A 288,358-nucleotide genomic window follows, 5' to 3' on the forward strand; every position below is an offset into this window, starting at 1 on the left:
GTGCCCCGAGATTCCTGCACAGGCTGGGACTCTAACCGGGTCACCTCTGTATCCCGAGGTGACCTAGAGTGGGGCAGCCAGGAGGGCTGAGTATCAGGGATGAAATGACCAATCTCTGTGCCCACTCTCCCCGCCACACCCCAGGGTCGATGGCCTCTATCTCCTCCCTGTGCAGCTAGCTTTTCCCTGAGCCATTTCTTCTTGTCAAGGTCCCTGTCGCAGGTTGTGTTCCCCGAAGATGACGTTGAGAGCAAGGATTGGAGCGCACGTGGTTGATGTGAGACGTGCAGAGAACAGATACAGCTGCCATAGGGTCCCGCAATTCCACTCCTGGGCATAGATCTGGAGAAAACTCTAATTCAAAAATATACATACACCCCTGGGATTTCCCTGGTGGTCTAGCGGTTAAGACTCTGTGCTTCCAGTGCAGGGAGCATGGGTTCCATCTCTGGCCAGGGAACTAAGATCCCACATGCTGTGTAACAAAAAAATAAAGAAAGAGAGAGAGAAAGAAAGAAAGAAAAAGAAAGAAAGAAAGAAAAAGAAAGAAAAAAGAAAGAAAAAAAGAAAGAAAAAGAAAGAAAAGATACATGTACCCCAGTGTTCATTGCATCACTATTTATAATAGGCAAGATGTGGAAGCTGCCTAAATGTCCACTGATGGGTGAGTGGATAAAGAAGATGTGGTACATATATACAATGGAATATATTCAGCCATAAAAAGAATGAAATAATGCTATTTGCAGCAACGTCGTGGATGGACCTAGAGATTATCATACTAAGTGAAGTAAGTCAGAAGAGAAAGACACATATATGATCTCTCTTATATGTGAAATCTAAAATACGACACAAATGAACTTGTCTACGAAACAAAAACAGACTCACAGACATAGAGAACAGACTTGTGGTTGCCAAGGGGGAGAAAGAGTGAGGGAGGGTTGGATTGGGAGTTTGGGGTTAGCAGACGCAAACTATTAAATATAGGATGGATAAGCTACAAGGTCCTACTGTCTAGCACAGGGAACTATATTCAATATCCTGTGATAAGCCATAATGGAAAAGAAAAAGTTTTATTTATAGGTTCCATCCCTAACTGAGCTGGCCCATCCCCTCCCATGGTTCTAAGTGCAGCCCGAGGCTGCAGACTTCCCACCCTGGTCTTCAGCTCCAGAGCAAGCCACCTGCAAACCAGCCGCATCTTCCCAGGGGCTGGCAACTCTCCTTTGCTACTGATTCCAAGACACATCCAGATAGCACAAATGTGACCATGAAAACAAACTCAGCCATGTTCAAATCAGGGAAATAACATTCTTATCTCTGTTTAGTAGTTGCTTAATTTTAGAATAGCTTAGAGTTACAAAAAAGTTGCAAAGATCTGTACAGAGTGCTGTGGACCCCCGACCCAGTACCCCTATTTCCAACACGTTAGTACTTTAGTACGTTAGTACGACATGCTTATCCAACTAAGGAACCGAGATGGATACGTTATTATTAACTGAAGTCCACACTTTATTAGAATTTCCCTAGCTTTCCCCTAACACCCTTTTTCTGTCCCAGTCTCCTCTGGGCTGTGACATTTCTCAGACGTCCCTGGGTTTTGATACCTTGAAAGTTTTGAGGAGGACTGGTCAGGTATTTTGTCCCTCAATTTGTTTGTCTGTTGGTTTTCTGATGTTTTTCTTATGGTTGGGCTGGAGTTATGGGGTTTGGGGCGGAAGATCCAGACAGAGATAAAAATGTCATTCTCCTCAGGTCACATCATCAAGGATACACACCATCAAGGATACACACATCAAGGATACACACCATCAACGGGACTTGTGACAAACAATTTTACCCTTGATCACCTGGCCAGTAGCGTCTTTTTTTTTTTTTTTTTTTTTTTTGCTGCGTTGGGTCTTCATTGCTGCACACGGGCTTTCTCTAGTTGCGGCGAGCAGGGGCTCCTCTTTGTTGCGGGCACGTGCTTCTCATTACAGTGGCTTCTTTTGTTTCGGAGCACGGACTCTAGATGTGCGGGCTTCTGTAGTTGTGGCATGGGGGCTCAGTAGTTGTGGCTCCCAGGATCTAGAGCGCAGGCTCAATAGTTGTGGCCCACGGGCTTAGTTGATCTGCGGCACATGGGATCTTCCCGGACCAGGGCTCGAACCCGGGTCCCCTGCATTGGCAGGTGGATCCTTTTTTTGTTTTCTTTGTTCCGTTTGGAACCAAAACTTTAATCCCAAGGAGTCTCACAAAACATATTACAGATGACAGCATGAAAAAAAAATTGCACAGTAACTCAAAGCTCAGCTCTACAATATACTCTTAATCTGGCAGGACATTGGTGTCTTGATAATCTCAACTTCCAAAAAACTTTACAAAGAGCTATGTGTTCATGTACAGCAATCACAGAGGGGACTTATGACCTAACTCAAAGGTTAACTAACTTCCTTGAAACTTCTTAGATGCTAAACTCACTGGACAACCTCTTGTCCAGTGTGAAGACTAGTGGAATTCTTAAACCTCTAATCTAGGGTAAGGGTGCGGCTTTCATTTCTACCTGCTGGCTTGTGTTCACAGTACCTTTTAAAGACTGCTTGCTTGACTACAGCTGCATACCATATCCCAGCTACAGAAAGTCTTTTCAATGTTTGCCAGTGTTGTTTCCATAATAATAAACATCACACTTTAGGTGGGCAGGAGTTACTTTTATTATCAGTCTAGGCAAGACCAAAAATTCAAAGCAAATTCAATTCTGCTTAAGAGAACATTGTAAAGAAACAATTCTTCATATTACATGCCTCATATGACCCATTTCAAACCACAGAGAATGACACCTTTATGTGTCACTGTCCCAAGAGACAAACAAACGGGAACAGCTAAAACATTTAAAAGGTGCATCAAGCTTCAGAAGTCTCAAACGAAACTTGAATTTTCTGTACATACTCCTGTCAAATGAAGGTATTTCCTGTGCACCACTCCTCTTGCAAAGTGGTCTGCTATTTCCTTTCATTTGACCTGGATCGGCTAGGAGACCTAGAGAAAGATCGGGACGGCTTGCGATTTCTCTCCTGGGACAGTGATCTCTCTCTTCTCCTATATCTACTAAAGGGACCTGCTCCGGCTGCGGGAGAAGCTTCTCCGTCTTGGAGATCTGTGGTGAGGGGGAGGACTCCTCCTCCGATAATCATCTCGAGGGCGACGACCCCCAGAAGGAGGCGGCCACGATTTCGACTTCTCCCTTCCCCATTCGACAGGTCCACTCTTACTCGGCAGCCACAGAGTGTTCTCCCGTCTACTTCTCAGACAGCATCCGCTGCATCTCGGGGATCTTCATTTTCAACAAGAGTGAAGCCGGGAGGGTTTTTAGCAACCCACACACTTCGGAGTGGTCCATAATATCCTAAAGCTCCTTCGAATTCAGTCTTGTTACCACTGTTTCCAACACTCCTTACATAAACGTTCCAGTCCAACGGACAGGAATCCCGATGCAAGACCCTCCTGGCTCCTGGCTTTCATGGGCCACAGGGTGATCCCGGGCCTCTAGAATCTGGCAGCTGAATCGGCACGCACAAGCTGGCCCGTGGGGATGCTTTTCCCCCTATGTGTCCAGCCCGGGGCCATGCTGTCTAGGCCCGACCTCCAGGGTGACAGGGTGAACCCCAGGTCCCTGGAGCAAACACTCAGAGCCCTGGTGACCAGACTCAGGGGGCTGGGGCGGCAGCTGGACATGTGTGGCCACCCTGGTGGTGTTTGGCCCCATCTGCAGTTCCAGTTCCAGCTGAGAAAGAGCCTTGCTGTGTTATTTTCTCCTGGTTGTGTAAGGATCCCCGGTGTCATTTGACAGAAATGTAGATGGTGTGTTCTTTCTCTCTTTTCTCCCTGCTTCCACTCGTCCCTCTCCCCCTCCCTCTCTCCCTCTCCCTCTGTTCCCCTCTCTCTCTCTCTTCCCTCTCTCTCTTTCCTCTGCGTCTCTCTCTTTCCCTCTCTGCCTCCCCCCTCCCTCTCCCACCTCCCCGTCCCTCTCCCCGTCCCTCTCCAACTCCCTCTCCATCTCCGTCTCCCCCTTGCTCTCCCCATCCCTCTCCCTCTCCCCTCCCTCTCCCTCTACCTCCTCGCTCTCCCCCGTCTCTCTCCCTCCTCCCCCTCCCTCTTCCTGCCTCCGCCGACCCTCTTCCCTCTCCCTCTCTTCCTTCCTCTCTCCCTGTCCTTGTTTCCCTGTTGAGCACGCTCTCCCTCTACCTCTTTCCCTCTCCCTGTCCCTCCACCTCCTTCTCTCTCTAAAGAGGGAAGGAGGTGTAGGGACAGGGAGAGAGAGCAGGAGAGGGAGGGGGGAGAGGGAGAGAGGGATAGAGGGAGGGACCGAAAGACGTCTCTCTGTCCCTCCGTCTATTCATCTCCCCCTCATCCCTCACTCCCTCCCTCACTCTATCCCTCTCTCCCTCCGTCCCTCTACCCCTCTCTCCTTTCCCCCCCCTCCCTCTCCCCCTCCATCTCTTGCTCTTCCTCTCTCTTTTTCCCTCTCCCTCTCCCTCCACCTCCTTTCCGAGAGGCAAGGAGGTGGAGGGAGAGGGAGAGGGAAAGAGGGAGAGGGAGAGCGGAACAGGGAAACAGGGACAGGGAGAGAGGGAGGGAGAGGGAGATAAAGAAGACAGAGGGAGAGCGAGGGAGGAAGAGACCTCTTTCCCGCTTCCTCTCAGCCCCTCCCTCTCCTCTCCATATGTCTCTCCCTCTCTTCCTCTACCTCTCTCTCACTCTCCCTCCATCTCTCCCTCTCCATCTCTCCCTCTCCCTTGTCCCTGCCTCTCGATCTCCCCATCTCTGGGAGGGAGTGAGGGAGATGGAGTGATGGAGGGAGCGGGAGAGTTGGAAGGAGAGGGAGAGGGAGGAGAAGAAGGGAGGGAGAGGGAGAGAGGGAGGGAGAAAGGGAGGGAGAGAGGGATAGAGGGAGGGAGGTACAGAGGGATAGAGGGAGGGAGGGAGAGAGGGATAGAGGGAGGGAGGGACAGACGTCTTTCGCTCCCTCCCTCTATCCCTCTCTCCCTCTACCCACTCCTTCTCCTGCTGTCTCTCCCTGTCCGTACACCTCCTTCCCTCTCCAGAGAGGGAAGGAGGTGGAGGGACAGGGAGAGGGAAAGAGGTAGAGGGAAAGCGTGCGGAACAGGGAAACAGGGACAGGGAGAGAGGAAGGGAGAGAGGGAGAGGGAAGAGGGACGGGGGATGCGGGAAGGGCAAGGGGGAGGCAGGAGAGAGACGGGGGAGAGGGTGACGGTAGAGGGAGGCAGAGGGGAGAGGGAGAGGGATGGGGAGAGGGAGGGGTGACGGAGTTGGAGAGGGAGTTGGGAGAGGGACGGGGAGAGGGACGGGGAGGGGGGAGGGGGGGTGGGAGAGAGAGAAAGAGAGAGACGCAGAGGAAAGAGGGAGAAGGAAGGGGGGGACAGAGGGAGAGGGAGAGAGGGAGGGGGAGCGGGACAAGAGGAAGCAGGGAGAAAAGAGAGAAAGAACACACCATCTACATTTCTGTCAAATGACACCGGCGATCCTTACACAACCAGGAGAAAATAACACAGCAAGGCTCTTTCTCAGCTGGAACTGGAACTGCAGATGGGGCCAAACACCACCAGGGTGGCCACACATGTCCAGCTGCCGCCCCAGCCCCCTGAGTCTGGTCACCAGGGCTCTGAGTGTTTGCTCCAAGGACCTGGGGTTCACCCTGTCACCCTGGAGGTCGGGCCTAGACAGCATGGCCCCGGGCTGGACACATAGGGGGAAAAGCATCCCCACGGGACAGCTTGTCCGAGCCAATTCAGCTGTCAGATTCTAGAGGCCCGGGATCACCCTGTGGCCCATGAAAGCCAGGTGCCAGGAGGGTCTTGCATCGGGATTCCTGTCCGTTGGACTGGAACGTTTATGTAAGCAGCCTTGGCAACAGTGGTAAGAAGACTGAATTCGAACAAGCTTTAGGATATTATGGACCACTCCGAAGTGTGTGGGTTGCTAAAAACGCTCCCGGCTTCACTCTTGTTGAAAATGAAGATCCCCGAGATGCAGCGGATGCTGTCTGAGAAGTAGACGGGAGAACACTCTGTGGCTGCCGAGTAAGAGTAGACCTGTCGAAAGGGGAAGGGAGAAGTCGAAATCGTGGCCGCCTCCTTCTTGGGGTCGTCGCCCTCGAGATGATTATCGGAGGAGGAGTCCTCCCCCTCACCACAGATCTCCAAGACGGAGAAGCTTCTCCCGCAGCCGGAGCAGGTCCCTTTAGTAGATATAGGAGAAGAGAGAGATCACTGTCCCAGGAGAGAAATCGCAAGCCGTCCCGATCTTTCTCTAGGTCTCCTAGCCGATCCAGGTCAAATGAAAGGAAATAGCAGACCACTTTGCAAGAGGAGTGGTGCACAGGAAATACCTTCATTTGACAGGAGTATGTACAGAAAATTCAAGTTTCGTTTGAGACTTCTGAAGCTTGATGCACCTTTTAAATGTTTTAGCTGTTCCCGTTTGTTTGTCTCTTGGGACAGTGACACATAAAGGTGTCATTCTCTGTGGTTTGAAATGGGTCATATGAGGCATGTAATATGAAGAATTGTTTCTTTACAATGTTCTCTTAAGCAGAATTGAATTTGCTTTGAATTTTTGGTCTTGCCTAGACTGATAATAAAACTCTAACTCCTGCCCACCTAAAGTGTGATGTTTATTATTATGGAAACAACACTGGCAAACATTAAAAAGACTTTCTGTAGCTGGGATATGGTATGCAGCTGTAGTCAAGCAAGCAGTCTTTAAAAGGTACTGTGAACACAAGCCAGCAGGTAGAAATGAAAGCCGCACCCTTACCCTAGATGAGAGGTTTAAGAATTCCACTAGTCTTCACACTGGACAAGAGGTTGTCCAGTGAGTTTAGCATCTAAGAAGTTTCAAGGAAGTTAGTTAACCTTTGAGTTAGGTCATAAGTCCCCTCTGTGATTGCAGTACATGAATACATAGCTATTTGTAAAGTTTTTTGGAAGTTGAGATTATCAAGATACCAATGTCCTGCCAGATAAAGAGTATATTGTAGAGCTGAACTTTGAGTTACTGTGTAATTTTTTTTTCATGCTGTCATTTGTAATATGTTTTGTGAGACTCCTTGGGATTAAAGTTTTGGTTCCAAACGGAACAAAGAAAACAAAAAAAAGATCCACCTGTCAATGCAGGGGACCCGGGTTCGAGCCCTGGTCCGGGAAGATCCCATGTGCCGCAGATCAACTAAGCCCGTGGGCCACAACTATTGAGCCTGCGCTCTAGATCCTGGGAGCCACAACTACTGAGCCCCCATGCCACAACTACAGAAGCCCGCACATCTAGAGTCCGTGCTCCGAAACAAAAGAAGCCACTGTAATGAGAAGCACGTGCCCGCAACAAAGAGGAGCCCCTGCTCGCCGCAACTAGAGAAAGCCCGTGTGCAGCAATGAAGACCCAACGCAGCAAAAAAAAAAAAAAAAAAAAAAAAGACGCTACTGGCCAGGTGATCAAGGGTAAAATTGTTTGTCACAAGTCCCGTTGACGGTGTGTATTCTTGATGTGTGTATCCTTGAAGGTGTGTATCCTTGATGATATGGCCTGAGGAGAATGACATTTTTATCTCTGTCTGCATCTTCCGCCCCAAACCCCATAACTCCAGCCCAACCATAAGAAAAACATCAGAAAACCAACAGACAAACAAATTGAGGGACAAAATTCCTCACCAGTCCTCCTCAAAACTTTCAAGGTATCAAAACCCAGGGACGTCTGAGAAATGCCACAGCCCAGAGGAGACTGGGACAGAAAAAGGATGTTAGGGGAAAGCTAGGGAAATTCTAATAAAGTGTGGACTTTAGTTAATAATAACGTATCCATCTCGGTTCCTTAGTTGGATAAGCATGTCGTACTAACGTACTAAAGTACTAACGTGTTGGAAATAGGGGTACTGGGTCGGGGGTCCACAGCACTCTGTACAGATCTTTGCAACTTTTTTGTAACTCTAAGCTATTCTAAAATTAAGCAACTACTAAACAGAGATAAGAATGTTATTTCCCTGATTTGAACATGGCTGAGTTTGTTTTCATGGTCACATTTGTGCTATCTGGATGTGTCTTGGAATCAGTAGCAAAGGAGAGTTGCCAGCCCCTGGGAAGATGCGGCTGGTTTGCAGGTGGCTTGCTCTGGAGCTGAAGACCAGGGTGGGAAGTCTGCAGCCTCGGGCTGCACTTAGAACCATGGGAGGGGATGGGCCAGCTCAGTTAGGGATGGAACCTATAAATAAAACTTTTTCTTTTCCATTATGGCTTATCACAGGATATTGAATATAGTTCCCTGTGCTAGACAGTAGGACCTTGTAGCTTATCCATCCTATATTTAATAGTTTGCGTCTGCTAACCCCAAACTCCCAATCCAACCCTCCCTCACTCTTTCTCCCCCTTGGCAACCACAAGTCTGTTCTCTATGTCTGTGAGTCTGTTTTTGTTTCGTAGACAAGTTCATTTGTGTCGTATTTTAGATTTCACATATAAGAGAGATCATATATGTGTCTTTCTCTTCTGACTTACTTCACTTAGTATGATAATCTCTAGGTCCATCCACGACGTTGCTGCAAATAGCATTATTTCATTCTTTTTATGGCTGAATATATTCCATTGTATATATGTACCACATCTTCTTTATCCACTCACCCATCAGTGGACATTTAGGCAGCTTCCACATCTTGCCTATTATAAATAGTGATGCAATGAACACTGGGGTACATGTATCTTTTCTTTCTTTTTCTTTCTTTTTTTCTTTCTTTTTTCTTTCTTTTTCTTTCTTTCTTTCTTTTTCTTTCTTTCTTTCTCTCTCTCTTTCTTTATTTTTTTGTTACACAGCATGTGGGATCTTAGTTCCCTGGCCAGAGATGGAACCCATGCTCCCTGCACTGGAAGCACAGAGTCTTAACCGCTAGACCACCAGGGAAATCCCAGGGGTGTATGTATATTTTTGAATTAGAGTTTTCTCCAGATCTATGCCCAGGAGTGGAATTGCGGGACCCTATGGCAGCTGTATCTGTTCTCTGCACGTCTCACATCAACCACGTGCGCTCCAATCCTTGCTCTCAACGTCATCTTCGGGGAACACAACCTGCGACAGGGACCTTGACAAGAAGAAATGGCTCAGGGAAAAGCTAGCTGCACAGGGAGGAGATAGAGGCCATCGACCCTGGGGTGTGGCGGGGAGAGTGGGCACAGAGATTGGTCATTTCATCCCTGATACTCAGCCCTCCTGGCTGCCCCACTCTAGGTCACCTCGGGATACAGAGGTGACCCGGTTAGAGTCCCAGCCTGTGCAGGAATCTCGGGGCACCAGCGGGTCTGAATAATATTAGTGCAGGGTCTCCCCCATGGCACTGGGGTTATTTGGGGCGGGTCATTCTCTGCTGGGGGCCCCTCTTGGGCACTGTGTGGGGTTCAGCAGCATCCCTGTCCCCACCCATTTGATTCCAGGGTCCCCTCCCCCCCAGTTGTGACAACCACAGATTTTCCCCAGACATCACTGAAGAACTGGGGGAGGCGGAAGCAGGATGGCCCTGGGTGAGGACAGCTGTGTTGAAGCAAGCAGCCTGGCTTAGGGCAAGGTCTGCCCCAATCCCGTCAGAGCCTGCATTTAGAACTGCCCCTTCCCTCTCCCACCTCCCATGCCCTGCAGTGGTCTCCGAGACATCATCCCCACGTAAGAAATCACACCTTCTCAGTTTACTGTCCCCAGCACCTAGAAGAGTGTCTGCTATGTAGTAGATGCTTCATAAATACTTGCTGAATAAAGGAGTTGAATAAAGGGATGAGTGGATGAATGAATGAAGGTTACCATGGAAGGAGGGGGGAGATTCCCTTTCTGGCTCTCGGGGATTGGGATATCAAGTGAAAGATCCATCCTAAATAGGCTGACCAGCCTTCTGGGTTCCCCAGAAATGAGGGTTTCCCCATAGTTCCAGCGCTCAAACCTGAGCGGTCCTGGGCAAAGTGGGGGCGGGTGTTGGTCACCCTGTGTAAACACAGTAACAATTCCAACTGCAATAGCAATGGCCAAGGACCTCTACGGTCTTACTGACCAGGCACAGTTCTTCACCTGGCGGGGAAGGGTGGGCCAGGATTGGAATTCCGGTGATCCAGGGTGGGCGGGTGAGGGCACACCCCGGGCTTGCGTAGGGGAGTCCAGGAAGGTTCTGGAGGAAGTGACAGTGACACAGGAGGGAGGGAGGAGTCTAAGGAAGAACGTCCCACACGACAACGTGTGCCAATGGCCCTGGGCCCAAGGTCACACCTGACCAGGGCTTGCTTGTTTTCTTTTTTTCTAATTTACTTTTCCCCACATGGATATGCAATTGTCCTAATGCCATTTATTGAAAACTCCTTAATTTCCTCACTTTCTGTCATATCAAGTTCTCATCTATCTGTCTCTGGACCTTTATTCTCTACCATAGAGCTATACGTCCCATCCTTGCACCACTAGGGCTGTTTCATCACTATAACTTTATTTTTTACTCATTTATTTCTTTGGCCGTGCTGGGCGGCATGTGGGATCTTATTTCCCTGACCAGGCTTTGAACCCGCACCCCTTGCAGTGGAAGCTCGGAGTCTTAATCGCTGGACCTCCAGGGAAGTCCCCAGGGCTTGCTTTGACATCCATCGAATGGTGGCGGGTGGGCACGGGGAGCAGCTGTCTGTGAGCCACCCTGTGTAGAAATGCAGGGTGGAGGGCAGGACAGCTGGAGCGGGAGGGGAAAAGGCGGAGGAGGGAGGGAGGGAGGGATGGCGGGCGGGCGAGAGACAGACAGAGAGTTTCCGGAGACAATAGCTCTGGCCGTGTCCTAGGGCATGAAAGCTGAAAATAGCTCCTAGTGCCGGGAGCCCTGGAGCCGGAGCCTGGGAGCCATTGTGACTGGCACTCCTCCCTGGTGTGTGTGTGTGTGCGGGGGCGGGGGGCTCTGGACTTCTCAGGCTGGGAATGGGGTGCACGGAGCAAGGACGGAGCAGGGACGGAGCAGGGACCCTTCTCTCTGGGACCTCGCAGGCCATCCTTAGCTCACAAAGCTGAGCCACTCCCGGCCCTACGAGGGGGGGGCTTATCCTCCCTGTCCCCTGGATCACACCCCCTCACACACGACTTCCCCTTGTGTGCTCCCAGCAACCAAGAGAATCTGTTTTTAAAAGATTTGGGGGAGGGAGGTAAACATACAAACAAGAGCAGAATGGATACTTTTTCCGAATGGGAATGGCTCTGTGTAACCCCATCCCCAGGGTAACCAGAGTCCTGACCTCTAACACCCTTGACGAGTCAGCCTTGGTCTGGGCTTGCAGACCCACGGAAGCTTCCTCATCCCCTCCTTCAGACCCCGTCTCTCCCTCGGCGTCTTTGTGAGAGGCACCCGGGGAAGTGGGACTGCTAGGCTGTACTGCTGCTAGAACTGCACCTGGGCTCCACCAGGCTCCAGCCCCCCGCCCTGTGCACCTCTCTGTCCCTGAGGCACCTCAACTGGTAGGAGCGGCATCACCTTCCCTCCCGGGACTTGTGACACTTAAGGGAGACACAGAAAGGACAAGCGTTTGGCTCCCTGGCTGGCAAAGAGCAGGTGCGCAATTGTCATAAGTGGCCGTATCAGTGAGGGTTCTCCAGACAAACAGAATCCATAGGGTGTGTGTGTATATACACACACACGTACATATGTACACGCATACAAAAATATACAGCTGTGTATATATGCAGTACGCATACAGACATATACACATATAGTATATACAATACGCAAATACATATATACACACATATATATAAAATGCATAGTTTGTATATATACAGTATGTATACACACATATACACGTAATATATACAATAGACACATACAGATACACTATACATACACACATATGAAATGCATCGTTTGTGTATATACAGTATGTACACATACGTATAACATATGCAATGTACACACCTAGGTACGTCTATATCATACATATATACACACATAGAAAGATATTTAGGTGTGTATATATACAGTATACATACATACACATATAATATATGCAATACATACACGTACATACATATAGACACGCATATACACCTACATAGAAAAGCATGTAGAATAAAAATATATATGTACTGCATATATAAATTCCTTGTATTCGTTCCTCCTTTACGCAAAGTGGACCAATTTCAGTGTTAATCTCTTCTGAAAAATCCCTTCCTGGCCACATCTGGAATAATGTTTGTGGTTGCCGGGGCCCCACGCAGTGCGCACATGAGATTAACCATCCCCGTGGCGATGATGACACTTTATTTTCTCCCTTGACCATTGTCACTACTATTCCAATTAAAATGGCAGTGCTATGAGGGCAGGGCATTTCCTTTTTGGCCAGTACTGAGCGTCCGCGGTCTGGTGCCTAGCATAGGCTAAATACACGGCAATTTTGTGAACAGAAGCCGGGATTCCAGCTGTCATATTTAATAGGAATTATAGTCTTATTATTGGGGGGGAGGGGTTGTGTCACGGTACGTCGAGGTCGGGAGTCGAACTCGCCACCACTGGCCCTGAGAGGTTTTGCCGGGTCCCCACTTCGGGCCGGTGGGTGTGGCCAGGGGCAGCCGATGACGTGCGTATGTGCGTGCGTACGTGCGTGCGTGCGTGCGTGGGAGCGTGCGTGCGTGAGAGCGTGCGAGTCCACGGGGCGGACCGCGCGCGCCGGGAGTGTTTCAGCCCGGCCCCCGGCTCATTGTGGCCGCCTCACGCCGGCCCGAGTTCGCAGCAGCGCTGGAGGCCCCGGGCCTGTGACCACAAAGAGGGAGCCGGGGGCCGGACGGGAGCGCTATGGCGGCAGCTGAGGCCCAGGCCAGGCCCCCCTCAGCCTCCCGCCTGCCCGTCTGCCCCGCCCCCGCCGGCGGCGCCGCGCCCCTCCCCCAACCGCCAGACTAGCGCGGTGCGGGGCCCGCGCGAGAAGACATGGGGGAGAAGCTGGAGCTGAGGCTGGAGTCGCTCTTGGGGACCGAGCCCGCCGTCTACCCGTGGCCGCTGCCGGTCTACGTAAGTGCCACCCCTCCCCTCCTCCCGGACCCCCGCTCCTGTTCCCCCACGGCGCGCGCTGAGCCCACCGAGAAACGGAGCGACTCGAGTCGCCAGACCCTCTTTGGAGCCCCCCTTCCCGCCCCGCCGTGGTTCTCCGCGGCAATTTCCAGCCCCCGCGCGCAGGGTGGGCAGAGGGGAGCCTGCGCCGGCCGGGGGCGCCGACTCGGCCGCGGGGACCCCGCGCTTCCGAGGGGCGCCTGAGCCGGTCTGCGGTTGGCTCTGCAGGGTTGGGGACCCCGGTCCCCCCGGGCCTGGACTGCCGGCGGGCTTGCCCTTCTGTACTTTAGGATCTGACACGTAGGGTTTCTTTTTCCTGGTAGCTTATTCTTAGCTCTGTCAACGTACTTAGTTTTTAAAATTTTTTTTTATTTTTCAGGGCACCCTTTCCTCCCTCTCTCCAGTTTTTTTGTGTTTCTCTTTTGTTTTGTTTTAGTGAGGCATTTTGTCCCTCTGATCTTGAGTGGGTGGGCTGGCAGGACACTTGGAGAGGAGGCGTTCTGTCCCCTGATCTTGAGTGGCCTTTGGAAAATGACGGGCCAGACGGAAATTAAATTTAATTGATATATAATATTGTATCCGTCCAAGGTGTACAATGTGATGATTAATATATATAGTGTGTGTGTGAAATGATTACCACAATAAGTTTAGTTAACCTTAATTCACATAATTACAAATGTTATCTTTGTGATGAGAACTTTCAAGATCTACTCTCTTAGCAACTTTCAAACATAAAATACGGTATTGTTAACTGTAGTGACCGAGCTGTACATTACATCACCATTACTCACTTGTCTTACAACTAGAAGTTTTTACCTTTTGATCATCTTCCCTCATTTTCGTCACCTCCAGCCCCCAGCTCTGGCAATCGTCATTCCATTCTTTCTATCATGAGTTCAGTATTTTAGATTTCACATATGAGATCATAAAGTATTTATCTTTCTCTGTCTGACATTTCATTTAGCATAATGCCCCCCAAACCCACCCATGTGGTCACAAATAGCCAGATTTCCTTCTTTATCATGGCTGACTAATAGTAGGTTGTATGCACCCCCATTTTCTTCATCCATTCATCCACAAGAAAACACTGAGGTTGTTTCCATGTCTTGGCTACTGTATTGGGTTGGCCAGAAAGTTCATACAGTTAATGAATACACTGTTCAGTCAAACTTGGTGAAAATGAGTCTTTTATTTTTACTTAAAATAAATCTTTGACAAAGCCAGCTAGGCACCCCTTTGAGTAACGACTTATATCACATTGAAATATTTTAAACATATGAACAGTAATAGCTGAAATGACAAATGTTACTAATATGGACACAATTTATCAAGGAGAATATGTTAGAATATGTTAAAATGCAGATGGACAGTGAAAGAACAACTATAACTTTTAACTAAATATTGTCTTGATATTTAGACCATTGGTTAAAATCATGATAACAGGTTTCATCCGTTTCAAGAAAGCAGAATATTTGCAGATCACTTAACATTTACTAGGTATGTTCTCAGCCTGGAAGGATATATTTCACTTACATGTGTCATTTAATTTAAGCACATCCCTCTGTAATAGATAGTGGTATCCCTATTTGCAGATAGGAGACAGGCTCAGAAAGATTAAGAATGTTACCTAATTCTAGTAAGTAGCCAAACCTAAACTGATCTAATTCCAGGGCAAAGCTCTTTCTGGCACATCAGTGTGGGTCTTTATCTCTTTGAGAATTGTTGAACATTAAAAGCCTTCTTCCAGGTAAATGCATAAAGAAACAACATGAGCAATGATATAACAATACAAGTCTCACTAAATAATTGGTGTGTTTGGCCTTGCTTTTGCTGATAGATCTTTTGCAAAATTGCTTTTCTCTGAGATATTTAAAGTGGACTTTAACTATTTTCTTGGAAGACTTTCCTAAATTATACCTATCAGAAAGCTGCTTTGCTTTAAGGCCGAAGAAAAATGAAAGCTTACTTAACTACACTTAGGTGCCAGGGTCATACTATGAGCTCTACACCTGCCAGGATTCACGCTAAGATAGATAGGGTGGCTCAGCAAACTGTCCATAGTCCTGTGATTTCTTTCTGATATTCTGAAGTAGAAATAATTTAATAACTGTTCACAAAAGAGAGAAACACTGTTTCTTGGTCCTCAATATCATACTGCTGTAGGCTAATTCTTTCTCTCTTCTGTTGCCCCTTAGTATAGAGAGTGTGTTTTGGGGACCCTCCTTCACGATCTTCTCCATTCCAAGAGCATCTTACATAAATCCAGGACTTCTCAAGCAGCCAGTTTTGCCAGATGGTCTTAGGGTTGGTTGTACCCATATATGTATAATCTGAACTTCTCAAGTAAGGTCCTTAGAGAGCATAATGGCTAAGAGAATTGGTGCTGATACCAGACCTGAGTCCAAATACTGCCTATGCCCCTAACTAGCTGTGTAACCTTGGAGAAGTGACTTCAGCCCCTTAAAGGGATTAGATTTCTCACCTGGAAAATGGTATAATAAATGCATCTACCTCATATGGTTAGTGTGTAAATTAATGTAATTTGAGATGGTGCGTGTTAAGCATTAGCACAGTGCCTGTCTCTTGTTAGTAATACCTGCTTATCTTATTAATTATTCTCTTTATATTCCCAGTTCCAGCTGGGTGCCTAACATATAATAGTTGTTCAGCAAATAGTTACTGGATTGAACCAGCTCTGAAATTGAAGCATTGGGTCAACAGCAAAGTAGTCACCCCACCATCATTTCTCCCAGAGAAAGGGAGAATAGATGGAAGCCAGCCATCATACTTTCTTTTCTTATTCTAAACTTCCCATCCAGCCCCAGCAATAAAATAATCTTCCTGGACCCTAACAATTTCAAGGATTCTTCAAATCACACTATTTGAAAATAGCTGGGTTGCCCTAATCTAATATGTCCCAGGACCCCAAGGTCACCAAGCTTCTATTAATGAAGTCTAGTTAAGATAAATGATAACAGTTAGTCAACCAACTGCTTATGAGCTCATTGGGCTTTTTAAAATTTACTATCTGCGCTTCATAGAGACACAGGTATTTTGCTTTTGTAGGACATTCAACAGTCAAAGTAGTCTTTTAAAAAGCACAAATCAGACGCTATTATTGCACTGCTTCTAACCTCTAAAGGCTATCTATTGTAAAGAGATGAAATTTTCAACTACTTAGCCAGGCTCACAGGGACCATGTGCTCTGGTCACTTACTACATCTTTCCCTGACCTTCATGGGGCTCGAGGCACAGTTGTCCTTTTCAGTCCCTCAGATGCAACAAGCTCTACTTCTTGCTCTCCCAGCTTTAGATTGGCTAATCCATCTACCCAGACCAATTTCCCTCTTATCGTTAAGGTCTCGGTTCAAACGCCACCACTACTATCTTGACCAAAGAGACCTGCCTCCTCAGTGCCTCTCCATCCCTTTGTCCAGTCGTATTTCTGTCACTGTACAACATTTATTTACATGTTTACTCTGTCTTCCTCCACCACTGGACATTTGCTTAAGAGCAGGGACTTTGTAATTTTTTGCTTCCAAGGCTTGCAGCAGACACTGGCACGTAGGTGTTTAGGAAATGTGTGTCTAATAAAGAATAAATATGTGAATGAAAAAAAAACTGTGAAACACTAACACAAGATTATTCTTCTTTCAAAAGAATAATGAAAAATAATTTCATTCAATAAGAGTCATTCTTAGTTACTGATCCATGACTTAGTAGATCCCATTCAATTTAAAATGTCCCCTTTTTTTCTGATACTTTCACAAGTCATTAATTAAGTGTTGCTCACTTTTAAGGCCAATCTGTGAGACATTATTTAACTTGTCTGCTCTAAAGTTCCAGCATTAACTCAGGCGGGGCTTCACCAAGTACTGATCATGTGACCTTGGCCTCTCATTGCCTCCGTTTTCTCATTTGTAACATGGGTATAATAATCGGCTTATTTCATACGCCTATGAGGAGGAAAACTTCATGTGTGTGTGTGTGTGTGTGTGTGTGTCTATATATATGTATTTAAACAGTGTCTTAGAATAGTGTCTGGCAGATGATAAGCATTATAGAAGTATTGACTGCTGCTACTAGTACTGTTATTATGAGAACTAACTGTTGAGAATAATCCTTCATATAGTGGTTTATTCCACTGAAGATAAAGGAAACTCATAGAATATTAGAAATCAGATTAAACACGGAAAGCCAGTAAAATATACCAGGACAGAAGATGATGAGAGTGTGAAAGGATAGAGGAAAAAAAATGGTTTTTGTTTTTCTTTTTCTTTTTTAAAGAAGGAAAGAGCCTAGAAATAGGAGAAAAACTATTCATTGGCTATACTGACATGGAGATCGCTGGTGACCTTCATAAGTAAAATTTCAGGACAGTGGGCAGAGAGATTACGGTGAGGGAAGTCAGATGGATGTAAATTATAGAGTAGATGGGACGTGAGGAAATGGAAACAATATATGATGATAACAATTTTGAAAAGTTCAGACATGAATTGGCTAAAGAAGATATGCAGGGATTAGAGGAGGAGGGAGGCTTTCGTGTTACACGTATATTTTTTAACATTTTAAGTTGGAGTTACTAGTCTAGAATGAGGTTGAATTTTGGCAAGAATCATTCATAAGGAGTAGATGGGTTGTAGAAAATGCAGTGCTGTGAAGTACTTGAGAAGATGAGAGAAAATGAAATGCTATCTGTAGTGCACGTGGCCTTTGAACTTGAACTCCTGTAGTGCAAGGGAATACAAAGATCAATGCAAATGCTAATGAATTAACGGATTTGGCAGTGGACTATTTACTGACTTCTGTGTTCCTAATGAGTTAGGAAGCGCCTCACCAGCTCAGAGTGAAGGAAGTAGAGAGGATGGAGGAAAATTTGAGGAGGGTAGGGAAAGCTTCTAAGAAAATAGTCCTTAAGGAGAATTAGAAAGAACTTACTGTAAGTCAGAGCAATATTTCCAGTCTTGAAAATCCATTTGAAGTTGGTGTTTATTAATTTATTGGAATACCAATTTTCCCTGCCACATGATGTTTCTCCAGCTACCTGGATATAAGTTACACAGAGGCAGAAAAGAATGAGAGATAACAATCGAGGGAAAATACAATTAGTATTTTTTTTTTACCTTTTTCCACTTCCCCGCTCCAACTCTGGGGAGCCTTCATGGACATGGCTGCCCTCGCAGCCTCCAGCAGCACCCTGTTATCAAAGAATTCAAAGAAATGGAACATAGGTTTCCAACTTAATAATTCAGCAAAATCAAAAATTGTATATAATGTTTTCTGTTGGCAAAGATTTTTGCAATATAATTTGGTTCCATCTTTTGACAAGTAATTTGGCAATGTCTAGCAAGATAAAAATGTTAATAGCTTTTTACACATTAATTCTAATTCTGGAAGCTTATGCCGATAAATAATTTATAGTCCAGAAAATTATTATATAAAGATGCTCATTGTCATGTCATTTGTAATAACAAAACATTGGAAACACCTTTAATTGTTAAGAATAGGAAAACAGTTTAGGAAATTATATCCACTTAGTAGAAAGTGACACAGTTACTATATTATAATTACAAGATGATGGAGCAAAATAAAATAATGCTTAATAAAGAAAGAATGAAGAAAGCTGACCTAAAATTGTGTCTTCCTTATGACAGTAATTATGTAAACATATCAATATTTATTAAAGCTTAAAACCAAGATAAAGTTTTAAAAGCTCTGTACCAGTAATGGGGATTTTATGTTCGTTTCAAAATATTTTTTGACACAACTCTTAGAATTTTGTTTTGTCTACTCCTTTTCTTAAGAATTTCTGATTATTACCTCACTTTTCATTTCATAGTTTCAAATAAAGCCAGCAATTTTATCATCAGAGAAGATTAGACTTATTGGACAGTTCATAATTCCAAGTTATTTGGTATAAAAAGACCATATATACTTGTAGGTGCTTTCAAAATAAAATTTCGAGAAGTTTTTTTTTTTTGCTTAGTCTTTCCTAGTATGGAGATGAAGCAAACTACCTAAAATTGCTAGCCATTCTTTTTTCATTTTTCTCATTTTATTGATTTATCTTGCCCTTCACAGAAATGATAAGAAATGAGTCTGCAGTTGCCTCTGCCAATTTCTTAAATCCTCTATTATCCACATTATGAAATCATACTAGTATGAATGCTTCCAGTATTTTCAGAACTCTTTAGTTAGTATACTTTAGCATTCTGTATGAAGTATCTTATGTAAGTGTAAAATTTAGACTCAACTTCTGGAAGCTTTTGATTTCTTAGTTCAAAAGTGAGAGATCCTTAGTTCAGCCATATGATTAACAATTACTTGTATAGTAAGAAGCTCCTAAATTAGTGTTTTATGGGTACCTGGCAGTTTTCTTGCCATTTCTCAGAAGTTCTCTATTAAACACATTCTCTCTCTTTCTCTCTCTCTATCTCTCTGTCTCTCTCTGTCTCTCTCTCTCTCTGTCTCTCTCTCTCTCTCTCTGTCTCTCTCTCTCTCTCTCACACACACACACACACACACACACATTGTGATTAAAAGCACAGATTTTGGCATTATGAAATCTAAGGTTCAATTTCCAGTTGTGTAGTTTCTGGGCCACTTCACTTTAGGCAAGTAACCTAATGTCTCTGAACCTTGTTATTTTCATCTGTAAAATAGAAATTACAATTATATCAGACAATCCTCAAAACATCCGTAATGATTTTAGAGTTTCAGAGTCAGGTAAAAGCAGGCACTCAGTAAATGGCTAGTGCTTTTATTACTTTATTATTTAGGTCTTGGTTTTCCTTGAGTGTGTGAGTCCCCATAATGAAATGTAATTTCCAGTAGATTGAGTAACACCTGTTTTCACCAAAAATTTTAACTGAGTTCATTACTTTCTGTGCAACCCAGATTAGTTTTCTGCCTCCTTTTCTGTGCCGTATGTAGGTGTTCAGTAGATTTATTTAATAAATGTATGAATGCATGAACGCGTAGATGAATTTTTAAATGCTTCTTTTTGAGAAGGTAGAACAAATGTGACACAGTAGAACAGATAAGAAAATAATCCATGGAAAAAATGGCAAAGTCATGTATGTGCCCAGGGCCAGCCTAAGAGGAATTACTTTTTTTTTTTTTTTTTTTAGGAAAAATGTGTTGAATAGCTTATTTTAATTATTTTTAAAAGTTAAGTACAGGGACTTCCCTGGCGGTCCAGTGGTTAAGACTTCGCCTTCCAATGCAGGGGGGTGTGGGTTCAATCCCTAGTCGGGGAGCTATGGTCCCACATGCCTCGCAGCCAAAAAACCAGAACATAAAACAGAAGCAGTATTGTAACAAATTCAATGAAGACTTTAACAAATGGTCCACATCCAAAAAAAAAGTTAAGTACAAAACTTTGCTGATGATTTACATATTTAGGACCAATAAAATAATGTGAGATTAGCTGTACTAAAACAGAATGTTGAGCTACATTCACATTAAGTGACATTATATAGTCTGAGTTTATGGAAAACTTCTGAGATGGTGAGTGACCTTTGAGCAGAAAAAGACAGAAGGAGAAATGGCCTTTTCTACATTCTATTGTGCCTCTAAGTAAAATGCTTGGTAATCTAGCTACAAAGCTCTATGTCATTGGCCTTAGGCACGTACTGTGATGTACCTTGTGAAGATCAGATTTTGCCATGGAGAGGATTTGTAAAAGTATCACACATTCCAGTACCGTTGGCAACCACAGCTACCAAAAACTCCAATTTAAATTGATGAGCCTAATATCAGATGATAGTATCATTTCCTTGTGGGTGTTCTGGGAAAAGGTGGGTAGGAAATGTATAAAAGTGAATACTTTATTGACTGAAATAACACTTCATCATTTTGAAAACATAAAATACATTAAAGTTGTTATAGCATCATACATGAATATTTCACTGTATTTTAGACCTTGCCTACAAGCAATGTTTTCTGCCCTTTGAAAGAGAACCATGCTTGTGGTATGCATTAATCATAGAAAAGATTAAACACTGAAAAGAAATTCAGCCTTTAAAGACAATTTGCTTTGATTGATTCAGTGGGTTCTCCTAAAAAGTTAATACCCAGAATTATTGCTTGTTAAATTGGAGTTACAAATTCTTTCAGAGTTACTTAGTATTTTCTTTAATATCAGTATCAAGGAAGGCAAAGCAAATTTACATATTTATTAGGAAATACAGGCACATAATCATAAAACAAGAAAACACAACGTTTTTATAGACTTTATTTTTTAGAAGTGTTTTAATTTTACAGAAAAATTGAGAAGATAGTATAAAGTGTTTCCATATACACTATACCCATTTCCCTCTGTGACGATCAACTTATATTAGTATGTTACATTGTTACAATCAGTGAACAAATATTGATACATTATTGTTTACTATAGTCCATACATTAGTCCAGTTCCTTAGTTTTTACCTAATGTCCTTTTTCTATTCCAGGATTTCATCCAAAACATCACATTACATTTAGTTGCCATGTTTCCTTAGGCTCCTCTTGGGTTTGATAGCTTCTCAGATTTTCCTTGCATGACCTTGGCAATTTTGAGTAGTTAGGCTTGTGTAGGATGCCCGCTACTAGAATTTGTTTGATGCATGTTTCATTGATAATATTGGGATTATGTGTTTGGGGGAGGAAGACCACAAGAGTAGAAGGGTTATTTTGTCAGATCACATCAAGTGTACAAAGTATCAATATGCATTATGAATGCTGAGGTCGACCTTGATCACCAGGCTGAGGTAGTGTTTTTCAGGTTTCTCCATTGTAAAATTACTGTTTTCCCTTCTCCATATTGTACTTTTTGGAAGGAAGTCAATATGCTCAGCCCACAACTAAGGAATAGAGAGTTATGCTTAAGATGGAGTACTACATAAACTATTTGGAATTCTTTTGCACTGGAGATTTATCTATTCTCCCGCATTTATTTATGTATCCAATTATTTATTTATATCAGAAGAACTCACGGATTTTTATTTTATACTTTGGGTCATAATCTAATTCTACGTTAGTTACTTTGTTCCTCAAATTGCTCTAGTCCTGACCCTTGTGAACTCTTTTCAGTTCAGTGGCTCGTGTGCCACTCTGAGGTATCCCCATGCTATATATTTTTTTGGAACTTCCTTACTTTCTGACACTATAAGATGGCCTTGTATATAAATCTTGTATATTTACTGCCCCAGTCCTAGAATCAGCTATTTCTTCAAGGATAACTAGGTCTTTTTAGTGGAGAACAGCATTAGACAGCAGGATCTGGGTGTGGGGTGTGCTAATTGCTGCCCGGATGTCATTGCTTCTAGATCTTCTCAGCTGACAGAGCAAAGAGATAACATGTGTGTACATTCCCCACGTATATGGACATATCTATAAGTATCTCTCTACATAACCATGTGTGTTAAGGTAATATGAAGCAATATTAAGCTAAGCATGAATGTATATTGATGTTTCCAACTTTAATCTGTTACCACATAGATCATCTTAGCCTCATCTCTTGCTTATCTTTAAATTTCAACTGCGGCAAAACACTTGACTTTTAGAAGTATGAAAATCAAATTGTAGCTACTTTGGGAAGCCACATCATCTAGCAGAAGAATTCTTAAAGGGCAAGGTGTATATCATCAAATTTTAATTTACAGTCAGCAGTACTTTGTAACATCCATAGGCCTCCAGACCTCTGCTTCCAAGAAGATGAAGTAGCCCATTTCTCCCAGGTTCTTCCACTTAAAACTAAAACCCTGAACATAACAACAGACAAACATAGGAAGACACTGAAAGGTGGAAATGAGAAGGCAGACTTAACTAGGGACTTTGGGACTTGAGGAATAACATGGTGATGAGTCCCCTGTGTTTCCTGTTGCTTCCCATACATCCTGGAGAGGGTATTACAGGAACCCCCAATCAATAACCACCAACAGAACAACAGACAAAAAAGCTTCAAAAAAGAAAACACAAAACCCCCGTTCCCCCTAGCCAAGGTATGAGGAAAGGGGTTGTCAAAGACAGAAAACCATTTGGGCAATAATATACACACTACTCGAGCCAAGTGCCAGTGGAATATTGCACCCATCCCCTATGTCCTGTGGTTTCAGTTGGGCCAAGCTAGGATTTGATCTTCCACACCACCCCACTCCTGCCCTCCAGAAGAGGCAGCGCTCTGATTCGCCACCAGGGCTGTTTCAGTGTGGTGCAGTGGGGAGCTGAGCCTCCACCCCTTTGCATTAGCAAAGAGACTTTCAAAGGTGGTGCCTGACAGGCTAGTTAACACTGGGCTGCCCTCACACAGTCGTGGGGTCCAATGGTGGGACCTAGCCTCCGTCTCTCCCTGACATCGATAAGAATAGGATGTTACAGGTTGGAGGGAGTAGGCACCCCACTAACCCCCAACACATGGTGTCAGTGAGACCCAATGGGGTGCTGAATCCCCATAACCGTCCTGAGGCAGTAAGACAGAATGAGATGGCACAAGCAGGGCTAGTTGGCAGTTCTCTTCCTCTTACCCTGGTGTCAGTGGGGCCAGCAGGTAGCTGACCCTCTACCCACACCCGGCATCAACAAGAAGGAATGAAGTGGGAGGAAGGACAGCAAACACAGCAAACACTTCACCTCTCCCCTCCCCTGGTGTCAAGAAATCTACTGGGGAGATGAACTTCCACTCCTACTAAAAGGCAACAGAATGATATTAATGTTCCCACTTTTGGGGGGAAGGTGTCAGAAGGGCCAGTAGGATAGCTGAACTTCTACTTGATCTGTCTGCAGTGAGAGAATGTAAGTGCCCACTTTTGCTGGGGTTTTGACAGTAGGGCCCAGTGGAAATCTGTACGTAACCCCCCAGTCCTCATACTCCACCTCCAATAGGATGACTTCCTTCTAAAAAGTAATAATAAAATTAAATGGGATACAGAGTCATATAATAACTCACAATGTTTAGAATCCAATTGAAAAATACTCATGGCACCAAGAAGCAGGAAATCACAGAATAAATGAGAAAAGACAATAGACCTACACCAGCACTGAGATAAAACATCTATTGAAATTATCAGACAGGGGTTTTAAATAAGCTGTCACATAAATGCTTCAATTAGCAATTATGTGTTCCTTGACGGAAATGGGAAAAATAGAAAATGTGAACAAAGAACTAGAAGTTATAAGAATAAAAACAAATGAGAACAGTAGAACTGAAAAATACAACAATCAAAAAACTTTGCTCAAGAGTAGAGTGGAGATTACAAAGCACAGAATCATGAACTTAGAAGAGATCAATACAATGTACCACATGTACAGAGAAAAATAGGCTGAGGGGTAGAGATGGGAGAAAGAACAGGATCTCAAGAACCTGTAAACAGTAACAAAAGCACTAACATTCATATCATCAAGGTTCCAGAATGAAAACAGAGAGCACGTAGGACTGACAAAGTATTCAGAGAAATAATGACTGAAACGTTCCCAATTTTTTAGAAGACATAAGCACACATCCAAGGATCTGAGCAAATCCAAAGAGGAAAAACACAAAGGTATCCTTGTCAAGACGCGTCATAATTAAACTTCTGAAAAGTAGAGACAAAACAAATCTCGAAAGTGGACAGGCAGAAACGATGCATCACTTATTGAGAAACCAATTCCAATGACAGCATATTTCTTGTCTAAAATTATGGAGTCAGAAGCATTGACATAACATTTTTCAAGTAGTAAAAGAAAAGAACTCTCAGCCACAAATTCACACTTTTTATATCCACTTTCTTGTTTGACTTATATTAATGGACTACCAACTCATCTTTCTATATCCGGGCCTGCCATCAGACTTCTCCAAAAATCTAGTCACAGTATTTCCAGAGTGATCTTTCTGAAAAAGAAACAAATTTTTCTTATAAAAGTACCTGATTGTGTTATGAAACTTTTCTCTCTTCTAAGTTACCAGGTAAAATCCTTCAATGGATTCCCATCTTTCTTGGAGGAAAATCTCACATCCAAACTCTCTTTGTCCTTTTGGGCTGCTGTAAGATTATACTGCAGGTTGGGTGGCTCATAAACACCAGGAATTTTTTTTCTCACGGCTCCGGAGGCTGCGAGTTCAAGAATAGGGTGCCAGTATGGTCAGATGAGGGCCCTCTTCTGAATCACAGACTTCTCATTGTATCCTCACATGGCAGAAGAGCTTAGGGAGCTCTGTGGGGTCTCTTTTATAAGAGCACTAATACCATAATCATTTCCCAAAGGCCCCACCTACTAATACTATCAGCTACGGAAATTAAGATTTCAACGTATGAATTTGGAGGGGAACACAAAGACTAGACCATAGCACTTACTATACATACATGGACTATGCATGATCTGGCGTCTACCCCCCTCTCCATTGTCTTCTTTTTCTACACGCCAGTGAGCATTTCTCTTTTTTTTTTTTTCTTTTTTTTGGCGGTACGCGGGCCTCTCACTGTTGTGGCCTCTCCCGTTGCAGAGCACAGGCTCCGGACGCGCAGGCTCAGTGTCCATGGCTCACGGGGCCTAGCCGCTCCGCGGCATGTGGGATCTTCCTGGACCGGGACACGAACCCGTGTCCCCTGCATCGGCAGGTGGCCTCTCAACCACTGCGCCACGAGGGAAGCCCTAGTGAGCATTTCTTATACTGATTATGAATGGAACTCCTTTCTGGACTGATCCTTAACCATTCATTTTCTGGCAACTGTGAATTTATCTTCTCTTTTCCTCAAAACTTCACCCTTCCTTCATGTTACATATCCATTTCAATTGCCTTCTACAGGAAGCCCTACTGATATCGCCCATATACTACTGTCCACAGCATGAATTAAGGTCTTACTGTGTCTTCCTATAGCACTCTGTAATATCTTTTACGGTAACTATGGATTTTCTTACTTGAGTGTCACAATACATTGAATTCTAGGTGGCACTATAATGATTTTAGTAACAGTAACACTGGTGCCTAGTTTATCCCATGACATACTTTAGGTGTTCAATAAATGTGTGTTGAATGAGTGAATGAATGAATGGTCAATTTGAAATCTTAATCATGTTACTTTTCAAAAATCTGTTAAAAGATACCACAGTTTTCCAGAAGATTAGGGAGTTAGGACCTGAAACTTGATTTAACAGAGGAAATTTTTACTCATACATCATGCTTAAATACCTCAAAGTAAAACCATAAACCCAGGAATTTAAGGTTATCCATTTGGACTTTCAAGCCAATAATTAATATCTCCTGCCCCGACTGTATTAGATGGTTTCGATGCTCCACTCATATCTCCCCAGCACTCATCATTCCAGTATATGCTGATAGAATCATGCTGCCGCCTGCAATTATCCACCTTAGGGCAGGCCAGAAGTGTACAGGAGTTAATGTATCTGGGTGTAGCTTTCAACCAAGGACAGAGGGGACTGGAAGATAAGTACTTCAAGTTTCTCACCGATTCTTGGGATAACTCTGAGACATGTTCTGTAGAGTTTCACAGAACTCGCCTGAAGTACTGGCAGCAGTTCCCTGCAGGAGTAATTTATTCGGTAATACACCTCTGTTGGCTTCCTTCCATGCCTCCATTCTCAATTCCCACTCCACTTCTGAGTTTTCTGGAAGCACCTCCCAGATGAGCAGTTTGCACTCAAATTATCGCCTCAAGTTCTGCTTCTAGGGGAACTCAGTTGATAGCCTCCTAACAACCCAGTGCTCCTTACAGAGCCGTCACTGGTACAAGTACCAAGGCACGGCACATTACGTATCACTCCTCCTAAATCCTAATATTTTTAAACAGATAGGAAAGAGCATGACCTTGAAGAGAAAAAGAGTTCATATGAGGATGGCCAATGGATAAAGGGAAGGAGGGACAGTGCCATTTGTTTTCCATTAATGATAGTGTGAAATGTATGGGCAGATGGTCTAACAGGTGTGACTATAATTTGAGGAGCCTGCTCCCTTGGTTACAGAAGACTGCTATTGTTATTATTTTGGAACCACAACCTCATGACTTTATAGTTTCACTTGATGTAACCTTCTCCTTTACCTTTAAATCTTCGTACATCACTGAATTGCAGCCAATAGATTTATTTTCTCCCTATGGCTCCATCACAGAAAAAGACACACACGTGCACACACACACACGCGCACGCACACACACACACACACACAGAGTTTTGTGTATGCCAGTGCTAGAAAAGACAAGCTCATGGTGCATGTATGCAATGGATATTGTACATTACAGGTCTCTGTGAAATAGTCTTCTGCAGGTTCCTATGTTTATTTTATGAATAATTAACTTTAGTAAAGTTAATTTCCTGAAGATCTTGTTGAAGACTGAAAAAAGGAAGTAAATTGTAAAGAAAAAGACTTCGAAACTTGCCCTTTTCGCCCTCTCTTTGTGTCTTAATGAACAAAGGATAACTGGGCCTTTTTTGAAGCCTTTGCTTGAGTTGAAGACACAAAATGCAACCTGTACTCTTATCATAATATGTTCAGTTTATGAGTACCCAAACTTATAAACCGTGAATTTCCCTAAAGTTATTATACCATCTAGAAGATGTTTGCTTGGACGTTTACTTAAAACCAAACAATTGAGGTCTATGTGTCCAAATAATTTCCTTCTCTCTTGCTGTCTCCATTTCAGTTTCCTGAGTTTCTGGGAAGGCCTGGTTTCCCCAAAGGAAGGATTTCTGGTAGAAGTCTGAAGGTCTGACCCAAGAAGAAAAAATCCAGTACAGCCAATGAATTGAGGACAAGAAGTTTTCCGATCAGGTAGGAACATTTAATCTCATACATTACGATCGCCTTAAGTAAGGTGTGCTGATAGCTGGATATGATTTAACTGCTTGGAAAAAGATGCATATATATTATATGACCTACCCCACAAGGAAGCTGTTCTCAATTCTCTTAGAGGTTGTGGTGTTTATCAGAGAGCGCCTTGGGGGAAAATGAATACAATAACAGTATGATGCTTTTTTTTATTATTAGCTCATTGTTGCCAAGTACACTTGGTGACCTTGGTGCCTGTGGTTTAATCCAGGGGGTTAGACAGGTGGAACAGCACATTAACCCTCTTTAGTATTTTCTCCCAAGACAAATCATTTTTATAGGTTGTCTCCATGGTCTTCTAGTTGCTTATCAAAATTAAGCATCAAGCCTTCTAAGTGTGCAATAGCCCCAGTCAGTGTGAGGAAATCAGCTTGGTTCTTATTGGGGCACAGCTTCTTGGCCTTGGCACAAAGTGACTTCACATAGGGAGTTAGAAGGAGGAGAACGGGACATGAGAAAGGGGAGTTCTGTGTTCTCATTTACCTATGCATGTTGAAACTCCACTAACAGCTTTATTTTCATTAGCAATTTGTGATAAAAACTTAGGGTAAAGGGAATAATGAAGCTGTCCCATTATATGGCAGGACAAAAGATAGTAGTGACATCAAAATCAGGGCCTGTCCATCTCGTTTGCAGCTATATACTGAGTGTTTAGCATAGCATTTGACCCCTCATCAGTATTCAATAAGAAGATGCGTGTTGAATGATTTAGGGATGAATTGATGAATGAAAAAAGTTAATATGGTAGAAAATGTGTTTTATCCTTGTATTTTCGTGTGTTGACTTCTGTATTTCAAGACCCAGCACTGTAACTGACACATAGAATATAAGCAATAAAATGTGTTGAAAGAATGAATGAGTCCCCACTATTCTAAGAATAATTTTAAGACCAACACAGACCCCATATCTGCCAGAGGTATCCAGAGGTGAAAGCCTGGATCTCAGCTAGTGGTAGAGCTGACAGGATTTATCTAGTTTTAATAATTTACAGCTCATCCCATTACATTTAGGCATAGTACCTACATGAGCCATACAATTAAATGTTGACTGAAAAACAATGCACAACCTAGAAGTTGAGAATTATGTTTTATGTGGAAGACATACTGAGGACTGAAATCAGGAGACAGCCTCTCAGATAGCTCTGAGGGACTGTTCTGAAGAGCTAAGGGAGGGCACAGGGTATTTAGAGGTTCTTGCAAAAAAAAAAAAAAGACAGGTAGTTGGAACATCAAAAGATTACTGTTAATTAAAGAAACTAGACATCTTAAGTTAATAAATGTAGCACTTTTCTATATATGGTGAGATGCAAGAATCTGGTCTCCTGGAAATCATTCCCTTGATTTGCACTTTAATTATCTAGGGCCAGTATCCTGTTTTCTCCATCCTGAATCCCCTCAGGGTGCGGCTTTGGGTGTGGCTTCAGTGGCTGATGGCTTGATGGCTATAACATCCTGTGTTACTGATAAGGCTGGCTACATTTTCTCCACATAAATGACTTGAATATGGATAGTAAATCTGTGGATTTGCAAAACGTAATTCTTGGAGCATTTTTATAAGGACAAAGTTAAGGGCGATTTCAGAATCACTAGTGGCTAAAATTGCTATTTATACTTTTCCACTGGTAGGTAGTAATCTGCTGTTGCTGTCTTCAGTATTCCCAAGGGATAACAAAAGCCATTTAATTCAAGAAAGAAAGGTAAAATTTAGCACAATGCAGCTTCCACAAAACCAAACACACACCCAACTCTCTCAGATATGAAGTAGTAATCTAAAATAGAATCCTGGAACTAATTGCAAAACAAGAGCAAATGTACTCATATTGGATAATTTTATTCTTTTATTAATGTTTGATACATATATGTATTTATTATTAAAATTCAAAGTTGCTGTATGGAGAAATAGTTTTGTACCAATAGTGTCTTTGTATGTGTTTATCAATAATGTATGAGATTGCCTCCTATGCTCCTTTTCTTTTATTGGGGGGGGGGAGGGGTGTGTCACGCTACGTCAAGGTCGGGAGTCAAACCCGCCACGACTGTCCGTGAGGGGTTTTCCCGGGTCCCCACTTCAGGCCGGTGAGGGTGGCCAGGGGCAGCCGAAGACGTGCGTACGTGCGTGCGTGCGTGCGTGCGAGCCTGCGAGTCCACGGGGCGGGCCGCGCGCGCCGGGAGTGTTTCAGCCCGGCCCCCGGCTCATTGTGGTCGCCTCACGCCGGCCCGAGTTCGCAGCAGCGCTGGAGGCCCCGGGCCTGTGACCACAAAGAGGGAGCCGGGGGTCGGACGGGAGCGCTGCGGCGGCAGCTGAGGCCCAGACCAGGCCCCCCTCAGCCTCCCGCCTGCCCGTCTGCCCCGCCCCCGCCGGCGGCGCCGCGCCCCTCCCCCAACCGCCAGACTAGCGCGGTGCGGGGCCCGCGCGCGAAGACATGGGGGAGAAGCTGGAGCTGAGGCTGGAGTCGCTCTTGGGGACCGAGCCCGCCGTCTACCCGTGGCCGCTGCCGGTCTACGTAAGTGCCGTCCGTCCCCTCCTCCCGGACCCCCGCTCCTGTTCCCCCACGGCGCGCGCTGAGCCCACCGAGAAACGGAGCGACTCGAGTCGCCAGACCCTCTTTGGAGCCCCCCTTCCCGCCCCGCCGTGGTTCTCCGCGGCAGTTTCCAGCCCCCGCGCGCAGGGTGGGCAGAGGGGAGCCGGCGCCGGCCGGGGGTCACAGACTCGGCCGCGGGGATCCCGCGCTTCCGAGGGGCGCCCGAGCCGGTCTGCGGTTGGCTCTGCAGGGCTGGGGACCCCGGTCCCCCCGGTCCTGGAATGTCGGCGGGCTTGCCCTTCTGTGCTTTAGGATCTGACATGTAGGGTTTCTTTTTCCTGGTAGTTTATTCTTAGCGCTGTCAACGTGCTTAGTTTTTTTAATTTTTTTTTATTTTTCAGGGCACCCTTTCCTCCCTCTCTCCAGTTTTTTTGTGTTTCTGTTTTGTTTTGTTTTAGTGAGGCATTTTGTCCCTCTGATCTTGAGTGGGTGGGCTGGCAGGACACTTGGAGAGGAGGCGTTCTGTCCCCTGATCTTGAGTGGCCTTTGGAAAATGACAGGCCAGACGGAAATTTACACAGGCGTCCGGTGATTCCAGAAATGCAGGGTGTCCGGCTAGGTGGGCGCCCGGCCTGTCGTCCCCCGTGGCGGCGTGGTGCGCGTGTTCCTTGTCTCAGGGTTTACGCTTGGGCCCCGCAGCCCAGCTTCCAAAGGGAAAGCGCAGCGGGCGCCTTGGGCCGGCACCTTTGGGGCGCCCTTTCGTGCGCTCGGCTTGCGGGGGACCGGCCTCCAGGCGACCCGGCGGGGAAGCCCGCGCGACCCGGCCCTCGCGCGGGCTCCGTGTGTGTCAGTTTGTGGAAAGTGTGTCGCGCGCGGCCGGGGTCGGGGTCGGGACGCTGGGACCACCTGGGAGCCGATGTAGAGGGATATGATTTCCATTTTCAAGGCGCATTCATCCTGTGCAGGGAGACAGCCTAACATAAAATTTGCCTAACAAAAACTATATTAACAGATGGAAAGACTATCTCCCAGTTGAACAGCGGATGCCTGGGACTCGTTTCATTGCTTTCAAAGTTCCTTTAAAAAACGTGAGCAAAAGTTAATACCGTATTCTTCCAGAAATCTGAATTCACCATATAGAGCCCTGGCTCTCAACCCCGTCGTACTCCATTTTCCCTTTTTATAGCAAATACTTTTTAATACCTCTTTTACTATCCAGAAATGGGATTCATAGACAAATACAACCAACTTTTGTACTTAATTAAAAAACAAAAAAAAAACAATGCAATGCCCTAACTATAAATAAAGAATAAAGTAATTTATAAGAAAGTAATATGTATCTCAGTATGTAAATGTTTGGGGATGACTATACTAGAAATAAAGAAATAGTCGGTTACTTGTACCATGAATGCAATAAACTGTGGACTTTGATTGATAACGATGTGTCAGTGTTGGTTCATGAATTCTAACAAATGAAGCACACTGGTATGGCATGTTGATAATGGGGAAGGCTGTGTGGGATGAAGGAGAGAGGGTGTAAGTGGGAACTGTGTACATTTTGCTCAGTTTTGCTGTGAATCTCAAACTGCTCTAAAACTAGTCTACCAATGAAGAAAAAAAGTGTGTGTTGCTGACACTTGAATAACCAAAGAGATCAATGGAACAGGGTACATGTATAAGCCAAATACATGAAAGAATATTTAGCAGTGAAAGCCATCCTTCCTATATGTAGATGTTCAAGAAGTATTTATTTCTGTGTCTATTTTCAGGCACTCCGCTTGGAGCTGGCAATACAGTGGTAGGCAAAATTGATGTGGTCCCTGCCTTCTGGGAGTTTAGAGTCAGGTTAGGAGACCAACATGAAATAAACAAACATAGAAATAACTATATAGAAGTGAGCTTATTTTCTTCCGTCTAATCTCTCTGGAAGAAAGGATTGTAATATCGCTTGTAAGCTGCAGAGGAGGAAACTTGACTTTGAATCTCATATGTTAGCATCCCAGGGTTTGAATAAATGGATAACATAGTAAAGGATTTTAAACATATGTTCTTCCTTATTTTATTCTTTCTGACAGAGTTTTGAAAAGAATCTTGCTCCAGAAGAACGTTTCTCCCCCTTGGATCTCTTAACAAAATCCAAGGACAGAATGAAGAACTTGGGCTGATTATTGACTTAGCAAATACTCGCCGCTCTTACAAGCCAGAGGTAAATGGAAGGCGTAATTGAAAATGACCTTCTTTCTGATACTGTAATAATTCATAGTAGTTCAGTAGTTATCATCTTATGCTAAGGTGAGTCCTGGCCTTCTCTCGTGGGTTCAAAAAGGGAAGCTAGTGGTTTCCTTAAATACACATTTGTAATTGCTGTTTCAAAATGAGATGAAAGATATGAATTGAACTATAGTATTTGGCAGTAGGCTCTAGATATGCTTAAGAAATTCTATAAGCTTCCATGTTCTACATTTTGAAAATGAAGTAAACTTTTAGTAGTTACAGTAGTATCCTAAAAAGAAAGAAAGGTATGTCCATTATGTCTTTAGCACTTATGTTAAGCAGTTGCCTGAGCATGTTTAAGCATCAGTGTAAAAGACAATTGTTCTCTAAGTTTTATGCTTCCTTTTCCTGATGCCTTCTGATATAGTACAGAAACCCATCTATTCTCTTGGCCCATGTAGGACATTCCAGTGCAAAAGAATTATCCTCCTTCTGACCTGTTCCATGGCCTTGGGAGACAGTAACACCTAATGTCTTTTAATATTTGTAGAGCAGTTTGCCATTTAGAAAGTTCTTTCATATCCATTGACTTAGTTAATCTTCACAGCAATCCTTTGCTCTTGAAGTGGAAGTAGTACTGATATCTCCTACTGAGTGCTTACCCTGCACTAAGCTCAGAGGATAGACAACTACAATTACTAATTTTACAGACGATGAAACTGACTCTCGGAAAAGGAAGAATTGAAATTTCAGCTCTGTTATTGCTTTTTTTTTATTGTGGTAAAATATAGAGAAATCATATTTCTTTTAACCGTTTATAAATATGCAGTTCAGTGGCATTAAGTACAGTCACAGTGCTGTGTAACCATCACCGCTGTCTAGAACCAAAACTTTTTCATCATCCTCAACAAAAACTCTGTAACCATCAAACAGTAACAACCCCATTTTCCCTCCCACCAACCCTTGGTAACCTCTATTCTATTTTCTGTCTCTGTGAATTGGCCTATTCTAGGTACCTCGTGTAAGTGGAATCTGCAGTATTTGTCCTTCTGTGTCTGGCTTATTGCACTAAACGTCGTGTTTTCAAGGTTCATCCATGTTATAGCACGTAACGAAATGCCATTTCTTTTTTGGCTTAGAAAATCCCATTGTGTGTACATAGACCACAGTTTGTTATTCAACGGTTGATTGACACTTGGTTGTTTTCCACCTTGTAGGTATTGTGAATCATGCTGCTGTGATCATTGGTGTACAGATATTTGTTCAAATCCCTGCTTTCAGTTCTGTTAGATGTGCAGCGTAGGTAGTAGCAGAGTTGTTGGATCATAGCCTACTGCCAAATACTAAGCTCTACGCTTAACCTGTGAGAAAGTGCCAAACTGTTTTCTACAGTGTCGTCTTGTTTTTAAACAATTATCACAAATTTTAAGCATATACAAAAGTATAAAACTACTGTGAGTGTTCCTTGTATACCCAGGAACTCATCCAGCTTTCTTATTTACCAACTGATGGCTGTCATGTTTTATCTATACCCCCACCTGTTTCACCCCATTCCGTATTATCTTGAAGCAGCTCCGAGACAACATGTAAATTACACCTGTACGTTTTTGGTACGTGCATTTAAAATATAGGACTTTTATTCCTTAATATCATTTTTTAATATTAAATACCCAGGGAGTGCTCAAATTTGCAGTTGTCTCCTAAACGTCATAAAAAATTGTCTATAAGAATTTTGAATTAGATCCAAATAAGGTCCACACTTTGCCGTGGATTGTTAGGTCTCTGAAGTCTTGTTTAATCTATAGGTTCTCCCTCCATGTCTCTCTCACTTTTTTTTTCCTCCTTGAATTTTGTTTTTAAAGAAACCAGGTAATTTGTCCCATCTAGATGCCGATGATTACATTCCATGTGTTGGTAACATATTCTTCAGTCCTTTTATTTCCTGTAAATCGGTAGTCGATCTGAATGAAGCTTGCATGTTTTGTTTTGGCAAGACAGTTTCATGGGTGATGATGTGTTCTTCCATGGAGACGTATATAGTTGTGTCTTTCTGTGGTATTAGCAGTCACTGATGATTCATACCTACATCCATTAATTCAGTTGAGGCTTCAAAGAATGGTGAATTCTGTTGTTCTTTTTTTCACTTATTAGCTGGGTATATTTGTACGAGGAGAAGATTCCCCTCATCAGCTGTTTGGTTGCTCAGTTGTAGAGGCATGATTCTCTTCTTTTATTTAACAGTTTTCAAAATAATGAGTTGATTCACAAATATCCTCCAGTGTTGACCAGTTTTGTAAAATTTCATTTATTCCTATCACCGTGGACTCCGTTACAGTTATTATTCTAACTGAGGCCCTATCTTTGGCCAGTTGGAGCTTCTCGGTGACTCCTGAGTCCTTTGGACATGACATCAGTTGTTTCTAGACTTTTTCAGTGGTCAGAGCTAGGAAATATGTACGTTTGTTTTTAATATTTTTAAAATATGTCATAGGTTCCTACTGCTACTTTCCATTTAAACTCAGAACTAGAGAATTTTCACTTATCCTTTTCTGTCTTCTATTGATAGTCTACTTTCTCCCACCTCAAGAATACCAGTTCTCAACAATGCCTGAAATTGCCTCTGTTTCCTAATTCGAATCCAAGTTCTTCTGACTCTATTCTACTACTCTCCTTAAATCACAGCCGCTTTATGGCCCTTGAAATGTAAGATAGAACATAAATGTAGGCAGAACTGTTTATATCATTTTGAGTTACATGTGCATTCATTCACATAGATTTGCTTTTCCTTTTGCATGCCTGGTAACTGTCCGTTCTGCAGTTTGAATGAAAATCAAGTGATAATTACTGGTTAAAGCAGCTTTGGAAAAAATGGCTCTCATCAGAATGACTGACATACAAAGTTTAATGTACTCTCCTGGTTTATATTCTGCCTTCTCTAATTAATTTTTTATTCTTTCCCTACAAAGGAAATAATACATATTTTCATGGTTTTGCCTTATAGGACTTACCAGAAACTCTTCCTTATTTAAAAATGTGTACAATTGGGCATCAGGTGTCAGATGACGACACTAGTTTTAAATTCCAGTGTGCTGTTAATGGGTTTCTGAAAGAACATAAAGATAACGGTGAGTTGCTTTTGTGTTTGTTTTTGTTTTTCCTTTACCTGAACTTTGGTATGCATTTTGAGTGGGGTTGGGGATTTTTAACATTTTTAATAGTTCTGACATTAGTGTCAAGTTGTGTTTGGTAACATTAAGGTGGAAATGTCAGATGGTGCTACTAGAGTACGGTGTTTTTCCTGTTTATGGTCACAAACAATTTAGTTGAGTTTGGAAAGTGATCTTTGTGAGAAATATGAACTGAGCTAGCTTACTTATCTCTTTTTTAAAAATTTGAATGGAAAATACATAAAAACATAAAAATGTTCTTTTGTCCTGTTTATTGGTTGAGAGGTGGAAGAAAAGGTTTAGACTCTCAGGTTCTTAGCGTACATAAAAGAGAAAACAAAAAGCAAAGGTTCAGAGTGAGACAGATCCCTAGAAGCAAAACAAAACAGAGTGGACCAGGTAGAGTGGCTTCCTCATCATATATGTGTTTAAGATATTTTTGCTGCTTTTACCCTTCGGGTGCAAGTGAGGAAGAACACTACCACCTCTTACTCTTATCTTCAGACAGGAAGAACTTAAAAGGCTGGTGTTTTCTTGTTTCCGCTTTAAGATCTACTCTGTTGATAGTAGGTGTTAATAGCGTGTGAATTTTAAGGATCCACTTGCCTTTTTCTAGCATCTAACTATCAGAAGGAACATGGTGTTCGCCATGTTTTAAGACTGAGGAATCTTTTGTCTTTGGAACACCACTGACGCCCATGTGAAAGTGTTCATTTTGTCCTCTTTCTAAATTTAGCCTGAGGAGTGTGCACTTTATTAAATCAATGTAACAGACAGTAAATATTCCGTGTATATATAAAATGATGCACGTATATACATAAAACAGGGAGTAGGGGAGAGGGAATAGAGATGGAGGTGGGAAGATAGGGGATAGGAGGCGAGAGAGAGAGGGAGAGACTGGAATTTCAAGATAAATGTTCATTCTATAACCTGGTTGCTTAATGCAGGTACTAGCTCTTAAATATCTTCAGCCCTATTCACAGATCTTCCGTGTACTTTAGCTTTAAAACTTGAGAGGCTTGGCCTGTCCTGTGATAACCAGGGTGTCTAGAAAGGAGGCAAATTATCTGATGTGTTTAAACTGTAGTCACAGAAATGTTACCTCTTAAGACGTTAGGGCGCAGCTGCCGGCCTACTCACTTCCTCCAGGCTCCTTTGTGTGTGTTCTGTCTGTTCCGCGTGGGCTAGAAGATCCTTACAAGTGCATGAGAACACGTTTGTAAACCTTGATTGTTCACATGTTATACCAAGTGTAGTCCATTGCATATGCTGACTCCTCTGTGGGTCTTCTGCATGCAGTGGGCTAACTTCACCATGCTGTCTGCCATTGCAGTCTCAGGACCTTAGTTATGATCCATTGGTGACTTCCTCTGCTGTAAGGCCCTCCCACAGATGCCAGGCTCACTGATAACGAGGAGGAGACTATACTACGCACTCCCTAGAATGGGTAGAGACTCAGAAAATGAATTGTTTCAGTAAACACCGAGAGCCTTATAGGTTTGTTGTTAGGGCACGGGGATACAGAGGTGAGTAGAAGTCTTTGTTCAGTAGCAACTTCCAGTTGTCTAGGAAGAGAAACATGTAGTGAGTCTAAGTGGGTTAATTATGATAAAAGAATCAAGTGCAGCAGGAATATAGAGGAGAAATTGAGGAAGGCCTGACTGAGGAGACAGCGTTTGAGCTGGGCTTGGGGGAAGAGGATTTTGCCGGAATGAGGAAAGGACAGCCCAGGTATTGGGGACAGGTACAAAAGGCCCAGGGCTTGAACTTGTGCTCTGGAGGGGCAGCCTCTGGTGTGACTAGAGGGTAGTGTGAAAGGGCAAAGAAGTCATACATTCATTTTCAGCAAATATTTGTATAACACCTTCTAAGTTGAAGGCACTGTTCTAGGAAGTAGGAAGAGAACAAAGCTCTTGCCCTTACGTACTTTCCATTCTAGTGGGGGAGAGAGATGAATAAATAAGTCAATATGTGGAGTGTCAAGCGGTGGTAAATGCTTTGGAGAATAACAAAAGAAGATGAAGAGGTGAGGGAATGTGGTAGGTGATCAGGGAAGTCCCCTCTATTAAGATGTCGATTGAGCAGAGCCTTGCAGTGAGAAACAAGCCATTGGATATCTGGGAGAGTGGAGATGGGGTGGGAGGGTGTGTTCTGGGAGAGTGGAGATGGGGTGGGAGGGTGTGTTCTGAAGCAGAAGGAATAGTAGGTGCAAAGTCCCTGAGGCACGCCTGTGCTTGGCATGTTTGAGGAATAGTAAGGAAGCCAGTGTGGCTGGACAGGGGAAAGTGAGTGAGGGCAGGGCAGTAGAGAATGAGATCAGGGGAGGCTGGCAGGGCAAAGGAGGGAGGTGGATGATGTAGGTCCTTGTAAGTCATAGTTTGAACTTATAATTCAGTTGGAGAGACAGACTGATATTTGTTTATAAAGAGTTCTCAATGCTGTGCTAACAACCTGGGCTGTATTCTGTGCTAAGTGAAGATGTTCAAGCGACAGAGCAATCCAGCCAAGTTTATATTTTAGAAAGATAACAGCGTCACTATCCAAGACACATTGTAGACTAGGTATGTAGTACGTGTATAGTGTGCTGCTCTTCTATAAACTACAGGATACCTGTTACGTACAAATACTTACATACAAGATACAAGTGTGAATGTAAGCACTTGGGAAATATCTGAAAGAACCACACAAGAAACTGGGAGAGTCGGACAACTTTCCATGTCCCGTATGATTGGAATGCTGAAGGGTACACACACGAACTAATGGACGTGTGCTACCAGCCTCCGGCTAAGGAGGGAAATTGCAGGCATCAGAATCCTCTTTACCGATCAAGCGCGTTAATCCGCCTGCGTGATGACAGTCATCTCGACACGCCACGCGGTGGCGCATGCGCGGTAGAAGGAGGTCCGCGAGCTGCGTGGGCTTGTGCCTAGGCGCCTGTGGTTCGTGGCCTTGTGCTGGCACCGGGGATGCCGGGTTGGCGACTTTGGCACTCCTGGCGGGGGTGACATGAGCCAGTTCGTCGGCCACGAGGAAGGGCGGAAAGCACATCCCGGAAAGGTAATGCGCCTTGGCCCCTGGGCGTTGCCGGTGGAGCTCGGAGCCCCTGGGCCTGGGCTTCCGTCTCTTGTGCTGTCGCCTGTCACAGTGGCCCCCGGCGCTGTGCTAGGGGGTGCTGGTCGTCTCGCGGCTCAGTTCATAGTAGCTGAAAGGGACAGTGTGTGATGTTCTGATTTCTCCCCATCGTTTTAAAAGGGAGGCTCTGGCCATTGCTCCTTGGGTAAAATGCAGCGGGACTGCTTTTTAAGATGGGACTGTCAGTGTTGGGGACCCTCCTTAATTACCAGGATGGAATCCCCTTCAGTTCCTCAAGCTGTGTTGTTTAGGCACAGAAAATGTGAGTAATAGGCACTGGAACTAAGTTTGAGTGAAAAAACGCACCGGTACCGCCGAGTTTTCCATCGAGACAGTTGATCCGTGTTGTCTCTTGGAATTATAAAGGGCGTACTGTTGCTTCCTAACCAGTGTCCTTTGAGAGCTCTACCTCTGTACGTTCAAATGATGAATTTTGAGGCTTTGCTCATACGTGGAGTAAACCCTTAAATTCCCTAAGACCTTCCTTTCCTCCGTCTCATACCCCATTAAGCCCGCTTCAGTTTATCTCCTGAATTTCTTCTGAATCTGTCAACTCGTCCTCAACATCCTAATACTGAACTTGCCTGTCTGTTGCAGTGAGGTCCTAACTAGTGTCCATATATCTTGTTTCCTTCCAATCCATTCTTCACACAAGAAACCTTAGAAGCAAGTTGGGACATTGCTCATAAACATGGCTCAAAAACATTGTTTTGAGAATAGAAAACAAACTGTTGGCCTTTAACACTCTGCGTGGTCTAGAATCCTGTCTGCTTCTCTGCTACGTGGACTCCAGCTTGGTGCCTCTCCAACTTTAATATGGGTATGCCTCTCCTGTGGATCTTGTTAAATGCAGGCTGTAATTCAGTAGTTCTGGGTGGGGCCTGGATTCTGTGTTTCTAACGAGCTCCTAGGTGACGGTGACCCTGAGAGCAAGGGTCCAGCTCCTGCCTTTCTCCCTTCTTTCTGGAAGAGCAGGACGTCTGCCCCCCCGGGAGGAGAAAACATCTGCAACGTGACTACTAGCAACCAGCTTCCCTCACAGGCAAGGGACCTTTACCACTGCTCCCTACCATTTTGTCTGAGGCGCAGCAAGCCAAAACACTGACATGCTGAGGTTTGCAGCAAAGAGGAGGTTTATTCACAAGGCAGCCAAGCGAGGAAGTGACGTGACAATAGCTCTCAAATCCGCCTCCCCAAAGGCAAGGGGCTTGGGGTATCTATGGGATAAAGAATAAAGAAGCAGGGCAGTATGAGGCACGGGGAGCATGAGGAAAGGTGATTGGGAAAAGGTGTGCCCATCATTGTTCTGAGCTGGCGTAACTAGGCTGCGGGGCTCAGCACATTCTCAGGCTGTAGTTTTCGGCCCTCTGATGGCAGGAGGTCAAAAGGCACTGGGCCAGGTGGAAGATCGGTGGTCCTCTCCAGTCTTAACCAGCTCAGCCTAACTAGACACAGCTGATTCCAAGTTCCTGGACAATACCCGGGGCAAACATCTTATTGCTTATGCTACGTGCTATTTGGAGGACGTGCAAGTGTTCAAGCTACCTTGAGGAGTGAAGACAGGATTTGACTAATCCTTACACATGGTTTCACCTCCAGATGAGCAGAAGAGGCCTGTAGGCTGAATCTGGCTCCTGGCACCTGGAATTGGAGGCAGATGGTTTAAAAACAGGCTCTCCCGCCCTCTGTGTTATCTTAGGTAGATAGACTATTGAACCTTCCTGTGCCTGTTTCTCCACCAGCAGCATGGGGACACTCAGAGTCCCTCTCTTGGGGGCTGTTATGGGGGTTCAGTGAGCTATAGATGCATGCACAGGCACACGGGAGACACCCAGTGTGTGTTAGCTTCATGCTTACTTTTTATTAGGAGACCAGTATTGTTAGAAGATTTCTGGTTTGGACAACAGATTAGATAGGTGGTCATTACTATAGTTTATGCAACAGCAATTCACATTACCATTTGCAAAAAAGCAGTTGGTTGTCCAACGGGGATTATAAACATCCATTTACCATGAGCTACTGAACAGATACTTTACAGAGTAACTACTTCAAGTACTATTTAAGATCAATTCTCTATGTTGTCTTAAGCAGTTGTTAACCCCCAATTTCGTGAATAGTACCAAGTAAGTCACTTGAACATCAGCTAGAGCAATCTGTTATCACTTAGCAAGCCTAAAGCTATAGTTCAACAATTTTATTTACTGTTCTATGACAAAAATGACTCTCAACAGCTATGCCCTGGATAAGTAATCAGCTAAAGCTAGTTTGACTGACCAAATCTGATTTACTGAGTTAATAAGCCAGTTGATTTAGAAAGGTCTAATGCACATTTCTCATCCATTCAGCATTCAACTGTTTCCCATGCCTAAAATGTCTTTTTTCCCATTCGTACATATCCAGATTCCTACTTCTGTGCCGTAGGGCTTGGCTGAACTACAACTGCCTTTAGTGACACTTTTCTCACCTGCACAATTGGAGATAATTTTAGTCTCCTCAAGACTCCCACGGGGTTACCTCTGTTGTGACACTTGACGATTTGGTGGCATATTTTACTTTATTTTATTTTAAATAGCCTTCCATTACTCCGTGCACATCAAACGGTAAATGCTTTCTCCTAGTAAACGTGTATAACGATTTTCTGAACTCTTCTGCTCTGGGCAAGATTCATAAATACACCAGGCAAACATAGTGAAAGAGGAGACAGTACTTGTGTTATATTCAGTTGGGTCTTGATACCTAAGTGTGACTCTTAACCAAGGATTATGCAGTAATTAAGGACACAGGTTAAAGTTGTTTAGAGTGTGTCCTAAAGTCTCCCTGGCAGAATTTAAATCTCTACTCTGGAAATTGTAGACCTGAGACAAATTACTTCCCTAAACTTCATTTCCTACATCTGAGAAAGATAATAGTATCTACCTTGTAGTAGACTGAATAGTACCATTGCCCCCAAATGTCCACCTTCTAATCCCCAGAACCTATGAATGTCACCTTAAATGGCAGAAGGGACTTTGCCAATGGGATGAAAGTAAGGGTTTTGAGATGGGGAGATTCTTCTGGACTACCTGGATGGACCCAGATGTAACCACTGGTGTTCTCGTAAGAGAGAGGCAGAGGGAGTGTTTACTCCAAAGAGAATGTGATGATGAAGTTGGGGTTGGATTGATGTGGCCAGAAGTCAAGGAATGCTGTCAAGGAAACAGATTCTCCCTTAGAGCCTCTAGAAGGTGGATGGACGGCCTTGTCAACTCCTGGTTCCAGCCCAGGGAAACTGGTTTTGGACCTCTGTCTTCCAGAACCATAAGAGAATGAGTGTGTTTTGTTTTACGCAAGCTCATTGGTAGTCATTTGTTACAGCAGCCATAGGGAACTAATGCGTACCTCATAGGAACTATTTCTCCAATTAAAATGTGTGACTGGAAACACACTTGGTGGCATGTCTGACACACGGTAGGTATGCTACTGTGGGTAGTTCTTGGAAAGTAAAGCCTTGGTTTTTGAGGAATCATCAAAACCAGTACAATGGTTGCCATGTTTCTCCTTGTTCATCCTGGTGACAAACCTGTAGAGAGAGCTCCATCCTTTCCCACAGGACGCCCACCCCTAGTACTTACAGGGAAGAGGTTATGTCTCACTTCAGGCACCTTCCTCTTTCCCTTTCTACTTTTTGTTTCATTAATCTTCATCCAGCTGGCCTTTCTAAGTTAAAAAAACAAAACAAAACAAAACCATTTCTCAATGGATTCAGATACTACCCCAAGTTAATATTCCAGCCATGTTCTTGTTCTTCTGGGTCTCACCACCAGAAATTTCTGAGCTGAAATCCTCTCTAGTTTCTAGGATCAGTCACTTTCTAATTTCTCCCTTCTCAAGTTCAGAGTCTTGTCAGTTTAGTCCCTTCCCAAACCACAACATCTATTAAGGTGACACAGCAAAGTGATGAAAGTCTAGACGGTCTGGTTTTCATCCTGGGTTTCTGCCCGCTACTTACTGTGTGGCATTAGGCAAGCTATTCAACCCCCCTGGGCCTCAGTTTCCCCCCAAAAAGGTGAATATTATGAACATTACCTACCTATAGGGTTGCCATTATGAGGATTAAGTGAGTTAATATTTGCTAAGCACTTAGAATATTACTTGTTATAGTCTAAGCACTACAGTTGTGCTTGTTAATAATAATAAATGCAATTCCAAGCGTATAACTTACTCAACTTTCTGTCATAACTTTGAAGTGTTGGTCTATCTGTTGGCCAGCGTTGCAGGGAAATGAGTCGAGGCATGGGCTGAGGCATTGCTACCAGTGCGTGGTGTGTTCCCAGAACTAGGAACAGCCGTGTGAAATAGGTAGTGGTTCTACTTGGAGACGGGGCAGACTGGAAAATGACAGCCCTGGAGGTGTGTCCATAGGTTTGGTGTCAGAGCTGCTGCCTGCTGAAGCACTGATGCCGGCCTAAGCCGTAAATGGGGGGGGCGCTGGGGAAAACAGGGGCAGAATGGAAAGGGAAAATAGGGGAAGAACGGAAAAAGATAGCCTAGGGAGGAGGTGTGGTGTCCATAGCTTCGGGGTCAGAGGTGCTGCCTGCTGCAGCACCGATGACACCCGAAGCCGTAGATGGGGGGCTGGGGAAAAGAGGGGCAAAATGGAAAGGGAAAACAGGGGAAGAACGGAAAACGAAAGCCCGGGAAGGTGGTGTGGTGTCCATAGCTTCGGGGTCAGAGGTGCTGCCGGGAGCAGCACCAATGACACCCGAAGCCGTAGATGGGGGGCTGGGGAAAAGAGGGGCAGAATGGAAAGGGACAACAGGGGCAGAACGGAAAACGAAAGCCCGGGAAGGTGGTGTGGTGTCCATAGCTTCGGGGTCAGAGGTGCTGCCGGGAGCAGCACCAATGACACCCGAAGCCGTAGATGGGGTGCTGGGGAAAAGAGGGGCAGAATGGAAAGGGACAACAGGGGCAGAACGGAAAACGAAAGCCCGGGAAGGTGGTGTGGTGTCCATAGCTTCGGGGTCAGAGGTGCTGCCGGGAGCAGCACCAATGACACCCGAAGCCGTAAATGGGGTGCTGGGGAAAAGAGGGGCAGAATGGAAAGGGAAAACAGGGGCAGAACGGAAAACGAAAGCCCGGGAAGGTGGTGTGGTGTCCATAGCTTCGGGGTCAGAGGTGCTGCCGGGAGCAGCACCAATGACACCCGAAGCCGTAAATGGGGTGCTGGGGAAAAGAGGGGCAGAATGGAAAGGGACAACAGGGGCAGAACGGAAAACGAAAGCCCGGGAAGGTGGTGTGGTGTCCATAGCTTCGGGGTCAGAGGTGCTGCCTGCTGCAGCACCGATGACACCCGAAGCCGTAGATGGGGTGCTGGGGAAAAGAGGGGCAGAATGGAAAGGGACAACAGGGGCAGAACGGAAAACGAAAGCCCGGGAAGGTGGTGTGGTGTCCATAGCTTCGGGGTCAGAGGTGCTGCCTGCTGCAGCACCGATGACACCCGAAGCCGTAGATGGGGTGCTGGGGAAAAGAGGGGCAGAATGGAAAGGGAAAACAGGGGCAGAACGGAAAACGATAGCCTGGGAAGGAGGTGTGGTGTCCATCGCTTTGGGGTGAGATGGGCTGCCTGGCTGATCTGAGAAAAGCGAGTGAAAGTGGGAGAGCTTCTCCCTAGCTGCTAACTCTTCTCAAGGTCTAGCACGCACTGAACACTGGCCTGCCGGCTCAGCCTGGGTGTTGCCATTGCATTGTACGTGTCACAGAGCAAGGGCGGGCGGGTCAGGGGGTGGGCTGGGGGCCCCACACAAGCCCAGCCCCTGGAGAAACCCGGCCCGAGGGCAAAGAGCCCGAGCCCTTCTGGACTTTCTAGCGGCTGGGACTTGTCGCTGTGGGTGGCAGGTGTTTGGCACCGGATGGGCCACCATGCGGAGACTGTTGGGGACTGTGGAAGCCTTGTCCTCCAGAGCTCACGCTGCCTGGGCACCGGCTCTGCAGACCCCTCAGCCCTGGGTATGTATCGGCCAGCCCTTCCCCGCAACGGGGCCCAGAGGCCAGAGCCTGCCCAGAGCTGAGTGCAGGAGGCACCCAGAGCTTGCCAGGCTGTGGCCCGCCTCCTCCGTGGACCTCCCCAGCTTGTCCGCGAGCCCTGGAGACAGGAGCAGGAGCGCCTTCTCCAGGGCTGCTGAGCTGCCAGCATCACCGTGAGCCAGGCGGTGAAGGTTTCTGAGCAGGGGATGCAGAGCCCTGACCCGACTGGATGCTGCACCCCACGATGTCCCTTCCTGGCAGGTAGGTTCTTTCTTCACTTGTTTTTCGAAATTTGGTAAAAGAACATTTCAACCTTCGACTGTTCTTCAGGGTATACAGATGGTAGTGGCTTAGCCGGGATTCGAAGCAAGCCTGTGTGATTCCAGAGCTCGTGCTCTGGACTCTGGCGCCTCCTTATCATATATGCTTCATGTGTTACTTTTTCTTTTGTTTCTTGAAGTCCTTATGATACTTAGCCCTAAGTGCCATACCTGTAATGAACACATCCACTGCCCTGTAGGAGGTGTTCCTTTGTTCAACGCGTGAATTGGTCATCCACCACACTGGGTTCTAATCTCAGAAGATAGGTCAGGGACCACCAGTTGTCAGCATAGCACCATCCCACATTTCTAATTGAGGCTTGGAGCCTAGATTTTTCCCTTTGGTCTAGTTTGAAGGATCCAGGTATGTAAAGCTTATATTCTAGATAAATCATGGGCTATCCTGAAAGGAATTCATCAATGAATTATTCTGTATGGATTAGAAGCCAGTTTCTCTGGCCTTCCTGGAGTATATCCAGTAAGGCATCTCATTCATGTCTAGAAAGCAAATATATCATTTATTGCAACTTCAGCGTGGAGCGATGTATTGGTTTAAAATAAAGTACGAGCAACACAATTTGGTCATTGTGAGTATGCCGGCTGGGTCCACTCTTTACTACACATATGTAACTCTAGAGCTTCTTATGCCCCATAGAGGAGACATACTCTTGTGTGTCTAGGACAAGGGAAACATGTGTTGTTATTCAGGAGCTGGAAGCTACAGCATGACAGGAAAGAATTGAAAAATCCTGGTCTTGGTCTACACGTCACTTTACCTTGTCCGAATCTTGTTTCTTTGGCTTGCTTCATTGGAGTGTTTTCTCTCTCCTGGGACTGACATTGTGTGTTCTGTATCAGGCATGTGACATGTAGAAGTTTCAGAACCCAGAATCATATAGATCAGTAAAAATCTATATATTTTTGTTTAAAATCTATTTAAAATCACACTGGGCATAATTCATATATTCCAAAAGTAGTTTGACCCTCTGCTCATGAGATTCTTTTTATGGTATGTCGAAGCAAATTTGGACTTGCATCCCCAATAAACTTTGAGGTTGGAGGACACAAAAGCTTTTGCTCAGACCTAAATTCTGTCTGAAAAAAAAGGGTAACTATTATAAGCCCTTTCTAACCTCTCCAGGAGCAGAAATGATTTACAGCTATGGCATTGAACCATAATTTCTTGATCTCGTTTGAGAAGAGTTCAGTAAGAAACAGGGTCTTGAGTTTTGTTCGTTGGTTCCCTGTTTTCTTGTCTTGCGTACCAACAATCCACTGTAATACGTGAGTGAGTATGGCAGCAGGCTGAGTGTTCCCTGGAGCTCATTAAATGAACGTGTTTTCCTGAAATGACTTTTGTCTCCTTGTTTTCAGCCCCTCTTCTTTCCTCTGTCCTTTACTATAACCAGGGCTCAGCAAAAGCTGACTGGCTTTGTGCAGACCCTACTTAGGGTAGTCTTTTCTTCATTATTTTATTCATGGCCCCTCCATTTCATTGTTTGCCTTCTCGAAATGTGTTGAAATCTTTCTGTGGTTGATGACTTCCACAATGTCTTGGCTCTTATTGGTTGATTAATTTGGGTATTTCTACAGTTTTATTTAAACCTGGTTTCAGGAGGACCAGAAAGTAAATATATTTCCTAGTCTGCCATCTTGAGCTGAAAATCCCTGTGGATTTTAGCATCCAATGTTCCCATGGGTAAAAAACCCAACCTTGGCCATTAATAGATGTACACTCAAGATTTCAGCTTTTCTTGAGCAATCACTAAGGATTTAATATGCGGTCACTTCTAATGGGAAAATAGTAACTATCTCATGGCGTTGATTTGAGGATTAACTTAGATAATGGACAAGAAAATGCTTGGTAAGGTTTTAAAAGCTATAAAAAATGTTTTTTGTTATTATTTGATTTGTTGCTATTTCAACTTTAGCTGACAGTTGTTTGTGACCTTGCTTATGTGAGAAAATGCCTTCTGGTTTATTGTTTTGAAAGCCAGATTATATTTTTCAATAGCTCAATGGAAATGGCATCATTTGTGAAGTTGAAGGGTGAAGGCATAAATGTTTCTTGACATTTGAATCAACTATTGGTCTTCTGGGGCTTGTCCTTATTCTCCTGCAGTCTCTAATCAACATGGCATCCAGAGAGATCCTGTTAAAACGTAAGTCAGATCATGTCACTCCAGGCTCTTCAGTGGCTTCTTCACAGGAAAAGCAAAGTCCTCAAAGTGCCTCCACAGCCCTAGAAATCTGGGCCTCTGTTTCCTCTCTGACGGTTTCCTTCTCCTCTCCACTTTGCTCCCTCTGTTTTCCACACACTGACATCCTTTCTGCTCCTTGGATACTCCAAGCCCACTCTTGCCTCATTGCCTTTCCATCTGACTGTTCCCTCTGCTTGTACTATTCACTTCCCAGATATGCACCTTGCTCCCTCTCACAACCTTAGGTTCCCTCTTAAATTTTATCTTCCCCAGAAAGCCCTCAGTGATCACTTAGTTTCAGATCGCAGCCTCCTCCTACCAGCTAACAATCTCCATCCCCCTTCCCTGCTTGCTGTTTTTCTCCAGCACTTACCTGATATACTAGTTATTCTACCCATTTATTCAATTTTTATTTACGTATTTACACTTACGATTTTATATTTGCTTCTTTACTTTTGTCTCTCCCCTCAGCTCGAGAGAGGCTATATTCATCTGTGTTAATCACTGCTGTGTTTCCTGAACATGCCTAGAAAACATACTGAAGAAGGGTGCCTGAAATTTGGTAAGGGAGCCATCAGTTTTCTTGGCTGAATGAAGAAATATGCTCATAAATTAATGAACAAATCTCTGGGGTTTCTGAATTAAGGACTAATGGGAAGAGGAAGGCAAATGGTTGGGACAGGGTACTGCAAGAAGTAGTATTTGGAGTACTCTGATAGCTCTCCTAATAGATAACATTTTGTTCATTTAAATAGTTTTAACGAGAGAGCTGGGAACTAGGGACACACAGCATCGAGGTTTTATAATGCATTCTGTAGAGTTCTTTTCGAGTGTGTTCAAATATCATTGAAAATATATGCATGCATATAAACCTCTGTTACTTTATTTAGTGCTTTACAAGAGCCCCTCAAGGAAGGGGTAGTAGCAACTATCAGTATCCTTCCTTTATGATGAGCTTAATTTATTCAAAATTACATCCTAATTTATTTGTAACTGTGAAACTAGACTTAGTTATTTAGTAGACCCTCCCTAGAAACCTATGACGTTAATAAAACCAGCAAAAATGTGTTCAGGTTCCAGTGATACACACACTACAGACTCAATTATGTGTCATCCATTTTAATGAAGGGAAGAAGTGATTTAGCAAACACAGAGCAAACAAACAGAATATGAAGGTTTGTCCTCCATTAATATTAGTAATGGATAAAGTGGGCTCCAACGCCTTCAACGTAGCTTGAGACCCATCATCTCTGTGTCATGGGAAGGGGGATGCTCGGCCAGGATGTCTTTCTGTGTCACTGAGAAAATTTTCCGTAATGTATAACGATACTTACTGAAACGGATATGGGGCATTTGGGTAATTAGGAATCCGTTAGCATATTTTTCCGGAAGCCTTGACTACGAAACGAAGATAGTAGATTTGGACACTTGCAGCTATGCAGAAGTTGTTTGGGTATTCATCTTTATGCCGAATGAAGTAAGCTTATTTCATCTCTGCAGCTTCCCATATACCATTTTCCCACCTCTGTTTTGTGTTTGGAAAGACTTTTAGAAATTAAAACTCAAGTTAAAAAGTGAGTGACGGGCTTCCCTGGTGGCTCAGTGGTTGAGAGTCCGCCTGCCGATGCAGGGGACACGGGTTCGTGCTCCGGTCCGCGAAGATCCCACATGCCGCGGAGCGGCTAGGCCCGTGAGCCGTGGCCGCTGAGCCTGCGCTCCGCAACGGGAGAGGCCACAGCAGTGAGAGGCCCATGTACCGCAAAAAAAAAAAAAGAAAAAGAAAAGAGAGTGAGTGACAACTTAAATGATATATGGAATATTTTGCTGACTTAGAAGAGCATGCAGAATTAAATATGACCCAGTTGAAATGTTAATTTTATTTTAATGTGTATATTGGGGTGGAGTCTTAAAGGTGCCAGAAAACAAGCATTCACCCATCCTGTTTGGAAGTGCAGCACACAGGCACCTTCAGTTACCAGTTCTGTTCATTCCACAGAATCATCTTGGGAAAACATACTGTTTTTTAGGTACCTGGTGTATATCTTAACCAGTTTGAAGAATTTCCCAAATACCTGTTAATATGTAGTTCTCCGATTCCAATCTTGCCACGTCCTGTACCAGTGACACAGCACATAGGAGTTTTATTTCTCTTTCTTTCTCTGGGTTCTTGAGAACCCAACGAAAGAACAATGGAATGGCATCAAAGAGATCAGGGTTCTTGACTCAGATTTACCATAAAATAATAGTGTCCTCTTGGGAAAATTATAGTTGTTCTAGGCCCCTTTCCTTTTCTTTACTTTGACAGAGCTGCAGTAGATGACCCCAAGTAACACTGCGCTCTTTGCAGTAGTAGCTTAGACGTTATTGGTTTTCTGAAACAAATGAAGACAGTGACACAGGAAACTGTGCAACATCTCTGTAACTATGTTTTCTTAGAGTTGCCTCCATTTTTCAGATGATAAGATGGCTGAGCACAGAAGTAGGTGTTTTGACCAGAGGTTCCAGAGTAGAGGGAACTGAACCACAAGTTTCCTTCATTCCTGAAGCTCACTTAGCCAAAACATAGGCTTCTGAATATTAAGCTGTAAAGCATATTATCAGTGTGCTTTAAAAGAAGCGGTTCTTCTAGGATTTCTAATTAATAGCAGGCGGTTTTGAAATTCTTAGAAGATCATCGAATTTTGTGAGATTTACAGCTCTATTTTCCTGTCAAGCAAGTTGTATCAGTGCCAGACAATCATCTGAGCTTCTGGATGCTTCTCTGAACCTCTTGAACTTTTCTTCTTGCTATCTGAAATTCATGCCAGATAAGCCTTTTTGTAGAGAGCGTGTACAGACTTGTCTATTTTCATATACGAAAGCGATGCAGTGAGCCAGGTCGGGGGTTAAGCCCTCATTCTCAGAGTGGTATTGAGCTCCTGGTGAAATGTAATCCTCATTTCCTCAGAATAGAAAAGCAGTTATCTCACGTTTTTAATGCCATTAACTCTTTATACATTTATGTATAATACATATATTTATTGTACCTACGAGGTGTGCTCTCTTTGGGAAGTACAAAGCTATTTGAGACGTAAGTTGTTCATTTTTTTGTTTTCCCACAAATACTGTGACCCTTTGAGCAGGAAGGTCTGTGTTTTACTAACATCTAGAACAAGCAGCTAACACGGTGTCTAAGATGTAGTCAATAAATATGAAATAGGTAAATGAACACATTTTTAAGGAAGGGCCAGGGCATGAACAAATAGAAAATTTTCATTTTCAGTCACAAAGCCACAACAGACATAAAAATGATACAGACAACAAGTGCTACGGTCATTCAAAGAAGGCATAGAATAGATACAACAAGGATCTCCCCTATGGCACAGGGAACTGTACTCAATATTTTGTAATAACTTATAAGGGAAAAGAATCTGAAAACGGAATCACTGCGCCGTACACCTGAAACGGACACGACATTGTAAATCAACTATATTTCAATTAAAAAACAAACAAACAGACAACAGCAACAACAAAAAACCAAAGAGGTCATAGAAGTTCTCATGAGATTCCAGAAGAGAAGAGAAGCCAAATGAGGACGGGAGAGGCGGCTTTTGAATCCGTTCAGAGGAGAAGTCACAGAGGAACTAGTCATTGATCTGAATTTGAGATTAAGATTAAGATGAATTAATCTGAATTAATTAAGATTGCAACACAGGGATATTACAGATGAAGGTAATCACATAAACTTACTATACTGAAACTTGCAGAGGTTATGAGTGTTGCTCAAGATCCCAAAGCAAGTGCATTGTGGAATCAGAATTTTAAGTGAGGCCTGATGAACTAAAAACAAACCAGCACAGAAACAAGCCCTTCCTGTGACACCACGTTGCCTTTGAAGTCGTTTTTTTTGGTGGGTTGGCAGAAACTGGTTCCAGTGTTTCTTGCAGGAATGACTGGCCATAGGACTGGGCGTCGTAGCTTCCTGCCAGGCGACCGAAGGTCGCAGGCAGGTGGGTCACTGGGACACACGCGGAGGGGCTCCTGGCCGGCCCCCTGGCCGCTCAGTGCCCCTGCCCCAGAGCGGGGGTGGGGGCCTCAAAGCAGCCTTGTCTGAGTCCCCTGCCACTAGAGAGAGTATTGGCCCAACACTTGTAGAAAACGGGGACCTTGCTGGCAGTTCAGTGGAGGGACACAAATAAATCTTTGCCGACTTTCTGCTGAAGCTCACGAGGGTTCACTCCTAAGCCTCTTACAAGGTCAGCTGCCGAGGCTGCGAGAGATGAGTCAGGGCTCTCCCTCCACCACGGGGAGATCGCTGGTTAAAGCGCTCACGAGGGAGTGAACCGCGTGTCCGCACCGACACGCATGGGCAGACCTCGTCGATGCCTTCTGTCCGGGGTACGAAGCCCTCTCCTGCCTCTTCCAGGCGCTCTAGAAAGCATGTGCAGAGCCTCCCACTCCACCCTCGGACTCCGTGGGCCACAGCTGGAGGGACCAGCCAAGGAGCCGTGGCAGGAGGAGGCCAGAGGGCAGCGGGCCTCGGCCGGAGCCCGTCAGTCGGTCCCCATTCACACACCACCAGACGATCCTCTTGACCTGGGCAGTAGCCGCCAACCGACCGCTAAGGTGAGCCCGGCGCGCGCTTGGCTACCTGGCATGGCTGGGAACCCCAGGATCTCCTGGCAGAGGCGGGCATTCTCCTGGGCCGGGTCCGCGGGCGTCTGCGTGTGCAGGGCCTGAACCACCTTGGCCAGGACGATCTGGCACAGGTTGAAGAGGCCTGGGGCGTGGGAGGAAGGAGACGGGGGGCTGGCACCGTGTCCAGGCCGCGCTTGCCAGCCGGGCAGACCGGAAGCCCCCTTCCCTTCCCTCGGTCCGGCCGCATCTGGGTTGGCCTCCCGGGACTTGATGAGCTTGTCCAGCAGCTCCTGAGGGACGGTGCTGCCCGTGCCCCACCAAGACTGGCAGCAGCGCCAGGGCCTCACAGGGCACGGCGCCCCCGGCCCCAGAGCCTTCCCTCTGGTTCTCATCACCGGCTGTCACCAGACTTGCATGCAACGTGCTTTTCTTTTCTCTTGTCTTCTTTACGTCCCTCAGCCACGCAATGCGGTGAAGCCCTGACGCTCGCTGCCGCGTCGGTACACCCTGAGAACACGATGCTCAGCGAGCAAAGTCATACACAGAAGGACACACAGGGCGTGACCCCACTGAGGAGAAACGTCCAGAGCAGGTAGATCCACAGAGTCAGCGAGTGGGTTCCTGGTTGTCAGGGGCTGGCGAGGGGACGGAGTGATAGCTAAGGGCGTGAGGGACATTTTCGGGATGATGGAAATGGTCCAAAGCAGTAGTGACGTCTGTACGGCTCAGTAAACTGTCCCCACACGCCCCGGTGCAGCCTGTGAGAGCATCGCTCTCAGGATGAAGGGCTGACCACAGGAAGACTGAACGAGCAGTGGGTCCTGGGCCCAGACTCTCAGCTGGCGCCCCCCCACGTGGGGAAGTCACTGGGACTTGCTGAGCCTCCACGGAGACTGGCAGCAGCCCCCGAGCTCACAGGGCACTGCGCCCCCGGCCCCAGAGCCTTCCCTCTGGTTCTCATCACCGGCTGTCAGCAGACTTGCAGGCAACGTTCCTTTCTTTTCTTTTGTCTTTTTTAAAGGCAACTCTTGAGTACATGTATTTAACATGCAGGGAACCAGCCCTGACTCCTTGATCTGGGTCTTCCAGCCTCTAGAGCCTCGAGGACATCCATTTCCGTTATTTACGCGCCCAGTGCCTGGGGTTTGATGATGGAAGCTGACACCGAGGGCGTCACCACGTGTGGGGTGATGTCAGTGAAAGAATCCCGTGGCGAGGGCCTGCCTGAGGACCACGCATGCCCGGGCCCTCCCCGCCCCCGCCTGCAGCCCTGCGCCTGGGAGCGGAGCTGGTGCATCGCATGCCCGACGTCGTGGAAGTTGGTCTCCCGCTCATCATGCCGCAGCAGGGAGGGCAGGTTGGGCGTAGGCTTGGCGAAGTTGGCCACCATGGCCGCGATGGCGACCTGGCAGCTCCCATCGTGCTGTAGGCAGGCCGAAGCAGGCCGCGTGCCCGGACTTCCCCACCCTGCGGAGGGACGTGGATGGGGCCCCGCTTCCACAGAGGAGCCCCGGCCCACGGCCGACAGGTTCCCCCACCACGCACGCACCGAGGATAGAGGTCAGGTAGAACTTGCCGATGGATGACCTTGCCCGAGGCCGCGTCCCAGACCGTTTAGAGCCTCACGTCTTCGTGACACGTGCTCGTGCCCTCCTCCAGGTCGAAGGTCAGCCCCAGCAGCTCCTGGGAGATGCCCAGCAGCCCGCGTGTGACCGCCTGCACGGGGAAAGACTCCTTGAGCAGGTACTGGTCCACGTGGTAGCGCGTCTCCTCCCCCTGGTTCACGTAGTAGCGCAGGTCCCAGGCGTTGATGGGGCCGTCAAAGTGCAGGCCCCGCCTCTGGCACTCGGCCTTCTTTAGCTCCAGGATCACGGCCGCTCCTGCTCCCCGAGGGGCTTCAGCTTCTGGGCCAGCTCACCTGCGGGCGGAGGGGAGAGGCTCGGCTACGTCCCTGGGGCGGCCCCCCAGCCACCCCCGACCCTGCGCCCCTCGAGGCAGAATGAAGGGTCTGGGATGGTGACCCCCAAGGGCTGACACAGTGGGGTCTCAGGCAGCACCACGTCCGGTCAAGGTCCGCCTGACCCCGTCCCCACTGGGACTCAGGGGGAGGCGGTGTTACCTAGGACAGTGGCCACCACCTGGCTGGTCTTGTCCGTGTTCATCTCCAGCACAGAGTCGGCATGGTGCGGAACCCCAGCAGGCGGGACTTCAGGGCCTGCAGCCTCACCAGCTCCCTGAGGATCACGCAGTTCTCCTGGAAGCCAGAGACGGAAGGCGCTGGGGACCGAGGGCCACGCCCTCCCCACGGGCCCCGGGCCAGGTCTCTGCAGGCGGGCAGGGCTCCCAGGCCACTGGCGGGCACAGCCAATCCCCCTCCCTCCTCCTCCTGGCCCGGATTTCTAGACACTTTGGTGCTGTCCTAACACGTGGCCTTTATTAACACAGGTCCTTTTGGAAGCAGAAACGGCATGAACGTGATGGGCTCTAAGGCCAAGGGCAGGAAGAAATGCGGCCAGGCTCTCCAGGAGCCACCAAGGGGCCTCCCCGGGCTCAACAAGACAAACACGGCTGCCGTGCAGACAGTAGCTCAACCCCACGGCGCCCGAACACCCAGCCCCTGGACGGTGAGACACCTGTTGCTGCAGGTGGCCCGTGGCTCACTGATGAGGCCCGGCCCCAGGCGTACGCCACCTTCTCGGGGGCCACCTCTCCGGTCTGCAGTGGGGTTCTCCTGGGAGCCCCCCGTCACCACAGCACCAGCGTGGCCTGTCTGTAGCCCAAGAAGGTGGGGACGCAAGACTGTCCCCCGTGCCCCCCGCATCCCCCGCGAGGCCGAGCGAGCACCAGTGGTGTCTGCGGGGAAGGTGAAGGGCTCACGCACAGCCCCCATCTACAGAAGCACAGACTGCAGCCACATGCGCTATGGAACAAACACAAGTGTCCATGCAGGACCCGATGTCTGAATGTCAAGGCCATGCCCGGGCCACAGTGAGAAGGTGCATCCCCCATGCAAGCCACAGAGAGGGGATGGGGGTGTCCATCTGCGATTCTGAGCTCATCGGGCATCACCCCAGAGGGAGAGGGAGAGGGAGAGGGAGAGGGAGAGAGGTAGACAGAAGTACAGAGGGAGAGAAAGAGAGAGGGAGGGAGAGACGTCTCTCCCTTCCCTGGGGGTTCTCTAGTGCAGCCAAGGCTGAAAACCACGGCATTTTGGGAGATGGGTCCTCGTGGAAGAGTTAAATAGTCGCTCATGGCATTATCGACACATACTAAAAAAGGCCCCAAATCTTGGGGAGTCAGGGAGGGGAGTGTCGGCTGCCTCGTAAACGAGGAGAGATTGGGCATCAGAGGAGGTGCCTGTGCAGCCTGCGCCCAGGGCCCCGCAGACTTCATCTCCCAGCGGTGGTCCTGGGCTGGAAGTCAGCGGGGAGGTCAGGCTGTCCAAGCATCAACGTTGACTTCAGGGCTGATCTAAAAGGCGCCTGGTGTTTGTTGAAGCAGAAAAAGGAGAAAGCAGTAGGGAGTGGATGGGAGTGGGAGGGGGAGGGAGCCCCCCTCCTCAGCACTTCTACCGCTCTCCCTCTCTCTCTCTCTCTCTCTCTCTCCCTTTCTCCCTCTCTCCCTCTACCTCGCTGCCTCTCACTCTCCCTCTGCCTCCATCTCTCCCTCTGCCTCTCTCCCTCCCTCTCTCCCTGTCCCTCTCTCTCGCTCCCTCTTTCCCTCCCCCTCTCCCTCTCCCCTTCTCCTTCTCTCCCTTCCTCTCTCCCTGTCCCTGTTCCCCTGTTCCGCACGCTCTGGCTCTACCTCTTTCCCTCTTCCTCTCCCTCCACCTCCTTCCCTCTCTGGAGAGGGAAGGAGGTGGAGGGAGAGGGAGAGAGAGATGGAGAGGGAGGGGGGAGAGGGAGAGAGAGGGGGGAGAGGGAGAGAGAGGGTGGAGAGGGAGAGAGTGATGGAGGGAGCGATAGATGTCTCTCCCTCCCTCCCTCTCTCCCTCCCTCTCTTCCTCTCCCTCCCTCCTTCTCCTCCCTCTCCCTCTGGCTCCAACTCTCCTCCCTCCATCTCTCCCTCTCCCTCACTCCCTCCCAGAGAGGCAGAGATAAGGCAGAGGGAGAGAGGAAGAGGGAGAGGGAGAGGGAGGGAGAGGGAGAGAGGGAGAGGGAGAGAGGGAGAGGGAGAGAGGGAGAGGGAGAGAGGGAGAGGGAACTACGTCTCTTCCTCCCTCCCTCTCCCTCTCTCCTCCTTCTCTCCCTCTCTCCCTCTCCCTCTCTCTCTCCCTGTCCCTGTTTCCCTGTTCCAGTCTCCCTCTGCCTCTCTCCCTCTCCCTTGTCTCTGCCTCTCCCTCCATCTCTCCCTCTCTGAGAGGGAGTGAGGGCGAGGGAGAGATGGAGGGAGAGGGAGTGAGGGCGAGGGAGAGAGGGAGGGAGAGGGAGGAAGAGGAAGAGTGGAAGGGAAAGGGCGAGGGAAGGAGAGGGGGAGACGGAGGAGAGAGGGAGAGGGAGGGAAGAAGAGACCATTTTCCCTCTCCCGCTCTCCCTCTCTATCTCTCTCTGCCTCTGTCCCTCTCTCTCTTCTTCTCTCCCTCTCCCTCCATCTCTCCCTCTCCCTCTCTGTCTCTCCCTCCATCTCTCCCTTTCTGGGAAAGAGTGAGGGAGATGGAGACATGGAGGGAGAGGGAGGAGAAGGAGAGAGGGAGGGAGAGAGGTGTAGAGGGAGAGAGGGAGAGACGTCTTCGCTCCCTCCCTCTATCCCTCTCTCCCTTTCCCCCCTCTCTCTCCCTCTCCCCCTCCCTCTCCTGCTCTCCCTCTCCCTCTTTCCCTCTCCCTCTCCCTCCACCTCCTTCCCTCTCTGGAGAGGGAAGGAGGTGGAGGGAGAGGGAGAGCGGAACAGGGAAACAGGGACAGGGAGAGAGGGAGGGAGGAAGAGACCTCTTTCCATCTCCCTCTCACCCCCCCTCTCCCTCTCCTCTCCATATCTCTCTCCCTCCCTCTCCCTCTCCCTCCATCTCTCCCTCTCCCTCTCTCCCTCTCCCTTGTCTCTGCCTCTCTATCTCTCCCTCTCTGGGAGGGAGTGAGGGAGATGGAGAGATGGAGGGAGTGGGAGAGTTGGAGGGGGAGAGAGGGAGGGAGGGAGAGAGGGATAGAGGGAGGGAGCGAGAGAGGGATAGAGGGAGGGAGGGAGAGGGATAGAGGGAGGGAGGGAGAGAGGGATGGAGGGAGGGAGTGAGAGGGAGGGAGGGAGGGGGGGAGGGAGAGACGGTCTTTCGCTCCCTCCCTCTCTCCCTCTCTCCCTCTCCCCCCTCTCTCTCCCTCTCCCCCCTCCCTCTCCTGCTTTCTCTCCCTGTCCCTCCACCTCCTTCCCTCTCCGGAGAGGGAAGGAGGTGGAGGGACAGGGAGAGGGAAAGAGGTAGAGGGAGAGCGTGCGGAACAGGGAAACAGGGACAGGGAGAGAGGAAAGAAGAGAGGGAGAGGGAAGAGGGACGGGGGAGGCAGGAAGAGGGAGGGTGAGGAGGGAGAGAGACGGGGGAGAGCGAGGAGGTAGAGGGAGAGGGAGGGGAGAGGGAGAGGGATGGGGAGAGCAAGGGGGAGACGGAGGTGGAGAGGGAGTTGGGAGAGGGACAGGGAGAGGGACGGGGAGGGGGGAGAGGGAGGGGGGAGGGAGAGAGGGAAAGAGAGAGACGCAGAGGAAAGAGGGAGAGGGAAGAGAGAGAGGGACAGAGGGAGAGGGAGAGAGGGAGGAGGAGAGGGACGAGAGGAAGCAGGGAGAAAAGAGAGAAAGAACACACCATCTACATTTCTGTCAGATGACACCGGGGATCCTTACACAACCAGGAGAAAATAACACAGCGAGGCTCTTTCTCAGCTGGAACTGGAACTGCAGATGGGGCCAAACACCACCAGGGTGGCCACACATGTCCAGCTGCCGCCCCAGCCCCCTGAGTCTGGTCACCAGGGCTCTGAGTGTTTGCTCCAGGGACCTGGGGTTCACCCTGTCACCCTGGAGGTCGGGCCTAGACAGCATGGCCCCGGGCTGGACACATAGGGAGAAAAGCATCCCCACAGGCCAGCTTGTGCGAGCCGATTCAGCTGCCAGATTTTAGAGGCCCGGGATCACCGTGTGGCCCATGAAAGCCAGGAGCCAGGAGGGTCTTGCATCGGGATTCCTGTCCGTTGGACTGGAACGTTTACGTAAGGAGTCTTGGAAACAGTGGTAACAAGACTGAATTCGAACGAGCTTTAGGATATTATGGACCACTCCGAAGTGTGTGGGTTGCTAAAAACCCTCCCGGCTTCACTCTTGTTGAAAATGAAGATCCCCGAGATGCAGCGGATGCTGTCTGAGAAGTAGACGGGAGAACACTCTGTGGCTGCCGAGTAAGAGTGGACCTGTCGAATGGGGAAGGGAGAAGTCGAAATCGTGGCCGCCTCCTTCTTGGGGTCGTCGCCCTCGAGATGATTATCGGAGGAGGAGTCCTCCCCCTCACCACAGATCTCCAAGACGGAGAAGCTTCTCCCGCAGCCGGAGCAGGTCCCTTTAGTAGATATAGGAGAAGAGAGAGATCACTGTCCCAGGAGAGAAATCGCAAGCCGTCCCGATCTTTCTCTAGGTCTCCTAGCCGATCCAGGTCAAATGAAAGGAAATAGCAGACCACTTTGCAAGAGGAGTGGTGCACAGGAAATACCTTCATTTGACAGGAGTATGTACAGAAAATTCAAGTTTCGTTTGAGACTTCCGAAGCTTGATGCACTTTTTAAATGTTTTAGCTGTTCCCGTTTGTCTGTCTCTTGGGACAGTGACACATAAAGGTGTCATTCTCTGTGGTTTGAAATGGGTCATATGAGGCATGTAATATGAAGAATTGTTTCTTTACAATGTTCTCTTAAGCAGAATTGAATTTGCTTTGAATTTTTGGTCTTGCCTAGACTGATAATAAAACTCTAACTCCTGCCCACCTAAAGTGTGATGTTTATCATTATGGAAACAACACTGGCAAACATTGAAAAGACTTTCTGTAGCTGGGATACGGTATGCAGCTGTAGTCAAGCAAGCAGTCTTTAAAAGGTGCTGTGAACACAAGCCAGCAGGGAGAAATGAAAGCCGCACCCTTACCCTAGATGAGAGGTTTAAGAATTCCACTAGTCTTCACACTGGACAAGAGGTTGTCCAGTGAGTTTAGCATCTAAGAAGTTTCAAGGAAGTTAGTTAACCTTTGAGTTAGGTCATAAGCCCCCTCTGTGATTGCTGTACATGAATACATAGCTCTTTGTAAAGTTTTTTGGAAGTTGAGATTATCAAGACACCAGTGTCCTGCCAGATTAAGAGTATATTGTAGAGCTGAACTTTGAGTTACTGTGCAATTTTTTTTTCATGCTGTCATTTGTAATATGTTTTGTGAGACTCCTTGGGATTAAAGTTTTGGTTCCAAACGGAACAAAGAAAACAAAAAAAGGATCCACCTGCCAATGCAGGGGACCCGGGTTCGAGCCCTGGTCCGGGAAGATCCCATGTGCCGCAGATCAACTAAGCCCGTGGGCCACAACTATTGAGCCTGCGCTCTAGATCCTGGGAGCCACAACTACTGAGCCCCCATGCCACAACTACAGAAGCCCGCACATCTAGAGTCCGTGCTCCGAAACAAAAGAAGCCACTGTAATGAGAAGCACATGCCCGCAACAAAGAGGAGCCCCTGCTCGCCGCAACTAGAGAAAGCCCGTGTGCAGCAATGAAGACCCAACGCAGCAAAAAAAAAAAAAAAAAAAAAAAAAGACGCTACTGGCCAGGTGATCAAGGGTAAAATTGTTTGTCACAAGTCCCGTTGATGGTGTGTATCCTTGATGTGTGTATCCTTGATGGTGTGTATCCTTGATGATGTGACCTGAGGAGAATGACATTTTTATCTCTGTCTGGATCTTCCGCCCCAAACCCCATAACTCCAGCCCAACCATAAGAAAAACATCAGAAAACCAACAGACAAACAAATTGAGGGACAAAATACCTGACCAGTCCTCCTCAAAACTTTCAAGGTATCAAAACCCAGGGACGTCTGAGAAATGTCACAGCCCAGAGGAGACTGGGACAGAAAAAGGGTGTTAGGGGAAAGCTAGGGAAATTCTAATAAAGTGTGGACTTCAGTTAATAATAACGTATCCATCTCGGTTCCTTAGTTGGATAAGCATGTCGTACTAACGTACTAAAGTACTAACGTGTTGGAAATAGGGGTACTGGGTCGGGGGTCCACAGCACTCTGTACACTCTGTACAGATCTTTGCAACTTTTTTGTAACTCTAAGCTATTCTAAAATTAAGCAACTACTAAACAGAGATAAGAATGTTATTTCCCTGATTTGAACATGGCTGAGTTTGTTTTCATGGTCACATTTGTGCTATCTGGATGTGTCTTGGAATCAGTAGCAAAGGAGAGTTGCCAGCCCCTGGGAAGATGCGGCTGGTTTGCAGGTGGCTTGCTCTGGAGCTGAAGACCAGGGTGGGAAGTCTGCAGCCTCGGGCTGCACTTAGGACCATGGGAGGGGATGGGCCAGCTCAGTTAGGGATGGAACCTATAAATAAAACTTTTTCTTTTCCATTATGGCTTATCACAGGATATTGAATATAGTTCCCTGTGCTAGACAGTAGGACCTTGTAGCTTATCCATCCTATATTTAATAGTTTGCGTCTGCTAACCCCAAACTCCCAATCCAACCCTCCCTCACTCTTTCTCCCCCTTGGCAACCACAAGTCTGTTCTCTATGTCTGTGAGTCTGTTTTTGTTTCGTAGACAAGTTCATTTGTGTCGTATTTTAGATTTCACATATAAGAGAGATCATATATGTGTCTTTCTCTTCTGACTTACTTCACTTAGTATGATAATCTCTAGGTCCATCCACGACGTTGCTGCAAATAGCATTATTTCATTCTTTTTATGGCTGAATATATTCCATTGTATATATGTACCACATCTTCTTTATCCACTCACCCATCAGTGGACATTTAGGCAGCTTCCACATCTTGCCTATTATAAATAGTGATGCAATGAACACTGGGGTACATGTATCTTTTCTTTCTTTTTCTTTCTTTTTTTCTTTCTTTTTTCTTTCTTTTTCTTTCTTTCTTTCTTTTTCTTTCTTTCTTTCTCTCTCTCTTTCTTTATTTTTTTGTTACACAGCATGTGGGATCTTAGTTCCCTGGCCAGAGATGGAACCCATGCTCCCTGCACTGGAAGCACAGAGTCTTAACCACTAGACCACCAGGGAAATCCCAGGGGTGTATGTATATTTTTGAATTAGAGTTTTCTCCAGATCTATGCCCAGGAGTGGAATTGCGGGACCCTATGGCAGCTGTATCTGTTCTCTGCACGTCTCACATCAACCACGTGCACTCCAATCCTTGCTCTCAACGTCATCTTCGGGGAACACAACCTGCGACAGGGACCTTGACAAGAAGAAATGGCTCAGGGAAAAGCTAGCTGCACAGGGAGGAGATAGAGGCCATCGACCCTGGGGTGTGGCGGGGAGAGTGGGCACAGAGATTGGTCATTTCGTCCCTGATACTCAGCCCTCCTGGCTGCCCCACTCTAGGTCACCTCGGGATACAGAGGTGACCCGGTTAGAGTCCCAGCCTGTGCAGGAATCTCGGGGCACAAGCGGGTCTGAATAATATTAGTGCAGGGTCTCCCCCATGGCACTGGGGTTATTTGGGGCGGGTCATTCTCTGCTGGGGGCCCCTCTTGGGCACTGTGTGGGGTTCAGCAGCATCCCTGTCCCCACCCATTTGATTCCAGGGTCCCCTCCCCCCCAGTTGTGACAACCACAGATTTTCCCCAGACATCACTGAAGACCTGGGGGAGGCGGAAGCAGGATGGCCCTGGGTGAGGACAGCTGTGTTGAAGCAAGCAGCCTGGCTTAGGGCAAGGTCTGCCCCAATCCCGTCAGAGCCTGCATTTAGAACTGCCCCTTCCCTCTCCCACCTCCCATGCCCTGCAGTGGTCTCCGAGACATCATCCCCATGTAAGAAATCACACCTTCTCAGTTTACTGTCCCCAGCACCTAGAAGAGTGTCTGCTGTGTAGTAGATGCTTCATAAATACTTGCTGAATAAAGGAGTTGAATAAAGGGATGAGTGGATGAATGAATGAAGGTTACCATGGAAGGAGGGGGGAGATTCCCTTTCTGGCTCTCGGGGATTGGGATATCGAGTGAAAGATCCATCCTAAATAGGCTGACCAGCCTTCTGGGTTCCCCAGAAATGAGGGTTTCCCCATAGTTCCAGCGCTCAAACCTGAGTGGTCCTGGGCAAAGTGGGGGCGGGTGTTGGTCACCCTGTGTAAACACAGTAACAATTCCAACTGCAATAGCAATGGCCAAGGACCTCTACGGTCTTACTGACCAGGCACAGTTCTTCACCTGGCGGGGAAGGGTGGGCCAGGATTGGAATTCCGGTGATCCAGGGTGGGCGGGTGAGGGCACACCCCGGGCTTGTGTAGGGGAGTCCAGGAAGGTTCTGGAGGAAGTGACAGTGACACAGGAGGGAGGGAGGAGTCTAAGGAAGAACGTCCCACACGACAACGTGTGCCAATGGCCCTGGGCCCAAGGTCACACCTGACCAGGGCTTGCTTGTTTTCTTTTTTTCTAATTTACTTTTCCCCACATGGATATGCAATTGTCCTAATGCCATTTATTGAAAACTCCTTAATTTCCTCACTTTCTGTCATATCAAGTTCTCATCTATCTGTTTCTGGACCTTTATTCTCTACCATAGAGCTATACGTCCCATCCTTGCACCACTAGGGCTGTTTCATCACTATAACTTTATTTTTTACTCATTTATTTCTTTGGCCGTGCTGGGCGGCATGTGGGATCTTATTTCCCTGACCAGGCTTTGAACCCGCACCCCTTGCAGTGGAAGCTCGGAGTCTTAATCGCTGGACCTCCAGGGAAGTCCCCAGGGCTTGCTTTGACATCCATCGAATGGTGGCGGGTGGGCACGGGGAGCAGCTGTCTGTGAGCCACCCTGTGTAGAAATGCAGGGTGGAGGGCAGGACAGCTGGAGCGGGAGGGGAAAAGGCGGAGGAGGGAGGGAGGGAGGGATGGCGGGCGGGCGAGAGACAGACAGAGAGTTTCCGGAGACAATAGCTCTGGCCGTGTCCTAGGGCATGAAAGCTGAAAATAGCTCCTAGTGCCGGGAGCCCTGGAGCCGGAGCCTGGGAGCCATTGTGACTGGCACTCCTCCCTGGTGTGTGTGTGTGTGCGGGGGCGGGGGGCTCTGGACTTCTCAGGCTGGGAATGGGGTGCACGGAGCAAGGACGGAGCAGGGACGGAGCAGGGACCCTTCTCTCTGGGACCTCGCAGGCCATCCTTAGCTCACAAAGCTGAGCCACTCCCGGCCCTACGAGGGGGGGGCTTATCCTCCCTGTCCCCTGGATCACACCCCCTCACACACGACTTCCCCTTGTGTGCTCCCAGCAACCAAGAGAATCTGTTTTTAAAAGATTTGGGGGAGGGGGGTAAACATACAAACAAGAGCAGAATGGATACTTTTTCCGAATGGGAATGGCTCTGTGTAACCCCTTCCCCAGGGTAACCAGAGTCCTGACCTCTAACACCCTTGACGAGTCAGCCTTGGTCTGGGCTTGCAGACCCACGGAAGCTTCCTCATCCCCTCCTTCAGACCCCGTCTCTCCCTCGGCGTCTTTGTGAGAGGCACCCGGGGAAGTGGGACTGCTAGGCTGTACTGCTGCTAGAACTGCACCTGGGCTCCACCAGGCTCCAGCCCCCCGCCCTGTGCACCTCTCTGTCCCTGAGGCACCTCAACTGGTAGGAGCGGCATCACCTTCCCTCCCGGGACTTGTGACACTTAAGGGAGACACAGAAAGGACAAGCGTTTGGCTCCCTGGCTGGCAAAGAGCAGGTGCGCAATTGTCATAAGTGGCCGTATCAGTGAGGGTTCTCCAGACAAACAGAATCCATAGGGTGTGTGTGTATATACACACACACGTACATATGTACACGCATACAAAAATATACAGCTGTGTATATATGCAGTACGCATACAGACATATACACATATAGTATATACAATACGCAAATACATATATACACACATATATATAAAATGCATGGTTTGTATATATACAGTATGTATACACACATATACACGTAATATATACAATAGACACATACAGATACACTATACATACACACATATGAAATGCATCGTTTGTGTATATACAGTATGTACACATACGTATAACATATGCAATGTACACACCTAGGTACGTCTATATCATACATATATACACACATAGAAAGATATTTAGGTGTGTATATATACAGTATACATACATACACATATAATATATGCAATACATACACGTACATACATATAGACACGCATATACACCTACATAGAAAAGCATGTAGAATAAAAATATATATGTACTGCATATATAAATTCCTTGTATTCGTTCCTCCTTTACGCAAAGTGGACCAATTTCAGTGTTAATGTCTTCTGAAAAATACCTTCCTGGCCACATCTGGAATAATGTTTGTGGTTGCCGGGGCCCCACGCAGTGCGCACATGAGATTAACCATCCCCGTGGCGATGATGACACTTTATTTTCTCCCTTGACCATTGTCACTACTATTCCAATTAAAATGGCAGTGCTATGAGGGCAGGGCATTTCCTTTTTGGCCAGTACTGAGCGTCCGCGGTCTGGTGCCTAGCATAGGCTAAATACACGGCAATTTTGTGAACAGAAGCCGGGATTCCAGCTGTCATATTTAATAGGAATTATAGTCTTATTATTGGGGGGGAGGGGTTGTGTCACGGTACGTCGAGGTCGGGAGTCGAACTCGCCACCACTGGCCCTGAGAGGTTTGGCCGGGTCCCCACTTCGGGCCGGTGGGTGTGGCCAGGGGCAGCCGATGACGTGCGTATGTGCGTGCGTGGGAGCGTGCGTGCGTGAGAGCGTGCGAGTCCACGGGGCGGGCCGCGCGCGCCGGGAGTGTTTCAGCCCGGCCCCCGGCTCATTGTGGTCGCCTCACGCCGGCCCGAGTTCGCAGCAGCGCTGGAGGCCCCGGGCCTGTGAGCACAAAGAGGGAGCCGGGGGCCGGACGGGAGCGCTGTGGCGGCAGCTGAGGCCCAGGCCAGGCCCCCCTCAGCCTCCCGCCTGCCCGTCTGCCCCGCCCCCGCCGGCGGCGCCGCGCCCCTCCCCCAACCGCCAGACTAGCGCGGTGCGGGGCCCGCGCGCGAAGACATGGGGGGGAAGCTGGAGCTGAGGCTGGAGTCGCTCTTGGGGACCGAGCCCGCCGTCTACCCGTGGCCGCTGCCGGTCTACGTAAGTGCCACCCGTCCCCTCCTCCCGGACCCCCGCTCCTGTTCCCCCACGGCGCGCGCTGAGCCCACCGAGAAACGGAGCGACTCGAGTCGCCAGACCCTCTTTGGAGCCCCCCTTCCCGCCCCGCCGTGGTTCTCCGCGGCAGTTTCCAGCCCCCGCGCGCAGGGGGGGCAGAGGGGAGCCGGCGCCGGCCGGGGGCGCCGACTCGGCCGCGGGGACCCCGCGCTTCCGAGGGGCGCCTGAGCCGGTCTGCGGTTGGCTCTGCAGGGCTGGGGACCCCGTTCCCCCCGGGCCTGGACTGCCGGCGGGCTTGCCCTTCTGTACTTTAGGATCTGACACGTAGGGTTTCTTTTTCCTGGTAGTTTATTCTTAGCTCTGTCAACGTACTTAGTTTTTAAAATTTGTTTTTATTTTTCAGGGCACCCTTTCCTCCCTCTCTCCAGTTTTTTTGTGTTTCTCTTTTGTTTTGTTTTAGTGAGGCATTTTGTCCCTCTGATCTTGAGTGGGTGGGCTGGCAGGACACTTGGAGAGGAGGCGTTCTGTCCCCTGATCTTGAGTGGCCTTTGGAAAATGACGGGCCAGACGGAAATTAAATTTAATTGATATATAATATTGTATCCGTCCAAGGTGTACAATGTGATGATTATAGTGTGTGTGTGAAATGATTACCACAATAAGTTTAGTTAACCTTAATTCACATAATTACATATGTTATCTTTGTGATGAGAACTTTCAAGATCTACTCTCTTAGCAACTTTCAAACATAAAATACGGTATTGTTAACTGTAGTGACCGAGCTGTACATTACATCACCATTACTCACTTGTCTTATAACTAGAAGTTTTTACCTTTTGATCATCTTCCCTCATTTTCATCACCTCCAGCCCCCAGCTCTGGCAACCGTCATTCCATTCTTTCTATCATGAGTTCAGTATTTTAGATTTCACATATGAGATCATAAAGTATTTATCTTTCTCTGTCTGACATTTCATTTAGCATAATGCCCCCCAAACCCACCCATGTGGTCACAAATAGCCAGATTTCCTTCTTTATCATGGCTGAATAATAGTAGGTTGTATGCACCCCATTTTCTTCATCCATTCATCCACAAGAAAACACTGAGGTTGTTTCCATGTCTTGGCTACTGTATTGGGTTGGCCAGAAAGTTCATACAGTTAATGAATACACTGTTCAATCAAACTTGGTGAAAATGAGTCTTTTATTTTTACTTAAAATAAATCTTTGACAAAGCCAGCTAGGCATCCCTTTGAGTAACGACTTATATCACATTGAAATATTTTAAACATATGAACAGTAATAGCTGAAATGACAAATGTTACTAATATTGACACAATTTATCAAGGAGAATAGGTTAGAATATGTTAAAATGCAGGTGGACAGTGAAAGAACAACTATAACTTTTAACTAAATATTGTCTTGATATTTAGACCATTGGTTAAAATCATGATAACAGGTTTCATCCGTTTCAAGAAAGCAGAATATTTGCAGATCACTTAACACTTACTAGGTATGTTCTCAGTCTGGAAGGATGTATTTCACTTACATGTGTCATTTAATTTAACCACATCCCTCTGTAATAGATAGTGGTATCCCTATTTGCAGATAGGAGACAGGCTCAGAAAGATTAAGAATGTTACCTAATTCTAGTAAGTAGCCAAACCTAAACTGATCTAATTCCAGGGCAAAGCTCTTTCTGGCACATCAGTGTGGGTCTTTATCTCTTTGAGAATTGTTGAACATTAAAAGCCTTCTTCCAGGTAAATGCATAAAGAAACAACATGAGCAATGATATAACAATACAAGTCTCACTAAATAATTGGTGTGTTTGGCCTTGCTTTTGCTGATAGATCTTTTGCAAAATTGCTTTTCTCTGAGATATTTAAAGTGGACTTTAACTATTTTCTTGGAAGACTTTCCTAAATTATACCTATCAGAAAGCTGCTTTGCTTTAAGGCCGAAGAAAAATGAAAGCTTACTTAACTACACTTAGGTGCCAGGGTCATACTATGAGCTCTACACCTGCCAGGATTCACGCTAAGATAGATAGGGTGGCTCAGCAAACTGTCCATAGTCCTGTGATTTCTTTCTGATATTCTGAAGTAGAAATAATTTCATAACTGTTCACAAAAGAGAGAAACACTGTTTCTTGGTCCTCAATATCATACCGCTGTAGGCTAATTCTTTCTCTCTTCTGTTGCCCCTTAGTATAGAGAGTGTGTTTTGGGGACCCTCCTTCACGATCTTCTCCATTCCAAGAGCATCTTACATAAATCCAGGACTTCTCAAGCAGCCAGTTTTGCCAGATGGTCTTAGGGTTGGTTGTACCCATATATGTATAATCTGAACTTCTCAAGTAAGGTCCTTAGAGAGCATAATGGCTAAGAGAATTGGTGCTGATACCAGACCTGAGTCCAAATACTGCCTATGCCCCTAACTAGCTGTGTAACCTTGGAGAAGTGACTTAAGCCCCTTAAAGGGATTAGATTTCTCACCTGGAAAATGGTATAATAAATGCATCTACCTCCTATGGTTAGTGTGTAAATTAATGTAACTTGAGATGGTGCGTGTTAAGCATTAGCACAGTGCCTGTCTCTTGTTAGTAATACCTGCTTTTCTTATTAATTATTCTCTTTATATTCCCAGTTCCAGCTGGGTGCCTAACATATAATAGTTGTTCAGCAAATAGTTACTGGATTGAACCAGCTCTGAAATTGAAGCATTGGGTCAACAGCAAAGTAGTCACCCCACCATCATTTCTCCCAGAGAAAGGGAGAATAGATGGAAGCCAGCCATCATACTTTCTTTTCTTATTCTAAACTTCCCATCGAGCCCCAGCAATAAAATAATCTTCCTGGACCCTAACAATTTCAAGAATTTTTCAAATCACACTATTTGAAAATAGCTGGGTTGCCCTAATCTAATATGTCCCAGGACCCCAAGGTCACCAAGCTTCTATTAATGAAGTCTAGTTAAGATAAATGATAACAGTTAGTAAACCAACTGCTTATGAGCTCATTGGGCTTTTTAAAATTTACTATCTGCGCTTCATAGAGACACAGGTATTTTGCTTTTGTAGGACATTCAACAGTCAAAGTAGTCTTTTAAAAAGCACAAATCAGACGCTGTTATTGCACTGCTTCTAACCTCTAAAGGCTATCTATTGTAAAGAGATGAAATTTTCAACTACTTAGCCAGGCTCACAGAGACCATGTGCTCTGGTCACTTACTACATCTTTCCCTGACCTTCATGGGGCTCGAGGCACAGTTGTCCTTTTCAGTCCCTCAGATGCAACAAGCTCTACTTCTTGCTCTCCCAGCTTTAGATTGGCTAATCCATCTACCCAGACCAATTTCCCTCTTATCGTTAAGGTCTCGGTTCAAACGCCACCACTACTATCTTGACCAAAGAGACCTGCCTCCTCAGTGCCTCTCCATCCCTTTGTCCAGTCGTATTTCTGTCACTGTACAACATTTATTTACATGTTTACTCTGTCTTCCTCCACCACTGGACATTTGCTTAAGAGCAGGGACTTTGTAATTTTTTGCTTCCAAGGCTTGCAGCAGACACTGGCACATAGGTGTGTAGGAAATGTGTGTCTAATAAAGAATAAATATGTGGATGAAAAAAAAAACTGAAACACTAACACAAGATTATTCTTCTTTCAAAAGAATAATGAAAAATAATTTCATTCAATAAGAGTCATTCTTAGTTACTGATACATGACTTAGTAGATCCCATTCAATTTAAAATGTCCCCTTTTTTTCTGATACTTTCACAAGTCATTAATTAAATGTTGCTCACTTTTAAGGCCAATCTGTGAGACATTATTTAACTTGTCTCCTCTAAAGTTCCAGCATTAACTCAGGCGGGGGCTTCACCAAGTACTGATCATGTGACCTTGGCCTCTCATTGCCTCCGTTTTCTCATTTGTAACATGGGTATAATAATCGGCTTATTTCATACGCCTATGAGGAGGAAAACTTCATATGTGTGTGTGTGTGTGTGTGTGTCTATATATATGTATTTAAACAGTGTCTTAGAATAGTGTCTGGCACATGATAAGCATTATAGAAGTATTGACTGCTGCTACTAGTACTGTTATTATGAGAACTAACTGTTGAGAATAATCCTTCATATAGGGGTTTATTCCACTGAAGATAAAGGAAACTCATAGAATGTTAGAAATCAGATTAAACACGGAAAGCCAGTAAAATATACCAGGACAGAAGATGATGAGAGTGAGAAAGGATAGAGGAAAAAAAATGGTTTTTGTTTTTCTTTTTCTTTTTTAAAGAAGGAAAGAGCCTAGAAATAGGACAAAAACTATTCATTGGCTATACTGACATGGAGATCGCTGGTGACCTTCATAAGTAAAATTTCAGGACAGTGGGCAGAGAGATTACGGTGAGGGAAGTCAGATGGATGTAAATTATAGAGTAGATGGGACGTGAGGAAATGGAAACAATATATGATGATAACAATTTTGAAAAGTTCAGACATGAATTGGCTAAAGAAGATATGCAGGGATTAGAGGAGGAGGGAGGCTTTCGTGTTACACGTATAGTTTTTAACATTTTAAGTTGGAGTTACTAGTCTAGAATGAGGTTGAATTTTGGCAAGAATCATTCATAAGGAGTAGATGGGTTGTAGAAAATGCAGTGCTGTGAAGTACTTGAGAAGATGAGAGAAAATGAAATGCTATCTGTAGTGCACGTGGCCTATGAACTTGAACTCCTGTAGTGCAAGGGAATACAAAGATCAATGCAAATGCTAATGAATTAACGGATTTGGCAGTGGACTATTTACTGACTTCTGTGTTCCTAATGAGTTAGGAAGCGCCTCACCAGCTCAGAGTGAAGGAAGTAGAGAGGATGGAGGGAAATTTGAGGAGGGTAGGGAAAGCTTCTAAGAAAATAGTCCTTAAGGAGAATTAGAAAGAACTTACTGTAAGTCAGAGCAATATTTCCAGTCTTGAAAATCCATTTGAAGTTGGTGTTTATTAATTTATTGGAATACCAATTTTCCCTGCCACATGATGTTTCTCCAGCTACCTGGATATAAGTTACACAGAGGCAGAAAAGAATGAGAGATAACAATCGAGGGAAAATACAATTAGTATTTTTTTTTACCTTTTTCCACTTCCCCGCTCCAACTTGGGGGAGCCTTCATGGACATGGCTGCCCTCGCAGCCTGCAGCAGCACGCTGTTATCAAAGAATTCAAAGAAATGGAACATAGGTTTCCAACTTAATAATTCAGCAAAATCAAAAATTGTATATAATGTTTTCTGTTGGCAAAGATTTTTGCAATGTAATTTGGTTCCATCTTTTGACAAGTAATTTGGCAATGTCTAGCAAGATAAAAATGTTAATAGCTTTTTACACATTAATTCTAATTCTGGAAGCTTATGCCGATAAATAATTTATAATCCAGAAAATTATTATATAAAGATGCTCATTGTCATGTCATTTGTAATAACAAAACATTGGAAACACCTTTAATTGTTAAGAATAGGACAACAGTTTAGGAAATTATATCCACTTAGTAGAAAGTGACACAGTTACTATATTATAATTACAAGATGATGGAGCAAAATAAAATAATGCTTAATAAAGAAAGAATGAAGAAAGCTGACCTAAAATTGTGTCTTCCTTATGACAGTAATTATGTAAACATATCAATATTTATTAAAACTTAAAACCAAGATAAAGTTTTAAAAGCTCTGTACCAGTAATGGGGATTTTATGTTCGTTTCAAAATATTTTTTGACACAACTCTTAGAATTTTGTTTTGTCTACTCCTTTTCTTAAGAATTTCTGATTATTACCTCACTTTTCATTTCATAGTTTCAAATAAAGTCAGCAATTTTATCATCAGAGAAGATTAGACTTATTTGACAGTTCATAATTCCAAGTTTTTTGGTATAAAAAGACCATATACAGTTGTAGGTGCTTTCAAAATAAAATTCCGAGAATTTTTTTTTTTGCTTAGTCTTTCCTAGTAGGAGATGAAGCAAACTACCTAAATTGCTAGCCATTCTTTTTTCATTTTTCTCATTTTATTGATTTATCTTGCCCTTCACAGAAATGATAAGAAATGAGTCTGCAGTTGCCTCTGCCAATTTCTTAAATCCTCTATTATCCACATTATGAAATCATACTAGTATGAATGCTTCCAGTATTTTCAGAACTCTTTAGTTAGTATACTTTAGCATTCTGTATGAAGTATCTTATGTAAGTGTAAAATTTAGACTCAACTTCTGGAAGCTTTTGATTTCTTAGTTCAAAAGTGAGAGATCCTTAGTTCAGCCATATGATTAACAATTACTTGTATAGTAAGAAGCTCCTAAATTAGTGTTTTATGGGTACCTGGCAGTTTTCTTGCCATTTCTCAGAAGTTCTCTATTAAACACATTCTCTCTCTTTCTCTCTCTCTATCTCTCTGTCTCTCTCTGTCTCTCTCTCTCTGTCTCTCTCTCTCTTTCTGTCTCTCTCTCTCTCTCACACACACACACACACACACACACACATTGTGATTAAAAGCACAGATTTTGGCATTATGAAATCTAAGGTTCAATTTCCAGTTGTGTAGTTTCTGGGCCACTTCACTTTAGGCAAGTAACCTAATGTCTCTGAACCTTGTTATTTTCATCTGTAAAATAGAAATTACAATTATATCAGACAATCCTCAAAACATCCGTAATGATTTTAGAGTTTCAGAGTCAGGTAAAAGCAGGCACTCAGTAAATGGCTAGTGCTTTTATTACTTTATTATTATTTAGGTCTTGGTTTTCCTTGAGTGTGTGAGTCCCCATAATGAAATGTAATTTCCAGTAGATTGAGTAACACCTGTTTTCACCAAAAATTTTAACTGAGTTCATTACTTTCTGTGCAACCCAGATTAGTTTTCTGCCTCCTTTTCTGTGCCGTATGTAGGTGTTCAGTAGATTTATTTAATAAATGTATGAATGCATGAACGCGTAGATGAATTTTTAAATGCTTCTTTTTGAGAAGGTAGAACAAATGTGACACAGTAGAACAGATAAGAAAATAATCCATGGAAAAAATGGCAAAGTCATGTATGTGCCCAGGGCCAGCCTAAGAGGAATTACTTTTTTTTTTTTTTTTTAGGAAAAATGTGTTGAATAGCTTATTTTAATTATTTTTAAAAGTTAAGTACAGGGACTTCCCTGGCGGTCCAGTGGTTAAGACTTCGCCTTCCAATGCAGGGGGGTGTGGGTTCAATCCCTAGTCGGGGAGCTATGGTCCCACATGCCTCGCAGCCAAAAAACCAGAACATAAAACAGAAGCAGTATTGTAACAAATTCAATGAAGACTTTAACAAATGGTCCACATCCAAAAAAAAAGTTAAGTACAAAACTTTGCTGATGATTTACATATTTAGGACCAATAAAATAATGTGAGATTAGCTGTACTAAAACAGAATGTTGAGCTACATTCACATTAAGTGACATTATATAGTCTGAGTTTATGGAAAACTTCTGAGATGGTGAGTGACCTTTGAGCAGAAAAAGACAGAAGGAGAAATGGCCTTTTCTACATTCTATTGTGCCTCTAAGTAAAATGCTTGGTAATCTAGCTACAAAGCTCTATGTCATTGGCCTTAGGCACGTACTGTGATGTACCTTGTGAAGATCAGATTTTGCCATGGAGAGGATTTGTAAAAGTATCACACATTCCAGTACCGTTGGCAACCACAGCTACCAAAAACTCCAATTTAAATTGATGAGCCTAATATCAGATGATAGTATCATTTCCTTGTGGGTGTTCTGGGAAAAGGTGGGTAGGAAATGTATAAAAGTGAATACTTTATTGACTGAAATAACACTTCATCATTTTGAAAACATAAAATACATTAAAGTTGTTATAGCATCATACATGAATATTTCACTGTATTTTAGACCTTGCCTACAAGCAATGTTTTCTGCCCTTTGAAAGAGAACCATGCTTGTGGTATGCATTAATCATAGAAAAGATTAAACACTGAAAAGAAATTCAGCCTTTAAAGACAATTTGCTTTGATTGATTCAGTGGGTTCTCCTAAAAAGTTAATACCCAGAATTATTGCTTGTTAAATTGGAGTTACAAATTCTTTCAGAGTTACTTAGTATTTTCTTTAATATCAGTATCAAGGAAGGCAAAGCAAATTTACATATTTATTAGGAAATACAGGCACATAATCATAAAACAAGAAAACACAACGTTTTTATAGACTTTATTTTTTAGAAGTGTTTTAATTTTACAGAAAAATTGAGAAGATAGTATAAAGTGTTTCCATATACACTATACCCATTTCCCTCTGTGACGATCAACTTATATTAGTATGTTACATTGTTACAATCAGTGAACAAATATTGATACATTATTGTTTACTATAGTCCATACATTAGTCCAGTTCCTTAGTTTTTACCTAATGTCCTTTTTCTATTCCAGGATTTCATCCAAAACATCACATTACATTTAGTTGCCATGTTTCCTTAGGCTCCTCTTGGGTTTGATAGCTTCTCAGATTTTCCTTGCATGACCTTGGCAATTTTGAGTAGTTAGGCTTGTGTAGGATGCCCGCTACTAGAATTTGTTTGATGCATGTTTCATTGATAATATTGGGATTATGTGTTTGGGGGAGGAAGACCACAAGAGTAGAAGGGTTATTTTGTCAGATCACATCAAGTGTACAAAGTATCAATATGCATTATGAATGCTGAGGTCGACCTTGATCACCAGGCTGAGGTAGTGTTTTTCAGGTTTCTCCATTGTAAAATTACTGTTTTCCCTTCTCCATATTGTACTTTTTGGAAGGAAGTCAATATGCTCAGCCCACAACTAAGGAATAGAGAGTTATGCTTACGATGGAGTACTACATAAACTATTTGGAATTCTTTTGCACTGGAGATTTATCTATTCTCCCGCATTTATTTATGTATCCAATTATTTATTTATATCAGAAGAACTCACGGATTTTTATTTTATACTTTGGGTCATAATCTAATTCTACGTTAGTTACTTTGTTCCTCAAATTGCTCTAGTCCTGACCCTTGTGAACTCTTTTCAGTTCAGTGGCTCGTGTGCCACTCTGAGGTATCCCCATGCTATATATTTTTTTGGAACTTCCTTACTTTCTGACACTATAAGATGGCCTTGTATATAAATCTTGTATATTTACTGCCCCAGTCCTAGAATCAGCTATTTCTTCAAGGATAACTAGGTCTTTTTAGTGGAGAACAGCATTAGACAGCAGGATCTGGGTGTGGGGTGTGCTAATTGCTGCCCGGATGTCATTGCTTCTAGATCTTCTCAGCTGACAGAGCAAAGAGATAACATGTGTGTACATTCCCCACGTATATGGACATATCTATAAGTATCTCTCTACATAACCATGTGTGTTAAGGTAATATGAAGCAATATTAAGCTAAGCATGAATGTATATTGATGTTTCCAACTTTAATCTGTTACCACATAGATCATCTTAGCCTCATCTCTTGCTTATCTTTAAATTTCAACTGCGGCAAAACACTTGACTTTTAGAAGTATGAAAATCAAATTGTAGCTACTTTGGGAAGCCACATCATCTAGCAGAAGAATTCTTAAAGGGCAAGGTGTATATCATCAAATTTTAATTTACAGTCAGCAGTACTTTGTAACATCCATAGGCCTCCAGACCTCTGCTTCCAAGAAGATGAAGTAGCCCATTTCTCCCAGGTTCTTCCACTTAAAACTAAAACCCTGAACATAACAACAGACAAACATAGGAAGACACTGAAAGGTGGAAATGAGAAGGCAGACTTAACTAGGGACTTTGGGACTTGAGGAATAACATGGTGATGAGTCCCCTGTGTTTCCTGTTGCTTCCCATACATCCTGGAGAGGGTATTACAGGAACCCCCAATCAATAACCACCAACAGAACAACAGACAAAAAAGCTTCAAAAAAGAAAACACAAAACCCCCGTTCCCCCTAGCCAAGGTATGAGGAAAGGGGTTGTCAAAGACAGAAAACCATTTGGGCAATAATATACACACTACTCGAGCCAAGTGCCAGTGGAATATTGCACCCATCCCCTATGTCCTGTGGTTTCAGTTGGGCCAAGCTAGGATTTGATCTTCCACACCACCCCACTCCTGCCCTCCAGAAGAGGCAGCGCTCTGATTCGCCACCAGGGCTGTTTCAGTGTGGTGCAGTGGGGAGCTGAGCCTCCACCCCTTTGCATTAGCAAAGAGACTTTCAAAGGTGGTGCCTGACAGGCTAGTTAACACTGGGCTGCCCTCACACAGTCGTGGGGTCCAATGGTGGGACCTAGCCTCCGTCTCTCCCTGACATCGATAAGAATAGGATGTTACAGGTTGGAGGGAGTAGGCACCCCACTAACCCCCAACACATGGTGTCAGTGAGACCCAATGGGGTGCTGAATCCCCATAACCGTCCTGAGGCAGTAAGACAGAATGAGATGGCACAAGCAGGGCTAGTTGGCAGTTCTCTTCCTCTTACCCTGGTGTCAGTGGGGCCAGCAGGTAGCTGACCCTCTACCCACACCCGGCATCAACAAGAAGGAATGAAGTGGGAGGAAGGACAGCAAACACAGCAAACACTTCACCTCTCCCCTCCCCTGGTGTCAAGAAATCTACTGGGGAGATGAACTTCCACTCCTACTAAAAGGCAACAGAATGATATTAATGTTCCCACTTTTGGGGGGAAGGTGTCAGAAGGGCCAGTAGGATAGCTGAACTTCTACTTGATCTGTCTGCAGTGAGAGAATGTAAGTGCCCACTTTTGCTGGGGTTTTGACAGTAGGGCCCAGTGGAAATCTGTACGTAACCCCCCAGTCCTCATACTCCACCTCCAATAGGATGACTTCCTTCTAAAAAGTAATAATAAAATTAAATGGGATACAGAGTCATATAATAACTCACAATGTTTAGAATCCAATTGAAAAATACTCATGGCACCAAGAAGCAGGAAATCACAGAATAAATGAGAAAAGACAATAGACCTACACCAGCACTGAGATAAAACATCTATTGAAATTATCAGACAGGGGTTTTAAATAAGCTGTCACATAAATGCTTCAATTAGCAATTATGTGTTCCTTGACGGAAATGGGAAAAATAGAAAATGTGAACAAAGAACTAGAAGTTATAAGAATAAAAACAAATGAGAACAGTAGAACTGAAAAATACAACAATCAAAAAACTTTGCTCAAGAGTAGAGTGGAGATTACAAAGCACAGAATCATGAACTTAGAAGAGATCAATACAATGTACCACATGTACAGAGAAAAATAGGCTGAGGGGTAGAGATGGGAGAAAGAACAGGATCTCAAGAACCTGTAAACAGTAACAAAAGCACTAACATTCATATCATCAAGGTTCCAGAATGAAAACAGAGAGCACGTAGGACTGACAAAGTATTCAGAGAAATAATGACTGAAACGTTCCCAATTTTTTAGAAGACATAAGCACACATCCAAGGATCTGAGCAAATCCAAAGAGGAAAAACACAAAGGTATCCTTGTCAAGACGCGTCATAATTAAACTTCTGAAAAGTAGAGACAAAACAAATCTCGAAAGTGGACAGGCAGAAACGATGCATCACTTATTGAGAAACCAATTCCAATGACAGCATATTTCTTGTCTAAAATTATGGAGTCAGAAGCATTGACATAACATTTTTCAAGTAGTAAAAGAAAAGAACTCTCAGCCACAAATTCACACTTTTTATATCCACTTTCTTGTTTGACTTATATTAATGGACTACCAACTCATCTTTCTATATCCGGGCCTGCCATCAGACTTCTCCAAAAATCTAGTCACAGTATTTCCAGAGTGATCTTTCTGAAAAAGAAACAAATTTTTCTTATAAAAGTACCTGATTGTGTTATGAAACTTTTCTCTCTTCTAAGTTACCAGGTAAAATCCTTCAATGGATTCCCATCTTTCTTGGAGGAAAATCTCACATCCAAACTCTCTTTGTCCTTTTGGGCTGCTGTAAGATTATACTGCAGGTTGGGTGGCTCATAAACACCAGGAATTTTTTTTCTCACGGCTCCGGAGGCTGCGAGTTCAAGAATAGGTTGCCAGTATGGTCAGATGAGGGCCCTCTTCTGAATCACAGACTTCTCATTGTATCCTCACATGGCAGAAGAGCTTAGGGAGCTCTGTGGGGTCTCTTTTATAAGAGCACTAATACCATAATCATTTCCCAAAGGCCCCACCTACTAATACTATCAGCTACGGAAATTAAGATTTCAACGTATGAATTTGGAGGGGAACACAAAGACTAGACCATAGCACTTACTATACATACATGGACTATGCATGATCTGGCGTCTACCCCCCTCTCCATTGTCTTCTTTTTCTACACGCCAGTGAGCATTTCTCTTTTTTTTTTTTTCTTTTTTTTGGCGGTACGCGGGCCTCTCACTGTTGTGGCCTCTCCCGTTGCAGAGCACAGGCTCCGGACGCGCAGGCTCAGTGTCCATGGCTCACGGGGCCTAGCCGCTCCGCGGCATGTGGGATCTTCCTGGACCGGGACACGAACCCGTGTCCCCTGCATCGGCAGGTGGCCTCTCAACCACTGCGCCACGAGGGAAGCCCTAGTGAGCATTTCTTATACTGATTATGAATGGAACTCCTTTCTGGACTGATCCTTAACCATTCATTTTCTGGCAACTGTGAATTTATCTTCTCTTTTCCTCAAAACTTCACCCTTCCTTCATGTTACATATCCATTTCAATTGCCTTCTACAGGAAGCCCTACTGATATCGCCCATATACTACTGTCCACAGCATGAATTAAGGTCTTACTGTGTCTTCCTATAGCACTCTGTAATATCTTTTACGGTAACTATGGATTTTCTTACTTGAGTGTCACAATACATTGAATTCTAGGTGGCACTATAATGATTTTAGTAACAGTAACACTGGTGCCTAGTTTATCCCATGACATACTTTAGGTGTTCAATAAATGTGTGTTGAATGAGTGAATGAATGAATGGTCAATTTGAAATCTTAATCATGTTACTTTTCAAAAATCTGTTAAAAGATACCACAGTTTTCCAGAAGATTAGGGAGTTAGGACCTTAAACTTGATTTAACAGAGGAAATTTTTACTCATACATCATGCTTAAATACCTCAAAGTAAAACCATAAACCCAGGAATTTAAGGTTATCCATTTGGACTTTCAAGCCAATAATTAATATCTCCTGCCCCGACTGTATTAGATGGTTTCGATGCTCCACTCATATCTCCCCAGCACTCATCATTCCAGTATATGCTGATAGAATCATGCTGCCGCCTGCAATTATCCACCTTAGGGCAGGCCAGAAGTGTACAGGAGTTAATGTATCTGGGTGTAGCTTTCAACCAAGGACAGAGGGGACTGGAAGATAAGTACTTCAAGTTTCTCACCGATTCTTGGGATAACTCTGAGACATGTTCTGTAGAGTTTCACAGAACTCGCCTGAAGTACTGGCAGCAGTTCCCTGCAGGAGTAATTTATTCGGTAATACACCTCTGTTGGCTTCCTTCCATGCCTCCATTCTCAATTCCCACTCCACTTCTGAGTTTTCTGGAAGCACCTCCCAGATGAGCAGTTTGCACTCAAATTATCGCCTCAAGTTCTGCTTCTAGGGGAACTCAGTTGATAGCCTCCTAACAACCCAGTGCTCCTTACAGAGCCGTCACTGGTACAAGTACCAAGGCACGGCACATTACGTATCACTCCTCCTAAATCCTAATATTTTTAAACAGATAGGAAAGAGCATGACCTTGAAGAGAAAAAGAGTTCATATGAGGATGGCCAATGGATAAAGGGAAGGAGGGACAGTGCCATTTGTTTTCCATTAATGATAGTGTGAAATGTATGGGCAGATGGTCTAACAGGTGTGACTATAATTTGAGGAGCCTGCTCCCTTGGTTACAGAAGACTGCTATTGTTATTATTTTGGAACCACAACCTCATGACTTTATAGTTTCACTTGATGTAACCTTCTCCTTTACCTTTAAATCTTCGTACATCACTGAATTGCAGCCAATAGATTTATTTTCTCCCTATGGCTCCATCACAGAAAAAGACACACACGTGCACACACACACACGCGCACGCACACACACACACACACACACAGTTTTGTGTATGCCAGTGCTAGAAAAGACAAGCTCATGGTGCATGTATGCAATGGATATTGTACATTACAGGTCTCTGTGAAATAGTCTTCTGCAGGTTCCTATGTTTATTTTATGAATAATTAACTTTAGTAAAGTTAATTTCCTGAAGATCTTGTTGAAGACTGAAAAAAGGAAGTAAATTGTAAAGAAAAAGACTTCGAAACTTGCCCTTTTCGCCCTCTCTTTGTGTCTTAATGAACAAAGGATAACTGGGCCTTTTTTGAAGCCTTTGCTTGAGTTGAAGACACAAAATGCAACCTGTACTCTTATCATAATATGTTCAGTTTATGAGTACCCAAACTTATAAACCGTGAATTTCCCTAAAGTTATTATACCATCTAGAAGATGTTTGCTTGGACGTTTACTTAAAACCAAACAATTGAGGTCTATGTGTCCAAATAATTTCCTTCTCTCTTGCTGTCTCCATTTCAGTTTCCTGAGTTTCTGGGAAGGCCTGGTTTCCCCAAAGGAAGGATTTCTGGTAGAAGTCTGAAGGTCTGACCCAAGAAGAAAAAATCCAGTACAGCCAATGAATTGAGGACAAGAAGTTTTCCGATCAGGTAGGAACATTTAATCTCATACATTACGATCGCCTTAAGTAAGGTGTGCTGATAGCTGGATATGATTTAACTGCTTGGAAAAAGATGCATATATATTATATGACCTACCCCACAAGGAAGCTGTTCTCAATTCTCTTAGAGGTTGTGGTGTTTATCAGAGAGCGCCTTGGGGGAAAATGAATACAATAACAGTATGATGCTTTTTTTTATTATTAGCTCATTGTTGCCAAGTACACTTGGTGACCTTGGTGCCTGTGGTTTAATCCAGGGGGTTAGACAGGTGGAACAGCACATTAACCCTCTTTAGTATTTTCTCCCAAGACAAATCATTTTTATAGGTTGTCTCCATGGTCTTCTAGTTGCTTATCAAAATTAAGCATCAAGCCTTCTAAGTGTGCAATAGCCCCAGTCAGTGTGAGGAAATCAGCTTGGTTCTTATTGGGTCACAGCTTCTTGGCCTTGGCACAAAGTGACTTCACATAGGGAGTTAGAAGGAGGAGAACGGGACATGAGAAAGGGGAGTTCTGTGTTCTCATTTACCTATGCATGTTGAAACTCCACTAACAGCTTTATTTTCATTAGCAATTTGTGATAAAAACTTAGGGTAAAGGGAATAATGAAGCTGTCCCATTATATGGCAGGACAAAAGATAGTAGTGACATCAAAATCAGGGCCTGTCCATCTCGTTTGCAGCTATATACTGAGTGTTTAGCATAGCATTTGACCCCTCATCAGTATTCAATAAGAAGATGCGTGTTGAATGATTTAGGGATGAATTGATGAATGAAAAAAGTTAATATGGTAGAAAATGTGTTTTATCCTTGTATTTTCGTGTGTTGACTTCTGTATTTCAAGACCCAGCACTGTAACTGACACATAGAATATAAGCAATAAAATGTGTTGAAAGAATGAATGAGTCCCCACTATTCTAAGAATAATTTTAAGACCAACACAGACCCCATATCTGCCAGAGGTATCCAGAGGTGAAAGCCTGGATCTCAGCTAGTGGTAGAGCTGACAGGATTTATCTAGTTTTAATAATTTACAGCTCATCCCATTACATTTAGGCATAGTACCTACATGAGCCATACAATTAAATGTTGACTGAAAAACAATGCACAACCTAGAAGTTGAGAATTATGTTTTATGTGGAAGACATACTGAGGACTGAAATCAGGAGACAGCCTCTCAGATAGCTCTGAGGGACTGTTCTGAAGAGCTAAGGGAGGGCACAGGGTATTTAGAGGTTCTTGCAAAAAAAAAAAAAAAGACAGGTAGTTGGAACATCAAAAGATTACTGTTAATTAAAGAAACTAGACATCTTAAGTTAATAAATGTAGCACTTTTCTATATATGGTGAGATGCAAGAATCTGGTCTCCTGGAAATCATTCCCTTGATTTGCACTTTAATTATCTAGGGCCAGTATCCTGTTTTCTCCATCCTGAATCCCCTCAGGGTGCGGCTTTGGGTGTGGCTTCAGCGGCTGATGGCTTGATGGCTATAACATCCTGTGTTACTGATAAGGCTGGCTACATTCTTTCTCCACATAAATGACTTGAATATGGATAGTAAATCTGTGGATTTGCAAAACGTAATTCTTGGAGCATTTTTATAAGGACAAAGTTAAGGGCGATTTCAGAATCACTAGTGGCTAAAATTGCTATTTATACTTTTCCACTGGTAGGTAGTAATCTGCTGTTGCTGTCTTCAGTATTCCCAAGGGATAACAAAAGCCATTTAATTCAAGAAAGAAAGGTAAAATTTAGCACAATGCAGCTTCCACAAAACCAAACACACACCCAACTCTCTCAGATATGAAGTAGTAATCTAAAATAGAATCCTGGAACTAATTGCAAAACAAGAGCAAATGTACTCATATTGGATAATTTTATTCTTTTATTAATGTTTGATACATATATGTATTTATTATTAAAATTCAAAGTTGCTGTATGGAGAAATAGTTTTGTACCAATAGTGTCTTTGTATGTGTTTATCAATAATGTATGAGATTGCCTCCTATGCTCCTTTTCTTTTATTGGGGGGGGGAGGGGTGTGTCACGCTACGTCAAGGTCGGGAGTCAAACCCGCCACGACTGTCCGTGAGGGGTTTTCCCGGGTCCCCACTTCAGGCCGGTGAGGGTGGCCAGGGGCAGCCGAAGACGTGCGTACGTGCGTGCGTGCGTGCGTGCGAGCCTGCGAGTCCACGGGGCGGGCCGCGCGCGCCGGGAGTGTTTCAGCCCGGCCCCCGGCTCATTGTGGTCGCCTCACGCCGGCCCGAGTTCGCAGCAGCGCTGGAGGCCCCGGGCCTGTGACCACAAAGAGGGAGCCGGGGGTCGGACGGGAGCGCTGCGGCGGCAGCTGAGGCCCAGACCAGGCCCCCCTCAGCCTCCCGCCTGCCCGTCTGCCCCGCCCCCGCCGGCGGCGCCGCGCCCCTCCCCCAACCGCCAGACTAGCGCGGTGCGGGGCCCGCGCGCGAAGACATGGGGGAGAAGCTGGAGCTGAGGCTGGAGTCGCTCTTGGGGACCGAGCCCGCCGTCTACCCGTGGCCGCTGCCGGTCTACGTAAGTGCCGTCCGTCCCCTCCTCCCGGACCCCCGCTCCTGTTCCCCCACGGCGCGCGCTGAGCCCACCGAGAAACGGAGCGACTCGAGTCGCCAGACCCTCTTTGGAGCCCCCCTTCCCGCCCCGCCGTGGTTCTCCGCGGCAGTTTCCAGCCCCCGCGCGCAGGGTGGGCAGAGGGGAGCCGGCGCCGGCCGGGGGTCACAGACTCGGCCGCGGGGATCCCGCGCTTCCGAGGGGCGCCCGAGCCGGTCTGCGGTTGGCTCTGCAGGGCTGGGGACCCCGGTCCCCCCGGTCCTGGAATGTCGGCGGGCTTGCCCTTCTGTGCTTTAGGATCTGACATGTAGGGTTTCTTTTTCCTGGTAGTTTATTCTTAGCGCTGTCAACGTGCTTAGTTTTTTTAATTTTTTTTTATTTTTCAGGGCACCCTTTCCTCCCTCTCTCCAGTTTTTTTGTGTTTCTGTTTTGTTTTGTTTTAGTGAGGCATTTTGTCCCTCTGATCTTGAGTGGGTGGGCTGGCAGGACACTTGGAGAGGAGGCGTTCTGTCCCCTGATCTTGAGTGGCCTTTGGAAAATGACAGGCCAGACGGAAATTTACACAGGCGTCCGGTGATTCCAGAAATGCAGGGTGTCCGGCTAGGTGGGCGCCCGGCCTGTCGTCCCCCGTGGCGGCGTGGTGCGCGTGTTCCTTGTCTCAGGGTTTACGCTTGGGCCCCGCAGCCCAGCTTCCAAAGGGAAAGCGCAGCGGGCGCCTTGGGCCGGCACCTTTGGGGCGCCCTTTCGTGCGCTCGGCTTGCGGGGGACCGGCCTCCAGGCGACCCGGCGGGGAAGCCCGCGCGACCCGGCCCTCGCGCGGGCTCCGTGTGTGTCAGTTTGTGGAAAGTGTGTCGCGCGCGGCCGGGGTCGGGGTCGGGACGCTGGGACCACCTGGGAGCCGATGTAGAGGGATATGATTTCCATTTTCAAGGCGCATTCATCCTGTGCAGGGAGACAGCCTAACATAAAATTTGCCTAACAAAAACTATATTAACAGATGGAAAGACTATCTCCCAGTTGAACAGCGGATGCCTGGGACTCGTTTCATTGCTTTCAAAGTTCCTTTAAAAAACGTGAGCAAAAGTTAATACCGTATTCTTCCAGAAATCTGAATTCACCATATAGAGCCCTGGCTCTCAACCCCGTCGTACTCCATTTTCCCTTTTTATAGCAAATACTTTTTAATACCTCTTTTACTATCCAGAAATGGGATTCATAGACAAATACAACCAACTTTTGTACTTAATTAAAAAACAAAAAAAAAACAATGCAATGCCCTAACTATAAATAAAGAATAAAGTAATTTATAAGAAAGTAATATGTATCTCAGTATGTAAATGTTTGGGGATGACTATACTAGAAATAAAGAAATAGTCGGTTACTTGTACCATGAATGCAATAAACTGTGGACTTTGATTGATAACGATGTGTCAGTGTTGGTTCATGAATTCTAACAAATGAAGCACACTGGTATGGCATGTTGATAATGGGGAAGGCTGTGTGGGATGAAGGAGAGAGGGTGTAAGTGGGAACTGTGTACATTTTGCTCAGTTTTGCTGTGAATCTCAAACTGCTCTAAAACTAGTCTACCAATGAAGAAAAAAAGTGTGTGTTGCTGACACTTGAATAACCAAAGAGATCAATGGAACAGGGTACATGTATAAGCCAAATACATGAAAGAATATTTAGCAGTGAAAGCCATCCTTCCTATATGTAGATGTTCAAGAAGTATTTATTTCTGTGTCTATTTTCAGGCACTCCGCTTGGAGCTGGCAATACAGTGGTAGGCAAAATTGATGTGGTCCCTGCCTTCTGGGAGTTTAGAGTCAGGTTAGGAGACCAACATGAAATAAACAAACATAGAAATAACTATATAGAAGTGAGCTTATTTTCTTCCGTCTAATCTCTCTGGAAGAAAGGATTGTAATATCGCTTGTAAGCTGCAGAGGAGGAAACTTGACTTTGAATCTCATATGTTAGCATCCCAGGGTTTGAATAAATGGATAACATAGTAAAGGATTTTAAACATATGTTCTTCCTTATTTTATTCTTTCTGACAGAGTTTTGAAAAGAATCTTGCTCCAGAAGAACGTTTCTCCCCCTTGGATCTCTTAACAAAATCCAAGGACAGAATGAAGAACTTGGGCTGATTATTGACTTAGCAAATACTCGCCGCTCTTACAAGCCAGAGGTAAATGGAAGGCGTAATTGAAAATGACCTTCTTTCTGATACTGTAATAATTCATAGTAGTTCAGTAGTTATCATCTTATGCTAAGGTGAGTCCTGGCCTTCTCTCGTGGGTTCAAAAAGGGAAGCTAGTGGTTTCCTTAAATACACATTTGTAATTGCTGTTTCAAAATGAGATGAAAGATATGAATTGAACTATAGTATTTGGCAGTAGGCTCTAGATATGCTTAAGAAATTCTATAAGCTTCCATGTTCTACATTTTGAAAATGAAGTAAACTTTTAGTAGTTACAGTAGTATCCTAAAAAGAAAGAAAGGTATGTCCATTATGTCTTTAGCACTTATGTTAAGCAGTTGCCTGAGCATGTTTAAGCATCAGTGTAAAAGACAATTGTTCTCTAAGTTTTATGCTTCCTTTTCCTGATGCCTTCTGATATAGTACAGAAACCCATCTATTCTCTTGGCCCATGTAGGACATTCCAGTGCAAAAGAATTATCCTCCTTCTGACCTGTTCCATGGCCTTGGGAGACAGTAACACCTAATGTCTTTTAATATTTGTAGAGCAGTTTGCCATTTAGAAAGTTCTTTCATATCCATTGACTTAGTTAATCTTCACAGCAATCCTTTGCTCTTGAAGTGGAAGTAGTACTGATATCTCCTACTGAGTGCTTACCCTGCACTAAGCTCAGAGGATAGACAACTACAATTACTAATTTTACAGACGATGAAACTGACTCTCGGAAAAGGAAGAATTGAAATTTCAGCTCTGTTATTGCTTTTTTTTTATTGTGGTAAAATATAGAGAAATCATATTTCTTTTAACCGTTTATAAATATGCAGTTCAGTGGCATTAAGTACAGTCACAGTGCTGTGTAACCATCACCGCTGTCTAGAACCAAAACTTTTTCATCATCCTCAACAAAAACTCTGTAACCATCAAACAGTAACAACCCCATTTTCCCTCCCACCAACCCTTGGTAACCTCTATTCTATTTTCTGTCTCTGTGAATTGGCCTATTCTAGGTACCTCGTGTAAGTGGAATCTGCAGTATTTGTCCTTCTGTGTCTGGCTTATTGCACTAAACGTCGTGTTTTCAAGGTTCATCCATGTTATAGCACGTAACGAAATGCCATTTCTTTTTTGGCTTAGAAAATCCCATTGTGTGTACATAGACCACAGTTTGTTATTCAACGGTTGATTGACACTTGGTTGTTTTCCACCTTGTAGGTATTGTGAATCATGCTGCTGTGATCATTGGTGTACAGATATTTGTTCAAATCCCTGCTTTCAGTTCTGTTAGATGTGCAGCGTAGGTAGTAGCAGAGTTGTTGGATCATAGCCTACTGCCAAATACTAAGCTCTACGCTTAACCTGTGAGAAAGTGCCAAACTGTTTTCTACAGTGTCGTCTTGTTTTTAAACAATTATCACAAATTTTAAGCATATACAAAAGTATAAAACTACTGTGAGTGTTCCTTGTATACCCAGGAACTCATCCAGCTTTCTTATTTACCAACTGATGGCTGTCATGTTTTATCTATACCCCCACCTGTTTCACCCCATTCCGTATTATCTTGAAGCAGCTCCGAGACAACATGTAAATTACACCTGTACGTTTTTGGTACGTGCATTTAAAATATAGGACTTTTATTCCTTAATATCATTTTTTAATATTAAATACCCAGGGAGTGCTCAAATTTGCAGTTGTCTCCTAAACGTCATAAAAAATTGTCTATAAGAATTTTGAATTAGATCCAAATAAGGTCCACACTTTGCCGTGGATTGTTAGGTCTCTGAAGTCTTGTTTAATCTATAGGTTCTCCCTCCATGTCTCTCTCACTTTTTTTTTCCTCCTTGAATTTTGTTTTTAAAGAAACCAGGTAATTTGTCCCATCTAGATGCCGATGATTACATTCCATGTGTTGGTAACATATTCTTCAGTCCTTTTATTTCCTGTAAATCGGTAGTCGATCTGAATGAAGCTTGCATGTTTTGTTTTGGCAAGACAGTTTCATGGGTGATGATGTGTTCTTCCATGGAGACGTATATAGTTGTGTCTTTCTGTGGTATTAGCAGTCACTGATGATTCATACCTACATCCATTAATTCATTTGAGGCTTCAAAGAATGGTGAATTCTGTTGTTCTTTTTTTCACTTATTAGCTGGGTATATTTGTACGAGGAGAAGATTCCCCTCATCAGCTGTTTGGTTGCTCAGTTGTAGAGGCATGATTCTCTTCTTTTATTTAACAGTTTTCAAAATAATGAGTTGATTCACAAATATCCTCCAGTGTTGACCAGTTTTGTAAAATTTCATTTATTCCTATCACCGTGGACTCCGTTACAGTTATTATTCTAACTGAGGCCCTATCTTTGGCCAGTTGGAGCTTCTCGGTGACTCCTGAGTCCTTTGGACATGACATCAGTTGTTTCTAGACTTTTTCAGTGGTCAGAGCTAGGAAATATGTACGTTTGTTTTTAATATTTTTAAAATATGTCATAGGTTCCTACTGCTACTTTCCATTTAAACTCAGAACTAGAGAATTTTCACTTATCCTTTTCTGTCTTCTATTGATAGTCTACTTTCTCCCACCTCAAGAATACCAGTTCTCAACAATGCCTGAAATTGCCTCTGTTTCCTAATTCGAATCCAAGTTCTTCTGACTCTATTCTACTACTCTCCTTAAATCACAGCCGCTTTATGGCCCTTGAAATGTAAGATAGAACATAAATGTAGGCAGAACTGTTTATATCATTTTGAGTTACATGTGCATTCATTCACATAGATTTGCTTTTCCTTTTGCATGCCTGGTAACTGTCCGTTCTGCAGTTTGAATGAAAATCAAGTGATAATTACTGGTTAAAGCAGCTTTGGAAAAAATGGCTCTCATCAGAATGACTGACATACAAAGTTTAATGTACTCTCCTGGTTTATATTCTGCCTTCTCTAATTAATTTTTTATTCTTTCCCTACAAAGGAAATAATACATATTTTCATGGTTTTGCCTTATAGGACTTACCAGAAACTCTTCCTTATTTAAAAATGTGTACAATTGGGCATCAGGTGTCAGATGACGACACTAGTTTTAAATTCCAGTGTGCTGTTAATGGGTTTCTGAAAGAACATAAAGATAACGGTGAGTTGCTTTTGTGTTTGTTTTTGTTTTTCCTTTACCTGAACTTTGGTATGCATTTTGAGTGGGGTTGGGGATTTTTAACATTTTTAATAGTTCTGACATTAGTGTCAAGTTGTGTTTGGTAACATTAAGGTGGAAATGTCAGATGGTGCTACTAGAGTACGGTGTTTTTCCTGTTTATGGTCACAAACAATTTAGTTGAGTTTGGAAAGTGATCTTTGTGAGAAATATGAACTGAGCTAGCTTACTTATCTCTTTTTTAAAAATTTGAATGGAAAATACATAAAAACATAAAAATGTTCTTTTGTCCTGTTTATTGGTTGAGAGGTGGAAGAAAAGGTTTAGACTCTCAGGTTCTTAGCGTACATAAAAGAGAAAACAAAAAGCAAAGGTTCAGAGTGAGACAGATCCCTAGAAGCAAAACAAAACAGAGTGGACCAGGTAGAGTGGCTTCCTCATCATATATGTGTTTAAGATATTTTTGCTGCTTTTACCCTTCGGGTGCAAGTGAGGAAGAACACTACCACCTCTTACTCTTATCTTCAGACAGGAAGAACTTAAAAGGCTGGTGTTTTCTTGTTTCCGCTTTAAGATCTACTCTGTTGATAGTAGGTGTTAATAGCGTGTGAATTTTAAGGATCCACTTGCCTTTTTCTAGCATCTAACTATCAGAAGGAACATGGTGTTCGCCATGTTTTAAGACTGAGGAATCTTTTGTCTTTGGAACACCACTGACGCCCATGTGAAAGTGTTCATTTTGTCCTCTTTCTAAATTTAGCCTGAGGAGTGTGCACTTTATTAAATCAATGTAACAGACAGTAAATATTCCGTGTATATATAAAATGATGCACGTATATACATAAAACAGGGAGTAGGGGAGAGGGAATAGAGATGGAGGTGGGAAGATAGGGGATAGGAGGCGAGAGAGAGAGGGAGAGACTGGAATTTCAAGATAAATGTTCATTCTATAACCTGGTTGCTTAATGCAGGTACTAGCTCTTAAATATCTTCAGCCCTATCCACAGATCTTCCGTGTACTTTAGCTTTAAAACTTGAGAGGCTTGGCCTGTCCTGTGATAACCAGGGTGTCTAGAAAGGAGGCAAATTATCTGATGTGTTTAAACTGTAGTCACAGAAATGTTACCTCTTAAGACGTTAGGGCGCAGCTGCCGGCCTACTCACTTCCTCCAGGCTCCTTTGTGTGTGTTCTGTCTGTTCCGCGTGGGCTAGAAGATCCTTACAAGTGCATGAGAACACGTTTGTAAACCTTGATTGTTCACATGTTATACCAAGTGTAGTCCATTGCATATGCTGACTCCTCTGTGGGTCTTCTGCATGCAGTGGGCTAACTTCACCATGCTGTCTGCCATTGCAGTCTCAGGACCTTAGTTATGATCCATTGGTGACTTCCTCTGCTGTAAGGCCCTCCCACAGATGCCAGGCTCACTGATAATGAGGAGGAGACTATACTACGCACTCCCTAGAATGGGTAGAGACTCAGAAAATGAATTGTTTCAGTAAACACCGAGAGCCTTATAGGTTTGTTGTTAGGGCACGGGGATACAGAGGTGAGTAGAAGTCTTTGTTCAGTAGCAACTTCCAGTTGTCTAGGAAGAGAAACATGTAGTGAGTCTAAGTGGGTTAATTATGATAAAAGAATCAAGTGCAGCAGGAATATAGAGGAGAAATTGAGGAAGGCCTGACTGAGGAGACAGCGTTTGAGCTGGGCTTGGGGGAAGAGGATTTTGCCGGAATGAGGAAAGGACAGCCCAGGTATTGGGGACAGGTACAAAAGGCCCAGGGCTTGAACTTGTGCTCTGGAGGGGCAGCCTCTGGTGTGACTAGAGGGTAGTGTGAAAGGGCAAAGAAGTCATACATTCATTTTCAGCAAATATTTGTATAACACCTTCTAAGTTGAAGGCACTGTTCTAGGAAGTAGGAAGAGAACAAAGCTCTTGCCCTTACGTACTTTCCATTCTAGTGGGGGAGAGAGATGAATAAATAAGTCAATATGTGGAGTGTCAAGCGGTGGTAAATGCTTTGGAGAATAACAAAAGAAGATGAAGAGGTGAGGGAATGTGGTAGGTGATCAGGGAAGTCCCCTCTATTAAGATGTCGATTGAGCAGAGCCTTGCAGTGAGAAACAAGCCATTGGATATCTGGGAGAGTGGAGATGGGGTGGGAGGGTGTGTTCTGGGAGAGTGGAGATGGGGTGGGAGGGTGTGTTCTGAAGCAGAAGGAATAGTAGGTGCAAAGTCCCTGAGGCACGCCTGTGCTTGGCATGTTTGAGGAATAGTAAGGAAGCCAGTGTGGCTGGACAGGGGAAAGTGAGTGAGGGCAGGGCAGTAGAGAATGAGATCAGGGGAGGCTGGCAGGGCAAAGGAGGGAGGTGGATGATGTAGGTCCTTGTAAGTCATAGTTTGAACTTATAATTCAGTTGGAGAGACAGACTGATATTTGTTTATAAAGAGTTCTCAATGCTGTGCTAACAACCTGGGCTGTATTCTGTGCTAAGTGAAGATGTTCAAGCGACAGAGCAATCCAGCCAAGTTTATATTTTAGAAAGATAACAGCGTCACTATCCAAGACACATTGTAGACTAGGTATGTAGTACGTGTATAGTGTGCTGCTCTTCTATAAACTACAGGATACCTGTTACGTACAAATACTTACATACAAGATACAAGTGTGAATGTAAGCACTTGGGAAATATCTGAAAGAACCACACAAGAAACTGGGAGAGTCGGACAACTTTCCATGTCCCGTATGATTGGAATGCTGAAGGGTACACACACGAACTAATGGACGTGTGCTACCAGCCTCCGGCTAAGGAGGGAAATTGCAGGCATCAGAATCCTCTTTACCGATCAAGCGCGTTAATCCGCCTGCGTGATGACAGTCATCTCGACACGCCACGCGGTGGCGCATGCGCGGTAGAAGGAGGTCCGCGAGCTGCGTGGGCTTGTGCCTAGGCGCCTGTGGTTCGTGGCCTTGTGCTGGCACCGGGGATGCCGGGTTGGCGACTTTGGCACTCCTGGCGGGGGTGACATGAGCCAGTTCGTCGGCCACGAGGAAGGGCGGAAAGCACATCCCGGAAAGGTAATGCGCCTTGGCCCCTGGGCGTTGCCGGTGGAGCTCGGAGCCCCTGGGCCTGGGCTTCCGTCTCTTGTGCTGTCGCCTGTCACAGTGGCCCCCGGCGCTGTGCTAGGGGGTGCTGGTCGTCTCGCGGCTCAGTTCATAGTAGCTGAAAGGGACAGTGTGTGATGTTCTGATTTCTCCCCATCGTTTTAAAAGGGAGGCTCTGGCCATTGCTCCTTGGGTAAAATGCAGCGGGACTGCTTTTTAAGATGGGACTGTCAGTGTTGGGGACCCTCCTTAATTACCAGGATGGAATCCCCTTCAGTTCCTCAAGCTGTGTTGTTTAGGCACAGAAAATGTGAGTAATAGGCACTGGAACTAAGTTTGAGTGAAAAAACGCACCGGTACCGCCGAGTTTTCCATCGAGACAGTTGATCCGTGTTGTCTCTTGGAATTATAAAGGGCGTACTGTTGCTTCCTAACCAGTGTCCTTTGAGAGCTCTACCTCTGTACGTTCAAATGATGAATTTTGAGGCTTTGCTCATACGTGGAGTAAACCCTTAAATTCCCTAAGACCTTCCTTTCCTCCGTCTCATACCCCATTAAGCCCGCTTCAGTTTATCTCCTGAATTTCTTCTGAATCTGTCAACTCGTCCTCAACATCCTAATACTGAACTTGCCTGTCTGTTGCAGTGAGGTCCTAACTAGTGTCCATATATCTTGTTTCCTTCCAATCCATTCTTCACACAAGAAACCTTAGAAGCAAGTTGGGACATTGCTCATAAACATGGCTCAAAAACATTGTTTTGAGAATAGAAAACAAACTGTTGGCCTTTAACACTCTGCGTGGTCTAGAATCCTGTCTGCTTCTCTGCTACGTGGACTCCAGCTTGGTGCCTCTCCAACTTTAATATGGGTATGCCTCTCCTGTGGATCTTGTTAAATGCAGGCTGTAATTCAGTAGTTCTGGGTGGGGCCTGGATTCTGTGTTTCTAACGAGCTCCTAGGTGACGGTGACCCTGAGAGCAAGGGTCCAGCTCCTGCCTTTCTCCCTTCTTTCTGGAAGAGCAGGACGTCTGCCCCCCCGGGAGGAGAAAACATCTGCAACGTGACTACTAGCAACCAGCTTCCCTCACAGGCAAGGGACCTTTACCACTGCTCCCTACCATTTTGTCTGAGGCGCAGCAAGCCAAAACACTGACATGCTGAGGTTTGCAGCAAAGAGGAGGTTTATTCACAAGGCAGCCAAGCGAGGAAGTGACGTGACAATAGCTCTCAAATCCGCCTCCCCAAAGGCAAGGGGCTTGGGGTATCTATGGGATAAAGAATAAAGAAGCAGGGCAGTATGAGGCACGGGGAGCATGAGGAAAGGTGATTGGGAAAAGGTGTGCCCATCATTGTTCTGAGCTGGCGTAACTAGGCTGCGGGGCTCAGCACATTCTCAGGCTGTAGTTTTCGGCCCTCTGATGGCAGGAGGTCAAAAGGCACTGGGCCAGGTGGAAGATCGGTGGTCCTCTCCAGTCTTAACCAGCTCAGCCTAACTAGACACAGCTGATTCCAAGTTCCTGGACAATACCCGGGGCAAACATCTTATTGCTTATGCTACGTGCTATTTGGAGGACGTGCAAGTGTTCAAGCTACCTTGAGGAGTGAAGACAGGATTTGACTAATCCTTACACATGGTTTCACCTCCAGATGAGCAGAAGAGGCCTGTAGGCTGAATCTGGCTCCTGGCACCTGGAATTGGAGGCAGATGGTTTAAAAACAGGCTCTCCCGCCCTCTGTGTTATCTTAGGTAGATAGACTATTGAACCTTCCTGTGCCTGTTTCTCCACCAGCAGCATGGGGACACTCAGAGTCCCTCTCTTGGGGGCTGTTATGGGGGTTCAGTGAGCTATAGATGCATGCACAGGCACACGGGAGACACCCAGTGTGTGTTAGCTTCATGCTTACTTTTTATTAGGAGACCAGTATTGTTAGAAGATTTCTGGTTTGGACAACAGATTAGATAGGTGGTCATTACTATAGTTTATGCAACAGCAATTCACATTACCATTTGCAAAAAAGCAGTTGGTTGTCCAACGGGGATTATAAACATCCATTTACCATGAGCTACTGAACAGATACTTTACACAGTAACTACTTCAAGTACTATTTAAGATCAATTCTCTATGTTGTCTTAAGCAGTTGTTAACCCCCAATTTCGTGAATAGTACCAAGTAAGTCACTTGAACATCAGCTAGAGCAATCTGTTATCACTTAGCAAGCCTAAAGCTATAGTTCAACAATTTTATTTACTGTTCTATGACAAAAATGACTCTCAACAGCTATGCCCTGGATAAGTAATCAGCTAAAGCTAGTTTGACTGACCAAATCTGATTTACTGAGTTAATAAGCCAGTTGATTTAGAAAGGTCTAATGCACATTTCTCATCCATTCAGCATTCAACTGTTTCCCATGCCTAAAATGTCTTTTTTCCCATTCGTACATATCCAGATTCCTACTTCTGTGCCGTAGGGCTTGGCTGAACTACAACTGCCTTTAGTGACACTTTTCTCACCTGCACAATTGGAGATAATTTTAGTCTCCTCAAGACTCCCACGGGGTTACCTCTGTTGTGACACTTGACGATTTGGTGGCATATTTTACTTTATTTTATTTTAAATAGCCTTCCATTACTCCGTGCACATCAAACGGTAAATGCTTTCTCCTAGTAAACGTGTATAACGATTTTCTGAACTCTTCTGCTCTGGGCAAGATTCATAAATACACCAGGCAAACATAGTGAAAGAGGAGACAGTACTTGTGTTATATTCAGTTGGGTCTTGATACCTAAGTGTGACTCTTAACCAAGGATTATGCAGTAATTAAGGACACAGGTTAAAGTTGTTTAGAGTGTGTCCTAAAGTCTCCCTGGCAGAATTTAAATCTCTCCTCTGGAAATTGTAGACCTGAGACAAATTACTTCCCTAAACTTCATTTCCTACATCTGAGAAAGCTAATAGTATCTACCTTGTAGTAGACTGAATAGTACCATTGCCCCCAAATGTCCACCTTCTAATCCCCAGAACCTATGAATGTCACCTTAAATGGCAGAAGGGACTTTGCCAATGGGATGAAAGTAAGGGTTTTGAGATGGGGAGATTCTTCTGGACTACCTGGATGGACCCAGATGTAACCACTGGTGTTCTCGTAAGAGAGAGGCAGAGGGAGTGTTTACTCCAAAGAGAATGTGATGATGAAGTTGGGGTTGGATTGATGTGGCCAGAAGTCAAGGAATGCTGTCAAGGAAACAGATTCTCCCTTAGAGCCTCTAGAAGGTGGATGGACGGCCTTGTCAACTCCTGGTTCCAGCCCAGGGAAACTGGTTTTGGACCTCTGTCTTCCAGAACCATAAGAGAATGAGTGTGTTTTGTTTTACGCAAGCTCATTGGTAGTCATTTGTTACAGCAGCCATAGGGAACTAATGCGTACCTCATAGGAACTATTTCTCCAATTAAAATGTGTGACTGGAAACACACTTGGTGGCATGTCTGACACACGGTAGGTATGCTACTGTGGGTAGTTCTTGGAAAGTAAAGCCTTGGTTTTTGAGGAATCATCAAAACCAGTACAATGGTTGCCATGTTTCTCCTTGTTCATCCTGGTGACAAAGCTGTAGAGAGAGCTCCATCCTTTCCCACAGGACGCCCACCCCTAGTACTTACAGGGAAGAGGTTATGTCTCACTTCAGGCACCTTCCTCTTTCCCTTTCTACTTTTTGTTTCATTAATCTTCATCCAGCTGGCCTTTCTAAGTTAAAAAAACAAAACAAAACAAAACCATTTCTCAATGGATTCAGATACTACCCCAAGTTAATATTCCAGCCATGTTCTTGTTCTTCTGGGTCTCACCACCAGAAATTTCTGAGCTGAAATCCTCTCTAGTTTCTAGGATCAGTCACTTTCTAATTTCTCCCTTCTCAAGTTCAGAGTCTTGTCAGTTTAGTCCCTTCCCAAACCACAACATCTATTAAGGTGACACAGCAAAGTGATGAAAGTCTAGACGGTCTGGTTTTCATCCTGGGTTTCTGCCCGCTACTTACTGTGTGGCATTAGGCAAGCTATTCAACCCCCCTGGGCCTCAGTTTCCCCCCAAAAAGGTGAATATTATGAACATTACCTACCTATAGGGTTGCCATTATGAGGATTAAGTGAGTTAATATTTGCTAAGCACTTAGAATATTACTTGTTATAGTCTAAGCACTACAGTTGTGCTTGTTAATAATAATAAATGCAATTCCAAGCGTATAACTTACTCAACTTTCTGTCATAACTTTGAAGTGTTGGTCTATCTGTTGGCCAGCGTTGCAGGGAAATGAGTCGAGGCATGGGCTGAGGCATTGCTACCAGTGCGTGGTGTGTTCCCAGAACTAGGAACAGCCGTGTGAAATAGGTAGTGGTTCTACTTGGAGACGGGGCAGACTGGAAAATGACAGCCCTGGAGGTGTGTCCATAGGTTTGGTGTCAGAGCTGCTGCCTGCTGAAGCACTGATGCCGGCCTAAGCCGTAAATGGGGGGGGGGGGCGCTGGGGAAAACAGGGGCAGAATGGAAAGGGAAAATAGGGGAAGAACGGAAAAAGATAGCCTAGGGAGGAGGTGTGGTGTCCATAGCTTCGGGGTCAGAGGTGCTGCCTGCTGCAGCACCGATGACACCCGAAGCCGTAGATGGGGGGCTGGGGAAAAGAGGGGCAGAATGGAAAGGGAAAACAGGGGAAGAACGGAAAACGAAAGCCCGGGAAGGTGGTGTGGTGTCCATAGCTTCGGGGTCAGAGGTGCTGCCGGGAGCAGCACCAATGACACCCGAAGCCGTAGATGGGGGGCTGGGGAAAAGAGGGGCAGAATGGAAAGGGACAACAGGGGCAGAACGGAAAACGAAAGCCCGGGAAGGTGGTGTGGTGTCCATAGCTTCGGGGTCAGAGGTGCTGCCTGCAGCAGCACCAATGACACCCGAAGCCGTAGATGGGGTGCTGGGGAAAAGAGGGGCAGAATGGAAAGGGACAACAGGGGCAGAACGGAAAACGAAAGCCCGGGAAGGTGGTGTGGTGTCCATAGCTTCGGGGTCAGAGGTGCTGCCGGGAGCAGCACCAATGACACCCGAAGCCGTAGATGGGGTGCTGGGGAAAAGAGGGGCAGAATGGAAAGGGAAAACAGGGGCAGAACGGAAAACGAAAGCCCGGGAAGGTGGTGTGGTGTCCATAGCTTCGGGGTCAGAGGTGCTGCCGGGAGCAGCACCAATGACACCCGAAGCCGTAGATGGGGTGCTGGGGAAAAGAGGGGCAGAATGGAAAGGGACAACAGGGGCAGAACGGAAAACGAAAGCCCGGGAAGGTGGTGTGGTGTCCATAGCTTCGGGGTCAGAGGTGCTGCCTGCTGCAGCACCGATGACACCCGAAGCCGTAGATGGGGTGCTGGGGAAAAGAGGGGCAGAATGGAAAGGGACAACAGGGGCAGAACGGAAAACGAAAGCCCGGGAAGGTGGTGTGGTGTCCATAGCTTCGGGGTCAGAGGTGCTGCCTGCTGCAGCACCGATGACACCCGAAGCCGTAGATGGGGTGCTGGGGAAAAGAGGGGCAGAATGGAAAGGGAAAACAGGGGCAGAACGGAAAACGATAGCCTGGGAAGGAGGTGTGGTGTCCATCGCTTTGGGGTGAGATGGGCTGCCTGGCTGATCTGAGAAAAGCGAGTGAAAGTGGGAGAGCTTCTCCCTAGCTGCTAACTCTTCTCAAGGTCTAGCACGCACTGAACACTGGCCTGCCGGCTCAGCCTGGGTGTTGCCATTGCATTGTACGTGTCACAGAGCAAGGGCGGGCGGGTCAGGGGGTGGGCTGGGGGCCCCACACAAGCCCAGCCCCTGGAGAAACCCGGCCCGAGGGCAAAGAGCCCGAGCCCTTCTGGACTTTCTAGCGGCTGGGACTTGTCGCTGTGGGTGGCAGGTGTTTGGCACCGGATGGGCCACCATGCGGAGACTGTTGGGGACTGTGGAAGCCTTGTCCTCCAGAGCTCACGCTGCCTGGGCACCGGCTCTGCAGACCCCTCAGCCCTGGGTATGTATCGGCCAGCCCTTCCCCGCAACGGGGCCCAGAGGCCAGAGCCTGCCCAGAGCTGAGTGCAGGAGGCACCCAGAGCTTGCCAGGCTGTGGCCCGCCTCCTCCGTGGACCTCCCCAGCTTGTCCGCGAGCCCTGGAGACAGGAGCAGGAGCGCCTTCTCCAGGGCTGCTGAGCTGCCAGCATCACCGTGAGCCAGGCGGTGAAGGTTTCTGAGCAGGGGATGCAGAGCCCTGACCCGACTGGATGCTGCACCCCACGATGTCCCTTCCTGGCAGGTAGGTTCTTTCTTCACTTGTTTTTCGAAATTTGGTAAAAGAACATTTCAACCTTCGACTGTTCTTCAGGGTATACAGATGGTAGTGGCTTAGCCGGGATTCGAAGCAAGCCTGTGTGATTCCAGAGCTCGTGCTCTGGACTCTGGCGCCTCCTTATCATATATGCTTCATGTGTTACTTTTTCTTTTGTTTCTTGAAGTCCTTATGATACTTAGCCCTAAGTGCCATACCTGTAATGAACACATCCACTGCCCTGTAGGAGGTGTTCCTTTGTTCAACGCGTGAATTGGTCATCCACCACACTGGGTTCTAATCTCAGAAGATAGGTCAGGGACCACCAGTTGTCAGCATAGCACCATCCCACATTTCTAATTGAGGCTTGGAGCCTAGATTTTTCCCTTTGGTCTAGTTTGAAGGATCCAGGTATGTAAAGCTTATATTCTAGATAAATCATGGGCTATCCTGAAAGGAATTCATCAATGAATTATTCTGTATGGATTAGAAGCCAGTTTCTCTGGCCTTCCTGGAGTATATCCAGTAAGGCATCTCATTCATGTCTAGAAAGCAAATATATCATTTATTGCAACTTCAGCGTGGAGCGATGTATTGGTTTAAAATAAAGTACGAGCAACACAATTTGGTCATTGTGAGTATGCCGGCTGGGTCCACTCTTTACTACACATATGTAACTCTAGAGCTTCTTATGCCCCATAGAGGAGACATACTCTTGTGTGTCTAGGACAAGGGAAACATGTGTTGTTATTCAGGAGCTGGAAGCTACAGCATGACAGGAAAGAATTGAAAAATCCTGGTCTTGGTCTACACGTCACTTTACCTTGTCCGAATCTTGTTTCTTTGGCTTGCTTCATTGGAGTGTTTTCTCTCTCCTGGGACTGACATTGTGTGTTCTGTATCAGGCATGTGACATGTAGAAGTTTCAGAACCCAGAATCATATAGATCAGTAAAAATCTATATATTTTTGTTTAAAATCTATTTAAAATCACACTGGGCATAATTCATATATTCCAAAAGTAGTTTGACCCTCTGCTCATGAGATTCTTTTTATGGTATGTCGAAGCAAATTTGGACTTGCATCCCCAATAAACTTTGAGGTTGGAGGACACAAAAGCTTTTGCTCAGACCTAAATTCTGTCTGAAAAAAAAAGGGTAACTATTATAAGCCCTTTCTAACCTCTCCAGGAGCAGAAATGATTTACAGCTATGGCATTGAACCATAATTTCTTGATCTCGTTTGAGAAGAGTTCAGTAAGAAACAGTGTCTTGAGTTTTGTTCGTTGGTTCCCTGTTTTCTTGTCTTGCGTGCCAACAATCCACTGTAATACGTGAGTGAGTATGGCAGCAGGCTGAGTGTTCCCTGGAGCTCATTAAATGAACGTGTTTTCCTGAAATGACTTTTGTCTCCTTGTTTTCAGCCCCTCTTCTTTCCTCTGTCCTTTACTATAACCAGGGCTCAGCAAAAGCTGACTGGCTTTGTGCAGACCCTACTTAGGGTAGTCTTTTCTTCATTATTTTATTCATGGCCCCTCCATTTCATTGTTTGCCTTCTCGAAATGTGTTGAAATCTTTCTGTGGTTGATGACTTCCACAATGTCTTGGCTCTTATTGGTTGATTAATTTGGGTATTTCTACAGTTTTATTTAAACCTGGTTTCAGGAGGACCAGAAAGTAAATATATTTCCTAGTCTGCCATCTTGAGCTGAAAATCCCTGTGGATTTTAGCATCCAATGTTCCCATGGGTAAAAAACCCAACCTTGGCATTAATAGATGTACACTCAAGATTTCAGCTTTTCTTGAGCAATCACTAAGGATTTAATATGCGGTCACTTCTAATGGGAAAATAGTAACTATCTCATGGCGTTGATTTGAGGATTAACTTAGATAATGGACAAGAAAATGCTTGGTAAGGTTTTAAAATCTATAAAAAATGTTTTTTGTTATTATTTGATTTGTTGCTATTTCAACTTTAGCTGACAGTTGTTTGTGACCTTGCTTATGTGAGAAAATGCCTTCTGGTTTATTGTTTTGAAAGCCAGATTATATTTTTCAATAGCTCAATGGAAATGGCATCATTTGTGAAGTTGAAGGGTGAAGGCATAAATGTTTCTTGACATTTGAATCAACTATTGGTCTTCTGGGGCTTGTCCTTATTCTCCTGCAGTCTCTAATCAACATGGCATCCAGAGAGATCCTGTTAAAACGTAAGTCAGATCATGTCACTCCAGGCTCTTCAGTGGCTTCTTCACAGGAAAAGCAAAGTCCTCAAAGTGCCTCCACAGCCCTAGAAATCTGGGCCTCTGTTTCCTCTCTGACTGTTTCCTTCTCCTCTCCACTTTGCTCCCTCTGTTTTCCACACACTGACATCCTTTCTGCTCCTTGGATACTCCAAGCCCACTCTTGCCTCATTGCCTTTCCATCTGACTGTTCCCTCTGCTTGTACTATTCACTTCCCAGATATGCACCTTGCTCCCTCTCACAACCTTAGGTTCCCTCTTAAATTTTATCTTCCCCAGAAAGCCCTCAGTGATCACTTAGTTTCAGATCGCAGCCTCCTCCTACCAGCTAACAATCTCCATCCCCCTTCCCTGCTTGCTGTTTTTCTCCAGCACTTACCTGATATACTAGTTATTCTACCCATTTATTCAATTTTTATTTACGTATTTACACTTACGATTTTATATTTGCTTCTTTACTTTTGTCTCTCCCCTCAGCTCGAGAGAGGCTATATTCATCTGTGTTAATCACTGCTGTGTTTCCTGAACATGCCTAGAAAACATACTGAAGAAGGGTGCCTGAAATTTGGTAAGGGAGCCATCAGTTTTCTTGGCTGAATGAAGAAATATGCTCATAAATTAATGAACAAATCTCTGGGGTTTCTGAATTAAGGACTAATGGGAAGAGGAAGGCAAATGGTTGGGACAGGGTACTGCAAGAAGTAGTATTTGGAGTACTCTGATAGCTCTCCTAATAGATAACATTTTGTTCATTTAAATAGTTTTAACGAGAGAGCTGGGAACTAGGGACACACAGCATCGAGGTTTTATAATGCATTCTGTAGAGTTCTTTTCGAGTGTGTTCAAATATCATTGAAAATATATGCATGCATATAAACCTCTGTTACTTTATTTAGTGCTTTACAAGAGCCCCTCAAGGAAGGGGTAGTAGCAACTATCAGTATCCTTCCTTTATGATGAGCTTAATTTATTCAAAATTACATCCTAATTTATTTGTAACTGTGAAACTAGACTTAGTTATTTAGTAGACCCTCCCTAGAAACCTATGACGTTAAAAAAACCAACAAAAATGTGTTCAGGTTCCAGTGATTCACACACTACAGACTCAATTATGTGTCATCCATTTTAATGAAGGGAAGAAGTGATTTAACAAACACAGAGCAAACAAACAGAATATGAAGGTTTGTCCTCCATTAATATTAGTAATGGATAAAGTGGGCTCCAACGCCTTCAACGTAGCTTGAGACCCATCATCTCTGTGTCATGGGAAGGGGGATGCTCGGCCAGGATGTCTTTCTGTGTCACTGAGAAAATTTTCCGTAATGTATAACGATACTTACTGAAACGGATATGGGGCATTTGGGTAATTAGGAATCCGTTAGCATATTTTTCCGGAAGCCTTGACTACGAAACGAAGATAGTAGATTTGGACACTTGCAGCTATGCAGAAGTTGTTTGGGTATTCATCTTTATGCCGAATGAAGTAAGCTTATTTCATCTCTGCAGCTTCCCATATACCATTTTCCCACCTCTGTTTTGTGTTTGGAAAGACTTTTAGAAATTAAAACTCAAGTTAAAAAGTGAGTGACGGGCTTCCCTGGTGGCTCAGTGGTTGAGAGTCCGCCTGCCGATGCAGGGGACACGGGTTCGTGCTCCGGTCCGCGAAGATCCCACATGCCGCGGAGCGGCTAGGCCCGTGAGCCGTGGCCGCTGAGCCTGCGCTCCGCAACGGGAGAGGCCACAGCAGTGAGAGGCCCGTGTACCGCAAAAAAAAAAAAAAAAAAAAAGAAGAAAAAGAAAGAAAAGAAAAGAGAGTGAGTGACAACTTAAATGATATATGGAATATTTTGCTGACTTAGAAGAGCATGCAGAATTAAATATGACCCAGTTGAAATGTTAATTTTATTTTAATGTGTATATTGGGGTGGAGTCTTAAAGGTGCCAGAAAACAAGCATTCACCCATCCTGTTTGGAAGTGCAGCACACAGGCACCTTCAGTTACCAGTTCTGTTCATTCCACAGAATCATCTTGGGAAAACATACTGTTTTTTAGGTACCTGGTGTATATCTTAACCAGTTTGAAGAATTTCCCAAATACCTGTTAATATGTAGTTCTCCGATTCCAATCTTGCCACGTCCTGTACCAGTGACACAGCACATAGGAGTTTTATTTCTCTTTCTTTCTCTGGGTTCTTGAGAACCCAACGAAAGAACAATGGAATGGCATCAAAGAGATCAGGGTTCTTGACTCAGATTTACCATAAAATAATAGTGTCCTCTTGGGAAAATTATAGTTGTTCTAGGCCCCTTTCCTTTTCTTTACTTTGACAGAGCTGCACTAGATGACCCCAAGTAACACTGCGCTCTTTGCAGTAGTAGCTTAGACGTTATTGGTTTTCTGAAACAAATGAAGACAGTGACACAGGAAACTGTGCAACATCTCTGTAACTATGTTTTCTTAGAGTTGCCTCCATTTTTCAGATGATAAGATGGCTGAGCACAGAAGTAGGTGTTTTGACCAGAGGTTCCAGAGTAGAGGGAACTGAACCACAAGTTTCCTTCATTCCTGAAGCTCACTTAGCCGAAACATAGGCTTCTGAATATTAAGCTGTAAAGCATATTATCAGTGTGCTTTAAAAGAAGCGGTTCTTCTAGGATTTCTAATTAATAGCAGGCGGTTTTGAAATTCTTAGAAGATCATCGAATTTTGTGAGATTTACAGCTCTATTTTCCTGTCAAGCAAGTTGTATCAGTGCCAGACAATCATCTGAGCTTCTGGATGCTTCTCTGAACCTCTTGAATTTTTCTTCTTGCTATCTGAAATTCATGCCAGATAAGCCTTTTTGTAGAGAGCGTGTACAGACTTGTCTATTTTCATATACGAAAGCGATGCAGTGAGCCAGGTCGGGGGTTAAGCCCTCATTCTCAGAGTGGTATTGAGCTCCTGGTGAAATGTAATCCTCATTTCCTCAGAATAGAAAAGCAGTTATCTCACGTTTTTAATGCCATTAACTCTTTATACCTTTATGTATAATACATATATTTATTGTACCTACGAGGTGTGCTCTCTTTGGGAAGTACAAAGCTATTTGAGACGTAAGTTGTTCATTTTTTTGTTTTCCCACAAATACTGTGACCCTTTGAGCAGGAAGGTCTATGTTTTATTAACATCTAGAACAAGCAGCTAACACGGTGTCTAAGATGTAGTCAATAAATATGAAATAGGTAAATGAACACATTTTTAAGGAAGGGCCAGGGCATGAACAAATAGAAAATTTTCATTTTCAGTCACAAAGCCACAACAGACATAAAAATGATACAGACAACAAGTGCTACGGTCATTCAAAGAAGGCATAGAATTGATACAACAAGGATCTCCCCTATGGCACAGGGAACTGTACTCAATATTTTGTAATAACTTATAAGGGAAAAGAATCTGAAAACGGAATCACTGCGCCGTACACCTGAAACGGACACGACATTGTAAATCAACTATATTTCAATTAAAAAACAAACAAACAGACAACAGCAACAACAAAAAACCAAAGAGGTCATAGAAGTTCTTATGAGATTCCAGAAGAGAAGAGAAGCCAAATGAGGACGGGAGAGGCGGCTTTTGAATCCGTTCAGAGGAGAAGTCACAGAGGAACTAGTCATTGATCTGAATTTGAGATTAAGATTAAGATGAATTAATCTGAATTAATTAAGATTGCAACACAGGGATATTACAGATGAAGGTAATCACATAAACTTACTATACTGAAACTTGCAGAGGTTATGAGTGTTGCTCAAGATCCCAAAGCAAGTGCATTGTGGAATCAGAATTTTAAGTGAGGCCTAATGAACTAAAAACAAACCAGCACAGAAACAAGCCCTTCCTGTGACACCACGTTGCCTTTGAAGTCGTTTTTTTTGGTGGGTTGGCAGAAACTGGTTCCAGTGTTTCTTGCAGGAATGACTGGCCACAGGACTGGGCGTCGTAGCTTCCTGCCAGGCGACCGAAGGTCGCAGGCAGGTGGGTCACTGGGACACACGCGGAGGGGCTCCTGGCCGGCCCCCTGGCCGCTCAGCGCCCCTGCCCCAGAGCGGGGGTGGGGGCCTCAAAGCAGCCTTGTCTGAGTCCCCTGCCACTAGAGAGAGTATTGGCCCAACACTTGTAGAAAACGGGGACCTTGCTGGCAGTTCAGTGGAGGGACACAAATAAATCTTTGCCGACTTTCTGCTGAAGCTCACGAGGGTTCACTCCTAAGCCTCTTACAGGGTCAGCTGCCGAGGCTGCGAGAGATGAGTCAGGGCTCTCCCTCCACCACGGGGAGATCGCTGGTTAAAGCGCTCACGAGGGAGTGAACCGCGTGTCCGCACCGACACGCATGGGCAGACCTCGTCGATGCCTTCTGTCCGGGGTACGAAGCCCTCTCCTGCCTCTTCCAGGCTCTCTAGAAAGCATGTGCAGAGCCTCCCACTCCACCCTCGGACTCCGTGGGCCACAGCTGGAGGGACCAGCCAAGGAGCCGTGGCAGGAGGAGGCCAGAGGGCAGCGGGCCTCGGCCGGAGCCCGTCAGTCGGTCCCCATTCACACACCACCAGACGATCCTCTTGACCTGGGCAGTAGCCGCCAACCGACCGCTAAGGTGAGCCCGGCGCGCGCTTGGCTACCTGGCATGGCTGGGAACCCCAGGATCTCCTGGCAGAGGCGGGCATTCTCCTGGGCCGGGTCCGCGGGCGTCTGCGTGTGCAGGGCCTGAACCACCTTGGCCAGGACGATCTGGCACAGGTTGAAGGAGACGGGGGGCTGGCACCGTGTCCAGGCCGCGCTTGCCAGCCGGGCAGACCGGAAGCCCCCTTCCCTTCCCTCGGTCCGGCCGCATCTGGGTTGGCCTCCCGGGACTTGATGAGCTTGTCCAGCAGCTCCTGAGGGACGGTGCTGCCCGTGCCCCACCAAGACTGGCAGCAGCGCCAGGGCCTCACAGGGCACGGCGCCCCCGGCCCCAGAGCCTTCCCTCTGGTTCTCATCACCGGCTGTCACCAGACTTGCATGCAACGTGCTTTTCTTTTCTCTTGTCTTCTTTACGTCCCTCAGCCACGCAATGCGGTGAAGCCCTGACGCTCGCTGCCGCGTCGGTACACCCTGAGAACACGATGCTCAGCGAGCAAAGTCATACACAGAAGGACACACAGGGCGTGACCCCACTGAGGAGAAACGTCCAGAGCAGGTAGATCCACAGAGTCAGCGAGTGGGTTCCTGGTTGTCAGGGGCTGGCGAGGGGACGGAGTGATAGCTAAGGGCGTGAGGGACATTTTCGGGATGATGGAAATGGTCCAAAGCAGTAGTGACGTCTGTACGGCTCAGTAAACTGTCCCCACACGCCCCGGTGCAGCCTGTGAGAGCATCGCTCTCAGGATGAAGGGCTGACCACAGGAAGACTGAACGAGCAGTGGGTCCTGGGCCCAGACTCTCAGCTGGCGCCCCCCCACGTGGGGAAGTCACTGGGACTTGCTGAGCCTCCACGGAGACTGGCAGCAGCCCCCGAGCTCACAGGGCACTGCGCCCCCGGCCCCAGAGCCTTCCCTCTGGTTCTCATCACCGGCTGTCAGCAGACTTGCAGGCAACGTTCCTTTCTTTTCTTTTGTCTTTTTTAAAGGCAACTCTTGAGTACATGTATTTAACATGCAGGGAACCAGCCCTGACTCCTTGATCTGGGTCTTCCAGCCTCTAGAGCCTCGAGGACATCCATTTCCGTTATTTACGCGCCCAGTGCCTGGGGTTTGATGATGGAAGCTGACACCGAGGGCGTCACCACGTGTGGGGTGATGTCAGTGAAAGAATCCCGTGGCGAGGGCCTGCCTGAGGACCACGCATGCCCGGGCCCTCCCCGCCCCCGCCTGCAGCCCTGCGCCTGGGAGCGGAGCTGGTGCATCGCGTGCCCGACGTCGTGGAAGTTGGTCTCCCGCTCATCATGCCGCAGCAGGGAGGGCAGGTTGGGCGTAGGCTTGGCGAAGTTGGCCACCATGGCCGCGATGGCGATCTGGCAGCTCCCATCGTGCTGTAGGCAGGCCGAAGCAGGCCGCGTGCCCGGACTTCCCCACCCTGCGGAGGGACGTGGATGGGGCCCCGCTTCCACAGAGGAGCCCCGGCCCACGGCCGACAGGTTCCCCCACCACGCACGCACCGAGGATAGAGGTCAGGTAGAACTTGCCGATGGATGACCTTGCCCGAGGCCGCGTCCCAGACCGTTTAGAGCCTCACGTCTTCGTGACACGTGCTCGTGCCCTCCTCCAGGTCGAAGGTCAGCCCCAGCAGCTCCTGGGAGATGCCCAGCAGCCCGCGCGTGACTGCCTGCACGGGGAAAGACTCCTTGAGCAGGTACTGGTCCACGTGGTAGCGCGTCTCCTCCCCCTGGTTCATGTAGTAGCGCGCAGGTCCCAGGCGTTGATGGGGCCGTCAAAGTGCAGGCCCCGCCTCTGGCACTCGGCCTTCTTTAGCTCCAGGATCACGGCCGCTCCTGCTCCCCGAGGGGCTTCAGCTTCTGGGCCAGCTCACCTGCGGGCGGAGGGGAGAGGCTCGGCTACGTCCCTGGGGCGGCCCCCCAGCCACCCCCGACCCTGCGCCCCTCGAGGCAGAATGAAGGGTCTGGGATGGTGACCCCCAAGGGCTGACACAGTGGGGTCTCAGGCAGCACCACGTCCGGTCAAGGTCCGCCTGACCCCGTCCCCACTGGGACTCAGGGGGAGGCGGTGTTACCTAGGACAGTGGCCACCACCTGGCTGGTCTTGTCCGTGTTCATCTCCAGCACAGAGTCGGCATGGTGCGGAACCCCAGCAGGCGGGACTTCAGGGCCTGCAGCCTCACCAGCTCCCTGAGGATCACGCAGTTCTCCTGGAAGCCAGAGACGGAAGGCGCTGGGGACCGAGGGCCACGCCCTCCCCACGGGCCCCGGGCCAGGTCTCTGCAGGCGGGCAGGGCTCCCAGGCCACTGGCGGGCACAGCCAATCCCCCTCCCTCCTCCTCCTGGCCCGGATTTCTAGACACTTTGGTGCTGTCCTAACACGTGGCCTTTATTAACACAGGTCCTTTTGGAAGCAGAAACGGCATGAACGTGATGGGCTCTAAGGCCAAGGGCAGGAAGAAATGCGGCCAGGCTCTCCAGGAGCCACCAAGGGGCCTCCCCGGGCTCAACAAGACAAACACGGCTGCCGTGCAGACAGTAGCTCAACCCCACGGCGCCCGAACACCCAGCCCCTGGACGGTGAGACACCTGTTGCTGCAGGTGGCCCGTGGCTCACTGATGAGGCCCGGCCCCAGGCGTACGCCACCTTCTCGGGGGCCACCTCTCCGGTCTGCAGTGGGGTTCTCCTGGGAGCCCCCCGTCACCACAGCACCAGCGTGGCCTGTCTGTAGCCCAAGAAGGTGGGGACGCAAGACTGTCCCCCGTGCCCCCCGCATCCCCCGCGAGGCCGAGCGAGCACCAGTGGTGTCTGCGGGGAAGGTGAAGGGCTCACGCACAGCCCCCATCTACAGAAGCACAGACTGCAGCCACATGCGCTATGGAACAAACACAAGTGTCCATGCAGGACCCGATGTCTGAATGTCAAGGCCATGCCCGGGCCACAGTGAGAAGGTGCATCCCCCATGCAAGCCACAGAGAGGGGATGGGGGGGTCCATCTGCGATTCTGAGCTCATCGGGCATCACCCCAGAGGGAGAGGGAGAGGGAGAGGGAGAGAGGTAGACAGAAGTACAGAGGGAGAGAAAGAGAGAGGGAGGGAGAGACGTCTCTCCCTTCCCTGGGGGTTCTCTAGTGCAGCCAAGGCTGAAAACCACGGCATTTTGGGAGATGGGTCCTCGTGGAAGAGTTAAATAGTCGCTCATGGCATTATCGACACATACTAAAAAAGGCCCCAAATCTTGGGGAGTCAGGGAGGGGAGTGTCGGCTGCCTCGTAAACGAGGAGAGATTGGGCATCAGAGGAGGTGCCTGTGCAGCCTGCGCCCAGGGCCCCGCAGACTTCATCTCCCAGCGGTGGTCCTGGGCTGGAAGTCAGCGGGGAGGTCAGGCTGTCCAAGCATCAACGTTGACTTCAGGGCTTATCTAAAAGGCGCCTGGTGTTTGTTGAAGCAGAAAAAGGAGAAAGCAGTAGGGAGTGGATGGGAGTGGGAGGGGGAGGGAGCCCCCCTCCTCAGCACTTCTACCGCTCTCCCTCTCTCTCTCTCTCTCTCTCTCCCTTTCTCCCTCTCTCCCTCTACCTCGCTGCCTCTCACTCTCCCTCTCCCTCCATCTCTCCCTCTGCCTCTCTCCCTCCCTCTCTCCCTGTCCCTCTCTCTCTCTCCCTCTTTCCCTCCCCCTCTCCCTCTCCCCCTTTCCCTCTCCCTCTCCCCTTCTCCCTCTCTCCCTTCCTCTCTCCCTGTCCCTGTTCCCCTGTTCCGCACGCTCTGGCTCTACCTCTTTCCCTCTCCCTCTCCCTCCACCTCCTTCCCTCTCTGGAGAGGGAAGGAGGTGGAGGGAGAGGGAGAGAGAGATGGAGAGGGAGGGGGGAGAGGGAGAGAGAGGGTGGAGAGGGAGAGAGTGATGGAGGGAGCGAAAGATGTCTCTCCCTCCCTCCCTCTCTCCCTCCCTCTCTCCCTCTCCCTCCCTCCTTCTCCTCCCTCTCCCTCTGGCTCCAACTCTCCTCCCTCCATCTCTCCCTCTCCCTCACTCCCTCCCAGAGAGGCAGAGATAAGGCAGAGGGAGAGAGGAAGAGGGAGAGATGGAGGGAGAGGGAGAGGGAGGGAGAGGGAGAGAGGGAGAGGGAGAGAGGGAGAGGGAGGGAGAGGGAGAGAAGGAGAGGGAGAGAGGGAGAGGGAAATAGGTCTCTTCCTCCCTCCCTCTCCCTCTCTCCTCCTTCTCTCCCTCTCTCCCTCTCCCTCTCTCTCTCCCTGTCCCTGTTTCCCTGTTCCAGTCTCCCTCTGCCTCTCTCCCTCTCCCTTGTCTCTGCCTCTCCCTCCATCTCTCCCTCTCTGAGAGGGAGTGAGGGTGAGGGAGAGATGGAGGGAGAGGGAGTGAGGGCGAGGGAGAGAGGGAGGGAGAGGGAGGAAGAGGAAGAGTGGAAGGGAAAGGGCGAGGGAAGGAGAGGGGGAGACGGAGGAGAGAGGGAGAGGGAGGGAAGAAGAGACCATTTTCCCTCTCCCGCTCTCCCTCTCTATCTCTCTCTGCCTCTGTCCCTCTCTCTCTTCTTCTCTCCCTCTCCCTCCATCTCTCCCTCTCCCTCTCTGTCTCTCCCTCCATCTCTCCCTTTCTGGGAAAGAGTGAGGGAGATGGAGACATGGAGGGAGAGGGAGGAGAAGGAGAGAGGGAGGGAGAGAGGTGTAGAGGGAGAGAGGGAGAGACGTCTTCGCTCCCTCCCTCTATCCCTCTCTCCCTTTCCCCCCTCTCTCTCCCTCTCCCCCTCCCTCTCCTGCTCTCCCTCTCCCTCTTTCCCTCTCCCTCTCCCTCCACCTCCTTCCCTCTCTGGAGAGGGAAGGAGGTGGAGGGAGAGGGAGAGCGGAACAGGGAAACAGGGACAGGGAGAGAGGGAGGGAGGAAGAGACCTCTTTCCATCTCCCTCTCACCCCCCCTCTCCCTCTCCTCTCCATATCTCTCTCCCTCCCTCTCCCTCTCCCTCCATCTCTCCCTCTCCCTCTCTCCCTCTCCCTTGTCTCTGCCTCTCTATCTCTCCCTCTCTGGGAGGGAGTGAGGGAGATGGAGAGTTGGAGGGAGGGAGAGGGATAGAGGGAGGGAGGGACAGAGGGATAGAGGGAGGGAGCGAGAGAGGGATAGAGGGAGGGAGCGAGAGAGGGATAGAGGGAGGGAGGGAGAGGGATAGAGGGAGGGAGGGAGAGAGGGATGGAGGGAGGGAGTGAGAGGGAGGGAGGGAGGGAGGGAGGGAGGGAGAGACGGTCTTTCGCTCCCTCCCTCTCTCCCTCTCTCCCTCTCACCCCTCTCTCTCCCTCTCCCCCCTCCCTCTCCTGCTCTCTCTCCCTGTTCCTCCACCTCCTTCCCTCTCCGGAGAGGGAAGGAGGTGGAGGGACAGGGAGAGGGAAAGAGGTAGAGGGAGAGCGTGCGGAACAGGGAAACAGGGACAGGGAGAGAGGAAAGAAGAGAGGGAGAGGGAAGAGGGACGGGGGAGGCAGGAAGAGGGAGGGGGAGGAGGGAGAGAGACGGGGGAGAGCGAGGAGGTAGAGGGAGAGGGAGGGGAGAGGGAGAGGGATGGGGAGAGCAAGGGGGAGACGGAGGTGGAGAGGGAGTTGGGAGAGGGACAGGGAGAGGGACGGGGAGGGGGGAGAGGGAGGGGGGAGGGAGAGAGGGAAAGAGAGAGACGCAGAGGAAAGAGGGAGAGGGACAGAGGGAGAGGGAGAGAGGGAGGAGGAGAGGGACGAGAGGAAGCAGGGAGAAAAGAGAGAAAGAACACACCATCTACATTTCTGTCAAATGACACCGGGGATCCTTACACAACCAGGAGAAAATAACACAGCGAGGCTCTTTCTCAGCTGGAACTGGAACTGCAGATGGGGCCAAACACCACCAGGGTGGCCACACATGTCCAGCTGCCGCCCCAGCCCCCTGAGTCTGGTCACCAGGGCTCTGAGTGTTTGCTCCAGGGACCTGGGGTTCACCCTGTCACCCTGGAGGTCGGGCCTAGACAGCATGGCCCCGGGCTGGACACATAGGGAGAAAAGCATCCCCACAGGCCAGCTTGTGCGAGCCGATTCAGCTGCCAGATTTTAGAGGCCTGGGATCACCGTGTGGCCCATGAAAGCCAGGAGCCAGGAGGGTCTTGCATCGGGATTCCTGTCCGTTGGACTGGAACGTTTATGTAAGGAGTCTTGGAAACAGTGGTAACAAGACTGAATTCGAACGAGCTTTAGGATATTATGGACCACTCCGAAGTGTGTGGGTTGCTAAAAACCCTCCCGGCTTCACTCTTGTTGAAAATGAAGATCCCCAAGTTGCAGCGGATGCTGTCTGAGAAGTAGACGGGAGAACACTCTGTGGCTGCCGAGTAAGAGTGGACCTGTCGAATGGGGAAGGGAGAAGTCGAAATCGTGGCCGCCTCCTTCTTGGGGTCGTCGCCCTCGAGATGATTATCGGAGGAGGAGTCCTCCCCCTCACCACAGATCTCCAAGATGGAGAAGCTTCTCCCGCAGCCGGAGCAGGTCCCTTTAGTAGATATAAGAGAAGAGAGAGATCACTGTCCCAGGAGAGAAATCGCAAGCCGTCCCGATCTTTCTCTAGGTCTCCTAGCCGATCCAGGTCAAATGAAAGGAAATAGGAGACCACTTTGCAAGAGGAGCGGTGCACAGGAAATACCTTCATTTGACAGGAGTATGTACAGAAAATTCAAGTTTCGTTTGAGACTTCCGAAGCTTGATGCACTTTTTAAATGTTTTAGCTGTTCCCGTTTGTGTGTCTCTTGGGACAGTGACACATAAAGGTGTCAATCTCTGTGGTTTGAAATGGGTCATATGAGGCATGTAATATGAAGAATTGTTTCTTTACAATGTTCTCTTAAGCAGAATTGAATTTGCTTTGAATTTTTGGTCTTGCCTAGACTGATAATAAAACTCTAACTCCTGCCCACCTAAAGTGTGATGTTTATCATTATGGAAACAACACTGGCAAACATTAAAAAGACTTTCTGTAGCTGGGATGTGGTATGCAGCTGTAGTCAAGCAAGCAGTCTTTAAAAGGTGCTGTGAACACAAGCCAGCAGGGAGAAATGAAAGCCGCACCCTTACCCTAGATTAGAGGTTTAAGAATTCCACTAGTCTTCACACTGGACAAGAGGTTGTCCAGTGAGTTTAGCATCTAAGAAGTTTCAAGGAAGTTAGTTAACCTTTGAGTTAGGTCATAAGTCCCCTCTGTGATTGCTGTACATGAATACATAGCTCTTTGTAAAGTTTTTTGGAAGTTGAGATTATCAAGACACCAGTGTCCTGCCAGATTAAGAGTATATTGTAGAGCTGAACTTTGAGTTACTGTGCAATTTTTTTTTCATGCTGTCATTTGTAATATGTTTTGTGAGACTCCTTGGGATTAAAGTTTTGGTTCCAAACGGAACAAAGAAAACAAAAAAAGGATCCACCTGCCAATGCAGGGGACCCGGGTTCGATTCCTGGTCCGGGAAGATCCCATGTGCCGCAGATCAACTAAGCCCGTGGGCCACAACTATTGAGCCTGCGCTCTAGATCCTGGGAGCCACAACTACTGAGCCCCCATGCCACAACTACAGAAGCCCGCACATCTAGAGTCCGTGCTCCGAAACAAAAGAAGCCACTGTAATGAGAAGCACATGCCCGCAACAAAGAGGAGCCCCTGCTCGCCGCAACTAGAGAAAGCCCGTGTGCAGCAATGAAGACCCAACGCAGCAAAAAAAAAAAAAAAAAAAAAAAAAAAGACGCTACTGGCCAGGTGATCAAGGGTAAAATTATAAGAAAAACATCAGAAAACCAACAGACAAACAAATTGAGGGACAAAATACCTGACCAGTCCTCCTCAAAACTTTCAAGGTATCAAAACCCAGGGACGTCTGAGAAATGTCACAGCCCAGAGGAGACTGGGACAGAAAAAGGGTGTTAGGGGAAAGCTAGGGAAATTCTAATAAAGTGTGGACTTTAGTTAATAATAACGTATCCATCTCGGTTCCTTAGTTGGATAAGCATGTCGTACTAACGTACTAAAGTACTAACGTGTTGGAAATAGGGGTACTGGGTCGGGGGTCCACAGCACTCTGTACACTCTGTACAGATCTTTGCAACTTTTTTGTAACTCTAAGCTATTCTAAAATTAAGCAACTACTAAACAGAGATAAGAATGTTATTTCCCTGATTTGAACATGGCTGAGTTTGTTTTCATGGTCACATTTGTGCTATCTGGATGTGTCTTGGAATCAGTAGCAAAGGAGAGTTGCCAGCCCCTGGGAAGATGCGGCTGGTTTGCAGGTGGCTTGCTCTGGAGCTGAAGACCAGGGTGGGAAGTCTGCAGCCTCGGGCTGCACTTAGGACCATGGGAGGGGATGGGCCAGCTCAGTTAGGGATGGAACCTATAAATAAAACTTTTTCTTTTCCATTATGGCTTATCACAGGATATTGAATATAGTTCCCTGTGCTAGACAGTAGGACCTTGTAGCTTATCCATCCTATATTTAATAGTTTGCGTCTGCTAACCCCAAACTCCCAATCCAACCCTCCCTCACTCTTTCTCCCCCTTGGCAACCACAAGTCTGTTCTCTATGTCTGTGAGTCTGTTTTTGTTTCGTAGACAAGTTCATTTGTGTCGTATTTTAGATTTCACATATAAGAGAGATCATATATGTGTCTTTCTCTTCTGACTTACTTCACTTAGTATGATAATCTCTAGGTCCATCCACGACGTTGCTGCAAATAGCATTATTTCATTCTTTTTATGGCTGAATATATTCCATTGTATATATGTACCACATCTTCTTTATCCACTCACCCATCAGTGGACATTTAGGCAGCTTCCACATCTTGCCTATTATAAATAGTGATGCAATGAACACTGGGGTACATGTATCTTTTCTTTCTTTTTCTTTCTTTTTTTCTTTCTTTTTTCTTTCTTTTTCTTTCTTTCTTTCTTTTTCTTTCTTTCTTTCTCTCTCTCTTTCTTTATTTTTTTGTTACACAGCATGTGGGATCTTAGTTCCCTGGCCAGAGATGGAACCCATGCTCCCTGCACTGGAAGCACAGAGTCTTAACCGCTAGACCACCAGGGAAATCCCAGGGGTGTATGTATATTTTTGAATTAGAGTTTTCTCCAGATCTATGCCCAGGAGTGGAATTGCGGGACCCTATGGCAGCTGTATCTGTTCTCTGCACGTCTCACATCAACCACGTGCACTCCAATCCTTGCTCTCAACGTCATCTTCGGGGAACACAACCTGCGACAGGGACCTTGACAAGAAGAAATGGCTCAGGGAAAAGCTAGCTGCACAGGGAGGAGATAGAGGCCATCGACCCTGGGGTGTGGCGGGGAGAGTGGGCACAGAGATTGGTCATTTCATCCCTGATACTCAGCCCTCCTGGCTGCCCCACTCTAGGTCACCTCGGGATACAGAGGTGACCCGGTTAGAGTCCCAGCCTGTGCAGGAATCTCGGGGCACAAGCGGGTCTGAATAATATTAGTGCAGGGTCTCCCCCATGGCACTGGGGTTATTTGGGGCGGGTCATTCTCTGCTGGGGGCCCCTCTTGGGCACTGTGTGGGGTTCAGCAGCATCCCTGTCCCCACCCATTTGATTCCAGGGTCCCCTCCCCCCCAGTTGTGACAACCACAGATTTTCCCCAGACATCACTGAAGACCTGGGGGAGGCGGAAGCAGGATGGCCCTGGGTGAGGACAGCTGTGTTGAAGCAACCAGCCTGGCTTAGGGCAAGGTCTGCCCCAATCCCGTCAGAGCCTGCATTTAGAACTGCCCCTTCCCTCTCCCACCTCCCATGCCCTGCAGTGGTCTCCGAGACATCATCCCCATGTAAGAAATCACACCTTCTCAGTTTACTGTCCCCAGCACCTAGAAGAGTGTCTGCTATGTAGTAGATGCTTCATAAATACTTGCTGAATAAAGGAGTTGAATAAAGGGATGAGTGGATGAATGAATGAAGGTTACCATGGAAGGAGGGGGGAGATTCCCTTTCTGGCTCTCGGGGATTGGGATATCAAGTGAAAGATCCATCCTAAATAGGCTGACCAGCCTTCTGGGTTCCCCAGAAATGAGGGTTTCCCCATAGTTCCAGCGCTCAAACCTGAGCGGTCCTGGGCAAAGTGGGGGCGGGTGTTGGTCACCCTGTGTAAACACAGTAACAATTCCAACTGCAATAGCAATGGCCAAGGACCTCTACGGTCTTACTGACCAGGCACAGTTCTTCACCTGGCGGGGAAGGGTGGGCCAGGATTGGAATTCCGGTGATCCAGGGTGGGCGGGTGAGGGCACACCCCGGGCTTGTGTAGGGGAGTCCAGGAAGGTTCTGGAGGAAGTGACAGTGACACAGGAGGGAGGGAGGAGTCTAAGGAAGAACGTCCCACACGACAACGTGTGCCAATGGCCCTGGGCCCAAGGTCACACCTGACCAGGGCTTGCTTGTTTTCTTTTTTTCTAATTTACTTTTCCCCACATGGATATGCAATTGTCCTAATGCCATTTATTGAAAACTCCTTAATTTCCTCACTTTCTGTCATATCAAGTTCTCATCTATCTGTTTCTGGACCTTTATTCTCTACCATAGAGCTATACGTCCCATCCTTGCACCACTAGGGCTGTTTCATCACTATAACTTTATTTTTTACTCATTTATTTCTTTGGCCGTGCTGGGCGGCATGTGGGATCTTATTTCCCTGACCAGGCTTTGAACCCGCACCCCTTGCAGTGGAAGCTCGGAGTCTTAATCGCTGGACCTCCAGGGAAGTCCCCAGGGCTTGCTTTGACATCCATCGAATGGTGGCGGGTGGGCACGGGGAGCAGCTGTCTGTGAGCCACCCTGTGTAGAAATGCAGGGTGGAGGGCAGGACAGCTGGAGCGGGAGGGGAAAAGGCGGAGGAGGGAGGGAGGGAGGGATGGCGGGCGGGCGAGAGACAGACAGAGAGTTTCCGGAGACAATAGCTCTGGCCGTGTCCTAGGGCATGAAAGCTGAAAATAGCTCCTAGTGCCGGGAGCCCTGGAGCCGGAGCCTGGGAGCCATTGTGACTGGCACTCCTCCCTGGTGTGTGTGTGTGCGGGGGCGGGGGGCTCTGGACTTCTCAGGCTGGGAATGGGGCGCACGGAGCAAGGACGGAGCAGGGACGGAGCAGGGACCCTTCTCTCTGGGACCTCGCAGGCCATCCTTAGCTCACAAAGCTGAGCCACTCCCGGCCCTACGAGGGGGGGGCTTATCCTCCCTGTCCCCTGGATCACACCCCCTCACACACGACTTCCCCTTGTGTGCTCCCAGCAACCAAGAGAATCTGTTTTTAAAAGATTTGGGGGAGGGGGGTAAACATACAAACAAGAGCAGAATGGATACTTTTTCCGAATGGGAATGGCTCTGTGTAACCCCATCCCCAGGGTAACCAGAGTCCTGACCTCTAACACCCTTGACGAGTCAGCCTTGGTCTGGGCTTGCAGACCCACGGAAGCTTCCTCATCCCCTCCTTCAGACCCCGTCTCTCCCTCGGCGTCTTTGTGAGAGGCACCCGGGGAAGTGGGACTGCTAGGCTGTACTGCTGCTAGAACTGCACCTGGGCTCCACCAGGCTCCAGCCCCCCCGCCCTGTGCACCTCTCTGTCCCTGAGGCACCTCAACTGGTAGGAGCGGCATCACCTTCCCTCCCGGGACTTGTGACACTTAAGGGAGACACAGAAAGGACAAGCGTTTGGCTCCCTGGCTGGCAAAGAGCAGGTGCTCAATTGTCATAAGTGGCCGTATCAGTGAGGGTTCTCCAGACAAACAGAATCCATAGGGTGTGTGTGTATATACACACACACGTACATATGTACACGCATACAAAAATATACAGCTGTGTATATATGCGGTACGCATACAGACATATACACATATAGTATATACAATACGCAAACACATATATACACACATATATATAAAATGCATAGTTTGTATATATACAGTATGTATACACACATATACACGTAATATATACAATAGACACATACAGATACACTATACATACACACATATGAAATGCATCGTTTGTGTATATACAGTATGTACACATACGTATAACATATGCAATGTACACACCTAGGTACGTCTATATCATACATATATACACACATAGAAAGATATTTAGGTGTGTATATATACAGTATACATACATACACATATAATATATGCAATACATACACGTACATACATATAGACACGCATATACACCTACATAGAAAAGCATGTAGAATAAAAATATATATGTACTGCATATATAAATTCCTTGTATTCGTTCCTCCTTTACGCAAAGTGGACCAATTTCAGTGTTAATCTCTTCTGAAAAATCCCTTCCTGGCCACATCTGGAATAATGTTTGTGGTTGCCGGGGCCCCACGCAGTGCGCACATGAGATTAACCATCCCCGTGGCGATGATGACACTTTATTTTCTCCCTTGACCATTGTCACTACTATTCCAATTAAAATGGCAGTGCTATGAGGGCAGGGCATTTCCTTTTTGGCCAGTACTGAGCGTCCGCGGTCTGGTGCCTAGCATAGGCTAAATACACGGCAATTTTGTGAACAGAAGCCGGGATTCCAGCTGTCATATTTAATAGGAATTATAGTCTTATTATTGGGGGGGAGGGGTTGTGTCACGGTACGTCGAGGTCGGGAGTCGAACTCGCCACCACTGGCCCTGAGAGGTTTTGCCGGGTCCCCACTTCGGGCCGGTGGGTGTGGCCAGGGGCAGCCGATGACGTGCGTATGTGCGTGCGTACGTGCGTGCGTGCGTGGGAGCGTGCGTGCGTGAGAGCGTGCGAGTCCACGGGGCGGGCCGCGCGCGCCGGGAGTGTTTCAGCCCGGCCCCCGGCTCATTGTGGTCGCCTCACGCCGGCCCGAGTTCGCAGCAGCGCTGGAGGCCCCGGGCCTGTGAGCACAAAGAGGGAGCCGGGGGCCGGACGGGAGCGCTGTGGCGGCAGCTGAGGCCCAGACCAGGCCCCCCTCAGCCTCCCGCCTGCCCGTCTGCCCCGCCCCCGCCGGCGGCGCCGCGCCCCTCCCCCAACCGCCAGACTAGCGCGGTGCGGGGCCCGCGCGCGAAGACATGGGGGAGAAGCTGGAGCTGAGGCTGGAGTCGCTCTTGGGGACCGAGCCCGCCGTCTACCCGTGGCCGCTGCCGGTCTACGTAAGTGCCACCCGTCCCCTCCTCCCGGACCCCCGCTCCTGTTCCCCCACGGCGCGCGCTGAGCCCACCGAGAAACGGAGCGACTCGAGTCGCCAGACCCTCTTTGGAGCCCCCCTTCCCGCCCCGCCGTGGTTCTCCGCGGCAGTTTCCAGCCCCCGCGCGCAGGGTGGGCAGAGGGGAGCCGGCGCCGGCCGGGGGCGCCGACTCGGCCGCGGGGACCCCGCGCTTCCGAGGGGCGCCTGAGCCGGTCTGCGGTTGGCTCTGCAGGGCTGGGGACCCCGGTCCCCCCGGGCCTGGACTGCCGGCGGGCTTGCCCTTCTGTACTTTAGGATCTGACACGTAGGGTTTCTTTTTCCTGGTAGTTTCTTCTTAGCTCTGTCAACGTACTTAGTTTTTAAAATTTTTTTTTATTTTTCAGGGCACCCTTTCCTCCCTCTCTCCAGTTTTTTTGTGTTTCTCTTTTGTTTTGTTTTAGTTAGGCATTTTGTCCCTCTGATCTTGAGTGGGTGGGCTGGCAGGACACTTGGAGAGGAGGCGTTCTGTCCCCTGATCTTGAGTGGCCTTTGGAAAATGACGGGCCAGACGGAAATTACATTTAATTGATATATAATATTGTATCCGTCCAAGGTGTACAATGTGATGATTAATATATATATAGTGTGTGTGAAATGATTACCACAATAAGTTTAGTTAACCTTAATTCACATAATTACAAATGTTATCTTTGTGATGAGAACTTTCAAGATCTACTCTCTTAGCAACTTTCAAACATAAAATACGGTATTGTTAACTGTAGTGACCGAGCTGTACATTACATCACCATTACTCACTTGTCTTATAACTAGAAGTTTTTACCTTTTGATCATCTTCCCTCATTTTCGTCACCTCCAACCCCCAGCTCTGGCAACCGTCATTCCATTCTTTCTATCATGAGTTCAGTATTTTAGATTTCACATATGAGATCATAAAGTATTTATCTTTCTCTGTCTGACATTTCATTTAGCATAATGCCCCCCAAACCCACCCATGTGGTCACAAATAGCCAGATTTCCTTCTTTATCATGGCTGACTAATAGTAGGTCGTATGCACCCCCATTTTCTTCATCCATTCATCCACAAGAAAACACTGAGGTTGTTTCCATGTCTTGGCTACTGTATTGGGTTGGCCAGAAAGTTCATACAGTTAATGAATACACTGTTCAGTCAAACTTGGTGAAAATGAGTCTTTTATTTTTACTTAAAATAAATCTTTGACAAAGCCAGCTAGGCATCCCTTTGAGTAACGACTTATATCACATTGAAATATTTTAAACATATGAACAGTAATAGCTGAAATGACAAATGTTACTAATATTGACACAATTTATCAAGGAGAATAGGTTAGAATACGTTAAAATGCAGGTGGACAGTGAAAGAACAACTATAACTTTTAACTAAATATTGTCTTGATATTTAGACCATTGGTTAAAATCATGATAACAGGTTTCATCCGTTTCAAGAAAGCAGAATATTTGCAGATCACTTAACATTTACTAGGTATGTTCTCAGCCTGGAAGGATATATTTCACTTACATGTGTCATTTAATTTAACCACATCCCTCTGTAATAGATAGTGGTATCCCTATTTGCAGATAGGAGACAGGCTCAGAAAGATTAAGAATGTTACCTAATTCTAGTAAGTAGCCGAACCTAAACTGATCTAATTCCAGGGCAAAGCTCTTTCTGGCACATCAGTGTGGGTCTTTATCTCTTTGAGAATTGTTGAACATTAAAAGCCTTCTTCCAGGTAAATGCATAAAGAAACAACATGAGCAATGATATAACAATACAAGTCTCACTAAATAATTGGTGTGTTTGGCCTTGCTTTTGCTGATAGATCTTTTGCAAAATTGCTTTTCTCTGAGATATTTAAAGTGGACTTTAACTATTTTCTTGGAAGACTTTCCTAAATTATACCTATCAGAAAGCTGCTTTGCTTTAAGGCCGAAGAAAAATGAAAGCTTACTTAACTACACTTAGGTGCCAGGGTCATGCTATGAGCTCTACACCTGCCAGGATTCACGCTAAGATAGATAGGGTGGCTCAGCAAACTGTCCATAGTCCTGTGATTTCTTTCTGATATTCTGAAGTAGAAATAATTTAATAACTGTTCACAAAAGAGAGAAACACTGTTTCTTGGTCCTCAATATCATACTGCTGTAGGCTAATTCTTTCTCTCTTCTGTTGCCCCTTAGTATAGAGAGTGTGTTTTGGGGACCCTCCTTCACGATCTTCTCCATTCCAAGAGCATCTTACATAAATCCAGGACTTCTCAAGCAGCCAGTTTTGCCAGATGGTCTTAGGGTTGGTTGTACCCATATATGTATAATCTGAACTTCTCAAGTAAGGTCCTTAGAGAGCATAATGGCTAAGAGAATTGGTGCTGATACCAGACCTGAGTCCAAATACTGCCTATGCCCCTAACTAGCTGTGTAACCTTGGAGAAGTAACTTAAGCCCCTTAAAGGGATTAGATTTCTCACCTGGAAAATGGTATAATAAATGCATCTACCTCATATGGTTAGTGTGTAAATTAATGTAACTTGAGATGGTGCGTGTTAAGCATTAGCACAGTGCCTGTCTCTTGTTAGTAATACCTGCTTTTCTTATTAATTATTCTCTTTATATTCCCAGTTCCAGCTGGGTGCCTAACATATAATAGTTGTTCAGCAAATAGTTACTGGATTGAACCAGCTCTGAAATTGAAGCATTGGGTCAACAGCAAAGTAGTCACCCCACCATCATTTCTCCCAGAGAAAGGGAGAATAGATGGAAGCCAGCCATCATACCTTCTTTTCTTATTCTAAACTTCCCATCCAGCCCCAGCAATAAAATAATCTTCCTGGACCCTAACAATTTCAAGGATTCTTCAAATCACACTATTTGAAAATAGCTGGGTTGCCCTAATCTAATATGTCCCAGGACCCCAAGGTCACCAAGCTTCTATTAATGAAGTCTAGTTAAGATAAATGATAACAGTTAGTCAACCAACTGCTTATGAGCTCATTGGGCTTTTTAAAATTTACTATCTGCGCTTCATAGAGACACAGGTATTTTGCTTTTGTAGGACATTCAACAGTCAAAGTAGTCTTTTAAAAAGCACAAATCAGACGCTATTATTGCACTGCTTCTAACCTCTAAAGGCTATCTATTGTAAAGAGATGAAATTTTCAACTACTTAGCCAGGCTCACAGGGATCGTGTGCTCTGGTCACTTACTACATCTTTCCCTGACCTTCATGGGGCTCGAGGCACAGTTGTCCTTTTCAGTCCCTCAGATGCAACAAGCTCTACTTCTTGCTCTCCCAGCTTTAGATTGGCTAATCCATCTACCCAGACCAATTTCCCTCTTAATCGTTAAGGTCTCGGTTCAAACGCCACCACTACTATCTTGACCAAAGAGACCTGCCTCCTCAGTGCCTCTCCATCCCTTTGTCCAGTCGTATTTCTGTCACTGTACCACATTTATTTACATGTTTACTCTGTCTTCCTCCACCACTGGACATTTGCTTAAGAGCAGGGACTTTGTAATTTTTTGCTTCCAAGGCTTGCAGCGGACACTGGCACGTAGGTGTGTAGGAAATGTGTGTCTAATAAAGAATAAATATGTGAATGAAAAAAAAAACTGTGAAACACTAACACAAGATTATTCTTCTTTCAAAAGAATAATGAAAAATAATTTCATTCAATAAGAGTCATTCTTAGTTACTGATCCATGACTTAGTAGATCCCATTCAATTTAAAATGTCCCCTTTTTTTCTGATACTTTCACAAGTCATTAATTAAGTGTTGCTCACTTTTAAGGCCAATCTGTGAGACATTATTTAACTTGTCTCCTCTAAAGTTCCAGCATTAACTCAGGCGGGGCTTCACCAAGTACTGATCATGTGACCTTGGCCTCTCATTGCCTCCGTTTTCTCATTTGTAACATGGGTATAATAATCGGCTTATTTCATACGCCTATGAGGAGGAAAACTTCGTGTGTGTGTGTGTGTGTGTGTGTGTGTGTGTGTGTGTGTCTATATATATGTATTTAAACAGTGTCTTAGAATAGTGTCTGGCAGATGATAAGCATTATAGAAGTATTGACTGCTGCTACTAGTACTGTTATTATGAGAACTAACTGTTGAGAATAATCCTTCATATAGTGGTTTATTCCACTGAAGATAAAGGAAACTCATAGAATGTTAGAAATCAGATTAAACACGGAAAGCCAGTAAAATATACCAGGACAGAAGATGATGAGAGTGTGAAAGGATAGAGGAAAAAAAATGGTTTTTGTTTTTCTTTTTCTTTTTTAAAGAAGGAAAGAGCCTAGAAATAGGAGAAAAACTATTCATTGGCTATACTGACATGGAGATCGCTGGTGACCTTCATAAGTAAAATTTCAGGACAGTGGGCAGAGAGATTACGGTGAGGGAAGTCAGATGGATGTAAATTATAGAGTAGATGGGACGTGAGGAAATGGAAACAATATATGATGATAACAATTTTGAAAAGTTCAGACATGAATTGGCTAAAGAAGATATGCAGGGATTAGAGGAGGAGGGAGGCTTTCGTGTTACACGTATAGTTTTAACATTTTAAGTTGGAGTTACTAGTCTAGAATGAGGTTGAATTTTGGCAAGAATCATTCATAAGGAGTAGATGGGTTGTAGAAAATGCAGTGCTGTGAAGTACTTGAGAAGATGAGAGAAAATGAAATGCTATCTGTAGTGCACGTGGCCTTTGAACTTGAACTCCTGTAGTGCAAGGGAATACAAAGATCAATGCAAATGCTAATGAATTAACGGATTTGGCAGTGGACTATTTACTGACTTCTGTGTTCCTAATGAGTTAGGAAGCGCCTCACCAGCTCAGAGTGAAGGAAGTAGAGAGGATGGAGGAAAATTTGAGGAGGGTAGGGAAAGCTTCTAAGAAAATAGTCCTTAAGGAGAATTAGAAAGAACTTACTGTAAGTCAGAGCAATATTTCCAGTCTTGAAAATCCATTTGAAGTTGGTGTTTATTAATTTATTGGAATACCAATTTTCCCTGCCACATGATGTTTCTCCAGCTACCTGGATATAAGTTACACAGAGGCAGAAAAGAATGAGAGATAACAATCGAGGGAAAATACAATTAGTATTTTTTTTTTTTACCTTTTTCCACTTCCCCGCTCCAACTCTGGGGAGCCTTCATGGACATGGCTGCCCTCGCAGCCTGCAGCAGCACGCTGTTATCAAAGAATTCAAAGAAATGGAACATAGATTTCCAACTTAATAATTCAGCAAAATCAAAAATTGTATATAATGATTTCTGTTGGCAAAGATTTTTGCAATATAATTTGGTTCCATCTTTTGACAAGTAATTTGGCAATGTCTAGCAAGATAAAAATGTTAATAGCTTTTTACACATTAATTCTAATTCTGGAAGCTTATGCCGATAAATAATTTATAATCCAGAAAATTATTATATAAAGATGCTCATTGTCATGTCATTTGTAATAACAAAACATTGGAAACACCTTTAATTGTTAAGAATAGGAAAACAGTTTAGGAAATTATATCCACTTAGTAGAAAGTGACACAGTTACTATATTATAATTACAAGATGATGGAGCAAAATAAAATAATGCTTAATAAAGAAAGAATGAAGAAAGCTGACCTAAAATTGTGTCTTCCTTATGACAGTAATTATGTAAACATATCAATGTTTATTAAAGCTTAAAACCAAGATAAAGTTTTAAAAGCTCTGTACCAGTAATGGGGATTTTATGTTCGTTTCAAAATATTTTTTGACACAACTCTTAGAATTTTGTTTTGTCTACTCCTTTTCTTAAGAATTTCTGATTATTACCTCACTTTTCATTTCATAGTTTCAAATAAAGCCAGCAATTTTATCATCAGAGAAGATTAGACTTATTGGACAGTTCATAATTCCAAGTTATTTGGTATAAAAAGACCATATACACTTGTAGGTGCTTTCAAAATAAAATTTCGAGAAGTTTTTTTTTTTTGCTTAGTCTTTCCTAGTATGGAGATGAAGCAAACTACCTAAAATTGCTAGCCATTCTTTTTTCATTTTTCTCATTTTATTGATTTATCTTGCCCTTCACAGAAATGATAAGAAATGAGTCTGCAGTTGCATCTGCCAATTTCTTAAATCCTCTATTATCCACATTATGAAATCATACTAGTATGAATGCTTCCAGTATTTTCAGAACTCTTTAGTTAGTATACTTTAGCATTCTGTATGAAGTATCTTATGTAAGTGTAAAATTTAGACTCAACTTCTGGAAGCTTTTGATTTCTTAGTTCAAAAGTGAGAGATCCTTAGTTCAGCCATATGATTAACGATTACTTGTATAGTAAGAAGCTCCTAAATTATTGTTTTATGGGTACCTGGCAGTTTTCTTGCCATTTCTCAGAAGTTCTCTATTAAACACACTCTCTCTCTTTCTCTCTCTCTATCTCTCTGTCTCTCTCTGTCTCTCTCTCTCTCTCTGTCTCTCTCTCTCTCTCTCACACACACACACACACACACACACACACATTGTGATTAAAAGCACAGATTTTGGCATTATGAAATCTAAGGTTCAATTTCCAGTTGTGTAGTTTCTGGGCCACTTCACTTTAGGCAAGTAACCTAATGTCTCTGAACCTTGTTATTTTCATCTGTAAAATAGAAATTACAATTATATCAGACAATCCTCAAAACATCCGTAATGATTTTAGAGTTTCAGAGTCAGGTAAAAGCAGGCACTCAGTAAATGGCTAGTGCTTTTATTACTTTATTATTATTTAGGTCTTGGTTTTCCTTGAGTGTGTGAGTCCCCATAATGAAATGTAATTTCCAGTAGATTGAGTAACACCTGTTTTCACCAAAAATTTTAACTGAGTTCATTACTTTCTGTGCAACCCAGATTAGTTTTCTGCCTCCTTTTCTGTGCCATATGTAGGTGTTCAGTAGATTTATTTAATAAATGTATGAATGCATGAACGCGTAGATGAATTTTTAAATGCTTCTTTTTGAGAAGGTAGAACAAATGTGACACAGTAGAACAGATAAGAAAATAATCCATGGAAAAAATGGCAAAGTCATGTATGTGTCCAGGGCCAGCCTAAGAGGAATTACTTTTTTTTTTTTTTTTTTTTAGGAAAAATGTGTTGAATAGCTTATTTTAATTATTTTTAAAAGTTAAGTACAGGGACTTCCCTGGCGGTCCAGTGGTTAAGACTTCGCCTTCCAATGCAGGGGGGTGTGGGTTCAATCCCTAGTCGGGGAGCTATGGTCCCACATGCCTCGCAGCCAAAAAACCAGAACATAAAACAGAAGCAGTATTGTAACAAATTCAATGAAGACTTTAACAAATGGTCCACATCCAAAAAAAAAGTTAAGTACAAAACTTTGCTGATGATTTACATATTTAGGACCAATAAAATAATGTGAGATTAGCTGTACTGAAACAGAATGTTGAGCTACATTCACATTAAGTGACATTATATAGTCTGAGTTTATGGAAAACTTCTGAGATGGTGAGTGACCTTTGAGCAGAAAAAGACAGAAGGAGAAATGGCCTTTTCTACATTCTATTGTGCCTCTAAGTAAAATGCTTGGTAATCTAGCTACAAAGCTCTATGTCATTGGCCTTAGGCACGTACTGTGATGTACCTTGTGAAGATCAGATTTTGCCATGGAGAGGATTTGTAAAAGTATCACACATTCCAGTACCGTTGGCAACCACAGCTACCAAAAACTCCAATTTAAATTGATGAGCCTAATATCAGATGATAGTATCATTTCCTTGTGGGTGTTCTGGGAAAAGGTGGGTAGGAAATGTATAAAAGTGAATACTTTATTGACTGAAATAACACTTCATCATTTTGAAAACATAAAATACATTAAAGTTGTTATAGCATCATACATGAATATTTCACTGTATTTTAGACCTTGCCTACAAGCAATGTTTTCTGCCCTTTGAAAGAGAACCATGCTTGTGGTATGCATTAATCATAGAAAAGATTAAACACTGAAAAGAAATTCAGCCTTTAAAGACAATTTGCTTTGATTTATTCAGTGGGTTCTCCTAAAAAGTTAATACCCAGAATTATTGCTTGTTAAATTGGAGTTACAAATTCTTTCAGAGTTACTTAGTATTTTCTTTAATATCAGTATCAAGGAAGGCAAAGCAAATTTACATATTTATTAGGAAATACAGGCACATAATCATAAAACAAGAAAACACAACGTTTTTATAGACTTTATTTTTTAGAAGTGTTTTAATTTTCCAGAAAAATTGAGAAGATAGTATAAAGTGTTTCCATATACACTATACCCATTTCCCTCTGTGACGATCAACTTATATTAGTATGTTACATTGTTACAATCAGTGAACAAATATTGATACATTATTGTTTACTATAGTCCATACATTAGTCCAGTTCCTTAGTTTTTACCTAATGTCCTTTTTCTATTCCAGGATTTCATCCAAAACATCACATTACATTTAGTTGCCATGTTTCCTTAGGCTCCTCTTGGGTTTGATAGCTTCTCAGATTTTCCTTGCATGACCTTGGCAATTTTGAGTAGTTAGGCTTGTGTAGGATGCCCGCTACTAGAATTTGTTTGATGCATGTTTCATTGATAATATTGGGATTATGTGTTTGGGGGAGGAAGACCACAAGAGTAGAAGGGTTATTTTGTCAGATCACATCAAGTGTACAAAGTATCAATATGCATTATGAATGCTGAGGTCGACCTTGATCACCAGGCTGAGGTAGTGTTTTTCAGGTTTCTCCATTGTAAAATTACTGTTTTCCCTTCTCCATATTGTACTTTTTGGAAGGAAGTCAATATGCTCAGCCCACAACTAAGGAATAGAGAGTTATGCTTACGATGGAGTACTACATAAACTATTTGGAATTCTTTTGCACTGGAGATTTATCTATTCTCCCGCATTTATTTATGTATCCAATTATTTATTTATATCAGAAGAACTCACGGATTTTTATTTTATACTTTGGGTCATAATCTAATTCTACGTTAGTTACTTTGTTCCTCAAATTGCTCTAGTCCTGACCCTTGTGAACTCTTTTCAGTTCAGTGGCTCGTGTGCCACTCTGAGGTATCCCCATGCTATATGTTTTTTTGGAACTTCCTTACTTTCTGACACTATAAGATGGCCTTGTATATAAATCTTGTATATTTACTGCCCCAGTCCTAGAATCAGCTATTTCTTCAAGGATAACTAGGTCTTTTTAGTGGAGAACAGCATTAGACAGCAGGATCTGGGTGTGGGGTGTGCTAATTGCTGCCCGGATGTCATTGCTTCTAGATCTTCTCAGCTGACAGAGCAAAGAGATAACATGTGTGTACATTCCCCACGTATATGGACATATCTATAAGTATCTCTCTACATAACCATGTGTGTTAAGGTAATATGAAGCAATATTAAGCTAAGCATGAATGTATATTGATGTTTCCAACTTTAATCTGTTACCACATAGATCATCTTAGCCTCATCTCTTGCTTATCTTTAAATTTCAACTGCGGCAAAACACTTGACTTTTAGAAGTATGAAAATCAAATTGTAGCTACTTTGGGAAGCCACATCATCTAGCAGAAGAATTCTTAAAGGGCAAGGTGTATATCATCAAATTTTAATTTACAGTCAGCAGTACTTTGTAACATCCATAGGCCTCCAGACCTCTGCTTCCAAGAAGATGAAGTAGCCCATTTCTCCCAGGTTCTTCCACTTAAAACTAAAACCCTGAACATAACAACAGACAAACATAGGAAGACACTGAAAGGTGGAAATGAGAAGGCAGACTTAACTAGGGACTTTGGGACTTGAGGAATAACATGGTGATGAGTCCCCTGTGTTTCCTGTTGCTTCCCATACATCCTGGAGAGGGTATTACAGGAACCCCCAATCAATAACCACCAACAGAACAACAGACAAAAAAGCTTCAAAAAAGAAAACACAAAACCCCCGTTCCCCCTAGCCAAGGTATGAGGAAAGGGGTTGTCAAAGACAGAAAACCATTTGGGCAATAATATACACACTACTCGAGCCAAGTGCCAGTGGAATATTGCACCCATCCCCTATGTCCTGTGGTTTCAGTTGGGCCAAGCTACGATTTGATCTTCCACACCACCCCACTCCTGCCCTCCAGAAGAGGCAGCGCTCTGATTCGCCACCAGGGCTGTTTCAGTGTGGTGCAGTGGGGAGCTGAGCCTCCACCCCTTTGCATTAGCAAAGAGACTTTCAAAGGTGGTGCCTGACAGGCTAGTTAACACTGGGCTGCCCTCACACAGTCGTGGGGTCCAATGGTGGGACCTAGCCTCCCTCTCTCCCTGACATCGATAAGAATAGGATGTTACAGGTTGGAGGGAGTAGGCACCCCACTAACCCCCAACACATGGTGTCCGTGAGACCCAATGGGGTGCTGAATCCCCATAACCGTCCTGAGGCAGTAAGACAGAATGAGATGGCACAAGCAGGGCTAGTTGGCAGTTCTCTTCCTCTTACCCTGGTGTCAGTGGGGCCAGCAGGTAGCTGACCCTCTACCCACACCCGGCATCAACAAGAAGGAATGAAGTGGGAGGAAGGACAGCAAACACAGCAAACACTTCACCTCTCCCCTCCCCTGGTGTCAAGAAATCTACTGGGGAGATGAACTTCCACTCCTACTAAAAGGCAACAGAATGATATTAATGTTCCCACTTTTGGGGGGAAGGTGTCAGAAGGGCCAGTAGGATAGCTGAACTTCTACTTGATCTGTCTGCAGTGAGAGAATGTAAGTGCCCACTTTTGCTGGGGTTTTGACAGTAGGGCCCAGTGGAAATCTGTACGTAACCCCCCAGTCCTCATACTCCACCTCCAATAGGATGACTTCCTTCTAAAAAGTAATAATAAAATTAAATGGGATACAGAGTCATATAATAACTCACAATGTTTAGAATCCAATTGAAAAATACTCATGGCACCAAGAAGCAGGAAATCACAGAATAAATGAGAAAAGACAATAGACCTACACCAGCACTGAGATAAAACATCTATTGAAATTATCAGACAGGGGTTTTAAATAAGCTGTCACATAAATGCTTCAATTAGCAATTATGTGTTCCTTGACGGAAATGGGAAAAATAGAAAATGTGAACAAAGAACTAGAAGTTATAAGAATAAAAACAAATGAGAACAGTAGAACTGAAAAATACAACAATCAAAAAACTTTGCTCAAGAGTAGAGTGGAGATTACAAAGCACAGAATCATGAACTTAGAAGAGATCAATACAATGTACCACATGTACAGAGAAAAATAGGCTGAGGGGTAGAGATGGGAGAAAGAACAGGATCTCAAGAACCTGTAAACAGTAACAAAAGCACTAACATTCATATCATCAAGGTTCCAGAATGAAAACAGAGAGCACGTAGGACTGACAAAGTATTCAGAGAAATAATGACTGAAACGTTCCCAATTTTTTAGAAGACATAAGCACACATCCAAGGATCTGAGCAAATCCAAAGAGGAAAAACACAAAGGTATCCTTGTCAAGACGCGTCATAATTAAACTTCTGAAAAGTAGAGACAAAACAAATCTCGAAAGTGGACAGGCAGAAACGATGCATCACTTATTGAGAAACCAATTCCAATGACAGCATATTTCTTGTCTAAAATTATGGAGTCAGAAGCATTGACATAACATTTTTCAAGTAGTAAAAGAAAAGAACTCTCAGCCACAAATTCACACTTTTTATATCCACTTTCTTGTTTGACTTATATTAATGGACTACCAACTCATCTTTCTATATCCGGGCCTGCCATCACACTTCTCCAAAAATCTAGTCACAGTATTTCCAGAGTGATCTTTCTGAAAAAGAAACAAATTTTTCTTATAAAAGTACCTGATTGTGTTATGAAACTTTTCTCTCTTCTAAGTTACCAGGTAAAATCCTTCAATGGATTCCCATCTTTCTTGGAGGAAAATCTCACATCCAAACTCTCTTTGTCCTTTTGGGCTGCTGTAAGATTATACTGCAGGTTGGGTGGCTCATAAACACCAGGAATTTTTTTTCTCACGGCTCCGGAGGCTGTGAGTTCAAGAATAGGTTGCCAGTATGGTCAGATGAGGGCCCTCTTCTGAATCACAGACTTCTCATTGTATCCTCACATGGCAGAAGAGCTTAGGGAGCTCTGTGGGGTCTCTTTTATAAGAGCACTAATACCATAATCATTTCCCAAAGGCCCCACCTACTAATACTATCAGCTACGGAAAGTAAGATTTCAACGTATGAATTTGGAGGGGAACACAAAGACTAGACCATAGCACTTACTATACATACATGGACCATGCATGATCTGGCTTCTACGCCCCTCTCCATTGTCTTCTTTTCCTACACGCCAGTGAGCATTTCTCTTTTTTTTTTTTTTTTCTTTTTTTTTGCGGTACGCGGGCCTCTCACTGTTGTGGCCTCTCCCGTTGCGGAGCACAGGCTCCGGACGCGCAGGCTCAGTGTCCATGGCTCACGGGGCCTAGCCGCTCCGCGGCATGTGGGATCTTCCCGGACCGGGACACGAACCCGTGTCCCCTGCATCGGCAGGCGGACTCTCAACCACTGCGCCACCAGGGAAGCCCCAGTGAGCATTTCTTATACTGATTATGAATGGAACTCCTTTCTGGACTGATCCTTAACCATTCATTTTCTGGTAAGTGTGAATTTATCTTCTCTTTTCTTCAAAACTTCACCCTTCCTTCATGTTACATATCCATTTCAATTGCCTTCTACAGGAAGCCCTACTGATATCGCCCATATACTACTGTCCACAGCATGAATTAAGGTCTTACTGTGTCTTCCTATAGCACTCTGTAATATCTTTTACGGTAACTGTGGATTTTCTTACTTGAGTGTCACAATACATTGAATTCTAGGTGGCACTATAATGATTTTAGTAACAGTAACACTGGTGCCTACTTTATCCCATGACATACTTTAGGTGTTCAATAAATGTGTGTTGAATGAGTGAATGAATGAATGGTCAATTTGAAATCTTAATCATGTTACTTTTCAAAAATCTGTTAAAAGATACCACAGTTTTCCAGAAGATTAGGGAGTTAGGACCTTAAACTTGATTTAACAGAGGAAATTTTTACTCATACATCCTGCTTAAATACCTCAAAGTAAAACCATAAACCCAGGAATTTAAGGTTATCCATTTGGACTTTCAAGCCAATAATTAATATCTCCTGCCCCGACTGTATTAGATGGTTTCGATGCTCCACTCATATCTCCCCAGCACTCATCATTCCAGTATATGCTGATAGAATCATGCTGCCGCCTGCAATTATCCACCTTAGGGCAGGCCAGAAGTGTACAGGAGTTAATGTATCTGGGTGTAGCTTTCAACCAAGGACAGAGGGGACTGGAAGATAAGTACTTCAAGTTTCTCACCGATTCTTGGGATAACTCTGAGACATGTTCTGTAGAGTTTCACAGAACTCGCCTGAAGTACTGGCAGCAGTTCCCTGCAGGAGTAATTTATTCGGTAATACACCTCTGTTGGCTTCCTTCCATGCCTCCATTCTCAATTCCCACTCCACTTCTGAGTTTTCTGGAAGCACCTCCCAGATGAGCAGTTTGCACTCAAATTATCGCCTCAAGTTCTGCTTCTAGGGGAACTCAGTTGATAGCCTCCTAACAACCCAGTGCTCCTTACAGAGCCGTCACTGGTACAAGTACCAAGGCACGGCACATTACGTATCACTCCTCCTAAATCCTAATATTTTTAAACAGATAGGAAAGAGCATGACCTTGAAGAGAAAAAGAGTTCATATGAGGATGGCCAATGGATAAAGGGAAGGAGGGACAGTGCCATTTGTTTTCCATTAATGATAGTGTGAAATGTATGGGCAGATGGTCTAACAGGTGTGACTATAATTTGAGGAGCCTGCTCCCTTGGTTACAGAAGACTGCTATTGTTATTATTTTGGAACCACAACCTCATGACTTTATAGTTTCACTTGATGTAACCTTCTCCTTTACCTTTAAATCTTCGTACATCACTGAATTGCAGCCAATAGATTTATTTTCTCCCTATGGCTCCATCACAGAAAAAGACACACACGTGCGCACACACACACACGCGCGCACACACACACACACACACACAGAGTTTTGTGTATGCCAGTGCTAGAAAAGACAAGCTCATGGTGCATGTATGCAATGGATATTGTACATTACAGGTCTCTGTGAAATAGTCTTCTGCAGGTTCCTATGTTTATTTTATGAATAATTAACTTTAGTAAAGTTAATTTCCTGAAGATCTTGTTGAAGACTGAAGAAAGGAAGTAAATTGTAAAGAAAAAGACTTCGAAACTTGCCCTTTTCGCCCTCTCTTTGTGTCTTAATGAACAAAGGATAACTGGGCCTTTTTTGAAGCCTTTGCTTGAGTTGAAGACACAAAATGCAACCTGTACTCTTATCATAATATGTTCAGTTTATGAGTACCCAAACTTATAAACCGTGAATTTCCCTAAAGTTATTATACCATCTAGAAGATGTTTGCTTGGACGTTTACTTAAAACCAAACAATTGAGGTCTATGTGTCCAAATAATTTCCTTCTCTCTTGCTGTCTCCATTTCAGTTTCCTGAGTTTCTGGGAAGGCCTGGTTTCCCCAAAGGAAGGATTTCTGGTAGAAGTCTGAAGGTCTGACCCAAGAAGAAAAAAATCCAGTACAGCCAATGAATTGAGGACAAGAAGTTTTCCGATCAGGTAGGAACATTTAATCTCATACATTACGATCGCCTTAAGTAAGGTGTGCTGATAGCTGGATATGATTTAACTGCTTGGAAAAAGATGCATATATATTATATGACCTACCCCACAAGGAAGCTGTTCTCAATTCTCTTAGAGGTTGTGGTGTTTATCAGAGAGCGCCTTGGGGGAAAATGAATACAATAACAGTATGATGCTTTTTTTTATTATTAGCTCATTGTTGCCAAGTACACTTGGTGACCTTGGTGCCTGTGGTTTAATCCAGGGGGTTAGACATGTGGAACAGCACATTAACCCTCTTTAGTATTTTCTCCCAAGACAAATCATTTTTATAGGTTGTCTCCATGGTCTTCTAGTTGCTTATCAAAATTAAGCATCAAGCCTTCTAAGTGTGCAATAGCCCCAGTCAGTGTGAGGAAATCAGCTTGGTTCTTATTGGGGCACAGCTTCTTGGCCTTGGCACAAAGTGACTTCACATAGGGAGTTAGAAGGAGGAGAACGGGACATGAGAAAGGGGAGTTCTGTGTTCTCATTTACCTATGCATGTTGAAACTCCACTAACAGCTTTATTTTCATTAGCAATTTGTGATAAAAACTTAGGGTAAAGGGAATAATGAAGCTGTCCCATTATATGGCAGGACAAAAGATAGTAGTGACATCAAAATCAGGGCCTGTCCATCTCGTTTGCAGCTATATACTGAGTGTTTAGCATAGCATTTGACCCCTCATCAGTATTCAATAAGAAGATGCGTGTTGAATGATTTAGGGATGAATTGATGAATGAAAAAAGTTAATATGGTAGAAAATGTGTTTTATCCTTGTATTTTCGTGTGTTGACTTCTGTATTTCAAGACCCAGCACTGTAACTGACACATAGAATATAAGCAATAAAATGTGTTGAAAGAATGAATGAGTCCCCACTATTCTAAGAATAATTTTAAGACCAACACAGACCCCATATCTGCCAGAGGTATCCAGAGGTGAAAGCCTGGATCTCAGCTAGTGGTAGAGCTGACAGGATTTATCTAGTTTTAATAATTTACAGCTCATCCCATTACATTTAGGCATAGTACCTACATGAGCCATACAATTAAATGTTGACTGAAAAACAATGCACAACCTAGAAGTTGAGAATTATGTTTTATGTGGAAGACATACTGAGGACTGAAATCAGGAGACAGCCTCTCAGATAGCTCTGAGGGACTGTTCTGAAGAGCTAAGGGAGGGCACAGGGTATTTAGAGGTTCTTGCAAAAAAAAAAAAAAGACAGGTAGTTGGAACATCAAAAGATTACTGTTAATTAAAGAAACTAGACATCTTAAGTTAATAAATGTAGCACTTTTCTATATATGGTGAGATGCAAGAATCTGGTCTCCTGGAAATCATTCCCTTGATTTGCACTTTAATTATCTAGGGCCAGTATCCTGTTTTCTCCATCCTGAATCCCCTCAGGGTGCGGCTTTGGGTGTGGCTTCAGCGGCTGATGGCTTGATGGCTATAACATCCTGTGTTACTGATAAGGCTGGCTACATTCTTTCTCCACATAAATGACTTGAATATGGATAGTAAATCTGTGGATTTGCAAAACGTAATTCTTGGAGCATTTTTATAAGGACAAAGTTAAGGGCAATTTCAGAATCACTAGTGGCTAAAATTGCTATTTATACTTTTCCACTGGTAGGTAGTAATCTGCTGTTGCTGTCTTCAGTATTCCCAAGGGATAACAAAAGCCATTTAATTCAAGAAAGAAAGGTAAAATTTAGCACAATGCAGCTTCCACAAAACCAAACACACACCCAACTCTCTCAGATATGAAGTAGTAATCTAAAATAGAATCCTGGAACTAATTGCAAAACAAGAGCAAATGTACTCATATTGGATACTTTTATTCTTTTATTAATGTTTGATACATATATGTATTTATTATTAAAATTCAAAGTTGCTGTATGGAGAAATAGTTTTGTACCAATAGTGTCTTTGTATGTGTTTATCAATAATGTATGAGATTGCCTCCTATGCGCCTTTTCTTTTATTGGGGGGGGAGGGGGTGTGTCACGCTACGTCAAGGTCGGGAGTCAAACCCGCCACGACTGTCCATGAGGGGTTTTCCCGGGTCCCCACTTCAGGCCGGTGAGGGTGGCCAGGGGCAGCCGAAGACGTGCGTACGTGCGTGCGTGCGTGCGTGCGAGCCTGCGAGTCCACGGGGCGGGCCGCGCGCGCCGGGAGTGTTTCAGCCCGGCCCCCGGCTCATTGTGGTCGCCTCACGCCGGCCCGAGTTCGCAGCAGCGCTGGAGGCCCCGGGCCTGTGACCACAAAGAGGGAGCCGGGGGTCGGACGGGAGCGCTGCGGCGGCAGCTGAGGCCCAGACCAGGCCCTTCTCAGCCTCCCGCCTGCCCGTCTGCCCCGCCCCCGCCGGCGGCGCCGCGCCCCTCCCCCAACCGCCAGACTAGCGCGGTGCGGGGCCCGCGCGCGAAGACATGGGGGAGAAGCTGGAGCTGAGGCTGGAGTCGCTCTTGGGGACCGAGCCCGCCGTCTACCCGTGGCCGCTGCCGGTCTACGTAAGTGCCGTCCGTCCCCTCCTCCCGGACCCCCGCTCCTGTTCCCCCACGGCGCGCGCTGAGCCCACCGAGAAACGGAGCGACTCGAGTCGCCAGACCCTCTTTGGAGCCCCCCTTCCCGCCCCGCCGTGGTTCTCCGCGGCAGTTTCCAGCCCCCGCGCGCAGGGTGGGCAGAGGGGAGCCGGCGCCGGCCGGGGGTCACAGACTCGGCCGCGGGGATCCCGCGCTTCCGAGGGGCGCCCGAGCCGGTCTGCGGTTGGCTCTGCAGGGCTGGGGACCCCGGTCCCCCCGGTCCTGGAATGTCGGCGGGCTTGCCCTTCTGTACTTTAGGATCTGACATGTAGGGTTTCTTTTTCCTGGTAGTTTATTCTTAGCGCTGTCAACGTGCTTAGTTTTTTTAATTTTTTTTTATTTTTCAGGGCACCCTTTCCTCCCTCTCTCCAGTTTTTTTGTGTTTCTGTTTTGTTTTGTTTTAGTGAGGCATTTTGTCCCTCTGATCTTGAGTGGGTGGGCTGGCAGGACACTTGGAGAGGAGGCGTTCTGTCCCCTGATCTTGAGTGGCCTTTGGAAAATGACAGGCCAGACGGAAATTTACACAGGCGTCCGGTGATTCCAGAAATGCAGGGTGTCCGGCTAGGTGGGCGCCCGGCCTGTCGTCCCCCGTGGCGGCGTGGTGCGCGTGTTCCTTGTCTCAGGGTTTACGCTTGGGCCCCGCAGCCCAGCTGCCAAAGGGAAAGCGCAGCGGGCGCCTTGGGCCGGCGCCTTTGGGGCGCCCTTTCGTGCGCTCGGCTTGCGGGGGACCGGCCTCCAGGCGACCCGGCGGGGAAGCCCGCGCGACCCGGCCCTCGCGCGGGCTCCGTGTGTGTCAGTTTGTGGAAAGTGTGTCGCGCGCGGCCGGGGTCGGGGTCGGGACGCTGGGACCACCTGGGAGCCGGTGTAGAGGGATATGATTTCCATTTTCAAGGCGCATTCCGCCTGTGCAGGGAGACAGCCTAACATAAAATTTGCCTAACAAAAACTATATTAACAGGTGGAAAGACTATCTCCCAGTTGAACAGCGGATGCCTGGGACTCGTTTCATTGCTTTCAAAGTTCCTTTAAAAAAGGTGAGCAAAAGTTAATACCGTATTCTTCCAGAAATCTGAATTCACCATAAAGAGCCCTGGCTCTCAACCCCGTCGTACTCCATTTTCCCTTTTTATAGCAAATACTTTTTAATACCTCTTTTACTATCCAGAAATGGGATTCATAGACAAATACAACCAACTTTTGTACTTAATTAAAAAACAAAAAAAAACAATGCAATGCCCTAACTATAAATAAAGAATAAAGTAATTTATAAGAAAGTAATATGTATCTCAGTATGTAAATGTTTGGGGATGACTATACTAGAAATAAAGAAATAGTCGGTTACTTGTACCATGAATGCAATAAACTGTGGACTTTGATTGATAACGATGTGTCAGTGTTGGTTCATGAATTCTAACAAATGAAGCACACTGGTATGGCATGTTGATAATGGGGAAGGCTGTGTGGGATGAAGGAGAGAGGGTGTAAGTGGGAACTGTGTACATTTTGCTCAGTTTTGCTGTGAATCTCAAACTGCTCTAAAACTAGTCTACTAATTAAGAAAAAAAGTGTGTGTTGCTGACACTTGAATAACCAAAGAGATCAATGGAACAGGGTACATGTATAAGCCAAATACATGAAAGAATATTTAGCAGTGAAAGCCATCCTTCCTATATGTAGATATTCAAGAAGTATTTATCTCTGTGTCTATTTTCAGGCACTCCGCTTGGAGCTGGCAATACAGTGGTAGGCAAAATTGATGTGGTCCCTGCCTTCTGGGAGTTTAGAGTCAGGTTAGGAGACCAACATGAAATAAACAAACATAGAAATAACTATATAGAAGTGAGCTTATTTTCTTCGGTCTAATCTCTCTGGAAGAAAGGATTGTAATATCGCTTGTAAGCTGCAGAGGAGGAAACTTGACTTTGAATCTCATATGTTAGCATCCCAGGGTTTGAATAAATGGATAACATAGTAAAGGATTTTAAACATATGTTCTTCCTTATTTTATTCTTTCTGACAGAGTTTTGAAAAGAATCTTGCTCCAGAAGAACGTTTCTCCCCCTTGGATCTCTTAACAAAATCCAAGGACAGAATGAAGAACTTGGGCTGATTATTGACTTAGCAAATACTCGCCGCTCTTACAAGCCAGAGGTAAATGGAAGGCGTAATTGAAAATGACCTTCTTTCTGATACTGTAATAATTCATAGTAGTTCAGTAGTTATCATCTTATGCTAAGGTGAGTCCTGGCCTTCTCTCGTGGGTTCAAAAAGGGAAGCTAGTGGTTTCCTTAAATACACATTTGTAATTGCTGTTTCAAAATGAGATGAAAGATATGAATTGAACTATAGTATTTGGCAGTAGGCTCTAGATATGCTTAAGAAATTCTATAAGCTTCCATGTTCTACATTTTGAAAATGAAGTAAACTTTTAGTAGTTACAGTAGTATCCTAAAAAGAAAGAAAGGTATGTCCATTATGTCTTTAGCACTTATGTTAAGCAGTTGCCTGAGCATGTTTAAGCATCAGTGTAAAAGACAATTGTTCTCTAAGTTTTATGCTTCCTTTTCCTGATGCCTTCTGATATAGCACAGAAACCCATCTATTCTCTTGGCCCATGTAGGACATTCCAGTGCAAAAGAATTATCCTCCTTCTGACCTGTTCCATGGCCTTGGGAGACAGTAACACCTAATGTCTTTTAATATTTGTAGAGCAGTTTGCCATTTAGAAAGTTCTTTCATATCCATTGACTTAGTTAATCTTCACAGCAATCCTTTGCTCTTGAAGTGGAAGTAGTACTGATATCTCCTACTGAGTGCTTACCCTGCACTAAGCTCAGAGGATAGACAACTACAATTACTAATTTTACAGACGATGAAACTGACTCTCGGAAAAGGAAGAATTGAAATTTCAGCTCTGTTATTGCTTTTTTTTTATTGTGGTAAAATATAGAGAAATCATATTTCTTTTAACCGTTTATAAATATGCAGTTCAGTGGCATTAAGTACAGTCACAGTGCTGTGTAACCATCACCGCTGTCTAGAACCAAAACTTTTTCATCATCCTCAACAAAAACTCTGTAACCATCAAACAGTAACAACCCCATTTTCCCTCCCACCAACCCTTGGTAACCTCTATTCTATTTTCTGTCTCTGTGAATTGGCCTATTCTAGGTACCTCGTGTAAGTGGAATCTGCAGTATTTGTCCTTCTGTGTCTGGCTTATTGCACTAAACGTCGTGTTTTCAAGGTTCATCCATGTTATAGCACGTAACGAAATGCCATTTCTTTTTTGGCTTAGAAAATCCCATTGTGTGTATATAGACCACAGTTTGTTATTCAACGGTTGATTGACACTTGGTTGTTTTCCACCTTGTAGGTATTGTGAATCATGCTGCTATGATCATTGGTGTACAGATATTTGTTCAAATCCCTGCTTTCAGTTCTGTTAGATGTGCAGCGTAGGTAGTAGCAGAGTTGTTGGATCATAGCCTACTGCCAAATACTAAGCTCTACGCTTAACCTGTGAGAAAGTGCCAAACTGTTTTCTACAGTGTCGTCTTGTTTTTAAACAACTATCACAAATTTTAAGCATATACAAAAGTATAAAACTACTGTGAGTGTTCCTTGTATACCCAGGAACTCATCCAGCTTTCTTATTTACCAACTGATGGCTGTCATGTTTTATCTATACCCCCACCTGTTTCACCCCATTCCGTATTATCTTGAAGCAGCTCCGAGACAACATGTAAATTACACCTGTACGTTTTTGGTACGTGCATTTAAAATATAGGACTTTTATTCCTTAATATCATTTTTTAATATTAAATACCCAGGGAGTGCTCAAATTTGCAGTTGTCTCCTAAACGTCATAAAAAATTGTCTATAAGAATTTTGAATTAGATCCAAATAAGGTCCACACTTTGCCGTGGATTGTTAGGTCTCTGAAGTCTTGTTTAATCTATAGGTTCTCCCTCCATGTCTCTCTCACTTTTTTTTTCCTCCTTGAATTTTGTTTTTAAAGAAACCAGGTAATTTGTCCCATCTAGATGCCGATGATTACATTCCATGTGTTGGTAACATATTCTTCAGTCCTTTTATTTCCTGTAAATCGGTAGTTGATCTGAATGAAGCTTGCATGTTTTGTTTTGGCAAGACAGTTTCATGGGTGATGATGTGTTCTTCCATGGAGACGTATATAGTTGTGTCTTTCTGTGGTATTAGCAGTCACTGATGATTCATACCTACATCCATTAATTCAGTTGAGGCTTCAAAGAATGGTGAATTCTGTTGTTCTTTTTTTCACTTATTAGCTGGGTATATTTGTACGAGGAGAAGATTCCCCTCATCAGCTGTTTGGTTGCTCAGTTGTAGAGGCATGATTCTCTTCTTTTATTTAACAGTTTTCAAAATAATGAGTTGATTCACAAATATCCTCCAGTGTCGACCAGTTTTGTAAAATTTTATTTATTCCTCTCACCGTGGACTCCGTTACAGTTATTATTCTAACTGAGGCCCTATCTTTGGCCAGTTGGAGCTTCTCGGTGACTCCTGAGTCCTTTGGACATGACATCAGTTGTTTCTAGACTTTTTCAGTGGTCAGAGCTAGGAAATATGTACGTTTGTTTTTAATATTTTTAAAATATGTCATAGGTTCCTACTGCTACTTTCCATTTAAATTCAGAACTAGAGAATTTTCACTTATCCTTTTCTGTCTTCTATTGATAGTCTACTTTCTCCCACCTCAAGAATACCAGTTCTCAACAATGCCTGAAATTGCCTCTGTTTCCTAATTCGAATCCAAGTTCTTCTGACTCTATTCTACTACTCTCCTTAAATCACAGCCGCTTTATGGCCCTTGAAATGTAAGATAGAACATAAATGTAGGCAGAACTGTTTATATCATTTTGAGTTACATGTGCATTCATTCACATAGATTTGCTTTTCCTTTTGCATGCCTGGTAACTGTCCGTTCTGCAGTTTGAATGAAAATCAAGTGATAATTACTGGTTAAAGCAGCTTTGGAAAAAATGGCTCTCATCAGAATGACTGACATACAAAGTTTAATGTACTCTCCTGGTTTATATTCTGCCTTCTCTAATTAATTTTTTATTCTTTCCCTACAAAGGAAATAATACATATTTTCATGGTTTTGCCTTATAGGACTTACCAGAAACTCTTCCTTATTTAAAAATGTGTACAATTGGGCATCAGGTGTCAGATGACGACACTAGTTTTAAATTCCAGTGTGCTGTTAATGGGTTTCTGAAAGAACATAAAGATAACGGTGAGTTGCTTTTGTGTTTGTTTTTGTTTTTCCTTTACCTGAACTTTGGTATGCATTTTGAGTGGGGTTGGGGATTTTTAACATTTTTAATAGTTCTGACATTAGTGTCAAGTTGTGTTTGGTAACATTACGGTGGAAATGTCAGATGGTGCTACTAGAGTACGGTGTTTTTCCTGTTTATGGTCACAAACAATTGAGTTTAGTTTGGAAAGTGATCTTTGTGAGAAATATGAACTGAGCTAGCTTACTTATCTCTTTTTTAAAAATTTGAATGGAAAATACATAAAAACATAAAAATGTTCTTTTGTCCTGTTTATTGGTTGAGAGGTGGAAGAAAAGGTTTAGACTCTCAGGTTCTTAGCGTACATAAAAGAGAAAACAAAAAGCAAAGGTTCAGAGTGAGACAGATCCCTAGAAGCAAAACAAAACAGAGTGGACCAGGTAGAGTGGCTTCCTCATCATATATGTGTTTAAGATATTTTTGCTGCTTTTACCCTTCGGGTGCAAGTGAGGAAGAACACTACCACCTCTTACTCTTATCTTCAGACAGGAAGAACTTAAAAGGCTGGTGTTTTCTTGTTTCCGCTTTAAGATCTACTCTGTTGATAGTAGGTGTTAATAGCGTGTGAATTTTAAGGATCCACTTGCCTTTTTCTAGCATCTAACTATCAGAAGGAACATGGTGTTTGCCATGTTTTAAGACTGAGGAATCTTTTGTCTTTGGAACACCACTGACGCCCATGTGAAAGTGTTCATTTTGTCCTCTTTCTAAATTTAGCCTGAGGAGTGTGCACTTTATTAAATCAATGTAACAGACAGTAAATATTCCGTGTATATATAAAATGATGCACGTATATACATAAAACAGGGAGTAGGGGAGAGGGGATAGAGATGGAGGTGGGAAGATAGGGGATAGGAGGCGAGAGAGAGAGGGAGAGACTGGAATTTCAAGATAAATGTTCATTCTATAACCTGGTTGCTTAATGCAGGTACTAGCTCTTAAATATCTTCAGCCCTATTCACAGATCTTCCGTGTACTTTAGCTTTAAAACTTGAGAGGCTTGGCCTGTCCTGTGATAACCAGGGTGTCTAGAAAGGAGGCAAATTATCTGATGTGTTTAAACTGTAGTCACAGAAATGTTACCTCTTAAGACGTTAGGGCGCAGCTGCCGGCCTACTCACTTCCTCCAGGCTCCTTTGTGTGTGTTCTGTCTGTTCCGCGTGGGCTAGAAGATCCTTACAAGTGCATGAGAACACGTTTGTAAACCTTGATTGTTCACATGTTATACCAAGTGTAGTCCATTGCATATGCTGACTCCTCTGTGGGTCTTCTGCATGCAGTGGGCTAACTTCACCATGCTGTCTGCCATTGCAGTCTCAGGACCTTAGTTATGATCCATTGGTGACTTCCTCTGCTGTAAGGCCCTCCCACAGATGCCAGGCTCACTGATAACGAGGAGGAGACTATACTACGCACTCCCTAGAATTGGTAGAGACTCAGAAAATGAATTGTTTCAGTAAACACCGAGAGCCTTATAGGTTTGTTGTTAGGGCACGGGGATACAGAGGTGAGTAGAAGTCTTTGTTCAGTAGCAACTTCCAGTTGTCTAGGAAGAGAAACATGTAGTGAGTCTAAGTGGGTTAATTATGATAAAAGAATCAAGTGCAGCAGGAATATAGAGGAGAAATTGAGGAAGGCCTGACTGAGGAGACAGCGTTTGAGCTGGGCTTGGGGGAAGAGGATTTTGCCGGAATGAGGAAAGGACAGCCCAGGTATTGGGGACAGGTACAAAAGGCCCAGGGCTTGAACTTGTGCTCTGGAGGGGCAGCCTCTGGTGTGACTAGAGGGTAGTGTGAAAGGGCAAAGAAGTCATACATTCATTTTCAGCAAATATTTGTATAACACCTTCTAAGTTGAAGGCACTGTTCTAGGAAGTAGGAAGAGAACAAAGTTCTTGCCCTTACGTACTTTCCATTCTAGTGGGGGAGAGAGATGAATAAATAAGTCAATATGTGGAGTGTCAAGCGGTGGTAAATGCTTTGGAGAATAACAAAAGAAGATGAAGAGCTGAGGGAATGTGGTAGGTGATCAGGGAAGTCTCCCCTCTATTAAGATGTCGATTGAGCAGAGCCTTGCAGTGAGAAACAAGCCATTGGATATCTGGGAGAGTGGAGATGGGGTGGGAGGGTGTGTTCTGGGAGAGTGGAGATGGGGTGGGAGGGTGTGTTCTGAAGCAGAAGGAATAGTAGGTGCAAAGTCCCTGAGGCACGCCTGTGCTTGGCATGTTTGAGGAATAGTAAGGAAGCCAGTGTGGCTGGACAGGGGAAAGTGAGTGAGGGCAGGGCAGTAGAGAATGAGATCAGGGGAGGCTGGCAGGGCAAAGGAGGGAGGTGGATGATGTAGGTCCTTGTAAGTCATAGTTTGAACTTATAATTCAGTTGGAGAGACAGACTGATATTTGTTTATAAAGAGTTCTCAATGCTGTGCTAACAACCTGGGCTGTATTCTGTGCTAAGTGAAGATGTTCAAGCGACAGAGCAATCCAGCCAAGTTTATATTTTAGAAAGATAACAGCGTCACTATCCAAGACACATTGTAGACTATGTATGTAGTACGTGTATAGTGTGCTGCTCTTCTATAAACTACAGGATACCTGTTACGTACAAATACTTACATACAAGATACAAGTGTGAATGTAAGCACTTGGGAAATATCTGAAAGAACCACACAAGAAACTGGGAGAGTCGGACAACTTTCCATGTCCCGTATGATTGGAATGCTGAAGGGTACACACACGAACTAATGGACGTGTGCTACCAGCCTCCGGCTAAGGAGGGAAATTGCAGGCATCAGAATCCTCTTTACCGATCAAGCGCGTTAATCCGCCTGCGTGATGACAGTCATCTCGACACGCCACGCGGTGGCGCATGCGCGGTAGAAGGAGGTCCGCGAGCTGCGTGGGCTTGTGCCTAGGCGCCTGTGGTTCGTGGCCTTGTGCTGGCACCGGGGATGCCGGGTTGGCGACTTTGGCACTCCTGGCGGGGGTGACATGAGCCAGTTCGTCGGCCACGAGGAAGGGCGGAAAGCACATCCCGGAAAGGTAATGCGCCTTGGCCCCTGGGCGTTGCCGGTGGAGCTCGGAGCCCCTGGGCCTGGGCTTCCGTCTCTTGTGCTGTCGCCTGTCACAGTGGCCCCCCGGCGCTGTGCTAGGGGGTGCTGGTCGTCTCGCGGCTCAGTTCATAGTAGCTGAAAGGGACAGTGTGTGATGTTCTGATTTCTCCCCATCGTTTTAAAAGGGAGGCTCTGGCCATTGCTCCTTGGGTAAAATGCAGCGGGACTGCTTTTTAAGATGGGACTGTCAGTGTTGGGGACCCTCCTTAATTACCAGGATGGAATCCCCTTCAGTTCCTCAAGCTGTGTTGTTTAGGCACAGAAAATGTGAGTAATAGGCACTGGAACTAAGTTTGAGTGAAAAAACGCACCGGTACCGCCGAGTTTTCCATCGAGACAGTTGATCCGTGTTGTCTCTTGGAATTATAAAGGGCGTACTGTTGCTTCCTAACCAGTGTCCTTTGAGAGCTCTACCTCTGTACGTTCAAATGATGAATTTTGAGGCTTTGCTCATACGTGGAGTAAACCCTTAAATTCCCTAAGACCTTCCTTTCCTCCGTCTCATACCCCATTAAGCCCGCTTCAGTTTATCTCCTGAATTTCTTCTGAATCTGTCAACTCTTCCTCAACATCCTAATACTGAACTTGCCTGTCTGTTGCAATGAGGTCCTAACTAGTGTCCATATATCTTGTTTCCTTCCAATCCATTCTTCACACAAGAAACCTTAGAAGCAAGTTGGGACATTGCTCATAAACATGGCTCAAAAACATTGTTTTGAGAATAGAAAACAAACTGTTGGCCTTTAACACTCTGCGTGGTCTAGAATCCTGTCTGCTTCTCTGCTACGTGGACTCCAGCTTGGTGCCTCTCCAACTTTAATATGGGTATGCCTCTCCTGTGGATCTTGTTAAATGCAGGCTGTAATTCAGTAGTTCTGGGTGGGGCCTGGATTCTGTGTTTCTAACGAGCTCCTAGGTGACGGTGACCCTGAGAGCAAGGGTCCAGCTCCTGCCTTTCTCCCTTCTTTCTGGAAGAGCAGGACGTCTGCCCCCCCGGGAGGAGAAAACATCTGCAACGTGACTACTAGCAACCAGCTTCCCTCACAGGCAAGGGACCTTTACCACTGCTCCCTACCATTTTGTCTGAGGCGCAGCAAGCCAAAACACTGACATGCTGAGGTTTGCAGCAAAGAGGAGGTTTATTCACAAGGCAGCCAAGCGAGGAAGTGACGTGACAATAGCTCTCAAATCCGCCTCCCCAAAGGCAAGGGGCTTGGGGTATCTATGGGATAAAGAATAAAGAAGCAGGGCAGTATGAGGCACGGGGAGCATGAGGAAAGGTGATTGGGAAAAGGTGTGCCCATCATTGTCCTGAGCTGGCGTAACTAGGCTGCGGGGCTCAGCACATTCTCAGGCTGTAGTTTTCGGCCCTCTGATGGCAGGAGGTCAAAAGGCACTGGGCCAGGTGGAAGATCGGTGGTCCTCTCCAGTCTTAACCAGCTCAGCCTAACTAGACACAGCTGATTCCAAGTTCCTGGACAATACCCGGGGCAAACATCTTATTGCTTATGCTACGTGCTACTTGGAGGACGTGCAAGTGTTCAAGCTACCTTGAGGAGTGAAGACAGGATTTGACTAATCCTTACACATGGTTTCACCTCCAGATGAGCAGAAGAGGCCTGTAGGCTGAATCTGGCTCCTGGCACCTGGAATTGGAGGCAGATGGTTTAAAAACAGGCTCTCCCGCCCTCTGTGTTATCTTAGGTAGATAGACTATTGAACCTTCCTGTGCCTGTTTCTCCACCAGCAGCATGGGGACACTCAGAGTCCCTCTCTTGGGGGCTGTTATGGGGGTTCAGTGAGCTATAGATGCATGCACAGGCACACGGGAGACACCCAGTGTGTGTTAGCTTCATGCTTACTTTTTATTAGGAGACCAGTATTGTTAGAAGATTTCTGGTTTGGACAACAGATTAGATAGGTGGTCATTACTATAGTTTATGCAACAGCAATTCACATTACCATTTGCAAAAAAGCAGTTGGTTGTCCAACGGGGATTATAAACATCCATTTACCATGAGCTACTGAACAGATACTTTACACAGTAACTACTTCAAGTACTATTTAAGATCAATTCTCTATGTTGTCTTAAGCAGTTGTTAACCCCCAATTTCGTGAATAGTACCAAGTAAGTCACTTGAACATCAGCTAGAGCAATCTGTTATCACTTAGCAAGCCTAAAGCTATAGTTCAACAATTTTATTTACTGTTCTATGACAAAAATGACTCTCAACAGCTATGCCCTGGATAAGTAATCAGCTAAAGCTAGTTTGACTGACCAAATCTGATGTACTGAGTTAATAAGCCAGTTGATTTAGAAAGGTCTAATGCATATTTCTCATCCATTCAGCATTCAACTGTTTCCCATGCCTAAAATGTCTTTTTTCCCATTCGTACATATCCAGATTCCTACTTCTGTGCCGTAGGGCTTGGCTGAACTACAACTGCCTTTAGTGACACTTTTCTCACCTGCACAACTGGAGATAATTTTAGTCTCCTCAAGACTCCCACGGGGTTACCTCTGTTGTGACACTTGACGATTTGGTGGCATATTTTACTTTATTTTATTTTAAATAGCCTTCCATTACTCCGTGCACATCAAACGGTAAATGCTTTCTCCTAGTAAACGTGTATAACGATTTTCTGAACTCTTCTGCTCTGGGCAAGATTCATAAATACACCAGGCAAACATAGTGAAAGAGGAGACAGTACTTGTGTTATATTCAGTTGGGTCTTGATACCTAAGTGTGACTCTTAACCAAGGAGTATGCAGTAATTAAGGACACAGGTTAAAGTTGTTTAGAGTGTGTCCTAAAGTCTCCCTGGCAGAATTTAAATCTCTCCTCTGGAAATTGTAGACCTGAGACAAATTACTTCCCTAAACTTCATTTCCTACATCTGAGAAAGCTAATAGTATCTACCTTGTAGTAGACTGAATAGTACCATTGCCCCCAAATGTCCACCTTCTAATCCCCAGAACCTATGAATGTCACCTTAAATGGCAGAAGGGACTTTGCCAATGGGATGAAAGTAAGGGTTTTGAGATGGGGAGATTCTTCTGGACTACCTGGATGGACCCAGATGTAACCACTGGTGTTCTCGTAAGAGAGAGGCAGAGGGAGTGTTTACTCCAAAGAGAATGTGATGATGAAGTTGGGGTTGGATTGATGTGGCCAGAAGTCAAGGAATGCTGTCAAGGAAACAGATTCTCCCTTAGAGCCTCTAGAAGGTGGATGGACGGCCTTGTCAACTCCTGGTTCCAGCCCAGGGAAACTGGTTTTGGACCTCCGCCTTCCAGAACCATAAGAGAATGAGTGTGTTTTGTTTTACGCAAGCTCATTGGTAGTCATTTGTTACAGCAGCCATAGGGAACTAATGCGTACCTCATAGGAACTATTTCTCCAATTAAAATGTGTGACTGGAAACACACTTGGTGGCATGTCTGACACACGGTAGGTATGCTACTGTGGGTAGTTCTTGGAAAGTAAAGCCTTGGTTTTTGAGGAATCATCAAAACCAGTACAATGGTTGCCATGTTTCTCCTTGTTCATCCTGGTGACAAAGCTGTAGAGAGAGCTCCATCCTTTCCCACAGGACGCCCACCCCTAGTACTTACAGGGAAGAGGTTATGTCTCACTTCAGGCACCTTCCTCTTTCCCTTTCTGCTTTTTGTTTCATTAATCTTCATCCAGCTGGCCTTTCTAAGTTAAAAAAACAAAACAAAACAAAACCATTTCTCAATGGATTCAGATACTACCCCAAGTTAATATTCCAACCATGTTCTTGTTCTTCTGGGTCTCACCACCAGAAATTTCTGAGCTGAAATCCTCTCTAGTTTCTAGGATCAGTCACTTTCTAATTTCTCCCTTCTCAAGTTCAGAGTCTTGTCAGTTTAGTCCCTTCCCTAACCACAACATCTATTAAGGTGACACAGCAAAGTGATGAAAGTCTAGACGGTCTGGTTTTCATCCTGGGTTTCTGCCCGCTACTTACTGTGTGGCATTAGGCAAGCTATTCAACCCCCCCTGGGCCTCAGTTTCCCCCCAAAAAGGTGAATATTATGAACATTACCTACCTATAGGGTTGCCATTATGAGGATTAAGTGAGTTAATATTTGCTAAGCACTTAGAATATTACTTGTTATAGTCTAAGCACTACAGTTGTGCTTGTTAGTAATAATAAATGCAATTCCAAGCGTATAACTTACTCAACTTTCTGTCATAACTTTGAAGTGTTGGTCTATCTGTTGGCCAGCGTTGCAGGGAAATGAGTCGAGGCATGGGCTGAGGCATTGCTACCAGTGCGTGGTGTGTTCCCAGAACTAGGAACAGCCGTGTGAAATAGGTAGTGGTTCTACTTGGAGACGGGGCAGACTGGAAAATGACAGCCCTGGAGGTGTGTCCATAGGTTTGGTGTCAGAGCTGCTGCCTGCTGAAGCACTGATGCCGGCCTAAGCCGTAAATGGGGGGGGGGCGCTGGGGAAAACAGGGGCAGAATGGAAAGGGAAAATAGGGGAAGAACGGAAAAAGATAGCCTAGGGAGGAGGTGTGGTGTCCATAGCTTCGGGGTCAGAGGTGCTGCCTGCTGCAGCACCGATGACACCCGAAGCCGTAGATGGGGGGCTGGGGAAAAGAGGGGCAGAATGGAAAGGGAAAACAGGGGAAGAACGGAAAACGAAAGCCCGGGAAGGTGGTGTGGTGTCCATAGCTTCGGGGTCAGAGGTGCTGCCGGGAGCAGCACCAATGACACCCGAAGCCGTAGATGGGGGGCTGGGGAAAAGAGGGGCAGAATGGAAAGGGACAACAGGGGCAGAACGGAAAACGAAAGCCCGGGAAGGTGGTGTGGTGTCCATAGCTTCGGGGTCAGAGGTGCTGCCTGCAGCAGCACCAATGACACCCGAAGCCGTAGATGGGGTGCTGGGGAAAAGAGGGGCAGAATGGAAAGGGACAACAGGGGCAGAACGGAAAACGAAAGCCCGGGAAGGTGGTGTGGTGTCCATAGCTTCGGGGTCAGAGGTGCTGCCGGGAGCAGCACCAATGACACCCGAAGCCGTAGATGGGGTGCTGGGGAAAAGAGGGGCAGAATGGAAAGGGAAAACAGGGGCAGAATGGAAAACGAAAGCCCGGGAAGGTGGTGTGGTGTCCATAGCTTCGGGGTCAGAGGTGCTGCCGGGAGCAGCACCAATGACACCCGAAGCCGTAAATGGGGTGCTGGGGAAAAGAGGGGCAGAATGGAAAGGGACAACAGGGGCAGAACGGAAAACGAAAGCCCGGGAAGGTGGTGTGGTGTCCATAGCTTCGGGGTCAGAGGTGCTGCCTGCTGCAGCACCGATGACACCCGAAGCCGTAGATGGGGTGCTGGGGAAAAGAGGGGCAGAATGGAAAGGGACAACAGGGGCAGAACGGAAAACGAAAGCCCGGGAAGGTGGTGTGGTGTCCATAGCTTCGGGGTCAGAGGTGCTGCCTGCAGCAGCACCGATGACACCCGAAGCCGTAGATGGGGTGCTGGGGAAAAGAGGGGCAGAATGGAAAGGGAAAACAGGGGCAGAACGGAAAACGATAGCCTGGGAAGGAGGTGTGGTGTCCATCGCTTTGGGGTGAGATGGGCTGCCTGGCTGATCTGAGAAAAGCGAGTGAAAGTGGGAGAGCTTCTCCCTAGCTGCTAACTCTTCTCAAGGTCTAGCACGCACTGAACACTGGCCTGCCGGCTCAGCCTGGGTGTTGCCATTGCATTGTACGTGTCACAGAGCAAGGGCGGGCGGGTCAGGGGGTGGGCTGGGGGCCCCACACAAGCCCAGCCCCTGGAGAAACCCGGCCCGAGGGCAAAGAGCCCGAGCCCTTCTGGACTTTGTAGCGGCTGGGACTTGTCGCTGTGGGTGGCAGGTGTTTGGCACCGGATGGGCCACCATGCGGAGACTGTTGGGGACTGTGGAAGCCTTGTCCTCCAGAGCTCACGCTGCCTGGGCACCGGCTCTGCAGACCCCTCAGCCCTGGGTATGTATCGGCCAGCCCTTCCCCGCAACGGGGCCCAGAGGCCAGAGCCTGCCCAGAGCTGAGTGCAGGAGGCACCCAGAGCTTGCCAGGCTGTGGCCCGCCTCCTCCGTGGACCTCCCCAGCTTGTCCGCGAGCCCTGGAGACAGGAGCAGGAGCGCCTTCTCCAGGGCTGCTGAGCTGCCAGCATCACCGTGAGCCAGGCGGTGAAGGTTTCTGAGCAGGGGATGCAGAGCCCTGACCCGACTGGATGCTGCACCCCACGATGTCCCTTCCTGGCAGGTAGGTTCTTTCTTCACTTGTTTTTCGAAATTTGGTAAAAGAACATTTCAACCTTCGACTGTTCTTCAGGGTATACAGATGGTAGTGGCTTAGCCGGGATTCGAAGCAAGCCTGTGTGATTCCAGAGCTCGTGCTCTGGACTCTGGCGCCTCCTTATCATATATGCTTCATGTGTTACTTTTTCTTTTGTTTCTTGAAGTCCTTATGATACTTAGCCCTAAGTGCCATACCTGTAATGAACACATCCACTGCCCTGTAGGAGGTGTTCTTTTGTTCAACGCGTGAATTGGTCATCCACCACACTGGGTTCTAATCTCAGAAGATAGGTCAGGGACCACCAGTTGTCAGCATAGCACCATCCCACATTTCTAATTGAGGCTTGGAGCCTAGATTTTTCCCTTTGGTCTAGTTTGAAGGATCCAGGTATGTAAAGCTTATATTCTAGATAAATCATGGGCTATCCTGAAAGGAATTCATCAATGAATTATTCTGTATGGATTAGAAGCCAGTTTCTCTGGCTTTCCTGGAGTATATCCAGTAAGGCATCTCATTCATGTCTAGAAAGCAAATATATCATTTATTGCAACTTCAGCGTGGAGCGATGTATTGGTTTAAAATAAAGTACGAGCAACACAATTTGGTCATTGTGAGTATGCCGGCTGGGTCCACTCTTTACTACACATATGTAACTCTAGAGCTTCTTATGCCCCATAGAGGAGACATACTCTTGTGTGTCTAGGACAAGGGAAACATGTGTTGTTATTCAGGAGCTGGAAGCTACAGCATGACAGGAAAGAATTGAAAAATCCTGGTCTTGGTCTACACGTCACTTTACCTTGTCCGAATCTTGTTTCTTTGGCTTGCTTCATTGGAGTGTTTTCTCTCTCCTGGGACTGACATTGTGTGTTCTGTATCAGGCATGTGACATGTAGAAGTTTCAGAACCCAGAATCGTATAGATCAGTAAAAATCTATATATTTTTGTTTAAAATCTATTTAAAATCACACTGGGCATAATTCATATATTCCAAAAGTAGTTTGACCCTCTGCTCATGAGATTCTTTTTATGGTATGTCGAAGCAAATTTGGACTTCCATCCCCAATAAACTTTGAGGTTGGAGGACACAAAAGCTTTTGCTCAGACCTAAATTCTGTCTGAAAAAAAAAGGGTAACTATTATAAGCCCTTTCTAACCTCTCCAGGAGCAGAAATGATTTACAGCTATGGCATTGAACCATAATTTCTTGATCTCGTTTGAGAAGAGTTCAGTAAGAAACAGTGTCTTGAGTTTTGTTCGTTGGTTCCCTGTTTTCTTGTCTTGCGTGCCAACAATCCACTGTAATACGTGAGTGAGTATGGCAGCAGGCTGAGTGTTCCCTGGAGCTCATTAAATGAACGTGTTTTCCTGAAATGACTTTTGTCTCCTTGTTTTCAGCCCCTCTTCTTTCCTCTGTCCTTTACTATAACCAGGGCTCAGCAAAAGCTGACTGGCTTTGTGCAGACCCTACTTAGGGTAGTCTTTTCTTCATTATTTTATTCATGGCCCCTCCATTTCATTGTTTGCCTTCTCGAAATGTGTTGAAATCTTTCTGTGGTTGATGACTTCCACAATGTCTTGGCTCTTATTGGTTGATTAATTTGGGTATTTCTACAGTTTTATTTAAACCTGGTTTCAGGAGGACCAGAAAGTAAATATATTTCCTAGTCTGCCATCTTGAGCTGAAAATCCCTGTGGATTTTAGCATCCAATGTTCCCATGGGTAAAAAACCCAACCTTGGCATTAATAGATGTACACTCAAGATTTCAGCTTTTCTTGAGCAATCACTAAGGATTTAATATGCGGTCACTTCTAATGGGAAAATAGTAACTATCTCATGGCGTTGATTTGAGGATTAACTTAGATAATGGACAAGAAAATGCTTGGTAAGGTTTTAAAATCTATAAAAAATGTTTTTTGTTATTATTTGATTTGTTGCTATTTCAACTTTAGCTGACAGTTGTTTGTGACCTTGCTTATGTGAGAAAATGCCTTCTGGTTTATTGTTTTGAAAGCCAGATTATATTTTTCAATAGCTCAATGGAAATGGCATCATTTGTGAAGTTGAAGGGTGAAGGCATAAATGTTTCTTGACATTTGAATCAACTATTGGTCTTCTGGGGCTTGTCCTTATTCTCCTGCAGTCTCTAATCAACATGGCATCCAGAGAGATCCTGTTAAAACGTAAGTCAGATCATGTCACTCCAGGCTCTTCAGTGGCTTCTTCACAGGAAAAGCAAAGTCCTCAAAGTGCCTCCACAGCCCTAGAAATCTGGGCCTCTGTTTCCTCTCTGACTGTTTCCTTCTCCTCTCCACTTTGCTCCCTCTGTTTTCCACACACTGACATCCTTTCTGCTCCTTGGATACTCCAAGCCCACTCTTGCCTCATTGCCTTTCCATCTGACTGTTCCCTCTGCTTGTACTATTCACTTCCCAGATATGCACCTTGCTCCCTCTCACAACCTTAGGTTCCCTCTTAAATTTTATCTTCCCCAGAAAGCCCTCAGTGATCACTTAGTTTCAGATCGCAGCCTCCTCCTACCAGCTAACAATCTCCATCCCCCTTCCCTGCTTGCTGTTTTTCTCCAGCACTTACCTGATATACTAGTTATTCTACCCATTTATTCAATTTTTATTTACGTATTTACACTTACGATTTTATATTTGCTTCTTTACTTTTGTCTCTCCCCTCAGCTCGAGAGAGGCTATATTCATCTGTGTTAATCACTGCTGTGTTTCCTGAACATGCCTAGAAAACATACTGAAGAAGGGTGCCTGAAATTTGGTAAGGGAGCCATCAGTTTTCTTGGCTGAATGAAGAAATATGCTCATAAATTAATGAACAAATCTCTGGGGTTTCTGAATTAAGGACTAATGGGAAGAGGAAGGCAAATGGTTGGGACAGGGTACTGCAAGAAGTAGTATTTGGAGTACTCTGATAGCTCTCCTAATAGATAACATTTTGTTCATTTAAATAGTTTTAACGAGAGAGCTGGGAACTAGGGACACACAGCATCGAGGTTTTATAATGCATTCTGTAGAGTTCTTTTCGAGTGTGTTCAAATATCATTGAAAATATATGCATGCATATAAACCTCTGTTACTTTATTTAGTGCTTTACAAGAGCCCCTCAAGGAAGGGGTAGTAGCAACTATCAGTATCCTTCCTTTATGATGAGCTTAATTTATTCAAAATTACATCCTAATTTATTTGTAACTGTGAAACTAGACTTAGTTATTTAGTAGACCCTCCCTAGAAACCTATGACGTTAAAAAAACCAACAAAAATGTGTTCAGGTTCCAGTGATTCACACACTACAGACTCAATTATGTGTCATCCATTTTAATGAAGGGAAGAAGTGATTTAACAAACACAGAGCAAACAAACAGAATATGAAGGTTTGTCCTCCATTAATATTAGTAATGGATAAAGTGGGCTCCAACGCCTTCAACGTAGCTTGAGACCCATCATCTCTGTGTCATGGGAAGGGGGATGCTCGGCCAGGATGTCTTTCTGTGTCACTGAGAAAATTTTCCGTAATGTATAACGATACTTACTGAAACGGATATGGGGCATTTGGGTAATTAGGAATCCGTTAGCATATTTTTCCAGAAGCCTTGACTACGAAACGAAGATAGTAGATTTGGACACTTGCAGCTATGCAGAAGTTGTTTGGGTATTCATCTTTATGCCGAATGAAGTAAGCTTATTTCATCTCTGCAGCTTCCCATATACCATTTTCCCACCTCTGTTTTGTGTTTGGAAAGACTTTTAGAAATTAAAACTCAAGTTAAAAAGTGAGTGACGGGCTTCCCTGGTGGCTCAGTGGTTGAGAGTCCGCCTGCCGATGCAGGGGACACGGGTTCGTGCTCCGGTCCGCGAAGATCCCACATGCCGCGGAGCGGCTAGGCCCGTGAGCCGTGGCCGCTGAGCCTGCGCTCCGCAACGGGAGAGGCCACAGCAGTGAGAGGCCCGTGTACCGCAAAAAAAAAAAAAAAAAAAAGAAGAAAAAGAAAGAAAAGAAAAGAGAGTGAGTGACAACTTAAATGATATATGGAATATTTTGCTGACTTAGAAGAGCATGCAGAATTAAATATGACCCAGTTGAAATGTTAATTTTATTTTAATGTGTATATTGGGGTGGAGTCTTAAAGGTGCCAGAAAACAAGCATTCACCCATCCTGTTTGGAAGTGCAGCACACAGGCACCTTCAGTTACCAGTTCTGTTCATTCCACAGAATCATCTTGGGAAAACATACTGTTTTTTAGGTACCTGGTGTATATCTTAACCAGTTTGAAGAATTTCCCAAATACCTGTTAATATGTAGTTCTCCGATTCCAATCTTGCCACGTCCTGTACCAGTGACACAGCACATAGGAGTTTTATTTCTCTTTCTTTCTCTGGGTTCTTGAGAACCCAACGAAAGAACAATGGAATGGCATCAAAGAGATCAGGGTTCTTGACTCAGATTTACCATAAAATAATAGTGTCCTCTTGGGAAAATTATAGTTGTTCTAGGCCCCTTTCCTTTTCTTTACTTTGACAGAGCTGCACTAGATGACCCCAAGTAACACTGCGCTCTTTGCAGTAGTAGCTTAGACGTTATTGGTTTTCTGAAACAAATGAAGACAGTGACACAGGAAACTGTGCAACATCTCTGTAACTATGTTTTCTTAGAGTTGCCTCCATTTTTCAGATGATAAGATGGCTGAGCACAGAAGTAGGTGTTTTGACCAGAGGTTCCAGAGTAGAGGGAACTGAACCACAAGTTTCCTTCATTCCTGAAGCTCACTTAGCCGAAACATAGGCTTCTGAATATTAAGCTGTAAAGCATATTATCAGTGTGCTTTAAAAGAAGCGGTTCTTCTAGGATTTCTAATTAATAGCAGGCGGTTTTGAAATTCTTAGAAGATCATCGAATTTTGTGAGATTTACAGCTCTATTTTCCTGTCAAGCAAGTTGTATCAGTGCCAGACAATCATCTGAGCTTCTGGATGCTTCTCTGAACCTCTTGAATTTTTCTTCTTGCTATCTGAAATTCATGCCAGATAAGCCTTTTTGTAGAGAGCGTGTACAGACTTGTCTATTTTCATATACGAAAGCGATGCAGTGAGCCAGGTCGGGGGTTAAGCCCTCATTCTCAGAGTGGTATTGAGCTCCTGGTGAAATGTAATCCTCATTTCCTCAGAATAGAAAAGCAGTTATCTCACGTTTTTAATGCCATTAACTCTTTATACCTTTATGTATAATACATATATTTATTGTACCTACGAGGTGTGCTCTCTTTGGGAAGTACAAAGCTATTTGAGACGTAAGTTGTTCATTTTTTTGTTTTCCCACAAATACTGTGACCCTTTGAGCAGGAAGGTCTATGTTTTATTAACATCTAGAACAAGCAGCTAACACGGTGTCTAAGATGTAGTCAATAAATATGAAATAGGTAAATGAACACATTTTTAAGGAAGGGCCAGGGCATGAACAAATAGAAAATTTTCATTTTCAGTCACAAAGCCACAACAGACATAAAAATGATACAGACAACAAGTGCTACGGTCATTCAAAGAAGGCATAGAATTGATACAACAAGGATCTCCCCTATGGCACAGGGAACTGTACTCAATATTTTGTAATAACTTATAAGGGAAAAGAATCTGAAAACGGAATCACTGCGCCGTACACCTGAAACGGACACGACATTGTAAATCAACTATATTTCAATTAAAAAACAAACAAACAGACAACAGCAACAACAAAAAACCAAAGAGGTCATAGAAGTTCTTATGAGATTCCAGAAGAGAAGAGAAGCCAAATGAGGACGGGAGAGGCGGCTTTTGAATCCGTTCAGAGGAGAAGTCACAGAGGAACTAGTCATTGATCTGAATTTGAGATTAAGATTAAGATGAATTAATCTGAATTAATTAAGATTGCAACACAGGGATATTACAGATGAAGGTAATCACATAAACTTACTATACTGAAACTTGCAGAGGTTATGAGTGTTGCTCAAGATCCCAAAGCAAGTGCATTGTGGAATCAGAATTTTAAGTGAGGCCTAATGAACTAAAAACAAACCAGCACAGAAACAAGCCCTTCCTGTGACACCACGTTGCCTTTGAAGTCGTTTTTTTTGGTGGGTTGGCAGAAACTGGTTCCAGTGTTTCTTGCAGGAATGACTGGCCACAGGACTGGGCGTCGTAGCTTCCTGCCAGGCGACCGAAGGTCGCAGGCAGGTGGGTCACTGGGACACACGCGGAGGGGCTCCTGGCCGGCCCCCTGGCCGCTCAGCGCCCCTGCCCCAGAGCGGGGGTGGGGGCCTCAAAGCAGCCTTGTCTGAGTCCCCTGCCACTAGAGAGAGTATTGGCCCAACACTTGTAGAAAACGGGGACCTTGCTGGCAGTTCAGTGGAGGGACACAAATAAATCTTTGCCGACTTTCTGCTGAAGCTCACGAGGGTTCACTCCTAAGCCTCTTACAGGGTCAGCTGCCGAGGCTGCGAGAGATGAGTCAGGGCTCTCCCTCCACCACGGGGAGATCGCTGGTTAAAGCGCTCACGAGGGAGTGAACCGCGTGTCCGCACCGACACGCATGGGCAGACCTCGTCGATGCCTTCTGTCCGGGGTACGAAGCCCTCTCCTGCCTCTTCCAGGCTCTCTAGAAAGCATGTGCAGAGCCTCCCACTCCACCCTCGGACTCCGTGGGCCACAGCTGGAGGGACCAGCCAAGGAGCCGTGGCAGGAGGAGGCCAGAGGGCAGCGGGCCTCGGCCGGAGCCCGTCAGTCGGTCCCCATTCACACACCACCAGACGATCCTCTTGACCTGGGCAGTAGCCGCCAACCGACCGCTAAGGTGAGCCCGGCGCGCGCTTGGCTACCTGGCATGGCTGGGAACCCCAGGATCTCCTGGCAGAGGCGGGCATTCTCCTGGGCCGGGTCCGCGGGCGTCTGCGTGTGCAGGGCCTGAACCACCTTGGCCAGGACGATCTGGCACAGGTTGAAGGAGACGGGGGGCTGGCACCGTGTCCAGGCCGCGCTTGCCAGCCGGGCAGACCGGAAGCCCCCTTCCCTTCCCTCGGTCCGGCCGCATCTGGGTTGGCCTCCCGGGACTTGATGAGCTTGTCCAGCAGCTCCTGAGGGACGGTGCTGCCCGTGCCCCACCAAGACTGGCAGCAGCGCCAGGGCCTCACAGGGCACGGCGCCCCCGGCCCCAGAGCCTTCCCTCTGGTTCTCATCACCGGCTGTCACCAGACTTGCATGCAACGTGCTTTTCTTTTCTCTTGTCTTCTTTACGTCCCTCAGCCACGCAATGCGGTGAAGCCCTGACGCTCGCTGCCGCGTCGGTACACCCTGAGAACACGATGCTCAGCGAGCAAAGTCATACACAGAAGGACACACAGGGCGTGACCCCACTGAGGAGAAACGTCCAGAGCAGGTAGATCCACAGAGTCAGCGAGTGGGTTCCTGGTTGTCAGGGGCTGGCGAGGGGACGGAGTGATAGCTAAGGGCGTGAGGGACATTTTCGGGATGATGGAAATGGTCCAAAGCAGTAGTGACGTCTGTACGGCTCAGTAAACTGTCCCCACACGCCCCGGTGCAGCCTGTGAGAGCATCGCTCTCAGGATGAAGGGCTGACCACAGGAAGACTGAACGAGCAGTGGGTCCTGGGCCCAGACTCTCAGCTGGCGCCCCCCCACGTGGGGAAGTCACTGGGACTTGCTGAGCCTCCACGGAGACTGGCAGCAGCCCCCGAGCTCACAGGGCACTGCGCCCCCGGCCCCAGAGCCTTCCCTCTGGTTCTCATCACCGGCTGTCAGCAGACTTGCAGGCAACGTTCCTTTCTTTTCTTTTGTCTTTTTTAAAGGCAACTCTTGAGTACATGTATTTAACATGCAGGGAACCAGCCCTGACTCCTTGATCTGGGTCTTCCAGCCTCTAGAGCCTCGAGGACATCCATTTCCGTTATTTACGCGCCCAGTGCCTGGGGTTTGATGATGGAAGCTGACACCGAGGGCGTCACCACGTGTGGGGTGATGTCAGTGAAAGAATCCCGTGGCGAGGGCCTGCCTGAGGACCACGCATGCCCGGGCCCTCCCCGCCCCCGCCTGCAGCCCTGCGCCTGGGAGCGGAGCTGGTGCATCGCGTGCCCGACGTCGTGGAAGTTGGTCTCCCGCTCATCATGCCGCAGCAGGGAGGGCAGGTTGGGCGTAGGCTTGGCGAAGTTGGCCACCATGGCCGCGATGGCGATCTGGCAGCTCCCATCGTGCTGTAGGCAGGCCGAAGCAGGCCGCGTGCCCGGACTTCCCCACCCTGCGGAGGGACGTGGATGGGGCCCCGCTTCCACAGAGGAGCCCCGGCCCACGGCCGACAGGTTCCCCCACCACGCACGCACCGAGGATAGAGGTCAGGTAGAACTTGCCGATGGATGACCTTGCCCGAGGCCGCGTCCCAGACCGTTTAGAGCCTCACGTCTTCGTGACACGTGCTCGTGCCCTCCTCCAGGTCGAAGGTCAGCCCCAGCAGCTCCTGGGAGATGCCCAGCAGCCCGCGCGTGACTGCCTGCACGGGGAAAGACTCCTTGAGCAGGTACTGGTCCACGTGGTAGCGCGTCTCCTCCCCCTGGTTCATGTAGTAGCGCGCAGGTCCCAGGCGTTGATGGGGCCGTCAAAGTGCAGGCCCCGCCTCTGGCACTCGGCCTTCTTTAGCTCCAGGATCACGGCCGCTCCTGCTCCCCGAGGGGCTTCAGCTTCTGGGCCAGCTCACCTGCGGGCGGAGGGGAGAGGCTCGGCTACGTCCCTGGGGCGGCCCCCCAGCCACCCCCGACCCTGCGCCCCTCGAGGCAGAATGAAGGGTCTGGGATGGTGACCCCCAAGGGCTGACACAGTGGGGTCTCAGGCAGCACCACGTCCGGTCAAGGTCCGCCTGACCCCGTCCCCACTGGGACTCAGGGGGAGGCGGTGTTACCTAGGACAGTGGCCACCACCTGGCTGGTCTTGTCCGTGTTCATCTCCAGCACAGAGTCGGCATGGTGCGGAACCCCAGCAGGCGGGACTTCAGGGCCTGCAGCCTCACCAGCTCCCTGAGGATCACGCAGTTCTCCTGGAAGCCAGAGACGGAAGGCGCTGGGGACCGAGGGCCACGCCCTCCCCACGGGCCCCGGGCCAGGTCTCTGCAGGCGGGCAGGGCTCCCAGGCCACTGGCGGGCACAGCCAATCCCCCTCCCTCCTCCTCCTGGCCCGGATTTCTAGACACTTTGGTGCTGTCCTAACACGTGGCCTTTATTAACACAGGTCCTTTTGGAAGCAGAAACGGCATGAACGTGATGGGCTCTAAGGCCAAGGGCAGGAAGAAATGCGGCCAGGCTCTCCAGGAGCCACCAAGGGGCCTCCCCGGGCTCAACAAGACAAACACGGCTGCCGTGCAGACAGTAGCTCAACCCCACGGCGCCCGAACACCCAGCCCCTGGACGGTGAGACACCTGTTGCTGCAGGTGGCCCGTGGCTCACTGATGAGGCCCGGCCCCAGGCGTACGCCACCTTCTCGGGGGCCACCTCTCCGGTCTGCAGTGGGGTTCTCCTGGGAGCCCCCCGTCACCACAGCACCAGCGTGGCCTGTCTGTAGCCCAAGAAGGTGGGGACGCAAGACTGTCCCCCGTGCCCCCCGCATCCCCCGCGAGGCCGAGCGAGCACCAGTGGTGTCTGCGGGGAAGGTGAAGGGCTCACGCACAGCCCCCATCTACAGAAGCACAGACTGCAGCCACATGCGCTATGGAACAAACACAAGTGTCCATGCAGGACCCGATGTCTGAATGTCAAGGCCATGCCCGGGCCACAGTGAGAAGGTGCATCCCCCATGCAAGCCACAGAGAGGGGATGGGGGGGTCCATCTGCGATTCTGAGCTCATCGGGCATCACCCCAGAGGGAGAGGGAGAGGGAGAGGGAGAGAGGTAGACAGAAGTACAGAGGGAGAGAAAGAGAGAGGGAGGGAGAGACGTCTCTCCCTTCCCTGGGGGTTCTCTAGTGCAGCCAAGGCTGAAAACCACGGCATTTTGGGAGATGGGTCCTCGTGGAAGAGTTAAATAGTCGCTCATGGCATTATCGACACATACTAAAAAAGGCCCCAAATCTTGGGGAGTCAGGGAGGGGAGTGTCGGCTGCCTCGTAAACGAGGAGAGATTGGGCATCAGAGGAGGTGCCTGTGCAGCCTGCGCCCAGGGCCCCGCAGACTTCATCTCCCAGCGGTGGTCCTGGGCTGGAAGTCAGCGGGGAGGTCAGGCTGTCCAAGCATCAACGTTGACTTCAGGGCTTATCTAAAAGGCGCCTGGTGTTTGTTGAAGCAGAAAAAGGAGAAAGCAGTAGGGAGTGGATGGGAGTGGGAGGGGGAGGGAGCCCCCCTCCTCAGCACTTCTACCGCTCTCCCTCTCTCTCTCTCTCTCTCTCTCCCTTTCTCCCTCTCTCCCTCTACCTCGCTGCCTCTCACTCTCCCTCTCCCTCCATCTCTCCCTCTGCCTCTCTCCCTCCCTCTCTCCCTGTCCCTCTCTCTCTCTCCCTCTTTCCCTCCCCCTCTCCCTCTCCCCCTTTCCCTCTCCCTCTCCCCTTCTCCCTCTCTCCCTTCCTCTCTCCCTGTCCCTGTTCCCCTGTTCCGCACGCTCTGGCTCTACCTCTTTCCCTCTCCCTCTCCCTCCACCTCCTTCCCTCTCTGGAGAGGGAAGGAGGTGGAGGGAGAGGGAGAGAGAGATGGAGAGGGAGGGGGGAGAGGGAGAGAGAGGGTGGAGAGGGAGAGAGTGATGGAGGGAGCGAAAGATGTCTCTCCCTCCCTCCCTCTCTCCCTCCCTCTCTCCCTCTCCCTCCCTCCTTCTCCTCCCTCTCCCTCTGGCTCCAACTCTCCTCCCTCCATCTCTCCCTCTCCCTCACTCCCTCCCAGAGAGGCAGAGATAAGGCAGAGGGAGAGAGGAAGAGGGAGAGATGGAGGGAGAGGGAGAGGGAGGGAGAGGGAGAGAGGGAGAGGGAGAGAGGGAGAGGGAGGGAGAGGGAGAGAAGGAGAGGGAGAGAGGGAGAGGGAAATAGGTCTCTTCCTCCCTCCCTCTCCCTCTCTCCTCCTTCTCTCCCTCTCTCCCTCTCCCTCTCTCTCTCCCTGTCCCTGTTTCCCTGTTCCAGTCTCCCTCTGCCTCTCTCCCTCTCCCTTGTCTCTGCCTCTCCCTCCATCTCTCCCTCTCTGAGAGGGAGTGAGGGTGAGGGAGAGATGGAGGGAGAGGGAGTGAGGGCGAGGGAGAGAGGGAGGGAGAGGGAGGAAGAGGAAGAGTGGAAGGGAAAGGGCGAGGGAAGGAGAGGGGGAGACGGAGGAGAGAGGGAGAGGGAGGGAAGAAGAGACCATTTTCCCTCTCCCGCTCTCCCTCTCTATCTCTCTCTGCCTCTGTCCCTCTCTCTCTTCTTCTCTCCCTCTCCCTCCATCTCTCCCTCTCCCTCTCTGTCTCTCCCTCCATCTCTCCCTTTCTGGGAAAGAGTGAGGGAGATGGAGACATGGAGGGAGAGGGAGGAGAAGGAGAGAGGGAGGGAGAGAGGTGTAGAGGGAGAGAGGGAGAGACGTCTTCGCTCCCTCCCTCTATCCCTCTCTCCCTTTCCCCCCTCTCTCTCCCTCTCCCCCTCCCTCTCCTGCTCTCCCTCTCCCTCTTTCCCTCTCCCTCTCCCTCCACCTCCTTCCCTCTCTGGAGAGGGAAGGAGGTGGAGGGAGAGGGAGAGCGGAACAGGGAAACAGGGACAGGGAGAGAGGGAGGGAGGAAGAGACCTCTTTCCATCTCCCTCTCACCCCCCCCCTCCCTCTCCTCTCCATATCTCTCTCCCTCCCTCTCCCTCTCCCTCCATCTCTCCCTCTCCCTCTCTCCCTCTCCCTTGTCTCTGCCTCTCTATCTCTCCCTCTCTGGGAGGGAGTGAGGGAGATGGAGAGTTGGAGGGAGGGAGAGGGATAGAGGGAGGGAGGGACAGAGGGATAGAGGGAGGGAGCGAGAGAGGGATAGAGGGAGGGAGCGAGAGAGGGATAGAGGGAGGGAGGGAGAGAGATAGAGGGAGGGAGGGAGAGAGGGATGGAGGGAGGGAGTGAGAGGGAGGGAGGGAGGGAGGGAGAGACGGTCTTTCGCTCCCTCCCTCTCTCCCTCTCTCCCTCTCACCCCTCTCTCTCCCTCTCCCCCCTCCCTCTCCTGCTCTCTCTCCCTGTTCCTCCACCTCCTTCCCTCTCCGGAGAGGGAAGGAGGTGGAGGGACAGGGAGAGGGAAAGAGGTAGAGGGAGAGCGTGCGGAACAGGGAAACAGGGACAGGGAGAGAGGAAAGAAGAGAGGGAGAGGGAAGAGGGACGGGGGAGGCAGGAAGAGGGAGGGGGAGGAGGGAGAGAGACGGGGGAGAGCGAGGAGGTAGAGGGAGAGGGAGGGGAGAGGGAGAGGGATGGGGAGAGCAAGGGGGAGACGGAGGTGGAGAGGGAGTTGGGAGAGGGACAGGGAGAGGGACGGGGAGGGGGGAGAGGGAGGGGGGAGGGAGAGAGGGAAAGAGAGAGACGCAGAGGAAAGAGGGAGAGGGACAGAGGGAGAGGGAGAGAGGGAGGAGGAGAGGGACGAGAGGAAGCAGGGAGAAAAGAGAGAAAGAACACACCATCTACATTTCTGTCAAATGACACCGGGGATCCTTACACAACCAGGAGAAAATAACACAGCGAGGCTCTTTCTCAGCTGGAACTGGAACTGCAGATGGGGCCAAACACCACCAGGGTGGCCACACATGTCCAGCTGCCGCCCCAGCCCCCTGAGTCTGGTCACCAGGGCTCTGAGTGTTTGCTCCAGGGACCTGGGGTTCACCCTGTCACCCTGGAGGTCGGGCCTAGACAGCATGGCCCCGGGCTGGACACATAGGGAGAAAAGCATCCCCACAGGCCAGCTTGTGCGAGCCGATTCAGCTGCCAGATTTTAGAGGCCCGGGATCACCGTGTGGCCCATGAAAGCCAGGAGCCAGGAGGGTCTTGCATCGGGATTCCTGTCCGTTGGACTGGAACGTTTATGTAAGGAGTCTTGGAAACAGTGGTAACAAGACTGAATTCGAACGAGCTTTAGGATATTATGGACCACTCCGAAGTGTGTGGGTTGCTAAAAACCCTCCCGGCTTCACTCTTGTTGAAAATGAAGATCCCCAAGTTGCAGCGGATGCTGTCTGAGAAGTAGACGGGAGAACACTCTGTGGCTGCCGAGTAAGAGTGGACCTGTCGAATGGGGAAGGGAGAAGTCGAAATCGTGGCCGCCTCCTTCTTGGGGTCGTCGCCCTCGAGATGATTATCGGAGGAGGAGTCCTCCCCCTCACCACAGATCTCCAAGATGGAGAAGCTTCTCCCGCAGCCGGAGCAGGTCCCTTTAGTAGATATAAGAGAAGAGAGAGATCACTGTCCCAGGAGAGAAATCGCAAGCCGTCCCGATCTTTCTCTAGGTCTCCTAGCCGATCCAGGTCAAATGAAAGGAAATAGGAGACCACTTTGCAAGAGGAGCGGTGCACAGGAAATACCTTCATTTGACAGGAGTATGTACAGAAAATTCAAGTTTCGTTTGAGACTTCCGAAGCTTGATGCACTTTTTAAATGTTTTAGCTGTTCCCGTTTGTGTGTCTCTTGGGACAGTGACACATAAAGGTGTCAATCTCTGTGGTTTGAAATGGGTCATATGAGGCATGTAATATGAAGAATTGTTTCTTTACAATGTTCTCTTAAGCAGAATTGAATTTGCTTTGAATTTTTGGTCTTGCCTAGACTGATAATAAAACTCTAACTCCTGCCCACCTAAAGTGTGATGTTTATCATTATGGAAACAACACTGGCAAACATTAAAAAGACTTTCTGTAGCTGGGATGTGGTATGCAGCTGTAGTCAAGCAAGCAGTCTTTAAAAGGTGCTGTGAACACAAGCCAGCAGGGAGAAATGAAAGCCGCACCCTTACCCTAGATTAGAGGTTTAAGAATTCCACTAGTCTTCACACTGGACAAGAGGTTGTCCAGTGAGTTTAGCATCTAAGAAGTTTCAAGGAAGTTAGTTAACCTTTGAGTTAGGTCATAAGTCCCCTCTGTGATTGCTGTACATGAATACATAGCTCTTTGTAAAGTTTTTTGGAAGTTGAGATTATCAAGACACCAGTGTCCTGCCAGATTAAGAGTATATTGTAGAGCTGAACTTTGAGTTACTGTGCAATTTTTTTTTCATGCTGTCATTTGTAATATGTTTTGTGAGACTCCTTGGGATTAAAGTTTTGGTTCCAAACGGAACAAAGAAAACAAAAAAAGGATCCACCTGCCAATGCAGGGGACCCGGGTTCGATTCCTGGTCCGGGAAGATCCCATGTGCCGCAGATCAACTAAGCCCGTGGGCCACAACTATTGAGCCTGCGCTCTAGATCCTGGGAGCCACAACTACTGAGCCCCCATGCCACAACTACAGAAGCCCGCACATCTAGAGTCCGTGCTCCGAAACAAAAGAAGCCACTGTAATGAGAAGCACATGCCCGCAACAAAGAGGAGCCCCTGCTCGCCGCAACTAGAGAAAGCCCGTGTGCAGCAATGAAGACCCAACGCAGCAAAAAAAAAAAAAAAAAAAAAAAAAAAGACGCTACTGGCCAGGTGATCAAGGGTAAAATTATAAGAAAAACATCAGAAAACCAACAGACAAACAAATTGAGGGACAAAATACCTGACCAGTCCTCCTCAAAACTTTCAAGGTATCAAAACCCAGGGACGTCTGAGAAATGTCACAGCCCAGAGGAGACTGGGACAGAAAAAGGGTGTTAGGGGAAAGCTAGGGAAATTCTAATAAAGTGTGGACTTTAGTTAATAATAACGTATCCATCTCGGTTCCTTAGTTGGATAAGCATGTCGTACTAACGTACTAAAGTACTAACGTGTTGGAAATAGGGGTACTGGGTCGGGGGTCCACAGCACTCTGTACACTCTGTACAGATCTTTGCAACTTTTTTGTAACTCTAAGCTATTCTAAAATTAAGCAACTACTAAACAGAGATAAGAATGTTATTTCCCTGATTTGAACATGGCTGAGTTTGTTTTCATGGTCACATTTGTGCTATCTGGATGTGTCTTGGAATCAGTAGCAAAGGAGAGTTGCCAGCCCCTGGGAAGATGCGGCTGGTTTGCAGGTGGCTTGCTCTGGAGCTGAAGACCAGGGTGGGAAGTCTGCAGCCTCGGGCTGCACTTAGGACCATGGGAGGGGATGGGCCAGCTCAGTTAGGGATGGAACCTATAAATAAAACTTTTTCTTTTCCATTATGGCTTATCACAGGATATTGAATATAGTTCCCTGTGCTAGACAGTAGGACCTTGTAGCTTATCCATCCTATATTTAATAGTTTGCGTCTGCTAACCCCAAACTCCCAATCCAACCCTCCCTCACTCTTTCTCCCCCTTGGCAACCACAAGTCTGTTCTCTATGTCTGTGAGTCTGTTTTTGTTTCGTAGACAAGTTCATTTGTGTCGTATTTTAGATTTCACATATAAGAGAGATCATATATGTGTCTTTCTCTTCTGACTTACTTCACTTAGTATGATAATCTCTAGGTCCATCCACGACGTTGCTGCAAATAGCATTATTTCATTCTTTTTATGGCTGAATATATTCCATTGTATATATGTACCACATCTTCTTTATCCACTCACCCATCAGTGGACATTTAGGCAGCTTCCACATCTTGCCTATTATAAATAGTGATGCAATGAACACTGGGGTACATGTATCTTTTCTTTCTTTTTCTTTCTTTTTTTCTTTCTTTTTTCTTTCTTTTTCTTTCTTTCTTTCTTTTTCTTTCTTTCTTTCTCTCTCTCTTTCTTTATTTTTTTGTTACACAGCATGTGGGATCTTAGTTCCCTGGCCAGAGATGGAACCCATGCTCCCTGCACTGGAAGCACAGAGTCTTAACCGCTAGACCACCAGGGAAATCCCAGGGGTGTATGTATATTTTTGAATTAGAGTTTTCTCCAGATCTATGCCCAGGAGTGGAATTGCGGGACCCTATGGCAGCTGTATCTGTTCTCTGCACGTCTCACATCAACCACGTGCACTCCAATCCTTGCTCTCAACGTCATCTTCGGGGAACACAACCTGCGACAGGGACCTTGACAAGAAGAAATGGCTCAGGGAAAAGCTAGCTGCACAGGGAGGAGATAGAGGCCATCGACCCTGGGGTGTGGCGGGGAGAGTGGGCACAGAGATTGGTCATTTCATCCCTGATACTCAGCCCTCCTGGCTGCCCCACTCTAGGTCACCTCGGGATACAGAGGTGACCCGGTTAGAGTCCCAGCCTGTGCAGGAATCTCGGGGCACAAGCGGGTCTGAATAATATTAGTGCAGGGTCTCCCCCATGGCACTGGGGTTATTTGGGGCGGGTCATTCTCTGCTGGGGGCCCCTCTTGGGCACTGTGTGGGGTTCAGCAGCATCCCTGTCCCCACCCATTTGATTCCAGGGTCCCCTCCCCCCCAGTTGTGACAACCACAGATTTTCCCCAGACATCACTGAAGACCTGGGGGAGGCGGAAGCAGGATGGCCCTGGGTGAGGACAGCTGTGTTGAAGCAACCAGCCTGGCTTAGGGCAAGGTCTGCCCCAATCCCGTCAGAGCCTGCATTTAGAACTGCCCCTTCCCTCTCCCACCTCCCATGCCCTGCAGTGGTCTCCGAGACATCATCCCCATGTAAGAAATCACACCTTCTCAGTTTACTGTCCCCAGCACCTAGAAGAGTGTCTGCTATGTAGTAGATGCTTCATAAATACTTGCTGAATAAAGGAGTTGAATAAAGGGATGAGTGGATGAATGAATGAAGGTTACCATGGAAGGAGGGGGGAGATTCCCTTTCTGGCTCTCGGGGATTGGGATATCAAGTGAAAGATCCATCCTAAATAGGCTGACCAGCCTTCTGGGTTCCCCAGAAATGAGGGTTTCCCCATAGTTCCAGCGCTCAAACCTGAGCGGTCCTGGGCAAAGTGGGGGCGGGTGTTGGTCACCCTGTGTAAACACAGTAACAATTCCAACTGCAATAGCAATGGCCAAGGACCTCTACGGTCTTACTGACCAGGCACAGTTCTTCACCTGGCGGGGAAGGGTGGGCCAGGATTGGAATTCCGGTGATCCAGGGTGGGCGGGTGAGGGCACACCCCGGGCTTGTGTAGGGGAGTCCAGGAAGGTTCTGGAGGAAGTGACAGTGACACAGGAGGGAGGGAGGAGTCTAAGGAAGAACGTCCCACACGACAACGTGTGCCAATGGCCCTGGGCCCAAGGTCACACCTGACCAGGGCTTGCTTGTTTTCTTTTTTTCTAATTTACTTTTCCCCACATGGATATGCAATTGTCCTAATGCCATTTATTGAAAACTCCTTAATTTCCTCACTTTCTGTCATATCAAGTTCTCATCTATCTGTTTCTGGACCTTTATTCTCTACCATAGAGCTATACGTCCCATCCTTGCACCACTAGGGCTGTTTCATCACTATAACTTTATTTTTTACTCATTTATTTCTTTGGCCGTGCTGGGCGGCATGTGGGATCTTATTTCCCTGACCAGGCTTTGAACCCGCACCCCTTGCAGTGGAAGCTCGGAGTCTTAATCGCTGGACCTCCAGGGAAGTCCCCAGGGCTTGCTTTGACATCCATCGAATGGTGGCGGGTGGGCACGGGGAGCAGCTGTCTGTGAGCCACCCTGTGTAGAAATGCAGGGTGGAGGGCAGGACAGCTGGAGCGGGAGGGGAAAAGGCGGAGGAGGGAGGGAGGGAGGGATGGCGGGCGGGCGAGAGACAGACAGAGAGTTTCCGGAGACAATAGCTCTGGCCGTGTCCTAGGGCATGAAAGCTGAAAATAGCTCCTAGTGCCGGGAGCCCTGGAGCCGGAGCCTGGGAGCCATTGTGACTGGCACTCCTCCCTGGTGTGTGTGTGTGCGGGGGCGGGGGGCTCTGGACTTCTCAGGCTGGGAATGGGGCGCACGGAGCAAGGACGGAGCAGGGACGGAGCAGGGACCCTTCTCTCTGGGACCTCGCAGGCCATCCTTAGCTCACAAAGCTGAGCCACTCCCGGCCCTACGAGGGGGGGGCTTATCCTCCCTGTCCCCTGGATCACACCCCCTCACACACGACTTCCCCTTGTGTGCTCCCAGCAACCAAGAGAATCTGTTTTTAAAAGATTTGGGGGAGGGGGGTAAACATACAAACAAGAGCAGAATGGATACTTTTTCCGAATGGGAATGGCTCTGTGTAACCCCATCCCCAGGGTAACCAGAGTCCTGACCTCTAACACCCTTGACGAGTCAGCCTTGGTCTGGGCTTGCAGACCCACGGAAGCTTCCTCATCCCCTCCTTCAGACCCCGTCTCTCCCTCGGCGTCTTTGTGAGAGGCACCCGGGGAAGTGGGACTGCTAGGCTGTACTGCTGCTAGAACTGCACCTGGGCTCCACCAGGCTCCAGCCCCCCCGCCCTGTGCACCTCTCTGTCCCTGAGGCACCTCAACTGGTAGGAGCGGCATCACCTTCCCTCCCGGGACTTGTGACACTTAAGGGAGACACAGAAAGGACAAGCGTTTGGCTCCCTGGCTGGCAAAGAGCAGGTGCTCAATTGTCATAAGTGGCCGTATCAGTGAGGGTTCTCCAGACAAACAGAATCCATAGGGTGTGTGTGTATATACACACACACGTACATATGTACACGCATACAAAAATATACAGCTGTGTATATATGCGGTACGCATACAGACATATACACATATAGTATATACAATACGCAAACACATATATACACACATATATATAAAATGCATAGTTTGTATATATACAGTATGTATACACACATATACACGTAATATATACAATAGACACATACAGATACACTATACATACACACATATGAAATGCATCGTTTGTGTATATACAGTATGTACACATACGTATAACATATGCAATGTACACACCTAGGTACGTCTATATCATACATATATACACACATAGAAAGATATTTAGGTGTGTATATATACAGTATACATACATACACATATAATATATGCAATACATACACGTACATACATATAGACACGCATATACACCTACATAGAAAAGCATGTAGAATAAAAATATATATGTACTGCATATATAAATTCCTTGTATTCGTTCCTCCTTTACGCAAAGTGGACCAATTTCAGTGTTAATCTCTTCTGAAAAATCCCTTCCTGGCCACATCTGGAATAATGTTTGTGGTTGCCGGGGCCCCACGCAGTGCGCACATGAGATTAACCATCCCCGTGGCGATGATGACACTTTATTTTCTCCCTTGACCATTGTCACTACTATTCCAATTAAAATGGCAGTGCTATGAGGGCAGGGCATTTCCTTTTTGGCCAGTACTGAGCGTCCGCGGTCTGGTGCCTAGCATAGGCTAAATACACGGCAATTTTGTGAACAGAAGCCGGGATTCCAGCTGTCATATTTAATAGGAATTATAGTCTTATTATTGGGGGGGAGGGGTTGTGTCACGGTACGTCGAGGTCGGGAGTCGAACTCGCCACCACTGGCCCTGAGAGGTTTTGCCGGGTCCCCACTTCGGGCCGGTGGGTGTGGCCAGGGGCAGCCGATGACGTGCGTATGTGCGTGCGTACGTGCGTGCGTGCGTGGGAGCGTGCGTGCGTGAGAGCGTGCGAGTCCACGGGGCGGGCCGCGCGCGCCGGGAGTGTTTCAGCCCGGCCCCCGGCTCATTGTGGTCGCCTCACGCCGGCCCGAGTTCGCAGCAGCGCTGGAGGCCCCGGGCCTGTGAGCACAAAGAGGGAGCCGGGGGCCGGACGGGAGCGCTGTGGCGGCAGCTGAGGCCCAGACCAGGCCCCCCTCAGCCTCCCGCCTGCCCGTCTGCCCCGCCCCCGCCGGCGGCGCCGCGCCCCTCCCCCAACCGCCAGACTAGCGCGGTGCGGGGCCCGCGCGCGAAGACATGGGGGAGAAGCTGGAGCTGAGGCTGGAGTCGCTCTTGGGGACCGAGCCCGCCGTCTACCCGTGGCCGCTGCCGGTCTACGTAAGTGCCACCCGTCCCCTCCTCCCGGACCCCCGCTCCTGTTCCCCCACGGCGCGCGCTGAGCCCACCGAGAAACGGAGCGACTCGAGTCGCCAGACCCTCTTTGGAGCCCCCCTTCCCGCCCCGCCGTGGTTCTCCGCGGCAGTTTCCAGCCCCCGCGCGCAGGGTGGGCAGAGGGGAGCCGGCGCCGGCCGGGGGCGCCGACTCGGCCGCGGGGACCCCGCGCTTCCGAGGGGCGCCTGAGCCGGTCTGCGGTTGGCTCTGCAGGGCTGGGGACCCCGGTCCCCCCGGGCCTGGACTGCCGGCGGGCTTGCCCTTCTGTACTTTAGGATCTGACACGTAGGGTTTCTTTTTCCTGGTAGTTTCTTCTTAGCTCTGTCAACGTACTTAGTTTTTAAAATTTTTTTTTATTTTTCAGGGCACCCTTTCCTCCCTCTCTCCAGTTTTTTTGTGTTTCTCTTTTGTTTTGTTTTAGTTAGGCATTTTGTCCCTCTGATCTTGAGTGGGTGGGCTGGCAGGACACTTGGAGAGGAGGCGTTCTGTCCCCTGATCTTGAGTGGCCTTTGGAAAATGACGGGCCAGACGGAAATTACATTTAATTGATATATAATATTGTATCCGTCCAAGGTGTACAATGTGATGATTAATATATATATAGTGTGTGTGAAATGATTACCACAATAAGTTTAGTTAACCTTAATTCACATAATTACAAATGTTATCTTTGTGATGAGAACTTTCAAGATCTACTCTCTTAGCAACTTTCAAACATAAAATACGGTATTGTTAACTGTAGTGACCGAGCTGTACATTACATCACCATTACTCACTTGTCTTATAACTAGAAGTTTTTACCTTTTGATCATCTTCCCTCATTTTCGTCACCTCCAACCCCCAGCTCTGGCAACCGTCATTCCATTCTTTCTATCATGAGTTCAGTATTTTAGATTTCACATATGAGATCATAAAGTATTTATCTTTCTCTGTCTGACATTTCATTTAGCATAATGCCCCCCAAACCCACCCATGTGGTCACAAATAGCCAGATTTCCTTCTTTATCATGGCTGACTAATAGTAGGTCGTATGCACCCCCATTTTCTTCATCCATTCATCCACAAGAAAACACTGAGGTTGTTTCCATGTCTTGGCTACTGTATTGGGTTGGCCAGAAAGTTCATACAGTTAATGAATACACTGTTCAGTCAAACTTGGTGAAAATGAGTCTTTTATTTTTACTTAAAATAAATCTTTGACAAAGCCAGCTAGGCATCCCTTTGAGTAACGACTTATATCACATTGAAATATTTTAAACATATGAACAGTAATAGCTGAAATGACAAATGTTACTAATATTGACACAATTTATCAAGGAGAATAGGTTAGAATACGTTAAAATGCAGGTGGACAGTGAAAGAACAACTATAACTTTTAACTAAATATTGTCTTGATATTTAGACCATTGGTTAAAATCATGATAACAGGTTTCATCCGTTTCAAGAAAGCAGAATATTTGCAGATCACTTAACATTTACTAGGTATGTTCTCAGCCTGGAAGGATATATTTCACTTACATGTGTCATTTAATTTAACCACATCCCTCTGTAATAGATAGTGGTATCCCTATTTGCAGATAGGAGACAGGCTCAGAAAGATTAAGAATGTTACCTAATTCTAGTAAGTAGCCGAACCTAAACTGATCTAATTCCAGGGCAAAGCTCTTTCTGGCACATCAGTGTGGGTCTTTATCTCTTTGAGAATTGTTGAACATTAAAAGCCTTCTTCCAGGTAAATGCATAAAGAAACAACATGAGCAATGATATAACAATACAAGTCTCACTAAATAATTGGTGTGTTTGGCCTTGCTTTTGCTGATAGATCTTTTGCAAAATTGCTTTTCTCTGAGATATTTAAAGTGGACTTTAACTATTTTCTTGGAAGACTTTCCTAAATTATACCTATCAGAAAGCTGCTTTGCTTTAAGGCCGAAGAAAAATGAAAGCTTACTTAACTACACTTAGGTGCCAGGGTCATGCTATGAGCTCTACACCTGCCAGGATTCACGCTAAGATAGATAGGGTGGCTCAGCAAACTGTCCATAGTCCTGTGATTTCTTTCTGATATTCTGAAGTAGAAATAATTTAATAACTGTTCACAAAAGAGAGAAACACTGTTTCTTGGTCCTCAATATCATACTGCTGTAGGCTAATTCTTTCTCTCTTCTGTTGCCCCTTAGTATAGAGAGTGTGTTTTGGGGACCCTCCTTCACGATCTTCTCCATTCCAAGAGCATCTTACATAAATCCAGGACTTCTCAAGCAGCCAGTTTTGCCAGATGGTCTTAGGGTTGGTTGTACCCATATATGTATAATCTGAACTTCTCAAGTAAGGTCCTTAGAGAGCATAATGGCTAAGAGAATTGGTGCTGATACCAGACCTGAGTCCAAATACTGCCTATGCCCCTAACTAGCTGTGTAACCTTGGAGAAGTAACTTAAGCCCCTTAAAGGGATTAGATTTCTCACCTGGAAAATGGTATAATAAATGCATCTACCTCCTATGGTTAGTGTGTAAATTAATGTAACTTGAGATGGTGCGTGTTAAGCATTAGCACAGTGCCTGTCTCTTGTTAGTAATACCTGCTTTTCTTATTAATTATTCTCTTTATATTCCCAGTTCCAGCTGGGTGCCTAACATATAATAGTTGTTCAGCAAATAGTTACTGGATTGAACCAGCTCTGAAATTGAAGCATTGGGTCAACAGCAAAGTAGTCACCCCACCATCATTTCTCCCAGAGAAAGGGAGAATAGATGGAAGCCAGCCATCATACCTTCTTTTCTTATTCTAAACTTCCCATCCAGCCCCAGCAATAAAATAATCTTCCTGGACCCTAACAATTTCAAGGATTCTTCAAATCACACTATTTGAAAATAGCTGGGTTGCCCTAATCTAATATGTCCCAGGACCCCAAGGTCACCAAGCTTCTATTAATGAAGTCTAGTTAAGATAAATGATAACAGTTAGTCAACCAACTGCTTATGAGCTCATTGGGCTTTTTAAAATTTACTATCTGCGCTTCATAGAGACACAGGTATTTTGCTTTTGTAGGACATTCAACAGTCAAAGTAGTCTTTTAAAAAGCACAAATCAGACGCTATTATTGCACTGCTTCTAACCTCTAAAGGCTATCTATTGTAAAGAGATGAAATTTTCAACTACTTAGCCAGGCTCACAGGGATCGTGTGCTCTGGTCACTTACTACATCTTTCCCTGACCTTCATGGGGCTCGAGGCACAGTTGTCCTTTTCAGTCCCTCAGATGCAACAAGCTCTACTTCTTGCTCTCCCAGCTTTAGATTGGCTAATCCATCTACCCAGACCAATTTCCCTCTTAATCGTTAAGGTCTCGGTTCAAACGCCACCACTACTATCTTGACCAAAGAGACCTGCCTCCTCAGTGCCTCTCCATCCCTTTGTCCAGTCGTATTTCTGTCACTGTACCACATTTATTTACATGTTTACTCTGTCTTCCTCCACCACTGGACATTTGCTTAAGAGCAGGGACTTTGTAATTTTTTGCTTCCAAGGCTTGCAGCGGACACTGGCACGTAGGTGTGTAGGAAATGTGTGTCTAATAAAGAATAAATATGTGAATGAAAAAAAAAACTGTGAAACACTAACACAAGATTATTCTTCTTTCAAAAGAATAATGAAAAATAATTTCATTCAATAAGAGTCATTCTTAGTTACTGATCCATGACTTAGTAGATCCCATTCAATTTAAAATGTCCCCTTTTTTTCTGATACTTTCACAAGTCATTAATTAAGTGTTGCTCACTTTTAAGGCCAATCTGTGAGACATTATTTAACTTGTCTCCTCTAAAGTTCCAGCATTAACTCAGGCGGGGCTTCACCAAGTACTGATCATGTGACCTTGGCCTCTCATTGCCTCCGTTTTCTCATTTGTAACATGGGTATAATAATCGGCTTATTTCATACGCCTATGAGGAGGAAAACTTCGTGTGTGTGTGTGTGTGTGTGTGTGTCTATATATATGTATTTAAACAGTGTCTTAGAATAGTGTCTGGCAGATGATAAGCATTATAGAAGTATTGACTGCTGCTACTAGTACTGTTATTATGAGAACTAACTGTTGAGAATAATCCTTCATATAGTGGTTTATTCCACTGAAGATAAAGGAAACTCATAGAATGTTAGAAATCAGATTAAACACGGAAAGCCAGTAAAATATACCAGGACAGAAGATGATGAGAGTGTGAAAGGATAGAGGAAAAAAAATGGTTTTTGTTTTTCTTTTTCTTTTTTAAAGAAGGAAAGAGCCTAGAAATAGGAGAAAAACTATTCATTGGCTATACTGACATGGAGATCGCTGGTGACCTTCATAAGTAAAATTTCAGGACAGTGGGCAGAGAGATTACGGTGAGGGAAGTCAGATGGATGTAAATTATAGAGTAGATGGGACGTGAGGAAATGGAAACAATATATGATGATAACAATTTTGAAAAGTTCAGACATGAATTGGCTAAAGAAGATATGCAGGGATTAGAGGAGGAGGGAGGCTTTCGTGTTACACGTATAGTTTTAACATTTTAAGTTGGAGTTACTAGTCTAGAATGAGGTTGAATTTTGGCAAGAATCATTCATAAGGAGTAGATGGGTTGTAGAAAATGCAGTGCTGTGAAGTACTTGAGAAGATGAGAGAAAATGAAATGCTATCTGTAGTGCACGTGGCCTTTGAACTTGAACTCCTGTAGTGCAAGGGAATACAAAGATCAATGCAAATGCTAATGAATTAACGGATTTGGCAGTGGACTATTTACTGACTTCTGTGTTCCTAATGAGTTAGGAAGCGCCTCACCAGCTCAGAGTGAAGGAAGTAGAGAGGATGGAGGAAAATTTGAGGAGGGTAGGGAAAGCTTCTAAGAAAATAGTCCTTAAGGAGAATTAGAAAGAACTTACTGTAAGTCAGAGCAATATTTCCAGTCTTGAAAATCCATTTGAAGTTGGTGTTTATTAATTTATTGGAATACCAATTTTCCCTGCCACATGATGTTTCTCCAGCTACCTGGATATAAGTTACACAGAGGCAGAAAAGAATGAGAGATAACAATCGAGGGAAAATACAATTAGTATTTTTTTTTTTTACCTTTTTCCACTTCCCCGCTCCAACTCTGGGGAGCCTTCATGGACATGGCTGCCCTCGCAGCCTGCAGCAGCACGCTGTTATCAAAGAATTCAAAGAAATGGAACATAGATTTCCAACTTAATAATTCAGCAAAATCAAAAATTGTATATAATGATTTCTGTTGGCAAAGATTTTTGCAATATAATTTGGTTCCATCTTTTGACAAGTAATTTGGCAATGTCTAGCAAGATAAAAATGTTAATAGCTTTTTACACATTAATTCTAATTCTGGAAGCTTATGCCGATAAATAATTTATAATCCAGAAAATTATTATATAAAGATGCTCATTGTCATGTCATTTGTAATAACAAAACATTGGAAACACCTTTAATTGTTAAGAATAGGAAAACAGTTTAGGAAATTATATCCACTTAGTAGAAAGTGACACAGTTACTATATTATAATTACAAGATGATGGAGCAAAATAAAATAATGCTTAATAAAGAAAGAATGAAGAAAGCTGACCTAAAATTGTGTCTTCCTTATGACAGTAATTATGTAAACATATCAATGTTTATTAAAGCTTAAAACCAAGATAAAGTTTTAAAAGCTCTGTACCAGTAATGGGGATTTTATGTTCGTTTCAAAATATTTTTTGACACAACTCTTAGAATTTTGTTTTGTCTACTCCTTTTCTTAAGAATTTCTGATTATTACCTCACTTTTCATTTCATAGTTTCAAATAAAGCCAGCAATTTTATCATCAGAGAAGATTAGACTTATTGGACAGTTCATAATTCCAAGTTATTTGGTATAAAAAGACCATATACACTTGTAGGTGCTTTCAAAATAAAATTTCGAGAAGTTTTTTTTTTTTGCTTAGTCTTTCCTAGTATGGAGATGAAGCAAACTACCTAAAATTGCTAGCCATTCTTTTTTCATTTTTCTCATTTTATTGATTTATCTTGCCCTTCACAGAAATGATAAGAAATGAGTCTGCAGTTGCATCTGCCAATTTCTTAAATCCTCTATTATCCACATTATGAAATCATACTAGTATGAATGCTTCCAGTATTTTCAGAACTCTTTAGTTAGTATACTTTAGCATTCTGTATGAAGTATCTTATGTAAGTGTAAAATTTAGACTCAACTTCTGGAAGCTTTTGATTTCTTAGTTCAAAAGTGAGAGATCCTTAGTTCAGCCATATGATTAACGATTACTTGTATAGTAAGAAGCTCCTAAATTATTGTTTTATGGGTACCTGGCAGTTTTCTTGCCATTTCTCAGAAGTTCTCTATTAAACACACTCTCTCTCTTTCTCTCTCTCTATCTCTCTGTCTCTCTCTGTCTCTCTCTCTCTCTCTCTGTCTCTCTCTCTCTCTCTCACACACACACACACACACACACACACACATTGTGATTAAAAGCACAGATTTTGGCATTATGAAATCTAAGGTTCAATTTCCAGTTGTGTAGTTTCTGGGCCACTTCACTTTAGGCAAGTAACCTAATGTCTCTGAACCTTGTTATTTTCATCTGTAAAATAGAAATTACAATTATATCAGACAATCCTCAAAACATCCGTAATGATTTTAGAGTTTCAGAGTCAGGTAAAAGCAGGCACTCAGTAAATGGCTAGTGCTTTTATTACTTTATTATTATTTAGGTCTTGGTTTTCCTTGAGTGTGTGAGTCCCCATAATGAAATGTAATTTCCAGTAGATTGAGTAACACCTGTTTTCACCAAAAATTTTAACTGAGTTCATTACTTTCTGTGCAACCCAGATTAGTTTTCTGCCTCCTTTTCTGTGCCATATGTAGGTGTTCAGTAGATTTATTTAATAAATGTATGAATGCATGAACGCGTAGATGAATTTTTAAATGCTTCTTTTTGAGAAGGTAGAACAAATGTGACACAGTAGAACAGATAAGAAAATAATCCATGGAAAAAATGGCAAAGTCATGTATGTGTCCAGGGCCAGCCTAAGAGGAATTACTTTTTTTTTTTTTTTTTTTTAGGAAAAATGTGTTGAATAGCTTATTTTAATTATTTTTAAAAGTTAAGTACAGGGACTTCCCTGGCGGTCCAGTGGTTAAGACTTCGCCTTCCAATGCAGGGGGGTGTGGGTTCAATCCCTAGTCGGGGAGCTATGGTCCCACATGCCTCGCAGCCAAAAAACCAGAACATAAAACAGAAGCAGTATTGTAACAAATTCAATGAAGACTTTAACAAATGGTCCACATCCAAAAAAAAAGTTAAGTACAAAACTTTGCTGATGATTTACATATTTAGGACCAATAAAATAATGTGAGATTAGCTGTACTGAAACAGAATGTTGAGCTACATTCACATTAAGTGACATTATATAGTCTGAGTTTATGGAAAACTTCTGAGATGGTGAGTGACCTTTGAGCAGAAAAAGACAGAAGGAGAAATGGCCTTTTCTACATTCTATTGTGCCTCTAAGTAAAATGCTTGGTAATCTAGCTACAAAGCTCTATGTCATTGGCCTTAGGCACGTACTGTGATGTACCTTGTGAAGATCAGATTTTGCCATGGAGAGGATTTGTAAAAGTATCACACATTCCAGTACCGTTGGCAACCACAGCTACCAAAAACTCCAATTTAAATTGATGAGCCTAATATCAGATGATAGTATCATTTCCTTGTGGGTGTTCTGGGAAAAGGTGGGTAGGAAATGTATAAAAGTGAATACTTTATTGACTGAAATAACACTTCATCATTTTGAAAACATAAAATACATTAAAGTTGTTATAGCATCATACATGAATATTTCACTGTATTTTAGACCTTGCCTACAAGCAATGTTTTCTGCCCTTTGAAAGAGAACCATGCTTGTGGTATGCATTAATCATAGAAAAGATTAAACACTGAAAAGAAATTCAGCCTTTAAAGACAATTTGCTTTGATTTATTCAGTGGGTTCTCCTAAAAAGTTAATACCCAGAATTATTGCTTGTTAAATTGGAGTTACAAATTCTTTCAGAGTTACTTAGTATTTTCTTTAATATCAGTATCAAGGAAGGCAAAGCAAATTTACATATTTATTAGGAAATACAGGCACATAATCATAAAACAAGAAAACACAACGTTTTTATAGACTTTATTTTTTAGAAGTGTTTTAATTTTCCAGAAAAATTGAGAAGATAGTATAAAGTGTTTCCATATACACTATACCCATTTCCCTCTGTGACGATCAACTTATATTAGTATGTTACATTGTTACAATCAGTGAACAAATATTGATACATTATTGTTTACTATAGTCCATACATTAGTCCAGTTCCTTAGTTTTTACCTAATGTCCTTTTTCTATTCCAGGATTTCATCCAAAACATCACATTACATTTAGTTGCCATGTTTCCTTAGGCTCCTCTTGGGTTTGATAGCTTCTCAGATTTTCCTTGCATGACCTTGGCAATTTTGAGTAGTTAGGCTTGTGTAGGATGCCCGCTACTAGAATTTGTTTGATGCATGTTTCATTGATAATATTGGGATTATGTGTTTGGGGGAGGAAGACCACAAGAGTAGAAGGGTTATTTTGTCAGATCACATCAAGTGTACAAAGTATCAATATGCATTATGAATGCTGAGGTCGACCTTGATCACCAGGCTGAGGTAGTGTTTTTCAGGTTTCTCCATTGTAAAATTACTGTTTTCCCTTCTCCATATTGTACTTTTTGGAAGGAAGTCAATATGCTCAGCCCACAACTAAGGAATAGAGAGTTATGCTTACGATGGAGTACTACATAAACTATTTGGAATTCTTTTGCACTGGAGATTTATCTATTCTCCCGCATTTATTTATGTATCCAATTATTTATTTATATCAGAAGAACTCACGGATTTTTATTTTATACTTTGGGTCATAATCTAATTCTACGTTAGTTACTTTGTTCCTCAAATTGCTCTAGTCCTGACCCTTGTGAACTCTTTTCAGTTCAGTGGCTCGTGTGCCACTCTGAGGTATCCCCATGCTATATGTTTTTTTGGAACTTCCTTACTTTCTGACACTATAAGATGGCCTTGTATATAAATCTTGTATATTTACTGCCCCAGTCCTAGAATCAGCTATTTCTTCAAGGATAACTAGGTCTTTTTAGTGGAGAACAGCATTAGACAGCAGGATCTGGGTGTGGGGTGTGCTAATTGCTGCCCGGATGTCATTGCTTCTAGATCTTCTCAGCTGACAGAGCAAAGAGATAACATGTGTGTACATTCCCCACGTATATGGACATATCTATAAGTATCTCTCTACATAACCATGTGTGTTAAGGTAATATGAAGCAATATTAAGCTAAGCATGAATGTATATTGATGTTTCCAACTTTAATCTGTTACCACATAGATCATCTTAGCCTCATCTCTTGCTTATCTTTAAATTTCAACTGCGGCAAAACACTTGACTTTTAGAAGTATGAAAATCAAATTGTAGCTACTTTGGGAAGCCACATCATCTAGCAGAAGAATTCTTAAAGGGCAAGGTGTATATCATCAAATTTTAATTTACAGTCAGCAGTACTTTGTAACATCCATAGGCCTCCAGACCTCTGCTTCCAAGAAGATGAAGTAGCCCATTTCTCCCAGGTTCTTCCACTTAAAACTAAAACCCTGAACATAACAACAGACAAACATAGGAAGACACTGAAAGGTGGAAATGAGAAGGCAGACTTAACTAGGGACTTTGGGACTTGAGGAATAACATGGTGATGAGTCCCCTGTGTTTCCTGTTGCTTCCCATACATCCTGGAGAGGGTATTACAGGAACCCCCAATCAATAACCACCAACAGAACAACAGACAAAAAAGCTTCAAAAAAGAAAACACAAAACCCCCGTTCCCCCTAGCCAAGGTATGAGGAAAGGGGTTGTCAAAGACAGAAAACCATTTGGGCAATAATATACACACTACTCGAGCCAAGTGCCAGTGGAATATTGCACCCATCCCCTATGTCCTGTGGTTTCAGTTGGGCCAAGCTACGATTTGATCTTCCACACCACCCCACTCCTGCCCTCCAGAAGAGGCAGCGCTCTGATTCGCCACCAGGGCTGTTTCAGTGTGGTGCAGTGGTGAGCTGAGCCTCCACCCCTTTGCATTAGCAAAGAGACTTTCAAAGGTGGTGCCTGACAGGCTAGTTAACACTGGGCTGCCCTCACACAGTCGTGGGGTCCAGTGGTGGGACCTAGCCTCCCTCTCTCCCTGACCTCGATAAGAATAGGATGTTACAGGTTGGAGGGAGTAGGCACCCCACTAACCCCCAACACATGGTGTCCGTGAGACCCAATGGGGTGCTGAATCCCCATAACCGTCCTGAGGCAGTAAGACAGAATGAGATGGCACAAGCAGGGCTAGTTGGCAGTTCTCTTCCTCTTACCCTGGTGTCAGTGGGGCCAGCAGGTAGCTGACCCTCTACCCACACCCGGCATCAACAAGAAGGAATGAAGTGGGAGGAAGGACAGCAAACACAGCAAACACTTCACCTCTCCCCTCCCCTGGTGTCAAGAAATCTACTGGGGAGATGAACTTCCACTCCTACTAAAAGGCAACAGAATGATATTAATGTTCCCACTTTTGGGGGGAAGGTGTCAGAAGGGCCAGTAGGATAGCTGAACTTCTACTTGATCTGTCTGCAGTGAGAGAATGTAAGTGCCCACTTTTGCTGGGGTTTTGACAGTAGGGCCCAGTGGAAATCTGTACGTAACCCCCCAGTCCTCATACTCCACCTCCAATAGGATGACTTCCTTCTAAAAAGTAATAATAAAATTAAATGGGATACAGAGTCATATAATAACTCACAATGTTTAGAATCCAATTGAAAAACACTCATGGCACCAAGAAGCAGGAAATCACAGAATAAATGAGAAAAGACAATAGACCTACACCAGCACTGAGATAAAACATCTATTGAAATTATCAGACAGGGGTTTTAAATAAGCTGTCACATAAATGCTTCAATTAGCAATTATGTGTTCCTTGACGGAAATGGGAAAAATAGAAAATGTGAACAAAGAAGTAGAAGTTATAAGAATAAAAACAAATGAGAACAGTAGAACTGAAAAATACAACAATCAAAAAACTTTGCTCAAGAGTAGAGTGGAGATTACAAAGCACAGAATCATGAACTTAGAAGAGATCAATACAATGTACCACATGTACAGAGAAAAATAGGCTGAGGGGTAGAGATGGGAGAAAGAACAGGATCTCAAGAACCTGTAAACAGTAACAAAAGCACTAACATTCATATCATCAAGGTTCCAGAATGAAAACAGAGAGCACGTAGGACTGACAAAGTATTCAGAGAAATAATGACTGAAACGTTCCCAATTTTTTAGAAGACATAAGCACACATCCAAGGATCTGAGCAAATCCAAAGAGGAAAAACACAAAGGTATCCTTGTCAAGACGCGTCATAATTAAACTTCTGAAAAGTAGAGACAAAACAAATCTCGAAAGTGGACAGGCAGAAACGATGCATCACTTATTGAGAAACCAATTCCAATGACAGCATATTTCTTGTCTAAAATTATGGAGTCAGAAGCATTGACATAACATTTTTCAAGTAGTAAAAGAAAAGAACTCTCAGCCACAAATTCACACTTTTTATATCCACTTTCTTGTTTGACTTATATTAATGGACTACCAACTCATCTTTCTATATCCGGGCCTGCCATCACACTTCTCCAAAAATCTAGTCACAGTATTTCCAGAGTGATCTTTCTGAAAAAGAAACAAATTTTTCTTATAAAAGTACCTGATTGTGTTATGAAACTTTTCTCTCTTCTAAGTTACCAGGTAAAATCCTTCAATGGATTCCCATCTTTCTTGGAGGAAAATCTCACATCCAAACTCTCTTTGTCCTTTTGGGCTGCTGTAAGATTATACTGCAGGTTGGGTGGCTCATAAACACCAGGAATTTTTTTTCTCACGGCTCCGGAGGCTGTGAGTTCAAGAATAGGTTGCCAGTATGGTCAGATGAGGGCCCTCTTCTGAATCACAGACTTCTCATTGTATCCTCACATGGCAGAAGAGCTTAGGGAGCTCTGTGGGGTCTCTTTTATAAGAGCACTAATACCATAATCATTTCCCAAAGGCCCCACCTACTAATACTATCAGCTACGGAAAGTAAGATTTCAACGTATGAATTTGGAGGGGAACACAAAGACTAGACCATAGCACTTACTATACATACATGGACCATGCATGATCTGGCTTCTACGCCCCTCTCCATTGTCTTCTTTTCCTACACGCCAGTGAGCATTTCTCTTTTTTTTTTTTTTTTCTTTTTTTTTGCGGTACGCGGGCCTCTCACTGTTGTGGCCTCTCCCGTTGCGGAGCACAGGCTCCGGACGCGCAGGCTCAGTGTCCATGGCTCACGGGGCCTAGCCGCTCCGCGGCATGTGGGATCTTCCCGGACCGGGACACGAACCCGTGTCCCCTGCATCGGCAGGCGGACTCTCAACCACTGCGCCACCAGGGAAGCCCCAGTGAGCATTTCTTATACTGATTATGAATGGAACTCCTTTCTGGACTGATCCTTAACCATTCATTTTCTGGTAAGTGTGAATTTATCTTCTCTTTTCTTCAAAACTTCACCCTTCCTTCATGTTACATATCCATTTCAATTGCCTTCTACAGGAAGCCCTACTGATATCGCCCATATACTACTGTCCACAGCATGAATTAAGGTCTTACTGTGTCTTCCTATAGCACTCTGTAATATCTTTTACGGTAACTGTGGATTTTCTTACTTGAGTGTCACAATACATTGAATTCTAGGTGGCACTATAATGATTTTAGTAACAGTAACACTGGTGCCTACTTTATCCCATGACATACTTTAGGTGTTCAATAAATGTGTGTTGAATGAGTGAATGAATGAATGGTCAATTTGAAATCTTAATCATGTTACTTTTCAAAAATCTGTTAAAAGATACCACAGTTTTCCAGAAGATTAGGGAGTTAGGACCTTAAACTTGATTTAACAGAGGAAATTTTTACTCATACATCCTGCTTAAATACCTCAAAGTAAAACCATAAACCCAGGAATTTAAGGTTATCCATTTGGACTTTCAAGCCAATAATTAATATCTCCTGCCCCGACTGTATTAGATGGTTTCGATGCTCCACTCATATCTCCCCAGCACTCATCATTCCAGTATATGCTGATAGAATCATGCTGCCGCCTGCAATTATCCACCTTAGGGCAGGCCAGAAGTGTACAGGAGTTAATGTATCTGGGTGTAGCTTTCAACCAAGGACAGAGGGGACTGGAAGATAAGTACTTCAAGTTTCTCACCGATTCTTGGGATAACTCTGAGACATGTTCTGTAGAGTTTCACAGAACTCGCCTGAAGTACTGGCAGCAGTTCCCTGCAGGAGTAATTTATTCGGTAATACACCTCTGTTGGCTTCCTTCCATGCCTCCATTCTCAATTCCCACTCCACTTCTGAGTTTTCTGGAAGCACCTCCCAGATGAGCAGTTTGCACTCAAATTATCGCCTCAAGTTCTGCTTCTAGGGGAACTCAGTTGATAGCCTCCTAACAACCCAGTGCTCCTTACAGAGCCGTCACTGGTACAAGTACCAAGGCACGGCACATTACGTATCACTCCTCCTAAATCCTAATATTTTTAAACAGATAGGAAAGAGCATGACCTTGAAGAGAAAAAGAGTTCATATGAGGATGGCCAATGGATAAAGGGAAGGAGGGACAGTGCCATTTGTTTTCCATTAATGATAGTGTGAAATGTATGGGCAGATGGTCTAACAGGTGTGACTATAATTTGAGGAGCCTGCTCCCTTGGTTACAGAAGACTGCTATTGTTATTATTTTGGAACCACAACCTCATGACTTTATAGTTTCACTTGATGTAACCTTCTCCTTTACCTTTAAATCTTCGTACATCACTGAATTGCAGCCAATAGATTTATTTTCTCCCTATGGCTCCATCACAGAAAAAGACACACACGTGCGCACACACACACACGCGCGCACACACACACACACACACACAGAGTTTTGTGTATGCCAGTGCTAGAAAAGACAAGCTCATGGTGCATGTATGCAATGGATATTGTACATTACAGGTCTCTGTGAAATAGTCTTCTGCAGGTTCCTATGTTTATTTTATGAATAATTAACTTTAGTAAAGTTAATTTCCTGAAGATCTTGTTGAAGACTGAAGAAAGGAAGTAAATTGTAAAGAAAAAGACTTCGAAACTTGCCCTTTTCGCCCTCTCTTTGTGTCTTAATGAACAAAGGATAACTGGGCCTTTTTTGAAGCCTTTGCTTGAGTTGAAGACACAAAATGCAACCTGTACTCTTATCATAATATGTTCAGTTTATGAGTACCCAAACTTATAAACCGTGAATTTCCCTAAAGTTATTATACCATCTAGAAGATGTTTGCTTGGACGTTTACTTAAAACCAAACAATTGAGGTCTATGTGTCCAAATAATTTCCTTCTCTCTTGCTGTCTCCATTTCAGTTTCCTGAGTTTCTGGGAAGGCCTGGTTTCCCCAAAGGAAGGATTTCTGGTAGAAGTCTGAAGGTCTGACCCAAGAAGAAAAAAATCCAGTACAGCCAATGAATTGAGGACAAGAAGTTTTCCGATCAGGTAGGAACATTTAATCTCATACATTACGATCGCCTTAAGTAAGGTGTGCTGATAGCTGGATATGATTTAACTGCTTGGAAAAAGATGCATATATATTATATGACCTACCCCACAAGGAAGCTGTTCTCAATTCTCTTAGAGGTTGTGGTGTTTATCAGAGAGCGCCTTGGGGGAAAATGAATACAATAACAGTATGATGCTTTTTTTTATTATTAGCTCATTGTTGCCAAGTACACTTGGTGACCTTGGTGCCTGTGGTTTAATCCAGGGGGTTAGACATGTGGAACAGCACATTAACCCTCTTTAGTATTTTCTCCCAAGACAAATCATTTTTATAGGTTGTCTCCATGGTCTTCTAGTTGCTTATCAAAATTAAGCATCAAGCCTTCTAAGTGTGCAATAGCCCCAGTCAGTGTGAGGAAATCAGCTTGGTTCTTATTGGGGCACAGCTTCTTGGCCTTGGCACAAAGTGACTTCACATAGGGAGTTAGAAGGAGGAGAACGGGACATGAGAAAGGGGAGTTCTGTGTTCTCATTTACCTATGCATGTTGAAACTCCACTAACAGCTTTATTTTCATTAGCAATTTGTGATAAAAACTTAGGGTAAAGGGAATAATGAAGCTGTCCCATTATATGGCAGGACAAAAGATAGTAGTGACATCAAAATCAGGGCCTGTCCATCTCGTTTGCAGCTATATACTGAGTGTTTAGCATAGCATTTGACCCCTCATCAGTATTCAATAAGAAGATGCGTGTTGAATGATTTAGGGATGAATTGATGAATGAAAAAAGTTAATATGGTAGAAAATGTGTTTTATCCTTGTATTTTCGTGTGTTGACTTCTGTATTTCAAGACCCAGCACTGTAACTGACACATAGAATATAAGCAATAAAATGTGTTGAAAGAATGAATGAGTCCCCACTATTCTAAGAATAATTTTAAGACCAACACAGACCCCATATCTGCCAGAGGTATCCAGAGGTGAAAGCCTGGATCTCAGCTAGTGGTAGAGCTGACAGGATTTATCTAGTTTTAATAATTTACAGCTCATCCCATTACATTTAGGCATAGTACCTACATGAGCCATACAATTAAATGTTGACTGAAAAACAATGCACAACCTAGAAGTTGAGAATTATGTTTTATGTGGAAGACATACTGAGGACTGAAATCAGGAGACAGCCTCTCAGATAGCTCTGAGGGACTGTTCTGAAGAGCTAAGGGAGGGCACAGGGTATTTAGAGGTTCTTGCAAAAAAAAAAAAAAGACAGGTAGTTGGAACATCAAAAGATTACTGTTAATTAAAGAAACTAGACATCTTAAGTTAATAAATGTAGCACTTTTCTATATATGGTGAGATGCAAGAATCTGGTCTCCTGGAAATCATTCCCTTGATTTGCACTTTAATTATCTAGGGCCAGTATCCTGTTTTCTCCATCCTGAATCCCCTCAGGGTGCGGCTTTGGGTGTGGCTTCAGCGGCTGATGGCTTGATGGCTATAACATCCTGTGTTACTGATAAGGCTGGCTACATTCTTTCTCCACATAAATGACTTGAATATGGATAGTAAATCTGTGGATTTGCAAAACGTAATTCTTGGAGCATTTTTATAAGGACAAAGTTAAGGGCAATTTCAGAATCACTAGTGGCTAAAATTGCTATTTATACTTTTCCACTGGTAGGTAGTAATCTGCTGTTGCTGTCTTCAGTATTCCCAAGGGATAACAAAAGCCATTTAATTCAAGAAAGAAAGGTAAAATTTAGCACAATGCAGCTTCCACAAAACCAAACACACACCCAACTCTCTCAGATATGAAGTAGTAATCTAAAATAGAATCCTGGAACTAATTGCAAAACAAGAGCAAATGTACTCATATTGGATAATTTTATTCTTTTATTAATGTTTGATACATATATGTATTTATTATTAAAATTCAAAGTTGCTGTATGGAGAAATAGTTTTGTACCAATAGTGTCTTTGTATGTGTTTATCAATAATGTATGAGATTGCCTCCTATGCTCCTTTTCTTTTATTGGGGGGGGGGAGGGGGTGTGTCACGCTACGTCAAGGTCGGGAGTCAAACCCGCCACGACTGTCCATGAGGGGTTTTCCCGGGTCCCCACTTCAGGCCGGTGAGGGTGGCCAGGGGCAGCCGAAGACGTGCGTACGTGCGTGCGTGCGAGCCTGCGAGTCCACGGGGCGGGCCGCGCGCGCCGGGAGTGTTTCAGCCCGGCCCCCGGCTCATTGTGGTCGCCTCACGCCGGCCCGAGTTCGCAGCAGCGCTGGAGGCCCCGGGCCTGTGACCACAAAGAGGGAGCCGGGGGTCGGACGGGAGCGCTGCGGCGGCAGCTGAGGCCCAGACCAGGCCCCCCTCAGCCTCCCGCCTGCCCGTCTGCCCCGCCCCCGCCGGCGGCGCCGCTCCCCTCCCCCAACCGCCAGACTAGCGCGGTGCGGGGCCCGCGCGCGAAGACATGGGGGAGAAGCTGGAGCTGAGGCTGGAGTCGCTCTTGGGGACCGAGCCCGCCGTCTACCCGTGGCCGCTGCCGGTCTACGTAAGTGCCGTCCGTCCCCTCCTCCCGGACCCCCGCTCCTGTTCCCCCACGGCGCGCGCTGAGCCCACCGAGAAACGGAGCGACTCGAGTCGCCAGACCCTCTTTGGAGCCCCCCTTCCCGCCCCGCCGTGGTTCTCCGCGGCAGTTTCCAGCCCCCGCGCGCAGGGTGGGCAGAGGGGAGCCGGCGCCGGCCGGGGGTCACAGACTCGGCCGCGGGGATCCCGCGCTTCCGAGGGGCGCCCGAGCCGGTCTGCGGTTGGCTCTGCAGGGCTGGGGACCCCGGTCCCCCCGGTCCTGGAATGTCGGCGGGCTTGCCCTTCTGTACTTTAGGATCTGACATGTAGGGTTTCTTTTTCCTGGTAGTTTATTCTTAGCGCTGTCAACGTGCTTAGTTTTTTTAATTTTTTTTTATTTTTCAGGGCACCCTTTCCTCCCTCTCTCCAGTTTTTTTGTGTTTCTGTTTTGTTTTGTTTTAGTGAGGCATTTTGTCCCTCTGATCTTGAGTGGGTGGGCTGGCAGGACACTTGGAGAGGAGGCGTTCTGTCCCCTGATCTTGAGTGGCCTTTGGAAAATGACAGGCCAGACGGAAATTTACACAGGCGTCCGGTGATTGCAGAAATGCAGGGTGTCCGGCTAGGTGGGCGCCCGGCCTGTCGTGCCCCGTGGCGGCGTGGTGCGCGTGTTCCTTGTCTCAGGGTTTACGCTTGGGCCCCGCAGCCCAGCTTCCAAAGGGAAAGCGCAGCGGGCGCCTTGGGCCGGCGCCTTTGGGGCGCCCTTTCGTGCGCTCGGCTTGCGGGGGACCGGCCTCCAGGCGACCCGGCGGGGAAGCCCGCGCGACCCGGCCCTCGCGCGGGCTCCGTGTGTGTCAGTTTGTGGAAAGTGTGTCGCGCGCGGCCGGGGTCGGGGTCGGGACGCTGGGACCACCTGGGAGCCGGTGTAGAGGGATATGATTTCCATTTTCAAGGCGCATTCCGCCTGTGCAGGGAGACAGCCTAACATAAAATTTGCCTAACAAAAACTATATTAACAGGTGGAAAGACTATCTCCCAGTTGAACAGCGGATGCCTGGGACTCGTTTCATTGCTTTCAAAGTTCCTTTAAAAAAGGTGAGCAAAAGTTAATACCGTATTCTTCCAGAAATCTGAATTCACCATATAGAGAGCCCTGGCTCTCAACCCCGTCGTACTCCATTTTCCCTTTTTATAGCAAATACTTTTTAATACCTCTTTTACTATCCAGAAATGGGATTCATAGACAAATACAACCAACTTTTGTACTTAATTAAAAAACAAAAAAAAACAATGCAATGCCCTAACTATAAATAAAGAATAAAGTAATTTATAAGAAAGTAATATGTATCTCAGTATGTAAATGTTTGGGGATGACTATACTAGAAATAAAGAAATAGTCGGTTACTTGTACCATGAATGCAATAAACTGTGGACTTTGATTGATAACGATGTGTCAGTGTTGGTTCATGAATTCTAACAAATGAAGCACACTGGTATGGCATGTTGATAATGGGGAAGGCTGTGTGGGATGAAGGAGAGAGGGTGTAAGTGGGAACTGTGTACATTTTGCTCAGTTTTGCTGTGAATCTCAAACTGCTCTAAAACTAGTCTACTAATTAAGAAAAAAAGTGTGTGTTGCTGACACTTGAATAACCAAAGAGATCAATGGAACAGGGTACATGTATAAGCCAAATACATGAAAGAATATTTAGCAGTGAAAGCCATCCTTCCTATATGTAGATATTCAAGAAGTATTTATCTCTGTGTCTATTTTCAGGCACTCCGCTTGGAGCTGGCAATACAGTGGTAGGCAAAATTGATGTGGTCCCTGCCTTCTGGGAGTTTAGAGTCAGGTTAGGAGACCAACATGAAATAAACAAACATAGAAATAACTATATAGAAGTGAGCTTATTTTCTTCGGTCTAATCTCTCTGGAAGAAAGGATTGTAATATCGCTTGTAAGCTGCAGAGGAGGAAACTTGACTTTGAATCTCATATGTTAGCATCCCAGGGTTTGAATAAATGGATAACATAGTAAAGGATTTTAAACATATGTTCTTCCTTATTTTATTCTTTCTGACAGAGTTTTGAAAAGAATCTTGCTCCAGAAGAACGTTTCTCCCCCTTGGATCTCTTAACAAAATCCAAGGACAGAATGAAGAACTTGGGCTGATTATTGACTTAGCAAATACTCGCCGCTCTTACAAGCCAGAGGTAAATGGAAGGCGTAATTGAAAATGACCTTCTTTCTGATACTGTAATAATTCATAGTAGTTCAGTAGTTATCATCTTATGCTAAGGTGAGTCCTGGCCTTCTCTCGTGGGTTCAAAAAGGGAAGCTAGTGGTTTCCTTAAATACACATTTGTAATTGCTGTTTCAAAATGAGATGAAAGATATGAATTGAACTATAGTATTTGGCAGTAGGCTCTAGATATGCTTAAGAAATTCTATAAGCTTCCATGTTCTACATTTTGAAAATGAAGTAAACTTTTAGTAGTTACAGTAGTATCCTAAAAAGAAAGAAAGGTATGTCCATTATGTCTTTAGCACTTATGTTAAGCAGTTGCCTGAGCATGTTTAAGCATCAGTGTAAAAGACAATTGTTCTCTAAGTTTTATGCTTCCTTTTCCTGATGCCTTCTGATATAGTACAGAAACCCATCTATTCTCTTGGCCCATGTAGGACATTCCAGTGCAAAAGAATTATCCTCCTCCTGACCTGTTCCATGGCCTTGGGAGACAGTAACACCTAATGTCTTTTAATATTTGTAGAGCAGTTTGCCATTTAGAAAGTTCTTTCATATCCATTGACTTAGTTAATCTTCACAGCAATCCTTTGCTCTTGAAGTGGAAGTAGTACTGATTATCTCCTACTGAGTGCTTACCCTGCACTAAGCTCAGAGGATAGACAACTACAATTACTAATTTTACGGACGATGAAACTGACTCTCGGAAAAGGAAGAATTGAAATTTCAGCTCTGTTATTGCTTTTTTTTTATTGTGGTAAAATATAGAGAAATCATATTTCTTTTAACCGTTTATAAATATGCAGTTCAGTGGCATTAAGTACAGTCACAGTGCTGTGTAACCATCACCGCTGTCTAGAACCAAAACTTTTTCATCATCCTCAACAAAAACTCTGTAACCATCAAACAGTAACAACCCCATTTTCCCTCCCACCAACCCTTGGTAACCTCTATTCTATTTTCTGTCTCTGTGAATTGGCCTATTCTAGGTACCTCGTGTAAGTGGAATCTGCAGTATTTGTCCTTCTGTGTCTGGCTTATTGCACTAAACGTCGTGTTTTCAAGGTTCATCCATGTTATAGCACGTAACGAAATGCCATTTCTTTTTTGGCTTAGAAAATCCCATTGTGTGTATATAGACCACAGTTTGTTATTCAACGGTTGATTGACACTTGGTTGTTTTCCACCTTGTAGGTATTGTGAATCATGCTGCTGTGATCATTGGTGTACAGATATTTGTTCAAATCCCTGCTTTCAGTTCTGTTAGATGTGCAGCGTAGGTAGTAGCAGAGTTGTTGGATCATAGCCTACTGCCAAATACTAAGCTCTACGCTTAACCTGTGAGAAAGTGCCAAACTGTTTTCTACAGTGTCGTCTTGTTTTTAAACAACTATCACAAATTTTAAGCATATACAAAAGTATAAAACTACTGTGAGTGTTCCTTGTATACCCAGGAACTCATCCAGCTTTCTTATTTACCAACTGATGGCTGTCATGTTTTATCTATACCCCCACCTGTTTCACCCCATTCCGTATTATCTTGAAGCAGCTCCGAGACAACATGTAAATTACACCTGTACGTTTTTGGTACGTGCATTTAAAATATAGGACTTTTATTCCTTAATATCATTTTTTAATATTAAATACCCAGGGAGTGCTCAAATTTGCAGTTGTCTCCTAAACGTCATAAAAAATTGTCTATAAGAATTTTGAATTAGATCCAAATAAGGTCCACACTTTGCCGTGGATTGTTAGGTCTCTGAAGTCTTGTTTAATCTATAGGTTCTCCCTCCATGTCTCTCTCACTTTTTTTTTCCTCCTTGAATTTTGTTTTTAAAGAAACCAGGTAATTTGTCCCATCTAGATGCCGATGATTACATTCCATGTGTTGGTAACATATTCTTCAGTCCTTTTATTTCCTGTAAATCGGTAGTTGATCTGAATGAAGCTTGCATGTTTTGTTTTGGCAAGACAGTTTCATGGGTGATGATGTGTTCTTCCATGGAGACGTATATAGTTGTGTCTTTCTGTGGTATTAGCAGTCACTGATGATTCATACCTACATCCATTAATTCAGTTGAGGCTTCAAAGAATGGTGAATTCTGTTGTTCTTTTTTTCACTTATTAGCTGGGTATATTTGTACGAGGAGAAGATTCCCCTCATCAGCTGTTTGGTTGCTCAGTTGTAGAGGCATGATTCTCTTCTTTTATTTAACAGTTTTCAAAATAATGAGTTGATTCACAAATATCCTCCAGTGTCGACCAGTTTTGTAAAATTTTATTTATTCCTCTCACCGTGGACTCCGTTACAGTTATTATTCTAACTGAGGCCCTATCTTTGGCCAGTTGGAGCTTCTCGGTGACTCCTGAGTCCTTTGGACATGACATCAGTTGTTTCTAGACTTTTTCAGTGGTCAGAGCTAGGAAATATGTACGTTTGTTTTTAATATTTTTAAAATATGTCATAGGTTCCTACTGCTACTTTCCATTTAAATTCAGAACTAGAGAATTTTCACTTATCCTTTTCTGTCTTCTATTGATAGTCTACTTTCTCCCACCTCAAGAATACCAGTTCTCAACAATGCCTGAAATTGCCTCTGTTTCCTAATTCGAATCCAAGTTCTTCTGACTCTATTCTACTACTCTCCTTAAATCACAGCCGCTTTATGGCCCTTGAAATGTAAGATAGAACATAAATGTAGGCAGAACTGTTTATATCATTTTGAGTTACATGTGCATTCATTCACATAGATTTGCTTTTCCTTTTGCATGCCTGGTAACTGTCCGTTCTGCAGTTTGAATGAAAATCAAGTGATAATTACTGGTTAAAGCAGCTTTGGAAAAAATGGCTCTCATCAGAATGACTGACATACAAAGTTTAATGTACTCTCCTGGTTTATATTCTGCCTTCTCTAATTAATTTTTTATTCTTTCCCTACAAAGGAAATAATACATATTTTCATGGTTTTGCCTTATAGGACTTACCAGAAACTCTTCCTTATTTAAAAATGTGTACAATTGGGCATCAGGTGTCAGATGACGACACTAGTTTTAAATTCCAGTGTGCTGTTAATGGGTTTCTGAAAGAACATAAAGATAACGGTGAGTTGCTTTTGTGTTTGTTTTTGTTTTTCCTTTACCTGAACTTTGGTATGCATTTTGAGTGGGGTTGGGGATTTTTAACATTTTTAATAGTTCTGACATTAGTGTCAAGTTGTGTTTGGTAACATTACGGTGGAAATGTCAGATGGTGCTACTAGAGTACGGTGTTTTTCCTGTTTATGGTCACAAACAATTGAGTTTAGTTTGGAAAGTGATCTTTGTGAGAAATATGAACTGAGCTAGCTTACTTATCTCTTTTTTAAAAATTTGAATGGAAAATACATAAAAACATAAAAATGTTCTTTTGTCCTGTTTATTGGTTGAGAGGTGGAAGAAAAGGTTTAGACTCTCAGGTTCTTAGCGTACATAAAAGAGAAAACAAAAAGCAAAGGTTCAGAGTGAGACAGATCCCTAGAAGCAAAACAAAACAGAGTGGACCAGGTAGAGTGGCTTCCTCATCATATATGTGTTTAAGATATTTTTGCTGCTTTTACCCTTCGGGTGCAAGTGAGGAAGAACACTACCACCTCTTACTCTTATCTTCAGACAGGAAGAACTTAAAAGGCTGGTGTTTTCTTGTTTCCGCTTTAAGATCTACTCTGTTGATAGTAGGTGTTAATAGCGTGTGAATTTTAAGGATCCACTTGCCTTTTTCTAGCATCTAACTATCAGAAGGAACATGGTGTTTGCCATGTTTTAAGACTGAGGAATCTTTTGTCTTTGGAACACCACTGACGCCCATGTGAAAGTGTTCATTTTGTCCTCTTTCTAAATTTAGCCTGAGGAGTGTGCACTTTATTAAATCAATGTAACAGACAGTAAATATTCCGTGTATATATAAAATGATGCACGTATATACATAAAACAGGGAGTAGGGGAGAGGGGATAGAGATGGAGGTGGGAAGATAGGGGATAGGAGGCGAGAGAGAGAGGGAGAGACTGGAATTTCAAGATAAATGTTCATTCTATAACCTGGTTGCTTAATGCAGGTACTAGCTCTTAAATATCTTCAGCCCTATTCACAGATCTTCCGTGTACTTTAGCTTTAAAACTTGAGAGGCTTGGCCTGTCCTGTGATAACCAGGGTGTCTAGAAAGGAGGCAAATTATCTGATGTGTTTAAACTGTAGTCACAGAAATGTTACCTCTTAAGACGTTAGGGCGCAGCTGCCGGCCTACTCACTTCCTCCAGGCTCCTTTGTGTGTGTTCTGTCTGTTCCGCGTGGGCTAGAAGATCCTTACAAGTGCATGAGAACACGTTTGTAAACCTTGATTGTTCACATGTTATACCAAGTGTAGTCCATTGCATATGCTGACTCCTCTGTGGGTCTTCTGCATGCAGTGGGCTAACTTCACCATGCTGTCTGCCATTGCAGTCTCAGGACCTTAGTTATGATCCATTGGTGACTTCCTCTGCTGTAAGGCCCTCCCACAGATGCCAGGCTCACTGATAACGAGGAGGAGACTATACTACGCACTCCCTAGAATTGGTAGAGACTCAGAAAATGAATTGTTGCAGTAAACACCGAGAGCCTTATAGGTTTGTTGTTAGGGCACGGGGATACAGAGGTGAGTAGAAGTCTTTGTTCAGTAGCAACTTCCAGTTGTCTAGGAAGAGAAACATGTAGTGAGTCTAAGTGGGTTAATTATGATAAAAGAATCAAGTGCAGCAGGAATATAGAGGAGAAATTGAGGAAGGCCTGACTGAGGAGACAGCGTTTGAGCTGGGCTTGGGGGAAGAGGATTTTGCCGGAATGAGGAAAGGACAGCCCAGGTATTGGGGACAGGTACAAAAGGCCCAGGGCTTGAACTTGTGCTCTGGAGGGGCAGCCTCTGGTGTGACTAGAGGGTAGTGTGAAAGGGCAAAGAAGTCATACATTCATTTTCAGCAAATATTTGTATAACACCTTCTAAGTTGAAGGCACTGTTCTAGGAAGTAGGAAGAGAACAAAGTTCTTGCCCTTACGTACTTTCCATTCTAGTGGGGGAGAGAGATGAATAAATAAGTCAATATGTGGAGTGTCAAGCGGTGGTAAATGCTTTGGAGAATAACAAAAGAAGATGAAGAGGTGAGGGAATGTGGTAGGTGATCAGGGAAGTCTCCCCTCTATTAAGATGTCGATTGAGCAGAGCCTTGCAGTGAGAAACAAGCCATTGGATATCTGGGAGAGTGGAGATGGGGTGGGAGGGTGTGTTCTGGGAGAGTGGAGATGGGGTGGGAGGGTGTGTTCTGAAGCAGAAGGAATAGTAGGTGCAAAGTCCCTGAGGCACGCCTGTGCTTGGCATGTTTGAGGAATAGTAAGGAAGCCAGTGTGGCTGGACAGGGGAAAGTGAGTGAGGGCAGGGCAGTAGAGAATGAGATCAGGGGAGGCTGGCAGGGCAAAGGAGGGAGGTGGATGATGTAGGTCCTTGTAAGTCATAGTTTGAACTTATAATTCAGTTGGAGAGACAGACTGATATTTGTTTATAAAGAGTTCTCAATGCTGTGCTAACAACCTGGGCTGTATTCTGTGCTAAGTGAAGATGTTCAAGCGACAGAGCAATCCAGCCAAGTTTATATTTTAGAAAGATAACAGCGTCACTATCCAAGACACATTGTAGACTAGGTATGTAGTACGTGTATAGTGTGCTGCTCTTCTATAAACTACAGGATACCTGTTACGTACAAATACTTACATACAAGATACAAGTGTGAATGTAAGCACTTGGGAAATATCTGAAAGAACCACACAAGAAACTGGGAGAGTCGGACAACTTTCCATGTCCCGTATGATTGGAATGCTGAAGGGTACACACACGAACTAATGGACGTGTGCTACCAGCCTCCGGCTAAGGAGGGAAATTGCAGGCATCAGAATCCTCTTTACCGATCAAGCGCGTTAATCCGCCTGCGTGATGACAGTCATCTCGACACGCCACGCGGTGGCGCATGCGCGGTAGAAGGAGGTCCGCGAGCTGCGTGGGCTTGTGCCTAGGCGCCTGTGGTTCGTGGCCTTGTGCTGGCACCGGGGATGCCGGGTTGGCGACTTTGGCACTCCTGGCGGGGGTGACATGAGCCAGTTCGTCGGCCACGAGGAAGGGCGGAAAGCACATCCCGGAAAGGTAATGCGCCTTGGCCCCTGGGCGTTGCCGGTGGAGCTCGGAGCCCCTGGGCCTGGGCTTCCGTCTCTTGTGCTGTCGCCTGTCACAGTGGCCCCCCGGCGCTGTGCTAGGGGGTGCTGGTCGTCTCGCGGCTCAGTTCATAGTAGCTGAAAGGGACAGTGTGTGATGTTCTGATTTCTCCCCATCGTTTTAAAAGGGAGGCTCTGGCCATTGCTCCTTGGGTAAAATGCAGCGGGACTGCTTTTTAAGATGGGACTGTCAGTGTTGGGGACCCTCCTTAATTACCAGGATGGAATCCCCTTCAGTTCCTCAAGCTGTGTTGTTTAGGCACAGAAAATGTGAGTAATAGGCACTGGAACTAAGTTTGAGTGAAAAAACGCACCGGTACCGCCGAGTTTTCCATCGAGACAGTTGATCCGTGTTGTCTCTTGGAATTATAAAGGGCGTACTGTTGCTTCCTAACCAGTGTCCTTTGAGAGCTCTACCTCTGTACGTTCAAATGATGAATTTTGAGGCTTTGCTCATACGTGGAGTAAACCCTTAAATTCCCTAAGACCTTCCTTTCCTCCGTCTCATACCCCATTAAGCCCGCTTCAGTTTATCTCCTGAATTTCTTCTGAATCTGTCAACTCTTCCTCAACATCCTAATACTGAACTTGCCTGTCTGTTGCAATGAGGTCCTAACTAGTGTCCATATATCTTGTTTCCTTCCAATCCATTCTTCACACAAGAAACCTTAGAAGCAAGTTGGGACATTGCTCATAAACATGGCTCAAAAACATTGTTTTGAGAATAGAAAACAAACTGTTGGCCTTTAACACTCTGCGTGGTCTAGAATCCTGTCTGCTTCTCTGCTACGTGGACTCCAGCTTGGTGCCTCTCCAACTTTAATATGGGTATGCCTCTCCTGTGGATCTTGTTAAATGCAGGCTGTAATTCAGTAGTTCTGGGTGGGGCCTGGATTCTGTGTTTCTAACGAGCTCCTAGGTGACGGTGACCCTGAGAGCAAGGGTCCAGCTCCTGCCTTTCTCCCTTCTTTCTGGAAGAGCAGGACGTCTGCCCCCCCGGGAGGAGAAAACATCTGCAACGTGACTACTAGCAACCAGCTTCCCTCACAGGCAAGGGACCTTTACCACTGCTCCCTACCATTTTGTCTGAGGCGCAGCAAGCCAAAACACTGACATGCTGAGGTTTGCAGCAAAGAGGAGGTTTATTCACAAGGCAGCCAAGCGAGGAAGTGACGTGACAATAGCTCTCAAATCCGCCTCCCCAAAGGCAAGGGGCTTGGGGTATCTATGGGATAAAGAATAAAGAAGCAGGGCAGTATGAGGCACGGGGAGCATGAGGAAAGGTGATTGGGAAAAGGTGTGCCCATCATTGTCCTGAGCTGGCGTAACTAGGCTGCGGGGCTCAGCACATTCTCAGGCTGTAGTTTTCGGCCCTCTGATGGCAGGAGGTCAAAAGGCACTGGGCCAGGTGGAAGATCGGTGGTCCTCTCCAGTCTTAACCAGCTCAGCCTAACTAGACACAGCTGATTCCAAGTTCCTGGACAATACCCGGGGCAAACATCTTATTGCTTATGCTACGTGCTACTTGGAGGACGTGCAAGTGTTCAAGCTACCTTGAGGAGTGAAGACAGGATTTGACTAATCCTTACACATGGTTTCACCTCCAGATGAGCAGAAGAGGCCTGTAGGCTGAATCTGGCTCCTGGCACCTGGAATTGGAGGCAGATGGTTTAAAAACAGGCTCTCCCGCCCTCTGTGTTATCTTAGGTAGATAGACTATTGAACCTTCCTGTGCCTGTTTCTCCACCAGCAGCATGGGGACACTCAGAGTCCCTCTCTTGGGGGCTGTTATGGGGGTTCAGTGAGCTATAGATGCATGCACAGGCACACGGGAGACACCCAGTGTGTGTTAGCTTCATGCTTACTTTTTATTAGGAGACCAGTATTGTTAGAAGATTTCTGGTTTGGACAACAGATTAGATAGGTGGTCATTACTATAGTTTATGCAACAGCAATTCACATTACCATTTGCAAAAAAGCAGTTGGTTGTCCAACGGGGATTATAAACATCCATTTACCGTGAGCTACTGAACAGATACTTTACACAGTAACTACTTCAAGTACTATTTAAGATCAATTCTCTATGTTGTCTTAAGCAGTTGTTAACCCCCAATTTCGTGAATAGTACCAAGTAAGTCACTTGAACATCAGCTAGAGCAATCTGTTATCACTTAGCAAGCCTAAAGCTATAGTTCAACAATTTTATTTACTGTTCTATGACAAAAATGACTCTCAACAGCTATGCCCTGGATAAGTAATCAGCTAAAGCTAGTTTGACTGACCAAATCTGATGTACTGAGTTAATAAGCCAGTTGATTTAGAAAGGTCTAATGCATATTTCTCATCCATTCAGCATTCAACTGTTTCCCATGCCTAAAATGTCTTTTTTCCCATTCGTACATATCCAGATTCCTACTTCTGTGCCGTAGGGCTTGGCTGAACTACAACTGCCTTTAGTGACACTTTTCTCACCTGCACAACTGGAGATAATTTTAGTCTCCTCAAGACTCCCACGGGGTTACCTCTGTTGTGACACTTGACGATTTGGTGGCATATTTTACTTTATTTTATTTTAAATAGCCTTCCATTACTCCGTGCACATCAAACGGTAAATGCTTTCTCCTAGTAAACGTGTATAACGATTTTCTGAACTCTTCTGCTCTGGGCAAGATTCATAAATACACCAGGCAAACATAGTGAAAGAGGAGACAGTACTTGTGTTATATTCAGTTGGGTCTTGATACCTAAGTGTGACTCTTAACCAAGGAGTATGCAGTAATTAAGGACACAGGTTAAAGTTGTTTAGAGTGTGTCCTAAAGTCTCCCTGGCAGAATTTAAATCTCTCCTCTGGAAATTGTAGACCTGAGACAAATTACTTCCCTAAACTTCATTTCCTACATCTGAGAAAGCTAATAGTATCTACCTTGTAGTAGACTGAATAGTACCATTGCCCCCAAATGTCCACCTTCTAATCCCCAGAACCTATGAATGTCACCTTAAATGGCAGAAGGGACTTTGCCAATGGGATGAAAGTAAGGGTTTTGAGATGGGGAGATTCTTCTGGACTACCTGGATGGACCCAGATGTAACCACTGGTGTTCTCGTAAGAGAGAGGCAGAGGGAGTGTTTACTCCAAAGAGAATGTGATGATGAAGTTGGGGTTGGATTGATGTGGCCAGAAGTCAAGGAATGCTGTCAAGGAAACAGATTCTCCCTTAGAGCCTCTAGAAGGTGGATGGACGGCCTTGTCAACTCCTGGTTCCAGCCCAGGGAAACTGGTTTTGGACCTCCGCCTTCCAGAACCATAAGAGAATGAGTGTGTTTTGTTTTACGCAAGCTCATTGGTAGTCATTTGTTACAGCAGCCATAGGGAACTAATGCGTACCTCATAGGAACTATTTCTCCAATTAAAATGTGTGACTGGAAACACACTTGGTGGCATGTCTGACACACGGTAGGTATGCTACTGTGGGTAGTTCTTGGAAAGTAAAGCCTTGGTTTTTGAGGAATCATCAAAACCAGTACAATGGTTGCCATGTTTCTCCTTGTTCATCCTGGTGACAAAGCTGTAGAGAGAGCTCCATCCTTTCCCACAGGACGCCCACCCCTAGTAGTTACAGGGAAGAGGTTATGTCTCACTTCAGGCACCTTCCTCTTTCCCTTTCTGCTTTTTGTTTCATTAATCTTCATCCAGCTGGCCTTTCTAAGTTAAAAAAACAAAACAAAACAAAACCATTTCTCAATGGATTCAGATACTACCCCAAGTTAATATTCCAACCATGTTCTTGTTCTTCTGGGTCTCACCACCAGAAATTTCTGAGCTGAAATCCTCTCTAGTTTCTAGGATCAGTCACTTTCTAATTTCTCCCTTCTCAAGTTCAGAGTCTTGTCAGTTTAGTCCCTTCCCTAACCACAACATCTATTAAGGTGACACAGCAAAGTGATGAAAGTCTAGACGGTCTGGTTTTCATCCTGGGTTTCTGCCCGCTACTTACTGTGTGGCATTAGGCAAGCTATTCAACCCCCCCTGGGCCTCAGTTTCCCCCCAAAAAGGTGAATATTATGAACATTACCTACCTATAGGGTTGCCATTATGAGGATTAAGTGAGTTAATATTTGCTAAGCACTTAGAATATTACTTGTTATAGTCTAAGCACTACAGTTGTGCTTGTTAGTAATAATAAATGCAATTCCAAGCGTATAACTTACTCAACTTTCTGTCATAACTTTGAAGTGTTGGTCTATCTGTTGGCCAGCGTTGCAGGGAAATGAGTCGAGGCATGGGCTGAGGCATTGCTACCAGTGCGTGGTGTGTTCCCAGAACTAGGAACAGCCGTGTGAAATAGGTAGTGGTTCTACTTGGAGACGGGGCAGACTGGAAAATGACAGCCCTGGAGGTGTGTCCATAGGTTTGGTGTCAGAGCTGCTGCCTGCTGAAGCACTGATGCCGGCCTAAGCCGTAAATGGGGGGGGGGCGCTGGGGAAAACAGGGGCAGAATGGAAAGGGAAAATAGGGGAAGAACGGAAAAAGATAGCCTAGGGAGGAGGTGTGGTGTCCATAGCTTCGGGGTCAGAGGTGCTGCCTGCTGCAGCACCGATGACACCCGAAGCCGTAGATGGGGGGCTGGGGAAAAGAGGGGCAGAATGGAAAGGGAAAACAGGGGAAGAACGGAAAACGAAAGCCCGGGAAGGTGGTGTGGTGTCCATAGCTTCGGGGTCAGAGGTGCTGCCGGGAGCAGCACCAATGACACCCGAAGCCGTAGATGGGGGGCTGGGGAAAAGAGGGGCAGAATGGAAAGGGACAACAGGGGCAGAACGGAAAACGAAAGCCCGGGAAGGTGGTGTGGTGTCCATAGCTTCGGGGTCAGAGGTGCTGCCTGCAGCAGCACCAATGACACCCGAAGCCGTAGATGGGGTGCTGGGGAAAAGAGGGGCAGAATGGAAAGGGACAACAGGGGCAGAACGGAAAACGAAAGCCCGGGAAGGTGGTGTGGTGTCCATAGCTTCGGGGTCAGAGGTGCTGCCGGGAGCAGCACCAATGACACCCGAAGCCGTAGATGGGGTGCTGGGGAAAAGAGGGGCAGAATGGAAAGGGAAAACAGGGGCAGAATGGAAAACGAAAGCCCGGGAAGGTGGTGTGGTGTCCATAGCTTCGGGGTCAGAGGTGCTGCCGGGAGCAGCACCAATGACACCCGAAGCCGTAAATGGGGTGCTGGGGAAAAGAGGGGCAGAATGGAAAGGGACAACAGGGGCAGAACGGAAAACGAAAGCCCGGGAAGGTGGTGTGGTGTCCATAGCTTCGGGGTCAGAGGTGCTGCCTGCTGCAGCACCGATGACACCCGAAGCCGTAGATGGGGTGCTGGGGAAAAGAGGGGCAGAATGGAAAGGGACAACAGGGGCAGAACGGAAAACGAAAGCCCGGGAAGGTGGTGTGGTGTCCATAGCTTCGGGGTCAGAGGTGCTGCCTGCAGCAGCACCGATGACACCCGAAGCCGTAGATGGGGTGCTGGGGAAAAGAGGGGCAGAATGGAAAGGGAAAACAGGGGCAGAACGGAAAACGATAGCCTGGGAAGGAGGTGTGGTGTCCATCGCTTTGGGGTGAGATGGGCTGCCTGGCTGATCTGAGAAAAGCGAGTGAAAGTGGGAGAGCTTCTCCCTAGCTGCTAACTCTTCTCAAGGTCTAGCACGCACTGAACACTGGCCTGCCGGCTCAGCCTGGGTGTTGCCATTGCATTGTACGTGTCACAGAGCAAGGGCGGGCGGGTCAGGGGGTGGGCTGGGGGCCCCACACAAGCCCAGCCCCTGGAGAAACCCGGCCCGAGGGCAAAGAGCCCGAGCCCTTCTGGACTTTGTAGCGGCTGGGACTTGTCGCTGTGGGTGGCAGGTGTTTGGCACCGGATGGGCCACCATGCGGAGACTGTTGGGGACTGTGGAAGCCTTGTCCTCCAGAGCTCACGCTGCCTGGGCACCGGCTCTGCAGACCCCTCAGCCCTGGGTATGTATCGGCCAGCCCTTCCCCGCAACGGGGCCCAGAGGCCAGAGCCTGCCCAGAGCTGAGTGCAGGAGGCACCCAGAGCTTGCCAGGCTGTGGCCCGCCTCCTCCGTGGACCTCCCCAGCTTGTCCGCGAGCCCTGGAGACAGGAGCAGGAGCGCCTTCTCCAGGGCTGCTGAGCTGCCAGCATCACCGTGAGCCAGGCGGTGAAGGTTTCTGAGCAGGGGATGCAGAGCCCTGACCCGACTGGATGCTGCACCCCACGATGTCCCTTCCTGGCAGGTAGGTTCTTTCTTCACTTGTTTTTCGAAATTTGGTAAAAGAACATTTCAACCTTCGACTGTTCTTCAGGGTATACAGATGGTAGTGGCTTAGCCGGGATTCGAAGCAAGCCTGTGTGATTCCAGAGCTCGTGCTCTGGACTCTGGCGCCTCCTTATCATATATGCTTCATGTGTTACTTTTTCTTTTGTTTCTTGAAGTCCTTATGATACTTAGCCCTAAGTGCCATACCTGTAATGAACACATCCACTGCCCTGTAGGAGGTGTTCTTTTGTTCAACGCGTGAATTGGTCATCCACCACACTGGGTTCTAATCTCAGAAGATAGGTCAGGGACCACCAGTTGTCAGCATAGCACCATCCCACATTTCTAATTGAGGCTTGGAGCCTAGATTTTTCCCTTTGGTCTAGTTTGAAGGATCCAGGTATGTAAAGCTTATATTCTAGATAAATCATGGGCTATCCTGAAAGGAATTCATCAATGAATTATTCTGTATGGATTAGAAGCCAGTTTCTCTGGCCTTCCTGGAGTATATCCAGTAAGGCATCTCATTCATGTCTAGAAAGCAAATATATCATTTATTGCAACTTCAGCGTGGAGCGATGTATTGGTTTAAAATAAAGTACGAGCAACACAATTTGGTCATTGTGAGTATGCCGGCTGGGTCCACTCTTTACTACACATATGTAACTCTAGAGCTTCTTATGCCCCATAGAGGAGACATACTCTTGTGTGTCTAGGACAAGGGAAACATGTGTTGTTATTCAGGAGCTGGAAGCTACAGCATGACAGGAAAGAATTGAAAAATCCTGGTCTTGGTCTACACGTCACTTTACCTTGTCCGAATCTTGTTTCTTTGGCTTGCTTCATTGGAGTGTTTTCTCTCTCCTGGGACTGACATTGTGTGTTCTGTATCAGGCATGTGACATGTAGAAGTTTCAGAACCCAGAATCATATAGATCAGTAAAAATCTATATATTTTTGTTTAAAATCTATTTAAAATCACACTGGGCATAATTCATATATTCCAAAAGTAGTTTGACCCTCTGCTCATGAGATTCTTTTTATGGTATGTCGAAGCAAATTTGGACTTGCATCCCCAATAAACTTTGAGGTTGGAGGACACAAAAGCTTTTGCTCAGACCTAAATTCTGTCTGAAAAAAAAAGGGTAACTATTATAAGCCCTTTCTAACCTCTCCAGGAGCAGAAATGATTTACAGCTATGGCATTGAACCATAATTTCTTGATCTCGTTTGAGAAGAGTTCAGTAAGAAACAGTGTCTTGAGTTTTGTTCGTTGGTTCCCTGTTTTCTTGTCTTGCGTGCCAACAATCCACTGTAATACGTGAGTGAGTATGGCAGCAGGCTGAGTGTTCCCTGGAGCTCATTAAATGAACGTGTTTTCCTGAAATGACTTTTGTCTCCTTGTTTTCAGCCCCTCTTCTTTCCTCTGTCCTTTACTATAACCAGGGCTCAGCAAAAGCTGACTGGCTTTGTGCAGACCCTACTTAGGGTAGTCTTTTCTTCATTATTTTATTCATGGCCCCTCCATTTCATTGTTTGCCTTCTCGAAATGTGTTGAAATCTTTCTGTGGTTGATGACTTCCACAATGTCTTGGCTCTTATTGGTTGATTAATTTGGGTATTTCTACAGTTTTATTTAAACCTGGTTTCAGGAGGACCAGAAAGTAAATATATTTCCTAGTCTGCCATCTTGAGCTGAAAATCCCTGTGGATTTTAGCATCCAATGTTCCCATGGGTAAAAAACCCAACCTTGGCATTAATAGATGTACACTCAAGATTTCAGCTTTTCTTGAGCAATCACTAAGGATTTAATATGCGGTCACTTCTAATGGGAAAATAGTAACTATCTCATGGCGTTGATTTGAGGATTAACTTAGATAATGGACAAGAAAATGCTTGGTAAGGTTTTAAAATCTATAAAAAATGTTTTTTGTTATTATTTGATTTGTTGCTATTTCAACTTTAGCTGACAGTTGTTTGTGACCTTGCTTATGTGAGAAAATGCCTTCTGGTTTATTGTTTTGAAAGCCAGATTATATTTTTCAATAGCTCAATGGAAATGGCATCATTTGTGAAGTTGAAGGGTGAAGGCATAAATGTTTCTTGACATTTGAATCAACTATTGGTCTTCTGGGGCTTGTCCTTATTCTCCTGCAGTCTCTAATCAACATGGCATCCAGAGAGATCCTGTTAAAACGTAAGTCAGATCATGTCACTCCAGGCTCTTCAGTGGCTTCTTCACAGGAAAAGCAAAGTCCTCAAAGTGCCTCCACAGCCCTAGAAATCTGGGCCTCTGTTTCCTCTCTGACTGTTTCCTTCTCCTCTCCACTTTGCTCCCTCTGTTTTCCACACACTGACATCCTTTCTGCTCCTTGGATACTCCAAGCCCACTCTTGCCTCATTGCCTTTCCATCTGACTGTTCCCTCTGCTTGTACTATTCACTTCCCAGATATGCACCTTGCTCCCTCTCACAACCTTAGGTTCCCTCTTAAATTTTATCTTCCCCAGAAAGCCCTCAGTGATCACTTAGTTTCAGATCGCAGCCTCCTCCTACCAGCTAACAATCTCCATCCCCCTTCCCTGCTTGCTGTTTTTCTCCAGCACTTACCTGATATACTAGTTATTCTACCCATTTATTCAATTTTTATTTACGTATTTACACTTACGATTTTATATTTGCTTCTTTACTTTTGTCTCTCCCCTCAGCTCGAGAGAGGCTATATTCATCTGTGTTAATCACTGCTGTGTTTCCTGAACATGCCTAGAAAACATACTGAAGAAGGGTGCCTGAAATTTGGTAAGGGAGCCATCAGTTTTCTTGGCTGAATGAAGAAATATGCTCATAAATTAATGAACAAATCTCTGGGGTTTCTGAATTAAGGACTAATGGGAAGAGGAAGGCAAATGGTTGGGACAGGGTACTGCAAGAAGTAGTATTTGGAGTACTCTGATAGCTCTCCTAATAGATAACATTTTGTTCATTTAAATAGTTTTAACGAGAGAGCTGGGAACTAGGGACACACAGCATCGAGGTTTTATAATGCATTCTGTAGAGTTCTTTTCGAGTGTGTTCAAATATCATTGAAAATATATGCATGCATATAAACCTCTGTTACTTTATTTAGTGCTTTACAAGAGCCCCTCAAGGAAGGGGTAGTAGCAACTATCAGTATCCTTCCTTTATGATGAGCTTAATTTATTCAAAATTACATCCTAATTTATTTGTAACTGTGAAACTAGACTTAGTTATTTAGTAGACCCTCCCTAGAAACCTATGACGTTAAAAAAACCAACAAAAATGTGTTCAGGTTCCAGTGATTCACACACTACAGACTCAATTATGTGTCATCCATTTTAATGAAGGGAAGAAGTGATTTAACAAACACAGAGCAAACAAACAGAATATGAAGGTTTGTCCTCCATTAATATTAGTAATGGATAAAGTGGGCTCCAACGCCTTCAACGTAGCTTGAGACCCATCATCTCTGTGTCATGGGAAGGGGGATGCTCGGCCAGGATGTCTTTCTGTGTCACTGAGAAAATTTTCCGTAATGTATAACGATACTTACTGAAACGGATATGGGGCATTTGGGTAATTAGGAATCCGTTAGCATATTTTTCCGGAAGCCTTGACTACGAAACGAAGATAGTAGATTTGGACACTTGCAGCTATGCAGAAGTTGTTTGGGTATTCATCTTTATGCCGAATGAAGTAAGCTTATTTCATCTCTGCAGCTTCCCATATACCATTTTCCCACCTCTGTTTTGTGTTTGGAAAGACTTTTAGAAATTAAAACTCAAGTTAAAAAGTGAGTGACGGGCTTCCCTGGTGGCTCAGTGGTTGAGAGTCCGCCTGCCGATGCAGGGGACACGGGTTCGTGCTCCGGTCCGCGAAGATCCCACATGCCGCGGAGCGGCTAGGCCCGTGAGCCGTGGCCGCTGAGCCTGCGCTCCGCAACGGGAGAGGCCACAGCAGTGAGAGGCCCGTGTACCGCAAAAAAAAAAAAAAAAAAAGAAGAAAAAGAAAGAAAAGAAAAGAGAGTGAGTGACAACTTAAATGATATATGGAATATTTTGCTGACTTAGAAGAGCATGCAGAATTAAATATGACCCAGTTGAAATGTTAATTTTATTTTAATGTGTATATTGGGGTGGAGTCTTAAAGGTGCCAGAAAACAAGCATTCACCCATCCTGTTTGGAAGTGCAGCACACAGGCACCTTCAGTTACCAGTTCTGTTCATTCCACAGAATCATCTTGGGAAAACATACTGTTTTTTAGGTACCTGGTGTATATCTTAACCAGTTTGAAGAATTTCCCAAATACCTGTTAATATGTAGTTCTCCGATTCCAATCTTGCCACGTCCTGTACCAGTGACACAGCACATAGGAGTTTTATTTCTCTTTCTTTCTCTGGGTTCTTGAGAACCCAACGAAAGAACAATGGAATGGCATCAAAGAGATCAGGGTTCTTGACTCAGATTTACCATAAAATAATAGTGTCCTCTTGGGAAAATTATAGTTGTTCTAGGCCCCTTTCCTTTTCTTTACTTTGACAGAGCTGCACTAGATGACCCCAAGTAACACTGCGCTCTTTGCAGTAGTAGCTTAGACGTTATTGGTTTTCTGAAACAAATGAAGACAGTGACACAGGAAACTGTGCAACATCTCTGTAACTATGTTTTCTTAGAGTTGCCTCCATTTTTCAGATGATAAGATGGCTGAGCACAGAAGTAGGTGTTTTGACCAGAGGTTCCAGAGTAGAGGGAACTGAACCACAAGTTTCCTTCATTCCTGAAGCTCACTTAGCCGAAACATAGGCTTCTGAATATTAAGCTGTAAAGCATATTATCAGTGTGCTTTAAAAGAAGCGGTTCTTCTAGGATTTCTAATTAATAGCAGGCGGTTTTGAAATTCTTAGAAGATCATCGAATTTTGTGAGATTTACAGCTCTATTTTCCTGTCAAGCAAGTTGTATCAGTGCCAGACAATCATCTGAGCTTCTGGATGCTTCTCTGAACCTCTTGAATTTTTCTTCTTGCTATCTGAAATTCATGCCAGATAAGCCTTTTTGTAGAGAGCGTGTACAGACTTGTCTATTTTCATATACGAAAGCGATGCAGTGAGCCAGGTCGGGGGTTAAGCCCTCATTCTCAGAGTGGTATTGAGCTCCTGGTGAAATGTAATCCTCATTTCCTCAGAATAGAAAAGCAGTTATCTCACGTTTTTAATGCCATTAACTCTTTATACCTTTATGTATAATACATATATTTATTGTACCTACGAGGTGTGCTCTCTTTGGGAAGTACAAAGCTATTTGAGACGTAAGTTGTTCATTTTTTTGTTTTCCCACAAATACTGTGACCCTTTGAGCAGGAAGGTCTATGTTTTATTAACATCTAGAACAAGCAGCTAACACGGTGTCTAAGATGTAGTCAATAAATATGAAATAGGTAAATGAACACATTTTTAAGGAAGGGCCAGGGCATGAACAAATAGAAAATTTTCATTTTCAGTCACAAAGCCACAACAGACATAAAAATGATACAGACAACAAGTGCTACGGTCATTCAAAGAAGGCATAGAATTGATACAACAAGGATCTCCCCTATGGCACAGGGAACTGTACTCAATATTTTGTAATAACTTATAAGGGAAAAGAATCTGAAAACGGAATCACTGCGCCGTACACCTGAAACGGACACGACATTGTAAATCAACTATATTTCAATTAAAAAACAAACAAACAGACAACAGCAACAACAAAAAACCAAAGAGGTCATAGAAGTTCTTATGAGATTCCAGAAGAGAAGAGAAGCCAAATGAGGACGGGAGAGGCGGCTTTTGAATCCGTTCAGAGGAGAAGTCACAGAGGAACTAGTCATTGATCTGAATTTGAGATTAAGATTAAGATGAATTAATCTGAATTAATTAAGATTGCAACACAGGGATATTACAGATGAAGGTAATCACATAAACTTACTATACTGAAACTTGCAGAGGTTATGAGTGTTGCTCAAGATCCCAAAGCAAGTGCATTGTGGAATCAGAATTTTAAGTGAGGCCTAATGAACTAAAAACAAACCAGCACAGAAACAAGCCCTTCCTGTGACACCACGTTGCCTTTGAAGTCGTTTTTTTTGGTGGGTTGGCAGAAACTGGTTCCAGTGTTTCTTGCAGGAATGACTGGCCACAGGACTGGGCGTCGTAGCTTCCTGCCAGGCGACCGAAGGTCGCAGGCAGGTGGGTCACTGGGACACACGCGGAGGGGCTCCTGGCCGGCCCCCTGGCCGCTCAGCGCCCCTGCCCCAGAGCGGGGGTGGGGGCCTCAAAGCAGCCTTGTCTGAGTCCCCTGCCACTAGAGAGAGTATTGGCCCAACACTTGTAGAAAACGGGGACCTTGCTGGCAGTTCAGTGGAGGGACACAAATAAATCTTTGCCGACTTTCTGCTGAAGCTCACGAGGGTTCACTCCTAAGCCTCTTACAGGGTCAGCTGCCGAGGCTGCGAGAGATGAGTCAGGGCTCTCCCTCCACCACGGGGAGATCGCTGGTTAAAGCGCTCACGAGGGAGTGAACCGCGTGTCCGCACCGACACGCATGGGCAGACCTCGTCGATGCCTTCTGTCCGGGGTACGAAGCCCTCTCCTGCCTCTTCCAGGCTCTCTAGAAAGCATGTGCAGAGCCTCCCACTCCACCCTCGGACTCCGTGGGCCACAGCTGGAGGGACCAGCCAAGGAGCCGTGGCAGGAGGAGGCCAGAGGGCAGCGGGCCTCGGCCGGAGCCCGTCAGTCGGTCCCCATTCACACACCACCAGACGATCCTCTTGACCTGGGCAGTAGCCGCCAACCGACCGCTAAGGTGAGCCCGGCGCGCGCTTGGCTACCTGGCATGGCTGGGAACCCCAGGATCTCCTGGCAGAGGCGGGCATTCTCCTGGGCCGGGTCCGCGGGCGTCTGCGTGTGCAGGGCCTGAACCACCTTGGCCAGGACGATCTGGCACAGGTTGAAGGAGACGGGGGGCTGGCACCGTGTCCAGGCCGCGCTTGCCAGCCGGGCAGACCGGAAGCCCCCTTCCCTTCCCTCGGTCCGGCCGCATCTGGGTTGGCCTCCCGGGACTTGATGAGCTTGTCCAGCAGCTCCTGAGGGACGGTGCTGCCCGTGCCCCACCAAGACTGGCAGCAGCGCCAGGGCCTCACAGGGCACGGCGCCCCCGGCCCCAGAGCCTTCCCTCTGGTTCTCATCACCGGCTGTCACCAGACTTGCATGCAACGTGCTTTTCTTTTCTCTTGTCTTCTTTACGTCCCTCAGCCACGCAATGCGGTGAAGCCCTGACGCTCGCTGCCGCGTCGGTACACCCTGAGAACACGATGCTCAGCGAGCAAAGTCATACACAGAAGGACACACAGGGCGTGACCCCACTGAGGAGAAACGTCCAGAGCAGGTAGATCCACAGAGTCAGCGAGTGGGTTCCTGGTTGTCAGGGGCTGGCGAGGGGACGGAGTGATAGCTAAGGGCGTGAGGGACATTTTCGGGATGATGGAAATGGTCCAAAGCAGTAGTGACGTCTGTACGGCTCAGTAAACTGTCCCCACACGCCCCGGTGCAGCCTGTGAGAGCATCGCTCTCAGGATGAAGGGCTGACCACAGGAAGACTGAACGAGCAGTGGGTCCTGGGCCCAGACTCTCAGCTGGCGCCCCCCCACGTGGGGAAGTCACTGGGACTTGCTGAGCCTCCACGGAGACTGGCAGCAGCCCCCGAGCTCACAGGGCACTGCGCCCCCGGCCCCAGAGCCTTCCCTCTGGTTCTCATCACCGGCTGTCAGCAGACTTGCAGGCAACGTTCCTTTCTTTTCTTTTGTCTTTTTTAAAGGCAACTCTTGAGTACATGTATTTAACATGCAGGGAACCAGCCCTGACTCCTTGATCTGGGTCTTCCAGCCTCTAGAGCCTCGAGGACATCCATTTCCGTTATTTACGCGCCCAGTGCCTGGGGTTTGATGATGGAAGCTGACACCGAGGGCGTCACCACGTGTGGGGTGATGTCAGTGAAAGAATCCCGTGGCGAGGGCCTGCCTGAGGACCACGCATGCCCGGGCCCTCCCCGCCCCCGCCTGCAGCCCTGCGCCTGGGAGCGGAGCTGGTGCATCGCGTGCCCGACGTCGTGGAAGTTGGTCTCCCGCTCATCATGCCGCAGCAGGGAGGGCAGGTTGGGCGTAGGCTTGGCGAAGTTGGCCACCATGGCCGCGATGGCGATCTGGCAGCTCCCATCGTGCTGTAGGCAGGCCGAAGCAGGCCGCGTGCCCGGACTTCCCCACCCTGCGGAGGGACGTGGATGGGGCCCCGCTTCCACAGAGGAGCCCCGGCCCACGGCCGACAGGTTCCCCCACCACGCACGCACCGAGGATAGAGGTCAGGTAGAACTTGCCGATGGATGACCTTGCCCGAGGCCGCGTCCCAGACCGTTTAGAGCCTCACGTCTTCGTGACACGTGCTCGTGCCCTCCTCCAGGTCGAAGGTCAGCCCCAGCAGCTCCTGGGAGATGCCCAGCAGCCCGCGCGTGACTGCCTGCACGGGGAAAGACTCCTTGAGCAGGTACTGGTCCACGTGGTAGCGCGTCTCCTCCCCCTGGTTCATGTAGTAGCGCGCAGGTCCCAGGCGTTGATGGGGCCGTCAAAGTGCAGGCCCCGCCTCTGGCACTCGGCCTTCTTTAGCTCCAGGATCACGGCCGCTCCTGCTCCCCGAGGGGCTTCAGCTTCTGGGCCAGCTCACCTGCGGGCGGAGGGGAGAGGCTCGGCTACGTCCCTGGGGCGGCCCCCCAGCCACCCCCGACCCTGCGCCCCTCGAGGCAGAATGAAGGGTCTGGGATGGTGACCCCCAAGGGCTGACACAGTGGGGTCTCAGGCAGCACCACGTCCGGTCAAGGTCCGCCTGACCCCGTCCCCACTGGGACTCAGGGGGAGGCGGTGTTACCTAGGACAGTGGCCACCACCTGGCTGGTCTTGTCCGTGTTCATCTCCAGCACAGAGTCGGCATGGTGCGGAACCCCAGCAGGCGGGACTTCAGGGCCTGCAGCCTCACCAGCTCCCTGAGGATCACGCAGTTCTCCTGGAAGCCAGAGACGGAAGGCGCTGGGGACCGAGGGCCACGCCCTCCCCACGGGCCCCGGGCCAGGTCTCTGCAGGCGGGCAGGGCTCCCAGGCCACTGGCGGGCACAGCCAATCCCCCTCCCTCCTCCTCCTGGCCCGGATTTCTAGACACTTTGGTGCTGTCCTAACACGTGGCCTTTATTAACACAGGTCCTTTTGGAAGCAGAAACGGCATGAACGTGATGGGCTCTAAGGCCAAGGGCAGGAAGAAATGCGGCCAGGCTCTCCAGGAGCCACCAAGGGGCCTCCCCGGGCTCAACAAGACAAACACGGCTGCCGTGCAGACAGTAGCTCAACCCCACGGCGCCCGAACACCCAGCCCCTGGACGGTGAGACACCTGTTGCTGCAGGTGGCCCGTGGCTCACTGATGAGGCCCGGCCCCAGGCGTACGCCACCTTCTCGGGGGCCACCTCTCCGGTCTGCAGTGGGGTTCTCCTGGGAGCCCCCCGTCACCACAGCACCAGCGTGGCCTGTCTGTAGCCCAAGAAGGTGGGGACGCAAGACTGTCCCCCGTGCCCCCCGCATCCCCCGCGAGGCCGAGCGAGCACCAGTGGTGTCTGCGGGGAAGGTGAAGGGCTCACGCACAGCCCCCATCTACAGAAGCACAGACTGCAGCCACATGCGCTATGGAACAAACACAAGTGTCCATGCAGGACCCGATGTCTGAATGTCAAGGCCATGCCCGGGCCACAGTGAGAAGGTGCATCCCCCATGCAAGCCACAGAGAGGGGATGGGGGGGTCCATCTGCGATTCTGAGCTCATCGGGCATCACCCCAGAGGGAGAGGGAGAGGGAGAGGGAGAGAGGTAGACAGAAGTACAGAGGGAGAGAAAGAGAGAGGGAGGGAGAGACGTCTCTCCCTTCCCTGGGGGTTCTCTAGTGCAGCCAAGGCTGAAAACCACGGCATTTTGGGAGATGGGTCCTCGTGGAAGAGTTAAATAGTCGCTCATGGCATTATCGACACATACTAAAAAGGCCCCAAATCTTGGGGAGTCAGGGAGGGGAGTGTCGGCTGCCTCGTAAACGAGGAGAGATTGGGCATCAGAGGAGGTGCCTGTGCAGCCTGCGCCCAGGGCCCCGCAGACTTCATCTCCCAGCGGTGGTCCTGGGCTGGAAGTCAGCGGGGAGGTCAGGCTGTCCAAGCATCAACGTTGACTTCAGGGCTTATCTAAAAGGCGCCTGGTGTTTGTTGAAGCAGAAAAAGGAGAAAGCAGTAGGGAGTGGATGGGAGTGGGAGGGGGAGGGAGCCCCCCTCCTCAGCACTTCTACCGCTCTCCCTCTCTCTCTCTCTCTCTCTCTCCCTTTCTCCCTCTCTCCCTCTACCTCGCTGCCTCTCACTCTCCCTCTCCCTCCATCTCTCCCTCTGCCTCTCTCCCTCCCTCTCTCCCTGTCCCTCTCTCTCTCTCCCTCTTTCCCTCCCCCTCTCCCTCTCCCCCTTTCCCTCTCCCTCTCCCCTTCTCCCTCTCTCCCTTCCTCTCTCCCTGTCCCTGTTCCCCTGTTCCGCACGCTCTGGCTCTACCTCTTTCCCTCTCCCTCTCCCTCCACCTCCTTCCCTCTCTGGAGAGGGAAGGAGGTGGAGGGAGAGGGAGAGAGAGATGGAGAGGGAGGGGGGAGAGGGAGAGAGAGGGTGGAGAGGGAGAGAGTGATGGAGGGAGCGAAAGATGTCTCTCCCTCCCTCCCTCTCTCCCTCCCTCTCTCCCTCTCCCTCCCTCCTTCTCCTCCCTCTCCCTCTGGCTCCAACTCTCCTCCCTCCATCTCTCCCTCTCCCTCACTCCCTCCCAGAGAGGCAGAGATAAGGCAGAGGGAGAGAGGAAGAGGGAGAGATGGAGGGAGAGGGAGAGGGAGGGAGAGGGAGAGAGGGAGAGGGAGAGAGGGAGAGGGAGGGAGAGGGAGAGAAGGAGAGGGAGAGAGGGAGAGGGAAATAGGTCTCTTCCTCCCTCCCTCTCCCTCTCTCCTCCTTCTCTCCCTCTCTCCCTCTCCCTCTCTCTCTCCCTGTCCCTGTTTCCCTGTTCCAGTCTCCCTCTGCCTCTCTCCCTCTCCCTTGTCTCTGCCTCTCCCTCCATCTCTCCCTCTCTGAGAGGGAGTGAGGGTGAGGGAGAGATGGAGGGAGAGGGAGTGAGGGCGAGGGAGAGAGGGAGGGAGAGGGAGGAAGAGGAAGAGTGGAAGGGAAAGGGCGAGGGAAGGAGAGGGGGAGACGGAGGAGAGAGGGAGAGGGAGGGAAGAAGAGACCATTTTCCCTCTCCCGCTCTCCCTCTCTATCTCTCTCTGCCTCTGTCCCTCTCTCTCTTCTTCTCTCCCTCTCCCTCCATCTCTCCCTCTCCCTCTCTGTCTCTCCCTCCATCTCTCCCTTTCTGGGAAAGAGTGAGGGAGATGGAGACATGGAGGGAGAGGGAGGAGAAGGAGAGAGGGAGGGAGAGAGGTGTAGAGGGAGAGAGGGAGAGACGTCTTCGCTCCCTCCCTCTATCCCTCTCTCCCTTTCCCCCCTCTCTCTCCCTCTCCCCCTCCCTCTCCTGCTCTCCCTCTCCCTCTTTCCCTCTCCCTCTCCCTCCACCTCCTTCCCTCTCTGGAGAGGGAAGGAGGTGGAGGGAGAGGGAGAGCGGAACAGGGAAACAGGGACAGGGAGAGAGGGAGGGAGGAAGAGACCTCTTTCCATCTCCCTCTCACCCCCCCCCTCCCTCTCCTCTCCATATCTCTCTCCCTCCCTCTCCCTCTCCCTCCATCTCTCCCTCTCCCTCTCTCCCTCTCCCTTGTCTCTGCCTCTCTATCTCTCCCTCTCTGGGAGGGAGTGAGGGAGATGGAGAGTTGGAGGGAGGGAGAGGGATAGAGGGAGGGAGGGACAGAGGGATAGAGGGAGGGAGCGAGAGAGGGATAGAGGGAGGGAGCGAGAGAGGGATAGAGGGAGGGAGGGAGAGAGATAGAGGGAGGGAGGGAGAGAGGGATGGAGGGAGGGAGTGAGAGGGAGGGAGGGAGGGAGGGAGGGAGGGAGAGACGGTCTTTCGCTCCCTCCCTCTCTCCCTCTCTCCCTCTCACCCCTCTCTCTCCCTCTCCCCCCTCCCTCTCCTGCTCTCTCTCCCTGTTCCTCCACCTCCTTCCCTCTCCGGAGAGGGAAGGAGGTGGAGGGACAGGGAGAGGGAAAGAGGTAGAGGGAGAGCGTGCGGAACAGGGAAACAGGGACAGGGAGAGAGGAAAGAAGAGAGGGAGAGGGAAGAGGGACGGGGGAGGCAGGAAGAGGGAGGGGGAGGAGGGAGAGAGACGGGGGAGAGCGAGGAGGTAGAGGGAGAGGGAGGGGAGAGGGAGAGGGATGGGGAGAGCAAGGGGGAGACGGAGGTGGAGAGGGAGTTGGGAGAGGGACAGGGAGAGGGACGGGGAGGGGGGAGAGGGAGGGGGGAGGGAGAGAGGGAAAGAGAGAGACGCAGAGGAAAGAGGGAGAGGGACAGAGGGAGAGGGAGAGAGGGAGGAGGAGAGGGACGAGAGGAAGCAGGGAGAAAAGAGAGAAAGAACACACCATCTACATTTCTGTCAAATGACACCGGGGATCCTTACACAACCAGGAGAAAATAACACAGCGAGGCTCTTTCTCAGCTGGAACTGGAACTGCAGATGGGGCCAAACACCACCAGGGTGGCCACACATGTCCAGCTGCCGCCCCAGCCCCCTGAGTCTGGTCACCAGGGCTCTGAGTGTTTGCTCCAGGGACCTGGGGTTCACCCTGTCACCCTGGAGGTCGGGCCTAGACAGCATGGCCCCGGGCTGGACACATAGGGAGAAAAGCATCCCCACAGGCCAGCTTGTGCGAGCCGATTCAGCTGCCAGATTTTAGAGGCCCGGGATCACCGTGTGGCCCATGAAAGCCAGGAGCCAGGAGGGTCTTGCATCGGGATTCCTGTCCGTTGGACTGGAACGTTTATGTAAGGAGTCTTGGAAACAGTGGTAACAAGACTGAATTCGAACGAGCTTTAGGATATTATGGACCACTCCGAAGTGTGTGGGTTGCTAAAAACCCTCCCGGCTTCACTCTTGTTGAAAATGAAGATCCCCAAGTTGCAGCGGATGCTGTCTGAGAAGTAGACGGGAGAACACTCTGTGGCTGCCGAGTAAGAGTGGACCTGTCGAATGGGGAAGGGAGAAGTCGAAATCGTGGCCGCCTCCTTCTTGGGGTCGTCGCCCTCGAGATGATTATCGGAGGAGGAGTCCTCCCCCTCACCACAGATCTCCAAGATGGAGAAGCTTCTCCCGCAGCCGGAGCAGGTCCCTTTAGTAGATATAGGAGAAGAGAGAGATCACTGTCCCAGGAGAGAAATCGCAAGCCGTCCCGATCTTTCTCTAGGTCTCCTAGCCGATCCAGGTCAAATGAAAGGAAATAGGAGACCACTTTGCAAGAGGAGCGGTGCACAGGAAATACCTTCATTTGACAGGAGTATGTACAGAAAATTCAAGTTTCGTTTGAGACTTCCGAAGCTTGATGCACTTTTTAAATGTTTTAGCTGTTCCCGTTTGTGTGTCTCTTGGGACAGTGACACATAAAGGTGTCAATCTCTGTGGTTTGAAATGGGTCATATGAGGCATGTAATATGAAGAATTGTTTCTTTACAATGTTCTCTTAAGCAGAATTGAATTTGCTTTGAATTTTTGGTCTTGCCTAGACTGATAATAAAACTCTAACTCCTGCCCACCTAAAGTGTGATGTTTATCATTATGGAAACAACACTGGCAAACATTAAAAAGACTTTCTGTAGCTGGGATGTGGTATGCAGCTGTAGTCAAGCAAGCAGTCTTTAAAAGGTGCTGTGAACACAAGCCAGCAGGGAGAAATGAAAGCCGCACCCTTACCCTAGATTAGAGGTTTAAGAATTCCACTAGTCTTCACACTGGACAAGAGGTTGTCCAGTGAGTTTAGCATCTAAGAAGTTTCAAGGAAGTTAGTTAACCTTTGAGTTAGGTCATAAGTCCCCTCTGTGATTGCTGTACATGAATACATAGCTCTTTGTAAAGTTTTTTGGAAGTTGAGATTATCAAGACACCAGTGTCCTGCCAGATTAAGAGTATATTGTAGAGCTGAACTTTGAGTTACTGTGCAATTTTTTTTTCATGCTGTCATTTGTAATATGTTTTGTGAGACTCCTTGGGATTAAAGTTTTGGTTCCAAACGGAACAAAGAAAACAAAAAAAGGATCCACCTGCCAATGCAGGGGACCCGGGTTCGATTCCTGGTCCGGGAAGATCCCATGTGCCGCAGATCAACTAAGCCCGTGGGCCACAACTATTGAGCCTGCGCTCTAGATCCTGGGAGCCACAACTACTGAGCCCCCATGCCACAACTACAGAAGCCCGCACATCTAGAGTCCGTGCTCCGAAACAAAAGAAGCCACTGTAATGAGAAGCACATGCCCGCAACAAAGAGGAGCCCCTGCTCGCCGCAACTAGAGAAAGCCCGTGTGCAGCAATGAAGACCCAACGCAGCAAAAAAAAAAAAAAAAAAAAAAAAAAGACGCTACTGGCCAGGTGATCAAGGGTAAAATTGTTTGTCACAAGTCCCGTTGATGGTGTGTATCCTTGATGTGTGTATCCTTGATGGTGTGTATCCTTGACGATGTGACCTGAGGAGAATGACATTTTTATCTCTGTCTGGATCTTCCGCCCCAAACCCCATAACTCCAGCCCAACCATAAGAAAAACATCAGAAAACCAACAGACAAACAAATTGAGGGACAAAATACCTGACCAGTCCTCCTCAAAACTTTCAAGGTATCAAAACCCAGGGACGTCTGAGAAATGTCACAGCCCAGAGGAGACTGGGACAGAAAAAGGGTGTTAGGGGAAAGCTAGGGAAATTCTAATAAAGTGTGGACTTTAGTTAATAATAACGTATCCATCTCGGTTCCTTAGTTGGATAAGCATGTCGTACTAACGTACTAAAGTACTAACGTGTTGGAAATAGGGGTACTGGGTCGGGGGTCCACAGCACTCTGTACACTCTGTACAGATCTTTGCAACTTTTTTGTAACTCTAAGCTATTCTAAAATTAAGCAACTACTAAACAGAGATAAGAATGTTATTTCCCTGATTTGAACATGGCTGAGTTTGTTTTCATGGTCACATTTGTGCTATCTGGATGTGTCTTGGAATCAGTAGCAAAGGAGAGTTGCCAGCCCCTGGGAAGATGCGGCTGGTTTGCAGGTGGCTTGCTCTGGAGCTGAAGACCAGGGTGGGAAGTCTGCAGCCTCGGGCTGCACTTAGGACCATGGGAGGGGATGGGCCAGCTCAGTTAGGGATGGAACCTATAAATAAAACTTTTTCTTTTCCATTATGGCTTATCACAGGATATTGAATATAGTTCCCTGTGCTAGACAGTAGGACCTTGTAGCTTATCCATCCTATATTTAATAGTTTGCGTCTGCTAACCCCAAACTCCCAATCCAACCCTCCCTCACTCTTTCTCCCCCTTGGCAACCACAAGTCTGTTCTCTATGTCTGTGAGTCTGTTTTTGTTTCGTAGACAAGTTCATTTGTGTCGTATTTTAGATTTCACATATAAGAGAGATCATATATGTGTCTTTCTCTTCTGACTTACTTCACTTAGTATGATAATCTCTAGGTCCATCCACGACGTTGCTGCAAATAGCATTATTTCATTCTTTTTATGGCTGAATATATTCCATTGTATATATGTACCACATCTTCTTTATCCACTCACCCATCAGTGGACATTTAGGCAGCTTCCACATCTTGCCTATTATAAATAGTGATGCAATGAACACTGGGGTACATGTATCTTTTCTTTCTTTTTCTTTCTTTTTTTCTTTCTTTTTTCTTTCTTTTTCTTTCTTTCTTTCTTTTTCTTTCTTTCTTTCTCTCTCTCTTTCTTTATTTTTTTGTTACACAGCATGTGGGATCTTAGTTCCCTGGCCAGAGATGGAACCCATGCTCCCTGCACTGGAAGCACAGAGTCTTAACCGCTAGACCACCAGGGAAATCCCAGGGGTGTATGTATATTTTTGAATTAGAGTTTTCTCCAGATCTATGCCCAGGAGTGGAATTGCGGGACCCTATGGCAGCTGTATCTGTTCTCTGCACGTCTCACATCAACCACGTGCACTCCAATCCTTGCTCTCAACGTCATCTTCGGGGAACACAACCTGCGACAGGGACCTTGACAAGAAGAAATGGCTCAGGGAAAAGCTAGCTGCACAGGGAGGAGATAGAGGCCATCGACCCTGGGGTGTGGCGGGGAGAGTGGGCACAGAGATTGGTCATTTCATCCCTGATACTCAGCCCTCCTGGCTGCCCCACTCTAGGTCACCTCGGGATACAGAGGTGACCCGGTTAGAGTCCCAGCCTGTGCAGGAATCTCGGGGCACAAGCGGGTCTGAATAATATTAGTGCAGGGTCTCCCCCATGGCACTGGGGTTATTTGGGGCGGGTCATTCTCTGCTGGGGGCCCCTCTTGGGCACTGTGTGGGGTTCAGCAGCATCCCTGTCCCCACCCATTTGATTCCAGGGTCCCCTCCCCCCGAGTTGTGACAACCACAGATTTTCCCCAGACATCACTGAAGACCTGGGGGAGGCGGAAGCAGGATGGCCCTGGGTGAGGACAGCTGTGTTGAAGCAACCAGCCTGGCTTAGGGCAAGGTCTGCCCCAATCCCGTCAGAGCCTGCATTTAGAACTGCCCCTTCCCTCTCCCACCTCCCATGCCCTGCAGTGGTCTCCGAGACATCATCCCCATGTAAGAAATCACACCTTCTCAGTTTACTGTCCCCAGCACCTAGAAGAGTGTCTGCTATGTAGTAGATGCTTCATAAATACTTGCTGAATAAAGGAGTTGAATAAAGGGATGAGTGGATGAATGAATGAAGGTTACCATGGAAGGAGGGGGGAGATTCCCTTTCTGGCTCTCGGGGATTGGGATATCAAGTGAAAGATCCATCCTAAATAGGCTGACCAGCCTTCTGGGTTCCCCAGAAATGAGGGTTTCCCCATAGTTCCAGCGCTCAAACCTGAGCGGTCCTGGGCAAAGTGGGGGCGGGTGTTGGTCACCCTGTGTAAACACAGTAACAATTCCAACTGCAATAGCAATGGCCAAGGACCTCTACGGTCTTACTGACCAGGCACAGTTCTTCACCTGGCGGGGAAGGGTGGGCCAGGATTGGAATTCCGGTGATCCAGGGTGGGCGGGTGAGGGCACACCCCGGGCTTGTGTAGGGGAGTCCAGGAAGGTTCTGGAGGAAGTGACAGTGACACAGGAGGGAGGGAGGAGTCTAAGGAAGAACGTCCCACACGACAACGTGTGCCAATGGCCCTGGGCCCAAGGTCACACCTGACCAGGGCTTGCTTGTTTTCTTTTTTTCTAATTTACTTTTCCCCACATGGATATGCAATTGTCCTAATGCCATTTATTGAAAACTCCTTAATTTCCTCACTTTCTGTCATATCAAGTTCTCATCTATCTGTTTCTGGACCTTTATTCTCTACCATAGAGCTATACGTCCCATCCTTGCACCACTAGGGCTGTTTCATCACTATAACTTTATTTTTTACTCATTTATTTCTTTGGCCGTGCTGGGCGGCATGTGGGATCTTATTTCCCTGACCAGGCTTTGAACCCGCACCCCTTGCAGTGGAAGCTCGGAGTCTTAATCGCTGGACCTCCAGGGAAGTCCCCAGGGCTTGCTTTGACATCCATCGAATGGTGGCGGGTGGGCACGGGGAGCAGCTGTCTGTGAGCCACCCTGTGTAGAAATGCAGGGTGGAGGGCAGGACAGCTGGAGCGGGAGGGGAAAAGGCGGAGGAGGGAGGGAGGGAGGGATGGCGGGCGGGCGAGAGACAGACAGAGAGTTTCCGGAGACAATAGCTCTGGCCGTGTCCTAGGGCATGAAAGCTGAAAATAGCTCCTAGTGCCGGGAGCCCTGGAGCCGGAGCCTGGGAGCCATTGTGACTGGCACTCCTCCCTGGTGTGTGTGTGTGCGGGGGCGGGGGGCTCTGGACTTCTCAGGCTGGGAATGGGGCGCACGGAGCAAGGACGGAGCAGGGACGGAGCAGGGACCCTTCTCTCTGGGACCTCGCAGGCCATCCTTAGCTCACAAAGCTGAGCCACTCCCGGCCCTACGAGGGGGGGGCTTATCCTCCCTGTCCCCTGGATCACACCCCCTCACACACGACTTCCCCTTGTGTGCTCCCAGCAACCAAGAGAATCTGTTTTTAAAAGATTTGGGGGAGGGGGGTAAACATACAAACAAGAGCAGAATGGATACTTTTTCCGAATGGGAATGGCTCTGTGTAACCCCATCCCCAGGGTAACCAGAGTCCTGACCTCTAACACCCTTGACGAGTCAGCCTTGGTCTGGGCTTGCAGACCCACGGAAGCTTCCTCATCCCCTCCTTCAGACCCCGTCTCTCCCTCGGCGTCTTTGTGAGAGGCACCCGGGGAAGTGGGACTGCTAGGCTGTACTGCTGCTAGAACTGCACCTGGGCTCCACCAGGCTCCAGCCCCCCCGCCCTGTGCACCTCTCTGTCCCTGAGGCACCTCAACTGGTAGGAGCGGCATCACCTTCCCTCCCGGGACTTGTGACACTTAAGGGAGACACAGAAAGGACAAGCGTTTGGCTCCCTGGCTGGCAAAGAGCAGGTGCTCAATTGTCATAAGTGGCCGTATCAGTGAGGGTTCTCCAGACAAACAGAATCCATAGGGTGTGTGTGTATATACACACACACGTACATATGTACACGCATACAAAAATATACAGCTGTGTATATATGCGGTACGCATACAGACATATACACATATAGTATATACAATACGCAAACACATATATACACACATATATATAAAATGCATAGTTTGTATATATACAGTATGTATACACACATATACACGTAATATATACAATAGACACATACAGATACACTATACATACACACATATGAAATGCATCGTTTGTGTATATACAGTATGTACACATACGTATAACATATGCAATGTACACACCTAGGTACGTCTATATCATACATATATACACACATAGAAAGATATTTAGGTGTGTATATATACAGTATACATACATACACATATAATATATGCAATACATACACGTACATACATATAGACACGCATATACACCTACATAGAAAAGCATGTAGAATAAAAATATATATGTACTGCATATATAAATTCCTTGTATTCGTTCCTCCTTTACGCAAAGTGGACCAATTTCAGTGTTAATCTCTTCTGAAAAATCCCTTCCTGGCCACATCTGGAATAATGTTTGTGGTTGCCGGGGCCCCACGCAGTGCGCACATGAGATTAACCATCCCCGTGGCGATGATGACACTTTATTTTCTCCCTTGACCATTGTCACTACTATTCCAATTAAAATGGCAGTGCTATGAGGGCAGGGCATTTCCTTTTTGGCCAGTACTGAGCGTCCGCGGTCTGGTGCCTAGCATAGGCTAAATACACGGCAATTTTGTGAACAGAAGCCGGGATTCCAGCTGTCATATTTAATAGGAATTATAGTCTTATTATTGGGGGGGAGGGGTTGTGTCACGGTACGTCGAGGTCGGGAGTCGAACTCGCCACCACTGGCCCTGAGAGGTTTTGCCGGGTCCCCACTTCGGGCCGGTGGGTGTGGCCAGGGGCAGCCGATGACGTGCGTATGTGCGTGCGTACGTGCGTGCGTGCGTGGGAGCGTGCGTGCGTGAGAGCGTGCGAGTCCACGGGGCGGGCCGCGCGCGCCGGGAGTGTTTCAGCCCGGCCCCCGGCTCATTGTGGTCGCCTCACGCCGGCCCGAGTTCGCAGCAGCGCTGGAGGCCCCGGGCCTGTGAGCACAAAGAGGGAGCCGGGGGCCGGACGGGAGCGCTGTGGCGGCAGCTGAGGCCCAGACCAGGCCCCCCTCAGCCTCCCGCCTGCCCGTCTGCCCCGCCCCCGCCGGCGGCGCCGCGCCCCTCCCCCAACCGCCAGACTAGCGCGGTGCGGGGCCCGCGCGCGAAGACATGGGGGAGAAGCTGGAGCTGAGGCTGGAGTCGCTCTTGGGGACCGAGCCCGCCGTCTACCCGTGGCCGCTGCCGGTCTACGTAAGTGCCACCCGTCCCCTCCTCCCGGACCCCCGCTCCTGTTCCCCCACGGCGCGCGCTGAGCCCACCGAGAAACGGAGCGACTCGAGTCGCCAGACCCTCTTTGGAGCCCCCCTTCCCGCCCCGCCGTGGTTCTCCGCGGCAGTTTCCAGCCCCCGCGCGCAGGGTGGGCAGAGGGGAGCCGGCGCCGGCCGGGGGCGCCGACTCGGCCGCGGGGACCCCGCGCTTCCGAGGGGCGCCTGAGCCGGTCTGCGGTTGGCTCTGCAGGGCTGGGGACCCCGGTCCCCCCGGGCCTGGACTGCCGGCGGGCTTGCCCTTCTGTACTTTAGGATCTGACACGTAGGGTTTCTTTTTCCTGGTAGTTTCTTCTTAGCTCTGTCAACGTACTTAGTTTTTAAAATTTTTTTTTATTTTTCAGGGCACCCTTTCCTCCCTCTCTCCAGTTTTTTTGTGTTTCTCTTTTGTTTTGTTTTAGTTAGGCATTTTGTCCCTCTGATCTTGAGTGGGTGGGCTGGCAGGACACTTGGAGAGGAGGCGTTCTGTCCCCTGATCTTGAGTGGCCTTTGGAAAATGACGGGCCAGACGGAAATTACATTTAATTGATATATAATATTGTATCCGTCCAAGGTGTACAATGTGATGATTAATATATATATAGTGTGTGTGAAATGATTACCACAATAAGTTTAGTTAACCTTAATTCACATAATTACAAATGTTATCTTTGTGATGAGAACTTTCAAGATCTACTCTCTTAGCAACTTTCAAACATAAAATACGGTATTGTTAACTGTAGTGACCGAGCTGTACATTACATCACCATTACTCACTTGTCTTATAACTAGAAGTTTTTACCTTTTGATCATCTTCCCTCATTTTCGTCACCTCCAACCCCCAGCTCTGGCAACCGTCATTCCATTCTTTCTATCATGAGTTCAGTATTTTAGATTTCACATATGAGATCATAAAGTATTTATCTTTCTCTGTCTGACATTTCATTTAGCATAATGCCCCCCAAACCCACCCATGTGGTCACAAATAGCCAGATTTCCTTCTTTATCATGGCTGACTAATAGTAGGTCGTATGCACCCCCATTTTCTTCATCCATTCATCCACAAGAAAACACTGAGGTTGTTTCCATGTCTTGGCTACTGTATTGGGTTGGCCAGAAAGTTCATACAGTTAATGAATACACTGTTCAGTCAAACTTGGTGAAAATGAGTCTTTTATTTTTACTTAAAATAAATCTTTGACAAAGCCAGCTAGGCATCCCTTTGAGTAACGACTTATATCACATTGAAATATTTTAAACATATGAACAGTAATAGCTGAAATGACAAATGTTACTAATATTGACACAATTTATCAAGGAGAATAGGTTAGAATACGTTAAAATGCGGGTGGACAGTGAAAGAACAACTATAACTTTTAACTAAATATTGTCTTGATATTTAGACCATTGGTTAAAATCATGATAACAGGTTTCATCCGTTTCAAGAAAGCAGAATATTTGCAGATCACTTAACATTTACTAGGTATGTTCTCAGCCTGGAAGGATATATTTCACTTACATGTGTCATTTAATTTAACCACATCCCTCTGTAATAGATAGTGGTATCCCTATTTGCAGATAGGAGACAGGCTCAGAAAGATTAAGAATGTTACCTAATTCTAGTAAGTAGCCGAACCTAAACTGATCTAATTCCAGGGCAAAGCTCTTTCTGGCACATCAGTGTGGGTCTTTATCTCTTTGAGAATTGTTGAACATTAAAAGCCTTCTTCCAGGTAAATGCATAAAGAAACAACATGAGCAATGATATAACAATACAAGTCTCACTAAATAATTGGTGTGTTTGGCCTTGCTTTTGCTGATAGATCTTTTGCAAAATTGCTTTTCTCTGAGATATTTAAAGTGGACTTTAACTATTTTCTTGGAAGACTTTCCTAAATTATACCTATCAGAAAGCTGCTTTGCTTTAAGGCCGAAGAAAAATGAAAGCTTACTTAACTACACTTAGGTGCCAGGGTCATGCTATGAGCTCTACACCTGCCAGGATTCACGCTAAGATAGATAGGGTGGCTCAGCAAACTGTCCATAGTCCTGTGATTTCTTTCTGATATTCTGAAGTAGAAATAATTTAATAACTGTTCACAAAAGAGAGAAACACTGTTTCTTGGTCCTCAATATCATACTGCTGTAGGCTAATTCTTTCTCTCTTCTGTTGCCCCTTAGTATAGAGAGTGTGTTTTGGGGACCCTCCTTCACGATCTTCTCCATTCCAAGAGCATCTTACATAAATCCAGGACTTCTCAAGCAGCCAGTTTTGCCAGATGGTCTTAGGGTTGGTTGTACCCATATATGTATAATCTGAACTTCTCAAGTAAGGTCCTTAGAGAGCATAATGGCTAAGAGAATTGGTGCTGATACCAGACCTGAGTCCAAATACTGCCTATGCCCCTAACTAGCTGTGTAACCTTGGAGAAGTAACTTAAGCCCCTTAAAGGGATTAGATTTCTCACCTGGAAAATGGTATAATAAATGCATCTACCTCCTATGGTTAGTGTGTAAATTAATGTAACTTGAGATGGTGCGTGTTAAGCATTAGCACAGTGCCTGTCTCTTGTTAGTAATACCTGCTTTTCTTATTAATTATTCTCTTTATATTCCCAGTTCCAGCTGGGTGCCTAACATATAATAGTTGTTCAGCAAATAGTTACTGGATTGAACCAGCTCTGAAATTGAAGCATTGGGTCAACAGCAAAGTAGTCACCCCACCATCATTTCTCCCAGAGAAAGGGAGAATAGATGGAAGCCAGCCATCATACCTTCTTTTCTTATTCTAAACTTCCCATCCAGCCCCAGCAATAAAATAATCTTCCTGGACCCTAACAATTTCAAGGATTCTTCAAATCACACTATTTGAAAATAGCTGGGTTGCCCTAATCTAATATGTCCCAGGACCCCAAGGTCACCAAGCTTCTATTAATGAAGTCTAGTTAAGATAAATGATAACAGTTAGTCAACCAACTGCTTATGAGCTCATTGGGCTTTTTAAAATTTACTATCTGCGCTTCATAGAGACACAGGTATTTTGCTTTTGTAGGACATTCAACAGTCAAAGTAGTCTTTTAAAAAGCACAAATCAGACGCTATTATTGCACTGCTTCTAACCTCTAAAGGCTATCTATTGTAAAGAGATGAAATTTTCAACTACTTAGCCAGGCTCACAGGGATCGTGTGCTCTGGTCACTTACTACATCTTTCCCTGACCTTCATGGGGCTCGAGGCACAGTTGTCCTTTTCAGTCCCTCAGATGCAACAAGCTCTACTTCTTGCTCTCCCAGCTTTAGATTGGCTAATCCATCTACCCAGACCAATTTCCCTCTTAATCGTTAAGGTCTCGGTTCAAACGCCACCACTACTATCTTGACCAAAGAGACCTGCCTCCTCAGTGCCTCTCCATCCCTTTGTCCAGTCGTATTTCTGTCACTGTACCACATTTATTTACATGTTTACTCTGTCTTCCTCCACCACTGGACATTTGCTTAAGAGCAGGGACTTTGTAATTTTTTGCTTCCAAGGCTTGCAGCGGACACTGGCACGTAGGTGTGTAGGAAATGTGTGTCTAATAAAGAATAAATATGTGAATGAAAAAAAAAACTGTGAAACACTAACACAAGATTATTCTTCTTTCAAAAGAATAATGAAAAATAATTTCATTCAATAAGAGTCATTCTTAGTTACTGATCCATGACTTAGTAGATCCCATTCAATTTAAAATGTCCCCTTTTTTTCTGATACTTTCACAAGTCATTAATTAAGTGTTGCTCACTTTTAAGGCCAATCTGTGAGACATTATTTAACTTGTCTCCTCTAAAGTTCCAGCATTAACTCAGGCGGGGCTTCACCAAGTACTGATCATGTGACCTTGGCCTCTCATTGCCTCCGTTTTCTCATTTGTAACATGGGTATAATAATCGGCTTATTTCATACGCCTATGAGGAGGAAAACTTCGTGTGTGTGTGTGTGTGTGTGTGTGTGTGTGTGTGTGTGTCTATATATATGTATTTAAACAGTGTCTTAGAATAGTGTCTGGCAGATGATAAGCATTATAGAAGTATTGACTGCTGCTACTAGTACTGTTATTATGAGAACTAACTGTTGAGAATAATCCTTCATATAGTGGTTTATTCCACTGAAGATAAAGGAAACTCATAGAATGTTAGAAATCAGATTAAACACGGAAAGCCAGTAAAATATACCAGGACAGAAGATGATGAGAGTGTGAAAGGATAGAGGAAAAAAAATGGTTTTTGTTTTTCTTTTTCTTTTTTAAAGAAGGAAAGAGCCTAGAAATAGGAGAAAAACTATTCATTGGCTATACTGACATGGAGATCGCTGGTGACCTTCATAAGTAAAATTTCAGGACAGTGGGCAGAGAGATTACGGTGAGGGAAGTCAGATGGATGTAAATTATAGAGTAGATGGGACGTGAGGAAATGGAAACAATATATGATGATAACAATTTTGAAAAGTTCAGACATGAATTGGCTAAAGAAGATATGCAGGGATTAGAGGAGGAGGGAGGCTTTCGTGTTACACGTATAGTTTTAACATTTTAAGTTGGAGTTACTAGTCTAGAATGAGGTTGAATTTTGGCAAGAATCATTCATAAGGAGTAGATGGGTTGTAGAAAATGCAGTGCTGTGAAGTACTTGAGAAGATGAGAGAAAATGAAATGCTATCTGTAGTGCACGTGGCCTTTGAACTTGAACTCCTGTAGTGCAAGGGAATACAAAGATCAATGCAAATGCTAATGAATTAACGGATTTGGCAGTGGACTATTTACTGACTTCTGTGTTCCTAATGAGTTAGGAAGCGCCTCACCAGCTCAGAGTGAAGGAAGTAGAGAGGATGGAGGAAAATTTGAGGAGGGTAGGGAAAGCTTCTAAGAAAATAGTCCTTAAGGAGAATTAGAAAGAACTTACTGTAAGTCAGAGCAATATTTCCAGTCTTGAAAATCCATTTGAAGTTGGTGTTTATTAATTTATTGGAATACCAATTTTCCCTGCCACATGCTGTTTCTCCAGCTACCTGGATATAAGTTACACAGAGGCAGAAAAGAATGAGAGATAACAATCGAGGGAAAATACAATTAGTATTTTTTTTTTTTACCTTTTTCCACTTCCCCGCTCCAACTCTGGGGAGCCTTCATGGACATGGCTGCCCTCGCAGCCTGCAGCAGCACGCTGTTATCAAAGAATTCAAAGAAATGGAACATAGATTTCCAACTTAATAATTCAGCAAAATCAAAAATTGTATATAATGATTTCTGTTGGCAAAGATTTTTGCAATATAATTTGGTTCCATCTTTTGACAAGTAATTTGGCAATGTCTAGCAAGATAAAAATGTTAATAGCTTTTTACACATTAATTCTAATTCTGGAAGCTTATGCCGATAAATAATTTATAATCCAGAAAATTATTATATAAAGATGCTCATTGTCATGTCATTTGTAATAACAAAACATTGGAAACACCTTTAATTGTTAAGAATAGGAAAACAGTTTAGGAAATTATATCCACTTAGTAGAAAGTGACACAGTTACTATATTATAATTACAAGATGATGGAGCAAAATAAAATAATGCTTAATAAAGAAAGAATGAAGAAAGCTGACCTAAAATTGTGTCTTCCTTATGACAGTAATTATGTAAACATATCAATGTTTATTAAAGCTTAAAACCAAGATAAAGTTTTAAAAGCTCTGTACCAGTAATGGGGATTTTATGTTCGTTTCAAAATATTTTTTGACACAACTCTTAGAATTTTGTTTTGTCTACTCCTTTTCTTAAGAATTTCTGATTATTACCTCACTTTTCATTTCATAGTTTCAAATAAAGCCAGCAATTTTATCATCAGAGAAGATTAGACTTATTGGACAGTTCATAATTCCAAGTTATTTGGTATAAAAAGACCATATACACTTGTAGGTGCTTTCAAAATAAAATTTCGAGAAGTTTTTTTTTTTTGCTTAGTCTTTCCTAGTATGGAGATGAAGCAAACTACCTAAAATTGCTAGCCATTCTTTTTTCATTTTTCTCATTTTATTGATTTATCTTGCCCTTCACAGAAATGATAAGAAATGAGTCTGCAGTTGCATCTGCCAATTTCTTAAATCCTCTATTATCCACATTATGAAATCATACTAGTATGAATGCTTCCAGTATTTTCAGAACTCTTTAGTTAGTATACTTTAGCATTCTGTATGAAGTATCTTATGTAAGTGTAAAATTTAGACTCAACTTCTGGAAGCTTTTGATTTCTTAGTTCAAAAGTGAGAGATCCTTAGTTCAGCCATATGATTAACGATTACTTGTATAGTAAGAAGCTCCTAAATTATTGTTTTATGGGTACCTGGCAGTTTTCTTGCCATTTCTCAGAAGTTCTCTATTAAACACACTCTCTCTCTTTCTCTCTCTCTGTCTCTCTGTCTCTCTCTGTCTCTCTCTCTCTCTCTCTGTCTCTCTCTCTCTCTCTCTCTCACACACACACACACACACACACACATTGTGATTAAAAGCACAGATTTTGGCATTATGAAATCTAAGGTTCAATTTCCAGTTGTGTAGTTTCTGGGCCACTTCACTTTAGGCAAGTAACCTAATGTCTCTGAACCTTGTTATTTTCATCTGTAAAATAGAAATTACAATTATATCAGACAATCCTCAAAACATCCGTAATGATTTTAGAGTTTCAGAGTCAGGTAAAAGCAGGCACTCAGTAAATGGCTAGTGCTTTTATTACTTTATTATTATTTAGGTCTTGGTTTTCCTTGAGTGTGTGAGTCCCCATAATGAAATGTAATTTCCAGTAGATTGAGTAACACCTGTTTTCACCAAAAATTTTAACTGAGTTCATTACTTTCTGTGCAACCCAGATTAGTTTTCTGCCTCCTTTTCTGTGCCATATGTAGGTGTTCAGTAGATTTATTTAATAAATGTATGAATGCATGAACGCGTAGATGAATTTTTAAATGCTTCTTTTTGAGAAGGTAGAACAAATGTGACACAGTAGAACAGATAAGAAAATAATCCATGGAAAAAATGGCAAAGTCATGTATGTGTCCAGGGCCAGCCTAAGAGGAATTACTTTTTTTTTTTTTTTTTAGGAAAAATGTGTTGAATAGCTTATTTTAATTATTTTTAAAAGTTAAGTACAGGGACTTCCCTGGCGGTCCAGTGGTTAAGACTTCGCCTTCCAATGCAGGGGGGTGTGGGTTCAATCCCTAGTCGGGGAGCTATGGTCCCACATGCCTCGCAGCCAAAAAACCAGAACATAAAACAGAAGCAGTATTGTAACAAATTCAATGAAGACTTTAACAAATGGTCCACATCCAAAAAAAAAGTTAAGTACAAAACTTTGCTGATGATTTACATATTTAGGACCAATAAAATAATGTGAGATTAGCTGTACTGAAACAGAATGTTGAGCTACATTCACATTAAGTGACATTATATAGTCTGAGTTTATGGAAAACTTCTGAGATGGTGAGTGACCTTTGAGCAGAAAAAGACAGAAGGAGAAATGGCCTTTTCTACATTCTATTGTGCCTCTAAGTAAAATGCTTGGTAATCTAGCTACAAAGCTCTATGTCATTGGCCTTAGGCACGTACTGTGATGTACCTTGTGAAGATCAGATTTTGCCATGGAGAGGATTTGTAAAAGTATCACACATTCCAGTACCGTTGGCAACCACAGCTACCAAAAACTCCAATTTAAATTGATGAGCCTAATATCAGATGATAGTATCATTTCCTTGTGGGTGTTCTGGGAAAAGGTGGGTAGGAAATGTATAAAAGTGAATACTTTATTGACTGAAATAACACTTCATCATTTTGAAAACATAAAATACATTAAAGTTGTTATAGCATCATACATGAATATTTCACTGTATTTTAGACCTTGCCTACAAGCAATGTTTTCTGCCCTTTGAAAGAGAACCATGCTTGTGGTATGCATTAATCATAGAAAAGATTAAACACTGAAAAGAAATTCAGCCTTTAAAGACAATTTGCTTTGATTTATTCAGTGGGTTCTCCTAAAAAGTTAATACCCAGAATTATTGCTTGTTAAATTGGAGTTACAAATTCTTTCAGAGTTACTTAGTATTTTCTTTAATATCAGTATCAAGGAAGGCAAAGCAAATTTACATATTTATTAGGAAATACAGGCACATAATCATAAAACAAGAAAACACAACGTTTTTATAGACTTTATTTTTTAGAAGTGTTTTAATTTTCCAGAAAAATTGAGAAGATAGTATAAAGTGTTTCCATATACACTATACCCATTTCCCTCTGTGACGATCAACTTATATTAGTATGTTACATTGTTACAATCAGTGAACAAATATTGATACATTATTGTTTACTATAGTCCATACATTAGTCCAGTTCCTTAGTTTTTACCTAATGTCCTTTTTCTATTCCAGGATTTCATCCAAAACATCACATTACATTTAGTTGCCATGTTTCCTTAGGCTCCTCTTGGGTTTGATAGCTTCTCAGATTTTCCTTGCATGACCTTGGCAATTTTGAGTAGTTAGGCTTGTGTAGGATGCCCGCTACTAGAATTTGTTTGATGCATGTTTCATTGATAATATTGGGATTATGTGTTTGGGGGAGGAAGACCACAAGAGTAGAAGGGTTATTTTGTCAGATCACATCAAGTGTACAAAGTATCAATATGCATTATGAATGCTGAGGTCGACCTTGATCACCAGGCTGAGGTAGTGTTTTTCAGGTTTCTCCATTGTAAAATTACTGTTTTCCCTTCTCCATATTGTACTTTTTGGAAGGAAGTCAATATGCTCAGCCCACAACTAAGGAATAGAGAGTTATGCTTACGATGGAGTACTACATAAACTATTTGGAATTCTTTTGCACTGGAGATTTATCTATTCTCCCGCATTTATTTATGTATCCAATTATTTATTTATATCAGAAGAACTCACGGATTTTTATTTTATACTTTGGGTCATAATCTAATTCTACGTTAGTTACTTTGTTCCTCAAATTGCTCTAGTCCTGACCCTTGTGAACTCTTTTCAGTTCAGTGGCTCGTGTGCCACTCTGAGGTATCCCCATGCTATATGTTTTTTTGGAACTTCCTTACTTTCTGACACTATAAGATGGCCTTGTATATAAATCTTGTATATTTACTGCCCCAGTCCTAGAATCAGCTATTTCTTCAAGGATAACTAGGTCTTTTTAGTGGAGAACAGCATTAGACAGCAGGATCTGGGTGTGGGGTGTGCTAATTGCTGCCCGGATGTCATTGCTTCTAGATCTTCTCAGCTGACAGAGCAAAGAGATAACATGTGTGTACATTCCCCACGTATATGGACATATCTATAAGTATCTCTCTACATAACCATGTGTGTTAAGGTAATATGAAGCAATATTAAGCTAAGCATGAATGTATATTGATGTTTCCAACTTTAATCTGTTACCACATAGATCATCTTAGCCTCATCTCTTGCTTATCTTTAAATTTCAACTGCGGCAAAACACTTGACTTTTAGAAGTATGAAAATCAAATTGTAGCTACTTTGGGAAGCCACATCATCTAGCAGAAGAATTCTTAAAGGGCAAGGTGTATATCATCAAATTTTAATTTACAGTCAGCAGTACTTTGTAACATCCATAGGCCTCCAGACCTCTGCTTCCAAGAAGATGAAGTAGCCCATTTCTCCCAGGTTCTTCCACTTAAAACTAAAACCCTGAACATAACAACAGACAAACATAGGAAGACACTGAAAGGTGGAAATGAGAAGGCAGACTTAACTAGGGACTTTGGGACTTGAGGAATAACATGGTGATGAGTCCCCTGTGTTTCCTGTTGCTTCCCATACATCCTGGAGAGGGTATTACAGGAACCCCCAATCAATAACCACCAACAGAACAACAGACAAAAAAGCTTCAAAAAAGAAAACACAAAACCCCCGTTCCCCCTAGCCAAGGTATGAGGAAAGGGGTTGTCAAAGACAGAAAACCATTTGGGCAATAATATACACACTACTCGAGCCAAGTGCCAGTGGAATATTGCACCCATCCCCTATGTCCTGTGGTTTCAGTTGGGCCAAGCTACGATTTGATCTTCCACACCACCCCACTCCTGCCCTCCAGAAGAGGCAGCGCTCTGATTCGCCACCAGGGCTGTTTCAGTGTGGTGCAGTGGGGAGCTGAGCCTCCACCCCTTTGCATTAGCAAAGAGACTTTCAAAGGTGGTGCCTGACAGGCTAGTTAACACTGGGCTGCCCTCACACAGTCGTGGGGTCCAGTGGTGGGACCTAGCCTCCCTCTCTCCCTGACATCGATAAGAATAGGATGTTACAGGTTGGAGGGAGTAGGCACCCCACTAACCCCCAACACATGGTGTCCGTGAGACCCAATGGGGTGCTGAATCCCCATAACCGTCCTGAGGCAGTAAGACAGAATGAGATGGCACAAGCAGGGCTAGTTGGCAGTTCTCTTCCTCTTACCCTGGTGTCAGTGGGGCCAGCAGGTAGCTGACCCTCTACCCACACCCGGCATCAACAAGAAGGAATGAAGTGGGAGGAAGGACAGCAAACACAGCAAACACTTCACCTCTCCCCTCCCCTGGTGTCAAGAAATCTACTGGGGAGATGAACTTCCACTCCTACTAAAAGGCAACAGAATGATATTAATGTTCCCACTTTTGGGGGGAAGGTGTCAGAAGGGCCAGTAGGATAGCTGAACTTCTACTTGATCTGTCTGCAGTGAGAGAATGTAAGTGCCCACTTTTGCTGGGGTTTTGACAGTAGGGCCCAGTGGAAATCTGTACGTAACCCCCCAGTCCTCATACTCCACCTCCAATAGGATGACTTCCTTCTAAAAAGTAATAATAAAATTAAATGGGATACAGAGTCATATAATAACTCACAATGTTTAGAATCCAATTGAAAAATACTCATGGCACCAAGAAGCAGGAAATCACAGAATAAATGAGAAAAGACAATAGACCTACACCAGCACTGAGATAAAACATCTATTGAAATTATCAGACAGGGGTTTTAAATAAGCTGTCACATAAATGCTTCAATTAGCAATTATGTGTTCCTTGACGGAAATGGGAAAAATAGAAAATGTGAACAAAGAAGTAGAAGTTATAAGAATAAAAACAAATGAGAACAGTAGAACTGAAAAATACAACAATCAAAAAACTTTGCTCAAGAGTAGAGTGGAGATTACAAAGCACAGAATCATGAACTTAGAAGAGATCAATACAATGTACCACATGTACAGAGAAAAATAGGCTGAGGGGTAGAGATGGGAGAAAGAACAGGATCTCAAGAACCTGTAAACAGTAACAAAAGCACTAACATTCATATCATCAAGGTTCCAGAATGAAAACAGAGAGCACGTAGGACTGACAAAGTATTCAGAGAAATAATGACTGAAACGTTCCCAATTTTTTAGAAGACATAAGCACACATCCAAGGATCTGAGCAAATCCAAAGAGGAAAAACACAAAGGTATCCTTGTCAAGACGCGTCATAATTAAACTTCTGAAAAGTAGAGACAAAACAAATCTCGAAAGTGGACAGGCAGAAACGATGCATCACTTATTGAGAAACCAATTCCAATGACAGCATATTTCTTGTCTAAAATTATGGAGTCAGAAGCATTGACATAACATTTTTCAAGTAGTAAAAGAAAAGAACTCTCAGCCACAAATTCACACTTTTTATATCCACTTTCTTGTTTGACTTATATTAATGGACTACCAACTCATCTTTCTATATCCGGGCCTGCCATCACACTTCTCCAAAAATCTAGTCACAGTATTTCCAGAGTGATCTTTCTGAAAAAGAAACAAATTTTTCTTATAAAAGTACCTGATTGTGTTATGAAACTTTTCTCTCTTCTAAGTTACCAGGTAAAATCCTTCAATGGATTCCCATCTTTCTTGGAGGAAAATCTCACATCCAAACTCTCTTTGTCCTTTTGGGCTGCTGTAAGATTATACTGCAGGTTGGGTGGCTCATAAACACCAGGAATTTTTTTTCTCACGGCTCCGGAGGCTGTGAGTTCAAGAATAGGTTGCCAGTATGGTCAGATGAGGGCCCTCTTCTGAATCACAGACTTCTCATTGTATCCTCACATGGCAGAAGAGCTTAGGGAGCTCTGTGGGGTCTCTTTTATAAGAGCACTAATACCATAATCATTTCCCAAAGGCCCCACCTACTAATACTATCAGCTACGGAAAGTAAGATTTCAACGTATGAATTTGGAGGGGAACACAAAGACTAGACCATAGCACTTACTATACATACATGGACCATGCATGATCTGGCTTCTACGCCCCTCTCCATTGTCTTCTTTTCCTACACGCCAGTGAGCATTTCTCTTTTTTTTTTTTTTTCTTTTTTTTTGCGGTACGCGGGCCTCTCACTGTTGTGGCCTCTCCCGTTGCGGAGCACAGGCTCCGGACGCGCAGGCTCAGTGTCCATGGCTCACGGGGCCTAGCCGCTCCGCGGCATGTGGGATCTTCCCGGACCGGGACACGAACCCGTGTCCCCTGCATCGGCAGGCGGACTCTCAACCACTGCGCCACCAGGGAAGCCCCAGTGAGCATTTCTTATACTGATTATGAATGGAACTCCTTTCTGGACTGATCCTTAACCATTCATTTTCTGGTAAGTGTGAATTTATCTTCTCTTTTCTTCAAAACTTCACCCTTCCTTCATGTTACATATCCATTTCAATTGCCTTCTACAGGAAGCCCTACTGATATCGCCCATATACTACTGTCCACAGCATGAATTAAGGTCTTACTGTGTCTTCCTATAGCACTCTGTAATATCTTTTACGGTAACTGTGGATTTTCTTACTTGAGTGTCACAATACATTGAATTCTAGGTGGCACTATAATGATTTTAGTAACAGTAACACTGGTGCCTACTTTATCCCATGACATACTTTAGGTGTTCAATAAATGTGTGTTGAATGAGTGAATGAATGAATGGTCAATTTGAAATCTTAATCATGTTACTTTTCAAAAATCTGTTAAAAGATACCACAGTTTTCCAGAAGATTAGGGAGTTAGGACCTTAAACTTGATTTAACAGAGGAAATTTTTACTCATACATCCTGCTTAAATACCTCAAAGTAAAACCATAAACCCAGGAATTTAAGGTTATCCATTTGGACTTTCAAGCCAATAATTAATATCTCCTGCCCCGACTGTATTAGATGGTTTCGATGCTCCACTCATATCTCCCCAGCACTCATCATTCCAGTATATGCTGATAGAATCATGCTGCCGCCTGCAATTATCCACCTTAGGGCAGGCCAGAAGTGTACAGGAGTTAATGTATCTGGGTGTAGCTTTCAACCAAGGACAGAGGGGACTGGAAGATAAGTACTTCAAGTTTCTCACCGATTCTTGGGATAACTCTGAGACATGTTCTGTAGAGTTTCACAGAACTCGCCTGAAGTACTGGCAGCAGTTCCCTGCAGGAGTAATTTATTCGGTAATACACCTCTGTTGGCTTCCTTCCATGCCTCCATTCTCAATTCCCACTCCACTTCTGAGTTTTCTGGAAGCACCTCCCAGATGAGCAGTTTGCACTCAAATTATCGCCTCAAGTTCTGCTTCTAGGGGAACTCAGTTGATAGCCTCCTAACAACCCAGTGCTCCTTACAGAGCCGTCACTGGTACAAGTACCAAGGCACGGCACATTACGTATCACTCCTCCTAAATCCTAATATTTTTAAACAGATAGGAAAGAGCATGACCTTGAAGAGAAAAAGAGTTCATATGAGGATGGCCAATGGATAAAGGGAAGGAGGGACAGTGCCATTTGTTTTCCATTAATGATAGTGTGAAATGTATGGGCAGATGGTCTAACAGGTGTGACTATAATTTGAGGAGCCTGCTCCCTTGGTTACAGAAGACTGCTATTGTTATTATTTTGGAACCACAACCTCATGACTTTATAGTTTCACTTGATGTAACCTTCTCCTTTACCTTTAAATCTTCGTACATCACTGAATTGCAGCCAATAGATTTATTTTCTCCCTATGGCTCCATCACAGAAAAAGACACACACGTGCGCACACACACACACGCGCGCACACACACACACACACACACAGAGTTTTGTGTATGCCAGTGCTAGAAAAGACAAGCTCATGGTGCATGTATGCAATGGATATTGTACATTACAGGTCTCTGTGAAATAGTCTTCTGCAGGTTCCTATGTTTATTTTATGAATAATTAACTTTAGTAAAGTTAATTTCCTGAAGATCTTGTTGAAGACTGAAGAAAGGAAGTAAATTGTAAAGAAAAAGACTTCGAAACTTGCCCTTTTCGCCCTCTCTTTGTGTCTTAATGAACAAAGGATAACTGGGCCTTTTTTGAAGCCTTTGCTTGAGTTGAAGACACAAAATGCAACCTGTACTCTTATCATAATATGTTCAGTTTATGAGTACCCAAACTTATAAACCGTGAATTTCCCTAAAGTTATTATACCATCTAGAAGATGTTTGCTTGGACGTTTACTTAAAACCAAACAATTGAGGTCTGTGTGTCCAAATAATTTCCTTCTCTCTTGCTGTCTCCATTTCAGTTTCCTGAGTTTCTGGGAAGGCCTGGTTTCCCCAAAGGAAGGATTTCTGGTAGAAGTCTGAAGGTCTGACCCAAGAAGAAAAAAATCCAGTACAGCCAATGAATTGAGGACAAGAAGTTTTCCGATCAGGTAGGAACATTTAATCTCATACATTACGATCGCCTTAAGTAAGGTGTGCTGATAGCTGGATATGATTTAACTGCTTGGAAAAAGATGCATATATATTATATGACCTACCCCACAAGGAAGCTGTTCTCAATTCTCTTAGAGGTTGTGGTGTTTATCAGAGAGCGCCTTGGGGGAAAATGAATACAATAACAGTATGATGCTTTTTTTTATTATTAGCTCATTGTTGCCAAGTACACTTGGTGACCTTGGTGCCTGTGGTTTAATCCAGGGGGTTAGACATGTGGAACAGCACATTAACCCTCTTTAGTATTTTCTCCCAAGACAAATCATTTTTATAGGTTGTCTCCATGGTCTTCTAGTTGCTTATCAAAATTAAGCATCAAGCCTTCTAAGTGTGCAATAGCCCCAGTCAGTGTGAGGAAATCAGCTTGGTTCTTATTGGGGCACAGCTTCTTGGCCTTGGCACAAAGTGACTTCACATAGGGAGTTAGAAGGAGGAGAACGGGACATGAGAAAGGGGAGTTCTGTGTTCTCATTTACCTATGCATGTTGAAACTCCACTAACAGCTTTATTTTCATTAGCAATTTGTGATAAAAACTTAGGGTAAAGGGAATAATGAAGCTGTCCCATTATATGGCAGGACAAAAGATAGTAGTGACATCAAAATCAGGGCCTGTCCATCTCGTTTGCAGCTATATACTGAGTGTTTAGCATAGCATTTGACCCCTCATCAGTATTCAATAAGAAGATGCGTGTTGAATGATTTAGGGATGAATTGATGAATGAAAAAAGTTAATATGGTAGAAAATGTGTTTTATCCTTGTATTTTCGTGTGTTGACTTCTGTATTTCAAGACCCAGCACTGTAACTGACACATAGAATATAAGCAATAAAATGTGTTGAAAGAATGAATGAGTCCCCACTATTCTAAGAATAATTTTAAGACCAACACAGACCCCATATCTGCCAGAGGTATCCAGAGGTGAAAGCCTGGATCTCAGCTAGTGGTAGAGCTGACAGGATTTATCTAGTTTTAATAATTTACAGCTCATCCCATTACATTTAGGCATAGTACCTACATGAGCCATACAATTAAATGTTGACTGAAAAACAATGCACAACCTAGAAGTTGAGAATTATGTTTTATGTGGAAGACATACTGAGGACTGAAATCAGGAGACAGCCTCTCAGATAGCTCTGAGGGACTGTTCTGAAGAGCTAAGGGAGGGCACAGGGTATTTAGAGGTTCTTGCAAAAAAAAAAAAAAAGACAGGTAGTTGGAACATCAAAAGATTACTGTTAATTAAAGAAACTAGACATCTTAAGTTAATAAATGTAGCACTTTTCTATATATGGTGAGATGCAAGAATCTGGTCTCCTGGAAATCATTCCCTTGATTTGCACTTTAATTATCTAGGGCCAGTATCCTGTTTTCTCCATCCTGAATCCCCTCAGGGTGCGGCTTTGGGTGTGGCTTCAGCGGCTGATGGCTTGATGGCTATAACATCCTGTGTTACTGATAAGGCTGGCTACATTCTTTCTCCACATAAATGACTTGAATATGGATAGTAAATCTGTGGATTTGCAAAACGTAATTCTTGGAGCATTTTTATAAGGACAAAGTTAAGGGCAATTTCAGAATCACTAGTGGCTAAAATTGCTATTTATACTTTTCCACTGGTAGGTAGTAATCTGCTGTTGCTGTCTTCAGTATTCCCAAGGGATAACAAAAGCCATTTAATTCAAGAAAGAAAGGTAAAATTTAGCACAATGCAGCTTCCACAAAACCAAACACACACCCAACTCTCTCAGATATGAAGTAGTAATCTAAAATAGAATCCTGGAACTAATTGCAAAACAAGAGCAAATGTACTCATATTGGATAATTTTATTCTTTTATTAATGTTTGATACATATATGTATTTATTATTAAAATTCAAAGTTGCTGTATGGAGAAATAGTTTTGTACCAATAGTGTCTTTGTATGTGTTTATCAATAATGTATGAGATTGCCTCCTATGCTCCTTTTCTTTTATTGGGGGGGGGGAGGGGGTGTGTCACGCTACGTCAAGGTCGGGAGTCAAACCCGCCACGACTGTCCATGAGGGGTTTTCCCGGGTCCCCACTTCAGGCCGGTGAGGGTGGCCAGGGGCAGCCGAAGACGTGCGTACGTGCGTGCGTGCGAGCCTGCGAGTCCACGGGGCGGGCCGCGCGCGCCGGGAGTGTTTCAGCCCGGCCCCCGGCTCATTGTGGTCGCCTCACGCCGGCCCGAGTTCGCAGCAGCGCTGGAGGCCCCGGGCCTGTGACCACAAAGAGGGAGCCGGGGGTCGGACGGGAGCGCTGCGGCGGCAGCTGAGGCCCAGACCAGGCCCCCCTCAGCCTCCCGCCTGCCCGTCTGCCCCGCCCCCGCCGGCGGCGCCGCTCCCCTCCCCCAACCGCCAGACTAGCGCGGTGCGGGGCCCGCGCGCGAAGACATGGGGGAGAAGCTGGAGCTGAGGCTGGAGTCGCTCTTGGGGACCGAGCCCGCCGTCTACCCGTGGCCGCTGCCGGTCTACGTAAGTGCCGTCCGTCCCCTCCTCCCGGACCCCCGCTCCTGTTCCCCCACGGCGCGCGCTGAGCCCACCGAGAAACGGAGCGACTCGAGTCGCCAGACCCTCTTTGGAGCCCCCCTTCCCGCCCCGCCGTGGTTCTCCGCGGCAGTTTCCAGCCCCCGCGCGCAGGGTGGGCAGAGGGGAGCCGGCGCCGGCCGGGGGTCACAGACTCGGCCGCGGGGATCCCGCGCTTCCGAGGGGCGCCCGAGCCGGTCTGCGGTTGGCTCTGCAGGGCTGGGGACCCCGGTCCCCCCGGTCCTGGAATGTCGGCGGGCTTGCCCTTCTGTACTTTAGGATCTGACATGTAGGGTTTCTTTTTCCTGGTAGTTTATTCTTAGCGCTGTCAACGTGCTTAGTTTTTTTAATTTTTTTTTATTTTTCAGGGCACCCTTTCCTCCCTCTCTCCAGTTTTTTTGTGTTTCTGTTTTGTTTTGTTTTAGTCAGGCATTTTGTCCCTCTGATCTTGAGTGGGTGGGCTGGCAGGACACTTGGAGAGGAGGCGTTCTGTCCCCTGATCTTGAGTGGCCTTTGGAAAATGACAGGCCAGACGGAAATTTACACAGGCGTCCGGTGATTCCAGAAATGCAGGGTGTCCGGCTAGGTGGGCGCCCGGCCTGTCGTCCCCCGTGGCGGCGTGGTGCGCGTGTTCCTTGTCTCAGGGTTTACGCTTGGGCCCCGCAGCCCAGCTTCCAAAGGGAAAGCGCAGCGGGCGCCTTGGGCCGGCGCCTTTGGGGCGCCCTTTCGTGCGCTCGGCTTGCGGGGGACCGGCCTCCAGGCGACCCGGCGGGGAAGCCCGCGCGACCCGGCCCTCGCGCGGGCTCCGTGTGTGTCAGTTTGTGGAAAGTGTGTCGCGCGCGGCCGGGGTCGGGGTCGGGACGCTGGGACCACCTGGGAGCCGGTGTAGAGGGATATGATTTCCATTTTCAAGGCGCATTCCGCCTGTGCAGGGAGACAGCCTAACATAAAATTTGCCTAACAAAAACTATATTAACAGGTGGAAAGACTATCTCCCAGTTGAACAGCGGATGCCTGGGACTCGTTTCATTGCTTTCAAAGTTCCTTTAAAAAAGGTGAGCAAAAGTTAATACCGTATTCTTCCAGAAATCTGAATTCACCATATAGAGAGCCCTGGCTCTCAACCCCGTCGTACTCCATTTTCCCTTTTTATAGCAAATACTTTTTAATACCTCTTTTACTATCCAGAAATGGGATTCATAGACAAATACAACCAACTTTTGTACTTAATTAAAAAACAAAAAAAAACAATGCAATGCCCTAACTATAAATAAAGAATAAAGTAATTTATAAGAAAGTAATATGTATCTCAGTATGTAAATGTTTGGGGATGACTATACTAGAAATAAAGAAATAGTCGGTTACTTGTACCATGAATGCAATAAACTGTGGACTTTGATTGATAACGATGTGTCAGTGTTGGTTCATGAATTCTAACAAATGAAGCACACTGGTATGGCATGTTGATAATGGGGAAGGCTGTGTGGGATGAAGGAGAGAGGGTGTAAGTGGGAACTGTGTACATTTTGCTCAGTTTTGCTGTGAATCTCAAACTGCTCTAAAACTAGTCTACTAATTAAGAAAAAAAGTGTGTGTTGCTGACACTTGAATAACCAAAGAGATCAATGGAACAGGGTACATGTATAAGCCAAATACATGAAAGAATATTTAGCAGTGAAAGCCATCCTTCCTATATGTAGATATTCAAGAAGTATTTATCTCTGTGTCTATTTTCAGGCACTCCGCTTGGAGCTGGCAATACAGTGGTAGGCAAAATTGATGTGGTCCCTGCCTTCTGGGAGTTTAGAGTCAGGTTAGGAGACCAACATGAAATAAACAAACATAGAAATAACTATATAGAAGTGAGCTTATTTTCTTCGGTCTAATCTCTCTGGAAGAAAGGATTGTAATATCGCTTGTAAGCTGCAGAGGAGGAAACTTGACTTTGAATCTCATATGTTAGCATCCCAGGGTTTGAATAAATGGATAACATAGTAAAGGATTTTAAACATATGTTCTTCCTTATTTTATTCTTTCTGACAGAGTTTTGAAAAGAATCTTGCTCCAGAAGAACGTTTCTCCCCCTTGGATCTCTTAACAAAATCCAAGGACAGAATGAAGAACTTGGGCTGATTATTGACTTAGCAAATACTCGCCGCTCTTACAAGCCAGAGGTAAATGGAAGGCGTAATTGAAAATGACCTTCTTTCTGATACTGTAATAATTCATAGTAGTTCAGTAGTTATCATCTTATGCTAAGGTGAGTCCTGGCCTTCTCTCGTGGGTTCAAAAAGGGAAGCTAGTGGTTTCCTTAAATACACATTTGTAATTGCTGTTTCAAAATGAGATGAAAGATATGAATTGAACTATAGTATTTGGCAGTAGGCTCTAGATATGCTTAAGAAATTCTATAAGCTTCCATGTTCTACATTTTGAAAATGAAGTAAACTTTTAGTAGTTACAGTAGTATCCTAAAAAGAAAGAAAGGTATGTCCATTATGTCTTTAGCACTTATGTTAAGCAGTTGCCTGAGCATGTTTAAGCATCAGTGTAAAAGACAATTGTTCTCTAAGTTTTATGCTTCCTTTTCCTGATGCCTTCTGATATAGCACAGAAACCCATCTATTCTCTTGGCCCATGTAGGACATTCCAGTGCAAAAGAATTATCCTCCTTCTGACCTGTTCCATGGCCTTGGGAGACAGTAACACCTAATGTCTTTTAATATTTGTAGAGCAGTTTGCCATTTAGAAAGTTCTTTCATATCCATTGACTTAGTTAATCTTCACAGCAATCCTTTGCTCTTGAAGTGGAAGTAGTACTGATATCTCCTACTGAGTGCTTACCCTGCACTAAGCTCAGAGGATAGACAACTACAATTACTAATTTTACGGACGATGAAACTGACTCTCGGAAAAGGAAGAATTGAAATTTCAGCTCTGTTATTGCTTTTTTTTTATTGTGGTAAAATATAGAGAAATCATATTTCTTTTAACCGTTTATAAATATGCAGTTCAGTGGCATTAAGTACAGTCACAGTGCTGTGTAACCATCACCGCTGTCTAGAACCAAAACTTTTTCATCATCCTCAACAAAAACTCTGTAACCATCAAACAGTAACAACCCCATTTTCCCTCCCACCAACCCTTGGTAACCTCTATTCTATTTTCTGTCTCTGTGAATTGGCCTATTCTAGGTACCTCGTGTAAGTGGAATCTGCAGTATTTGTCCTTCTGTGTCTGGCTTATTGCACTAAACGTCGTGTTTTCAAGGTTCATCCATGTTATAGCACGTAACGAAATGCCATTTCTTTTTTGGCTTAGAAAATCCCATTGTGTGTATATAGACCACAGTTTGTTATTCAACGGTTGATTGACACTTGGTTGTTTTCCACCTTGTAGGTATTGTGAATCATGCTGCTATGATCATTGGTGTACAGATATTTGTTCAAATCCCTGCTTTCAGTTCTGTTAGATGTGCAGCGTAGGCAGTAGCAGAGTTGTTGGATCATAGCCTACTGCCAAATACTAAGCTCTACGCTTAACCTGTGAGAAAGTGCCAAACTGTTTTCTACAGTGTCGTCTTGTTTTTAAACAACTATCACAAATTTTAAGCATATACAAAAGTATAAAACTACTGTGAGTGTTCCTTGTATACCCAGGAACTCATCCAGCTTTCTTTTTTACCAACTGATGGCTGTCATGTTTTATCTATACCCCCACCTGTTTCACCCCATTCCGTATTATCTTGAAGCAGCTCCGAGACAACATGTAAATTACACCTGTACGTTTTTGGTACGTGCATTTAAAATATAGGACTTTTATTCCTTAATATCATTTTTTAATATTAAATACCCAGGGAGTGCTCAAATTTGCAGTTGTCTCCTAAACGTCATAAAAAATTGTCTATAAGAATTTTGAATTAGATCCAAATAAGGTCCACACTTTGCCGTGGATTGTTAGGTCTCTGAAGTCTTGTTTAATCTATAGGTTCTCCCTCCATGTCTCTCTCACTTTTTTTTTCCTCCTTGAATTTTGTTTTTAAAGAAACCAGGTAATTTGTCCCATCTAGATGCCGATGATTACATTCCATGTGTTGGTAACATATTCTTCAGTCCTTTTATTTCCTGTAAATCGGTAGTTGATCTGAATGAAGCTTGCATGTTTTGTTTTGGCAAGACAGTTTCATGGGTGATGATGTGTTCTTCCATGGAGACGTATATAGTTGTGTCTTTCTGTGGTATTAGCAGTCACTGATGATTCATACCTACATCCATTAATTCAGTTGAGGCTTCAAAGAATGGTGAATTCTGTTGTTCTTTTTTTCACTTATTAGCTGGGTATATTTGTACGAGGAGAAGATTCCCCTCATCAGCTGTTTGGTTGCTCAGTTGTAGAGGCATGATTCTCTTCTTTTATTTAACAGTTTTCAAAATAATGAGTTGATTCACAAATATCCTCCAGTGTCGACCAGTTTTGTAAAATTTTATTTATTCCTCTCACCGTGGACTCCGTTACAGTTATTATTCTAACTGAGGCCCTATCTTTGGCCAGTTGGAGCTTCTCGGTGACTCCTGAGTCCTTTGGACATGACATCAGTTGTTTCTAGACTTTTTCAGTGGTCAGAGCTAGGAAATATGTACGTTTGTTTTTAATATTTTTAAAATATGTCATAGGTTCCTACTGCTACTTTCCATTTAAATTCAGAACTAGAGAATTTTCACTTATCCTTTTCTGTCTTCTATTGATAGTCTACTTTCTCCCACCTCAAGAATACCAGTTCTCAACAATGCCTGAAATTGCCTCTGTTTCCTAATTCGAATCCAAGTTCTTCTGACTCTATTCTACTACTCTCCTTAAATCACAGCCGCTTTATGGCCCTTGAAATGTAAGATAGAACATAAATGTAGGCAGAACTGTTTATATCATTTTGAGTTACATGTGCATTCATTCACATAGATTTGCTTTTCCTTTTGCATGCCTGGTAACTGTCCGTTCTGCAGTTTGAATGAAAATCAAGTGATAATTACTGGTTAAAGCAGCTTTGGAAAAAATGGCTCTCATCAGAATGACTGACATACAAAGTTTAATGTACTCTCCTGGTTTATATTCTGCCTTCTCTAATTAATTTTTTATTCTTTCCCTACAAAGGAAATAATACATATTTTCATGGTTTTGCCTTATAGGACTTACCAGAAACTCTTCCTTATTTAAAAATGTGTACAATTGGGCATCAGGTGTCAGATGACGACACTAGTTTTAAATTCCAGTGTGCTGTTAATGGGTTTCTGAAAGAACATAAAGATAACGGTGAGTTGCTTTTGTGTTTGTTTTTGTTTTTCCTTTACCTGAACTTTGGTATGCATTTTGAGTGGGGTTGGGGATTTTTAACATTTTTAATAGTTCTGACATTAGTGTCAAGTTGTGTTTGGTAACATTACGGTGGAAATGTCAGATGGTGCTACTAGAGTACGGTGTTTTTCCTGTTTATGGTCACAAACAATTGAGTTTAGTTTGGAAAGTGATCTTTGTGAGAAATATGAACTGAGCTAGCTTACTTATCTCTTTTTTAAAAATTTGAATGGAAAATACATAAAAACATAAAAATGTTCTTTTGTCCTGTTTATTGGTTGAGAGGTGGAAGAAAAGGTTTAGACTCTCAGGTTCTTAGCGTACATAAAAGAGAAAACAAAAAGCAAAGGTTCAGAGTGAGACAGATCCCTAGAAGCAAAACAAAACAGAGTGGACCAGGTAGAGTGGCTTCCTCATCATATATGTGTTTAAGATATTTTTGCTGCTTTTACCCTTCGGGTGCAAGTGAGGAAGAACACTACCACCTCTTACTCTTATCTTCAGACAGGAAGAACTTAAAAGGCTGGTGTTTTCTTGTTTCCGCTTTAAGATCTACTCTGTTGATAGTAGGTGTTAATAGCGTGTGAATTTTAAGGATCCACTTGCCTTTTTCTAGCATCTAACTATCAGAAGGAACATGGTGTTTGCCATGTTTTAAGACTGAGGAATCTTTTGTCTTTGGAACACCACTGACGCCCATGTGAAAGTGTTCATTTTGTCCTCTTTCTAAATTTAGCCTGAGGAGTGTGCACTTTATTAAATCAATGTAACAGACAGTAAATATTCCGTGTATATATAAAATGATGCACGTATATACATAAAACAGGGAGTAGGGGAGAGGGGATAGAGATGGAGGTGGGAAGATAGGGGATAGGAGGCGAGAGAGAGAGGGAGAGACTGGAATTTCAAGATAAATGTTCATTCTATAACCTGGTTGCTTAATGCAGGTACTAGCTCTTAAATATCTTCAGCCCTATTCACAGATCTTCCGTGTACTTTAGCTTTAAAACTTGAGAGGCTTGGCCTGTCCTGTGATAACCAGGGTGTCTAGAAAGGAGGCAAATTATCTGATGTGTTTAAACTGTAGTCACAGAAATGTTACCTCTTAAGACGTTAGGGCGCAGCTGCCGGCCTACTCACTTCCTCCAGGCTCCTTTGTGTGTGTTCTGTCTGTTCCGCGTGGGCTAGAAGATCCTTACAAGTGCATGAGAACACGTTTGTAAACCTTGATTGTTCACATGTTATACCAAGTGTAGTCCATTGCATATGCTGACTCCTCTGTGGGTCTTCTGCATGCAGTGGGCTAACTTCACCATGCTGTCTGCCATTGCAGTCTCAGGACCTTAGTTATGATCCATTGGTGACTTCCTCTGCTGTAAGGCCCTCCCACAGATGCCAGGCTCACTGATAACGAGGAGGAGACTATACTACGCACTCCCTAGAATTGGTAGAGACTCAGAAAATGAATTGTTGCAGTAAACACCGAGAGCCTTATAGGTTTGTTGTTAGGGCACGGGGATACAGAGGTGAGTAGAAGTCTTTGTTCAGTAGCAACTTCCAGTTGTCTAGGAAGAGAAACATGTAGTGAGTCTAAGTGGGTTAATTATGATAAAAGAATCAAGTGCAGCAGGAATATAGAGGAGAAATTGAGGAAGGCCTGACTGAGGAGACAGCGTTTGAGCTGGGCTTGGGGGAAGAGGATTTTGCCGGAATGAGGAAAGGACAGCCCAGGTATTGGGGACAGGTACAAAAGGCCCAGGGCTTGAACTTGTGCTCTGGAGGGGCAGCCTCTGGTGTGACTAGAGGGTAGTGTGAAAGGGCAAAGAAGTCATACATTCATTTTCAGCAAATATTTGTATAACACCTTCTAAGTTGAAGGCACTGTTCTAGGAAGTAGGAAGAGAACAAAGTTCTTGCCCTTACGTACTTTCCATTCTAGTGGGGGAGAGAGATGAATAAATAAGTCAATATGTGGAGTGTCAAGCGGTGGTAAATGCTTTGGAGAATAACAAAAGAAGATGAAGAGCTGAGGGAATGTGGTAGGTGATCAGGGAAGTCTCCCCTCTATTAAGATGTCGATTGAGCAGAGCCTTGCAGTGAGAAACAAGCCATTGGATATCTGGGAGAGTGGAGATGGGGTGGGAGGGTGTGTTCTGGGAGAGTGGAGATGGGGTGGGAGGGTGTGTTCTGAAGCAGAAGGAATAGTAGGTGCAAAGTCCCTGAGGCACGCCTGTGCTTGGCATGTTTGAGGAATAGTAAGGAAGCCAGTGTGGCTGGACAGGGGAAAGTGAGTGAGGGCAGGGCAGTAGAGAATGAGATCAGGGGAGGCTGGCAGGGCAAAGGAGGGAGGTGGATGATGTAGGTCCTTGTAAGTCATAGTTTGAACTTATAATTCAGTTGGAGAGACAGACTGATATTTGTTTATAAAGAGTTCTCAATGCTGTGCTAACAACCTGGGCTGTATTCTGTGCTAAGTGAAGATGTTCAAGCGACAGAGCAATCCAGCCAAGTTTATATTTTAGAAAGATAACAGCGTCACTATCCAAGACACATTGTAGACTAGGTATGTAGTACGTGTATAGTGTGCTGCTCTTCTATAAACTACAGGATACCTGTTACGTACAAATACTTACATACAAGATACAAGTGTGAATGTAAGCACTTGGGAAATATCTGAAAGAACCACACAAGAAACTGGGAGAGTCGGACAACTTTCCATGTCCCGTATGATTGGAATGCTGAAGGGTACACACACGAACTAATGGACGTGTGCTACCAGCCTCCGGCTAAGGAGGGAAATTGCAGGCATCAGAATCCTCTTTACCGATCAAGCGCGTTAATCCGCCTGCGTGATGACAGTCATCTCGACACGCCACGCGGTGGCGCATGCGCGGTAGAAGGAGGTCCGCGAGCTGCGTGGGCTTGTGCCTAGGCGCCTGTGGTTCGTGGCCTTGTGCTGGCACCGGGGATGCCGGGTTGGCGACTTTGGCACTCCTGGCGGGGGTGACATGAGCCAGTTCGTCGGCCACGAGGAAGGGCGGAAAGCACATCCCGGAAAGGTAATGCGCCTTGGCCCCTGGGCGTTGCCGGTGGAGCTCGGAGCCCCTGGGCCTGGGCTTCCGTCTCTTGTGCTGTCGCCTGTCACAGTGGCCCCCCGGCGCTGTGCTAGGGGGTGCTGGTCGTCTCGCGGCTCAGTTCATAGTAGCTGAAAGGGACAGTGTGTGATGTTCTGATTTCTCCCCATCGTTTTAAAAGGGAGGCTCTGGCCATTGCTCCTTGGGTAAAATGCAGCGGGACTGCTTTTTAAGATGGGACTGTCAGTGTTGGGGACCCTCCTTAATTACCAGGATGGAATCCCCTTCAGTTCCTCAAGCTGTGTTGTTTAGGCACAGAAAATGTGAGTAATAGGCACTGGAACTAAGTTTGAGTGAAAAAACGCACCGGTACCGCCGAGTTTTCCATCGAGACAGTTGATCCGTGTTGTCTCTTGGAATTATAAAGGGCGTACTGTTGCTTCCTAACCAGTGTCCTTTGAGAGCTCTACCTCTGTACGTTCAAATGATGAATTTTGAGGCTTTGCTCATACGTGGAGTAAACCCTTAAATTCCCTAAGACCTTCCTTTCCTCCGTCTCATACCCCATTAAGCCCGCTTCAGTTTATCTCCTGAATTTCTTCTGAATCTGTCAACTCTTCCTCAACATCCTAATACTGAACTTGCCTGTCTGTTGCAATGAGGTCCTAACTAGTGTCCATATATCTTGTTTCCTTCCAATCCATTCTTCACACAAGAAACCTTAGAAGCAAGTTGGGACATTGCTCATAAACATGGCTCAAAAACATTGTTTTGAGAATAGAAAACAAACTGTTGGCCTTTAACACTCTGCGTGGTCTAGAATCCTGTCTGCTTCTCTGCTACGTGGACTCCAGCTTGGTGCCTCTCCAACTTTAATATGGGTATGCCTCTCCTGTGGATCTTGTTAAATGCAGGCTGTAATTCAGTAGTTCTGGGTGGGGCCTGGATTCTGTGTTTCTAACGAGCTCCTAGGTGACGGTGACCCTGAGAGCAAGGGTCCAGCTCCTGCCTTTCTCCCTTCTTTCTGGAAGAGCAGGACGTCTGCCCCCCCGGGAGGAGAAAACATCTGCAACGTGACTACTAGCAACCAGCTTCCCTCACAGGCAAGGGACCTTTACCACTGCTCCCTACCATTTTGTCTGAGGCGCAGCAAGCCAAAACACTGACATGCTGAGGTTTGCAGCAAAGAGGAGGTTTATTCACAAGGCAGCCAAGCGAGGAAGTGACGTGACAATAGCTCTCAAATCCGCCTCCCCAAAGGCAAGGGGCTTGGGGTATCTATGGGATAAAGAATAAAGAAGCAGGGCAGTATGAGGCACGGGGAGCATGAGGAAAGGTGATTGGGAAAAGGTGTGCCCATCATTGTCCTGAGCTGGCGTAACTAGGCTGCGGGGCTCAGCACATTCTCAGGCTGTAGTTTTCGGCCCTCTGATGGCAGGAGGTCAAAAGGCACTGGGCCAGGTGGAAGATCGGTGGTCCTCTCCAGTCTTAACCAGCTCAGCCTAACTAGACACAGCTGATTCCAAGTTCCTGGACAATACCCGGGGCAAACATCTTATTGCTTATGCTACGTGCTACTTGGAGGACGTGCAAGTGTTCAAGCTACCTTGAGGAGTGAAGACAGGATTTGACTAATCCTTACACATGGTTTCACCTCCAGATGAGCAGAAGAGGCCTGTAGGCTGAATCTGGCTCCTGGCACCTGGAATTGGAGGCAGATGGTTTAAAAACAGGCTCTCCCGCCCTCTGTGTTATCTTAGGTAGATAGACTATTGAACCTTCCTGTGCCTGTTTCTCCACCAGCAGCATGGGGACACTCAGAGTCCCTCTCTTGGGGGCTGTTATGGGGGTTCAGTGAGCTATAGATGCATGCACAGGCACACGGGAGACACCCAGTGTGTGTTAGCTTCATGCTTACTTTTTATTAGGAGACCAGTATTGTTAGAAGATTTCTGGTTTGGACAACAGATTAGATAGGTGGTCATTACTATAGTTTATGCAACAGCAATTCACATTACCATTTGCAAAAAAGCAGTTGGTTGTCCAACGGGGATTATAAACATCCATTTACCGTGAGCTACTGAACAGATACTTTACACAGTAACTACTTCAAGTACTATTTAAGATCAATTCTCTATGTTGTCTTAAGCAGTTGTTAACCCCCAATTTCGTGAATAGTACCAAGTAAGTCACTTGAACATCAGCTAGAGCAATCTGTTATCACTTAGCAAGCCTAAAGCTATAGTTCAACAATTTTATTTACTGTTCTATGACAAAAATGACTCTCAACAGCTATGCCCTGGATAAGTAATCAGCTAAAGCTAGTTTGACTGACCAAATCTGATGTACTGAGTTAATAAGCCAGTTGATTTAGAAAGGTCTAATGCATATTTCTCATCCATTCAGCATTCAACTGTTTCCCATGCCTAAAATGTCTTTTTTCCCATTCGTACATATCCAGATTCCTACTTCTGTGCCGTAGGGCTTGGCTGAACTACAACTGCCTTTAGTGACACTTTTCTCACCTGCACAACTGGAGATAATTTTAGTCTCCTCAAGACTCCCACGGGGTTACCTCTGTTGTGACACTTGACGATTTGGTGGCATATTTTACTTTATTTTATTTTAAATAGCCTTCCATTACTCCGTGCACATCAAACGGTAAATGCTTTCTCCTAGTAAACGTGTATAACGATTTTCTGAACTCTTCTGCTCTGGGCAAGATTCATAAATACACCAGGCAAACATAGTGAAAGAGGAGACAGTACTTGTGTTATATTCAGTTGGGTCTTGATACCTAAGTGTGACTCTTAACCAAGGAGTATGCAGTAATTAAGGACACAGGTTAAAGTTGTTTAGAGTGTGTCCTAAAGTCTCCCTGGCAGAATTTAAATCTCTCCTCTGGAAATTGTAGACCTGAGACAAATTACTTCCCTAAACTTCATTTCCTACATCTGAGAAAGCTAATAGTATCTACCTTGTAGTAGACTGAATAGTACCATTGCCCCCAAATGTCCACCTTCTAATCCCCAGAACCTATGAATGTCACCTTAAATGGCAGAAGGGACTTTGCCAATGGGATGAAAGTAAGGGTTTTGAGATGGGGAGATTCTTCTGGACTACCTGGATGGACCCAGATGTAACCACTGGTGTTCTCGTAAGAGAGAGGCAGAGGGAGTGTTTACTCCAAAGAGAATGTGATGATGAAGTTGGGGTTGGATTGATGTGGCCAGAAGTCAAGGAATGCTGTCAAGGAAACAGATTCTCCCTTAGAGCCTCTAGAAGGTGGATGGACGGCCTTGTCAACTCCTGGTTCCAGCCCAGGGAAACTGGTTTTGGACCTCCGCCTTCCAGAACCATAAGAGAATGAGTGTGTTTTGTTTTACGCAAGCTCATTGGTAGTCATTTGTTACAGCAGCCATAGGGAACTAATGCGTACCTCATAGGAACTATTTCTCCAATTAAAATGTGTGACTGGAAACACACTTGGTGGCATGTCTGACACACGGTAGGTATGCTACTGTGGGTAGTTCTTGGAAAGTAAAGCCTTGGTTTTTGAGGAATCATCAAAACCAGTACAATGGTTGCCATGTTTCTCCTTGTTCATCCTGGTGACAAAGCTGTAGAGAGAGCTCCATCCTTTCCCACAGGACGCCCACCCCTAGTACTTACAGGGAAGAGGTTATGTCTCACTTCAGGCACCTTCCTCTTTCCCTTTCTGCTTTTTGTTTCATTAATCTTCATCCAGCTGGCCTTTCTAAGTTAAAAAAACAAAACAAAACAAAACCATTTCTCAATGGATTCAGATACTACCCCAAGTTAATATTCCAACCATGTTCTTGTTCTTCTGGGTCTCACCACCAGAAATTTCTGAGCTGAAATCCTCTCTAGTTTCTAGGATCAGTCACTTTCTAATTTCTCCCTTCTCAAGTTCAGAGTCTTGTCAGTTTAGTCCCTTCCCTAACCACAACATCTATTAAGGTGACACAGCAAAGTGATGAAAGTCTAGACGGTCTGGTTTTCATCCTGGGTTTCTGCCCGCTACTTACTGTGTGGCATTAGGCAAGCTATTCAACCCCCCCTGGGCCTCAGTTTCCCCCCAAAAAGGTGAATATTATGAACATTACCTACCTATAGGGTTGCCATTATGAGGATTAAGTGAGTTAATATTTGCTAAGCACTTAGAATATTACTTGTTATAGTCTAAGCACTACAGTTGTGCTTGTTAGTAATAATAAATGCAATTCCAAGCGTATAACTTACTCAACTTTCTGTCATAACTTTGAAGTGTTGGTCTATCTGTTGGCCAGCGTTGCAGGGAAATGAGTCGAGGCATGGGCTGAGGCATTGCTACCAGTGCGTGGTGTGTTCCCAGAACTAGGAACAGCCGTGTGAAATAGGTAGTGGTTCTACTTGGAGACGGGGCAGACTGGAAAATGACAGCCCTGGAGGTGTGTCCATAGGTTTGGTGTCAGAGCTGCTGCCTGCTGAAGCACTGATGCCGGCCTAAGCCGTAAATGGGGGGGGGGCGCTGGGGAAAACAGGGGCAGAATGGAAAGGGAAAATAGGGGAAGAACGGAAAAAGATAGCCTAGGGAGGAGGTGTGGTGTCCATAGCTTCGGGGTCAGAGGTGCTGCCTGCTGCAGCACCGATGACACCCGAAGCCGTAGATGGGGGGCTGGGGAAAAGAGGGGCAGAATGGAAAGGGAAAACAGGGGAAGAACGGAAAACGAAAGCCCGGGAAGGTGGTGTGGTGTCCATAGCTTCGGGGTCAGAGGTGCTGCCGGGAGCAGCACCAATGACACCCGAAGCCGTAGATGGGGGGCTGGGGAAAAGAGGGGCAGAATGGAAAGGGACAACAGGGGCAGAACGGAAAACGAAAGCCCGGGAAGGTGGTGTGGTGTCCATAGCTTCGGGGTCAGAGGTGCTGCCTGCAGCAGCACCAATGACACCCGAAGCCGTAGATGGGGTGCTGGGGAAAAGAGGGGCAGAATGGAAAGGGACAACAGGGGCAGAACGGAAAACGAAAGCCCGGGAAGGTGGTGTGGTGTCCATAGCTTCGGGGTCAGAGGTGCTGCCGGGAGCAGCACCAATGACACCCGAAGCCGTAGATGGGGTGCTGGGGAAAAGAGGGGCAGAATGGAAAGGGAAAACAGGGGCAGAATGGAAAACGAAAGCCCGGGAAGGTGGTGTGGTGTCCATAGCTTCGGGGTCAGAGGTGCTGCCGGGAGCAGCACCAATGACACCCGAAGCCGTAAATGGGGTGCTGGGGAAAAGAGGGGCAGAATGGAAAGGGACAACAGGGGCAGAACGGAAAACGAAAGCCCGGGAAGGTGGTGTGGTGTCCATAGCTTCGGGGTCAGAGGTGCTGCCTGCTGCAGCACCGATGACACCCGAAGCCGTAGATGGGGTGCTGGGGAAAAGAGGGGCAGAATGGAAAGGGACAACAGGGGCAGAACGGAAAACGAAAGCCCGGGAAGGTGGTGTGGTGTCCATAGCTTCGGGGTCAGAGGTGCTGCCTGCAGCAGCACCGATGACACCCGAAGCCGTAGATGGGGTGCTGGGGAAAAGAGGGGCAGAATGGAAAGGGAAAACAGGGGCAGAACGGAAAACGATAGCCTGGGAAGGAGGTGTGGTGTCCATCGCTTTGGGGTGAGATGGGCTGCCTGGCTGATCTGAGAAAAGCGAGTGAAAGTGGGAGAGCTTCTCCCTAGCTGCTAACTCTTCTCAAGGTCTAGCACGCACTGAACACTGGCCTGCCGGCTCAGCCTGGGTGTTGCCATTGCATTGTACGTGTCACAGAGCAAGGGCGGGCGGGTCAGGGGGTGGGCTGGGGGCCCCACACAAGCCCAGCCCCTGGAGAAACCCGGCCCGAGGGCAAAGAGCCCGAGCCCTTCTGGACTTTGTAGCGGCTGGGACTTGTCGCTGTGGGTGGCAGGTGTTTGGCACCGGATGGGCCACCATGCGGAGACTGTTGGGGACTGTGGAAGCCTTGTCCTCCAGAGCTCACGCTGCCTGGGCACCGGCTCTGCAGACCCCTCAGCCCTGGGTATGTATCGGCCAGCCCTTCCCCGCAACGGGGCCCAGAGGCCAGAGCCTGCCCAGAGCTGAGTGCAGGAGGCACCCAGAGCTTGCCAGGCTGTGGCCCGCCTCCTCCGTGGACCTCCCCAGCTTGTCCGCGAGCCCTGGAGACAGGAGCAGGAGCGCCTTCTCCAGGGCTGCTGAGCTGCCAGCATCACCGTGAGCCAGGCGGTGAAGGTTTCTGAGCAGGGGATGCAGAGCCCTGACCCGACTGGATGCTGCACCCCACGATGTCCCTTCCTGGCAGGTAGGTTCTTTCTTCACTTGTTTTTCGAAATTTGGTAAAAGAACATTTCAACCTTCGACTGTTCTTCAGGGTATACAGATGGTAGTGGCTTAGCCGGGATTCGAAGCAAGCCTGTGTGATTCCAGAGCTCGTGCTCTGGACTCTGGCGCCTCCTTATCATATATGCTTCATGTGTTACTTTTTCTTTTGTTTCTTGAAGTCCTTATGATACTTAGCCCTAAGTGCCATACCTGTAATGAACACATCCACTGCCCTGTAGGAGGTGTTCTTTTGTTCAACGCGTGAATTGGTCATCCACCACACTGGGTTCTAATCTCAGAAGATAGGTCAGGGACCACCAGTTGTCAGCATAGCACCATCCCACATTTCTAATTGAGGCTTGGAGCCTAGATTTTTCCCTTTGGTCTAGTTTGAAGGATCCAGGTATGTAAAGCTTATATTCTAGATAAATCATGGGCTATCCTGAAAGGAATTCATCAATGAATTATTCTGTATGGATTAGAAGCCAGTTTCTCTGGCTTTCCTGGAGTATATCCAGTAAGGCATCTCATTCATGTCTAGAAAGCAAATATATCATTTATTGCAACTTCAGCGTGGAGCGATGTATTGGTTTAAAATAAAGTACGAGCAACACAATTTGGTCATTGTGAGTATGCCGGCTGGGTCCACTCTTTACTACACATATGTAACTCTAGAGCTTCTTATGCCCCATAGAGGAGACATACTCTTGTGTGTCTAGGACAAGGGAAACATGTGTTGTTATTCAGGAGCTGGAAGCTACAGCATGACAGGAAAGAATTGAAAAATCCTGGTCTTGGTCTACACGTCACTTTACCTTGTCCGAATCTTGTTTCTTTGGCTTGCTTCATTGGAGTGTTTTCTCTCTCCTGGGACTGACATTGTGTGTTCTGTATCAGGCATGTGACATGTAGAAGTTTCAGAACCCAGAATCGTATAGATCAGTAAAAATCTATATATTTTTGTTTAAAATCTATTTAAAATCACACTGGGCATAATTCATATATTCCAAAAGTAGTTTGACCCTCTGCTCATGAGATTCTTTTTATGGTATGTCGAAGCAAATTTGGACTTCCATCCCCAATAAACTTTGAGGTTGGAGGACACAAAAGCTTTTGCTCAGACCTAAATTCTGTCTGAAAAAAAAAGGGTAACTATTATAAGCCCTTTCTAACCTCTCCAGGAGCAGAAATGATTTACAGCTATGGCATTGAACCATAATTTCTTGATCTCGTTTGAGAAGAGTTCAGTAAGAAACAGTGTCTTGAGTTTTGTTCGTTGGTTCCCTGTTTTCTTGTCTTGCGTGCCAACAATCCACTGTAATACGTGAGTGAGTATGGCAGCAGGCTGAGTGTTCCCTGGAGCTCATTAAATGAACGTGTTTTCCTGAAATGACTTTTGTCTCCTTGTTTTCAGCCCCTCTTCTTTCCTCTGTCCTTTACTATAACCAGGGCTCAGCAAAAGCTGACTGGCTTTGTGCAGACCCTACTTAGGGTAGTCTTTTCTTCATTATTTTATTCATGGCCCCTCCATTTCATTGTTTGCCTTCTCGAAATGTGTTGAAATCTTTCTGTGGTTGATGACTTCCACAATGTCTTGGCTCTTATTGGTTGATTAATTTGGGTATTTCTACAGTTTTATTTAAACCTGGTTTCAGGAGGACCAGAAAGTAAATATATTTCCTAGTCTGCCATCTTGAGCTGAAAATCCCTGTGGATTTTAGCATCCAATGTTCCCATGGGTAAAAAACCCAACCTTGGCATTAATAGATGTACACTCAAGATTTCAGCTTTTCTTGAGCAATCACTAAGGATTTAATATGCGGTCACTTCTAATGGGAAAATAGTAACTATCTCATGGCGTTGATTTGAGGATTAACTTAGATAATGGACAAGAAAATGCTTGGTAAGGTTTTAAAATCTATAAAAAATGTTTTTTGTTATTATTTGATTTGTTGCTATTTCAACTTTAGCTGACAGTTGTTTGTGACCTTGCTTATGTGAGAAAATGCCTTCTGGTTTATTGTTTTGAAAGCCAGATTATATTTTTCAATAGCTCAATGGAAATGGCATCATTTGTGAAGTTGAAGGGTGAAGGCATAAATGTTTCTTGACATTTGAATCAACTATTGGTCTTCTGGGGCTTGTCCTTATTCTCCTGCAGTCTCTAATCAACATGGCATCCAGAGAGATCCTGTTAAAACGTAAGTCAGATCATGTCACTCCAGGCTCTTCAGTGGCTTCTTCACAGGAAAAGCAAAGTCCTCAAAGTGCCTCCACAGCCCTAGAAATCTGGGCCTCTGTTTCCTCTCTGACTGTTTCCTTCTCCTCTCCACTTTGCTCCCTCTGTTTTCCACACACTGACATCCTTTCTGCTCCTTGGATACTCCAAGCCCACTCTTGCCTCATTGCCTTTCCATCTGACTGTTCCCTCTGCTTGTACTATTCACTTCCCAGATATGCACCTTGCTCCCTCTCACAACCTTAGGTTCCCTCTTAAATTTTATCTTCCCCAGAAAGCCCTCAGTGATCACTTAGTTTCAGATCGCAGCCTCCTCCTACCAGCTAACAATCTCCATCCCCCTTCCCTGCTTGCTGTTTTTCTCCAGCACTTACCTGATATACTAGTTATTCTACCCATTTATTCAATTTTTATTTACGTATTTACACTTACGATTTTATATTTGCTTCTTTACTTTTGTCTCTCCCCTCAGCTCGAGAGAGGCTATATTCATCTGTGTTAATCACTGCTGTGTTTCCTGAACATGCCTAGAAAACATACTGAAGAAGGGTGCCTGAAATTTGGTAAGGGAGCCATCAGTTTTCTTGGCTGAATGAAGAAATATGCTCATAAATTAATGAACAAATCTCTGGGGTTTCTGAATTAAGGACTAATGGGAAGAGGAAGGCAAATGGTTGGGACAGGGTACTGCAAGAAGTAGTATTTGGAGTACTCTGATAGCTCTCCTAATAGATAACATTTTGTTCATTTAAATAGTTTTAACGAGAGAGCTGGGAACTAGGGACACACAGCATCGAGGTTTTATAATGCATTCTGTAGAGTTCTTTTCGAGTGTGTTCAAATATCATTGAAAATATATGCATGCATATAAACCTCTGTTACTTTATTTAGTGCTTTACAAGAGCCCCTCAAGGAAGGGGTAGTAGCAACTATCAGTATCCTTCCTTTATGATGAGCTTAATTTATTCAAAATTACATCCTAATTTATTTGTAACTGTGAAACTAGACTTAGTTATTTAGTAGACCCTCCCTAGAAACCTATGACGTTAAAAAAACCAACAAAAATGTGTTCAGGTTCCAGTGATTCACACACTACAGACTCAATTATGTGTCATCCATTTTAATGAAGGGAAGAAGTGATTTAACAAACACAGAGCAAACAAACAGAATATGAAGGTTTGTCCTCCATTAATATTAGTAATGGATAAAGTGGGCTCCAACGCCTTCAACGTAGCTTGAGACCCATCATCTCTGTGTCATGGGAAGGGGGATGCTCGGCCAGGATGTCTTTCTGTGTCACTGAGAAAATTTTCCGTAATGTATAACGATACTTACTGAAACGGATATGGGGCATTTGGGTAATTAGGAATCCGTTAGCATATTTTTCCGGAAGCCTTGACTACGAAACGAAGATAGTAGATTTGGACACTTGCAGCTATGCAGAAGTTGTTTGGGTATTCATCTTTATGCCGAATGAAGTAAGCTTATTTCATCTCTGCAGCTTCCCATATACCATTTTCCCACCTCTGTTTTGTGTTTGGAAAGACTTTTAGAAATTAAAACTCAAGTTAAAAAGTGAGTGACGGGCTTCCCTGGTGGCTCAGTGGTTGAGAGTCCGCCTGCCGATGCAGGGGACACGGGTTCGTGCTCCGGTCCGCGAAGATCCCACATGCCGCGGAGCGGCTAGGCCCGTGAGCCGTGGCCGCTGAGCCTGCGCTCCGCAACGGGAGAGGCCACAGCAGTGAGAGGCCCGTGTACCGCAAAAAAAAAAAAAAAAAAAGAAGAAAAAGAAAGAAAAGAAAAGAGAGTGAGTGACAACTTAAATGATATATGGAATATTTTGCTGACTTAGAAGAGCATGCAGAATTAAATATGACCCAGTTGAAATGTTAATTTTATTTTAATGTGTATATTGGGGTGGAGTCTTAAAGGTGCCAGAAAACAAGCATTCACCCATCCTGTTTGGAAGTGCAGCACACAGGCACCTTCAGTTACCAGTTCTGTTCATTCCACAGAATCATCTTGGGAAAACATACTGTTTTTTAGGTACCTGGTGTATATCTTAACCAGTTTGAAGAATTTCCCAAATACCTGTTAATATGTAGTTCTCCGATTCCAATCTTGCCACGTCCTGTACCAGTGACACAGCACATAGGAGTTTTATTTCTCTTTCTTTCTCTGGGTTCTTGAGAACCCAACGAAAGAACAATGGAATGGCATCAAAGAGATCAGGGTTCTTGACTCAGATTTACCATAAAATAATAGTGTCCTCTTGGGAAAATTATAGTTGTTCTAGGCCCCTTTCCTTTTCTTTACTTTGACAGAGCTGCACTAGATGACCCCAAGTAACACTGCGCTCTTTGCAGTAGTAGCTTAGACGTTATTGGTTTTCTGAAACAAATGAAGACAGTGACACAGGAAACTGTGCAACATCTCTGTAACTATGTTTTCTTAGAGTTGCCTCCATTTTTCAGATGATAAGATGGCTGAGCACAGAAGTAGGTGTTTTGACCAGAGGTTCCAGAGTAGAGGGAACTGAACCACAAGTTTCCTTCATTCCTGAAGCTCACTTAGCCGAAACATAGGCTTCTGAATATTAAGCTGTAAAGCATATTATCAGTGTGCTTTAAAAGAAGCGGTTCTTCTAGGATTTCTAATTAATAGCAGGTGGTTTTGAAATTCTTAGAAGATCATCGAATTTTGTGAGATTTACAGCTCTATTTTCCTGTCAAGCAAGTTGTATCAGTGCCAGACAATCATCTGAGCTTCTGGATGCTTCTCTGAACCTCTTGAATTTTTCTTCTTGCTATCTGAAATTCATGCCAGATAAGCCTTTTTGTAGAGAGCGTGTACAGACTTGTCTATTTTCATATACGAAAGCGATGCAGTGAGCCAGGTCGGGGGTTAAGCCCTCATTCTCAGAGTGGTATTGAGCTCCTGGTGAAATGTAATCCTCATTTCCTCAGAATAGAAAAGCAGTTATCTCACGTTTTTAATGCCATTAACTCTTTATACCTTTATGTATAATACATATATTTATTGTACCTACGAGGTGTGCTCTCTTTGGGAAGTACAAAGCTATTTGAGACGTAAGTTGTTCATTTTTTTGTTTTCCCACAAATACTGTGACCCTTTGAGCAGGAAGGTCTATGTTTTATTAACATCTAGAACAAGCAGCTAACACGGTGTCTAAGATGTAGTCAATAAATATGAAATAGGTAAATGAACACATTTTTAAGGAAGGGCCAGGGCATGAACAAATAGAAAATTTTCATTTTCAGTCACAAAGCCACAACAGACATAAAAATGATACAGACAACAAGTGCTACGGTCATTCAAAGAAGGCATAGAATTGATACAACAAGGATCTCCCCTATGGCACAGGGAACTGTACTCAATATTTTGTAATAACTTATAAGGGAAAAGAATCTGAAAACGGAATCACTGCGCCGTACACCTGAAACGGACACGACATTGTAAATCAACTATATTTCAATTAAAAAACAAACAAACAGACAACAGCAACAACAAAAAACCAAAGAGGTCATAGAAGTTCTTATGAGATTCCAGAAGAGAAGAGAAGCCAAATGAGGACGGGAGAGGCGGCTTTTGAATCCGTTCAGAGGAGAAGTCACAGAGGAACTAGTCATTGATCTGAATTTGAGATTAAGATTAAGATGAATTAATCTGAATTAATTAAGATTGCAACACAGGGATATTACAGATGAAGGTAATCACATAAACTTACTATACTGAAACTTGCAGAGGTTATGAGTGTTGCTCAAGATCCCAAAGCAAGTGCATTGTGGAATCAGAATTTTAAGTGAGGCCTAATGAACTAAAAACAAACCAGCACAGAAACAAGCCCTTCCTGTGACACCACGTTGCCTTTGAAGTCGTTTTTTTTGGTGGGTTGGCAGAAACTGGTTCCAGTGTTTCTTGCAGGAATGACTGGCCACAGGACTGGGCGTCGTAGCTTCCTGCCAGGCGACCGAAGGTCGCAGGCAGGTGGGTCACTGGGACACACGCGGAGGGGCTCCTGGCCGGCCCCCTGGCCGCTCAGCGCCCCTGCCCCAGAGCGGGGGTGGGGGCCTCAAAGCAGCCTTGTCTGAGTCCCCTGCCACTAGAGAGAGTATTGGCCCAACACTTGTAGAAAACGGGGACCTTGCTGGCAGTTCAGTGGAGGGACACAAATAAATCTTTGCCGACTTTCTGCTGAAGCTCACGAGGGTTCACTCCTAAGCCTCTTACAGGGTCAGCTGCCGAGGCTGCGAGAGATGAGTCAGGGCTCTCCCTCCACCACGGGGAGATCGCTGGTTAAAGCGCTCACGAGGGAGTGAACCGCGTGTCCGCACCGACACGCATGGGCAGACCTCGTCGATGCCTTCTGTCCGGGGTACGAAGCCCTCTCCTGCCTCTTCCAGGCTCTCTAGAAAGCATGTGCAGAGGCTCCCACTCCACCCTCGGACTCCGTGGGCCACAGCTGGAGGGACCAGCCAAGGAGCCGTGGCAGGAGGAGGCCAGAGGGCAGCGGGCCTCGGCCGGAGCCCGTCAGTCGGTCCCCATTCACACACCACCAGACGATCCTCTTGACCTGGGCAGTAGCCGCCAACCGACCGCTAAGGTGAGCCCGGCGCGCGCTTGGCTACCTGGCATGGCTGGGAACCCCAGGATCTCCTGGCAGAGGCGGGCATTCTCCTGGGCCGGGTCCGCGGGCGTCTGCGTGTGCAGGGCCTGAACCACCTTGGCCAGGACGATCTGGCACAGGTTGAAGGAGACGGGGGGCTGGCACCGTGTCCAGGCCGCGCTTGCCAGCCGGGCAGACCGGAAGCCCCCTTCCCTTCCCTCGGTCCGGCCGCATCTGGGTTGGCCTCCCGGGACTTGATGAGCTTGTCCAGCAGCTCCTGAGGGACGGTGCTGCCCGTGCCCCACCAAGACTGGCAGCAGCGCCAGGGCCTCACAGGGCACGGCGCCCCCGGCCCCAGAGCCTTCCCTCTGGTTCTCATCACCGGCTGTCACCAGACTTGCATGCAACGTGCTTTTCTTTTCTCTTGTCTTCTTTACGTCCCTCAGCCACGCAATGCGGTGAAGCCCTGACGCTCGCTGCCGCGTCGGTACACCCTGAGAACACGATGCTCAGCGAGCAAAGTCATACACAGAAGGACACACAGGGCGTGACCCCACTGAGGAGAAACGTCCAGAGCAGGTAGATCCACAGAGTCAGCGAGTGGGTTCCTGGTTGTCAGGGGCTGGCGAGGGGACGGAGTGATAGCTAAGGGCGTGAGGGACATTTTCGGGATGATGGAAATGGTCCAAAGCAGTAGTGACGTCTGTACGGCTCAGTAAACTGTCCCCACACGCCCCGGTGCAGCCTGTGAGAGCATCGCTCTCAGGATGAAGGGCTGACCACAGGAAGACTGAACGAGCAGTGGGTCCTGGGCCCAGACTCTCAGCTGGCGCCCCCCCACGTGGGGAAGTCACTGGGACTTGCTGAGCCTCCACGGAGACTGGCAGCAGCCCCCGAGCTCACAGGGCACTGCGCCCCCGGCCCCAGAGCCTTCCCTCTGGTTCTCATCACCGGCTGTCAGCAGACTTGCAGGCAACGTTCCTTTCTTTTCTTTTGTCTTTTTTAAAGGCAACTCTTGAGTACATGTATTTAACATGCAGGGAACCAGCCCTGACTCCTTGATCTGGGTCTTCCAGCCTCTAGAGCCTCGAGGACATCCATTTCCGTTATTTACGCGCCCAGTGCCTGGGGTTTGATGATGGAAGCTGACACCGAGGGCGTCACCACGTGTGGGGTGATGTCAGTGAAAGAATCCCGTGGCGAGGGCCTGCCTGAGGACCACGCATGCCCGGGCCCTCCCCGCCCCCGCCTGCAGCCCTGCGCCTGGGAGCGGAGCTGGTGCATCGCGTGCCCGACGTCGTGGAAGTTGGTCTCCCGCTCATCATGCCGCAGCAGGGAGGGCAGGTTGGGCGTAGGCTTGGCGAAGTTGGCCACCATGGCCGCGATGGCGATCTGGCAGCTCCCATCGTGCTGTAGGCAGGCCGAAGCAGGCCGCGTGCCCGGACTTCCCCACCCTGCGGAGGGACGTGGATGGGGCCCCGCTTCCACAGAGGAGCCCCGGCCCACGGCCGACAGGTTCCCCCACCACGCACGCACCGAGGATAGAGGTCAGGTAGAACTTGCCGATGGATGACCTTGCCCGAGGCCGCGTCCCAGACCGTTTAGAGCCTCACGTCTTCGTGACACGTGCTCGTGCCCTCCTCCAGGTCGAAGGTCAGCCCCAGCAGCTCCTGGGAGATGCCCAGCAGCCCGCGCGTGACTGCCTGCACGGGGAAAGACTCCTTGAGCAGGTACTGGTCCACGTGGTAGCGCGTCTCCTCCCCCTGGTTCATGTAGTAGCGCGCAGGTCCCAGGCGTTGATGGGGCCGTCAAAGTGCAGGCCCCGCCTCTGGCACTCGGCCTTCTTTAGCTCCAGGATCACGGCCGCTCCTGCTCCCCGAGGGGCTTCAGCTTCTGGGCCAGCTCACCTGCGGGCGGAGGGGAGAGGCTCGGCTACGTCCCTGGGGCGGCCCCCCAGCCACCCCCGACCCTGCGCCCCTCGAGGCAGAATGAAGGGTCTGGGATGGTGACCCCCAAGGGCTGACACAGTGGGGTCTCAGGCAGCACCACGTCCGGTCAAGGTCCGCCTGACCCCGTCCCCACTGGGACTCAGGGGGAGGCGGTGTTACCTAGGACAGTGGCCACCACCTGGCTGGTCTTGTCCGTGTTCATCTCCAGCACAGAGTCGGCATGGTGCGGAACCCCAGCAGGCGGGACTTCAGGGCCTGCAGCCTCACCAGCTCCCTGAGGATCACGCAGTTCTCCTGGAAGCCAGAGACGGAAGGCGCTGGGGACCGAGGGCCACGCCCTCCCCACGGGCCCCGGGCCAGGTCTCTGCAGGCGGGCAGGGCTCCCAGGCCACTGGCGGGCACAGCCAATCCCCCTCCCTCCTCCTCCTGGCCCGGATTTCTAGACACTTTGGTGCTGTCCTAACACGTGGCCTTTATTAACACAGGTCCTTTTGGAAGCAGAAACGGCATGAACGTGATGGGCTCTAAGGCCAAGGGCAGGAAGAAATGCGGCCAGGCTCTCCAGGAGCCACCAAGGGGCCTCCCCGGGCTCAACAAGACAAACACGGCTGCCGTGCAGACAGTAGCTCAACCCCACGGCGCCCGAACACCCAGCCCCTGGACGGTGAGACACCTGTTGCTGCAGGTGGCCCGTGGCTCACTGATGAGGCCCGGCCCCAGGCGTACGCCACCTTCTCGGGGGCCACCTCTCCGGTCTGCAGTGGGGTTCTCCTGGGAGCCCCCCGTCACCACAGCACCAGCGTGGCCTGTCTGTAGCCCAAGAAGGTGGGGACGCAAGACTGTCCCCCGTGCCCCCCGCATCCCCCGCGAGGCCGAGCGAGCACCAGTGGTGTCTGCGGGGAAGGTGAAGGGCTCACGCACAGCCCCCATCTACAGAAGCACAGACTGCAGCCACATGCGCTATGGAACAAACACAAGTGTCCATGCAGGACCCGATGTCTGAATGTCAAGGCCATGCCCGGGCCACAGTGAGAAGGTGCATCCCCCATGCAAGCCACAGAGAGGGGATGGGGGGGTCCATCTGCGATTCTGAGCTCATCGGGCATCACCCCAGAGGGAGAGGGAGAGGGAGAGGGAGAGAGGTAGACAGAAGTACAGAGGGAGAGAAAGAGAGAGGGAGGGAGAGACGTCTCTCCCTTCCCTGGGGGTTCTCTAGTGCAGCCAAGGCTGAAAACCACGGCATTTTGGGAGATGGGTCCTCGTGGAAGAGTTAAATAGTCGCTCATGGCATTATCGACACATACTAAAAAAGGCCCCAAATCTTGGGGAGTCAGGGAGGGGAGTGTCGGCTGCCTCGTAAACGAGGAGAGATTGGGCATCAGAGGAGGTGCCTGTGCAGCCTGCGCCCAGGGCCCCGCAGACTTCATCTCCCAGCGGTGGTCCTGGGCTGGAAGTCAGCGGGGAGGTCAGGCTGTCCAAGCATCAACGTTGACTTCAGGGCTTATCTAAAAGGCGCCTGGTGTTTGTTGAAGCAGAAAAAGGAGAAAGCAGTAGGGAGTGGATGGGAGTGGGAGGGGGAGGGAGCCCCCCTCCTCAGCACTTCTACCGCTCTCCCTCTCTCTCTCTCTCTCTCTCTCCCTTTCTCCCTCTCTCCCTCTACCTCGCTGCCTCTCACTCTCCCTCTCCCTCCATCTCTCCCTCTGCCTCTCTCCCTCCCTCTCTCCCTGTCCCTCTCTCTCTCTCCCTCTTTCCCTCCCCCTCTCCCTCTCCCCCTTTCCCTCTCCCTCTCCCCTTCTCCCTCTCTCCCTTCCTCTCTCCCTGTCCCTGTTCCCCTGTTCCGCACGCTCTGGCTCTACCTCTTTCCCTCTCCCTCTCCCTCCACCTCCTTCCCTCTCTGGAGAGGGAAGGAGGTGGAGGGAGAGGGAGAGAGAGATGGAGAGGGAGGGGGGAGAGGGAGAGAGAGGGTGGAGAGGGAGAGAGTGATGGAGGGAGCGAAAGATGTCTCTCCCTCCCTCCCTCTCTCCCTCCCTCTCTCCCTCTCCCTCCCTCCTTCTCCTCCCTCTCCCTCTGGCTCCAACTCTCCTCCCTCCATCTCTCCCTCTCCCTCACTCCCTCCCAGAGAGGCAGAGATAAGGCAGAGGGAGAGAGGAAGAGGGAGAGATGGAGGGAGAGGGAGAGGGAGGGAGAGGGAGAGAGGGAGAGGGAGAGAGGGAGAGGGAGGGAGAGGGAGAGAAGGAGAGGGAGAGAGGGAGAGGGAAATAGGTCTCTTCCTCCCTCCCTCTCCCTCTCTCCTCCTTCTCTCCCTCTCTCCCTCTCCCTCTCTCTCTCCCTGTCCCTGTTTCCCTGTTCCAGTCTCCCTCTGCCTCTCTCCCTCTCCCTTGTCTCTGCCTCTCCCTCCATCTCTCCCTCTCTGAGAGGGAGTGAGGGTGAGGGAGAGATGGAGGGAGAGGGAGTGAGGGCGAGGGAGAGAGGGAGGGAGAGGGAGGAAGAGGAAGAGTGGAAGGGAAAGGGCGAGGGAAGGAGAGGGGGAGACGGAGGAGAGAGGGAGAGGGAAGGAAGAAGAGACCATTTTCCCTCTCCCGCTCTCCCTCTCTATCTCTCTCTGCCTCTGTCCCTCTCTCTCTTCTTCTCTCCCTCTCCCTCCATCTCTCCCTCTCCCTCTCTGTCTCTCCCTCCATCTCTCCCTTTCTGGGAAAGAGTGAGGGAGATGGAGACATGGAGGGAGAGGGAGGAGAAGGAGAGAGGGAGGGAGAGAGGTGTAGAGGGAGAGAGGGAGAGACGTCTTCGCTCCCTCCCTCTATCCCTCTCTCCCTTTCCCCCCTCTCTCTCCCTCTCCCCCTCCCTCTCCTGCTCTCCCTCTCCCTCTTTCCCTCTCCCTCTCCCTCCACCTCCTTCCCTCTCTGGAGAGGGAAGGAGGTGGAGGGAGAGGGAGAGCGGAACAGGGAAACAGGGACAGGGAGAGAGGGAGGGAGGAAGAGACCTCTTTCCATCTCCCTCTCACCCCCCCTCTCCCTCTCCTCTCCATATCTCTCTCCCTCCCTCTCCCTCTCCCTCCATCTCTCCCTCTCCCTCTCTCCCTCTCCCTTGTCTCTGCCTCTCTATCTCTCCCTCTCTGGGAGGGAGTGAGGGAGATGGAGAGTTGGAGGGAGGGAGAGGGATAGAGGGAGGGAGGGACAGAGGGATAGAGGGAGGGAGCGAGAGAGGGATAGAGGGAGGGAGCGAGAGAGGGATAGAGGGAGGGAGGGAGAGGGATAGAGGGAGGGAGGGAGAGAGGGATGGAGGGAGGGAGTGAGAGGGAGGGAGGGAGGGAGGGAGGGAGGGAGAGACGGTCTTTCGCTCCCTCCCTCTCTCCCTCTCTCCCTCTCACCCCTCTCTCTCCCTCTCCCCCCTCCCTCTCCTGCTCTCTCTCCCTGTTCCTCCACCTCCTTCCCTCTCCGGAGAGGGAAGGAGGTGGAGGGACAGGGAGAGGGAAAGAGGTAGAGGGAGAGCGTGCGGAACAGGGAAACAGGGACAGGGAGAGAGGAAAGAAGAGAGGGAGAGGGAAGAGGGACGGGGGAGGCAGGAAGAGGGAGGGGGAGGAGGGAGAGAGACGGGGGAGAGCGAGGAGGTAGAGGGAGAGGGAGGGGAGAGGGAGAGGGATGGGGAGAGCAAGGGGGAGACGGAGGTGGAGAGGGAGTTGGGAGAGGGACAGGGAGAGGGACGGGGAGGGGGGAGAGGGAGGGGGGAGGGAGAGAGGGAAAGAGAGAGACGCAGAGGAAAGAGGGAGAGGGAGAGAGGGAGGAGGAGAGGGACGAGAGGAAGCAGGGAGAAAAGAGAGAAAGAACACACCATCTACATTTCTGTCAAATGACACCGGGGATCCTTACACAACCAGGAGAAAATAACACAGCGAGGCTCTTTCTCAGCTGGAACTGGAACTGCAGATGGGGCCAAACACCACCAGGGTGGCCACACATGTCCAGCTGCCGCCCCAGCCCCCTGAGTCTGGTCACCAGGGCTCTGAGTGTTTGCTCCAGGGACCTGGGGTTCACCCTGTCACCCTGGAGGTCGGGCCTAGACAGCATGGCCCCGGGCTGGACACATAGGGAGAAAAGCATCCCCACAGGCCAGCTTGTGCGAGCCGATTCAGCTGCCAGATTTTAGAGGCCCGGGATCACCGTGTGGCCCATGAAAGCCAGGAGCCAGGAGGGTCTTGCATCGGGATTCCTGTCCGTTGGACTGGAACGTTTATGTAAGGAGTCTTGGAAACAGTGGTAACAAGACTGAATTCGAACGAGCTTTAGGATATTATGGACCACTCCGAAGTGTGTGGGTTGCTAAAAACCCTCCCGGCTTCACTCTTGTTGAAAATGAAGATCCCCAAGTTGCAGCGGATGCTGTCTGAGAAGTAGACGGGAGAACACTCTGTGGCTGCCGAGTAAGAGTGGACCTGTCGAATGGGGAAGGGAGAAGTCGAAATCGTGGCCGCCTCCTTCTTGGGGTCGTCGCCCTCGAGATGATTATCGGAGGAGGAGTCCTCCCCCTCACCACAGATCTCCAAGATGGAGAAGCTTCTCCCGCAGCCGGAGCAGGTCCCTTTAGTAGATATAGGAGAAGAGAGAGATCACTGTCCCAGGAGAGAAATCGCAAGCCGTCCCGATCTTTCTCTAGGTCTCCTAGCCGATCCAGGTCAAATGAAAGGAAATAGGAGACCACTTTGCAAGAGGAGTGGTGCACAGGAAATACCTTCATTTGACAGGAGTATGTACAGAAAATTCAAGTTTCGTTTGAGACTTCCGAAGCTTGATGCACTTTTTAAATGTTTTAGCTGTTCCCGTTTGTGTGTCTCTTGGGACAGTGACACATAAAGGTGTCAATCTCTGTGGTTTGAAATGGGTCATATGAGGCATGTAATATGAAGAATTGTTTCTTTACAATGTTCTCTTAAGCAGAATTGAATTTGCTTTGAATTTTTGGTCTTGCCTAGACTGATAATAAAACTCTAACTCCTGCCCACCTAAAGTGTGATGTTTATCATTATGGAAACAACACTGGCAAACATTAAAAAGACTTTCTGTAGCTGGGATGTGGTATGCAGCTGTAGTCAAGCAAGCAGTCTTTAAAAGGTGCTGTGAACACAAGCCAGCAGGGAGAAATGAAAGCCGCACCCTTACCCTAGATTAGAGGTTTAAGAATTCCACTAGTCTTCACACTGGACAAGAGGTTGTCCAGTGAGTTTAGCATCTAAGAAGTTTCAAGGAAGTTAGTTAACCTTTGAGTTAGGTCATAAGTCCCCTCTGTGATTGCTGTACATGAATACATAGCTCTTTGTAAAGTTTTTTGGAAGTTGAGATTATCAAGACACCAGTGTCCTGCCAGATTAAGAGTATATTGTAGAGCTGAACTTTGAGTTACTGTGCAATTTTTTTTTCATGCTGTCATTTGTAATATGTTTTGTGAGACTCCTTGGGATTAAAGTTTTGGTTCCAAACGGAACAAAGAAAACAAAAAAAGGATCCACCTGCCAATGCAGGGGACCCGGGTTCGATTCCTGGTCCGGGAAGATCCCATGTGCCGCAGATCAACTAAGCCCGTGGGCCACAACTATTGAGCCTGCGCTCTAGATCCTGGGAGCCACAACTACTGAGCCCCCATGCCACAACTACAGAAGCCCGCACATCTAGAGTCCGTGCTGCGAAACAAAAGAAGCCACTGTAATGAGAAGCACATGCCCGCAACAAAGAGGAGCCCCTGCTCGCCGCAACTAGAGAAAGCCCGTGTGCAGCAATGAAGACCCAACGCAGCAAAAAAAAAAAAAAAAAAAAAAAAAAAAGACGCTACTGGCCAGGTGATCAAGGGTAAAATTGTTTGTCACAAGTCCCGTTGATGGTGTGTATCCTTGATGTGTGTATCCTTGATGGTGTGTATCCTTGACGATGTGACCTGAGGAGAATGACATTTTTATCTCTGTCTGGATCTTCCGCCCCAAACCCCATAACTCCAGCCCAACCATAAGAAAAACATCAGAAAACCAACAGACAAACAAATTGAGGGACAAAATACCTGACCAGTCCTCCTCAAAACTTTCAAGGTATCAAAACCCAGGGACGTCTGAGAAATGTCACAGCCCAGAGGAGACTGGGACAGAAAAAGGGTGTTAGGGGAAAGCTAGGGAAATTCTAATAAAGTGTGGACTTTAGTTAATAATAACGTATCCATCTCGGTTCCTTAGTTGGATAAGCATGTCGTACTAACGTACTAAAGTACTAACGTGTTGGAAATAGGGGTACTGGGTCGGGGGTCCACAGCACTCTGTACACTCTGTACAGATCTTTGCAACTTTTTTGTAACTCTAAGCTATTCTAAAATTAAGCAACTACTAAACAGAGATAAGAATGTTATTTCCCTGATTTGAACATGGCTGAGTTTGTTTTCATGGTCACATTTGTGCTATCTGGATGTGTCTTGGAATCAGTAGCAAAGGAGAGTTGCCAGCCCCTGGGAAGATGCGGCTGGTTTGCAGGTGGCTTGCTCTGGAGCTGAAGACCAGGGTGGGAAGTCTGCAGCCTCGGGCTGCACTTAGGACCATGGGAGGGGATGGGCCAGCTCAGTTAGGGATGGAACCTATAAATAAAACTTTTTCTTTTCCATTATGGCTTATCACAGGATATTGAATATAGTTCCCTGTGCTAGACAGTAGGACCTTGTAGCTTATCCATCCTATATTTAATAGTTTGCGTCTGCTAACCCCAAACTCCCAATCCAACCCTCCCTCACTCTTTCTCCCCCTTGGCAACCACAAGTCTGTTCTCTATGTCTGTGAGTCTGTTTTTGTTTCGTAGACAAGTTCATTTGTGTCGTATTTTAGATTTCACATATAAGAGAGATCATATATGTGTCTTTCTCTTCTGACTTACTTCACTTAGTATGATAATCTCTAGGTCCATCCACGACGTTGCTGCAAATAGCATTATTTCATTCTTTTTATGGCTGAATATATTCCATTGTATATATGTACCACATCTTCTTTATCCACTCACCCATCAGTGGACATTTAGGCAGCTTCCACATCTTGCCTATTATAAATAGTGATGCAATGAACACTGGGGTACATGTATCTTTTCTTTCTTTTTCTTTCTTTTTTTCTTTCTTTTTTCTTTCTTTTTCTTTCTTTCTTTCTTTTTCTTTCTTTCTTTCTCTCTCTCTTTCTTTATTTTTTTGTTACACAGCATGTGGGATCTTAGTTCCCTGGCCAGAGATGGAACCCATGCTCCCTGCACTGGAAGCACAGAGTCTTAACCGCTAGACCACCAGGGAAATCCCAGGGGTGTATGTATATTTTTGAATTAGAGTTTTCTCCAGATCTATGCCCAGGAGTGGAATTGCGGGACCCTATGGCAGCTGTATCTGTTCTCTGCACGTCTCACATCAACCACGTGCACTCCAATCCTTGCTCTCAACGTCATCTTCGGGGAACACAACCTGCGACAGGGACCTTGACAAGAAGAAATGGCTCAGGGAAAAGCTAGCTGCACAGGGAGGAGATAGAGGCCATCGACCCTGGGGTGTGGCGGGGAGAGTGGGCACAGAGATTGGTCATTTCATCCCTGATACTCAGCCCTCCTGGCTGCCCCACTCTAGGTCACCTCGGGATACAGAGGTGACCCGGTTAGAGTCCCAGCCTGTGCAGGAATCTCGGGGCACAAGCGGGTCTGAATAATATTAGTGCAGGGTCTCCCCCATGGCACTGGGGTTATTTGGGGCGGGTCATTCTCTGCTGGGGGCCCCTCTTGGGCACTGTGTGGGGTTCAGCAGCATCCCTGTCCCCACCCATTTGATTCCAGGGTCCCCTCCCCCCCAGTTGTGACAACCACAGATTTTCCCCAGACATCACTGAAGACCTGGGGGAGGCGGAAGCAGGATGGCCCTGGGTGAGGACAGCTGTGTTGAAGCAACCAGCCTGGCTTAGGGCAAGGTCTGCCCCAATCCCGTCAGAGCCTGCATTTAGAACTGCCCCTTCCCTCTCCCACCTCCCATGCCCTGCAGTGGTCTCCGAGACATCATCCCCATGTAAGAAATCACACCTTCTCAGTTTACTGTCCCCAGCACCTAGAAGAGTGTCTGCTATGTAGTAGATGCTTCATAAATACTTGCTGAATAAAGGAGTTGAATAAAGGGATGAGTGGATGAATGAATGAAGGTTACCATGGAAGGAGGGGGGAGATTCCCTTTCTGGCTCTCGGGGATTGGGATATCAAGTGAAAGATCCATCCTAAATAGGCTGACCAGCCTTCTGGGTTCCCCAGAAATGAGGGTTTCCCCATAGTTCCAGCGCTCAAACCTGAGCGGTCCTGGGCAAAGTGGGGGCGGGTGTTGGTCACCCTGTGTAAACACAGTAACAATTCCAACTGCAATAGCAATGGCCAAGGACCTCTACGGTCTTACTGACCAGGCACAGTTCTTCACCTGGCGGGGAAGGGTGGGCCAGGATTGGAATTCCGGTGATCCAGGGTGGGCGGGTGAGGGCACACCCCGGGCTTGTGTAGGGGAGTCCAGGAAGGTTCTGGAGGAAGTGACAGTGACACAGGAGGGAGGGAGGAGTCTAAGGAAGAACGTCCCACACGACAACGTGTGCCAATGGCCCTGGGCCCAAGGTCACACCTGACCAGGGCTTGCTTGTTTTCTTTTTTTCTAATTTACTTTTCCCCACATGGATATGCAATTGTCCTAATGCCATTTATTGAAAACTCCTTAATTTCCTCACTTTCTGTCATATCAAGTTCTCATCTATCTGTTTCTGGACCTTTATTCTCTACCATAGAGCTATACGTCCCATCCTTGCACCACTAGGGCTGTTTCATCACTATAACTTTATTTTTTACTCATTTATTTCTTTGGCCGTGCTGGGCGGCATGTGGGATCTTATTTCCCTGACCAGGCTTTGAACCCGCACCCCTTGCAGTGGAAGCTCGGAGTCTTAATCGCTGGACCTCCAGGGAAGTCCCCAGGGCTTGCTTTGACATCCATCGAATGGTGGCGGGTGGGCACGGGGAGCAGCTGTCTGTGAGCCACCCTGTGTAGAAATGCAGGGTGGAGGGCAGGACAGCTGGAGCGGGAGGGGAAAAGGCGGAGGAGGGAGGGAGGGAGGGATGGCGGGCGGGCGAGAGACAGACAGAGAGTTTCCGGAGACAATAGCTCTGGCCGTGTCCTAGGGCATGAAAGCTGAAAATAGCTCCTAGTGCCGGGAGCCCTGGAGCCGGAGCCTGGGAGCCATTGTGACTGGCACTCCTCCCTGGTGTGTGTGTGTGCGGGGGCGGGGGGCTCTGGACTTCTCAGGCTGGGAATGGGGCGCACGGAGCAAGGACGGAGCAGGGACGGAGCAGGGACCCTTCTCTCTGGGACCTCGCAGGCCATCCTTAGCTCACAAAGCTGAGCCACTCCCGGCCCTACGAGGGGGGGGCTTATCCTCCCTGTCCCCTGGATCACACCCCCTCACACACGACTTCCCCTTGTGTGCTCCCAGCAACCAAGAGAATCTGTTTTTAAAAGATTTGGGGGAGGGGGGTAAACATACAAACAAGAGCAGAATGGATACTTTTTCCGAATGGGAATGGCTCTGTGTAACCCCATCCCCAGGGTAACCAGAGTCCTGACCTCTAACACCCTTGACGAGTCAGCCTTGGTCTGGGCTTGCAGACCCACGGAAGCTTCCTCATCCCCTCCTTCAGACCCCGTCTCTCCCTCGGCGTCTTTGTGAGAGGCACCCGGGGAAGTGGGACTGCTAGGCTGTACTGCTGCTAGAACTGCACCTGGGCTCCACCAGGCTCCAGCCCCCCCGCCCTGTGCACCTCTCTGTCCCTGAGGCACCTCAACTGGTAGGAGCGGCATCACCTTCCCTCCCGGGACTTGTGACACTTAAGGGAGACACAGAAAGGACAAGCGTTTGGCTCCCTGGCTGGCAAAGAGCAGGTGCTCAATTGTCATAAGTGGCCGTATCAGTGAGGGTTCTCCAGACAAACAGAATCCATAGGGTGTGTGTGTATATACACACACACGTACATATGTACACGCATACAAAAATATACAGCTGTGTATATATGCGGTACGCATACAGACATATACACATATAGTATATACAATACGCAAACACATATATACACACATATATATAAAATGCATAGTTTGTATATATACAGTATGTATACACACATATACACGTAATATATACAATAGACACATACAGATACACTATACATACACACATATGAAATGCATCGTTTGTGTATATACAGTATGTACACATACGTATAACATATGCAATGTACACACCTAGGTACGTCTATATCATACATATATACACACATAGAAAGATATTTAGGTGTGTATATATACAGTATACATACATACACATATAATATATGCAATACATACACGTACATACATATAGACACGCATATACACCTACATAGAAAAGCATGTAGAATAAAAATATATATGTACTGCATATATAAATTCCTTGTATTCGTTCCTCCTTTACGCAAAGTGGACCAATTTCAGTGTTAATCTCTTCTGAAAAATCCCTTCCTGGCCACATCTGGAATAATGTTTGTGGTTGCCGGGGCCCCACGCAGTGCGCACATGAGATTAACCATCCCCGTGGCGATGATGACACTTTATTTTCTCCCTTGACCATTGTCACTACTATTCCAATTAAAATGGCAGTGCTATGAGGGCAGGGCATTTCCTTTTTGGCCAGTACTGAGCGTCCGCGGTCTGGTGCCTAGCATAGGCTAAATACACGGCAATTTTGTGAACAGAAGCCGGGATTCCAGCTGTCATATTTAATAGGAATTATAGTCTTATTATTGGGGGGGAGGGGTTGTGTCACGGTACGTCGAGGTCGGGAGTCGAACTCGCCACCACTGGCCCTGAGAGGTTTTGCCGGGTCCCCACTTCGGGCCGGTGGGTGTGGCCAGGGGCAGCCGATGACGTGCGTATGTGCGTGCGTACGTGCGTGCGTGCGTGGGAGCGTGCGTGCGTGAGAGCGTGCGAGTCCACGGGGCGGGCCGCGCGCGCCGGGAGTGTTTCAGCCCGGCCCCCGGCTCATTGTGGTCGCCTCACGCCGGCCCGAGTTCGCAGCAGCGCTGGAGGCCCCGGGCCTGTGAGCACAAAGAGGGAGCCGGGGGCCGGACGGGAGCGCTGTGGCGGCAGCTGAGGCCCAGACCAGGCCCCCCTCAGCCTCCCGCCTGCCCGTCTGCCCCGCCCCCGCCGGCGGCGCCGCGCCCCTCCCCCAACCGCCAGACTAGCGCGGTGCGGGGCCCGCGCGCGAAGACATGGGGGAGAAGCTGGAGCTGAGGCTGGAGTCGCTCTTGGGGACCGAGCCCGCCGTCTACCCGTGGCCGCTGCCGGTCTACGTAAGTGCCACCCGTCCCCTCCTCCCGGACCCCCGCTCCTGTTCCCCCACGGCGCGCGCTGAGCCCACCGAGAAACGGAGCGACTCGAGTCGCCAGACCCTCTTTGGAGCCCCCCTTCCCGCCCCGCCGTGGTTCTCCGCGGCAGTTTCCAGCCCCCGCGCGCAGGGTGGGCAGAGGGGAGCCGGCGCCGGCCGGGGGCGCCGACTCGGCCGCGGGGACCCCGCGCTTCCGAGGGGCGCCTGAGCCGGTCTGCGGTTGGCTCTGCAGGGCTGGGGACCCCGGTCCCCCCGGGCCTGGACTGCCGGCGGGCTTGCCCTTCTGTACTTTAGGATCTGACACGTAGGGTTTCTTTTTCCTGGTAGTTTCTTCTTAGCTCTGTCAACGTACTTAGTTTTTAAAATTTTTTTTTATTTTTCAGGGCACCCTTTCCTCCCTCTCTCCAGTTTTTTTGTGTTTCTCTTTTGTTTTGTTTTAGTTAGGCATTTTGTCCCTCTGATCTTGAGTGGGTGGGCTGGCAGGACACTTGGAGAGGAGGCGTTCTGTCCCCTGATCTTGAGTGGCCTTTGGAAAATGACGGGCCAGACGGAAATTACATTTAATTGATATATAATATTGTATCCGTCCAAGGTGTACAATGTGATGATTAATATATATATAGTGTGTGTGAAATGATTACCACAATAAGTTTAGTTAACCTTAATTCACATAATTACAAATGTTATCTTTGTGATGAGAACTTTCAAGATCTACTCTCTTAGCAACTTTCAAACATAAAATACGGTATTGTTAACTGTAGTGACCGAGCTGTACATTACATCACCATTACTCACTTGTCTTATAACTAGAAGTTTTTACCTTTTGATCATCTTCCCTCATTTTCGTCACCTCCAACCCCCAGCTCTGGCAACCGTCATTCCATTCTTTCTATCATGAGTTCAGTATTTTAGATTTCACATATGAGATCATAAAGTATTTATCTTTCTCTGTCTGACATTTCATTTAGCATAATGCCCCCCAAACCCACCCATGTGGTCACAAATAGCCAGATTTCCTTCTTTATCATGGCTGACTAATAGTAGGTCGTATGCACCCCCATTTTCTTCATCCATTCATCCACAAGAAAACACTGAGGTTGTTTCCATGTCTTGGCTACTGTATTGGGTTGGCCAGAAAGTTCATACAGTTAATGAATACACTGTTCAGTCAAACTTGGTGAAAATGAGTCTTTTATTTTTACTTAAAATAAATCTTTGACAAAGCCAGCTAGGCATCCCTTTGAGTAACGACTTATATCACATTGAAATATTTTAAACATATGAACAGTAATAGCTGAAATGACAAATGTTACTAATATTGACACAATTTATCAAGGAGAATAGGTTAGAATACGTTAAAATGCGGGTGGACAGTGAAAGAACAACTATAACTTTTAACTAAATATTGTCTTGATATTTAGACCATTGGTTAAAATCATGATAACAGGTTTCATCCGTTTCAAGAAAGCAGAATATTTGCAGATCACTTAACATTTACTAGGTATGTTCTCAGCCTGGAAGGATATATTTCACTTACATGTGTCATTTAATTTAACCACATCCCTCTGTAATAGATAGTGGTATCCCTATTTGCAGATAGGAGACAGGCTCAGAAAGATTAAGAATGTTACCTAATTCTAGTAAGTAGCCGAACCTAAACTGATCTAATTCCAGGGCAAAGCTCTTTCTGGCACATCAGTGTGGGTCTTTATCTCTTTGAGAATTGTTGAACATTAAAAGCCTTCTTCCAGGTAAATGCATAAAGAAACAACATGAGCAATGATATAACAATACAAGTCTCACTAAATAATTGGTGTGTTTGGCCTTGCTTTTGCTGATAGATCTTTTGCAAAATTGCTTTTCTCTGAGATATTTAAAGTGGACTTTAACTATTTTCTTGGAAGACTTTCCTAAATTATACCTATCAGAAAGCTGCTTTGCTTTAAGGCCGAAGAAAAATGAAAGCTTACTTAACTACACTTAGGTGCCAGGGTCATGCTATGAGCTCTACACCTGCCAGGATTCACGCTAAGATAGATAGGGTGGCTCAGCAAACTGTCCATAGTCCTGTGATTTCTTTCTGATATTCTGAAGTAGAAATAATTTAATAACTGTTCACAAAAGAGAGAAACACTGTTTCTTGGTCCTCAATATCATACTGCTGTAGGCTAATTCTTTCTCTCTTCTGTTGCCCCTTAGTATAGAGAGTGTGTTTTGGGGACCCTCCTTCACGATTTCTCCATTCCAAGAGCATCTTACATAAATCCAGGACTTCTCAAGCAGCCAGTTTTGCCAGATGGTCTTAGGGTTGGTTGTACCCATATATGTATAATCTGAACTTCTCAAGTAAGGTCCTTAGAGAGCATAATGGCTAAGAGAATTGGTGCTGATACCAGACCTGAGTCCAAATACTGCCTATGCCCCTAACTAGCTGTGTAACCTTGGAGAAGTAACTTAAGCCCCTTAAAGGGATTAGATTTCTCACCTGGAAAATGGTATAATAAATGCATCTACCTCCTATGGTTAGTGTGTAAATTAATGTAACTTGAGATGGTGCGTGTTAAGCATTAGCACAGTGCCTGTCTCTTGTTAGTAATACCTGCTTTTCTTATTAATTATTCTCTTTATATTCCCAGTTCCAGCTGGGTGCCTAACATATAATAGTTGTTCAGCAAATAGTTACTGGATTGAACCAGCTCTGAAATTGAAGCATTGGGTCAACAGCAAAGTAGTCACCCCACCATCATTTCTCCCAGAGAAAGGGAGAATAGATGGAAGCCAGCCATCATACCTTCTTTTCTTATTCTAAACTTCCCATCCAGCCCCAGCAATAAAATAATCTTCCTGGACCCTAACAATTTCAAGGATTCTTCAAATCACACTATTTGAAAATAGCTGGGTTGCCCTAATCTAATATGTCCCAGGACCCCAAGGTCACCAAGCTTCTATTAATGAAGTCTAGTTAAGATAAATGATAACAGTTAGTCAACCAACTGCTTATGAGCTCATTGGGCTTTTTAAAATTTACTATCTGCGCTTCATAGAGACACAGGTATTTTGCTTTTGTAGGACATTCAACAGTCAAAGTAGTCTTTTAAAAAGCACAAATCAGACGCTATTATTGCACTGCTTCTAACCTCTAAAGGCTATCTATTGTAAAGAGATGAAATTTTCAACTACTTAGCCAGGCTCACAGGGATCGTGTGCTCTGGTCACTTACTACATCTTTCCCTGACCTTCATGGGGCTCGAGGCACAGTTGTCCTTTTCAGTCCCTCAGATGCAACAAGCTCTACTTCTTGCTCTCCCAGCTTTAGATTGGCTAATCCATCTACCCAGACCAATTTCCCTCTTAATCGTTAAGGTCTCGGTTCAAACGCCACCACTACTATCTTGACCAAAGAGACCTGCCTCCTCAGTGCCTCTCCATCCCTTTGTCCAGTCGTATTTCTGTCACTGTACCACATTTATTTACATGTTTACTCTGTCTTCCTCCACCACTGGACATTTGCTTAAGAGCAGGGACTTTGTAATTTTTTGCTTCCAAGGCTTGCAGCGGACACTGGCACGTAGGTGTGTAGGAAATGTGTGTCTAATAAAGAATAAATATGTGAATGAAAAAAAAAACTGTGAAACACTAACACAAGATTATTCTTCTTTCAAAAGAATAATGAAAAATAATTTCATTCAATAAGAGTCATTCTTAGTTACTGATCCATGACTTAGTAGATCCCATTCAATTTAAAATGTCCCCTTTTTTTCTGATACTTTCACAAGTCATTAATTAAGTGTTGCTCACTTTTAAGGCCAATCTGTGAGACATTATTTAACTTGTCTCCTCTAAAGTTCCAGCATTAACTCAGGCGGGGCTTCACCAAGTACTGATCATGTGACCTTGGCCTCTCATTGCCTCCGTTTTCTCATTTGTAACATGGGTATAATAATCGGCTTATTTCATACGCCTATGAGGAGGAAAACTTCGTGTGTGTGTGTGTGTGTGTGTGTGTCTATATATATGTATTTAAACAGTGTCTTAGAATAGTGTCTGGCAGATGATAAGCATTATAGAAGTATTGACTGCTGCTACTAGTACTGTTATTATGAGAACTAACTGTTGAGAATAATCCTTCATATAGTGGTTTATTCCACTGAAGATAAAGGAAACTCATAGAATGTTAGAAATCAGATTAAACACGGAAAGCCAGTAAAATATACCAGGACAGAAGATGATGAGAGTGTGAAAGGATAGAGGAAAAAAAATGGTTTTTGTTTTTCTTTTTCTTTTTTAAAGAAGGAAAGAGCCTAGAAATAGGAGAAAAACTATTCATTGGCTATACTGACATGGAGATCGCTGGTGACCTTCATAAGTAAAATTTCAGGACAGTGGGCAGAGAGATTACGGTGAGGGAAGTCAGATGGATGTAAATTATAGAGTAGATGGGACGTGAGGAAATGGAAACAATATATGATGATAACAATTTTGAAAAGTTCAGACATGAATTGGCTAAAGAAGATATGCAGGGATTAGAGGAGGAGGGAGGCTTTCGTGTTACACGTATAGTTTTAACATTTTAAGTTGGAGTTACTAGTCTAGAATGAGGTTGAATTTTGGCAAGAATCATTCATAAGGAGTAGATGGGTTGTAGAAAATGCAGTGCTGTGAAGTACTTGAGAAGATGAGAGAAAATGAAATGCTATCTGTAGTGCACGTGGCCTTTGAACTTGAACTCCTGTAGTGCAAGGGAATACAAAGATCAATGCAAATGCTAATGAATTAACGGATTTGGCAGTGGACTATTTACTGACTTCTGTGTTCCTAATGAGTTAGGAAGCGCCTCACCAGCTCAGAGTGAAGGAAGTAGAGAGGATGGAGGAAAATTTGAGGAGGGTAGGGAAAGCTTCTAAGAAAATAGTCCTTAAGGAGAATTAGAAAGAACTTACTGTAAGTCAGAGCAATATTTCCAGTCTTGAAAATCCATTTGAAGTTGGTGTTTATTAATTTATTGGAATACCAATTTTCCCTGCCACATGATGTTTCTCCAGCTACCTGGATATAAGTTACACAGAGGCAGAAAAGAATGAGAGATAACAATCGAGGGAAAATACAATTAGTATTTTTTTTTTTTACCTTTTTCCACTTCCCCGCTCCAACTCTGGGGAGCCTTCATGGACATGGCTGCCCTCGCAGCCTGCAGCAGCACGCTGTTATCAAAGAATTCAAAGAAATGGAACATAGATTTCCAACTTAATAATTCAGCAAAATCAAAAATTGTATATAATGATTTCTGTTGGCAAAGATTTTTGCAATATAATTTGGTTCCATCTTTTGACAAGTAATTTGGCAATGTCTAGCAAGATAAAAATGTTAATAGCTTTTTACACATTAATTCTAATTCTGGAAGCTTATGCCGATAAATAATTTATAATCCAGAAAATTATTATATAAAGATGCTCATTGTCATGTCATTTGTAATAACAAAACATTGGAAACACCTTTAATTGTTAAGAATAGGAAAACAGTTTAGGAAATTATATCCACTTAGTAGAAAGTGACACAGTTACTATATTATAATTACAAGATGATGGAGCAAAATAAAATAATGCTTAATAAAGAAAGAATGAAGAAAGCTGACCTAAAATTGTGTCTTCCTTATGACAGTAATTATGTAAACATATCAATGTTTATTAAAGCTTAAAACCAAGATAAAGTTTTAAAAGCTCTGTACCAGTAATGGGGATTTTATGTTCGTTTCAAAATATTTTTTGACACAACTCTTAGAATTTTGTTTTGTCTACTCCTTTTCTTAAGAATTTCTGATTATTACCTCACTTTTCATTTCATAGTTTCAAATAAAGCCAGCAATTTTATCATCAGAGAAGATTAGACTTATTGGACAGTTCATAATTCCAAGTTATTTGGTATAAAAAGACCATATACACTTGTAGGTGCTTTCAAAATAAAATTTCGAGAAGTTTTTTTTTTTTGCTTAGTCTTTCCTAGTATGGAGATGAAGCAAACTACCTAAAATTGCTAGCCATTCTTTTTTCATTTTTCTCATTTTATTGATTTATCTTGCCCTTCACAGAAATGATAAGAAATGAGTCTGCAGTTGCATCTGCCAATTTCTTAAATCCTCTATTATCCACATTATGAAATCATACTAGTATGAATGCTTCCAGTATTTTCAGAACTCTTTAGTTAGTATACTTTAGCATTCTGTATGAAGTATCTTATGTAAGTGTAAAATTTAGACTCAACTTCTGGAAGCTTTTGATTTCTTAGTTCAAAAGTGAGAGATCCTTAGTTCAGCCATATGATTAACGATTACTTGTATAGTAAGAAGCTCCTAAATTATTGTTTTATGGGTACCTGGCAGTTTTCTTGCCATTTCTCAGAAGTTCTCTATTAAACACACTCTCTCTCTTTCTCTCTCTCTATCTCTCTGTCTCTCTCTGTCTCTCTCTCTCTCTCTCTGTCTCTCTCTCTCTCTCTCACACACACACACACACACACACACACACATTGTGATTAAAAGCACAGATTTTGGCATTATGAAATCTAAGGTTCAATTTCCAGTTGTGTAGTTTCTGGGCCACTTCACTTTAGGCAAGTAACCTAATGTCTCTGAACCTTGTTATTTTCATCTGTAAAATAGAAATTACAATTATATCAGACAATCCTCAAAACATCCGTAATGATTTTAGAGTTTCAGAGTCAGGTAAAAGCAGGCACTCAGTAAATGGCTAGTGCTTTTATTACTTTATTATTATTTAGGTCTTGGTTTTCCTTGAGTGTGTGAGTCCCCATAATGAAATGTAATTTCCAGTAGATTGAGTAACACCTGTTTTCACCAAAAATTTTAACTGAGTTCATTACTTTCTGTGCAACCCAGATTAGTTTTCTGCCTCCTTTTCTGTGCCATATGTAGGTGTTCAGTAGATTTATTTAATAAATGTATGAATGCATGAACGCGTAGATGAATTTTTAAATGCTTCTTTTTGAGAAGGTAGAACAAATGTGACACAGTAGAACAGATAAGAAAATAATCCATGGAAAAAATGGCAAAGTCATGTATGTGTCCAGGGCCAGCCTAAGAGGAATTACTTTTTTTTTTTTTTTTTTTAGGAAAAATGTGTTGAATAGCTTATTTTAATTATTTTTAAAAGTTAAGTACAGGGACTTCCCTGGCGGTCCAGTGGTTAAGACTTCGCCTTCCAATGCAGGGGGGTGTGGGTTCAATCCCTAGTCGGGGAGCTATGGTCCCACATGCCTCGCAGCCAAAAAACCAGAACATAAAACAGAAGCAGTATTGTAACAAATTCAATGAAGACTTTAACAAATGGTCCACATCCAAAAAAAAAGTTAAGTACAAAACTTTGCTGATGATTTACATATTTAGGACCAATAAAATAATGTGAGATTAGCTGTACTGAAACAGAATGTTGAGCTACATTCACATTAAGTGACATTATATAGTCTGAGTTTATGGAAAACTTCTGAGATGGTGAGTGACCTTTGAGCAGAAAAAGACAGAAGGAGAAATGGCCTTTTCTACATTCTATTGTGCCTCTAAGTAAAATGCTTGGTAATCTAGCTACAAAGCTCTATGTCATTGGCCTTAGGCACGTACTGTGATGTACCTTGTGAAGATCAGATTTTGCCATGGAGAGGATTTGTAAAAGTATCACACATTCCAGTACCGTTGGCAACCACAGCTACCAAAAACTCCAATTTAAATTGATGAGCCTAATATCAGATGATAGTATCATTTCCTTGTGGGTGTTCTGGGAAAAGGTGGGTAGGAAATGTATAAAAGTGAATACTTTATTGACTGAAATAACACTTCATCATTTTGAAAACATAAAATACATTAAAGTTGTTATAGCATCATACATGAATATTTCACTGTATTTTAGACCTTGCCTACAAGCAATGTTTTCTGCCCTTTGAAAGAGAACCATGCTTGTGGTATGCATTAATCATAGAAAAGATTAAACACTGAAAAGAAATTCAGCCTTTAAAGACAATTTGCTTTGATTTATTCAGTGGGTTCTCCTAAAAAGTTAATACCCAGAATTATTGCTTGTTAAATTGGAGTTACAAATTCTTTCAGAGTTACTTAGTATTTTCTTTAATATCAGTATCAAGGAAGGCAAAGCAAATTTACATATTTATTAGGAAATACAGGCACATAATCATAAAACAAGAAAACACAACGTTTTTATAGACTTTATTTTTTAGAAGTGTTTTAATTTTCCAGAAAAATTGAGAAGATAGTATAAAGTGTTTCCATATACACTATACCCATTTCCCTCTGTGACGATCAACTTATATTAGTATGTTACATTGTTACAATCAGTGAACAAATATTGATACATTATTGTTTACTATAGTCCATACATTAGTCCAGTTCCTTAGTTTTTACCTAATGTCCTTTTTCTATTCCAGGATTTCATCCAAAACATCACATTACATTTAGTTGCCATGTTTCCTTAGGCTCCTCTTGGGTTTGATAGCTTCTCAGATTTTCCTTGCATGACCTTGGCAATTTTGAGTAGTTAGGCTTGTGTAGGATGCCCGCTACTAGAATTTGTTTGATGCATGTTTCATTGATAATATTGGGATTATGTGTTTGGGGGAGGAAGACCACAAGAGTAGAAGGGTTATTTTGTCAGATCACATCAAGTGTACAAAGTATCAATATGCATTATGAATGCTGAGGTCGACCTTGATCACCAGGCTGAGGTAGTGTTTTTCAGGTTTCTCCATTGTAAAATTACTGTTTTCCCTTCTCCATATTGTACTTTTTGGAAGGAAGTCAATATGCTCAGCCCACAACTAAGGAATAGAGAGTTATGCTTACGATGGAGTACTACATAAACTATTTGGAATTCTTTTGCACTGGAGATTTATCTATTCTCCCGCATTTATTTATGTATCCAATTATTTATTTATATCAGAAGAACTCACGGATTTTTATTTTATACTTTGGGTCATAATCTAATTCTACGTTAGTTACTTTGTTCCTCAAATTGCTCTAGTCCTGACCCTTGTGAACTCTTTTCAGTTCAGTGGCTCGTGTGCCACTCTGAGGTATCCCCATGCTATATATTTTTTTGGAACTTCCTTACTTTCTGACACTATAAGATGGCCTTGTATATAAATCTTGTATATTTACTGCCCCAGTCCTAGAATCAGCTATTTCTTCAAGGATAACTAGGTCTTTTTAGTGGAGAACAGCATTAGACAGCAGGATCTGGGTGTGGGGTGTGCTAATTGCTGCCCGGATGTCATTGCTTCTAGATCTTCTCAGCTGACAGAGCAAAGAGATAACATGTGTGTACATTCCCCACGTATATGGACATATCTATAAGTATCTCTCTACATAACCATGTGTGTTAAGGTAATATGAAGCAATATTAAGCTAAGCATGAATGTATATTGATGTTTCCAACTTTAATCTGTTACCACATAGATCATCTTAGCCTCATCTCTTGCTTATCTTTAAATTTCAACTGCGGCAAAACACTTGACTTTTAGAAGTATGAAAATCAAATTGTAGCTACTTTGGGAAGCCACATCATCTAGCAGAAGAATTCTTAAAGGGCAAGGTGTATATCATCAAATTTTAATTTACAGTCAGCAGTACTTTGTAACATCCATAGGCCTCCAGACCTCTGCTTCCAAGAAGATGAAGTAGCCCATTTCTCCCAGGTTCTTCCACTTAAAACTAAAACCCTGAACATAACAACAGACAAACATAGGAAGACACTGAAAGGTGGAAATGAGAAGGCAGACTTAACTAGGGACTTTGGGACTTGAGGAATAACATGGTGATGAGTCCCCTGTGTTTCCTGTTGCTTCCCATACATCCTGGAGAGGGTATTACAGGAACCCCCAATCAATAACCACCAACAGAACAACAGACAAAAAAGCTTCAAAAAAGAAAACACAAAACCCCCGTTCCCCCTAGCCAAGGTATGAGGAAAGGGGTTGTCAAAGACAGAAAACCATTTGGGCAATAATATACACACTACTCGAGCCAAGTGCCAGTGGAATATTGCACCCATCCCCTATGTCCTGTGGTTTCAGTTGGGCCAAGCTACGATTTGATCTTCCACACCACCCCACTCCTGCCCTCCAGAAGAGGCAGCGCTCTGATTCGCCACCAGGGCTGTTTCAGTGTGGTGCAGTGGTGAGCTGAGCCTCCACCCCTTTTCATTAGCAAAGAGACTTTCAAAGGTGGTGCCTGACAGGCTAGTTAACACTGGGCTGCCCTCACACAGTCGTGGGGTCCAGTGGTGGGACCTAGCCTCCCTCTCTCCCTGACCTCGATAAGAATAGGATGTTACAGGTTGGAGGGAGTAGGCACCCCACTAACCCCCAACACATGGTGTCCGTGAGACCCAATGGGGTGCTGAATCCCCATAACCGTCCTGAGGCAGTAAGACAGAATGAGATGGCACAAGCAGGGCTAGTTGGCAGTTCTCTTCCTCTTACCCTGGTGTCAGTGGGGCCAGCAGGTAGCTGACCCTCTACCCACACCCGGCATCAACAAGAAGGAATGAAGTGGGAGGAAGGACAGCAAACACAGCAAACACTTCACCTCTCCCCTCCCCTGGTGTCAAGAAATCCACTGGGGAGATGAACTTCCACTCCTACTAAAAGGCAACAGAATGATATTAATGTTCCCACTTTTGGGGGGAAGGTGTCAGAAGGGCCAGTAGGATAGCTGAACTTCTACTTGATCTGTCTGCAGTGAGAGAATGTAAGTGCCCACTTTTGCTGGGGTTTTGACAGTAGGGCCCAGTGGAAATCTGTACGTAACCCCCCAGTCCTCATACTCCACCTCCAATAGGATGACTTCCTTCTAAAAAGTAATAATAAAATTAAATGGGATACAGAGTCATATAATAACTCACAATGTTTAGAATCCAATTGAAAAACACTCATGGCACCAAGAAGCAGGAAATCACAGAATAAATGAGAAAAGACAATAGACCTACACCAGCACTGAGATAAAACATCTATTGAAATTATCAGACAGGGGTTTTAAATAAGCTGTCACATAAATGCTTCAATTAGCAATTATGTGTTCCTTGACGGAAATGGGAAAAATAGAAAATGTGAACAAAGAACTAGAAGTTATAAGAATAAAAACAAATGAGAACAGTAGAACTGAAAAATACAACAATCAAAAAACTTTGCTCAAGAGTAGAGTGGAGATTACAAAGCACAGAATCATGAACTTAGAAGAGATCAATACAATGTACCACATGTACAGAGAAAAATAGGCTGAGGGGTAGAGATGGGAGAAAGAACAGGATCTCAAGAACCTGTAAACAGTAACAAAAGCACTAACATTCATATCATCAAGGTTCCAGAATGAAAACAGAGAGCACGTAGGACTGACAGAGTATTCAGAGAAATAATGACTGAAACGTTCCCAATTTTTTAGAAGACATAAGCACACATCCAAGGATCTGAGCAAATCCAAAGAGGAAAAACACAAAGGTATCCTTGTCAAGACGCGTCATAATTAAACTTCTGAAAAGTAGAGACAAAACAAATCTCGAAAGTGGACAGGCAGAAACGATGCATCACTTATTGAGAAACCAATTCCAATGACAGCATATTTCTTGTCTAAAATTATGGAGTCAGAAGCATTGACATAACATTTTTCAAGTAGTAAAAGAAAAGAACTCTCAGCCACAAATTCACACTTTTTATATCCACTTTCTTGTTTGACTTATATTAATGGACTACCAACTCATCTTTCTATATCCGGGCCTGCCATCACACTTCTCCAAAAATCTAGTCACAGTATTTCCAGAGTGATCTTTCTGAAAAAGAAACAAATTTTTCTTATAAAAGTACCTGATTGTGTTATGAAACTTTTCTCTCTTCTAAGTTACCAGGTAAAATCCTTCAATGGATTCCCATCTTTCTTGGAGGAAAATCTCACATCCAAACTCTCTTTGTCCTTTTGGGCTGCTGTAAGATTATACTGCAGGTTGGGTGGCTCATAAACACCAGGAATTTTTTTTCTCACGGCTCCGGAGGCTGTGAGTTCAAGAATAGGTTGCCAGTATGGTCAGATGAGGGCCCTCTTCTGAATCACAGACTTCTCATTGTATCCTCACATGGCAGAAGAGCTTAGGGAGCTCTGTGGGGTCTCTTTTATAAGAGCACTAATACCATAATCATTTCCCAAAGGCCCCACCTACTAATACTATCAGCTACGGAAAGTAAGATTTCAACGTATGAATTTGGAGGGGAACACAAAGACTAGACCATAGCACTTACTATACATACATGGACCATGCATGATCTGGCTTCTACGCCCCTCTCCATTGTCTTCTTTTCCTACACGCCAGTGAGCATTTCTCTTTTTTTTTTTTTTTTCTTTTTTTTTTGCGGTACGCGGGCCTCTCACTGTTGTGGCCTCTCCCGTTGCGGAGCACAGGCTCCGGACGCGCAGGCTCAGTGTCCATGGCTCACGGGGCCTAGCCGCTCCGCGGCATGTGGGATCTTCCCGGACCGGGACACGAACCCGTGTCCCCTGCATCGGCAGGCGGACTCTCAACCACTGCGCCACCAGGGAAGCCCCAGTGAGCATTTCTTATACTGATTATGAATGGAACTCCTTTCTGGACTGATCCTTAACCATTCATTTTCTGGTAAGTGTGAATTTATCTTCTCTTTTCTTCAAAACTTCACCCTTCCTTCATGTTACATATCCATTTCAATTGCCTTCTACAGGAAGCCCTACTGATATCGCCCATATACTACTGTCCACAGCATGAATTAAGGTCTTACTGTGTCTTCCTATAGCACTCTGTAATATCTTTTACGGTAACTGTGGATTTTCTTACTTGAGTGTCACAATACATTGAATTCTAGGTGGCACTATAATGATTTTAGTAACAGTAACACTGGTGCCTACTTTATCCCATGACATACTTTAGGTGTTCAATAAATGTGTGTTGAATGAGTGAATGAATGAATGGTCAATTTGAAATCTTAATCATGTTACTTTTCAAAAATCTGTTAAAAGATACCACAGTTTTCCAGAAGATTAGGGAGTTAGGACCTTAAACTTGATTTAACAGAGGAAATTTTTACTCATACATCCTGCTTAAATACCTCAAAGTAAAACCATAAACCCAGGAATTTAAGGTTATCCATTTGGACTTTCAAGCCAATAATTAATATCTCCTGCCCCGACTGTATTAGATGGTTTCGATGCTCCACTCATATCTCCCCAGCACTCATCATTCCAGTATATGCTGATAGAATCATGCTGCCGCCTGCAATTATCCACCTTAGGGCAGGCCAGAAGTGTACAGGAGTTAATGTATCTGGGTGTAGCTTTCAACCAAGGACAGAGGGGACTGGAAGATAAGTACTTCAAGTTTCTCACCGATTCTTGGGATAACTCTGAGACATGTTCTGTAGAGTTTCACAGAACTCGCCTGAAGTACTGGCAGCAGTTCCCTGCAGGAGTAATTTATTCGGTAATACACCTCTGTTGGCTTCCTTCCATGCCTCCATTCTCAATTCCCACTCCACTTCTGAGTTTTCTGGAAGCACCTCCCAGATGAGCAGTTTGCACTCAAATTATCGCCTCAAGTTCTGCTTCTAGGGGAACTCAGTTGATAGCCTCCTAACAACCCAGTGCTCCTTACAGAGCCGTCACTGGTACAAGTAC

Source organism: Delphinapterus leucas, unplaced genomic scaffold (genome assembly GCF_059928025.1).
Source record: "Delphinapterus leucas isolate spDelLeu-1000000601 "Yukka" unplaced genomic scaffold, BTC_Dleu_Yukka2 spDelLeu_asBTCV2_sq49, whole genome shotgun sequence".
In the NCBI taxonomy this organism is placed as follows: Eukaryota; Metazoa; Chordata; class Mammalia; order Artiodactyla; family Monodontidae; genus Delphinapterus; species Delphinapterus leucas.